At 35.6% G+C, this 261,200-nt stretch overlaps 4 protein-coding genes across 13 annotated transcripts; 3 read left to right on the top strand and 1 right to left on the bottom strand.

The window, feature by feature from the left end:
- The first annotated feature begins 226 nt into the window (after positions 1–226).
- On the top strand, positions 227–2,536 carry cited4b (Cbp/p300-interacting transactivator, with Glu/Asp-rich carboxy-terminal domain, 4b). Its single transcript, XM_056476079.1, has 2 exons — positions 227–400; positions 1,100–2,536. The coding sequence occupies exon 2, from the start codon at positions 1,109–1,111 to the stop codon at positions 1,880–1,882; it is 774 nt and encodes a 257-aa protein (XP_056332054.1). The 5' UTR covers positions 227–400; positions 1,100–1,108; the 3' UTR covers positions 1,883–2,536.
- An 18,096-nt stretch (positions 2,537–20,632) lies between these two features.
- On the bottom strand, positions 20,633–45,292 carry LOC130243436 (polycomb protein SCMH1). Of its 6 annotated transcripts, none has more exons than XM_056475607.1 (16): positions 45,215–45,292; positions 43,841–43,885; positions 43,376–43,456; positions 43,106–43,176; positions 40,657–40,891; positions 38,340–38,428; positions 37,931–38,177; positions 32,032–32,276; positions 27,894–28,064; positions 27,676–27,802; positions 27,383–27,583; positions 26,760–26,927; positions 26,545–26,676; positions 24,938–25,078; positions 23,534–23,676; positions 20,633–21,770 (listed from the first exon to the last, which is right to left on the bottom strand). In XM_056475607.1, exons 2-16 carry the CDS (start codon positions 43,863–43,865, stop codon positions 21,642–21,644), a joined length of 2,205 nt encoding a protein of 734 aa, XP_056331582.1. In that variant the 5' UTR covers positions 43,866–43,885; positions 45,215–45,292; the 3' UTR covers positions 20,633–21,641. The 6 variants fall into 6 exon arrangements, with proteins under 6 accessions (XP_056331582.1, XP_056331584.1, XP_056331583.1 ...); XM_056475609.1 differs by having other exon boundaries at positions 43,376–43,453; XM_056475608.1 differs by lacking the exon at positions 45,215–45,292 and adding an exon at positions 44,458–44,529.
- A 2,757-nt stretch (positions 45,293–48,049) lies between these two features.
- Positions 48,050–100,966, top strand: si:ch211-1i11.3 (mitogen-activated protein kinase kinase kinase 5). Its single transcript, XM_056475010.1, has 28 exons — positions 48,050–48,531; positions 48,797–48,936; positions 58,493–58,680; positions 58,774–58,942; positions 61,020–61,126; positions 61,533–61,703; positions 62,984–63,096; positions 63,763–63,922; positions 65,338–65,488; positions 65,862–65,966; positions 66,182–66,231; positions 67,516–67,611; positions 68,081–68,171; positions 72,347–72,480; positions 74,729–74,856; positions 79,705–79,841; positions 84,284–84,389; positions 84,486–84,643; positions 86,824–87,019; positions 88,802–88,964; positions 90,837–91,005; positions 91,125–91,307; positions 95,137–95,242; positions 95,338–95,578; positions 96,674–96,792; positions 98,374–98,462; positions 98,581–98,657; positions 100,223–100,966. The coding sequence occupies exons 1-28, from the start codon at positions 48,201–48,203 to the stop codon at positions 100,317–100,319; spliced, it is 3,975 nt and encodes a 1,324-aa protein (XP_056330985.1). The 5' UTR covers positions 48,050–48,200; the 3' UTR covers positions 100,320–100,966.
- Positions 100,967–117,238: 16,272 nt separating this feature from the next.
- On the top strand, positions 117,239–198,851 carry map7d1a (MAP7 domain containing 1a). 5 transcript variants are annotated; one of them, XM_056474863.1, is made up of 19 exons: positions 117,239–117,634; positions 143,628–143,825; positions 159,534–159,602; positions 161,564–161,584; positions 165,041–165,204; positions 166,059–166,170; positions 168,461–168,565; positions 173,240–173,362; positions 175,184–175,320; positions 175,763–175,884; positions 178,184–178,416; positions 179,037–179,319; positions 182,725–182,905; positions 186,057–186,161; positions 188,179–188,229; positions 188,336–188,390; positions 190,589–190,640; positions 190,831–191,054; positions 198,350–198,851. In XM_056474863.1, exons 1-19 carry the CDS (start codon positions 117,574–117,576, stop codon positions 198,358–198,360), a joined length of 2,307 nt encoding a protein of 768 aa, XP_056330838.1. In that variant the 5' UTR covers positions 117,239–117,573; the 3' UTR covers positions 198,361–198,851. The 5 variants fall into 5 exon arrangements, with proteins under 5 accessions (XP_056330838.1, XP_056330837.1, XP_056330839.1 ...); XM_056474862.1 differs by having other exon boundaries at positions 190,586–190,640; XM_056474864.1 differs by lacking the exon at positions 161,564–161,584 and having other exon boundaries at positions 190,586–190,640.
- Positions 198,852–261,200: the final 62,349 nt, after the last annotated feature.

The raw sequence follows: 261,200 nt of genomic DNA, 5'->3' as shown, positions 1-261,200 counted from the left end.
ACACGGATCAACTTCTTCGAAAGGGATTTCCTGTTCACTTTAAATCAGAAACAGAAAAACAACCCAAAAAAACTGTGGACAGAAATTGGCCAGTGTTTGACAGAAACCGCTAGGGGTTTCTATGCACACTGATATTAAGCAGCAGGGCCAATGGCAACAAAGGATAGCGAGTGAACGATAGCTCCACCTCTCCGCTTTTCTCATGTATATAAGCCCGTGGAGTTGACCCAGAAAACACACACACATACAATCTCGTTTGAAGATAGTGGGCAGCGATCTTTTGTGCGTCGGAGTATGAAGCTTCACCTTGTGGAATATAAACTGTAATTCTTCGGAGGCTTTTGAAGAGATAAAGCTCGTTTGTCCTGCCGCAGCGGAGTCACAGAGCAGAGGACACGGGGTAAGAGATTCAAAAAACGCTTGAGAAACTCACGGGCTGTGTTTCAAAACACCGTGTGCTTACTATGTGGACGGCATCAAAAGCGCGTGCAGCATTTCGAGCGCTTGCTATGCCCGAATGCTGTCTAGATAGGCAGCTCACTAGGCTTTTGAAACGCCGCCAGTGTTTTAGGGCTCAGGGTGGCTGATCCATTGTTTGCTTCACTGCACGGTGACTTTCTATGAATTGATCTTCTGCATTCTGAGATTTTTATGTATACCAAGTGCATTGTTTATCATATAAAACGTGCGTTTGATTTCCCAATTGATCCAAAACATAAGGTTTAATTCAAATGCATTTCCAATTGTACTCATTGTTTAGATCCCGTGTTTAAATGGAATCGTTTGCATGCATTTAGATGGAAATCAGAAAGCTGTGCATGAAATGTTTATGGTAGAGAATGATGGTCTCCATTTAAGTGTTTGGTTGTGCATCATTAGAGGTTGTAGTAGGTTTATAAGATAATCAGGTGGGCTGGAGGGGGCAATAATTCACACTTTCCTAACAGATGTGGAAATTAATACAATCTTTGCTTTTGTTAGTGTTTATTTACATTTTGAGTTTGGTTGATGACTGCTTTGCACATTTATCAATTTGACTACAGGAACTTCTATTGTCACTAGTCTAATTCTAAACCCAATTTTGTGTGTTTTAATGAAGGGAGAGTCTATGGCAGATCACATGATGATGCCCATGAACCACGGCCAGGGAAATGGGGGTCTGCATGGCTACCGGATGGGCATGAATGGAGGCCTGCAGGCAGGCCCTCAGCAGCACATTCCCCAGCCTGGCTTGAGAGCTATGCCCAATGGACAGATGATGCACTATGGAGCGGGGCCTCAGGGAAACATGGAGGCCGCCATGCGCCAGAGGGCCAGCATGGTGGGGCCTATGAATGGACAGATGGGTCACCATCAAATGCAGTCAACTAACATGATGTTCAACAACCAGGGCCAGCCACAGCAGCATCACGTTCAGCAGCACCAACAGCAGCAGCATCAACAGCACCACCACATGCAGCAACAACAGCCTCAACCACCACCACCACCACAACAACAACAACAACAACAGCAGCAGCAACAGCAGTACATGACCGGGGGTCTCACTTCCCAACAGCTCATGGCCAGCATGCACCTTCAGAAACTCAACACGCAGTACCACGGGCACCCATTGGGACACATGAATGGCAACCATATGGGGAATGGGGCGCAGTTCCGCATGGGTCAGTCTCAGCTAAGCAACATGCAGCACATGCCTGGCCCAGCTCTCAGTCTTAATGGTATGGATGCCGATTTGATCGACGAAGAAGTATTAACGTCGTTGGTCATGGAGCTAGGACTGGATAGGGTGCAAGAACTTCCTGAACTGTTCCTGGGACAAAACGAGTTTGACTTCATATCAGACTTTGTGAGCAAACAGCAGCCGAGCACCGTTAGCTGCTGAGACATGACTGCTTGGACGCTTCGAGGCGGGATTTGATTATCAATTTTTTTTTTTTTTTGGGGACCACCATCACCAAAACCAGAGGTGGCCAATTGCCTCTGTTCTCAGAAACGAGTGGTCAAGCTCCTGTCAGGACTACAGTTCTGCTTCTGGCTGGAACGCCAAAAAAACAACGTTCCATGGATGAATGTAACAACACTTCAGAACTGTGAACTTGGTGCAATGTAAAGACACTCAAACATTTATTTGTCCTTGATGCAGTTTTACATTTAAAAATGTATTTATTTATTGCTTCAGATGTATTAACATAGAACAAAAAAGCAGCAATGACCTTAAGAACCTGTGGTTTATGGGGTAACTCCTAGAATGGGATTGCTGAATTTTGTTCTTTTTGATTTAGACCCAAAAAATGTGTTCATTGACCCAAACTGTAAGTCTGTTGGACGGTAAATATTCAGTATACCCAAAACCACTGCTTGCTTACAATAGTCTTGATACAACTGGTCTGTCTGAGCTTTAGAATTGCCTTAAATCGAGTTGCTTTTATTTATTTGTTCCCCCTTCCCAAATCCCAACAGTCCAAGAGGGCTCAAACCTATGTGTGACTTGTAATAAAGATGGCCAAATTTTAACTTTGGCCTAATTTTTCATTAATCTCTATTTTTTACTTGCCCTCTTATAGGGCATAATTTTCAGAGTAACGTGTATATCAAAAGCAAACCTAAAAAGCTTGACTTGGATGTCTGGTTCAACAATTCAATGATTTGCTTCTTTAATTATTTAAGATCTTTGCTAACTCTACTAATCTTTATTGGTCAAATGAGTTGGTCCGCTACCTATCCGCTATTTTATTAAGGGTATGTTCACAATTAGGCACTTGAAATCTATTTTGTTCCTTTTGCATTTTCCTCATTTTTGTGCCATATCATATAAGATCATGTTCGGCTAAATAATTTTCCAAAAATTAAGTGGCGCTTGTCAAATCTCAAAATGCTGTTATGTAAATCAAAGATCTCAAACTCTATTCCTGGAGGGCTGCAGCTCAGCAGTTACGCTCCAACCCTATAAAGCTGATACTAATAATCAAAGTGTTTAAAAGAGCCATGAACACCTTCATTAGTTGGATCAGCAGTGTTTGATAGGGTTGGAGCATAACTGCAGAGCTGCAGTCCCCCAGGAATTGAGTTTGAGACCTATGATGTAAATAATAAATGAGCACAATGTGTTAAACGGATAGTTCGCATTAATTTACACATTATTTACTCTCCCTCCAGTAGTGCTAACCTTTGAGTTTCTTGTGTCAAACACAAAAGAAGAAATTTTGAAGAAAGTTTAAAGCCCGTCACCATTAAATTCCATATTAGGAAAAACAAATATGAAAATCAATGTTTACAGGGTTCTGATTGATATTTGTTCAACAGAAGAAAGAATTTCATAAAGGTTTGAAACGGAGGGGTTCGTAACATTTTACATGTAACATGGGTTTGTTTACGTTTTAGGTTTAACTATGCCTTTAAGTTTCGTCAAGAAAAAAATATGAGGGTGAATTTAAATAGTTTAAACCTGTTATGAGTAACTTACAGCTAAGGAGTAGAACAATATCGTGTGTTGCATTTTCCCCCTTTCACAGAATACAACACTAGTATTTTACTTCAGTGTTCTTTTAATCCCACTGACTTTCAGTTTACAGACCAAAACATTCTTCAAAATGCCTATTGTGTTCTGCAGAATACAATAAACTGCTGATGAGAATGTGTTATTAGAAACAATAATGGCTGTACAGTTCAGATCTGTTAGTATTGTTGGCACACCACCGGTTCCACTGACTAGCCTTTTTTAGATAAAATCAGACTAGTTTCATGCTTAGTATAAAGTGGTTGAATGAATTTTACTTATGTGCTCCTTTTAGACACAAGTCTGTTTGTGCAGCAAGAACCTTTTACCTACTTTGCATGTAATAAAGGTGTGCTTGGGGGAGGTAGCGGAAACTGTCCAGGTTAATCTGTGCTTACCTTGACATTACAAGGCTTTATTTGAACCCTGGGCCTGTGCTTTTTGTCCAGGGAATAGAGGGCAAAGTGTTGTCCATTTACGGACGTGCAGTGGTGAAGGGGGTTCAGGCAGGGGGGAAGGGTGAAGATTGCAGTGACAAGCCGTTAACGCTCCACTGTCACTTCCTGTTTCTTCTCAGCGGAGGAAGGGCTTCAAGAAAGTCAATTGAGGTTACTTGGTAGAAGCACTTGTATTGGATTCACCTTTGAGTGCTGTAGTATCAGTATTAGCCTTAATAATACAATCTATGAGTGCCAGTGGATGCTGAAGGGACAGGAATGAGCTAACAGGCACTGTTGGAGTGCTTCAGTTTTGGCTCCACCCTGTTTATTTTTAAAAACTACACTATTTGTTAGTCTCTGAGTAAGCAACTCTTGCTGCTGCATCTTATGTTTAGATGGTATGTGTTTATGTCAATCTATTGAACCTAGTATTGTGCTAGCAGCAAAATTATAAACTCAATGTTGTGCTAAAGGATTAACCTGAAGTGTGTTATAGATATTGTATCTTAGTAAGTATAGATTCCTGTTCAGGGCATTTCCATGTCTGTTATTTTATATTGATCCTTTAGACACAATATCCAGGTAGTAGAGTTTGAATGTAGATTTATATACTCACCGGCCACTTTATTAGGTACACCTTACTAGCACCGGGTTGGAGCCTACTTTTGTCTTCAGAACTGCCTAATTCTTCGTGGCATAGATTCAACAAGGTACTGGAAATATTCCTCAGTGATTTTAGTCCATATTGACATGATAGCATCACACAGTTGCTGCAGATTTGTCTGCTGCACATCCATGATGCAAATCTCCCATTCCATCACACCTCAAAGGTGCTCTATTGGATTGAGAGGTGACTGAGGGTCAAAGCCCCTTAAATCATTTTTCTTTCGTATTCTGATGCTCAGTTTGAACTGATTGTCTACATGCCTAAATGCATTGAGTTGCTGCCATGGGATTGGCTGATTATAAATTTGCATTAACGAGTAGTTGGACAGGTGTACCCAATAAAGTGGCCGGTGAGTGCATATTTGTTTATAGTTGTTGGAAATATAGTTGTTTCCAGTCTAAATACCTCAAAATTCTTAATGCATTTTCTAGACAAGCAAAATATTGTCCTATTTTCAGAAATAATGAGCCAAAATGAAGGGAGTTTTTCCTTAAAACAAGTAAAATAATGTGCTTGTGGGCTAAGCAAAAATTTCTTGTTTTCAATTTCAAATAAGTTTAATTTTCTCACCCTTTTGCCAGATAGTTTTACTTGTTTTAAGGCAAATCTCACATAAATTTGACAATATTTCTAAAAACAAAACAATATGTGTTGCTTGTCTAGAAAATGCTTCTTGATGTGAGAATTTTGAGATGTTTGGACTAGAAATAAGACAAAACTAAGTAAGAAAATCATTTGTATAGTTTATATATTCAGATGTTTGGATTTTTAAAGAAATTACATTTTATTCAGTGTTAATCTGATCAAAATAGAGAGTAAAGAGATTTATAACATTACAAAATATATTTATATTTCAAACATAGTGTTATTTTGACATTTGAAATATATTTCTAATTAATACATTCTGAAAAAAGTTTCAGAAAAAAGGTAAATTCTGAAAAGAAAATCAGTTTCTATGAAAAATATTAAGGAAATTACTGTTTTTTTAAGCACAGAATAATTACTGAAGACTGAAATAATTGCTACTAAAAATTACCTTTCTCCATCTAAAATAAATGCCATTTTAAAATAAATTTAAATAGAAAGTTAATAAAAAAATAAGACAGCAAGTTTATTGGTATAACACATTTATACATAATGGTCATTTTCTTTTCAGCTTAGTCTCTTTATTAATCTGGGGTCACCACAGCGGAATGAACCACCAACTTATCTAGCATATGTTTTACGCAGCAGATGCAACCCATCTCTGGGAAACATCCATTCACACTCATACACTACGGACAATTTAGCCAACCCAATTCACTTATACCACATGTCTTTGGACTGTGGAGGAAACCGGAGCACCCGGAGGAAACCAACACCAACACGGGGAGAACATGCAAAGTCCACACAGAAACGTCAACTGACCCAGCCAAGGCTTGAGCCAGCGACCTTCTTGCTGTGAGGTGACAGCACAATCTACTGCGCCACTTAAAATAATGATTAAAGACAGGTTAAAACAGAATAAAATGTGTTACAACAGGTTATAAAAGAATGAAAAAACAAAAGAAAGACGATCTGTCGGACGTAGCACAGTGCTCATTCAGAAAAGGCACAGCTAAACAGATGTGTTTTAAATCTTGATTTGAATGTACCTAATGTTTAAGTATAAATAAATGCAGCCTTAATGAGCCAATGAACCTTAATGAACACTTACCAAGGCCAAAAACTTTTAACTGTCGTGTAAATACAATTAGTATTTCATTTCATTAACACTCAGTTTAAACTCCTTTGTAATGTTTAAAATCATTTGGAAACTTTAAAGGACCTATCTGTTATGTGAAATGACATGGCTGTTTTGATGCTTCAATTGTAGATTGTAAACAAGCAGCCAGGATAACATGTGCCAACTGACATTTAATTCAGCATTTATAGATAGGAACAGCTCAAAAGAAAGTCTACAGCGCACCTTTGAAATGAACGATGGGGGTTTTCAGTTCAAGATGTATCAGTAATCTCACATCTTCTCTGGGGAATTCAGCTGTCTTTGTGAACTTTGCAATGTCAAACAGATAAACATGTACACAACAGGGAAAGAGAAGGTGTGTGTGGTTACTTTCTAAGGTGATGAAACATGCAACTATTGTGAAAAAGACAACTATGTAACATCTCTGGGCGTCCTTGGCCGGGCCTAAAATGACACCGCCAATCTGTCTGTTAGATAGGAAATGGGTGTGAGCAATCATTACTTTCAGTTCTTAGCTAATTGTTTTCTGCGCAGAGAAAAATGTCATTATCATAATTATCTTTAGGTTCAGAACCATTGCCTTTTAGTATTACGCCATCATATTGTTTTAGTCTCCGTCCAACTATTGGTGTAATTCCACCTTTGGGGAACCAGACTAGACATAAGCTAAGCAGGGTGTGACAGGAGACATTCACTGTTGACTGTTTTTTGCAGTCTCTCTCTGAGGCCACCCACAATAATCTCTAAACACACACATGAACACACACCTACTGTTCTCTCCGAGGGAGCTTTTCGATTCACTAGAATGAACAAACGACATGGTCATTAAACAAGAAATGTCTTGTTTTTTTTTTTTTTAAATAAAGCCACTTACTGAAATTGAGAAGGGTAGTTTGGGAAATTCTGGGTAGGGTTTTACCCAGGTGCCTTGAAGGATCCTGGAGACCACCTCTTGTGAAGCATTTCACACAGTCAGCAATTTTTTAACTGCTTTCCTGACAATTGAGTTTACTGATTCAAGTCTTTGTCTAGATGTTTGATTCTTTAAATGTTTTATTAACAATTTTAATCAAATTTTTCTTATAATTGTAATTGTGAATTTAAGTCTAATAAAATAAATAAAAAATTGAATTAAACATATAAAAAGTGTAGTATACACAAAAGTCCGACAAGCACAAGTTTGTTTAATATACACTCACCGGCCACTTTATTAGGTACACCTGCCCAACTGCTCGTCATCGCACATTTTTAATCAGCCAATCACGTGGCAGCAACTCAATACATTTAGGCATGTAGACAAGGTACTGGTAGGATCAGCGTAAACATGTCAGGGTAAATAATTCAAATGAATCATTAACTTCTGCTCTCTTCTTTTGTTTCAAAAGCACAGATTTTTTTACCTTTTAAACTGCATCTTTTGATATCTCTTCTGCTGGATATACTGCTGTCCTAAAAAAAATAATAATAATTTTTATAAAAAATCCTACACATACCTTGGGAACAGTATTACAGAAAAATTTGGCGGTTTTAAAACCTTGACTTTTCCAAATCGTGGTATACCTTGAAAACAGTTATCGTCCCATGTCTAGCAGTAGGTAGCACATTCGCCTCACAGCAAAAAGGTTGCTGGTTCGAGCCTCGGCTTGGTCAGTCGGTGTTTCTCTGTGGAGTTTGCATGTTCTCCCCATGTTCGCGTGGGTTTCCTCTGGGTGTTCCAGTTTCTCCCACAAGTCCAAAAGCATGCGCTATAAGTGAATTGTCTATAGTGTATATGTGAATGAGTGTGTATGGATATTTCCCAGTGATGGGTTGCAGCTGAAAGGGCATCCGCTGTGTAAAACATATGCTGGATAAGTTGGCGGTTCATTCCGCGGTGTTGCGACCCCAGATTAATAAAGAGACTAAGCTGAAAAGAAAATCAATGAATGAATGAGACTTTCAATTTGTAACAATACAGTATGCTACAACTTGTAACACTGTGTCAAGTCTTCAACTTCGACCAATCAGAAGAGCTCAGGGGCGGGGCAAGTGTTGTAAACTCCTTTTTTAAATAGAAAGTTGGAAATGACCACTGTTTAATTTACCATTATATGATGGCGGAGGAAGCCAGATATCCTGAGTTATAAAGAATGTAACTTCAAGTGCTTATCATAACATATTGGTTTCCAATTTCTAACGGGTCTGTTGTTGTATTTATTACATAGTGTGCATAATATTGCGTCAGTCATGTGGACCTCGCGGTATATGCTGTGCTTTTTTTTAAATTCATTTCTGAGCGCTGCCAAAGACTATAGAATATATGAGGAGACATGTCACTTGTTTTGAATGGGGAAATGTGTAACAATCAATATGGCAAATGAAGGCCCAATCATTGATCGCTATAAATATCTCGGACAAGACATGTGCTTTTACAACAGTTTTTGTGGTCAACAAACACACTGGAATCTCAGCTAATGCTTGCTTTGCAGACACAAGAAATATATTCACATAAGGCTTGAAATCTTTACTTTTAAATGAACCAAATATACTTAAAAACAACAGTTTTTTGGTTTTATAATCTGTATGAAACGAACATGAGGTACAGTCTGTCCTGTCAAATGCACATCACATGACAGCAATAACTCAAACGCCCACAGACTTGTAAACAAAGAGTCGCTGTCATTTCTGAAGGAGATTCACCATCAAGACCAAGTTGTGGATTACTTTAGAAGATCGGCGCGATCTGACAAAGCATTATCCAGAGGATGATAATGTGCAGAATGGCCATAAATGAGGTTGGTGTCGTGATCTTGTTCCTTTTGAGTGCGCATTAGCTTGGACAACCTGAAAATATGCCGATTTTGTTTGATTTGAATGTTTAGAAATGAAACTTAGGAGACAGATGTTGTTTAATTTTAATGTTGTTAATGTTGATTAACAGTTTTGGAGAATTTGATGTTTCCCCATTCAGAAAGAATGCCCGAGCATACTGCCCGAGAGGCGTTTCAAAGATGGCCACCAAATGAAATGACTTTAAAGCCGCGTTTCGCATCTTTAGATGCAAAAATGTGTTCAGTTTGAACAAGCTCTGAGATAGGAATTGAACGTACTTATGCTTTTAGGGTCTAACTATTACAGGACTAAACAAGCCTAGGTACCATTGCAAATCCTTGTTTCTATTGAAAAAAACAAGGCATATCTGTCACAATTGCTAACAAATTCACATTCAAAAGCCAACAGCACTTTTAAAGCTTCCAGAAATAAGAAAAAATGGCCGGTTAAAATGTCTGGAAATTGTATCTGTCAGCACAGGATGTAAGAGCAGCCTAATGGTTATATTAAAATATCTTCTGAAGTAATAATGAATCACATATTACATTTAATTTAATGAGTAGACTAGGCATTCAGCAGCAGATCTGTCAGATTCATTCAGTTGATTTGTCACATGCAAACCCTGATTTGTGAATAATTGTGGAAAATAATAATTAAAAGAGTAATTCATGTGGAGTAATATCTTTGTGAATCCACCTACACAAGTTTCCATGTGTTTGTGTTTGCATGAGAAGCCTCAAAGGAGCACTGCTATGCAAATCAGAAATATGTCAATAAAGTTTGTGCCCAGCAACAAACTCATTCATTTCATTTTGAAACTTTTGTTTTGAATATTTTTGATTGAGAATCCTATGCACATTTGATCCTCCACAGTTCTGCCTGTTAAATGCAAATGCTGTTTACGCCAAGAATAATAACTATACTGTCAACAACAATCTTTGAATTTAACTACTGGCATTATGATCTCATTTCTGTTAATACTTTTCACTAATCATTCCAGCAGTTCTAACCTGTTTTTTTTAGGGTCTGTATGCACAGAACATTTTATATTCCCATTAAGAGTTCTCCTAAACAGCAGTTTTCAGTTCAGTTTTCTCTTAAAGCTGCAGAAACAAACTTTTACTAAGGAGTAAGTCTAAAGCTAAGAGTAAAACCAAGGTTGAGCTATATGAGCTGCTATGGATGATGTCAGCATGAATATTAACAATGCACACAGTGATTGGCTGATGGAGACGAGCCTCTGTCAGAGATTTATTCATGGAAACTTTGTGGAGCACCATATTGTTGCCACGTTCAAATAAATTCAGGCTAAGGGAATAATTGTACTTTAAATAGTACACTACCTGACAAAAGTCTTGTCGTCCATCGCAGTTGTAAGAGCAACAAATAATAACTTGATTTCTAGTTGATCATTTGAAAAAGTGGCAGAAGGTAGATTTTTCTGATGAATCATTTGTTGAACTGCATCCCAATCATCACAAATACTGCAGAAGACCTATTGAAACCCGCATGGACCCAAGATTCTCACAGAAATCAATCAAGTTTTGTCAAAAAAAAAAATCATGGTTTGGGGTTACATACAGTATGGGGGCGTGCGAAAGATCTGCAGAGTGGATGGCAACATCAACAGCCTGAGGTATCAAGACATTTGTGCTGCCCATTACATTACAAACCAGAATGTCAACAGACATTTAACTGACTATATGAAACTTAGCAAGTACATGTCAAGTTACCCTAACCCCAACCCTAACCCAAACCTAACAGTCTACTTATAATCTAATGAGAATTAGTTGGCATGTAGATGCAACATAATTTCAACATCTGAACTCATTTGATTAATTGTCGAAAAAAAAAAAAAAAAATATATATATATATATATATATATATATATATATATATATATATATATATATATATATATACAGTATGTACACACAGCCCCCCAAAATTATTAGCTAAATTAAACTTATTTCTAAACATATTTTATCTTTGCCATGATGACAGTACGTAACATTTGACTAGATATTTTTCAAGACACTAGTATTCAGCTTAAAGTGACATTTAAAGGCTTAACTAGGTTAATTAGGTTAACTAGGCAGGTTAGGGTAATTAGGCAAGTTTTTGTATAACGATGGTTTGTTCTGTAGACTGTCGAAAAAATTTGCATAAAAATGAGCTAATAATTTTGACCTTAAAATGGTTTTAAAAAAATTAAAAGCTGCTTTTATTCTAGCCAAAATAAAACAAATAAGACTTTCTTCTGAAAAAAAATATATTATCATAAAAAATTTCCTTGCTCTGTTAAACATAATTTGGGAAATATTAAAAAAAGATTAAAAAAATTCAAATGGGGCAAATAATTCTGAATTTCAACTGTATGTGTTTATATATATATAGCCCGGCCTTTACTGACTTAAAAATTCTCCTCACTACTGCTACCATTTCACTCATTTAGGAATTAGTTTTAGTGCTAAATGTGTTGTAAAATTTTTCTAGAGCAAAAATTATCAGTTCTAAATTTAGGACTAACAGACCAATTATTTTTTAGATTTTATCCTAAATCGCAACTTTCAGCCTTGAGATGTTTTGTGAGCCCCTGACCTTGAAACAAGTCTAACTATCATCCTTTGTGTGAATGAGCCTTTAGTCTAATTGATTATAGCAAATAAATAATAAGGCATTAAAAAACTTCATCGTTTTGTATAAGTATTATTTTCTTATGTGGAATGTTGTTAAAACACACTTGTAACTTTTAACTGTAATTTGTAACCTTGTAAGGACGTGCACTGCTTGCCCTAATTTAACCCAGAACTAGAGTTCCTTTCTTGAATAGAAGGATGTTTTGTATCAAAGTTACGTTGATGCATATTGCTGCAATAAAAAGTCCCCTTGGGTTCTTTGAAGCAGGTTTCTGAACAACCACTTCAGGTTCTCCAAGATCATTTAGATCCTTTATAGTTAAGCCAAAGATTTATTAGATCCCAAAGCACACCAACTAATGATCCTACCATAGAAGCTTCTGAATACCATATCAGAGACAAAAATGCAGGAAGAGCGAGATGGGTGGAGCACGCATTGACATGTTTTCCCTTCCGTCCACTGGCTTTTTTTCAAATAAAAACATGTTTTTTCAGAGTTCAATTGGTTTTGCCCTTACCTCGACCATTCATGCGTGAACATACGCAAGAAATTGATTGTGATGGACCACACTTCCTGCTCTTGTTTCGCCTGACTGCCAGCCAGCAACCCTAATTTGGAGCCCCGAATGAGCTTCAGTTGGACCTGATAGCTCTTGCTACTTATAAAAAATGTCTCAATTATGAATATTCATCAGCAATCTTCACACATATCGACTTCTTCATTATATAGGTGCGAATGACGATGCCTCGACATGACATGTTTAGACAGGCCCTGGCACCGAAAATGTTTGACAGCTAAAAATGGCAGGAGATTTGCCTTCCATCATTCCCCTCCCCTTCCACTGTTTATTGCCTTGGGCTTTTGAAGTTAAGGGCACTGTGTAAATTATTCATTTTCCTGTGTGAAGCTTACCTCTCAGCCAGGCCAGCTTCAACAAGCCAAGGTAGGAGTGGCACTGTTTGTTGTTTGTTTAGTGTTGTGCGTGTATGTGTGTGTGTGTGTGTGTGCGTATGTGTGGAGGCGGCTTTAAGCTCTTGTGTGTTAATCTTATCGGCGAGCACTCAACTACCGATATGCCTCAGGACTGAGAACGCCAGGCTTTAACATAAACGGCCTATATGGGCAGATGGACATGGCTGAACGTGAGCTTTCCAGGTGAGGTCATCCAAGTGTGCGCCCTGAATGTCTCCAGACAATCTCGAGCACACAGTTTTGGCAGGTCGAGACAGAGCAGATTGAGAAAGCGTTATGGGTTTTGATATTACCCACTAGAGATTACTATCATGCTGACAAAGTGACGCACAAGCGGCAACATTTCCCAAACATCACCAGGGCAGAATGGTTTCTGAGATGAGATGCACAACAGCATCAGGCGGGCGAGCTACAAAGCTGTAAAAACATTGCGTGTGGGCTGAAAGTGGTCAAAACCTATATCGCAGATGGTAGGAACGAACCCAGCACCCTCTGGCACACAGCAGTGTATCTGCACTCGAAGCATTCAGAGTATTCGAGGAGCCCGACAGACACATTTTTATATTTGTAGCATGTCTGGCTGAGAAAGCACCTGTCTGCTCTGCCGATTGGATACCACTGAGCTCGCTGGATGCTCCTGAATTCTAAATATACATGCCGTGATTGCAAAGGCTGGAAATCACAGTTTATATTCTGTTTCTTGACACATCTCGGTGGTCCGTTGTGGAGCATATTTGAAGGAACTTTCTTTTAGTACTAATTAGGTAATTACAGAAAATAATTTTGATTTGTCAATCCATCTGTCCTTTCATACAAGCATTTGATTTGCCCTCTTTCTGTAATCGAATGCAAAGCTTGCATTCAGATCTGACGCTGATCAATCAACCATAGGATACAATAATAATAATAATAATAATCATAGTAATAATAATAATAATAATGATAATAATAGTAATTCCTTACATTTATATAGCACTAAACACATTTTGGGGGGAATCTCCTCATCCACCACCACTGTGCGGCATCTACCTGGATGATGCAATGGCAGCCATATTGTGCCAGACCGCACACCACACACCAGCTGATTGGTGGAGAGGAGACAGAGTGATGAAGTCAGTTATTATATGGGGATGGTTTGGAGGCCATGATAGAAGCCTGGAGAGGCCAGTGGGCAAATTTGACCAGGATGCCGGGGTTAAACCTCAATCTTTTGGGACTTTTATCAACCACAGAGAGACACGACCTCGATTTAATCTCATGCGAAAGACGGTGCTCACTGAGCAGTATAGAGTCCCCATCAATATACTGGGGCGTTAGGACCCACACAGACTGCAGGTTAACCGCCCCCTGCTGTCCTCACTAAAGCCTGGTTTATACATCCGATAGTTTGCGCACGGCTAATGTGATGTCATCACGGTGTTTGCGGAGGTTTGCTTTGGCTGCGTGCGACATGATTGCGGCTGGTGGAGTGCATGAAATTTTTTGAGACTCGAGCAAACAGTTCGCGCGTCACCGCGTTTCATTTGAGTTAAATATTGAATCATTTTGAAGAGATTTTGTCTGAAACAGGCACGGCTGTACAGACATCTTTATGATCCGTCCATGTGTGATCATGGGGATAACCAGATGGACAATAAATTTTGGCTAGAAATTGCAACAGCCGTGGGAAAGGAGGAACTTTTTGTAAAAGTTTGGAAAAACCTGAAGGATAAGTTTGTGAAAGCCAAAACAGATTATTTAATTACAGAAATATGTTCTGTTGTCATTAATGTTTTAATAAACTTTAATAGGTAAAACTGTCCGAGATATTAACAAAAGCAAGTGATGTATCAAAGTTTGATTTTAAAAAATCGTGAATGGTTTTAAAAATCTTTCCAATCATTAAAATAATTTATAAAAATAATAAAAATTATTCGTTTAAAAATCTTCAATGATATTAATGATATGACGTACTTCCAGAAACTTTCTATTTCTATAATTATCCGTCTGATTTTACGGTCAGTTTCTTTCGACCGCCCCCTGTTGTTTTAAAAAATATCACAATGGCGAACACGTCAAGTATAATGTCTCGTTCATTTCGTGAGGTGTTCGTGCAGTCAGCAGAGGTGCGGCTGTACACTTCCAGCAGCAACCTAGCTTTCCCATGTGGTCTCCCACCCTGGTACTGACCGGGCGTAGCCCTGCATAGCTTCAGAGGGCAATCATGTGAAAGTTGCAGAGAGCTAGGTGCCAGCATATATAATAGAGTTCCTGCCATATACAATGTTATTATTACTATATTGTGACTTTACAATATTTTTTTCTATCCCATCTTAATAGGTATACTTCAAGTGAAATCAAAGAAGATATGAGTAAGGTGATTTCAACAGATTTGGGCCAATACAGGAGTCTGAATCAACTTGCCGAAGCAAACTTTCTAGAAAAGTTTGTTAAACACCTTCAAATTTGTCAGTGGTGACAACATAATATGTAGGTTGTGGCTCTAAAGGCCTTGCCTTTTTTGACGTAAAAACCTTCTGTAGTTTAGAATTTCTTTGTTGTGTCTAAATCAGATGTCTTTGAATAAAAATATTAATGAAGATTATAAAAAGCCTTTCTTTTTTAATATATATGGGTTTTAAGCCATCTGTGTGTGGATTTCAAAAACAGCATTGTCTGAGTGTTTTGAACAACCCGACAGACTGAGAAACTGTTCAGGAACTGTTCACTGTTCAGTTCATGTTTGAAATCAGGTCATAATTGTATTCTGTTTCATTATAACTATTATATAAAGAGTCAGCCAACTGCTTTGCATAACTGCTGTAAAAACTGCCATATTATCTGAGTATTTAGACCAGCTCAACATGGCCAATGGTGTTAAGTTTGAGGTGGGTCTTTGGTCCAGTAATGACAGATTTGAAATGTTTAGGAAACCTGTTTGAAAACAGTCATTCTTTTCAAATCCAGTATTGCAAAGATGGTCGATGAAGTAAGGATTATATACAGTATAGTAAAAAAGTAAGTCACAGTAGGCTACTAAAGAGTACTCAAAATCTGGATGACCTACTACTTTCTGCATACAATGGATACTATCCCATGAGGCCATTGGACAGGATTTACACATGGGGATATAGTGAGTCCAGAACACATTCATTTAACACATTCATTCATTCATTTTCTTTTCGGTTTAGTCCCTTTATTAATCAAGGGTCGCCACAGCAGAATGAACCGAAAAATTATCCAGCATATGTTTTATGCTGCGGATGATCTTCCAGTCGCAACCCAACATAGAGAACCACCCATACACACTCCTTCACACACACATACACTAAGGCCAATTTAGCTTATTCAATTCACCTATACCGCATGTGTTTGGACTGTGTCCAGGAAACCGGAGCCACACATATTCAAGCTATTTCAAACATTTTTTTTTATAATAGGCAAGCCTAGCCTAGCAACATGGAAGTATTAAAGTTGTGTTGAACAGTAAGTTGCAAACAAAGAAAACTATTTTAAATAAATGGTGTTTGCTTTCTTTAAACTCCATTTTCTCCTTAATAACCTAACTGAGTTATGACCTTGATGACACCTTGACACCACAGCCAGACTAAAACCACTGGGTTTTTTGAGAGGATAAAAAACACTCCAGCAAATTCAATCAAAGCTCAGAGTTTTGTTAATCTGAAGCAAACAAACCCAGTCTGACTAAAATCCAGAGATGCTGTAATCACGCAGGCAGCCCAGTGAAACTCCAAAGCGGTCTATACCACGTTGGTTCTTCCAGTATGATCGAGTTGGGGTTTTCCACACTACAAACTATAGAGGGATTTGTAAGTCACGTGAGTGATATTCACACTGCATTTGTGTACCATATAGTGTGCACAAAAAACTGACGTTGAGTTAGTCAACGTGTAGCACAGTGAGAGCCTCCTTCCTGTTTCTTGATAATGTGGTGAGATTTACAGTATGCGACATGCCTCTTTACTCGGCTTTACACGCGCACCCATGTCAGTCAGTGAAAACCGCCACAAACACTTTCACTATATGCTGTGGTTCTCAGAAATGGTCCCATTATTGACAACTGATTTGCTTTACTACCACATAAATTATGTCACTGACAAAAATGACTTTGCTGCAGTTCAAACGAAACAATGTGTATTTCATATTAACTCTCGTGACGACATCGATAGTAACTGTATGACGTTTTACCAGTGTTGTCTACATTCAGGCCTATATTATTTTTAGTCAGAAAAACAAAAGAAATAAAAAAGGTTGTGCTGCCCCCATGTGGTTGACGAATAATTCAGCTTGTTTGTGACCACAAAGTGTTAGCCATTTAAAAAAACATAAAACAGCAGATTTTTTTAATCTAAATGTATTTTAAGGCAATAAAAAAATAAAATAAAAAATCAATTAAAAAACAAACAAACAAATCTTTCAATAAAGCCACTTCTCCTTTTTTACTTTTCACTGGCTTAAAGGGCACCCATGATGAAAATCAACTTTTGTAAGCTGGTTTGGACAGATCTGTGAGTGTAGGTATACTGAGTCTAGGCATACTGTAGGTATAAACACATTCATTCATTAATTTTCCTTCGTCCCTCATTCCCACAGCAAAATGAACCAACTTATCTAGCATATGTTTACACAGCTACAAGTACTGAGAAATGTACACTGCTGGAGTGATATTAACACAAGTGTCTTTTTAAAAATTGCTGACGTTAAAATAGGACCCAAATCCCAGTGATTTTGAGGCCCACCGCAAAGTGAAGTAACAGGTGTGTACCACCGAATTGGTTGACAGGCGTCATGTTTCTATAATAACATGTATACATATGTCCACAGAACTTTTTTTTTTTTTTTTGCAAATAAACTGGGATTAAAATGTTTGTTCCAACTCTGATTTATATACGTTTTATAAATTTACCACTATAATCACAACGACCACATGGTGTCAGTAAATGCTTATGTGTGTGTCATTATTTCAGAAAGGTTTGAATAAACTCCACCTCAAATACATGAAATAAACTTACTTGGTATTTTTGACTATTGGGCTGTATTTCAGCTTCATCCAAGCCTATCGCTGTCACTGTGCTGTTTATCTGACGTAAGACATGATGAGAAGTAGACACACACACGCAGGCACGCACGCACGCACACACACACGCACACACACGTGGAAACAAAGGGCGGGAGAAGCAGCTCATTTGCATTTAAAGCCACAGGCTACAAAAACATTACTCAAGACACTAAAATGAGCAGATTCTGGAGGCTATAATAAATAATCTGATGGGTATTTTTAAGCTGAAACTTTACAGACACATTTTGTAGACATTAAAGGATTATATTACATCGTGTAATGGTGCCCTTTAACAGAAATGTAATGTGTGAACTAGCTACATTTTACAGATGTCATTTTTGCATCATATATGAAAGTGTTGTATAATAAAAGTTAATCTGTCATCTGACAAATGACACATTTTTATAAGTTTAAAATGTTTTTAAAACAGCATGTTTATCATATGTGTGTGTACTGCAAATGGCATTTGTGTGTGTCTCATCGTTTCAGAAAGGCTTGAATAAACTTCACCACAAATACATGAAATAAACTTGGTATTTTTGACTAATGAGCTGTATTTCAGCTTCATCTGAGTCTGTCTCTGTCACTGTGCCGTTTATCTGACATAACGCATAATGAGAAGAAAACATGGACATGGGAATGGTGGGCGAGAAGCAGCTCATTTGTATTTAAAGCCACAGGCTACAAAAACAGCTACACTGCATTCAGACATAAAATGGGCAGATTCTAGAGGCTATAGGGGAATTACCAACCTACGTCACACATGACGACACACGGGTTCAACCACGCATACTGGTTGCAATAGCAAAGATGTCGTGTTGTGCGGTAGGATACCAAAATCGAAAGTCCAAAAATAGACAACTTAAATTTTACCATACACCACACTGCTTTTAATGCCAACCACAGGCGTCTTTGGCTAACAGCCATCATAAGAGCTGAATGGAGTGGGGCCGGAGTGGGACTTGCTTTCAGCCCTGGACTTTTAAGCCTTAGACCGGCCCACCTCAGTTCACAACTGACTATATTAAAATAAGGTCATTTCCAATTCACTTTCTAATGACACTATTTTCAAGGAAACAGCAGCTTTAGAACTTCAAATGTTTTTCATAGATATGAGAACATTAAAGGGTAGCTAAATCTCCAACACTATTCTTTAAAACATCACAATGTCCTTTCTTGCAATATCTGATTATATATTCTGTGCAAAATTCTTTATATATATCCAGTACTTTGTAACGGTGGTCACACAAAAAATAAATATGTACACCTACATAAGTAACCCAAACAGTAATATATGTCTTAACACTAAAAGTGAAGAAAAAAAAAATAAAATACTTGAGAGGTTCAGTCTCCGGTCGACAGCATCCTAACGCAACATGCTGACCACTGGACCACAATGGCACTGTTATGCCAGTGCGTGTGGAAGAAAAAAGTATTGCACTGTCATCTGCAAGACTCTTTTAAACACGGTATTACTTTCTATTGATGGCTTAATCTCATTAAACAAGTGTAATATTCATTAATATTAATTATTCGAATTCTTATATTCACAAAGGTGCCGTTGTTTGGGGTCGAATGATAGTTACATCATCATTAACCTGCAGGCTGCATTTTGCTCACGGAGCTGCGAGAAAATAAATAAAAAGAGCGGAGCTGCAGCAAAATAATGAATAAAAAGAATGAGGCTATGGACAAATAAATAAATAAATGAAAAAAGTGTGACTGCTGAGAATGCAAGCAGCTAAGGACACCGGCCCTCACGGCCAAAAAACAGACCGACCCACTGGGAATTCTCCCGGTCCTCCCGATTAGCCATTCCGGGCCTGTGAGGACCTAATTAAAAATGCTTGACTCTGCAGTTCTCATTTTATATCAGTTAAGTTCACGCTATGCTGAATCACACACATTACTCGTTTTTGACTGCAGCTTTGTGTGATTTCAGCAAAAACAATTAAATATTGTTAATTAAACTGCGGACATTGAATACTAAGAATGAAATGTAAAAATGTAAGTTCACATACCCTGCCGTACAGATGCAGTTCGCTGTTAGAATGCAGTTGTTTTGCTTGTTGATGATTACCCAGGCCTTGTACAGTTCCGTCTTCTTTCCTTGTCTTTGGCTAGACAGAACCCCGGTTTTTAGCACTACGTTACATAGTGTTGAATCTGGTAATTATTTCTTGCACATGACCACACAAAACAACTTGTAGGCATCCAAAGACTTGTAGGCCTTTAACTTCTCTCTTACATCACTTGGAGTTTCAATGAGATAGTTGTATATTTCAGGGTGGACGTGGTCGGGAGGGTGCTATCGCAAATGGACTTGTCAGACGAACGCCGCTCACTTTAACGTTAATTTTGCAGAATAACTGTGCTTATCACTGGGTGACTAGCTGTTATAATACGCTGAAAGCATTATGTAAATAATATATATAATATGTAATTAATATAACTTATTTCTAAGACAAAAACAAACTCTGTACCGCATTGGATGTCATTCCCTCGCTGTATATGCTAGTGCTCCCGTTATTTTTCTCGTCTCGATACGCGCGCATCCTGAATGTTTACAAACCGGTAATTCACCTATAATAAATAATCTGATGGCTATTTTGAGCTGAAACTTCACACTCACATTCTGAAGACACCAAAGGCTTATCTTACATCTTGTTAAAAGCCTAAAATAGGTGCCTTTTAAAGAAATATACTCCGTGAACTAGCTACTAGTTACAGAACGTCATTTTTGCCTCATATATGAAAGTGTTATATAATAAAAGTGAATCTGTGATCTGACAAAAGACAAAACACAAAATAAAAACAGAAGAAAAGCTCCAATTTTTTTTATTTTGAAGCTTATGGAGTATAACGCTGTCATTGTATGCACTCTAACCATGTTGTATAAAAAGTACAAACAACAAAGACAATGTAAACATCAACACGATATGAAATACAGGCAGTAAAGCTGCAGTCACACTAGACTTCCTTTCACATGCATCTGAACACAAGTGCATACTAAAAAGTCTGCTGCTTTGTTTTGACCTGCTAATTGGTATGAGAAAAACACATCTGGCTAACAGAAGATCTAAATGCCACTGACTGACCTCTTCATACAACGAAAATAAACTTAAATACTGAACCGTCTGCAGTGCTGCTTCAAAGTGGAGTAGATTTCGAACATAGAAGAAACATTTCGAACAATGTTATTTGCCATTTACAATTGATTCAAACAGATGGCATGGATCCTGTTGCACACATTTGATAACTGACCAGTGATTTCGGATGCTTAAAGTCTAGTGTGACTGCATCATAACTTCTAAATGAGTAAAGTGTATAAAGTGGATGAGTTGTGGTCTTTGAGGTGTCCGTCCAGAGCGATCTCCAGCATGATGGAGGAGTTCTAGTGTTTATTTGGAATTGATTAGTCTCGTATAAAAGCCATAGAAAACACCATTATTGATGTACGATGAAAAAATATACAATTAAATGTACGTCTCAAAAATCGAGGCCCAAAAAAACGGCCTGTATACTGTCCACTTCACTGCTTCAGTCAAGTTTGAACAGGTAAAATGTTCTAGAACGATACAACCGTAAGTGTAACGTGAGAATAACCGTAAGAACATCAGTTATAAAAAACGATTATAACAGAGCTATAATTAATAACCAAATTCACTAAAAACAGAAAAAAGGGAGTAATGAATGAAATGGAGGGACAAGAGGAGGGAGAAAAGCTTCCCAATCCTCTGCTACAGTACTGGGGGATTAAAGAATCCCAGCATGCCGTGCGTTTTGAAATGTGCTTAGAAGGGGTAACGTTTGAGGTTGAGACAGTGCCATCATGGTAAACGCCCCTCTTTCAGTCTGTCAATGTGGAAGGAGAGTTTAAGGGCAGGACCCAACTTTAGCCCCATGTATTTCATCATGACATCACTGCGGAGCAGCAGGAGAGCTTTGCCATCGATTTCCTGTAACACAAGAGTATCACTTAGACCTGAGATTGTTAAGCATTTTATTTACTCATTCATTTTCTTTTCGGCTTAATCCCTTTATTTATCAGAGGTCGCCAATGCAGAATGAACCGCCAACTTATCCGGCATATGTTTTAAATAGCAGATGCCCTTCCAGCTGCAACCCATCACTGGGAAACACCCAGATACTCTCATTCACACACATACACTATGGACAATTTAGCTTACCCAGTTTACCTATAGCGCATGTCTTTGGACATGTGGGGAAAACTGCGCCGCCTTAAGCATTTCATTGCTCAAAAAAAAACCATTTTCTCAAAAAAGGAAAATATTTTTGTCTCAAAGTGGAAATTTGTCAGAGGATTGATCATAAATAAAAAATTTAAATGAAGATGAGCATGCTAGTTCAAACAACTCAAGACTTTGGCTGGTGAAATAGCAAGAAAAGCAGAAAAAACTGGCTTAAAGGGGTAGTTCACCCAAAAAATTTTAATTCTGTAATTATTTACTCACCCTTTACTTGTTAAGAGTTTCTTCTGAAAAATAAGTTATTTTGAAGAAAACTATAAACCTGTAACCACAATCATGGTATCTTCCATCCATTCCATATATATATAAAAAAAAAAGAAAACGCATTTTTCAGTTTTTCTTTTGCTCACAAAAAAAAAAAAAAGAGATTTTGGCTCGATTTTTGTTTTTTGGTTGAGGGTAGGAAAACAGAGAAATGACTTTAAAATTCATTATACACATGTAGGCGATGCTGAAACGCCCCTATTCCTCTGATTGGCCAACCAAATCTGAACTCGTAACACCACCCTCAACATACCCTCAACTATATATATATATATATATATATATATATATATATATATATATATATATATATATATATATATATATATATATATATATATATATATATATATATATATATATATAATTATTATTAATATTATTGTCAATAGCCTATTATTATTATTATTTAGGCATACAGTCTGAAACAATCCAGGTGCTGCTCAGAAATGGTTATCTTTGCTCAGCATCAGGTGTACAGCAGCAAGAAGTTTGGCGGCAAACTATTACCTTATTTTAATGACAAATGTGTAATAATACTGCTAATTTACGTTTTTAATTCATTTATGCATACGCAATAAAAAACCTGCTAACTGATCAAATGATAGAATATGTAAAAATTGTTTCAATATATAATTAAATAATAATAATAAAAAACCTGGGTACGATTCGCAGAAGACTATTATTTTGAGGGCGACGTCCCGAACTCAGATTTGGTTGACTAATCAGAAGAAAAAGGGCGTTTCAGCACCGAATTTTATGATGAATTTTAAAGTTGTTTATCCATTTTCCTACTATAAACCAAAAAATGAAACGCCCGTTTTCTCAGTTTTTTGTTTGAAAACAGATATGGAATGATAGCCTGGAAGATACCCTGATTAACCACTGACCTCTATAGTATTTGTCCAACAATGAAAGTAAATAGTTACAGGTTTTTAGCTTTCTTCAAAATATCTTCTCTTGTGTTTGGAACGACTTGAGGGTATGTTCATTTTTATTTTTGGGTGAACTACTCCTTTAAGACTGTCAGTGGTGGCCAGTGGCTATTAGTACAGTAACAAAGAATTTATATGAAACATTTCTTTAAAGTAAAATAGTAACATCAGGCTATATAACGCTTCCAGTTTTCTGTTTGAAATGTAAGATTGTTAAAATGATAATAAAACTTTTTAGTATTCCTCACTTACGTGTTTGCGGAAGAGGTCTGCATGTGGTCCGAGCTGAGGGTCGATGTCTCTGATGAACTGCATGACGTCCTCCACTGTCCATAGGTTTGGGTCTTGTCCACTGGGTCGCGGGCTTTCCCTAGAGCTCAGAAAGCGTTCTGAACCTAGACAGTAGTAAAAAGGCATCAGTTAAAATGTTGTCAGCTTTTTAAATCCATAACGTGTTCACATAATTGCATTTAAATAATAAGGTCCAAAAGTCCCTAACCCTGCTTTCAACTCCACCAGATATTGAATAAACAATTTAAAATCCATTCAGCCAATCTCTGGGTCTGGTGGAAGCACTTTTAGCTTAGCTTAGCATAAATCATTAAATCGGATTAGACCATTAGCATCTCAATAGCATAGCATTTAAATAACTTTCCTATTTAAAACTTGACTTTTTGTAGTTACATTGGGAATGAGAGTATAGTTCCCAGCTATATTGACTTAAAAAACAACAACTTTATACTGTCTGTAGATCTTAGTACAGTGAAACTACGAAGAGCCACGCTTTAACCAGGATAATTTATTTAATTTTTTTTTACATTTTTGAGCGAGATGCTTACAGTCGATTCAATTCGAACAACTTGATTTAATCCGTTTACAAGTTCTTCTAAAAAAAGATTGAAAGTGTCCAAGCTCAAAACTATTTTAAACTTATTAATTACCCTTATGGAGCTAATAATATGCCAAAACAATCTGAATTTGAATTGTACTGTTTTGAATTATTAACAATTGTAATTTAATAAAACGGAATATTTACATGCTATTAAAAATGTTTTGAATTTCAATTTCTTAATCTGAATTTGAATTTCTTAACTTTAATATTGAACATCTGAAATTTAAGACAGAATTTTTTCTAACTCAGATTTTTATATTCAAACCTCAAATTCAAATTGAAAAAAAAAATTAAATAGCATGTAATTATTCAGCTTTAATAAATTACAATTGTTAATCATTTAAATGAACACAATTCAAATTCAGATTGTTTTGGCATTTTATTAGCTCCATATACCCTCGATCAGAATGATGAAAATGAATGGCAGTTATAAATATGGACGAAAACAGAAAACGACATGAATGTCAGAAGTCTCGCATGTGATTAGTAACATGGGAATAATGACCGACTGTTCCTAAAACGACAGTTTTAAACTGAAATATCAGATCACAATCAGAATTAGAAAGTAAGAGTGTGATTGAGCACACAAGGAATTTGCTTTGGTGACTTGTCTGATTTAACAGCAGACACATAACAAAAATAAAAAGCATGAGAGAGCTCTACTCAACAACATCAGGTTAAAATTACATCTTAAATCCATGATTGCCACTGTAAGAATTAGTTTTATAGTGCAAATACATTTTAAAGGCGAGTCGTTTGTGTACCTGTTGAGCCCAGACGATGCAGTTTTCCAGGTGAGTTGCTATTCTGAGACAGGGAGCGCTTTGTTAAGCTGTGTCCAGGAGATAAGTGCGTTTTCTCCAAAACGTCAGAGCTGCCAACCCCATTTTCCATGAGGAACGGTTCTGGATCAAGTGCAAATATACAAAAACACTCCATATAAATCTTACGAAAGATTTAAATGGTTAAATCAGGGTTGTTGCAGGTATCACCAAGTCAAATTTAAGACTTTTTAAGACATTATGAATTAAATTTCAGATGTCTAGAGGACTAAACGCTAAGGATTTTTTTCTAATGTCCAGGTTGTTCTGGAAAATATTTTTACTTGTCTCATCAAAAAAAGTTATCAGCCACATATTTTAAAATATGCATCAGAACAAGCAAACCCTGGTTCACATACTCTTTTTTTAAACATTACTTTACTTAAAAACTATAATAAACTAATTGCATGCACAAGAATCTGTCTAGGTTTGGTAAACGTTTTAAGATGTATGATGTGAGATGTATTGTTGGTGATTGGATGTGTGTCAGCCTGATTGTGAAGCTTTACAAGGACATAGAAAATGTAAACCCATTAAAATGATTTAAGACCTACAACACAATATTTCAGTCAATTTAAGACGTAACATGTCAGAATTCTGCCACTTCGGTCTTGTTAATTCTTGTTTTGGTGGCAGAGTCCAGACAATAGTCCTGTCATGTCTTGTATGTTGTGCTCTGCTCGAGTTTTCTCAGGTCGAGCACGCATTTTTCCCATCATTGTCGGTCTTTGTCATTGTATAAGCGCCATCTTAGCTGCGCTTTGGCTGTGCGTGCTCCCACTTTAAGATGTCTGGGCATACTCGGGATGTGAGCTTTCGTCCTGGTGTTTGTGTTTGTTCTGTCTGCAGCGTGCTGTTTCATTCTCAGCGTTTCAGTCTAGTTAGTTTCGGTTGATGCTGGGATGGAACATGATTGCAAGTGTGAGTGCACGGTAAGTGTTTTTATTTATCATGTACTCATGTCTTCTGTTAGTGTTGTGTTTAGCATATGGTTCATGTTTACATGCGCCGCGTGTTTTAGTGTTTCATGTAAACACGTGGATAAAGAATTCTCTCATTAGCTGCGTGTTCTAGTCCCATTTTACATGAGCACATGGCTTGTGTTGTTTCTTAGTGTCATGTGCTCTCCCATATATTGTCTAGTCCCACCCAGTTAACTAGTTAACCTGTTATTAGTTTATTCAATTCACCTTTTTGTTAATTCTTTCTCTTTATAGTCTCCTCTCAGTTCTGTGCCAGTTTTTTCATCGATTATTGCCTTGTCCTGTCGTGTCCAGCCCTGATTCCTGCCAGCCTGCCCAGTCAAGTTTTTTTGTTTGTTATGCTAATGTTTTCTCCCTCTGGGTTGTTTATGTTGCCTTTTTATTTTCTTTTTATTATTAATAAACTCATTTGAGTTCCTGCACTTGAGTCCTCGTCCTTTCCTTTCCCGAACCATGACATTATAAGGCCTAAAATTTATTTTTTTAAATTTAAGACATTGTAAGCGTTTTTAAGACCCCACAGACAACCTGTAAATACTGTAACAGCAGTGAAACAGTGTGAAATACCTTCAGAGGAGAGACGGTGGTTTTTAGATATTTTGTGTGGTACAGGTTTGCTGTTATAGGCGTCATGCTGGAGGAATCTCTTAGTGCCCCGACCAGGTCCAGAACTCAGACTTTCTGCAAAGTTTCTTCTTTCTACAACACACATGAAGCACTCTTTTTTTAAAGCTCAAAAGACAACACTGGGTGAGAGCAGACATGTTTGCATGAACGCTGACCTGTGTACGTCCGACTGTCATAGTGAACTCCACCCAGAGGGACGGGCTGATTGCCGAACAATGCGTCGCAGTGCAGGTTGTGACAGAGCTTCTCCAGGAAGCGCAGCACATACGTCACACTGTTCACTGCCGGCAGTGTTAGAGTGTGCTGCTGCTGCTCAAAGCAGGCTGTTAAAAGTCAAAAGAGCAAAGTTTAGTGGTTACTAGGGGTGATGTACTGGACCAAACCAGAATGAAGGTTAGGTGCAGCTTTTCGGTGCCTCTAAAAGCCCAAGCTATTATTTAGTATTGCTTTTGCAGGGTTAGATGCCATAGGTTTATTTGTGAATTTATGTAAATTAATTGTTTTGTATTTACTTTTAGTTTTACGTTTAGGTGTACTTTAAAGGGCACCTATTTTACCCCTTTTTCAAGATTTAAGATCAGTCTTTTGTGTCTCCAGAATGTGTCTGTAAAGTTTTAGCTCCAAAAAATACTGCATATTTGTAATACAAATTGCATTAATAAAATACATATTTTTAATTATCAAACTGCACTAAAATTTGTCTGGTAGCATTTATTTTAATAACAAAATTGATTTTAGTTGTATTTAATTATTGTAACCCTAGTTTGTGCAAGCTGACCTGATATGAGTTCTCCTCCATGGCCTGGTTTGAGGCAGGAGAAAACTGTGTTCTGGTTATGTGCACAGTCTACACAGGCCTGAACACACTGCTGCAGCACTGAGGAAGCTCGGCCAGGCCCAAAGTGATCTGGGAGAGACTGGACACGTCGTGTATCCAGATGGGGACCCACGTTCCCATGCTTATTCAGGTACACACACACTGAAACAGGAAAATTGTTAGTAATGCAAGTATGCATCAGTGGAATACTTCTTTGCAATGGTAAGCCTGAAAATATACACATGCAGTAGTACCTGTAGGGGCCTGTAGGGCGGCTTTAGGAATTGTGGCATTGTCCATCGGGACTGAGCTGGTGTCTGGTTCTGGAGTGCTACTGCTTGGGGAGGAGGGCATTGGGTTGGGTATCAATCGAGGCTTTCTCTGTGTGAGACAGTAAAGAGGAGTTTGCATAAATAACACTGCCTTATAGTGGTCCGTTTGGTTTCTAGGATTGATATGTTGAAAATCGAACCTTTACACCAGGTTTGGGGCCTCGCTTTTTTGGGAGTTTAATGGGATCTGTTGGGTTTTGCTGCACTTTTTGGGTCCAGCTGGCTGGTAGTTTTCCTCTGGGTTTGCTGATAGGTCTACCGGGACCTCCAATTGTTTCCTCAAGCCATGCTGTCTTTTTAGCCCAGCTCAACTAGAAGACAACATAAAAACACATTCAAACTCAAGTTGATACTCTGAAAACTAATGATACCAGCTTAAGTACTTAACAGAACCTTTTTTTACAAGCAACCCAGAAAATCAGATGGAAATTAAATAGACTGTTTACTGTATATCAGCAGTATTTAACCAGCACAGTAAAGCTGGTGGATGGGACCACAGCTAATAAATATGATGTTGACGTGTGTTTGATTTTCAAAAGCACCAGACTGCTTTTATTTTGCATTTATAAACGTCAGCCGGTTTTGGGCTTGTTCAAAATGAAAGGATTTCTGGCAGCTAATATTTAAATTTCTCTCTTACGCATTAAATACCTATATAGAACCATATATTAATACCTATATAGGCCATAATTTACATTTTTGGGATCACACCACCGTCCCTATGTTTTACCAAAAGCAAGATTAATGTGATTGCCTTTGCTACGCTTTTAGCTAGAAGATTAATATTGCTGAAATGGAAGGAAAAACTTCCTCCAACCTTTAAGTAATGGCTTATAAAACTCCTACACCACCTGACCTTAGGAAAAATACGATATGCTATAGGAGGCCGTACTGATATGTTTTTTCATATCTGGCAACCTGTTTTAGATCACATAAAAAAGATGGACCCCCTCAGTCATTTTAGAAGAGTAGAACCTCTCCTAAATCCTTGTTTTCCTTTTTTCTCTTTTTTTTCTTTTCTTCCCTTATATATGAGAGTAAAATATGTTTTACTTAATTTTATTATTTATTTGTATTTTATCTTAATATTATTTATATATTTTTATAGAACCTAAATGTATGTGTGCGACAGGTTTTTTTTGTTTGTTGCGTAAAAAAAAAGAAAAAGTGAAAAGTTTTGTATTGTATGTTTCATAACTAATGTGTTCAATAAAAAAAACTTTTGAACAAAAAAACTAAATGTCAGGCGCAAAATATAGGCATAAAAAGTGTGGAGACATGTTTATTCATTCATTTATTCATTTTCTTTTCGGTTTAGTCACTTTTTTAATCTAGGGTCGCCACAGCGGAATGAACCCCCAACTTACCCAGCATATGTCTCACGCAGTGGATGTTCTTCCAGCCACATCCCACCACTGGGAAATCCATACACACTCATTCACACACGCACACTCATACACTACGGTCAATTTTAGCATACCCAATTCACCTGTACCACATGTCTTTGGACTTGTGGGGGAAACCGGAGCACCAGGAGGAAACCCACATGAAGTTGGGGAGAATATGCGAATGGAGACATGTTTATTTAAATTTAAACTTCTTTTAAGTAAGTATGTTATGTGTGAGATGGCAGTGCTAGCAGTAATATACCTGTGTTGAGCATGTTTAAATAGAAACAAAATGGAAAAGCAACACAGTGCAATGTAAAAACATTCTTTGTGAGAATGGCTCCGTACTTGCATGACGGAAAGCTAAGTATCAAATCCCCAAACACAACAGAAAACCTATAATGCAACCTTGCTATTAATAGACTTTGGGCAAACATGAAGATAGGGTCAGTCATGACCGATTGGTTAGGGAGTTGGACTTACGGTCACTCAGAGAGTGAATGAACCACGCTCTTACCCAGCTGAAGTGCCCCTGAGCAAGGCACCTAAGCCCTAATTACTCCCTGGGTGCTGGAAGCAATAGCTGCCCACTGCTCTGGTTGTGTGCTCACTTTGTGTGTGTGCTCTAACTCCTCACTTGGTGATGTTTGATAAACAAATTTCGGGAGGAGCACGCGCAGAAGTTTCAGTATCAAATACGTCATTGACAATTATTCTATTATCCAATCAGTTCTTGACCAAACCCCTATATATACCAAAGCTGTCTTACCTGCAGCATCTTACGACTTTAGCATCCCTCCACCACCCCGTCACCTCACCTCTTAAGCATTACTATCCCGGGGGGAGCGTTCTGGGGCCGGGCTAGATACTTCGCTCGAATCCCTATTCCTCTTTGTTTCCTGATAAGAGGAATGGCTCGAGTTTAGGTGTCTTCCCCGAGCTCAGAGCCCTCTCCCCGGACAGCACGCCAAATACGCTTTATTCTGAAACTGTTGCAAGTGTGAACTCGTGAAAAATGGGATTGAGCATGGATGGGTTAAAAGCAGAGGACTAATTTCGATTATGGGTGAAACCACACCTGACAAGGCTCATTTTACTCAAATTGATAGCTTTTACATTTTAAAGGATTTAAATGAGAAATGTATGAAAATATTTGTTATCTCCCATGTGATAAAAGATGTTATCAACAATGATAATACCAGCTTTGTTGTTATAACAATGGGCAAGCAGACAATTTTGAGTAAGTGGCTGCACTGCATGATGAACGTTATTAAAATGCAGTTAGACTTCGGATGATTCAAGATAAGGAAACATGAAATGTATCTCTTCAAAGCCTTTTTTTTCATATTCATAATATGAAGCATCACCAAGCAAGAGTGTTGCTTTCCTGAATAACAGCACAAGTGCAATCATGTAAGTGAAACAATTCAACAGTTTGTATTGTGAGTAACATTTCAGACAATATTGTGTGTAATTAGTTTCATTGACAAAAAATAGTGCTGCTTTTAATTCATGAATAAACCCTTTTTCTTAATAAATCTTTCAATTTTTTGAATGAGCTAATGATTCAATAATCAAATCATACAGATAGTATATTGCTTAGTGTTTTTGATCACGCATTCATTAGCCATTATCTACAGGTGATTTTAGTGTCATATATACTTATTCTGGCAGGGTTTTCACTCTTAGCCAAATGTCAAAATCCTGACTTCATCTTAAGTGAGGACTTCGCCTAAAAAGCTGAAATTTATAGGACTACAAAGAACAGAAAAAACAAGGTGCCCTTGTGATTAGCATAATATTAAAATTGTTAGAGCATGACTATAACTTTTTAATTCATTTAATAGTCATTAGGGTAGCAACAGTGGGTAATTTACTTCAGATTTTAAAAGAAATTAAAAGAACAACGAGCATCGAGTCTTTGAAGTTGTCAGTTTGTAGTCAAAGCACTTGAAATTGACATGTTCGCCTTCATTAACTGGTACAACCTAGTTACTACATGTGACTTAAGAATAAAATGATACTGAAAATAACCTAACCAACCTGTGAAAAACAACCTATGAAAAAATAATGGTATAAAAATATATGGTATAGAAAAATTACATTTTGATTAGGGATGTAAGAACTATTGATTTTGGCTGTACGATTATATTCTGAGGAATAATTATGGTTTAATGGTTATCACAATTATTATGCATTCATTAATTTCAAAACATTACTTGTTTAGAAAATCACATGAAAACCCCATATATTTTAAAGTCTTGTTTATAACTATATTATTATAACTTGTTTGGTATTTTCCTTTTGAATTATTTTTTTGGGGAGTAGAAATGTGTATATTCCATACAAAACATGAAGCTGAACGGTCAGTTCTTGTCACGTGACTCGCCGTGTGCTTGTGCCATTCTTTCATCTAGGTGCGCCTGGAAAGCGTGAGTGCGTCACACTGCGTGCACGTCATTTCCAATATGCACGCACAAAAAACACGAAAAGTGAATGACCCTTATGTAAAAGCCTCGGCCATAGTTAATCCAGTATGTGTGCATATTAGCCTCTGTATACAAGCTTAGAACTTTAAACTAACGCACAATTGGCATGACTTTGTTTAGTTGCAGCAGTTTTGTTACGTGCAGAAACTTGGTGTTGAGAAGCCTTTACAAATAATTAACTGTGACGAATTAAATCGTGGTTTATATTAAAATCGGTTAATCTTTGCATGCCTAATTTTGATAAATGTAAACAAAAATTTAAATAGCCAAACAAAAGTGCCTGATATTCCACGATAATTCTCTGACTTTCGACGTCTGGAATAGACCTTGAAAAATACCATAATTTGACTTGTGGGTACCTAAATACTTAAATCTGTAATGACTATAAATATCGTTTTTACCTTGCTTCCTGGTTTGGGGCCTCGTTTCTTGGGAATTTTAATAGATTCCACTTCTTTGTCAGGTAGGCTTGTCTGAGAACCAAGTGTTTCCTTCTGACCCCAGGGCCCAGACAGTTTGTTTTTCTTGCGGCCAGGCTTACGTTTCTTCTGTGGTGGGGGTCGGCCTGGCGTAGGAGGCATGCCTGTCCCCTCAGTGCCGCTGTCTGGCAGGGCACCAAGTGCACCTAGTGTCTTCGGTAAGCCAACTGCAAAATATCAAAAACGGAAAGAAAATACAAATCAAGCAGGGTTTTACAACACAATGTGCAGCTACAAACACAGAAGCAGAAGATGAAAAGAAGCGCTGTGCAGAGCTGACCCATTTTCTCTGAGGCATCTTAACAAAGAAACGTGTTGTGTTACACATTTTGAAGCTTCTGAAGTGCAACAGAGACGAAAAGAAAAATGCAAGAGGGAAAACAAAACAAGAAAAGAGGAAGAGATCAACACGTAAGAATTGAATTGAAATTGAGTACAAAAAGCAAGAGAGTGAAAAGTTCACCAACTTTAACTACATGAAACATTCATCAGAAGTGAAACCAGAGTAAACAAAACGGACCAGAAAGAATCTAATTGAGCAAACACACTTTAAACACTACCTGTTAGTGATTCCATTGCACTTTGTACTCATCCAACGTAGAAAAATAAAGACTACAAAACCCTTGCTGAACTAGGGTCTGCTCTTGATCTTGCAATTTGCGGCAACTAAAACTCTCAGTCAGTTCACTTCCTTCCTGCACTTTAGTTTCGATCTACTCTCTAAAGCGTTAAAGTCTGCCTATAGTGACACTCTCTTTCTAGTACTGTTAACCCCGAAAGTCTTTCCTACACAAACATGGTGGACTTTCTTTTGGTTCGATCCCAGCTTCCATTACGCATGAAGACTTTTACAAATAAAACACCATAACAGCTTGCTTACCCCGACTAGATGTGAAGTTTAGTGTGTATTTAGAGGCCTGACAAGGTTTTTCTTCCACTGCCAACTTGCTGGCCTTGCGTTGTCTCTCTAACCCTCTTCTCTCAACCCACTCAAACAGTCCCACCAGCTTTTCAATGCGAGGCCTGCTATTGGGCACAGGGTTTGCAAACGTGCCAGCTGGGTGGATGCCAACCCCTTGTAAACCAAAACTCTCTCTGATTTTCTCTCCATCAAATGCCTTTATTGCTTAAAGGAACAGCTCACTCAAAACTGAAAATTCAGTCATCAATTATTATTAACCTCCATGTCATCCAGTGTCGACCCCATTGAAAATGCTTTTTCCAGTTTTTCTATTTAGACCACCCAGTGTAATCATTTAAATCTGCTGTAGGTAATGTAACAGCTACACATTCTCACTAAATTAAGCTTTCTCTGTTTTGCTAAATAAGTGATATATCCTCGTGAATTCCTCTGGTATTAAAAGATCTGCTAAGAACTGAAATGTGCATTATGCAAATTGAATTAAGTGAATCATCATTGTATGCCTTACTAAAACTCACTAAAACCACAGTTGTGATCCCCAATGTTGTTGCCCTTGCAGGCTGCTGGAGAACACTCCTTGTCATTCATTTGAACTACAAATCCCATCATATCCTGCAGTCACACACCAGTTTCAGTTCAGCTTCGGATTACACACAGCTGAAGGACATCATCTCTAATTACATGGGCCATATATATATATATATATATATATATATACACCATTCACACACACACATTCAGTGCTGAGACTTGTTTCCACTGTGAGCTTTACAATGTGTTTTTTTTTTTTTTTTGCCTAGCCATGTTTTGACCCTTTTGATTGTTTATACAGTTTATTGATTGTTTGGCACTCGTACGCCTTCATCTGTTTCATTGTTTACTCTTTGGTAGTGGTGGGCAAAGCGAAGCTTCAAGAAACATTGAAACAGTCGAAGCAAATGTGTCAAAGCTTTGAAAACTTTCGAAGCCCGTCTCTACTGTGGCACCTAGTGTTCATTTTTATGCATTGCTCTGGAACAGCTTCAGCAAAGAAACAGTTAAGCAAATTGAGGTATTAAAACCCACGTTGTAAAATTGAGGCTTCAAGTATGCCTTACTAAATTGCTGTGACTAAGTATGACTAAGTGGAGCGGTGAGAGTTTTTAGACTAGCATGCCAAGATAATGGGTTCGAATCCACGGTGATGCCGCTATAGATGTTATTTTTCAAACGCAGATTCGACAGGTCTCGAAATGCTTCTGAAAGGACAGATGCTTTAAATCGCTTTAGTAACATGACCTGGTGTTTGGAAATACTTCAGTCACGTGACCTGAGTGTTTCAAATGACCTTGGTCACATGACCTGGGTGTTTCAGATCATGCAGTGTTTCGAAACACTTGCGCTTCGAGATCTTGACACTGTGTCGAAACGTCAGTTTCACATCAGACATCTCTACTCTTTCGATTATCTGTCTTACTGTCTGCTTTGGCCTCTAACCTTGTCAGCCCGACACTCTATTAAAGCTGCATGTGGATTCTACCTCTGTTGCCAAACTCCAGTACATTACAACCTCATTCATTCACCACCAACAGCATTAGTCTCAAACTCAAACATGCAAGACTGTCAACACTGTGAAAGAGTCCATTACTGTGTTTTTTTTTATCAGAAAATGCAGCATGAATAGTGCTACTGGAAACTAGTATTACAATTAAAAATGACAATATAATTCTTTAAATTCTATAATTAGTGCTGGGCAAAAATGAATCGTGATTAATCCAATATAGGGCAGCACGGTGGCTCAGTGGTTAGCACTGTTGCCTCACAGCAAGAAGGTTGCTGGTTTAAGTCTCCGATGGACTAGTTGACATTTCTGTGTGGAAATTGCATGTTCTCCCCGTGTTGGCGTGGGTTTCCACTGTATGCTCCGGTTTGTCCCACAGTCCAAAGACATGTGCGATAGGTCAGTTGTTCTCAAACATTTTTCACCAAGTACCACCTTAGAAAAAAATTGTCCAAGTACCACCATAGCGTAGTAGGCCTAATTAGGCAGCTACTGCACAGTTCAAAAACGAGACTGATTAATTACTATTATTAAGATTATGTATTATTGTCAGCCACTTTAAACAATATAAATAGTTTGAACATTAACTGTACCTGCAGACAAAAACAAAACAAAACAAAAACTTCACAGTTTAAATTAAAATGTGCTTTTAAAAGTTAATTAAAATGGTACTGTTCTTCAAAAGTAAAAAGAAAACTACAGTGCTTGTAAAGTATTAAGTATTTCTTATACATTTTCAAATATAAGTTGCATGTACACATGACATATTTGTATATCTTTAAAAAAGAAAATGCTAACTTGTATTTTAAATATATGATTTGGAATTACATATTTAAATTAGAAATTAGATCTGTTGCTCAACATTTACAGTAGGGCTATGTGTGTCAGAAAAGCGAGAGATTAAATGCATATATACAGTGCTTTACCAATTCACACGTGCGGTATTTCTGTGATTTAGTGCGAATGAGATCACATTTTAAGTGAACCGTGAAGTTCGCGTTAACTGCGCAGTGACCACTATTTTTAAGCAGACTCAGGTACAGTTCGCAGTTCCTCCGTCTGTGCCCACGGAGACTAACTTTAATTTTATTCTACCTCTAAGCTTCAAGCATGGCAATGTTGCTCGAATCTATGTTCTGTTTCATGCCATTTGAATCACATGCAAACTAATTATCTTAAATCTGAGAACAAACTAAACCGAAAACCACGCTGCTTTACAAAGCAAATTACTTTATATATCGAAATCATGCATTATTTTACACAACTACAAACACATTTTAACACATTTGTAATAATTATAATTATTAATTAAAGTTATAAATTATAAATTTATAAAGTTATAATTATGAATTATTAGTGAAAAATAATTAAAAGTTTGTTTTGACAATTTAAGTGTGTGTGCTGTGTATATTTATTATGCATATATAAATATACACATGCCTGCATTTTCATGAAAATGCTTATTTTTGGTGGGCATAGATACATTTTTTTAATCTAGAATAATCTCACTGTAATCTTGGAATTAATCTAGACTAAAACATCTCACTTGAATTCTGCCGAAGGCATTCAGAATATGTGTGCTACCCAAATAATGAATACAAGTAAGTCTTTGAGATGGGGTTTCTCAAGCCAGGTGGTGCATTAGACCAGGGGCTCATCTCCGGTTTTCAAAATGCATCACAAACTGCTTGAGAAACTGTTCTACTATGATAATTGGTGAAGAAAATAAATTATGTTCAATAAGATGTACTTGTGTTTACTAACTGTTTATTCAGTTAAACATGAATGTTGAACTGTAGGCCTTCATAAGCTCCAAACAGCAATTTTTGATTACCCTAATCCGAATAAAGTCATAACTGAACTAAACTGAAATGGAATTAAGACACGTGAAGTATGCATATATTAGTGGCATTATTGAAGTAAACACCGCAATCAAACTATTACCGTCATGTGGGACTTTTCACCATATTTTCCGACAAGATACACACACGCGGCCATCAGTAAAGTACCGCGCACACACACACACATCGTGAAATGCGGAAGTTTTTTTTCTTTCCATTTGGCGTGCGTTATTAAATTCCATAACACTCTCCCTAGACCCTACTCCTTATTTGCATCTAAAGCCTCAGTTTGTCACGGGGGCATGAATGAAATGTTCATGAGTGAATGTGAAACTGCCGAACTGCAGGTAAAGTCACCCAAAATTACAGGAAACTCTTACATGAAAGCACTTCACGTAAACACCTTAATTATATTATTGTCTATTAAGGAAAATAACTAGATTACACATGTCCATGTAAGCATAGTCAGTAATGTCTTCCAAGTAAGTGAAAGATCCAGAAGGGCACTTTTTTTGTCTGATGGCTCACCAGTTTGACTTTCATTCACTTGTCATTCATTTTAAAAAGCACCCGGTCCATTTTATTTGTATGTTTTATTCGAACGCATAAACTCTACAGGTGCCTGATAGTTAGATGTGGAGCTAACATTAATCAGATTCACTCTAGTGAACTGCATCCATGTTAGCACGTCACGTTTGATGTGGTAATTTCACAGTAGGAATACACACAGGTTCGTTCTTGCCCCCTGCAGTGCAATTCGGCCAGGTATCCATCCGCGCTAAAATATCAAGGTGAAAGTCATCATAGCTTGCACAGATTAGACCCAGCTCCCAACCCAACTTTGAGAATAGATTAACGGCGATATTTTTTTTATCGCCCGATAAGAGTCTCGCGTTAACGCAGCACCTTAATGCCGATAACGGCCCAGCACTAATATATATATATTTACAAATTGAAATATCTATGTAACAAAATTGTTTTGTATAGTTTTGTTTCTATGTATGTGTGTATCACATATACATAAATATATATTATAAATATATATATAAATATATATATTATGTCAAAACAAACTTTTATTTTGGATGCGATTAATCACAATTAATCTTTGCCCAACTCTAATAATCATACAAAAAAACTAAACATCATACAAATATTTTCTCTATGTATTTTTTTGTCAAGGCTGGATTTTCAGCGCTATTTACTCCAGCTTTCAGTCTCACTTGATCCTCCAGCAATCATTAAAATATGCTGACTTAATATTATAGTAAAAAAAAAACTTTATTTGATGAACAAAATGTTAAATACAGAATTGCTAAAGAATTCTTTTGATTATAAATGTCACTTTCAATTTAATCCTTGTTAAATAAAACACTTTGCTGACACCAAACATTTGAACATTAGTGTATCTAGCACTGACCTTGTTACTTCTGCTTTTCGATTTTTGTACCTCTTACCTCCAGTCGACTCTGTGAATGCTAATGTAAATAGAATTAATCCATGCTGAGTGATCCTCACCTTTAGTGCCCGGTGGCTGCAGGTTGTCTCCAGTGAGCGTGCACCAGCCGACGGGAAAGATGTCTCTGGAATCGTAACGGCAATAGTAATCAAAAGCACCCCGCCAGCCGTCGAAGGTGACCAGCACCTCCACGCCCCTCAGGGCACCCACTGTGGCAGGACAGATGAAGTGGGGATTCTTTCTGTCCACCGCCTCCAGCTTCATCCCTACCTCAAAAAAGTTCTGCTCTGGGGCAGGTGGCTCTTGCTGGAGGGTAAAGAAGATGAAGGGAAATACATCAGACAACGAGTAAAGAGATGAAAGGCCAATGTATACACTTCAATTTATTTATTTTTTCACATCAAATGAACCAAAACTTTGAACTTGACTTTGAAACTGTTGCTTGTGTTTGTTGTTTGAAACAGATACCTTGTGAAAGATTCGAGCAGGGGCCATTTCTGCTCCGTTGAGTGTTTTTAATAAGAACATGGGCCATGATGATGCGTTCAGACGAAACCCTAAAGAACACAGAACAGTCAATCAATTATCCCTTCAAGTTTACCAAAGCACATTTTTATAAAGGCAAGCTGCTGATTATCTAAGTGACAGAGTTTAACTAAATGTTTTTTTTTATTTTGTAAAATCTCTTATAAATCATGAAGAAATATGCTATATAAGGCTGCACAATATATCATTATTATATTATCACAATAAATCACCAATGTGAGCATCCTCAATAGTCACATCACAGAATATGCAATGTTGAGTTTGACCAGGAGCTGATGGGATTTGTAGAGTCGCTGTTAAGTTTAACCATAATAGAGTGAGTTTATTATCAGTGTTGGCAGATATAACTGACTTTTTCCAGCCCCAAAGCTGTCCAAAACCCACCAAAACTTACAAAAAACAAACGCCCAAAATATTAGATTAATATTTTATTGAATTTTTATTATTTTTAAATCGAAATAAACCTAGTTACTTTAACTGCCATAATGCTTATCTATACAGCAACACCAGCAGTCACAAATCCACAACATAATCGGATCACATAATGTTGTGTAGACTACACTACACAACATGTTTTACTTTCGAAATGGGGTATAAATTCATCTCATTTGGCGTTTTAAATTCTTTTGAACATAGTTAGGTGCTGCAGAAAAATAAAATATCAGATTTTTCCAATATAATGCAGCCCTAATGGTAAAACTAAAATGTCAAGACAATATATAGTACGCATACAAACAAAGGAGGTAAAATCAAATATACGCAAATGATGTCATAATTCATTGTTTATAGGTCTATCAGACCCCCAAATCATTAAAAAAATACTGCTAATGCGCACTAAAAAAATTTACTGCAATCTTGCTGAAATATTATAATCCTGACCTTTATCTCCGCAATGAAATATCTGTTGGCCAGACACAGTGGTTCATACTTTCTGATTAGTTGAAATATTAGCATCTAGAGGGATGCTATTAGCCCAGACTGTATGCTTCATACATTTTAAATTAAAAAATTAAGTTCAGAATTGATTTTCTGATGATTCTAAGTATAAAACAACATGACAAGTTTAGCAGAGGTTCTGATTTTTTTGTAAACATTTAATTAATTGTAATATTAAAGAATGGGGTTTTTAAATGAATAACATTTAGATTATAAATGAATCATTGTAAATATACTGATTATTATTATTTATTATTACTGTTTTATCATAAAATGCTGATTGTTAAATGTACAATTTATTCATTTTTTTTGTATTTATATTTTTCATTTATTTTTTATTACTATAATTTTTTACTACCAGTACTATTTACTGTTTACTATGTTTTTTAATATACATGTATGTTCTTTTTTAATTTAAACTTTGTAAATGCTTTGGCAATACATTTGTAATGAATTTAATTTAACTGAGAGAGTGGGAGGGAGGGAGAGAGAAAGCGATTACGGGAAAGGTTTCAGAGCCAGGGACTTGAATTTGGGTCGTCTGAAGCTCTGCCCAGAAAGCTTCAATGTTAAGTTACTTTCAAAAGGTCATTCCCTCTATTTTGATTGCCACTGTAAATACCAGTGGCTACATACTGGACTTTGCAAGAAATTTAACACAATTTACTGCACTTTTAATCCAGAGCCTTAGCAAATGGTCCTGAACAGACTGGACTGCAAGCTTCCAACTGCATATAATGACAAATGCACAGGTTTAAAATCACATGTGAGCTCAAGCTGTTTGTTTACAAGGGAGAGGAAGGACCCATATGTTGCATTGTTCATCCAAATGGTACTTGTGTTTATTTTGGATGCTGCAACATATATAAAAACTAAGATTACGTTTGCATATACAATCTCATTCAGGAAGACTTTCAAATTTTCCCAGTGTTTGATATAAATTATTATAAATCACAACAGGACGCTCAGGATCTAGAATGTTGTCCAACCATTTACCTCAGCTATAGATTGTTTTGCCTGTATGTTTTTTAACTTGTGTTTATGAACCACCAAAGACCACAGTTTTAGCTAAAACTCTTCTTTAATGTTCTACTAAACAAAAAAAAGGTCACCTACATCTTGGATGGCCTGAGGGTAAATAAATTAACAGCTAATTTTCATTTTGGAGTGTACTATCCCTTTAATGCACTGTGAACAGAATTAAACCATGAGATTCTACAGCCTGGCGTGCTAAGCATTTGAACAAAACACACGTTGACCCGATGTTCTAATTAGCTGCTGATTAATGTGCTGTCTTCCTCACCTAGTGGCGGCTGCAGCATGCCTCCATTCTTCTCACAATTCCCAATAGGCTGGATTTCTGCTGAGTCTACCAGGCGCCAGAAATCATTCTTGTTGTCGCTTCCATCTAGTCGCAGGCGGAGGCGAGAGCCCGTCAGGCCCACCACTGTAGCGATGCAGGTGGACGTAGTGTTTCTGGGATCCTGAGCCTCCAGCTTCATGCCAGCCTTAAACTCATTCTCCGGAGGTTCAGTGCTCTGAGAATAAGCCAGCAAGCATTTTTTGTTTTTAAAAGATGTCTAAAAGATGTCTAATAGATGTCTAATAGACGTCTAAACATAGTCATTTTGGCTAAAATAATTAGATGTCTATTAGATTTTCACTGACAGCCCTAGTTTAGCCTTGTTTTAGCCTAGCTGTTTATGTTTAGACGTCTATTAAACAGAAAATTGTTTTTGCTGGGTAAGGGTTACATTTTTACTTAAAGGGATAGTACACCCAAAAATTTCCTGTTAATTTACTCACCCACAGGTCATCCGAGGTGAAGGTGGCTATTTTTAGCTGAATCTGTGGGTTTTGGTTATTCATATAATGGCAGTGAAATGGGATATATTTTCTTAATTTAAAAATAAACATATAGTCGGCGTCAGTGGTGTAGTGGTTAGTGCATTGACACATGCACTCTGGTGCTCACGGCGACCAGGCGAGTTCGATTCCCGCCTTGCGGTCCTATGCCGATCCTTCCCCTATCTCTGCTCCCCATGCTTTCCTGTCAATTCTCTCTACTGTCCTATCCAATAAAGGTGAAAACCCAGAAAAAATTATTATAAAATAATAAATAAATAAAAATAAACACATAGAGTATAGTCAAACAGATCTTGGCGCATGAGCAAACGTAGTTCTGTTGGTTTGATGCCGAAAGCATTTTGCATCACCAGCCCTTATTGATCTGTTTGACCAGGTTGTGGATTAAAGCTAATAATAGGGCTGTGCGATTAATTGAAATCGTATCGAAATCTGAACTTTGTCCATGTGCGGTTTCTAAATCGCCTTACAGCACGATCTTCCCACAGTATGCTATTTGAACCAATTATAACTCAGTGTGCCTAAACAGAGCCAGAGAACAGGAGACTGTGCTTAATGACAAATAGCCTGCATAAACAGGCTTGATGAGTTCAGCACAAGTGGATATGGTGCCCAAATAAGTCAACATCTGTGGCTCACATTCCTTTGTTGTTGCACGGCGCCTATCAACTGTTTTCTCAGAGGATGACAAACTAACAAAGCATTGCTGCAGTTCCGATACAAGTTTTATTTATGGAGAAAATTAAAAAGCACTGGGTGTTTGGGTGTTCTGTGTTTGTCTGAGGTAATTAGTCTACCGAAATGTGTATATTCTATGTAAAGTGTATACATAGAATGTGTATTCATAGAAGTGTACACATAGAAGTGTGTATAGAAGAATGTGTATTCATAGAAGTGTATACATAGAAGTGTTACATAGAATGTGTATATTCTATGTAAAGTATGAAGTTGATTGCTCAGTTCTTGTGACTCGCAGTGCGCTTGCAGCATTCTGAAAGTAGAGATGTTTTCAACTGGGTGTGCATGGAGTACGCGCACACAGCACTCCCAATATGCGCGCAAGCCAGACGCCTTCATTGGAAATAACGAACTTGTGCACTATTTCACAGCAGCATCACAAAGAGGTCTATGATCTATGCATAACAACACCAAAAAAATCTGTGGACATGTACAAAAGTACATGCAACTACTTCTGACATGTGGTCAAAAAGAACATCAGAGCCTACTAGTGTTTGACAGCATGCACACACATACACACTCGGTAGTCTATTTATTTGCTTTGCCATAGGTCTGTTCAAGAGATAATTTGTTACACTAGGTGATTTTTATTTTATTTTTATCTTATGTGTGTTTTAGAGACATGTTACAGGTCTTTGATGAAGATCTAATCATTATTTCCTTTGGAAATAGGCTTCAGATTCATATTTTAAAACGTCTGTCTGCGTCAAAACCGTGATTAAAAATCGAAATCGCAATATTAAGTAAATCGTGATCGGTTTCTTTTGCCCATATCGCAAAGCCCTAGCTAATAATATTGTAAATAGTGTTCAATTTCTTACAAGGACCAATCATTTTGCTTCACTTGATCTCAGTGTGTCATCAAGAGCCATGGGAATTGATTTGGACTCGTTTGTATGTGTTTATTTTAAATCTAAAAAACATATCCCATTTACTGCCACTCTATGAATTACCAGACCCTGGATTTAGCTTAAAGTTTTCTTTAATGTTCCACTGAAGAAATAAAGTTAATAAATAAATAAAATAAATTAACAGGAACTTTTCATTTTTGGGTGAACTATCTCTTTAATGTGGTTGTAGAGGAATCAGGTATAACTTCTATATTTAGCCCATAATGATATGTTCCACTGTTGCATAATTCAACTCACCTGTTTAAAGCACTGAGTGGGAGCAGCGACTGCACCTGTCTCTTTCAGATACTTCTCCCAACTGAAATGACCTTAAAATGAAGCAAACATGTCATTATTAAATGACAGTGTGATACAATCTAAGCCTGAATTATGAATATCAAAAATGACAAATGAGAGCATTAAGAGATAACTAGCCTATCTCTAACCAGAGTGAGCTTTAAATGCTGAATATATTTCTAATTAGGTCTTTGACTCAAAGCTACTAATTAAGTGCAGCGAATTTGCTACCTTGAAACTGTGAAGGCACACGAGAGGGGCGACCACTGCGAGGGTGCTTGATACGTTTGCCATCTTTCCACTCATTAGCTACTGGCAGAAGAAAACACTTGGTAATCATTTACCACTTTTATAATTAAATCTAAACCACAAATCACAATATATTATCTAATAATATTAATAATAAATGTAAAAAAGGTTAATTGTTTGTATTTATTTATATTTAATTCTTACTGTGCAGGCTATGCAGAGTTATTTTATATTATTGTTATATATTTGATTAGTTTATATTTGATTATTATTTTTTATTTGATTAGACCTGAACCTGGAATTCATGCAAGACTGTATAGCAATTAATCAGAACTAATCATTGTAACACAGTGACACTATATTAATATTAAAGTATTAAAATTCTGATATTTTCTACAAAACTACGCATTTGTAAATAATGTACTAAGAATGTAATAAAAATCTCACCTTTCTGTGGTACCGGTTTCTTCATGATCCAGCTTTTCTTAGCCTCTGCAATTAGAAAAACACAAAACTGTAAAATCTGAAGGAGATGTTTTTTCCATCAGTCTGATTGATTAACGTTGGATTGTTCAGTCTTTCCTATGTGTACTGCTCAGCTGTCACTAGTCTTTCATTGTCATCATGCTGAACGGTTAACCATGAACCAATGCCAGCTATATTGCCCAAAGGACAATGAAATTGACATCGATAACACAACTAGCCAAAAGGTATTTTTTCTTACACAAACTAAATATTATTTTCCCATCTGTAATGACCTAATGGGTTCTTAGGTCAAACGCTGAACAAGCAGCAGTGACCCAAAAGGTCAATGTGAAGTGGTAAACAACAATCGACATGCTTGGGCAGTGCTACTAGAGAGACGGAACAATTCATATTCAGATGGATTATAAGATAATAACAACAATACAATAACACGGTAGCACCCGGTTTAACCACGCTCGTCGTTTTCCAACACAAGTTAATTTGCTCGCTCGCATCTGATCATTTCAGCTTTTAAACACCCCTCCCTTACGAATAAGCACAAAATAAATCAATAAAACTATCTGTATGCATAGAGATACCTCAAAAGATGGCTTCCTGTCTCCCGGTTTTCCAGTTCTCTGTTCAAAAGCAGGGCGCCTTTGAGCGCCAAACACACAGTCCCTCCCTCTCCATAAATGACAGCGACAGGATTTGACTCATCCAAAAGCTTCGAATCTTTTGAACCACTTTTCTGAAATGATTCACTCCAACCACGCTCTTGAAAAGGCGAAATAAATGACTCGATTCATGGATGTGAATGATTCGTTTGCTTAAAAGACTCGTTCACAAACCTAACACCACTACAACCTATTACACTAGGACGCTACACACTTCCAACTAGACAACTCAAACAAAACATTATTATTATTCATTCTTTCTGACATTTAATCATACTAAAGTTTTCGAGGATGCTTTATGTGCATTTCCCTATAGAAAAAATGTACTTTTAAATATACGACATACAAAACAACATACTACCTCAGATCCATAACAAATATGCTTCTGCTACGTAGCGTCATGTCGTGTTTCGTAACGGATTTCATCACTGAATAGTACGCTTCTTTACGCTTGCCCACGATCATAATAAACAAAATGTAAAGTATACTTATTCGGGTATACTGTGTAAATGTACTGCAATACGTCACCTCCAATGCATCTACAACAATATTTAGCTTACATGCTAACACCTATAACATACTCTGAGTCACTTTTTTGTGTTTTTTCCTCAACATTTTAAACAACTTTTTAAAAAGTGATGTACTATTTATCGCGGACGGTGTGAAGGGGTGTGTTTACCTGGCACGGGAAGGTTTTTGTGTGATTTCTCAAGTGTGAGGGTTAGTGTTTATCCGCCATGTTTTAGTGCGCGTGTAGTCTAGTGTGTGTGTCAGGAGCAGCGCGTGCAGAGGGGAGGGGCAGCACGCGACTGTGCGGGACGATTACACTATCAGATGGGTCAAGAAGACACTAGATATCTATAATGTGTTTATTTGTTCACCACACTGTCTGGGATACAAACTGAACGAGAAGTTTGCTTTTTTTTATCCATTTAAACAGATTAATAACTTAAAGCAAAAACCCTGGCTAGTGACCCATACTACAATAACAAATATTTATATAAGTAATAATTATATTATGAATAACGTCATTTTCCAGTACACAAATAAAAGTACAATGCTAAGCTATATGCATAGACTATTGCAGTTTACTATTATTAGATTGTCTAGACACTGTGTAATTGTTTTATTGCTACACACAAGTTCAGATGCTTTTTATTTGCTATACTCATTTTATTTTAAAAATGTTTTTTATTAAAACATTTCATGCTATATTCAGTTAAATTTTACTTTAATATAATAATAATTATTATTAGTTGCTTTATATGATCATGATCATATTGATATGATCAATAACATTTTTAATTTTATTCATCTGTATTCCACAAAGTATTTTAATGTTGCATTTATTTATGTGTATTTTTAAGTCTTTTATTTTTTACTTATTTAGAATACAATCCAGTTTGTTCAATTTATTTATAAATTAATTCAGTCTGGAAATAAATCATTGACTGACTCTGTCAAATATATATAAAAAACTAATTTTTATTAGATGATGTTGTATCAGTGGTAAAAACAATAAGTGGCCTGCATGCAGACTAAATAAAATAAACATTTGAATGATTAAATATTTATGTTGGTCCCTCCCTTTCATTTTAAGATTTATTTTACATCCATTTTCATTTTACATTTATATGTAGCCTAAAATGTAATTCAGCTTTTAAAGGGATAGTTAACCCAAAATTGAAAATTGTCATACTCTTCACTTGTTCCAATCCAGTTTCATTTTTAATTTTAATGCAAAAGTAGATAGGCAGAAAATATATATAATACTGAAAAATGTTGGAAGCCTGTAAACTATGACTTCTATCATATTTGTTTTTCCTACTGTGGAAGTAAATGGTCACAGCTTTTCAATTTTTTTTTTCAATAGAACAAAAAAAACTCAAACTAGTTTGGAACAAGTAAAAAGTTAGAGTACATGATGACAATTTTCGTTTTAGCATGAAGGATGCTTTATTTAGGCTATGTTGTAAATAGGCAAACATTTTGACCTACATTGTTCTGAGATTACAAAAGTACAGATTATTTGTTATTTATTTGTTTATTTTAATAATTTTTTTAATTTTTAGTATTTTTATTTCAGTGTCCCTTTTCCCCAGAGGTTTAATTTGAAGCTTTGAAAGTCATACAGTAGGCTATATTAACAGAATTATGGTGACTCCAATAAAGTATGGCATATTAACCCTTTGACTGCCCGCTCTACAAAACAGTTGACCATGTATTTACTGTTATAAATAATGACTGTTAAAGTCATTTAAAATAATGGTTTTAAATAATGGTTTACACACACATCATTGTTGGTTTACAAAAAAATTAAACAAACATAATCCTGTTGCAGGCCCGTAGCCAGCCTATTGAAAGGGGTGGTTCTATTTTCTGAAAAAGTGGACCATTTTTTGCAGTTATTCGCCTCATGTGAGGTCTAAATAATGCGTCTTAGTGACATTTTAAGCATTAAACTTTGCTGGATCAGCTTGTTGGATGGTGATTATAATCACACTTTTTGATGTACTAAAATATTTTCTACAATTTTGTCAAAGTGCTTAGCATATCATTTTTTCACAAAGTATTTATTCACAAATTTGCATTTAAACTGTAAAGTATTACAGTTTAATAAATGTTATGAGAATAGCATTTGAAATAAAAAATAATAAATATAAAAATACTTATTTTTAAATACAAATTTATTATCAATCATCCTTTAAAAAAAAGAAATCTGGTAAAACTTGTTTTAAACGAAAAAGTGTAGCCTATAGGCAATTAAAAAATATGCAATCTCATTCAACTTTCCTCAGTCAGAATTAAAAATTAAATTAGTCCTAAAACCTTCTTGTATTGGTAATTTTTGTATTTAACAATTTATGATGGCATAGCAGTCAAAAAGGGGACTAACGAGCACATATAAAAACCAAAATCTGGACTTTGTCCCCCCTTACACTTTTACACTACTAGTTTTATTGTAAAAAAAAAAAAAAAAGAAAAAGAAAAAAAGAAAATATGTTAAATGAGAATCTGAAATATTTTTATGGCATACTTAAAAAAAAAAAGGTGATTTAGTCTTCAGCAATGTTTTATTTAGATTTTTTTCTTACACTTCGTATTTTCAGATTTTTCATAGCATATGTATTAATTCCAGTACCTTTACCATAAACCGACATATCAACCATTAGGTAGAGGCTGATATTTTAGAAATTATGGGATGTGTTGAAAAATACTTTGAGTGTGTTAACTAGCGACATTAGGAGTTAAATGCAATCCAGAATGTTTTCTTGGTGGGGTAGTTAAAGGGCTAAAACCGTCTGAATTCAGCTACAAGAAGAAAATAAGAGGAAAAAATAAATAGGCTACTACTTGACCATCAGAATATTTGATCATGGGCCATTTACAATCAAGCTGAAACAAAACAGTTTCCAAACAAAGGCTGACAAACAGATTGTGCAAGAAGTGCTGCAGGCAGAGGTCGCACAGCTGTGAAGCCGAGCGTCAGACACGGAGGGCGGGGAGCAGCAGCAGCAGGAGGAGGGCGCGTCTAAAAGGATCCTCCTCACAGTCTTACCTGGAAAAACTACAGGAATACTTTCACGCCATAGTGAAGGCATGTCGAGGACGCGCTCACGGGATGATTTTTTAACCAGCTAGGCGCTATTTAATGAAATAACACCATGTATACGACTGAACGCAGGCGCATGAGCCTGCACGAAACCAAGCGAAAAGATCCCGTTCGAGTTTCAGCTGGAAGTTTTTGGCAGGATCCTTTGGCTCTTGAAATAGGCGGCGCGGGTAAAAGCGTGATATCGCCGCGAAGCCGGACCAGGGCATTGTCGGTGGTGTACATCGCGGTCGAGGACGGGTCTTTGCCCCAAACTGAGGAGACCCTTTCACTGAAATGTCTGACTGAAGCCTGCGCGGACGCACACGCGGTGCTGAAGAGCATTTCTTACGAGCGCATTGCACTGGGCACCACTGAGATCCTGGACACTTTCTACAACGCAGGCAAGTTGAGACACGCAGCTCTATGTGATTTTCAGGACTATTAGAAGAGTTCCTCTAAAATTTCATTAAAATTTAGCCCTTTTTGCTCAGGTGTAGCTGTGTAGCTTTAAAAATGTCACTTTTATGGGGATTAATATATTCATTTCATTGAAAATAGAATAAACAGGAGGCTGGGAAAAATGCTCATTTAAGAATACGTTTTAGACTGCTTCTGCATATGAACTCGTCATTTCTAACGAGTTGCATGTTTAACCCTGTGTTTTAGATGTGGTTGTTGTGGAGATGAATAACTCCATCTGCCAGCCGTCTCTGTTTTATCACCTGGGTGTCAGAGAGAGTTTCAGTATGACCAACAATGTCATCCTGTACTGTAACAAACAAGAAGACGATATGCAAGTTGTGAAGGTGAGACAAGATTGCAAATAGTTGCAAAGTTGTTGATAAAATGAAGCTTGTCATGAAGTATGTCAGAGACGCAGTAATTCAGTATGTCAGAGTACAACAGTTTTTGTGTTCACAGTTTATTTTAATGTACAAGCTATTGAGCTAACAAATATTTTACTACGACTATTGCCACTATAAACTCCTAATTTGCTGCTTATTAATACCGATTAAGGTATAGTTGAGTAGAGTTTAGGGATTGGCGGGTTTAGAGTCATAGAATAAGATCATGTATTATTTATTTATATGAAATACTTTATATGTAAATATAAACAGCCAATGTCTTAATAACAGGCAGTAGGGAGACAATATATTGTTTCAGCATAGGAGCAATTCCAGCATTATGGATGTGACATTTGCAGTAAAAACTCAAAACATAATTTCACATAGAAAGTATACATTAACATTATATTGACACATCTGTTTATATTTTCCAAAAAACTAACCCCAAAGTTATGGGATCAGAAAAATATCAGTCTGTAAACATATTTTATCCTTTAAATGAGGGAATTAAACATGCGTTATGGATGTGACAAAAAAAGTTTGCGAGTTTACAGTTTACAACATACTTTGTAGAAATTCTGTCAATTAAACTGCACAACCCAAAAGAAACAATACTAATCAAACAGAAATGAGTCGGCTCACTATAGAACAAAAATGATTGATTTTATTTTATTTGACATTTTTGCATTTGTGAGGAAAAAGTGTCATTATGGATGTGACACTTCTTCATTATGGATGTGACAACTGTGAAATTGGCACTTGTGTGATTTTGGTAAATTAAATATAATAGTTTAGGCCTAGGCCGGTGTTCTGTCAATTTGTCCTACCTTGTCAGATTGTCCTGCCTCCCATTCAAAAAGTAGGTAGCACATTTTGATGAAGCAATATGCCACCCGGCAGATTTTGCTACCAGTGTAAATTTTAATGTGGAGTAGTGTGATATGAAGCTGTAATGTTGCCCTAACCTACCTAATCCCTTACGTCACCCTCAGAACCATTCAAATACAGTGTTGGTAGCATAATCTGATGGGTAGGATAAAATGTCAGGACACCGTATAAGATTCTGGCGGTATGATAACCTTGGATAAAATTATCACGGATTCACGGTATCACGATTACTACTCTATAATAAGTTCTTTTTAAATGTCTTTTTAAAAAACAAAAACTTTTTTCCCTGTTGAACACAATATATTTTATTTTGAGACACGTTTAAAATATTTTGGAGCATTAAACATGTCAGGCTAAATAATTTAAACGAATCACTGACTTCTGCTCTCTTCATTAGTTAAAAAAATTCAAAGACAGTGATTTCTTTACAATTTAAGACGCCATCTTTGGAGATCTTTTCTGCTCGAGACACTGTTGTCCTAAAAAAAAGTAACATTACACATACCTCAGGACCGGTATTGCAGAAAATTTTGGTGGTTTTAAAACCTTGACTTTTCCAAACCACGGAAACGATTATCGTCCCATGCCTAGTTGAGTCTGGATTATATTTTATCATTTTACAAGTGTTTTTGAGCCCTGTGAGTGTGTGATGGTTTTAAAAGCATTCAGGCATGAGAAAATGTACCCTTTGTAACTTCAAAAATCAATAACAATTCATTTTATTCAACTGTTTATGAAACGAAAACTATGCAGTATTATTTTACATTTGATTAGTCAATTACTGTATACCTGAACAGGCATGGGCAGTGTTTCTGATACATGTATTTCAAATACGTATTTTAAATACAAAATAGTAATTTTTATTTGATGGGGTTAATGAAAATGGCTTAATGTTTTGTATCAAAATACTTTAGTGTTTTGTATTTTTAAAATACTGTAAAATACTTTGTAAGAAATCTACATCAATCCACATCATATAAGTGCACCCTCTGATTGGTGTTTTGGATGTTATTGACTCTCCCATTTAAAGAAGAATTGAAAAAATCCTAGGAATGATAATAGTAGTTTTAGATGGATTGCTGATGCCAAATGTTTATCGTTAAAACAAACATAAACATGTTGATGCCTACAATACTTCATTGGCTGTTTCAAATGCCAGTAGTTGATCAGTAGGTCCGTATAGTTAGTGAAGAGGAAAGATGTAAGCCTTAAGATGTCACAACATATGAAACACAAATATTTAACAATCAAAAACTCCTAATACAGTTTTTACGTTGAGTATTGAAGAGATACATTTTTTTCTTGAACAAAATTTAAATTCTATGTACAAAAAATGTAAATTAACTCATTATTTAACACTAGGCTCCCAGTTACATTCAGAATAGATTTTAAAGTATTATTACTGGTCTATAAATCACTAAATGGCCTAGGACCTCAATACATTATAGATATGCTCACTGAATACAAACCTAACAGATCACTCAGACCTTTAGGATCAAAAGGATTAGAAATCTCAAGAGTTCAGTCAAAGCAGAGTGAATCGGCCTTCGGCTACTATGCCCCTCGCTGCTGGAATCAGCTTCCAGAAATGGATCATATGTGCTCCAACATTAGGCACATTCAAATCAAGACTTAAAACACATCTGTTTAGCTGTGCCTTTACTGAATGAGCACTGTGCTACGTCCGACAGATCGAACTATTATGTTTTTCTCTTCTTTTTAATTCTTTTATAACACATTTTATCTGCTTTTATGCTTATTTATTTTATTTAATTTTTATTTTTTTAGCATTTTTAGTATTTGTTTTTATTTCTCTTATACTTGTTTCTTTTATTACTGTTTATGTAAAGCACTTTGAATTGCCACTGTGTATGAAATGTGCTATATAAATAAACTTGCCTTGCCTTGCCTAGGGATGGGACGATAACCATTTTCAAGTTACAGTTACGGTCTGGAAAAGTCAAGGTTTTGAAATGCCACAATTTTCTGTAATACCATTCCTAATGTTCCTTATTCCTTATTTTTTAATTTTTAAAAAAGTTTTTTAGGACAACAGTGTCTCCAGCAGAAAAGATATCCAAAGATGCCATTTTAAATTGTAAAAAAATCTGTGTTTCTGAAACAAATGAAGAGAGCAGAAGTCAGTGATTCATTTTCATTATTTAACCTGACATGTTTACTGCTTCAAAATATTTTAAATCTTTCAAAAAATAAAATATATTGTTTTCAAAGGGGGGAAAATTGTTGTAGAAATTTAAAAAGAATATATTTTTTTGTGCAGTAATCACAATACCATGATACCGTGAATCCGTGATTATTTTATGCATGGTTATTATACAGTCTGCGCAACGCAGTGGTGCAGTAGGTAGTGCTGTCGCCTCACAGCAAGAAGGTTGCTGGTACGAGCCTCGGCTGGGTCAGTTGGCGTTTCTGTGTTTGCATTTTCTCTGTTGCACTGATTCTCCGGTTTCCCCCACTGTCCAAAGACATGCGGCCTTATAGGTGAACTGGGAAGGCTAAATTATCCGTAGTGAATGAGTGTGTGTGGATGTTTCCCAGAGATGTGTTGCGGCTGGAAGGGCATCCGCTGCGTAAAAATGTGCTGGATAAGTTGGCGGTTCATTCCGCTGTGGCAACCCCAGATTATTAAAGGGTCTAAGCCGAAAAGAAAATGAATGAATATTATACTGTCAGAATCTTATACCGGCCCATGCCTATTTAACACCCTTTTAAAATATAAAGAGGATGAATAATCATTGTACAGAGATGATGGCAATTTTACTGGCATTTTACTGGCACATTCGCTATCAAACATTGTTTACTTCACTAAGTCAGTTTATATATGATAGTAATTGTGGAACCAACATCACTACTTGCTATACACTTTTATACACATATACACTTATTTAACAACACACTTTACATGCCAATTTGCACATAACAGCTGCACATATAGCATTGTATATAGTAATATACCTGTACATACACTTGTCAATTTGTATATTTGCATTCACTACTTACTTCTATTTTTAAAATATAGTTATTATCTGTTTTTTGTCCTGTCTCTGAATTCAGTTGCACTGTAGAACCTGTCAGGAAAACAAATTCCTCGTATGTGTGAACATACCTGGCAATAAAGCTCTTTCTGATTCTAAGTCAGTTTAATGGGGACGGAATTGTATTCATATTCCAATATATATCGCAGAATAAAGAATATCACAATGTGTAATTTTTCCAGTATCGTGCAGCCCTAATAGTCAGGTAATAAGGCGCTAGTTAATTGTGAGAATTGGTACTTAAATTAAAGTGTTACCTTTCATACGAAATAGCATTTATACAAACAGTAACATGTATACAAAATGACAGCCCAAATAGCAGAATCTAAGTCGTAAAAGATTTGTAAAATATAACCTCTATCAGTCTTTCTCAGTCACTTGAGTACATTTCTTAAACACTGTTAATATTTGCAAGTTAGTAAGTGAATTTTCAACACTACAATGCTTGACTCGCAAAAGCCTGCAGCTTGTTCATGATCCCCGTAGTTCATCAAAGTAAACATTTGCGTCATATCAGAGCCATCAGAATGAAAAGTCCTTGTGCCACTGATCACCAGTGAGATAGTCCAAATGTTTAGTGGTGTTGTCAGTATAACAGTGCACTCTACCAGTTTTTCCTGATGTAAACTATGGCTATTGTTTTGAATGGAATCATTGATGAAACGATGAAAATGCACATTTCATTTCCTCTTTTTTATAATTTTTTTTTATTGTATGCCCATATTCACAAAATATTAACATCAAAACGTATAAATGTGTTACAGAGAGTGTACAGTCTTGAAAATGGAAAGCAACAAAGGAATTAATATATAAAAAAAACATAAATAGGTAAAAAGTAAAGTACAATCACACCATTTTAGAGCAGTCTTTAAGTGTGGTTTATTTATAAACTAATTTCGAGAGGATCACGTGCTTATGATCAACACGGCTGGCTCCTCATTAGCTCCGTAATCTGACCCATTAGATGATTACGGAAGCATTATAAATAACCAGAGTTTTTCACTCCAGTTATCTTCGTCTTGAAGCTTCCCCCTTTCCACCCCTACTTCCTCCCCCTTTTTCCGATAGGGCGACACGGTGGCCCAGTGGCTAGCACTGTTGCCTCACAGCAAGAACACCGCTGGTCCAACCTCCTATCGGGCTGGTTGGTGTTTCTGTGCGGAGTTTACATGTTCTCCCCGTGTTCGCGTGGGTTTCCCCCGGGTCCCCTGGTTTCCTCCCACCGTCCAAAAACATAAACCATAGCCAATCGACTAAACCAAATTATCACCGAAAACAACACTAGTTTACACATCTCACGCGGCGACAAGCAGGGGAGTCCTCAAGACCTACCTGAGCTCGAACTGCATGCCAAATACGCTTTATTGATTATCAGCTAAGTGTGAACTCTTGAAGTGTAGGTTATAACAAAAATTGTATATGAATGATAGGGATCCTGTGTTAATTTAAGAGAGCTCTTTTATGTATTCCCAAAGGGGAGACCAAATTGACCAAAATCTGTCAGATTTTTTATGTTTGTCAAAGGTAAGTTTTTCTAATGGTAACCATGTAGCAATTTGTGATATCCACATTTTAAAAGATGGAGCCTGTGATGCAGACCAAAGTAGCAAAATAAATGTTTTAGCTTAATGTACCAAGACAATAAATAACTGCAATGCATCTTTTTCAACCAGATTGTTCACATTAAGATTCAATAAATACAAAGCTGGGGTCATATCAAAATTATACTTAAGAATATTTTCCACTACCTTATGTATTTTCTTCCAAAATGCCAAAATTTTGTCACAGTCCCAAAAACAATGAATGAATGTACCTTTATCTTTTTTTACATTTGTAACACAAGTCTGTGGCATTGGCAAACATTTTCTTGATACATATTGGTGTAAGATATATCCTATTAAAAAATTTAAAATTAAGCTCATGGATCCCAAGAGAGGTACATTTTGAGTATATAATATCGCATACAATTTCCCAGTCATTTTCTTCAATAGTTTGACCAATATCCTTCTCCCACACATCCTTAAGTCCCAGCCAGGCAGAAATGCAATTGTTAGACAATATGTCATATATCCTTGTTATCAGTCCTTGCACATTTCATTTCAGTATTAAATTCAACCACGCAAATGTATTTTTTTATCCCAACAAAAGGCTTTAGAGTTTATAGAAAATGTGCTAAACAAATTATACAGGGTGTCCGCAGGGTCTTAAAATAAAAAAAATACAAATTTACCCCTTAAAAAGTCTTAAATACTCTTAAATATAGTGTTGTATGTTTTAAATCATTTAAAAAATGTCTTAATTTTCCTATGTCCAAGTGAGCTACCCAATTGGCTGACACCCAATCACAAATAATCCATCAGAAAACTTAAAAAAACAATATTTAATATGTTATTATTGCAAAGAGATACAATTCACAACAGCTGTTAGATATTTTTACAGCAAATTATCCAAATTAAATTTCCTAATCAGATAAAGAAAACTAAAGCAACTAGGGATGTAAAGATTCACCTGACTCTCGATATGATTCACGATACTAATCTCATGATTAACGATTCAGTCACGATTTTTAACAAAATTATTTGAGACAAATAAGAGCCCTTTCATTTCTTCTCAAATGCTGCACTTTTTTTTACAAAATAAAATCTTTTCTGCAATAACTAAATTTGAATTTTAAAGCAAAATCCAAATAAAAAAGTGAATAATATAAACTAAAGAAGACTCTTTAATATAAACAAACTAAAACTGTGACTGTGCAGCTACATTACAAATTTAAAACCGATTTCAAATAAAAAATGAACAATACAAATTAAAGAAACTCTTTAATACAAACATACTAAAACTGTGACTGTGCTGGGATTTGACATGTTTTAAAAGAAATCTTTGTTTTATATACAAAAAATATATGAAGTATCTCTGTTTTTCTGGCAAAAGCTCAGATCTTTGCACATTTTTGTCCCCTGCTGATGAAAAAGCTCTTTCACTAGGGACTGAGATGGATAGTGTGAAGAGGAAAGCCTTTCCTAAACCAGAGAGTAGTGTGTACAGATGTGGTCAATAGGCCCTTTGCTCCATGGGTCTGGCCACTGGCATAAAAAACCTGATTAGAATATGTGATATAATAAACAAATGATTAAAATATGCATAAACTAAATGGAAAAAGAGAGGGTAAAAAAGGAACAATCTAATATCTGGTTCTATTACAGCACAGCTTTCCCTTTCAGTCTGAAAAACTTCTTCACACTTTCACTATGAAAACACTGATGCACCGTGTGATCTTCATAACACTCGTCAGAGCAAGCGGAGCTGCCAATCCTCCAGTCTGCGTGCTTTGGCTTAATAATAATGTTTTTGCGTAAAGTCTATAACAGTAGTTTTTCACTGTGCTGCATCATATTTGTGGTTCTGTTTGTGTAAGTAAACGTCTTTTTTCATTATTTGCACACAGTTTGTGGTTGTGCAGGTAAAGCGAGTTTGCGTCTGTAAACACAGCGCCCCCACTGTTCAAAACATGTATTGCGTTTTAGTCAACATTTGTACCGGTTTGAATCGTCACATATTTGAATCGATTTTCAATCGACTCACGGAATCGTTACATCCCTAAAAGCAACACATCCCTTTACATGATCTTCCATTAAAACAAAAACTATTTACAGAAGACCATTAAAATAATAATTAGTGTTTAGCCCTGTATAAGTCTAAAATTTAATTCATAATGGTCTTAAAAGGGTCTTAAAAAGCCTTAAATTTGATTTCAAGAAACCTGCAGAAATCCTGTTATATTAACATCTACCTTTTACAAGTTCAGTGTTTGGACTTTCAGCAGTGAAAATTAAACCACATTGAACTGAACTAAACTGAACTTCAACTCTGAAAACTGGACTGACAGTTCCAATTCTATGTTAAGCTGCTTTGACTTAATTTACATTGTAAAAGCGCTATAGAAATAAAGATGAATCGAATTGAATTGAATTACAATTCAATGACTTGAGACTTTTAACTATTTCCTAGATATTTTGGGAGTAACATTGTTCAACAGAGAGCCAGTATAACATACAGTGTTGAGCAGTAGATTTTCAGTAGCGTGGCGGTAACGTCGCTACTTTATAAATCCAATAGCTTTTTAGTAGCGAAGCTATTTTTTGTCAAGTAGCGCAGTAGCGTCTACACAAGCTACATTTACCGATCGCAGATCAATAAGTGATAGCACCGGCATTCACAAAGCTGTGAGGCTGGTTTCCAGCTGATGAAGGTAAATCCATATGATGGCAAGAATGACGATTTCTTCTTTTACCTGTTTTACGATGGTTGACAACAAACTTTTTGGTGCATTACTGCCACCTCTCGCTCTGGTCGGTGACGTCGCAAATCAATCATTGGGCTGACACTTGCTTGATGGAAAGATGACTGAGGGAGAGGAGTTTTATATATATATCGTTTACTGTGGTAAAGGCTAAAGTGTACTATGGTAATTTCTATTATTTCATGATAGTTATCAATGATACTACAATATGCAAGTTAATGTAATTTAATGCTTATTCGTGAATATTTCCCTTTACTATACATTACTATTGATTTTAAATGCGTAACACCTGGTTTTATTGGATTTTTAGTTTTTGCTATTATATACTACAATTTGTTTCTGTTTGCTACAATATTATTTACCGTAACTAACTGAACTGAACAATTCTGCTTCATATGATTCATTGACAGTTTTAGTGATCACTAAGATACGAATGATGATTTAAGTTGCTTCGATTTAAAAATGAAAAATGCAAAAATAGTTTGAATGTAGCTAAGCTAATTTTGCAAAGTAGCTTTTAGCTTAGCTTTCTACATTTTCCAGGGTGTAGCTTTTAGTGTATTTAAGCTACATTTTAAGTAGTGTAGCTAATAGCTTAGCTCACTACATTTTTCAAGTAGCTTGCCCAACACTGATAATATATTTTGATCAACAACATGATGCATGAAAGAATTGATAATGTAGGAAACTACAGGCAGATGCACATAAACGATCAGTAGCATGAGAACACCAAAGCATTCAAAATTTGTCTAAAAAGAAAGAAAAATAAATTTATGGTGTGCACAAGAGATTAAATAATGTTAAGGTTGAGCAAGCATTTTATTTTTAAGGATTTCAATTTAGATCTAAGAAATAGTCCAAAGCAACTGTGAAACACTTAGGCTGTGTTACACTTTTATTCTATTGATGCTTTAAAATGCTTTTTTCAAAATTTAACCCTGTTTTAGTTACACTTTACACTTTAAAATGTTAATCTTGTCAACCTCAAGTAGTTTAAAAGCAAAAAAGATATTTTGAAGAATGTTGTGCTGGATATGAATGGCTACTGTTTTCCAACATTTTTAATATCTTCGTATTCAACCAATGAAAGGGTAATTAAACAATGAAGGAATTTTAATCTTTTTGGGTAGAATTTCCATTTAAAGTGTTTAAAAACTACCACCGCAATAAAAATAATAAAATAAATTAATAAAAGGTAAAAGGAACAACTATTTGTGAAAAATACCACTGGTGCTGTATCACAAATGTGTTTGTTTGGCGTTTTGTGTTCTAGGAGCAATGTGGTAGCTACACGTTTATCCCCTACATGGTGTCACCACAGGGTAAAGTGTTTGCCTGTGATGCAGCACTGATGAGGGCAGTCAAAGATTTCCTTCATTCCAGCTTTAAATTTGAATCCCTGATGACATCTCTGGTGGATCGACTGGTCAAATTACTGGAAAGCGTTCACATTAATTCTAGGTAGGAAAGTCTTTTATTTTTTCCTGGAAGTCAGTTGGTAAATATTGCGTTATCGTGTTCTGAATTAACGTTTAACACACTCTTTCCTTAAAGCGAATACCTCCATGAGGCAATCCGTAGGGAGATCCGTGTGGCTCGAGAACACTTCACCGGCCCGGCTTTGAGTCAGGAGCTGGGACGGATCCAGAAGCGTCTGGACTCTGTGGAGCTTCTGAGTCCAGATATTGTTATGAGCCTCCTGCTGTCCTACAGAGACATTCCAGTGAGTTACTAGCATCAATGCTTTTGGAAGATGATTACTACATATAGGGGGGATGAACTGGGGAATTTCTACATATGTAGGGGATAAACTTTAGCTCTGAAATATTTAAAATAGAAATATTCCAAAGCAAATGTGACTTTAAACTTTAACTTTAAAGCGGTGTTACACTTTTATTCTATTGATGCTTTAAAAATATTTCTGTTTTTGACCCTTTTTTAGTTGTTTAAGTTACACTTCACTTAAATTTTGTCACACTCTAATGGTTCCAAATCTTTATGAGTAAAAAAAAAAGATATTTTGAAGAATGTTGTGCTGGATATCAATAGCTATTGTTTTCCAGATTTTGGATGAATCAAAAGTAGGGTTGTACATGTAATCATATTGCAATTTGGACTAGTGATTGTGAATATTAAATTGCAAAAAGACTTTAATTATGCATGTGAATTTTGTGAATGGATCTTTCTACAAACACATGCATATTTAAGGATACATGAAGATTGTGGTGTTTTCAGCATATGTTATCTCGCTATTTGAGGATATGAGCACATACTTTCTCCAGAGCTCCAGTCACTTCATATTTGAGTTTTATTTGATTTTATTAAATATTTATTTAGTCATATCAGCTTTATTCACAAAATTAGCATCTTTTTGACAAACGGTCTAAATATAATTCTGATTTAACTTTCAATATAGGCCTGTTAGTAATAATTATAATAAATTTTATTTATAGTGTGCTTTTCTCAGAACCAAAGCGCTAACATGCGTACAAGGCAAACAGTAACAAAGCAGAACAATAAAAACAGTAAAAAAGACCACGATAAAACAATAAAACTGTAAAAAAGACCACGATAAAACAATAAAACATGAACGATTCAATACAATTGGATGATTAAATAAGAAAACTAATCAATCTAAATTAAAAAGCAAGGGTAAAAAGGTGATTCTTGAGAAGTTTCTTAAAACAGTTCAGAGAAGCAGCATTCTTGATGCTGATGGGTAGGCCATTCCATAGCTTAGGCGCATGTACGAAAAAGCACGACCACCCATAGTCTTTAGTTTACAGCGTGGATGATATAGCAAAACTCCAGATGAAGAATGAAGTCTGTGGGTGGGAGTGGCGAAAGTTACCAGGTCACAGATGTAGTCAGGTGCTAGCCCATGCACTGCTTTATATGTTAAAATCAGAGTCTGAAAATCAATATGTGACTTAACAGAAAGCCAGTGAAGTTGCTGAAGTACAGGGGGGATATGGTGGCGCGAGGAAATCTGTGTCAAAACCCGTGCAGGAGAATTTTGAATATACTGTAAACATCTCAGAGACCTTGTTGGTAGAGCTCCCAAAAGAGTGAGTTACAGAAATCAAGACGTGATGTGATAAAGGCATGGATAAGTCTTTCCGCATCAGGCCATGATATTATTGTCGGACAGTATAATGTACATCAAAAGTAAATAAATAATAATAATAATTGTCATAATAAATACGTAAATTTTAGGGAATAAAAAGCAAGTTTTCTTCTGTTTTATATGAATAAAACTAAACAAAATTCCAAAAAAAAATCTGGAAAATGTAAACTTAAATGAGGATTTAAAAAATAATAATAATTTGAAAAAATAATTAAAGCACTTCGAGGCCCTACATGTGCACAGTTCTAAACTTTTAATTAAAAACAGACCCAATATGACTGATACTACAATGTAACAGTCAACATACTTTATTATAAAATAAACTTCTTTTTTTTTGTTATGTTTGATGTGTATTTCTTCAGTGTGTATGCATGAATGCATATTTGTGTCAGCATTTCTCTGTGTGAATGTTTTGATTGTTGCTGTGATACACAGCAGAGTCTGTTTAATTATTAATTTCATATAGAAAAAAGATTTCACTGGGCTTGATATAATAAATCATGCAGTTAACCGTAAATTATTGGTTCCTGTTGTATAAGTATTTCATGCTATTCCTTTTCAATTCATTATTTGGAATATATTGTGCACCCAGAGGTTGTGAAATATTAGAGGTGCCAGCCAAATGTTTAAATAATTGATTGAAACTGAACTCTCTTTCTCCGTGTGATTCAAGGACTACGACTCCATAATAAATCTGGTGGAGACCTTGAATAATTTGCCCATGTGCATGTTGCCAGCACATCAGAACATCAAATTTCAGTTTATATTTGCTTTGAACAGGTGAGCTTTGTGTTTTTGGAAATAATGAAATACACTAAATATTCTTCTCTTAATAGAAATGAGTTCATTTTACAAGTGCCCAAGAGTTGAGCAGTTGAGTTTTACCATTTTTGATTCCATTAAGCCAATCTCTAGTTCTGATGTGAGCAATTTAGCTTAGCTTAGCATAGATAATTGAATCAGATTAGACCATTAGCATCTCGCTCAAAAACAATTAAAGTTAGTTTAAGCTACAAGTGCTCCCGCCAGACCTGGAGATTGGCTGAATGGATTCAAAGAATGGAAAAACTCAACTGTTTAACTCTAGTGGACTTGTAAAATGAGCCTATTTCCAAAAAATAAAGTGTTCCTTTAAAATAAACATTTATTTTATTTCCTGCAAATCATTTTGATATGTGTTTTAAAGGAGGAATCACCCTGGTGATCGTGTCAGGGCTTTAAAGCTCATTTTACCCATTGTGGAGTCGGGGGAGACGGTAGCCTCAGATGTGTACTGTCTGTGCGGACGCATTTACAAGGACATGTTCCTCAGTTCAGGCTTCAAAGACACAAACAGCAGAGATGAAGCATCTAAATGGTGATTTCTTTTTTCCACATAAATCAACAGAGCTGCCACTAGCCACTGCTCAACATTATATTGAAACAACTGTTTATATTTTCCAAAACAACTAACCACGTTATGGGAGCAGAAAAATAACAATCTGTAAACATTTTTACATTTTAAATGAGGAAAATAAATACGAGTTATGGATGTGAGCAAAAAAGTTTGTGAGTTTCTAACTGTTTAAAAATAGAACTGTTTGAAAACACTGACAGAGACATTTGTAAGTATTTTGAAAGGACTGTAAAATACTTGCTTACACAAAAAATGTACAAACGGTTTCTCTATTTTCATGAAAACAAGGTTGACATTTGCATGGATTTCCTCAAACAGATTTACTTTAAATATAATGTTCTGCGTGCACCTTTAAAAAGTGCCATTTTTTTTTATTTTGCTTTGGTCTTTCTGTATTTTTTTATTTTTCTTAATTTCAAACACTTATATTTGTCTACGATTGGCAAAACATTTACACAAAAGTTGTAACAACTGGCAAAAGATTTAAAAAAAAAGTCTTGTTTTTACCATGGATCGTATCTAAAATTAATAGATTTATTTTAGAAAATGGCGGTTCATTCCGCTGTGGTGACCCCTGAATAATAAAAGGACTAAGCTGAAAAGAAAATGAATGAATCAATGAATGTTAGAAAATGTAAAAAAAAAATAGCAATAAGGGAAAAAGGCATAATATTTATCATAAAATACATAATACGTACTATTTAATTAATTAATTAATTAATTATTAATTATTTTATTAATTAATTAATTATTAATTCATTATTATCACGAACATTACATCTGTAGATTACAAACTAATACAAGATATTTAGATACAAGATATTATGGCTTGTCATCATTGCATGTATTTGTCCAGTTTTTAAACAAACAATTTGTGTGTGTGCGTGTGTGTGCATGTGTGTGCGTGTGTGTGCGTGTGTGTGTGCGTGTGTGTGTGTGTGTCAGAGAGAAAAAGATGGAATATAACAAATACATATATATTTATTTATGTTTTTCTTTTGTACATTTATGGTTCAGACAAGAAGAAAACAACAACAACAGACAAAAAAATAATGTAATTAAAGAAAATAAACAAAACGATAAATATATAATTTAGTTTTAATGTGTAGTTAAAAGAATTGTTGATAATTTCAATCAATATCAAGCCATGATCATGCTATTTCCAGGTATTAATGCTATTTTTGCAATGTTTCTTAACAGTAATGACGTGTTGTTTTCCTCCCATTGAATTTGTCCTACAGGTATGGCAAGGCCTTTGAGATTGAGCCCAGTTTGCATTCTGGAATCAATAACGTTGTGCTCCTGATGGCCGCCGGGCATGAATTCGACACTTCTATTGAACTGCGGAAAATCGGTGTGTTTATATCTCCTTCATTTAGCTTCACCATTCTGGTTTTGTGTGTACTTTGAAGGATCACGGTTCGGTCTACATATCATGTAATGCTTTTGTTGCACAGTCTTTTCTTTATTGAAGTGTAGTGTATGGAAAGTGATATTTAGTGGCCTACTTGTATGATCCGATTCATTGAATATGAAGACACGGATACATGAAGGCAAAACATATGAATAGAGAATGTGGGAAAATATATTTTGTTGTTGCTTTATCTATACCAGGGGTGCCCAATCTCGGTCCTGGAGGGTCGGTGTCTTGCAAATTTTAGTTCCAACTCCAATTAGACACACCTGAACCAGCTAATCAAGCTCTTTCTAGGTATACAGCTTCCAGGCAGGTGCATTGACGGAAGTTGGAGCTAAACAATGCAAGACAGGACCGAATTTGGGCGCCCCTGATCTATACTGAGGCAGATGCAGACTTTGTTTATTAAAGATATTTAAAAAAAAGGACAACCCAGTAACTCTTTAGGGACAATTTTGATATGCTTAATGATCTGAAAAGTATTTATGTTTAAGATTATACTTCAGATATTCTGGGGACTCCAAAGGTATATTTGACATATTATGAAATTCTTTAAAGGTTGTTTATTGCTTTAGTTGTGTTTTTTGGTGTTGTTTGTGTCAGGTGTCACCCTCAGTAGTCTGCTGGGCAGGAAGGGCTCCCTCGAGAAGATGCAGGACTACTGGGATGTGGGATTTTATCTGGGAGCTGGAATCCTGGCCAATGAACACAAGAAAGTCATAGATGCTTCCGAGAGACTCTACAGACTCAAAGCTCCAATGTGGTGAGCAAAAGGAAATTCTTAATTATCCATGAATGTTTGGTTTGATAAGGTAGTGCGGAATTTTAACAGTAAAATCAAGTGTTGAAATATTATAAATTATTGTCCTTATAAAGCTGGAATTTGTTATTAACTTTTTTTGTACATTTAAAAAACCTTTATAAATATTTTTTTAAATCATAAAAATTAAAAAGTGATTTTCTATAATATATAGAAACATATAATGCTAAAATATTTTTTTCTTTTTATATAATTTGAAAAAAATATGTTTTATGTTTACCTCAAGTTTTTTTTAATAAATATATATAAAAAAATAGAAGCATCAAAAACATTTTCTTGTTAATTAAGAAATGTTTAATGGTTCTATTTAGAACTTTTTATATGCACTGCTACGAGTATGATATTGTGTTTATACAACAGTTCGACGGCATAATCGTGTGTATAAAACAGAAAATCAAACACAGAGAGTCTAAAAATCATTTTTTTTATGTGGAGCTACTTTCTTTCACTGTTCATTCACATCTGCAGATGACGTCAGAACAGCAGAAAACATTGCTACTTCACCAATGTCATTTTAGAGCTAGTGTTTGAATGATTCTCTAGCATAATGTCTAAAGTGATGACAAAACAGGTGATGTTGCTGACATTTTAAGATTATAAGACTGAACAGCATGAAATGCCATCAGTCTACAGATTAGATTTCTCAATACTTCTGTTGCAATCGGGATACCACAATAATTTTACCCCCGAAAAAGCCAAAGCAGCACAATCACTACCAGTACCACTACCACTTTTTTTCACTGAACTAGTCTGCAGTTATGAAAACAGGAGACTCATTAGAAACAAACAGATGGCCAACCAAAAAGTAACTCAGGGTTATACAAAGAGTGGCCAACACAAAATACATATACTTCTGATATGCGAGTCCCATCTCACACTTAATACACTAAAATTACTATGGTAGAAATACAGCACTACAACATACAAATGAGAGAGTTCGACTTAGAAAGTCATCTACCAGTTTAATAATGATTTGATCAGCTATAGTTAGAAATTACGAAGTTTTTAATCTTATTATGCGGTCTCTGTCATCATCTTGTGGATGGACAATGTCAACTGGCACTATCCTTATAAATAAACTGCATAGTTGCAATCTACACAACTACATTCTCAACTAAAAAAGCCTCAAAAGTACATTATGTTGTCAAACAGCAGCTATATTTGTCAAACTGTAGAGTGTCCTCTGCTTGTTGCTGTATGTGGGCAGAGTATTACTGAAGGGTGAAGAAGCTGAACGAGTGCTGTTATTTGCAGATTATCTCACAACTATCAGCCAATCAGATTCAAGAACCAGACAGAACTGTTGTACAAATATATATACATATATACTCTACACTGTGATTTCTTACTCCAATTAGGTATATTGCATCTATTATGGAGACGTATATACTATACAAGCAGTTTGCCAAACCGAGAGAAGTGAATCATCCTAAACAAGAAACTGCAGACTTTTGGATGGAGTTGATGGTACAAGCGTGCAAACCTACCGTTTCCACAGCACGATGCCCAGTAAGAATCCTTCTATTCTCCTTATTCAAGAGTACAACCTTATCCAACCTTAAAAACAGCGTTAAAGGGACAGTTCACCCAAAAATGAACACTTCATTTACTCAACTTCCAACTGTTTTAAACCTGCTCGAGTTTATTTCTTCTGTTGAACACAAAAACAAGATAATTTTAAGAATGCTGGAAACCGATATGATGTACAGAGGATTTTTTTGCTGCTATGCATGTAAATGGCAACATCTAAAACTATTTGCTTTTGTATTTAACAGAAAAAATAAACTCATATTTGTGTAAATTGTTATTTAGCATCACTTTAAGGAACAGCCAAAAATGATAGACAGCATAAACAGACTCAAAAGGAATGAATTTTCTTTAGGTTCTGATTTTGGAGCCCACTAAAGTCTTCCAGCCTAGTATAATAAGCGTAAGTGAAGAAGATGACAGCCGTACGGTGCAGCTTAGACACGTCACTCCACTCGAGGTAAACACGCTTGACTTATGATCCTTTTTGCAAGGGGCATTCAGAAGTAATAGCGAAGTTAATGCTGTTACGCAGTAGACTTTCCATAAATAATTAATTTGAAAGATAGGCACCATTGAACATGATGAAGGGCTGCATGAGCAGCTTTATGCTGTTAAATCTAACATTGTGTACATGTGTGTGGGAGCTTAATGTGCTTTATTTGGCTTTCCCAGAAAGGTCTTCATGAGTGGACTTTCCCAGCATCTGCGATTCGCGGAGTGAGGTACTGTGTGCTTATGGGAATACTGCCATTTCCATATATTTTTTTCCTGTTTTCCATTGCCAAGCTTGCAGCGGTTTATAGTCCCACCAGTGCTGCTCTATTTAGGCCACAATCCAGTGATTTTTCTCTATCTTTTTATGAGACTTTCTCGTTTTTTTGGCCTAGTTGACGCCTGTTATCCTCTTCTCAGATTTTAAGCTATAGGTCAGTGTCACTTTCTGTTTGTGTTCTTGTTTCAAGGATTTTGAACTGCAGAACTCTTGTTTAGAGCTCATGTTGCACAACAAACAACACAGGATGTAAATATTTAAGGTCAGATCAACCCCCCAAAATTTATGAATAAAAAGTCACTTAGTGAAATTTGTCAATTAATTTGGACATTTAGCAAAAGGGATTTTGAGAAGCTGCTAATGTTTTAATTGTACTTTAGCTGGAAAAAGTGCGATTTCATCTAGTGTTATCATTTTAGTTATTGCACAGAATGCTATTTTTGCATATTTGAAACTATCCATATTTTTGTTGTAGTTCTTGTTTTTGAAACATGCTTTTAGAATTGGTTTTTGTATATTTGAGTATAATCTGGCTGATTACAGGGTTTCTGCGGAGTCTTAAAAAGTATTAAAACGTCTAAAATCTCAAAATCCAAATTTTAGGCCTATAAAAAAAATTACTAAAAAAGTTTACTGAAATATTGTTTTGTATGTCTCTTGTATTAACTCTTTTTAACAGGCCTTAAAATGTATTATCTTTGGCAAAAGGAAAAACAAAATTATTTTGCTTACCCCTTTGGCAGATTATTTTGCTTGTTTTAAGGAAAAACTCACTTAGTTTTGGCATATTATTTCTCAAAACAAGACAATATGTTTTGCTTGCCTAGAAAATGCTTCTTGATATAAGAATTTTTTGATATTTGGACTAGAAACAAGACAAAAAATCTAAGTAAGAACAGCATTTTTTGCAGTGTACTCTTCTCTCAGATGGGATGGTGGGTCAAATCAAAGGTTACAATGGGCCTACTTTAGGGACATTTCTTTTTGTAACACAAGAACACTTCCTTTTGTTTATCTAAAACTTGTGGTTCTGTGTCAAAAGCTTTATTGTACTTTTATATAGCAAAAGCAACCCATTAAGTGAGCATGTGGCCTTCAAACTGAACCACTCTGTTTGGAAAAATATCAAATACTGCTTATCTTTGAAGATAATAGATACCTATTATCTTTAGATTTTTTTATTCATTTAATGTTGGAGTGTGAATGAGAATCCCCTGTTATTCCACTATTGCAGCATTTCCAAATTTGACGAGCGGAGCTGCTTCCTGTATGTCCTGTACAATTCAGATGACTTCCAGTTGTACTTTCCCAGTGATCTGCATTGTAAAGGGTGAGCACCACCCACAGACACAGCACTCACACACACACTCTGCCAAGAACAACATGAGCTCCAATGCCTTGAGTGTTCCTGACAGAGAAGCAACTCTTAAAATAATAGCTTGTGTGAAAAACAATCTGATATTTTAATACAGCCGAATTCAGAGATGCTTCAGGCACTCTTCATTGAGCTTGTCAATGTATTTCAATATTACATTACCATTACCTGTCAATGTATTTTCAATATCACATTACCTACCCTTCTGTTGTTTCAGCTTCAGGAAGTCACGTTTGACTTTTCGATATATATTGTAAACTTGTAATTCTTCCGATGAAATTCTCATTGAGAGATTATGTAATAGCAAAGTGTGAGTGCATGCATCAATATAACAAGGAAAATGATGAGGAAATGGCTTCCCTGAAATGGCATGAGTCACAATGAAAGGGAACATATTTTCAAACTCTATAATTTGTGTTGTCAGGTTCTGCGATTTAGTGAACTCGCTGTTGCATCAAGCCGAAAGTCCTGTGGAAGATTCCAGTTCAATGAGAGGAGATGAAGGAGATTTGGAGGTGAGAGAATTTTTTTTTGTAACCTCTCATTGTTTGTTTGGGTCAGGTCACAATGTTCAGCATGAGTGAAAATGCTGCACTTGGTTGTAGGCATGGGCCGGTGTATGTTTCTGACGGTATGATAACCTTGGATAAAAATATTTCGGTTTCGCTAATCATGGTATTGTGGTTACTACTCTTCAATAAGTTCTTTTTAAATGTCTGGGTAAAAAACAAAACACAAAATAAATCCTAATTGAACACAATATGTTTTATTTTAGGAAACATTTAAAATATTTTGGAACAGTAAACAAGTCAGGCTTAATAATTAAAATTAATCATTGACTTCTGCTGTCTTCACAAGTTTAAAAAACAGATTTTTTTTTCACAACACAATTTTATATTAAATTTATAATGTAAATAATTATACATATTTTAAAAACCTTACATATACCTTAGGCAGGGTATAAACCTTGACTTTTCCAAATTGCAGTAAACCTTAAAACTGGTTATTGTCTTATGCATACTTGGTTGACTAAGCAACTATTTCTGTTTTATTTATAAAGCACAATCCTTAAAATGACTTCTATTAATGCAGACTAATCTTGTCAGGTGTAATAGTTATTTTGTTGAGTTGAATAGATATAAAATATGTTTCAAACCGTCTCAATGAAAACCTATAATTATCTATCAGGTTAATCAAACTGTAGGTGACTTTTTTTTCTTAAGATGTTTTAATAAGAAGATTTTTATCGGAAAGTGTTGTTTTTGGCATTTCATATAATGCAAGGTCATGGCCACCAGCTTATCCAGACTCAAAAATACACGCGGCACATTCTGAATACATGTCGATTGCATTAAAAGTGCAATCCAAGAAAATGCTAAATTGTTACATTCAATTCCTGTTTATTTCTATAGCACTTTTACAATGTTGATCGTGTCAACGCAGCTTAACATAGAAGTTCTAGTAAATTGAAATGGTGTCAGTCCAGTTTTCAGAGTTTAGTTCAGTTCAGTGTGGTTTAATTTTCACTGCTGGAAGTCCAAACACTGAAGAGTAAATCCATCGATGTGCAGCTCCACAAGTCCCAAACCAAGCAAGCCAGTGGCAACAGTGGCGAGGAACAAACTTTACCAATTGATGAAAGTGAAAGAAAAAAAACCTTGAGAGAAACCATGCTCAGTGTGGCATGACCATTTCTCCTTTGGCCAAACTACTTGTACAAAGGCTAAAGGATTCTGGACATCCATTGTGGAGAAGCGATAAGTCCGAGTAGGTCACCGGCTGGTGTATAAGCTGGCAGGAATCAGTCTCATGCTCTCCACTTCTCCACGACCACCACAGCATCTGCTCAGGATACGGCCTGGTCCAGGGTTATGGATACCTCTAGAAATCCTCTATGGTTGGCATCATCTCTTCACAGGACTTGTACCACATCAATGGCGCTACATGCAACGATTGAGAGACTGTTAAACTGCATGTCACTGATGAGAATGATAAAGGACACCTACTGTATGATGACTCAAATTGCCAAATGCCCTTAAACAAGAAGTAAATGCACTACAAAATGTTACGTTTTCAAATATAGCCAAAAATTGCATGTATTCCTTCAGTAGTTTGTGCACATCCTGCTTTGATTCGGAGCCCGATCACATTAGTTCCCAAGCTAAACAAAGTTTATTGGACTATTCTCTAGAACCCTCTCAAATTGTGGGCTAGTACATTCTGATAGGTTGTCGCCGAGCAGCGTCATAGCTCATTACCATAAAAGTTGACCAGATTTTAACTCTCCTTGATGCTCACTGTACAAAATGACAGTGTTATAAAGGAATAAAGGACTTTCGGCTACTTTTATGCTCATCCAACTGGGTCATGCGATGATTGCGAGGTGGAAAAAAAGAGTTAAACACATCTTTATATCATGTGAGAAATATACAGGTGATACAGTAGGCATAGGAGAATATATTTAAAAAAATATAATGGAAAGTATAAGTGGAGGACAAGGAAGATCATTTGTATTTAGTTATTTAAGATGGACTGGACTGGTAGGATGAATATAATAAATGAGAGCAAAGCTAAAGTGAAAACAGCAGATGACGGTAATGCAACTTATAGATGCCAGCTGCCGTAAAACTCCAAAGAAGAAGAAGAAATACTTTGAATCTCTCATCGGCGGTGGTGTAAACGCACGGTTAGGTTACACAGATTTCAGTCTGCATATAAACGCATTAGCCTGCTTTTCTTTCAGCTTATTTTAAGTGTATATATTAATATAATGAGTTCTTCCTGAATGCCAGTTAATTTAACTTGCACTTTGAAACACTCTTAAAAGAAAATGACAACCATGTAAACTGCATTTTTAATTTGCATAGAATAAGGTGGAATTATTTACACCGCAATACTCACTGCTCACTTGCTCACTACTCTTGAGTACTTTTAGAAGGGCTACTATTTACTTATCGTTTGACTAATATTAACAACAAATACCTTAAATCTATTTGCACTGCGTTTTTTGGGAAGGTAATGGTGCTTTTACTTGAGTATAGTTTTTAGAACTGGTTGCCATTGAGATAATTTTCTGAATCATCAAGTAATCCTCGTGACCAAATAGTTCTTTTTATTGAGTATCACTTTAGATGCAATGTAGAAGATCAGGAGCAGCTGCATGTCTGTCTAGTTGCTTCCTCTTTTAGTGTCTAGTATTGACCTGACTCCACATTTAAACCTACTTCCTGCTGCTCGTGTCTTTTTTGTTTTGTGCTTGTTGAATGTAGCAGTTAGATGTGAAATGTAATACTTCTTTGTGCCATACTCAAATGTGCAGTTTTGAGCAAGCACTGGGTAAGCACAGAAGTGATCTTTAAATAACAGTTACTACTACATAAAATGGTTAAAATTTCCAATACATGACTTTTTTTTGCATTTATTTAGTATAAAAATGTGCTGTTGGGAAATATTGTTAAAATGTAAAATATAAATTTACTATTTTTCATGCAATTTATGCAATTTATGTAAGTGAAAGTGGTTAAAAACCTTAAAGGCACCTATGATGAAAATCATCTTTTGTAAGCTGTTTGGACAGAACTGTGTGCAGGTATAGTGCGTCCACAGCCATACTGGGGTGATATAAAGACAGTATGTGTCTTTTTTTTTAATTTCCTGATGTTAAAATAGGATCTAAATCCCTCCCGTTTTGAGGCCCACTGTAGCGTGACATAGAAGTGCGGTTCCCCGCCTACCGAATTGATTGACAGCCATTCTATTACCATGTCTTCGTAGTAACGCGTATAATCATATCAACAAGACAGGATGTTCGCAAAGCAACTGGGATTAAAAAAATCTGTTCAGCTCTCTGTGATCATCAATCATCATCAAATGTGAACAAGAGTGAGTTTTTCAAGTTTAAAACATTTTTAAAATGTGTTTGGAATGAATTACAGCAATTTTCTTCACCACAGCTGCATGCCAGTACAATTATAAAAGAAGACGCTTTAATCCCGGTTTGTGGACGTTAAATCAGGTTTATTTTCTACATTAACACAACGTATATGCATACAGCAGTGAATATTAACGTGGATCCTGTCACATATGCATGCAAAAACAGTGCAAAGTTAAATGCTCATGCGACTCATCGTTGCAGAACGGCTTGATTTAACTCCACAACAAATACATCAAATAATCATTGGTAAAGTTCTTACTGTAGTATTTCTCACAAACGTTACGTGAGATCTGCTTCCTTCATCTTTCTGTCACTGTGCTGTTTATCTGAGGCAGCCGAGGTGGAGATTGAGTCACTGGTAACGTGAGAACAGTGGGTGGGGAGAACCAGCGTTAAAAGCACAGGCTACAGAAACAGCGACATTGTGTTTAAAGCAGAAAATTCCAATATTCTGAAAGGTACAATAAATAATCTGATGGATGTTTTAAGCTGAAACTTTCAGTCAGTCAGGTGACTGTGGCCTCTGGTGGATTTATGCAAGAACAGCAGGAGCAAATGGCACTCACCAGAGAAATTTGAGGTCTCAAAAAGCGTACACAGCGGCCTCTGGTGGATTTACGAAAACAAAAAGTGCAAAAAAAATTTACGCTCTTCAGGAAGGTATATAGGGGTATGTTTTCAGAATGAGTCTGGGTTGGAAGATACGTATAACAATGTGAATGCAGTTTATTTATAATGCTGCTGTTTGTTTTTCAGTACATTTATGAGAGGAATGAGAATGGAGACAAAGTGGTGCTGGGTAAAGGAACCTATGGAGTGGTGTATGCTGGACGAGACCTCAGCAATCAAGTGCGCATCGCAATCAAAGAGATCCCAGAAAAGGACAGCACGTATGAGCATTTTTTTTCTTTGTTCTTTTATATTTTGAGATGAAGTTAAATGGGCCCCTATATGCCTTTTTACACTTTCAACTTCTGTTAGTGCTCAATTTTACTGTTTTAACAAAAAATACTTTTGTCTTTTATCGCAGTTGTAAGAGCAACAAATAATAACTTGAATTCTAGTTGATCATTTGGAAAAAGTGGCAAAGGGTAGATTTTTCAAATGAATTATCTGTTGAACTGCATCCCAATCATCCTCATAAATACTGCAGAAGACCTATTGAAACCTGCATGGACCCAAGATTCTCACAGAAATCAGTTTGGTCTGGTGAAGGAAAAATCATGGTTTGGGGTTACATTCAGTATGGGGATGTGTGAGAGATCTGCAGAGTGGATGGCAACATCAACAGCCTGAGGTATCAATACATTTGTGCTGCCCATTATATTACAAACCACAGGAGAGTGCAAATTCTTCAGCAGGATAGCGCTTCTTCTCATACTTCATCCTCCACATCAAAGTTCCTGAAAGCAAAGAAGGTCAAGGTGCTCCAGGATTGGCCAGCCGAGTCACCCGACATAAACATTATTGAGCATGTCTGGGGTAAGATGAACGAGGAGGCATTGCAGATGAATCCAGAGAGTTTTGATGAACTCTGGGAGTCCTGCAAGAAGTCTTTCTTTGCCATTCCAGATGACTTTATTAATAAGTTATTTGAGTCATTGCAGAGATGAATGGATGCAGTCGTCCAAGCTCATTGGAGTCATACACCATATTAATTATTTTTCCACTGCACCTTGACTTTATATTCCATACTGGACATTATTTCTGTTAAATGACAAGACTTTTGTCTAAGCAAAGTCAGACCTTACTGTCCTAATTAAATAATTAATAATAAAGGATTGATCATATTTTATTTTGATATAATAAGCGTCATCTCAAGGCATTTCTGATACCAAATGATCAACTAGAAGTCACGTTATTATTTGTTGTTCTTGGATAGGCAACAAGACTTTTGTCAGGTAGTGTATTTCACTAATATACTGAAACACATTCTTTACCAACTGTATACGTTCGCAGACATAACCTTGTGTGTATTTGCCATTTAAAGTAAAAGAAATGCGGTCAAGCTCAGTGATGTGTTGTTCATCAGCTGACATTTGTACTTTGTGTCTGTGTGTGCAAAAAAAAACATACATCAGGAATTTTAAAATAACTAGACTTTAAGATGCATGCAGATGTAAAGAAACCTCTTCTAGAAAGAACATGGAAGCAGCAGCCTCGTTTGCATTTAAAGAGACACAGATGAAAACAGTGTTTTTGTTTCCACCTAATGAGGGGCATTTACAACATGATATAATGGATAAACTGTAAGGTATTTTGAGCTTAAACGTCCGACACATTCTTTGGACACCTATAGACCATTTCAATGTGGTGATGTCACTGGCCCATGAACATTTCCTGCTTGTTCTCAAACAATATCATAACTATAACTAGAGGCGATTCAATCATAACATAGGGCTAAATCGGCTATCATAACATTATTTATCAGTATGTGGATTATTTCGGGTTTCTTGGAAGCTAAGGAAATTAAAAAGGTAAAACAGGAAATATGTCAGGAATGACCTCAAAATGGTCTATATAAACAAGTTGAATAACATAAAAACATAACATTATTCCTTTCATGTATGCAAAACTATGTTTGCATAAGTCTGAAAACATACTATAACTTAACAACTACTGAGAAATTCCCCAATTTAGCAAATAAAAATAACTATTATAAGTTAATTAATGTTAACGTTAGAAATGTATATAAATTTAAAAAACTAATGATTAACACACAATAGTAATAATTAAGACATATAAACCTTTAAGCATTTATTAAATTAAAAAAGAATTGTTACCCCTTTGGTAACAGGTTGTTTATGCCAAATCTTGATTGTGTATTTGACACTGTTGATCTGCTTCAGTACAAATCCAGTGCTTGTTTGTTGACCTCTGACCGTGTTTCAGAGGTCCCTGTGGCCCAGTAATTTTTGTCCTCTGAACTAATGCTTGTTTAAACTGTCCTCACATGGACACTTAGCAGTTGTAGACCTCTCCATGTGATTCAATATTGCCGCTCTGCTGTTTTGACCAAATATGCCCATAAAACCCTTATTATTGTGCATAGATGTGCATAGATGACCATAATATTTACTTTTGTCCTCATTTTGGCCTCATTCTTGTCTCTTTTTTTTTTCTCTTTCTGGCTCTCAGCTACTCTCAGCCTCTACATGAGGAGATTGCTCTGCACAAGAGGTTAAAGCACAGGAACATTGTTCAGTATTTGGGCTCAGTCAGTGAGGATGGCTTCATCAAGATCTTCATGGAGGAGGTTCCTGGAGGTGTGGTGTGCTTTGCTCTTATTTTTTCTGATATTTTAACTTAAGTTTGTTGGGTGTTAGTATTCATGGATAAAGGCCCATTCATCCCAAGCATAATAACTATAAAATAATGATAAAGATAAAGTTCTAAAAACCCGTCTACATTTAAAATAACAAACCATAACTGTAACGATAAAGATGTAGAGAAATTATATTATTGGGACCACTTTCAGAACCTTATTTAATGATACAACGCTGACAGCCAGTCATAATTTATTGAAATATAAAGGACTTTTTTACAATTTACAGATGACATTATGGAGAAACACTGTTTGTTGTTAAGCCTTCTTTTCGAAGATTATTTAAAGGTAATCACCATCTACTAGGGTTGTCAAAAGTATCGGGTCTGGTACCAATCAGTACAGAAATTTAATTCACACTAACATTTCACACTAACATTTGAGCGCATACTTAAACACTGCTGATTGGCCATTGTGTTCACGTGTTCAACAGCACTCCATTGTTAGCGAGAAATGGATGTTTTAAAAATTTTAGTACCGATTGGTACCGAACTCGATACTTTTAACAACCCCACCATTTGGTATGAAAACCAAACTGTATATAAAAGCATAAAATAAAAGTAACTCTGGTGTCCAGTGTACGGTTCAGCATCTTTCTATTGCCAATTTTTAAAACGTTGGGAAACAGTTTGTGTTGTTTTGATTTCATTACATTAACTACTAGGGATGTGATGAGATCTCGAGCTATGAGATCTCGCGAGAATTCGCGATAAGATTTCTCGTCAAGGTGAAAAGTTGTCTCATGAGTTGTGATCTAATGTTATGATGGAGCGCAAGGGTGAATTTAGCACTGAAGATTGGAGGCAGTATTAGATTTAAGCCGCACCTCAAGTGCTTTGCACACACCTGGCAACCCTGGCTGCCTCAGTATTGCACATCACTCGTTTGCTTGAGTGGGTGTGACATAATGACATACACACAGCTGTTTGACACTATTCTCTGCCACTATCGAGTCAGTAAAGGACCACAGACACACACACACCCATTGTTATCATTATCATCACCAAACACATGTTAAAAACTTAAATTTGTGGAAAGGAGTTCGATTTCTCATTCGAAACTGTACAGGGGAGAAGCCAGTCAGTAGAGTTTATAGCTAAATATTAAGCAGTGTTTGCATGTCGTTCACTGCTTAGAATTCATTAAAATACTGTAGAAGTAAAATAACATTCATTACAAGTTGATTTAAAAAAGTACCAACTGCATTTTGTGAATTTTTATTTTTTTCAGTTGAATAAAAGACTGAAGGATAATTGAAGGTTTCTTAAAAATAGTGTAAAAATCTCATCCTGTCTTGTTCTCGTGAACCCAATTTCATGTCTCGTGGAGTAAGTCTCGTCATACCCCTACTGACTACAATCACTAAATTCCTTTGATTTGATTAATATATTTTTAATTAAAGATTACGCAAGCTGGATTCACTGGTCAGATGCGCTAGCAGCACGCTGAGGACATCTGCTGGTTACAGGGGGTAATGCAGAATAAAATGCCTAAACTAAAATTAAATCGATTTTTATCTTTCATCAGTATAAATGCAGATATAGTTATCGTTATATTGATATTTATGCTTAGTGAGAACTGGCCTATAAGGTTATCCAGGAGCAAGTGTGACTAAAAAAAAGTGACGAAATTTGACTTTTAGAACATATAAGCATTTAAACCTTACAGTTCGGCAATAAGAATCCACAATTCACGACATTATGCACTTCATCCCAACAGATCTACTGAGAGCTGTGATGGGAATGAAATGCAATTGGCTATTATTTTAAAAAGGGGAGGGGCTACTCAATTTTCCACCTGTAAGTTGAATTTACTTCACGGGACCTTTAGCTTTTTCTTGTTTGAGGATATTGAGGATTGTAGATTGCTGTTGAGAAATCCTTGGTTTTGAGGAAGGGTGTGTTGTGTGTAATGTTGTGCTGGGAAGGACTCTTGCTAGGAGTGTATTGGAAATATGGTACACTGAACAAAACAGACCAGTTCAGAGAAAGTTATGCTTGAGTGAGGGCATAACTGTCCTCTAGACCAGAGAGTGTGTTAGTCCTATACTGTTAGTTAAAACTATACTGTTTTACATTTTGATTAAATGTATGTTTATAATAATACATGCATTGATATTTAAGTCAGAAATGTCAACATACTGAGCTTATCGGGAAGAAAAAAAAACAAAATCCTTCACAAACAATTATTATTTCAATATTTGACAAGCTTTTGTTTGCCAAGGTCAGTGTGGTGTCAAACCAGCGTGCAGGAAGCCGTTTTGTTAATGTGACAGAATTGAAAGAAACAGGAAATTATGTAACTGTAGACCCTTATAGCAAGATCAGTATAACATAAAAATAACAGCTTCACAATAACCACTTCTACATTTATCTTTTTAGTTATTCTGATAGAATAAAAGCGTATCATGTTGTAATAAAAATTAGGAAAAATAATAATTCACAAAAACTCCTTTATAAAAATTGTAAGATGTGCACACTTGCATAAATTTAAGGATTTTTTATTGCTTTTTTACTACTACACTTGTGAACATAATTGTTTGTTCCTTAAAAAAAAATCTAAATGACCCGCACATAATGTAGATGGGTCAGGAATAGTGTTACTCCATTTGATTAATCATTATGGTAGCTTGAGAAAGCCAACACACTGTTATACTACATAAACGTATTATTCTTCTGTCTTCTTCATCTTATGAGACTAATTTCTATATGCATCTCCTCCTAGATTGTTCATACTACAACCACCAAACTAACACCAAATCTCCAAACTGGTCAGACTCGTGTTGCTATATCTTTTCCAACTGATCCGATTTACGGTTTTCCGAAAAATGACCTGGAAAATTTGGAAAAGTCCCATTGACCATACATTGCACCAAACTTTGACCTCATAATTTTCCTCCAGGCTGTCATACAGACTTAAGGTTAGGCCTGTTTAACTCAGACTACCAATCACTGATGACCTTTCAACTTACTAGCAACTGTCCCATAGACTTCCATTGAAAAAAAAAACTGCCATTGACTTTACATTGGACATACTGATAACATACCAATCCATACCAAAGACACACCAATCTATACTAGAAACATGCTAATCCATACTAAATTCATGCTAACAACATGCTAGTTTATACTAGAAACATGCTAGCAGCATGCTAATTCATACGCTAACTCTAGCAACTACTTAAAACACCTTGCAACCAGTCACAACACCCTAGCAACCACCTAACAATGACTTAGAACACCTTCGCAATCACCTACCAACCACTTAGCAACCGCCTAGTAGCACCTTAGCAACCACCTAGCAATGGCTACAAACACTCTAGCAACTACCTAGCAACACCTTAGCAACCACTCAGAACACCCTAGCAATGTCTTAGCAAACACATAGAGCACCCTAGCAACCGTCTAGCAACATCTTAGCAACCACCTAGAAAACCCTAGCAACTAGCAATGCCTTAACAATCAGTCAAAACACTCAAGCAATGCCTTAGCAACATCTAAGCAACCACTCAGAACAACCTAGCAACCATTCAGAACATCCTAGCAACCACTCGGATCCCCCTATTAACAGCCTAGCAACAAACATGCCAGTTCATACTAGAAACATGCTAACACATATGTATTTATAACTTTTTCAAACTTCTTAACTAGAGGTGTGAACGTACACTGGTCTCACGGTTTGGTTATCATGCCATCGTTTCGGTTCAATTCGATATCTCGGTGCAGTTTTATATTTTACATCACAGGCGCTGTTCACTGATGAGTGACACTGATAAACTGCAGCGGCGCAGTGTTGCCAGATTGGGCAGTTTTGGATAGGCATTTTGGCGGGTTTTGGATAGTTTTTGGGCTGGAATCAGTCAGCTACATCTGGCAACACTGTAGCGGCGATCACTGCTGATCCATGATAGACGCGGTGGAAAAACTCATGCGCCCGTGTCTGTATCCAGAAGTATCGCTGTAAGAGCCGAGAGAAGAGGAAAAGCCACGCAGCAGGTCAAATGGGCCACAGTGAGAGAGAGGGAGAGAAAAATATAGTTTACTTTCATTCTCTCAAACGCAGTGAAATAGGGGCTTCTGCTGTTTAGTGTCAGTGTCAAAGACTGTCCAGCAAACACACACGCAGTGAAATTGTGCACAGTTTCTCTGTTTTTAAGTAGTTGGGGCATTGTAAACACTCCTGCTCACCTCCCTCACCATAGTAAGCTACAGAGACATAGCGTATATGAGATAAACGACGTCAGTACACAATAACCGGTTATGATTATTACTGAACCGATACCGAATTGTCCGTGTCTGCATCGCAGTGCTCTGAAGAAACTATTAATTTTGATACCCCTATTCTTAACCACTTCAATTATTTAAACTTTAAAACTACTTTTGAAGACCACCATAAAGTTTGCCTTCGAACTTTACTTTTCTAGTTAAACCTGAAATCATTGAAAATACAATAGTTTAAACTAACTTTGTTGCCAAGGTTGCATTACAAGAGAATGTGGATTTGAATATGTATAGCATCTGTATTGACCTGTTTATTGAAATGCATTTGTGTACTTGTATCTCTTTTTAAAGGGGGTAAGCAGGTAGACAGATTTAGCATTGCTTTTATAGAGTGTGGCTGTAAAGAGTCAGCTGTAATATAAATAAAATGCTATTGGTATAAAAAGGGGTGGGGCTATGCAATACGTCCCGTCCTGTCTTCATCTTTCAGTTTATTCAGTTATGTCATTCATTGAACCCACTTGATTCATGTGAAGACACTTGATTCATGTGTCGTTCTTCATTTGCAGGAAGCTTGTCGTCTCTATTGCGATCAAAATGGGGGCCTCTTAAAGATAATGAAGCAACCATTGTCTTCTACACCAAGCAGATACTGGATGGATTGAAATATCTCCACGATAATCAGATTGTCCATCGAGATATTAAGGTATTAAGCTACTATTGTTTTCATCTACAGTGCCCTCCACAAATATTGGAACCTTTGGTACATACAGTTGAAGTCAGAATTATTACCCCTCTTTGAATTTTTTTTTTCTTTTTTAAATATTACCTAAATGATGTTTAACAGAGCAAGAAAATTTTCACAATATGTCTGATAATATTCTTTCTTCTGGAGTAAGTCTTATTTGTTTTATTTCGGCTAGAATAAAAGCAGTTTTTATTTTTTTAAAACCTATTTTAAGGTCAAAATTATTAGCCCTTTAAGCAAATTTTTTTTCTTAATAATTCAGGGGGGCGAATAATTCTGACTTCAACTGTATGTGCAAAGAACACTGGGGGGAAACAAGTATTCAATTTTAAACTTTCTTGTAATTTTCTCCAAATATTAACAAAAATGCTGAAGATGCTTTCGTTTGTTTTTGAATAAGAGTAAAGCGTTTCATGTTGTTGTTGTTGTTTTTAAAACCTTTCATACAATTTATGGTGATGTTTGATTGTAGTTTATTCTCCAGCTGTGAATCTGAGATATTTAACCTCTGTACTTGCCACCCTGACAGTGCGATTTGACAAGAGAAAGACATGTTCCATCTTCCAGGCAGATTCATGACACTTCTAGTTAACTTACATTTATAATTATTAATGATGAGTGAAAGTGATGAAGTGTTTTTGCTTATATTTTCTAATAGCCGGTTCACATTTTGTGAAGCTCAACAACATTTAGCTTCAAATCACAGCTCCATTCTTTGGCTTTACCCATTCTGATGAATGACTGATTGAATTTGGCCTGTGTTTTGCCCTAGATCTGTAGCCCTGTGAGACAGCAGGTCATGATTAAGCAATTTCCGGTTTCTCGTCACCCAGATGTACTAACATGTAAAATATCAATGGAAATACACTTTCAAAATATAGAAGTTACTTGCATGTTTCACAGAAAATGAAATATTTTTAATGTACCCTGATTTTCAATTTGAAAATTTTTAACCCCTTACTCTTAAATCGTTTTTTTTTTTTTTTGAACCACCTGTAAAAGCATTTGAACTAATTCCTTTCAAGAAGTGAAACATAAAACAAATGTTTATTTCTTTTAATTTTGATGATTTTTGATAACAACTGATGAAAACCCTATATTCAGGATCACAGAAAATTAGAATATTGTGAAAAGGTTCTGTATTAAAGACACCTGGTGCCTCACTCTAATCAGCTTATTAACTCAAAACACATCGGCTGTTTCTCAATTCCAAAAACGCAGAGAACGGACTCGTTCTTGTGGGGACCAGTCTTGCCAAGTTAACTCGGGAGACACAACGTGTCCTCTGAGAAATGAGATGCTGTGTTCGTCCTGGTTCATATGACCTTAACACGTTTTTAATGGAAAATACTTTGAATGTTTTATATTTTGTTACAGACATACAGTGTCATCCTGCAACTGTTTTGCAGTATATGAAATGTCCCAAACTCTATTTTTAACTGTCCAAAATGGGGAAAAAATTTTACTCTCTGATAGTCAAAGCAAGTAAAAAAAAATCCCATGTTAAATATGCATGAAAAAAATTCAGGAAAAAGTGTTTTATGTAAATTCAGACTGAGAGTCCACATATATGTAGACAAAATTTTTCTCTAAAAGTACATTGTATCAAAAGATTATACGTAGGTTTTTATTTCATGTAAAAAAAAAAAACACTTTGGGCCTTAAGAGGTTAATCTGTTTATGCATTTATTACGATTTCATGGTGATGTTTACTTTCACCGTCTCATTTAGGGAAAATCCTGAGACAAATAAGTTATGTCTCTGAACTTTAATAATAACTCTATATGAAATGCTGTGCTTCCCACCTTCTTTATTCAGTCGCAATGACTTCTGGGACTTCTAGAGCGATTTCGGTGGTCAAGTCTGCATCGACACATCCTCGACACCAAGAAAAAATCTGGGAACTTTCATGTGTCCTCTGTTCTTGCGGTCTTGAGTTTTGAAACTGAACTTTGTCAGTTGATGATGACGTAACATGAGGATTCAAGATGGCTGAAGAATGCTTATTGAGAAACAGCCATGGTGCCACACTCTAATCAGCTAATTAACTCAAAACACCTGCAAAGGCCTTTAACCCTTATATACGGTTGGGGATGTTTTCATCCACTCTGGGCTGATTTTGAATATTAATTAGGCCATAACTTTTTCTGTATTTCAGCTAGCGGAATGATTTTTGGTGACAAATCTTATTTTGACACATATTTTGAGAAAATTCTTTGAATAAAAAAAAAAACACCAACAATACACTCTGGGCAAATGTACTACCCCATTAACATGCTCTCCTCAGGCCATGACTCAACAATAGTAAATATATTATATATTGAAATACAATAAATCAATGTCTCTGTTGATTTTATCACTACAACGCTTAAGTCATAAACTGTCAAATGACACCAAACATGATAAAGTTATATGAAGGAAGATCACAAACAGATTTGTGTATGGTGAAAAGCACATGGTTACTGTAAGCAAATGGCAGAGATGTGTATTGGAGCTGTGATGAACTCTGCCACGCCAGGAGGACCCATCCCATGCTTGGAATGTCTTAGTAGTCCTTCATTAGCATAGAAGGAATAGTATATAATATTCTCTCAGTTTACATATATTTATTTATATATATTTATATATTAGCATAAATCTGTTAATCAACCTCAGTCTTTAATTGCCAATGTCACTTATTTGGTGGAAAAAACATACACAAAATGACATATTTTCAATATAAAAAGTAATTGTGGACTGGATTTTTTTTAACCTTTTATCAAAGTCTTGGACATGTGAAACAACATTGCCTTTTATGCATTGTTTTTGATTGATTTTCATTTTTTTCTCCCTAATTTACTGTTGGTGGTTGTTTTTGCCCCATTGACTTTCATTATAAGCACTTTTTTATTAAATTTTTTTTACAAAACCATGGCACCATATAATCATGCAGTTTTAATTGTTGGTGGTTTTCCCTGTTGGGAAGAGGTAAAATCTGTCATTTTTACTGTTGATCATCAGTTGGCACCATTAACCCTTCAGATAGGCCTGTGCAAAAAAGAAGCTTAGTTTTTGGATTTTACTGTATATGGAGCATAACAGCAAATTAAAGTGTGTGTCTGTGAGAGTGACCTTTACACACTTACCGTGATGTGTCATCACTTCTCAGCTTTTAGAACTACATGGAGTAAACAAAAACAAAGACTGTACTTATGCACAATCAATAGGGCCAAACAGAATCTGCGAAAATTTTTTGCTATTTCTGCGCAGAATTGTGTTAAGGTTCTGCAGATTTATGCAGAATGATTTTGGGAGTATCATAACTAAAAACTTAATAAATGAAATAAAAAGTAACACATTTTAAACTTTTATTTAATGTTCACAATGCAAATCCAAATAGATCCACTTATTTGTTAAACAAAGCAAGTCTCTCGTATAATATCTCTTTTAAAAGACAGAAAAAATTACTTTACAAACTGTATTATTAATAAATAATATGAATATTTTCATATTAGTCAATAATATTACTGTAATTAATTTAAAAATGGAATAAATATAAATTTACACACATTTACACAAGTAAATAAATAGACACAATGATAGGCTAGAAATCTGCAGAATTCTGCGCGCACAGATTCCGTGTGGGCCTAACCATCAAATGTGGTTATAATGGAAGTCAATGGGGCAAAAATAGTAAATTAGCCGAAAAATTTTAATTTAGGGAGAAAATCTAACAATGCATCAAAGCCAATGTTAATACTTATCATCCACATGTCCAAGACTGTGATAAAAAGTGAAAAAAATCCAGTCCACAATTACTTTTTATATTAAAAATATGGCATTTTGTGTGTATTTTTTTCCACCAAATAAGTGACATAATTTGTGAATATGACAATTAAAGAGTTAAAATCCTGTAATTTTTAAAAACATTTAGTAGTTTTGATCAGGACTGAGGTTGATTAACAGATTTATGCAAAACAGCAGTTTACTTCAATTGATGTTTTTTTCCCCCTAAAATAACCAAAGGGTAGTAAATTTGAACAGTGCACAAGGGTTAAATGGTCTCTTAGTCTAGTTCCGTCCCATGTACATACAAATTACAATTGATTTTGCCAAATTACACATAACTTCACCTCAACCTAAACCACATTCTAACCCTAACCCATATAGTAAGTAGATGTAATTAATTATAATTAGTAAGTATGTAAATAAATAGTGGACCAAGGAACTATACTATACAAACACTGGAACAAGGACACTCTAAAATATTATATACCTAATATATTATACCTAATATATTGTAACCAAGTTTATTTCACAACCTCTTTGCTCATATTTACCAATGGTGCCAATATTAGCGAAGGACACTCGATCTGTTCATCAACATATCGTTTAAACCACATTACTCTTCCTCTCACCAGGGTGATAACGTTTTGGTAAACACGTACAGCGGTGTGCTTAAGATATCCGATTTCGGCACCTCTAAGAGACTAGCAGGAATCAATCCCTGTACAGAGACGTTCACAGGTGAGTCTCCCAGCGCATACTTCACTGCTTCTCACATTACATTATGTACTTTGCTGTGTTTGCTTTTCAAACTTCTAATGGTTCATTTGTGCGCAGGGACTTTGCAGTACATGGCTCCAGAGATCATCGACCAGGGACCTCGTGGGTATGGAAAACCGGCTGATATCTGGTCTCTGGGCTGTACTATCATTGAAATGGCCACTGGAAAGCCACCCTTTCATGAGCTGGGAAGTCCTCAGGCGGCCATGTTTAAGGTGCTGCAGGTTTTCAAGCAGGAATCTGGAGTGTTGTTTTAAGTGGATTGTTATATAACCAGGTTAAATGAGCTGTGAGGTTTATTTATGTTACGTTCTCACATTCCAACTCCATTTCATGCTCATTGGATGCTTATTAGATTCAGTGTAAGGCCTGGCATCTGTGTCTGAAGAAAACAGACAGTTTATGCTAGGGCTGTGCGATTTGGGGAAAATATCTAATGGAATTATTATTATTATTATTATTATAAATTTATTTTTTGACATATATTGCGATTTCGATTTGATTATTTTTATTTAAGTCCCTCTTTGGACACTGCATTAAAAGGCACAGTGTCTTTAGGGAGGTAGTACGTTATGGCATTGGTTATCTCTTGGGAAGGGCTGCACCAGCTGTTCGTAAGTTCTTTCTTAAACTGGAAGGTAAAGCCCACACTAGGGGCTTTGTAACTACTAGCTAGTTTGTAACTAAATTTGTTAACATTTTCCTAAAGCAAACTGTAGTTAGTAGGTCGTAAGCTCTCCGTAAAGTCATGCATATAGTTGCATTGAATAACGTATTATCCAATTAGAAGTAATTAAATCGTTAAACTGCTTTAAAATTCTGCAACTATTGCGTCTATAGATAACTGTCCTCTGAAAATGAAATGACAAATGATATTTTTATAGTACATTACATTTCAGTCAGTCACTACAGACGATGCACATACCAAACCAAATTCATTTTCAACATTTCAAATCATGATTGCGATATGATTTTGATGAATCGCACAACCTTAGTTTATGCTGATGTACTGCTATATTTTTTAAACATAAATACAGTTGAATGTATAAGCCAGAATTATTAAACCCCTTTTGATTTTTTTTTTCATTTTCTTTTTAAATATTTCCCAAATGGTGTTTAACAGAGCAAGGAAATTTTCACAGTGTGTCTGATAATATTCTTTCTTCTGGAGAAAGTCTTATTTCTTTCATTTCTGCTAGAATAAAAGCAGCTTAAACACCATTTTAAGGTCAAAATTATTAGCCCCTTTAAGCTATATTTTTGTTGATAGTCTACAGAACAAACCATTGTTATACAATAACTTGCCTAATTACCCTAACCTGCCTAGTTAACCTAATTAACCTAGTTAAGCCTTTAAATGTCACTTTAAGCTGTATAAATGTGTCTTGAAAAATATCTAGTCAATTTATATATACTGTCATCATGGCAAAGATAAAATAAATCAGATATTAGAGACGAGTTGTTAAAACTATTATGTTTAGAAATGTGTTGAAGAAATCTCTCCATTGAGAGAGGGGCTAATAATTTAGGGGGCTAATAATTCTGACTTCAACTATATATTTAATATTATTTTATTAATATTTATAAAATAGAATATTTTGCAAAAATAGTATTTATTTATTTTTTATACGTGTTATTGTTTTTTAAGCACATCATATAATTTCATTCCAATTAAAAATTTTGTTATTTTTTTCTTTTTATTTGTTTGTTAAAAGTTAATTAAATGGACATTTTTGTGTTGTTTATTTATTCACATTTTTATTGTAATTTTGTTTTCTGTTTTTGACATTTCCTTTATAATTTTTTTTAAATATCTATACATTTTTATAGTGTTATTATTATTCTTAAATGTATAAACATTTATTTCTTGATTTAATTTTACAGTTTAAAGTTTTAGTCCTAGTCATTGTTTTGTGTTTTTACCTTCTTTTAAGTCTATGGTTTTATAGACTTTTTTCATTTAAGTTTCAGTTGCCATTTGGGTTTGCATTTTTGACTCTTTATTAGTTTTTATGTTTATCTAGCCTATATGGACATTTATGTTCCATTTTCTTTACTTTTTCCATATATTCTTTATAGATATAATATATATATATATATATATTTCATTTTAAAGAAGTTTAGGTAATTGTGTTTTATTTTTGCCTTTTAATTCTGCCTTTTATTTAAAAAATTTTTAAATATATTTTTGATGTGTTGTAGTCTTTTTATTAGTTTTTTATTTAATTTAAATTAGTGTTTAAAATGTCTGTTACATGCCATTGTATTCATGCTAATTTAATTGGTTATTTTGGCCTTATTTCTCTGGCAAGTAGCTGAAGTCTAATTTCTAATAAATGTGAAAATCAGCTATAAAACATGACATGAGGTTTAGTGAGTAATTGTTTTTCTGCAGGTGGGCATGTTTAAGATTCACCCTGCAGTGCCGGAGTGCATGTCGGAGCAAGCCAAAGACTTCATCATGTGCTGCTTTGAGCCAAACCCAGACAAGAGAACCACGGCATCAGAGCTCCTGAAGAACAGCTTTCTGAAGGCCAGTGCTAAAAAGAGACTAAAACCTCTGGCTGACAACAGCCTGAAAGAACCTGCCGGTGAGCAAGTACAACCATGTTCAAAAACAACAGCTGTAAAAGGGTGTTACTTTGGCACTTTTAACTTAAACAAAATGTAGTCATTGCACACTCACTGCTTTTTATTGCCCTCTAATGTCCATGAATGTTTATACAGTTACGCAGTAAAAAAAAAATTCTTAAAATTATTTTCTTTGCAATTAAATCTAAAATAAATATTTTTTAAAAATAAAAAGTTATAATAAAAAGTATAATATTAAATATTTGTATTATTATTATTTTTATTTAGGTTATATAAAATATTAAGCTGCATCCGAAATAGCCTACTATTAGTAGGTACTGCATTTGAATTTGAATTTAGACCTCAGCTGTTAGAAAAGTACATTCAATACAGTATGAATGTGTGTAATATGAATGGAACTTGAGCATACAGCATTTTTTATGATGCTGTGTAACAATAAATAATATTTTTACAGTACTGTGACGCTTTACGTTTAGGGTTGGGGTGGGGGTAGGTGTTAAATACAATTTATTGGGTAATTTAATAGATAGCATAAATAATACTCTGTACAATACTGTATTTACATTAGTAGATGGTTGGGGTGGGGGTCGACGTTAATAAAATACAATAAGTGGGAAATTTAATAAATAATATAAATAATTATCATTAACTTCCGGCCGCAACGATATTTGTTCTAGCAACAAACATCAGATGCGCACTTCAGAATCTCGCCGGAAGTAGCAGGTCTTCTGGGTACTTCTCGCATATTGTTTTTCGAATTCTATGAATTCGGATACACTACTTTGCTCGCATACTGTTTTTAGCCTACTTCATAGTATGGAAGTATGCGTTTTAGGACACAGCCTTAGTTTCGACCGAAGTTTAATTTTTTCCAAAATAAAAGGCTTTTAACATTCAGGTGAAGCCATTATATATTTCTCTGGAGTTTTAATAAGCTCTTCACTGGTCAGAAAGATTTTGCTTCCTGTGCAATTATTGCCCTCTAATGTCCATGAATGTTTATACAGCTATGCAGTCAATTTATTTAGTTTTTAATTAAATTGTTTTTTTTGCAATTAAATCTAAAATAAATAAAAAGTTATAATTAAAAAATATATAAAATATTTGTGTTATAGATCTTTAAAATTTAGGTTATATAAACTATTCGTTTCTACCAAATGGTTATTTCCACAACTGACCACCAAAACAAAAGGCATCTAACATTGAGGTGAAGCCATGATATATTTTCCTGGGAGTTTTAATACGCTCTTCATTGCTCAAAAGGATTTAGTTGTGTGCATCAAATTGAATTTAGTGAAGTGGTTTTGTATATAAAACATATTAAATGGATGTAAAGAGTTTACTTATGTGAAAATAAATCTCAAATGTAAGAGAAAGAATATCCCATCTTCATTCAGCAAAAGCTGATTTACTCATTTCAATTTTTGGTGAAAAAAGCCATGTTTATTCTGACTAGTATGGTACTTTTTAAAATGTATAACATGATCATACTACATTTCATTATAGGTTATTTTAATATTTTATTAAATTATTTATATGATAAACATGCCTGACATGGTTAATTTTTTATGAACATTTTTCTTAATAATCTATTATTCAGTTAGAAATTCAGAAAACATTAAATGAAGTAAATATATTCCTTCCAAAGTGTCCAATAAGTTTTCCGGACAGTTGTATTTTGATCTTTATATATAATAAAGCAAATTTCTTGTGCATTCGATTCATTCAAATTCGATTAATTCGATTACTAGAACTTTGAGATTATTTGTCTTGTGTTATAGGAGAATTTCACAGGAGCATGTCGGTTCCCATTGCATTGCGTGTGGAGAACACAGATGTGGAGCACAATGAACTGTCCTGCTCTTTTGATTTGAGAAGAGCCACTTCTGCCTTCAAAGGAAACAATATGGCAGAAAGTCCTCCCAGCAACAGTGGCTTCCTGACGTGAGTCCATGCATCACATTCCAGATTCCCGCAATTGTGTCCATATAATTTAACACTATGTCTTCCAGTCATACTGGCACTGGTGATAAATATGAGCCAAGAAGGCTGTAAAAATGTCTTTATTATTTGATCTTTTGTTTTGTTTTCTCAGATTGTTTTATGAAAAAATGTCAGAATTATTGGCATCTACATGAATTTATATGAGAATTTTCTTTGTTTATTACTTTATTTTAAGATTTTATATATATACACAGAACAAGAAAGAACAAACATTGACTCATTCTGTAGACATATAAAGGACAGAAAACAAATTTTGAAGTGTATGCCTATTAATATTTTACATTGTAATTTTAAAAAATGCTCATTTCCACCATCAAGACAATAATTAACCTTTTGAAGTCATAATTATTTTTATTTAGATGGATGGATGGGTGGATAGATATTTCAGCTTAAATTATTATTGTTCACTGTTCTCTGTCATCCTATGGCCACCGGTAGTGCCGGGGTGCAAGGTCCCTTTTATTGCTGCTTGTTAAATGACGAAATACATTCAATTCAATTCAAGTTTATTTGTATAGCTCTTTTCACAATAATTATTGTTTCAAAGCAGCTTTACAGAAAGTGTACATTATTGCATTACAATCAAAATCAAAAAAGTTATGGTCATTACTAGTTACCATAACTTTAGTAGTTACGAATAAATTTAACTAATTAACTAGTAACTAATAGCCTTTAACAGTTAAAGTTATTACATATAAACATAGTTAATCTGCAGTAGTTGTATGGTGTATATAGGTGATGTTTATGTGTACATGTTCAATGAAGTGTATTATGAAGTACATGTAAATACATTATAAGCACACACACAAAAATACATGTTCCTATAAATATTTGAGATTTGAAATATCAGATGTTTCACAATATAATTAGAATGTTTGAGAATATTTTTAGAAAAGAGCAAAAAGAAACAAAATATTTATTCATTCATTCATTTTCTTTTCAGCTTAGTGCCTTTATTAATCTGGGGTCGCCACAGCGGAATGAACCGCCAACTTATCCAGCATTTGTTTTACGCAGCGGATGCCCTTCCAGCAGAAACCCATCTCTGGGAAACATCCACACATACTCATACACTACGGACAATTTAGCCTACTAAATTCACCTGTACCACATGTCTTTGGACTGTGGGGGAAACCGGAGCACCCGGAGGATACCCACGCGAACGCAGGGAGAACATGCAAACTCCACACAGAAACGCCAACTGACCCAGCCGAGGCTCGAATCAGCGACCTTCTTGCTGTGAGGTGACAGCACTAACTACTGCGCCACTGCGTTGCCGAAACAAAATATATTTAAGCAAAAAATAATCAGGATTCTTGTGATTAACTTGTTGCGTCATCATGGAAACTTTGAAGTGATCTAAATAATGGTCATATTAAAAAAACAGCGGGAGTGATTAAAACTGTGAAAGGGTTAAGAAATTTCTGTGAACTGGAAATGTTATGAATCAGCCTGAAATTATGTTTGTTTATCTTGTCCAAACACAATGTTAGGAAAATGGAGGTTTGAGAGGTAAAAATAGCCAAGGGTCTCTGGATTCAGAAAGCTTCCAAAACTACACCCACATCACTGACTTCACCAAAAATTGAAAGTGTCTCTTCTCTCAAAAAAGCCTCCTCTCTTATCCAAAAGCAAACTCAAGCATCTTCATTTTTGGGGGGAAAATATAAAAAGGTTGAACAATAAAGATTTGTTTCTCACAGGCATCTCTGCTCATATTTACAATAGGTGCTAATATCAGGAGGGCACTTTACTTCCAGGACCTGAAATCGCTTGTTCGCCTTCATTTTTTTCTGTGTTTTCTGTTTATAGAGTGCCAGATGAGCCTCAAATAGACATGACCACAAGTCCATCAGGTTCTGGAGAGAATCTAGGTCTGTTCATGCTGAGAAAGGACAGTGAGCGGAGGGATACGCTACACAGGATCCTTACAGAGGACATCACCCATGTAGTTCAAAACATTCAGGAAACACTGCCGCAGGTACATTCACATTCTCCCCTGTCATGAGAGATTTTATCATCAGAGATGTCTGATGGTGAAGGTTGTCACACCACTAGTCTGAATTGAGGTGTACGAAGTAATTTTTTCTTCCCTCGCAGGCGGAGGAGCCGTGCATCACCTCAGATCACATCAGCGAACTGATTGGCTGCCTCCGAGAAAACATCCGCTCTCCAGACAAAAGACTCCTGACCAGCAGCCTGCTGACTTTACGCTCCAGCCTTTTAAACTCCTCTGTGCCTCTCAGCAGCCTGCAGGCGGTGCTCTTCAGCTTTCAGGATGCCGTATGTTTTTTTTGTCTTTACCTTAGTCTGTTATAAACTCAAGGCAGAAGGTCTAGACTCCTATTGTGGCTTTTATTTACCAAGGACCTCCTAAGAGGACATCTGTGGCATGTAAAGCAAACAGAGAGTGTCTGAAATAACCCCTGATATCCATTTGATGTGGATTGATGATGATATTATGAAGAAACATAATGATATGTGACACTAAAGGCTACTTATGCTAACAGATGTCATAACAAATACACAATACGCTTATGAAAAAGATTATAGAGTAGACCTGAAAGTCTGTAGACCAAACGTTTCAGTCTATCATAGAGTATTTTTTTCCATTTTGATAAATGATGTTGCTTTACAGAGGCATGTTAAAAGGATAGTTCACCCAGAAATGAAAATGTATTCGCTATTAACTCAGCCTCAAGTGGTTATAAAGCTTTATGAGCTTTTTTCTTCTGTTGAACACAAAAGAAGATAATTTGGATAAAGCTGAAAACCACTGTTAAAGCTGTAACCACTGACAAGCATAGTCGGAAAAGCAAATACTATGGAAGTCAGTGGGTTTCAGCATTTTTCAAATTATCTTCCTTTTTATTCAAAGAAGAAAGAAATTCCAAGGGGCTTATCTAAAGTAAAGGGTGAGTAAATGATGGCACAATTTTTATTTTTGGGTAAACTGTCCCGTTAAGGGTGGTTTTAGAGCAGCTCTTTGGGGCTACTGGCTCCACATTGGAAAACACAGCAAGATTTTATTCTCATTGCTTGAGCTCTGATTCTGTTGACCCAACCTGGCCCCTTCATAAGCCCTTTGAAATGCAGCTACTTGTAAGCAAATAAGTGTCTCAAGCTAAGATTTTGGATGTCTTTTAAGGAGCTGTGAAAATCCAGGTTTGAAAATCCAGTAGCTGATCCTGATAAGTGCTCATTGTCACAGTTGAGCTTGAGTTGAGTTGTGCATTTGGCATTATAATGACCCTGACAAGGAAGAGAATTCCTGTAGAATTTATTCAATGAGATGACTTTAAAACTCATGACCCACAACAAAAACTACTTTATCTGGTTTGTATGGCCTCCAGGATTTTTAATGACAGCATTTAAAATCATGAATAAAAAAATGATGAATTTATGTGTCAGAATTCAATCATTTTGGACAAAGTGGCTTTTTACATAAACACTTTATTAGTCTTTATTTAATAGACAACACTGGAAAAAATACTATAAACTATTATAATATACTGCAACACAAATTACTGTCAATCTGTTATCAATAGATTTTTAAAGTCATGTTAATTTAATTTAAACATGCCAGTATTCATTTGTATTATGCCAGTGTGTAAACTATTACATTAAAGTCCTTTAAAGCAATTTCACCTAAAAGTGACATTTTCACTAAAAACAAATATGGTTAAAATATATTAAACAAGTCTGTAAAATTAACTATTAAAAGTGCTGATGATCACCAGTCTTTGATTGTAAGTGTTGTATTGATGTTTTTCAGGTTGTATCTCAGCTTTAATGTGCTTTTTAAAGTAATAAATAAAAAACAAAGCAGCTGCTTGCCATCGCAACAGCAATAAGATCCAATGGACGGCAGATCACTTTCACTCCAAAATGGCGGAATCACAGGGCTGTTGCGGGGCACTGCTGTTGCAATGGAATGTTCTATTGAGTGTCGCCTCTTGGTCATTCTAAGATTTTTGGCATAATTGAGTACACCCCATTTCGAAAAAGAATATTTGTATCCATTTCTCAGTGAATATAGGCAATGTATTTTGGTGCATTTAAACAAAACAGATTTACTAAACAGATAATATAATACAAAAATAATATTTTAGTCACCAAACACATTTAGAAATTAAAAGATTACACAATTAAATTCAAGCAAAATATTGCAAAAATAAATTACAACCTGCAAAATGTCAAATAAATATATCATTTTTTGTGCTTCTTGGTTTAAAAATTTTTTTTTACATTTTTTCATTTCTCTTTTTATTTGTATTTAATATTTTTTTCTATAACATAAATTTGGGTGTACTAGTTTTTAGACAGTTATCGTAAGGTATTTGGTTAGATAAGCTCCAGATTTGGCTTTAGTACTGACTAATCTAATGTATATGCACAAATATAATATTGTAGTGTTCCTATTAAAAATATGAATTTAAAAGATATAGATTTGTTAGGAGTGTACTTGTATATGCAGAGCACTGTACCTATTAATGGCAAATCGAGGGAATAGATAATAATCTATAAGTCCACATGAAGTCAAGGATTACAATGCTATTTTTAAAATGAATAATTAATTTCTAAATTAATCACTAAAAAAACTATTGTTTTGATAATCTACAACCAATGTCTGGACTTCTTTCGGCGTTTTGAAGTGGCGGTCCTTCTATTGACGTCAACCCGAGGGCTTTACATAGCAACTGTATACCAATAACCTTAACCACACCCCTCTTACCATTACTTTGCAATGAGAGACTGATGCGCAAATAAAATCCAGCCCCCTACTCAACATTATGTTTCATCAACATACTAAGTCTAAGCAACTTCTGGTTTATGCAGATGGTGCAGTGGTGCCTAAACTGAAATTTATATAATATAATATAATATAATATAATATAATATAATATAATATAATATAATATAATATAATATAATATAATATAATATATAATTTTTTTTCTTGTGGAGAAAGTCTTACTTGTTTTATTTCAACTACAATAAAAAGCAGTTAATTTTTTTAAAACCCATTTTTACGTCAAAATTATTAAACATCCTAAGCCTTATTTTATTCAATAGTCTACAGACAAAAACCACTGCTATACAATGATTTGCCTAATTACCATAATCTGCCTAGTTAACCTAATTAACCTAGTTAAGCCTTTAAATGTCACTTTAAGCTGTATAGAAGTGTCAAAATAACTAGTCAAATAATATTTACTGTCATCATAGCAAAGATAAAATAAATCTGTTAATAGAAATGAGTTATGGGGGAGGGGGGTACAGAGGGCTAATAATTCAGGAGGGTTAAGAATTCTGACTTCAACTGTATATAAACTAGTACAGTTTAAAAAAAGCTTACTTTATTTTTCTATCCTCACTTATAAAAATGAACTGTATAGTGACCAGCACACATTAGATACAATATAATTATACTCATTTTTGGTTTGACTAGACACGCTCAATATTGAATGTAGTAAAAGTAAAATCTAGTTAAAATGTATTCATATACACACATTCATACAATGGAAAACATCTTCAAAAACTGCAAAGTAAGAATCAGAAGAAATGTAGTACTGACTCTACATGAAATAAAATATTCATTGTCAGACTCCTCCAAAGGTGATATTATCACACCATTTAAAACACACTATAGACCGCCTTTTATGTAGAGGTGTTTAACAAAATATTCAACAAAAAAAAAAAAGAAGTCATACACATATGTGTAAATGTTGCATTAATAATATGGAATGTACAGTTGAAGTCAGATTTATTAGCCTCTCTTTGATTTTTTTTTCTTCTTTTTTTAAAATATTTTCCAAATGATGTTTAACAGATTAAGGAAATTATAACAGTATGTCTGATAATATTTTTTCTTCAGGAGAAAGTCTTATTTGTTTTATTTCAGCTAGAATAAAAGCAGTCATTATTTTTTTTTAATTATTAGCCCCTTTAAGCAAATTTTTTTCTCGATAGTCTACAGAACAAACCATCGCTATACAATAACTTCCCTAATTACCCTAACCTGCCTGGTTAACCTAATTAACCTATTTAAAAAAATAATCGGGGGCGAATAATTCAGACTTCTTCTGTATATATGTGTTTATGTTTATAGGTCAAGAAGGTTCTGAGGAAACAGCAGATTAAACCTCATTGGATGTTTGCTTTGGACAACTTGCTGAGGCAGGCTGTACAAGATGCAATCACAGTTCTGCTCCCTGGTATTGTGTGAAAAAAATACTACTTAAAGTACAACAGTAAATTACATCAAATCACTAAATCTTCTGTTTTTTGGCGTACTGTCTTTGCAATCCAGAGCTCAAGCTTCAGCTGCAGTCTTCATTTGAAAATGAGGAAGGTTCACCAGAATCCGAACATCCCACAGAGGCTGATTCTGAATCAACCGTCACGCCCCTCGCCAAGGACAAAGAAACATTGGTTATCCCTAAAGATCCTGAAGAAGGTCATTCCACATGTAACAGTTTACCCACTGACCTCATCTCCAGTTACAGTTCACTTGCAAAGGAGCTGTCAGAACTTCGCTTGGAGTCCAGGAGGTATCAGTACTTTTGTTGAAAAATATCATATACAGTAAATACAGAAAGTATTCAGAGCCCCTTTAATTTTGGCATTTCTGTGTGGAGTTTGCATGTTCTCCCTGTGTTGACGTGGGTTTCCTCTGGGTGCTCCGGTTTCCCCCACAGTCCAAAGAGATGTGGTATAGGTGAATTGAAAAAGCTAAATTGGCAGTAGTGTATGTGTGTGAATGTAAGAGAGTATAGGTGTTTCCCAGGTTGCGGCTGGAAGGGCGTCCGCTGCTTAAGTTGGTGGTTCATTCCGCTGTGGCAACCCCTGATTAATAAAGGCACTAAGCCGAAAAGAAAATGAATGAATATAAAGAATACAGTAAACAAATACAATCCTTTTACACAATATTCACATTGGATAAGCATGAAATAAGAGAGAAGGAAAATATAAATAAATAAATTAAATTAATATTACAATAAAAAAGAATCAGGTTGCATGAAAGATCTCATCATATTTTTTATCATATTTAAGAAGCACATTTCTTTATTATTAATTAATATAAGTGAGTTCATAAAATGTTCTGTTTCACATAAGAAGTCTATTAGAGTTGGTATCTTTATAAGAATAAGAATAAAATTTCACCAGCAAGTCTAAGAAACTTCACAGAAGCATCTGTAGGCCACATCTATTTTAATTAATGCAAGAACAATACATACAAAACAATGCCAGAGGTAAACAAAAAATGAAAGTGTGTATGTATATAAACTTATATAGAGATACAAAAACTCAATAGGTGAAACAAAATAAAATAAAAGAAAAAGCAAAACAAATAAACTTATTACATATAAATAATGGTGGGCCTTGCTAACTCACAATAACTTAAAAGTGTCAAACAAACATACAGTTTTAACCGTACGGCTTTTTTGTTTGTACTCTCCTTAATGGTATTTATACTGTATGTAAGCCACATCTATAAATGAGACCTAAGAGCTTTGACGATGTCATCAAAAGAAAATGACTTTCATATTTCCAACTAACCACAAGAGGGCAGTGAATGAAAGCTGTTAAGTAATAAATAAACTACACAAACTTAATGCTGTTGTGAACTGCTCACATTATTTCAGATTGCTGACGCAGCTTAATGAAAAGGAGAAAGAATTCCAGCAACTCCTGAAGACCTCACTTCAGTCCAAAGAAAGACACATCAATGCCCTGGAACACAAGGCTGCGTCTGCTGTTACAGGTGGCTCACATTTATTTATTTGTATCACTTTCATTTCAGAAGTGGACACTGTATTCACCAATGAACAGTTGTTGTTATTTTTAATGAACTGTTTCCTCCATTTGAGCAAAAGTTCTTGCCTGAGGCAGTCAAAAGGTGTGGCCGTAGAGCGATCTGTGTCACATTCATTCACAATTACTCTACATGCTGCTGCTTGCCTTCAGTTCTGGGTGGAGTCTTTGATACTGGAACACTCCCTGTAATAGCTTATAACATTTACATTATGTAGACAAACCCAAGTTTATGGCTTATCCCGAGGGCTTGCGTTTTTAACTGCATGTGCTTAAATGCATATAATCATTGTTGACACCCATTGACTTCCATGGTAATTTTTTTTTCCTACTATGAAAGGTGATTGTTGCCAGCAAGCAGCATTCTTCAAAATATCTTCTTTTGTGTTCTACAGAAGACAGAAACTTATAAGGGTTTAAACTCACATCATGGAGAATAAATGGCAATTAATCATCTTTAGGTCATAAAAGTAATATATACTATAGTAGTAGATGTAAAAGTACTTACTGATGAATGTATATTTTTTAGGAAACTTGAATTACCAAAACTTATGAAACTGATAATTCAAGTGAAAATGTGTGAAACCACACTGAACCCCATTCAGATCACTTTGTAAAATCAGTGAATCGTTTACTGGAGTCTCACTCAGAACGGATCATTTGAATCATGAGTCTTTTATTGGAGACTCACTCTGAACAGATCATTTGAATCAGCAAATCATTTACGTTCCAAATGAGATGTATCACTCTCCAAGGGGCACTTAGCAGTAAAACAAATAATGGCTGCCATACTGAAGTACCGTTCCAAAGCGAAGTGCTTAAAACTGGCCACTTCGAAGGGCCCTTTCGGAATTAAGGATTTTGAAGGATACAACTGATGGACAGTTCAAGCCATTATCCTTTGAGCAGGGAAGATGTTTGGTGTCGCACACTGCGTTCAATTTGGAAGGACTTATCCCCTATGCTCTAATTCCCTTCAGAGGGACCCTCTGAAAGGAACAAGAGCATAGGGGTGAGCCCTTCCGAATGCAACCCAGCACCACTCTGAATTAATCATTTGAATCGGTGAATCATTTTATCTAGACTCCCTCTGAACAAATCATTTGAACCAGTGAGTTGTTGACTCATGAAAAGTTGTCAGTAATTCACAAATTAATTGTTCAGTGCAATTTTTGAACCAATTTTTGTTAACCGAATAAATTTAACTTATTCACAAAACAAATACCACTATTTCTTCATTTATTTAGGAAATGTACTGGAGTGAAAAGTGCAATATTTTGTTTTGGAATGTAGTAAAGTAAATGTTAAAGATTGCTAAAATATAAATACTCTGATAAAATGCAGATGCTTAAAATATGTACTTGTGTAGTAAAGTGAAAATACTGTCCAGAACTGTTTATAGCTCATTACACAGATTTGCTACACTTACATACGGCCACTTTATTGGGCACAGCTGTTTAATGAGCTATAAACAGTTCTGGACAGTATTTTCACTTTACTACACAAGTTTTTTTCTTCTTCTTTTCTACAGATAATAAACATACATCCCATAATGCTCAAAACTCTGCTATGGTGCGCTGGTTAAGAAATGTTCCAGTGGATGAGAAAACAATAGAACTAGTAAGTGGAAATATGAAAAATATATGACTTTTAATCACAAGCTTTGGTTGCTAATGTGTATTTATTGTTGTATCATTTAATGGTGACATTTTTATTTTCTCATTTTTTTTACTTTAAGCTTGTCTTTCATGAGTTCACTCTGGATAGTCTCCTCCATTTCGCCTGCAAAGATGATTTGCAGTACTGTGGCATCAAGTAAGTCTTTTTTTACATCAGTAAAAATAAGCCAATGTATTGGGAAAATATTAGAATACAGTTTAGGGCTGGGCTGATAAAACGGTATCTTATATACAGTTGAAATCAGAATTATTAGCCCCCATTTGATTATTATTTTTTCTTTTCTTTTTCCAATATTTCACAAATGATGTTTAACAGAGTAAGGAAATTTTCACAGGATGTTTGATAATATTTTTTCTTTTGAAGAAAGTCTTATTTGCTTTATTTCGGCTATAATAAAAGCAGTTTTAAATTTTTAAAAACCATTTTAAGGTCAATGTTATTAGCCCCTTTAAGCTATATTTTTTTCGGTAGTTTACTGAACAAACCATCATTAAACAATTGCCTAATTACTTTATCCTGCCTAGTTAACCTAATTAACATAGTTAAGCCTTTAAATGTCACTTTAAGCTGTATAGAAGTGTCTTGGAAAAAATCTAGTCAAATATTATTTACTGTCATCATTTCAAAGATGAAAGAAATCAGTTATTAGAAATGAGTTATTAAAACTATTATGTTTAGAAATGTGTTGAAAACATCTTCTCTCCGTTAAACAGAAATTGGGGAAAAAAATTACAGGGGGGCTATTAATTCTGTATTTAGCTGCATCATATATTTATTGACCGAACACCATTGTCTATAATGATAAAAAAAAGTTACGATAAATAATGATAAAGTTCAGAAGTTTCGGTATGAAGCGCTATAGTTTTATTAAAATGTTACTGCTGGGTGCACGTCTTGGAAGGAATGCCAATAAGCTTATGGGTTACTTCCAATCGAGGCGCGCAAGTGACTCGCGCACATTTTCCAGGCGCCCCTGGTTGAAAACATTTCAGAATGCTGTGTGCGCAGTGCGATTCATGTACGTAGAGCTAACCAATCTGCTTCACACTTTGTATGCAATATACACTTTTGGTACTAATGCCACCAGAGTGGCTTTTTGGTTTCTTTTCTTGTGCATCCCAGCCACTAGCACCCCATCTGAAAGAGTTTTTAGCCTGGGGGAAATGTAGTCACTTAACTTCACAATTTGTAATGTTGCAGTATGTATTTGAATAATGATGGCTGCTTCCTTTACTTGAATGCTCAGATTTGATTATCATAATTTGTTTTGTGTACAGAGTTTGTGGTTTACTGTATCAGTATTATTCACACCTTACAGATGTTGACTTACCTTAAAGTTTGCTTTGATTGTTTAGTGGGTAGGATTAGGGATGTAGATCATACTTTATAACTACTAACGAGCAGTTAACATCTTAATAAAAGGCAGGTAATAAGCCAGTAATTAATAGCATGACTTGTGGCCTAAAGTATTACTAATATAATTCATTTCTTTATGAAATTTACAAAATGCTGGGTCAAATATGAACAAACCCAACCATTAAGTTAAAAACGATAATGTAAATTAAATTGGAAAAACAAACCAATGTTGGGTTTGTCTATATTTGACCCAATGTTAAGTTATAACAACAGGGTATTTACAGTGTACTCATCGAGACTACAATAATGTGAAGTAAATGTGTGGTGCTGTATTTGTTCCTCAGAGGCGGGATGATGTGTCGTCTGTGGGCCGCCATTTCCAAACAGAGGAAGTCTCATCTCAGTCCAGTCAAAGAGGACAGTGAAGATACCTTTTTCTAACACACAATGTCCAGTGTTTAGATTCTATGAGCTCAGTGAGTTTGCAGTGTTTAAACTATGTGCCTTTTTGGGCACTTTTATTACCTGACACTAAGATCAAAACATGTCCACTACTGTTCAAATGCCTGAGGTTAGAGATTTTTATCCGTACTTTATATTATTTTCAACAGCCATTTTATGATCCTCCAGAAATCATTAGGTGTTTAGAAAACATTTCTTTTTACTAATGCGGAAAACATTTCTGATGCTTATTTTATTTATCATGCTGATCAATGTTCTTCAGGATTCTGGAATTCATCGAAATTTGATAAATTATTTGTTTTTAGAAATCTTTTAAATCAATATATAAATTATTAATCTTCATTACTTTTGTAGAATACAACCTCAGAATAGTTTAGGAATATTCAGTGTCTCGGATACAACCTGTTAGAAAGAGAATCAATACTTTTGTGTGAATTTTACAGACATTTATATGTAACCTGTGCAATACTTTTGCTTACACAATCTAAAAATATTGTAAAATATGTGCAGGATATTGAGTTGTATAAACTGTGTAGCTTAAAGGTACAAAAAATATGTTTTTGTATTTATGAATTGTGCACTAATTATTAAGCGACCTTAAAAAGAACTACTAAAAGATTAAAACTGACTACATTTTGGTAATTTATTTTTAAACTTATGTTTTTAATTATTAAAAGCAAAACTAAACTGTAACTGCTCCACATTTGTTTCTTCTTTATTTTAAATGTGTCCTAACAGATGAAATTGTTGCAAATTTATTAAAAATAAAAAACCTGAAAAATCGCATGTACGTAAGTATTCACATCCTTTGCTGTGAAGCTCTAAATTGAGCTCAGGTACGTTCTGTTTCCACTGATGATTCTAGGGATGTTTCAGCAGCTTAATTGCAGTTCACCTGTGGTAAGCTCAGTTGATTGGGCATGATTTGAAAAGGCATACACCTCCATATGGTCCCAGGGTTGACAGTGCATGTCAAAGCACAAACCAAGCATGAGGACAAAGGAATTGTCTGTAGACCTCTGAGACAGGATTGTCTAGAAGCACAAGGCTGTGGAAGCTTACAGAAACATTTCTGCTGCTATGAAAGTTCCAATTAGCACAGCGGCCTCCATCATCCGTAAGTGGAAGATGTTTCTCTCTTCCTAGAGATGGACTCTTCCTAGAGTACTGAGTGATCGGGGGAGAAGGGCCTTGAGGCTGTAATTGCTGCCAAAGGTGCATCAACAAAGTAGTGAGCTGTGAATACTTATGAACGTGATTTTTCAGGTTTTTTTATTTTTTATAAATTTGCAACAATTTCTTGCACTGTATATACCCTTTCATCAGATGCTCTATTTGCAAAGTCAATACTTTGGATTGATTGGGATGATTTTGTAGGGGGTGAAATAACACTGCATAGTCTTCATTACATAGGTAATTCAATAAAAATAATGTTTATTAAACCTCTTTATGCACTTTTAAATTGCTTTAAGCTCTCTTAAAATACTCACATAGACACAGGCTTTAAAAACACATGCACATAATAAAATTTCACACTATTATGGTTGAATTCTGCAGTGACTCCACAAATCTCATGTGTTTTGACCGGTGGTTTCTGGTCATTTATAATCCCAACTTAACATTGCATATCTTGCGATGTGACTATGGCGGACGCACACATTGAGATATCGATGCTTGATATTGTGCAGCCCTACCTCAGTTCATTTGAGACAGTAAAAGTCACATGAAAAAGATTTATTCATATAGTTTTAGATGCATGTCACACTGCAGGACATATTTGATGTTCGTTATTGTATTTTTAAAGCTATGAAGCCTGTCATACAAGAAAACATCATGCATACTCAAGTGTGCGGTGGAGGACTGACAGCACCTGCTGAACATCTGAGTCAGCTCATTAGCAATTCACTTTGTTCTTGATGAATTTTTAATCAAGGCAGATTTTTGAAAGTCTCTCTATGTGTTTTCAAAACACGGCAAACTTGCTTACATGCACCTGGATGAATCAGCAAAATTTATTTTAATTTAATTTCTCAAAATATATTGATCTAAAGGACTGTTCACCCAAAATAATTAACGTTTCCAGTGTATTTATTCACCCTCAGCCTATCCAAAATGACTTCTTCTGTAGAATGTTAAAGATGGTTTTTAGCTTAAAGGGGACCTATTATGCAAATATCACTTTTATAAGCCGTTAAAACACAGTTGTATGACAACAGTTGTGTGAATATAACCAGCTTCTAATGGTTAAAATGTATTAATAATTTTTTTTATGATCACACTTCCTAAATACAGTCTGCAGAAACACATTCTCCATTTGCACATGTCATCAGAGGGGGAAAGTCCTGCCTATTAATGATGATCTCTCCCTCGTTAGCATAGGACGTTAGGGTTGTTTTGAACCTGCCACTATGCTGATACACAGGCATTTGTAGTTCCGGCCCTTTTTTGAAAAGACAATCTCATTTGAATTTAAAGCGTTGTCACCAAAATGGCATAATTAGGACCAAAGCCTAAAAGGGGGAGTTTCAAAAAGTTATAAAAAAAATTATTTGTGAGCTGAAACTTCACATACACACACTAGGGACATCAGAGACTTTTTTAAAATCTTGTATAATAGGTCCCCTTTAAACCGTGGTCCTTGGTGACTCAAAATGCCAGTAGCCATTGACTTGCAGTGTAAAGAAAAAATAAAAACAAAACATACAACCAACACAAAATTAATTTGTGTTGCTCTTGATGATATATTGAGTTCTTAAAGTAAATCAGTCACGTCCTCCATCTACCATACAATCACACAGTGTGTGTACCATTATTTACTGAGGCTGTGTATTAAAAGGGAAGCATGTTTTGCTTGTATGTTTTCTGACTCTAAAAATTAAGATCACAAATGACCTATATTCCACGAATAAGGAAAACGGGTTGAGCTAAAATACTTTTAAATGTTTTACATATTGGAAAATACATATTGGATGACCTGAGAGTGAAAAAAAATTAGCAACAAAATAAAATTTCAGAGTGAATGATCTTTTTACCTCTACATGTAAATTTCTTGATACTATAAGGAATAGGTCATTATTCACATGTGGCTCAACCCTTACTGGCAATGCAAGATGTGTGTACTAGTTTGGTGGTTTATGAAGACACAAATTTGTATAGGGACAAAGATATGACCTATATATTACAATGTTTCAGTGGTTTATGAGGACATGCCCTGTGTCCTTGTAATTCAAAATTGTTAAAAATCATACTTTACGGTGCATTTTCACCTTCAATATTTTCCACTGTTTTTTTTTTTATGTGAGGGTTGAGTTTAGGGATAGGGAAAGCCATATAATAATACGTTTTTAAAGTATAAAATACATAACACCTAAGGAGAGTCCTCATAAACCAACAAAACCACCATGTGTGTGAGAGAGCGAGAGTAGGGCGGTTCTCAGTACTGTCTGGAAGAAGTGATGCCATGCACTGAAGCTGACCTAACAATTCCAGCAGTGCTTACTTATGTTTCTGTTGATGTTGCCATAGTAACAATGATCATTACATCATCCCCTAACCTCTGGCTTCAAGTTGAGGATCAGTTTACCTCAGGGAAATTCTCTCCTTTCTCTGACGTTTATGTGTGTATGTGATCCACTTTTATTTATTGCTGTCAAGCAAGAACATGAAGGACTTAATCACCAAATTTATCATAAAGGATATGAGCTAATCTGAGCTGAGGTTTGGCTTCACTAGTCATTCGACATGTTATAAATTTAAAATCTCAGTGATCATTTATGGATTATTGCAGTATTTACACCCAGTCGTCATTTTGTTAGTTGGCAACTTGCTATTACAGGGTCATTTGTCTTCACAACTACCTTAATTCTTTGTGGCATAGATTTAATGAGATGCTTTAAACATTCTTTAAAGATTTTAGTCTAGGGGGCGTTATGACGCCGTTCCTTTTCGTGCTTACCAGCTGAACGTTTACCTCCGTATGGACTGCTTTCCCACTGTTACTAGTTTGTCCAGTTAGCTTGTATGGCGGACTTGAGATGGAGAGAGGAGTTGACCATGATGACGTGGTTCGAGTCCAGCGAAGAACAGTTCCAGAAAGCTGGTAAGACAAAAACAAAAACAGGGTAAGAATGTGGTAAAATCAGAAAACGTGGTAACAATCAGGCCAGGGCTTTTCTTTTTCTGGATTGCCTTTGAAAACTGTTGGTTGGGTTTAGGGAAGTGGGTGGGCAGGTCGATCAGTGCTTTTGAAAACACTATTGGTTGGGTTTAGGGAAGGAGGAGGGTGGGTCAGTCGTTCGGTCAGTCGTTCAGTCAGTTGATAGCGGCCTCTAGTGGATTTACATGAGAACAGTAGGTGCGAATGACACTCGCGAGAGAAATTTGAAATTCGAAAAAGCGTACACAGTAGCTTCTGGTGGATTCGTAAAAAAAAACTTCAAGAAAATGTAGCTCCTGGAACGTATTTGGCATTCTCCAGAAATGTATATAGCGGTACGTTTTCAGAATGAGCCTGGGTTGCCATTTTTAGTATAGTGAACTCACTGTTTTCTTCAAGAAAGTAGTTTGAGAGGACTGGAGCTGTGTGGCATGTTGCATCTTGCAAGAAGTAGCCATCACAAGATGAGGAAAAACTGGTTATAAATAGGCATGGTCAACAGCAATTCTTGGCTAGAAGGTGGCTTTTAAACAATGCTTAGTTGGTAGCAAGGGGCTCAAACGGTGGCAAAAATAAATCAATTAAATTCATCTTTATGTCTATAGCATGTTTTACAATGTAGGTTGCCAAAGCAGCTTGATATCAATGAAGAAAAGAGTAAAAAAAGCTATAACAATATTTTGGATAATGGAACCTTTAAACAAGTCAGGAAAACAGGAGAGTGGTGGTAGAATATTGGTGTAGTTCCAGATAAATTTAAACTGATTCAGTTCAGTTTAGTGCAGTGTTTCTCAACCATTTTCCTGGAGGACCATCAGCATTGCATGTTTTGGATGTCTCCTTTGTATGTCACACCCAATACAGGTCTTTCAGTCTCTGCTAATGGGCTGATGATCTGAATCTGGTGTGTTTGGTTAAAGAGACATGGAATATGTGCAGAGATGGTGGTCCCCCTGTAATGTGGTTGAGAAACACTGGTTTAGTGTACTTAGTCACTGATTAAGTTCAGTTTAATTTAGTTCAGTTGAATGCCAATGACACTGTTGAAGGTTAATCCACATTGCATCTTTCCACCATGCTAAAATCACTGGCTCCCTGGTTTGAGACCAAAACAGTATCGGTTCCAAACAGGTTTTGGGCCCAAATCACTTGCTTGATGGCTCGATCAGACTGAAAATACTCCAGGTAAACATCTTTGTCAGTTCCATATGGAACTTAATCTGGCTGAAATTTCAATCTGCTTGTAAGAGGTGGTTTAATCATTTTCTAATTTGATCGAGGAGACATGTAAGCACTTAGATTGAAAACGGATACTAGAAGGTTGTGTGGATGTGGAAAGACGTATTCATTCATGATTTCATGCAGACCTAAACTAACAGAACCAGTAAAGTGTTTGTGAAATGGCATTATAGCGTCAGCTACATGCATTAAGTATACTTCACTGGCAAGACAAATGAATGGGAAGTTATTGGTTCGAGAGAATAGAGAGTCTAGTCCAGACTTTGTAATGATTGTGAAAGCCAGTTAAAAGTTTTTTCAATTTAAAGCATTAATTATCATATTACTTTTCATCATATTGCAGTAAACAAAGCCGGTCCAATGTCACACTTTGCCTTGATTGATTAAACGTCAATTGCTTTTTAATGACTTGGCTAAAAGAGCATTGCTTGCCCTTGAAATCTGGTTGTGGTCCAGGGCTCTACACGGCTAGCGGAGCTTTGCAGCAGGTGGAGCAGATGTCACTGTGCTTTGGCCAGTGATTGTGAGGTTAAATTCACACATAATTCTACTCACAACCATACGTTTCCTCTTCCTTCCTGCCCTTGTCTATGTATGTTATTGAGTTCATTCATCTTCCATTTGCTTTCAAGACCTCTTTACCTCTCTTCTTGTAAAGGCCGATGCTCCCAAAAATCCATTAAATAAGAAATAACAGGGAATTTGGTACAGGAATTGTGGTGTTTTGACCAACTTCCTTTTTGTCAATGAGATTTTCCACTGGCTTAAGTAATGCTGTCTTATCGCTCTCTACAGTTTTCTAAAGCTCTCCTGCAGTCCTCAGTGTGGACAATGACATTTTGTGAATAGATAGAAACTGCCAGACACACTTACAACACACAAATAAATAACAAGTGACCATGGTTTAATAGTGCTCTAGCTATGTGGAGTAGGTAGTAGACCCTTCTGAGTAGCACATTATCCAAATAGCAGTTACATACTGTCATACATACATAAAGAGCCTTTTACACTAGAGGAATGTTTTCATATAGTTCCTAGAACTACTAAAAGGAACTGCTTTTGGTGTGGGAACTGTAAACTTGCTGCATTCCAGTCCAATTTTGTTCTTCTCTCACTAACTTCCTTTCATTTTGTTCACTCAGATGTACGTCATTGATTACGTTAGACAAGTGTCCACTACTTGCAGAACATCTTAATGGGTTTAAATGGAATGATCTAAACCCTTGAGCACTTGAGAAAGTCACAATCGTATTGGATTCTGGAATATTTAGGTGCTGAAGTGGACATATAAAGCTGACTCACTCCCTCGGTCAAAATCATCTTTATTTCTATAGCGCTTTTACAATGTTGATTGTGTCAAAGCAGCTTAAAACAGAAGTTCTAGTAAATTGAAACTGCGTCAGTCCAGTTTTTAAAGTTGATGTTCAGTTTAGTTCAGTGTGGTTTAATTTTCACTGCTGGAAGTCCAAACACTGAAGAGCAAATCCATCAATGTGCAGCTCCACAAGTCCCAAACCAAGCATGCCAGTGGCGACCGTGGGGAGGGACAAACTTTACCAATTGCCGAAAGTGAAGAAAAAAAAACCTTGAGAGAAACCAAGCTCAGTTGGGCATGACCATTTGTTCTCTGGCCAAAAAAAAAAAAAATCAACCATGTAATCTTCCCTCATTCATTTGATAAAGTGGAACACACTTTAAAATGGTGGCAGGGAATTCCCCCGAGTAAACAAGTGAAGGGTACTTCGAAAGAGCGTGTCTAAAAGTGGACTGGAACACAAGTTTTAGGAAATAAATTTGCAATTATTTGAGAGTATGGTCTAAACCAGCACAATACGAGCTATGTTATAACCAAACACTGAAAACACAGCTATAGTCAAGCATTCTCAATCCTCAAGTTGCAGTTGCTAATTTTGTTGAAAGCTACACTAGATGTTACTTATGGATAGGATGCATCACTTTAGACTTCCTATTAACATCCGAATGCAAACTGGAAAAAAACAGTTCTTTGGGGACCAGTCTGGTGGCTAATTCCTAACTGGGTTTCTACAACTACACCGCAAAACTCCCTATCGTTCCAAAGATCTCTTTTTGAAACATTTTTTTAGCTCCAGAGATGTTTTTGCAGTTTTGAGTTGATTATTGTTTTATTATATTGCATGGCAGCTAACAAATTTAGGTTTTAAAAACATTCTCTTAACGTTCCCATGAAGCTATTTCTGAAAACAGAGCCCTATATACTTTTCTGGAGATCACGAGTTATGAAGCCAGAAATACGTTTGGCTGCATTTCGTCTTCAAAATGAATGCTACGGGATGGTATTATGCCGTTCTTTTTCGCGCTTACCAGCTGACTGTTTACCTCCATATGGAGGTAGCTCGCCATGTACGTCGGTGGACTTGCAGAGAGGAGTTCACCAAGACGACGGGGTTCAAGTCCAGTGAAGAACGGTTCCAGAAAGCAGGTAAGACAATTACAGAAGCCAAAAAATAAAACAAACAAGTAAATAGAGAATGTGGTAAAATCTGAAAACGTAATAAAAATGAGATGAGGGCTTTTCTTTTTCTGGATTGCTTTTTAAAACTGTCGGTTGGGTTTAGGGAAGGGGGTGGGCGGGTCAATCTGTGCTTTCGAAAACACTATTGGTTGGGTTTAGGGTAGGAGAAGAGTGGGTCAGTTGACCGGTCAGTCATTCAGTCAGTAAAACAGTTGACAGCAGCATCTAGTGGATTTATGTGAGAAAAAACAGTCATGAATGGCACTCGCAAGAGAAAATTGAGATCTCAAAAAGTGTACACAGTGGTCTGGTGGATTCGCGAAAACAAAAACTGCAAAAAAATGTACCAGCTGGGACATATTTGGCACACTCCAGAAATGTATATGGGGTACGTTTTCAGAAGGAGCCTGTGTTGGTTATATTAATGTTCTCAGAATGTTATTTAAAATATTATTAGAGTCGTTCTTCCATATTATATTAATGTTCTATGTTTGTTTTTCTATCAATGCTACAAGAATGTCTCCAGTTTTTTTTTTTTTTTATAATGTTACATGATAACATTTACACAGCATTTAATGCAATGTTCTGAAAACGTTCCCTATACATCTGCATTGCATGGGCAATGGTCAGCACATAAAGGCTCCACTTAAGATGGCTACTATTAAATTCTTTTTTAAAAACATTGTCATTCAAAACACACCAACAGGCTATATTTCACCAGAGGACATTTTAAAGAGGAATTGAAGCTTTTTAACTGATCCAGTAGGGTCACTGTGGGTCATTCACCCACTCTGTCCCTTTTTCATTCTCTCTTTAAGTCCTCAGTAAGTACAATATTTGTCATGGTAATGAAAGGGTCTATGGGCGGATCTTTGGATGGTGGAGGAGGGGGTGGGGACTATGTGAAGGTGTAGAAAAGAGGGGCTATAGTTTCTGCAGTGCAAAGTTCATGGCGTTGGAAAGTGGCACGGAGAGGTGGACATCTTTTGCGTGGTTTGTGTCTTTATGGCTGTCATAGGGCATTATATAGGGATAGACAATATCTAATCTGTACAAACATATAATGTCCTGGAAAAAAAATTACCAGTATGTAAGTTGATACACATACCTTTAACAGTCCAACACAACACTATGAAAATAAAGTTTAATCTTATCTAAAAATAATTTAACTTTCTGCCCATATTTGACTAATTCTAGTAAGTATAGGCTGAGCAAACAGAGCTTGTTAATCCACAATAAGAAATCTTTACAAAGATGAGACTTAGATGAGAATCAGTTATATTTGTTTCCAATATTTTAACAACAACAACAACAACAACAACAAACTCTGAATCTGCTAAAACTATAACAAAAGAGACTGTGGTCCTATAAATAAGGGGTTTTCAAACTTTTCAGCCCATGACCCCCAAAATTACAATGCCAATGACTCACGACACCCAATATCCTCTGAGGTGGTTAAAATATAGAAACCTTCCACACAACGGTGCACACATACCAACAGGCCCAAGTCTATTAATCATGTAATTTTGAAGAACGCCACTCAGAGACCATCCTCCATGTTCAGTTGTGGCCTGTATTTATTTTTAATGTACATGAGTGCTGTAAAGATGTTTGAAAGTTTAACCTGGTTCCATCAAATCAATGAACTGTCTCTTTAATTTATTATAAAAAATAATAATTGAAAAAAATCGAAAGGCTGATGGCTTTTTATTTGTAGCTTTTATGGTTGTATTATTATTATGTAAGTTATGGATAAAATATGATAATTCTAATAGTTCAATAAAATTAAATTGATTTTTGGAAATCACCAAAACAACCCCCCTCCCCCTCATTGTCCCACGACCTTCACTTTGTACAGCAAAATCCTCTGAGTAAAGTTTACTCAGTTTAGGTTGTATGTGGCCCCTCTATAAATCTTGAATCTCTCAAAATCTCAGCAGAGGATCATTAAGCAACTCCACAAACAGCAATTTTACTTGTTACCAATCTGTTTGCCCTTATTTAAAGAGGGACCACATACTCTCTGAACTAAGTAAATTTTGCTCAGACGATTTTGCTGTGTGAGAACAACTGCTATAAATAATGTCGAAAACCCATTTTAGTTTTGTAGATTTTGGCATTGAATTTATCATAACTATTTAAAAAATGCTGGGTTGTTTTGTACCGCCACTTTGTGGATAACAATAATTAATGGTTTTCCCATTTTCTCATCTAAAATTTTTAATTTATCCACCCTTAAGAATTGTGGAAGCCATAGTAGGCACTTCATTCATTGATAGTAGAAAAAACGGTTTCCAACATTTTTCTAAATATCTCCTTTAGTGTTCAACCGAACACACTTAAAACGGATTTAAAACAAGTAAAAAGTGAATAAATGATGACAGAATTTTCATTCTCTTTAATGTTCAAACTTTTCTTTCTTGCTTCTTCTAGAAAACACTTCCACACTCTGACATTGTTTAATGAATCCACCTCACTCGGTAATATCTAATATCATGCAACATTACACTAGAGCTGTGGCTGACTGAAAGAAAATGACTTGAGACGAATGACATTATATGCTGACTGACTGGCATCTCATTCCGCAACGCATGTGATCTCTAATATACAAAGTATAGCATGATTAATTGGATGCCGCATCGTTTTATATATGGTCTGTCAAGCCCATCCTGTTGCTTCTCTCCAAGGCAGAACAGACCTGGCAGAGATGTTTCAAACAGTGAACGGATGAGACTGGCCAGGCTTTAATACATCATTCTTTCACTAACACTGTTTTAAAGTTTTCGGACCCCATGTTCTTCACAAAGAAACACTTCTATGAAAGACTGAAGGTTGCATTCTGGACATTCCTGTTATTGTGGTTTCATTAAGGGGCCGCTGATGACCCTGAGCATGCAGAGATGCTGACCCTTGGCTTCTCCAGGACAATAGACAGGCTTCTGGAGACTGACTCTATTGAACCTGAGCCTCACAAAGCATATAAAACTACCAAGTTAGCATTGGAAGAAACTGCTTGATGTATAACATAAGCAATTGAGTAACATGTTTTGATTTTTTTCTCCATTATTTTGCATTGCAGACATTTGAAAAGGAGAATTTCTCATTTCGAGCACAATCAGGGGTGCGTTTCCCAAACAACGACGTAACTCGCATCTGAACTATCATAGTATGATGCATCGTTTGGGTAAAGAACGATGTAGTGAGGAGTGTTTTCCAAAATCGTAGTTACTCTGTCGCAGATTCATCATTTGAACCACGTTAAATATAACGTAAAACACCCATAATGACTCTCTGAACGGGGTGGTAACAACTTCTTTAGAGAAAATCCCCCCCAAAATTTGTGCAAATTATATTGTTTTACACCCATACACACACATAAAAAAATAATATTAGTTTTGGTAAACTATTTTAATATTCCATATTAATTGAAATATGTAAACGACACATTATATATGTTTCCTTTTGAAATATTATTGCGAATATTCCATAAAAAATCACTTAGCTAACACGTATTCTAATCTCATATATATAAATCAAATAAATCGTTAATGGTTGTACGCTTAATTTACAATATTATTTATTAAGAAATGAAAAAAAATCCTACTTCTTAACAACAATTATTTTTATTATTATTATTATTAATAGTAGTAGAAGTATAAGTAGGATATTGTTTATTTATTTTTATTACATTTTTTTGAACGGTCTACTTTTACAGATACATTTCTTCATAAATAACCTACTATAAATTAAAACCATTAACGCATGCTGTATATTTTTGTTTTCACAAGCTTTGGAGACGTAATGTAAATTCCGCTTTTAAATAATAGGTCACCTATAGCTTTTGTCATGTTTAAAACTGGCATAAATGTTTTCAAAGTGCGCTACGAAGGGAACACAATTGTCAAAATGAATATCCTTAGAAGACTGTAAAAATACTTTAAAAGCAAATTACACCTAAGAGTTATGACTTTAATGTTTTTTTAATCATTCCAATCAGTTCAAATGTTAGAATGCTCTAAAAGAATAAGGCATGGGGGGTATAACTTGGAATAGAACACTTTCAGGAACTATGCTTTTAACTACAGCTCTAGAGGTGCAGTTGCAAGCATACAAGCTTGTGATGCAGTTTGCGAATGTTTGTTGGAACAATGGATTTGGGAAACGCCAAATCAATACACTTTGTTTGTAACGACCTTGTAACCTTCGTTGGCTAACGATGGTTTTGGGAAACGCACCCCAGATTGAGAATTTTTTTAGTATTCACATGCCACTTGAGTGACTTTTTGTGTGTGCGTTGTAAAAATATCTGTAAATTAAATTTTTAAATGTTAATTTTTTTTGTATTTTGTGAGTCATGTTTTTATTTTTTCCTTGTTTATTTATGCTTTTGAATTGCATTATGGGACCTTGACTTTCTTTCACCAACTTTTAACCTTGAAATGTTTAAAAAAGTGACTTAAACATTTTAACAGTTTAAAGTGCTATATTGCCCCGGTTGGTGTTGTATATTATACTAAAAAACCTTGTAATAAGTTACCAGTGCATTTTCTGTTATTTTACACTTATGTCTCTATATATTATCTCTAGGGATGTCCCGATCAGGTTTATTTCCCATCGAGTCCGAGTCATTTGATTTTAAGTATCTACCAATGCAGAAACCTGATCCGATACTTCTTTAATTCATTATAAAAATTTAAATAGAGGTTATACGTGCTCCATAAGTATAAGAAATCCAGGTTTCGCTACAAAGGCGAATGGCAGGTCACTCATTAAGATCATTTGTGCTATCTTAGCTGTGATGTCCTGTGCCTTCGTGCTGTCACAGGGCATTTTTTCTCTCCTTTTCAAACTCTCCTGCAGCGTGAGCTGACTTATCTTCAGTTGGGTTGTCTGGGTAAACTCATTGTATTGTGTCATGTGTTTGTTTTTGAGGTGCCTTATCAGGTTTGTTGTGTTAAATGTAGCCTTTTTTCTTTCCACCTCTTGCAATCTGAAGTTTATATTTCACAGTTTGCTTTGGCAATGTTGTCAACATCAACTTTATAATACCTCCAGACCTCAGACATACTCGCGCTTTCCACTTCAAGCTGCTTCCATGTTCTACTTTGCAGGCATTTAACCAATAGAATCTCTGCAACATAGTGATGTCATGATGCAGACTTGGATTTGTAAACTCAGAGATGAAATGTCAGACACAATGCGCTCAATGGAGCTAGTGACGTCACTGTGAGGGGTACGGTTAAGGGTGGGGTTAGGTGTAGGCATTAAAAGCATTGGATGTAGCTCACCTTGCAACTGCACCAGGTCTACATCCAGACTCCACTTGACGATAATAGTTAAACCAGACTTGTTTTTCCACCCAGAACCCAGTCTAGTTTCCATTGCTAATTTTGATTTGATTAAACTACAACTCTATTTATTCCTATTTGAGCCTGTGTTCAACTCTCAAATTCAACAAAGCCATCAGAAAATATTGCCCAGTATGTACTTAAGTTTGTACGCCCACAGAGACATAAATATTCTCTCTCTCTCCCTCTCTCTCTAAAACATAGTAAACACAGTAAATAGTAGTATAGTATATAACTATTAGAAGTATTGTATTATATAGTATTGTATTCTATTAGTAGTGTAGTATTTCTCTCTCTCTCTCTCTGTTTTTTTGTGGTTAAACTGAAAAGCACAAGCTAAACAGGCAATTTAAGTCAGCGTAAACAGGAAGTTGCTAGACTTTTATTTCAGCGTGAAGTATTTTTATTTATTATTACTATTTTTATAATTATTATTTAGGCATTTCACCTTTATTTGTATAGGACAGTAGAGATTTTACAGACAGGAAAGTGTGGGGAGCAGAGATAGAGGAAGGATCAGTAAAGGACCTTGAGCCAGGAATCGAACTCAGGTCGCCGTGAGCACCTCATGCTATGTGTCGACACACTAATTTGCTGCCAACAATGATGCCATATTTCTAATTGAAATTGAATATTGAGTAGGGGGTGGCGTTTTATCTTTCAATTGCCACAAACTAATGCTTGGAGGGGCGTGGCTAGGCAAATTACAGCTTAGTCATCAAACTGACATCATCAGAGAACTGCCATTTCCCAGTGGAAGCAAAAAGGTCAGGTTTTGATTAAAGATTACCAAAACAAACATCTATTATATGATTAATTGTTCACATTTAGACTAACAATATATGCAAAATAAAGAATATAAATTTATATTTTTTTGTGGACTTAAAATGTGCAGTCATAAAATTTACAAATACATATAAGCTTTCAAACGATTTCATGAGATACATTTCAACAAATACAATTGAAGTCAGAATTATTAGCCCCCCTGTTTATTTTTCCCCCCAATTTCTGTTTAACGGAGAGATTTTTTCAACACATTTCTAAACATAATAGTTTTAATAACTCATTTCTCATCACTGATTTATCTTTGCCATGATGACAGTAAATAATATTTGACTGGATATTTTTCAAGACACTTTTATACAGCTTAAAGTGACATTTAAAAGATTAACTAGGCAGGTTGGGGTAATTGGTTAGGATAATAAGGCAATTTATTGCATAATGGTGGTTTGTTCTGTAGACCAGTGTTTTTCAACCCTGTTCCTGGAGGCACACCAACAGTACATATTTTGGATGTCTCCCTTTTCTGACCCATTAACTTCAGGTGTTGGAGTCTCTTCTGATGTTATGATAAGTTGATTCAGGTGTGTTTGATTAGGGAGAGGTTGAAAATGTGTACTGTTGGTGTGCCTTCAGGAACAGGGTTGGGAAACACTGCTGTAGACTATAGAAAAAAATAGCTTAAAGGGGCTAATAATTTTGACCTTAAAATGGTTTCCTTGCTCTGTAATATTTTGGGAAATATTAAAAAAAATAAATAAAAATACAAGGGGGGCTAATATTTTTGACTTCAACTGTACATGAAATAAAAAGGACAAGTAAAATATGGATAATTTAAAGAATTAAACAACCCCCCCAAACCTCTGAGTCCAGTAGCAGTGACAGGTGGCTCTTGGGGGTTTGTGTCACACAGGCCAACAGCTGCACAAAGGAGTCCCACTGGTGTTTTCGGGGGACGGGATGTCCCCTCTCAAGCGTGCCATTTACACCCCCCAATCTCAATACTTCAACCCCCCTCTCTCCACTATAGCGTCCACTCTTATCCTTTCTTGAGCAGATGCCAGCTGGGCTCTACAGGTGGCAAGCAGCTTCGTGATTCATAGGATTCAGCTTTTTTCCGTTAATTTTGTTTTGCTCTTCAGCATATATTATTAGGTCATTCAGAACAAAAGATGTGATGATTTTGACATTATTATTGATTTTTATTTTTGGAACACCATACATGCACCTGCGCCATCATTTACATAACGAAAACAGAAATGCTAAAATAATTATTAACAAACAACAGCAACTTAGCGATTACCAAAGCGATTACCATTCATCAAAAATGTTAATTACCTCATAATTTATTTCCCCTCATGTGGTTTTAAACATCTATGAGTTTCTTTCTTCTGTTGAACATGAAATAATACGTTATGGCATACATTGACTTTTATAGCTAGCATTTTTCAAAATATCTTTTCTTTTGTTCAGCAAAAGTTTTGAACTAGTGAAGGGTGCATAAATGATGGCAGGATTATTCATTTTTGAGTGAACAGTCCCTTTTTCATCATTGTCCACTTATTTACATTTAGTCATTTAGCAGACGCTTTTATCCAAAGCGACTTACAAATGAGGACAAGGAAGCAATTTACACAACTATAAGAGCAGCAGTGAACTGCTTTTTTTTTTTTTGGAGAGAGAGTACAGCCACAGAGTACACTTACCTGCTTTGACTCTTAATTGTGCATAAGCCTGCATGGCTGTAACCCCATAGATATCGAGGAGATCCTGTTTTCTTTACCTTTTTATTTCTTTTTTGCTTTACATTTTGATGCTGTATTACAAATGCCTACTGGCAATTATATGTCAGTGTGGGCAATTTTAGGGTGAGGAACTTATGATATAGAGACAATTTTTCTAAAATAAGTGAGTGCATGAGTCATTAAACTCAAATTGTAGTTGCGGATATCTGGCAAAAGGGGTATTTTTGCAATGGAACTTGCAATAGAACTTACAAAACAATACTGTGTGCTGAGCTAAACGTGTTCTTTGAAGCTCATGTGAATTTATGTGATAGACGCATTTGTATTTATTGAGGACTCAAAACTTAGCTTAGAAAATGTGTAAAGAATTTAAAAAAGTGTAATAATTACTTTGAGATGAAGACATTTTAGGCTATTGCAAAGAAATGCATTTCCAACACCTGCAACGAAATGTAATGAGCAACATGGCTGTCAAAAAACAAAATGCTTGAGCACATGTTGTCCTTTTTATGGATACATCTTGTGACATAATTTTGTCTCATTTAGATGTCTTTGATTCTCGATGCGTTCATATTTTTGACCTACCTCACCGAAGTGGTTCATCTATGTCCACTTGTTGTGTACCTGTGAGTTCAAATAACAGCAATCACACCAGATTTGGAACCCAAACCTGCCAATTGTGAACACACCCTTTTAGACTAAACACAGTGTGAGAATTCAACTTTTACTCAAGTTGAAGGCATGTAATACAATCTGTAGTTTCAATTTCAATTTCTCAACAGAGAAAAAAAATCCTACCTAAATAATCTTTCTATAATAAAACGAGTCTTAAGTCCACTGAGTCTCAAACATTTCGAAGACGCAGGCCGACGAAACCTTCTGAGGAAAAACAGGTTAGACAGGTAAAATATAATACAGCATTTAAACGATTCGAGCTTTTGAAGTTACAAAAACAAAGGTATGTTCTTTTAAATACTTTGTAACTCATCTGAAGTTTCTAAATCGTATTAACAAACAAGTGTCTGTAATTAGGCACTACTTTAATTCTACATCCACCCCTATGTTAAATGTGGTACATTCCACACCGGAGGCCGAGTTGGGACGATCTTTGGTTCACAATGAGCTGCATGCCATCACCTTCAGAGCGGCAGAGGGAGCACACAGAGTCTGCATCCGCTGTGTGTGTCAGAAACTTTATTCAGTCTCACTGCTCCATGAGGCCAGCACAAATGTACAGTTTTCTGACTGGACTTTAAACACGGGCTCTACATGCATCCATCGTATCCATAATATTTTCCCGCAAGACCCTTCGGCTGAGTGTTTTGGGGATTTTAGTGCGCTGAGGAGAAACAGGGATCGGTTTCGCGTGCCTGTGGAAATCCGGTGCTATCGAAGAAAGTTTCTCTCCGTCTCACGGAAGGAATGAATACATTTTAGAAAGAAAAATCCGCATGATTTAAGGGGATAAAACATGGAGTTCAACCATCTCGACACACAATCTGGATTAAATCAGATGACACCCTCAGAAACATGTAAGTTGAGGTTTTATGTTTGATTTAACGTTAATAAAAAGTGTATGATCAAGTGAAAAACATTTCTTTATACGTTAGCAATATGAAAATGAAGGTAAACTTTGACAAAGTGTGCAATTGCAGATGCGTCTTAACGTAATATGTAAGAAAAAATGCCACTCATATGTACTTGTATGAAGTAAACACGCATCATTTTTATTATATTGTAATGTGTATGATGTCAAACCATCCAGGTACTTTTTAATGCAAAATATGACGTGTTTATGGGGGCATGTGACGTGTTGTAGTGAGTGATTCAAGCTCAATCATGAGATATTCCCGCTGAATTTCACAACCGGCTGATTAAATAACGAGTATCTGAATCGTAATGTTTTTCTTGTATTACTGTTAGCTAGGTTACTAGTTCACCATCAATGGTGTGTACACTAGCATGGTGTTTAGCTGTCATCTACGGGTGTCATGGATTATTATGACGCTCCTCCTTTCAGTGTCGACACTCTTGCAGTCCATAATGTGAAAATACTAAAAGATTAAAAGGCAAACAAGATCGGTCGATCATCAAACACGTACAAACCGTCTGGTCACATTACATACAATGAACCCTTAACCTATAGTGAATACATCATCTTGGCAAGGACGCCATAATGACCCAATAAACACAACCATATGATATTGAAAGTGATTTGGATGATACATTCCCTGGTAACGGCTTGCCTATGCAAAAATATCAACCATTGGGTTTGAAAACACCCTGCAATTATGCAAGTCCTGATAAGCATGAATGTACTCTAACACAACAGTCAGCCCATTTCTTAACTCAAATTACAGTCATTCAGTAGAGATCCTGAGAATATGGAGCGCATCATTAGGTGTTAAGGATTGGCTGATGCTTTTGTTTAGTATGCTATTGGTTGGTAATGAGGTAAAGTTGGTTTTATATTCACACATTCAGATTTCTCTTTAAGAATAGAATTTCATAAAAGTATTCTTTGCAAATTCTGAGTAGGGCAATCATAATAGTAGCGGATGACTATCAAAGTACATCATTGTTCAGTCAATTAAACACTGCTAATGTTGTTTTGAAGTCATTCTTGCATGCGATTTCAGACCCAATATTCAAAGTAGAGTGGAAAACAATATAGGGACTGTTAAAATGAACAAATGTGTGAATATAAAACCAACTTTACCTCAATTTGGTTAGTTTTGTAAAATTTTGCTATTTTAAGGGGATTTCCTCAGACTGGAGGGGATCAATTCCAGTCCGGAACTATAATTGAGGTATCTCAGAATCAGATTAAGTTTTGCTTTTGTGCTCATGGTTGACTGTTGTGGTATGCATCTCCATGCAGTTATTAGAGATTAATGCATTAATGCACCAATGCTTTGCAGTTTAGTGATCAATTTGTTTACTAAAATCTTTCAGAAGTTATCGGTTTGCTCATGTTCATCCATTTTGTTGCAAATGATTAGTAATGAGCCTTTCTATGAGAACCATGCGAATTGAAAATATTGTAAAACTAGATTCAAACCAGGCCATGTTCTACAGAGACTATATTTTCTTGAACATTCCAGTCTCAGCCGCAGACCTTGCACTTGTGGACCATTGGCTGATCATCTGTTGCACTTTGGGAGCTTCAGAGTCATTGCTTGAGTTCTACTGGAACGTGTGTGTGTTGTGTTTTTTAATTGTCCACATGGAAACAAAGCTGTCATTACACCAAACTCCCTCTTTGAACGGTGACGATGAGTACTAATTTGAATAAATAAATTCTGGATTTTCACAAAAATGTAATTAAATTAAATTCAAGTTTACATTTTATAATGTTTTTCACAATAGTTATTGTTCCAAAGACGCTTCATAAATGGGTCACATAATTACAGTCAAAATCAGAAAAGTTAAGTAGTTGTGTATAGGGCGGACAGTATATACACATAGTTAACCTGCAGGTATACAGTATATATTGTTCTTCCAATAAGTGTATGTACACGTATAGTTTACATGTAATGATAATACATGTTCCATGAAGTCTGTATGTGTATAACATGTTTTTTTTGTCCTTAAAGTTCATGCACGGGATGGCATACTCTCCAGAATTGTGTTGCTTCAGCTCATTTTATATATATATATAAACTATAAACTGGGAATCGAACTCAGGTCGCCGCGAGCACCTGGGTGCTATGTGTCGACGCACTAACCACTAGGCTATTGGCGCCGACTTCAGCTCATTTTAAATAAGTAGTTTGACATTTTTTGAGTGAGGGCATCCTGAGGTGGAAATGGAGAACAAATAAAAGAATAAGCATAGCTGCTGTTCATAATTTATTTGCATGATAGAAGAGAAAAATATACAATAAACATTGATCACACACTTACCAAATCCATAGAGACAGGACAATCAACATGACCTGTAACCGCGTCTTTTTAAATGAAGACGAGTGGCAAATCTGGATTTCACCATTTCCAGATTCAAAAAGCTCTTGGGTAAAAAAATGTTTCTTACAAACATATTTTTGCGAGCTGTGGTTTCATCAGAACACCAACGACCCATGTCTCCAAGCATTTCTTGTTCTTCCACTTGTTTGAATTACAGTTGGTAACACAACGTGGTGTCTCTCTGAACACTGTAACAGGTAAAAAGAGTCTTCGAAGCTATAGCATGCATATTAATGAAGTTGCATATTATTCACAATAGAGCGAACTGATTGGTTCGAACCAAGTCTTTCTCATGAATTAATGAACAGATGTGCTGAAAACTCTATGACGTCACTTTATACCGGCTGGTACAGACAGCCAATCTCCATGCTGAAATTCACTCAATGATCTCATCGATGTGACGTAGCTTAAAAAAATGTCAAACCGGAAGAACGAATTTGCTCGAAACAACACAAAAACAACCAATTTTTACTTTTTAGTGAAATATATGTGTCCTAATAGTGTTTTTAATAATGTGGCATATAAATGAGTGTCCAGATCTCAAAAAAAAGTGCTTTGGTGTTTTCGTGACTCTTTAATGTAATTAGACATTATGAAGATGACATTTTTGTCATAGCCTTTCATTTTCAATCCACCAAACTTGACTCTAAACAAAACGATTTATGATTAGATTCTCTATATGTTAGTTAAGTGGCCCCTTGGACAGTCCTTTAACAGTGCAAAGCCATCAGTCTGAAGCTCTGGCTGTGCAAGATGATTATAAAGCAAGCACCCTTTTTGGGCTGTAAAAATGAATAATTTGAAGAAAGGTTTTGATTTTTATGCTACTTAGAGGGCCAACAGCCATGTATACACCACAAATTTTTGTTAAAATGGTGACTGGCTTATTTAAATGTGCAATTCACTGTTGATATGACTTATAATGATAATAGGAAATATAATGTGCCAAACTAAATCTTGCTCATTTAATTTCAGGGGCATCCCTGGGGATTTAATAATGCAAACAGGACTGGTTAAAACACTTGATGACCTTACAGTACCTTTAACTGAACATTTTGTCCCCAAAATAATCTTGAGTTTCTTTCTCTTTTTGACCTGAACAAGATGTGGCTCGTGTGTTAGAGTATTTTACACTGTAGACTTCTTTCACAGTCGACTGTTATTCATTAACTTTCTTTTTTAATCCTTCAGCAGAGAGCTCAGTTTGTGGCTTTAGACTGATTAATCACCGTTCATTTTGTCCCAAAGACAAAACAAGGCCCATTTCATGCTCGCACACACTTAGGAGCCCATTATCCAATTGTTTGAGAGAAAATACAAAGTAAATTGAAGTCCTCTGATGTTAATGGCGTGCGTTGAATGGGAGCTGAGGCGTTGTCAGTCTGACGAGGTCTGCTCTGTTGAGTTCTGCCCTGTCAGGACTTTTGGAGAGCATCTTCTAATCTCTCTTTTCTTTAGATCTGCATTCAGGCACGAGTGCTGCTCGGTTCCCCCGCCTTTTCGTTTTACACCCCCCAGCTGTCGGCACTGTTTGGTTTTCTATCATTATAATCTCCCTTTACTGACCTGAGAATCGGCCTCTAGTGTGTTTGATTCATCAAGATTCATGAAACTGCTCCTCTGAATACACAATGTACCCTGCATTCAAATATGCTTTTCGTGGTATCGTATAGGGTGATTAAACAGTATATGTGAGTGTATGTGCGAAGTCATGAAATAGTATGCACTGCAAAAGTGATTATTTACTTTAAAAAAGTGTGTAAACCCGTTGTAATTTAGAATGGTTAAATTGACTTAACTTAATTTTTATAATTCTGCACATAATTTACTTGAAAATTTTAAAGCAACGAGATTACTCACTTTAAGTAAAGTCAACTAATCACTTCGAAAATCAATGGGTTTACTGTTTTTTTTTTTTTTCGAAAGTAAAGCAAACTAATCGCTTTTTATAGTGTGCACAAATTGTGTATTTCCGCTGAGAGTCTGAAGTGATGAACACTTGGGAAAAGAAAGTGAAGCAACACGCATGACAACGAAAACATGATTTTTTTAACCAAATGTTGTTAATATTATCAAATAAATGTGAAAAATATATGTTAAATTTTAACTGACGATTTCCTTGCAAAGTTAGCCAAATGGCCATACTTGTCTAATATGATAAATTATATATTAAAAAAATACATTTTATTTAATTAAATAAATCATTAAGTATTATTAAAATAAATAAAATAAAACTTATTTTTAGCAATCAAAAATAAAAGCATTCTGTAATAGGGCTGCACAATTAAGCGAAAAAAGATCACGATCTTGATTCGACTCCCACACAATCTTAATCCAGCATCTCTAAAATATATAATATAAAAGGTATATATATATATATATATATATATATATATATATATATATATATAAAAGGTATAATTCATCCAAATAATAATAATAAAAGGTATAATTCACCCAAAGAATGTCATTTCTGGTAATAAAGTTGTAAATAACGTTCAGTTTGTCGCGCAGAGTGATCATTTGGGAGGCGCGCAAAGTCTCTCAAAGTGACTGCAGCCATGACTTGAACCGTACTCAGCAGTGAAAGTGAAACTGAACGCGTGTGCATCATTTAAATGATCGCATCTCATTGTAAAGTTATGATAACTGCAAGCATTTGATATGCTTTTTCTTTCATAGCGAACACAAGGTGTTGTGTGCATGAAAATAAATGTTTAACAGTGTCAGTATACAGTAAGTACTCAGTAAGTACTCTAGCCTATGTAATGTTGAATGTAATGCAAGAGGGAATCTGATACTGACAAATGTTTTATTTTACTAGTGAAAAAATGGTCTAATTATGTTGTCAAAGACGAATGGCAAGCATATATCTCAAACATAATAATTCAACTTTTTGATGTCATCCCTGTTCGCTAATTAAGTCCACCATTCAAAGTCTAAACAAAATGTAGTATTTTAACCAAAAGTAGACCTACACATAGGCCTAATATTATTGTTGTTTTACCATATATTTGATACTTAACAGTAATTCTTATTTTAGCCAGAGTCATGCAGCCCTATTCTGTAATAAACAAGTCAGTAATAATAAATAATTATTTTCTGTCTGGCTAAATGACATTTTAAGTATTTCCACTATTAAAAAAAAACAGTATGTTGTCAGTATATCCTACAATATGTTGGATTTTGAGTTAGATGCTTTGTTGTCGTCACAAGCAATCCTTTTTAATGTGTGTGCGTTTACATGTCAGCCCTGTGGAGGTTAAAGGAACTGACAGGGGCCAGTTTCTGTTGTGTAACATGTCTAGCGACCCCCAACACGCACACATTCATATGCACACTCCTATCTCTGTCACACCCATGAAACAATATCATTCAGATTCAAAACTCTCCACCATGCAATACACAGAAAATAACCCCTTATTAGCTTGACAAACAAACCATGGCTTTGCAAATTATACAGTTCACTATATTATGTAGATACCATGCTATCTCATTAGTCTACTGACACATTATTTACCAAATTACATCCTTTTTCGAATGGTTGGTAATGCTTTTTTCTTTGCCTCATGTGAATGTTCTTAAATCAGCATGACAGCCTACAGGGAAAATGTGTTTAATTGGCATGTAACGATCAAATGATACAATTTTATAAATCCCAACCACAATTATTTACTGACACACACACATGCACAAATGCACCAGTGTTAAATGAAGCACATTCAGCCTGAGGAATAGATGCAGACCGGTTCTCCGCTGCATCAAATCTGGCCTAGAAAGTGTGTCTCTGGAGTAATTAATCCTCTTGGAAGATTTAAATGTTGTCAGACCCAGAAAATGGCAAGAAAATGTGAAGGATTTTCAAGGCCATGTACTCTAGATTATTAATATTATTTAAATAATTTTTCCATAATGTTGTTTCTAATTTAGATGCAGATTTTCTCCCTTCCTTTGCATTCATAATAGAAAGGCTTTACTTTGATCCAATTTGCATGACCTCAAAATATTGCACGTCAAATAAGCTTTACTCTATGTATTCCTCTGTTTTGCTTCCCACAATGCATACAAAAGTTTGCATTGAATAAATGAACTGGTAAATCCTCTGGGTAGAGCTGTGTTAATCTTTTCCTCTACATAACAAATATGCTGGAGTCTCCAGTTTACAGTGCTTAGGTAAAGAGATAGCTGGCTAACTGAAAAAAAAATATTGTTATCATTTACACGGTTTCATGAAATTCAGAACATTTAGAGACCATGAAGGGGATACAGAGAGATTTCATCATTAGGTTATAGTGTTTTTCTTAGGGGTTTGAACCTACACTGGTCTCACAGTTCGGTTCGGTTGTGATTATCATGTCATTGATTCGGTTCACTTCGATGTCTCTGTGCATCATGGTGCATTGATGCTTTCCATCCACAATTATATTTTTTTCTTCACAACACAAGAAAAAAATGTATTAAAATGTAAATATACTTATATATTACTTGTAATCCAATTTTGTCCTTTAATACAAGCAGTCAGATATACAGTTGAAGTCAGAATTATTAGCCCCCCTGAATTATTATCCCCCTGTTTATTTTCCCCTTAATTTATGTTTATCAGAGAGATTTTTTTTCAGCACATTTCTAAACATAATAGTTTTAATAACTGATTTCTAATAACTGATTTATTTTATCTTTGCCATGATGACAGTAAATAATATTTTACTAGATATTTTTCAAGACACTTCTATACAGCTTAAAGTGACATTTAAAGGCTTAACTAGGTTAATTAGGTTAACTAGGCAGGTTAGGGTAATTAGGCAAGTTATTGTATAATGATGGTTTGTTCTGTAGACTATTGAAAAGAAAAAAAAACTTAAAGGGGCTAATAATTTTGACCTTAAAATGGATTTAATTTTTTTAACTGCTTTCGTTCTAGCCGAAATAAATAAAATAAGACTTTCTCCAGAAGAAAAAATATTATCAGACATACTGTGAAAATCCTTGGTCTATTAAACATCATTTGTGAAATATTTAAAAAAGAAAAAAAAAAATTAAAAGGGGGGCTAACAATTCTGACTTCAACTGTATGTACTATACCTTTAATTTTACCTGCTTAAAGAAAACACTCTTTTTGAATGTTTTAAAACTCAAATACATGCGCAGAAGAAAACTTGTATATTTTTTCTAACTTTTATACGAGCATTTATAGCAAATAAACGAATGTAAAAATTACTTTCTGAGCGTTGTTGAGCGAGTTCTTAAATGCATATGACTGGTCATTGTGTTGTGATTAGGTCATTGGGCTGTGATTAGACATGGGGCGATAACCGTTTTCAAGGTATTCCACGGTTTGAAAAAGTCAAGGTTTTAAAAACCTCCTAAATTTTCTTTAATACCGTTCCTAAGGTATGTGTAGGATTTTTTATTTATATTTCTTTTTTTAGGACAACAGTATCTTCAGCAGAAAAAAATATCCAAAGATGCCGTTTTAAATTGTGAAGAAATCTGAAGACAGCAGATGTCATTTGAATAATTTAGTCTGACATGTTTACTGCTCCAAAATATTATACATTTTTCAAAAAATAAAATATATTGTTTTCAAAGGGGAAAAAGTTTTTGTTTTTACCCAGACATTTAAAAGAAAATATTTTATAGCAGTAATCACAATACCGTGATACCTTGAAATCATGATATTTTTATCCAAGGTTATCATACCATCAGAATCTTATACTGGCCCATGCCTAGCTGTGATTGACTCTATAACTGTCGGTGCTGTTCACCGATAACACAGAAGAAGATGCGGTGGATAAAACTCACTCTACAGACACCCTCAAAGGTCCAAAGCGAGACACAGAGAGAGAGAGAGAGAGATGGAGTTTTACAGCTTTCATTTTCTCCCTAACAGTGAAATAGGGGTTTTGGGTTCTGCTGTACCTTTAGTATCAGTAAGTACATTTACATTGACGCCAATAATATGATTTTAATATAATTAAACAATACTCTGATTAGGAGTCTACCATGTAAACCGTTTATTTTTTAATTATTTATTCATTTATTATTAATTATTTATTTTTAATATTGTTTTTTAATTAATTTATTTGATTAATTTAATCGGATTAAGGTCATAATTGAACTAAACAGAATTTGAATTAAGACATGTGAAGTATGATGATTTCAGTCACATTATTGAAGTGCAGTACAGACATGTAAACACTACAATCAAACTGTTACCGTTGTGTAGAATCCATCGCTGCATTTTGCGACAGGATAGTCTATACACACGTAACTGTTTGACACTATTTCCTGCACTTACCGAGTCAGTAAATGACCACAGACACACACACATCTCAATATCTCGTTTGTCAGGGGGACATGCGTGAAATGTTCCTGAATGAAAGTGAAAGTGTTAAACTGCAGTTAAAGTCGACAAATAAAAAATGAAACACCCCCCCCCCCCATTACATGAAACTCCGGGGGAAATGTGGATAGCGTGGTCATGCAATGACGTTAATTGAATTATGTGCTAAAACATGTAAAACGGGATCATGAAGGAAACATTCAAAAGCAACTCATGTAAACGCCTTAATCAATATTATTGTCTTGTTCAGATTAAGGCAAATAATTTGATTACTGATGTCCATGTAAACGAATTATGAAAGACTTTCCAGCAAACTCACAAGCAGTGAATTGTGCGCAGCTGTCTGTGTTTAAGTAGTTGGAGCATTTTAATTACTCTCCCTTGCTTCCTTTGCCATAATATTTCACCGCAACATAGCGCATTTGAGATAAATGACTTCAGTATGTAATAACCGATTATGATCTATTACTAAACCGATTATTAAAGTGAATTATCTGCAACGCTGTGCATCGAAGAAACAATTCATTTTGATACCCCTTGTATTCAATTTCACAAAAAACGTTTGCCTATTCTATGCAAAACATGTTTATGAAGGAAAAAGCAATACTTAGTGAGATTTTTGCAATTGTATTGGAGTAAGGACTGTGGGTATATCGTTTAGTGTGGTATATGTGCTAGTATTGTTGAGATCAAGTACTCTTATTTGGAGACAACACTCATATTTGTCATTGACAGCAGGCCCTGTGTTTTCTGTTGGGGCCACTAAGTGCTAGGAATGTTAAACATTCCTCACTGAATGTGTGTTTTCTGTTGGCTGAGGAGCGAGAGATAGAGAGAAATGACGGAAGAGAGAGCGGACGGGTAAGCAACGGTGTGACAAGATTCCAAAGCTCATGCCTGCATACAGATGGAATCACGTCAGGTCTGCTTTCCTGCGTAGCACCCAGATGGTGTAAATCACGGTCCTCAGACATGAAGTGTTTGTAGGACAGCGCGTTCCCCTTCCCCTTATATAAAAGCATCCATCCGTAACAGAATACACCAGAGCACTCCTTCTTTAAACTCGCCATTGCCCTAAAGGCTCGCATGCTTTTTAAAGGAACACGATGGGCTGATTTGTTAAAGCTGCTTTTATTGAAATGCCACAGTTACAGTGTGGATATGACGAATTGCATGGTTTACACTGACAGATTTTCTTCATAAATCAAAGTCTTTATGACAGCCCTAAGCAATAAAAGAATCACCTTTTTCAGTTAGAAAGGTTGAGATGACTATAAATAACTCGAGTTTGGGGCAGGACAATTTGTTTAAAATATATTTGGGTGTATGCAGATATATGAATATACTATTTATGAAATGCAGATTTATTTACAAATATCTAGGAAATTAATTTTTGTTAATTCATTTTGACCATATATATATTAGTGGTGGGCCGTTAACGCGAGACTCATAATGCGCGATAAAAAAAATATGGCCCTTAATCTATTCTTAAAGTTGGGTTGGGAGCTGGGTCTGTTATACACGAGCTATGAAGACTTTCACTTTGATATTTTATCGCAGATGTATACCTGACCGGTGAGCCGTTTGGCAGATCAAATCCGTTTGCTGAATCAAATCAGCAGGATGCCCTTCTGGATCTTTCACTTTCTTCGAAGACACTGATTACGTTTACTTGGACGTCTGTTATCTAGTTATTTGCCTTAATAGACAATAGTAAAATTAAGGTGTTTATGTGAAGGTGCTTTTATGTAAGAGTTTCCTGTTGTTTTGGGTGACTTTAACTGCAGTTCAGCAGTTTCACTTTAACTCATAAATATTTCATTCATGCCCCCGTGACAAACTGGGGTATTAGACGCAAATAAGGAGTAAGGACTGGTGAGAGCATTATGGAATTTAATAACGCACTCCAAATGTAAAGAAAAAACTTTTGCATTTCGCGGTGTGTGTGTGTGTGTGCGGTCCTTTACTGACGGCCGCATGTGTGGATCTTGTCGGAAAATATGGTGAAAAGTCCCACATGACAGTAATAGTTTGATTGCGGTGTTTACTTCAATAATGCCACTAATATATGCATACTTCACATGTCTTAATTCCATTTCAGTTTAGTTCAGTTATGACTTTAATCGGATTAAGGTGATCAAAAATTGCTGTTTGGAGCTTATGAAGGCCTACAGTTCAACATTCATGTTTAACTGAATAAACAGTTAGTAAACACAAGTACATTTACATTTATCATAGTAGAACAGTTTCTCAAGCAGTTTGTGATGCATTTTGGAAACAGGGGATGAACCCCTGGTCTAATGCGCCACCTGGCTTGAGAAACCGGTTCTCAAAGACTTATATTTAGTTATTATTTGGGTAGCACACATATTCTGAATGCTTTCGCCAGAATTCAAATAAGGCATTTTAATCTAGATTAATTCCAAGATTACAGTGAGATTAATCTAGATACAAAATTAATCTATGCCCACCTATTATATATATATATATATATATATATATATATATATATATATATATATATAATCCAAATGGTGTTAAATTTGTCACATACTTTTATTTATATATATATATATATATATATATATATATATATATATATATATATATATATATATATATATATATATATATATATATACATACACACACACACACACATATACATATTATATATGTTTTATATATGTATATACATACATTTTTTTTATACATTTTTTTTTTTTTTAGTGGTTCACTTTTACACTGTAGTATTTGCAAGCGAATCAGAAATTGTAAACTAAACCACACATATGCTGAAGTCACCCATTTATTGGACAGAAATGATGATGCCCCGTGCCATAATGTCTGTCAGAAGAACCGCCACTTTTGCTGTTGCTCTGAGGGACTGGTCACGTTAACATTCAGCAAGGCCTTTATCCATTTGTTTGGTGCACGCCAGAGTATGATTGCTGTATTCACACCTGCCCAAATAATCCATACCAAAGGGGTAAACGAGTTTGAACTTGAGTTTGATTCAGTTAGACCAAACATGATGTGTGTGAACTGTGCTTAGTGAACTGTTTTGCTGATTACAGATGCGTTAAATTGCCTTCTAGGGACCCTTTTACATCTGATGTTAAGATATATCTTTGCAATTCCGATCAAAGTAGACAAGGCTAAAATTTATTTAGGCATGTCCACTTTTAACCAGTTCCAGATACGGTTGTATTGCAGTACGATTTGGTCGTATTGCTATTTGCATTCATGCATTTGGCAGCTGCTTTTATCCAAAATTACATGCATTGCATATGCACTTAAACAGTTTTTGCTTTCCCTGGGAATCTAAGCCCCAACCTTGGCATTGCTAGTGTCATTGCTAATGCGTAGAGCATTTTTGAGCTTTGGAATTCGCATTGCTTTTGTACTGTTTGGTCAAATGCCTGCAGAAAATCAAAACCTTGCTTCAGTGTGTTAAAACAGAGAAGATTGAACATTGTTTGTTTCCAATTATATCTGTTTCATTCACTTACTTTGCCACTCACTTGTAATCCATGTAACTGTTCTTGCTAAAGGGATTTAGATATCCTAAAACAAGTAATCCTGAGAGATGCATGATAATACCAGATGGAAACAGGGTAGAAACATATAGACCCTCATAATTAAGTCATTTGCGGCCATACATTAGCAAAATAGTGATTGAAGCTTGACCCTTATTAAAATCGATTTTGAACAAAGTTTAAGGCAAGCAAGTTCACTTGGTTGCCAGCCATCTTGGTAGCCAGTCAGCTTTTTTCTAGGTAATACGTGCACAAGTAAAGGTCATATCTACTTTGGTAAATGCTGAAATCCCCTGTAATGTATTTGGTTTGATGTTGTCATGCAGCAAAGCATTACATACCTATAATGCTTTAAATTATTTCAGCTTTAAGTAGTTTAAGCATTATTTATAATGCTTTAAGTAGTCAGCTTGCTAGTTTTTGGAACAGAGTTGTTATCTATCTGTAAGTTGAGTCATATCTTTTCTTTTGTATTGTAATATACATCTGAAATGGTTTATCCTAAGAACAAAACAGAAAAACTAGAATGGGAAATTAGTTCTGAGGCAGATCTGAATGCAAACGTATGTGTTAGAAAATGGTGGACTTCAAAGGTCACTAAATATTTGGTCCATTATTGATGTTAAAAAAAGAAATAAATGCACTGAATTATTGCTGTTTAAATACCTTAGCCACGTTCTTTGTCATATCATGTAACATTTGATAGGTGGTGTGAAGTTTAAGTCAAAACACAGAAAGCCTTGGAATGCAATCAGGAACTTTCCTGTTTGTCACTCTTTCGCCTGTTTTATTCTTTCTCTTTGGGAATCCCTTTATTGACCAACTGATGTGTCCTAATTTTAGCCCACAAGATGAGTCAATCACTTTGGCCTTTGTGTGTGTGCGCTGTCTGGCTGTGAAGATTATATCATGAAGTGTGAATACAGTGACAGTCAGCTGATCTGTGCTGTAATGTCAGAGCCCGTCTGATGCAACTGACTGCCAGTGATTAAGAGGTTCAGTTGCATTTTGTTGTTGTTTTCTTTCTCTATCTTGTTTGTTTTCTCACCTATATATGTTGCATATACAACTTTTTTAGGGATAAGTAGGTCGTACAATTTGTAATAGTTCTATGTTATAACCAACATTTAAAAAATCTTTGTCATCTTATAATGTGCAAATAGATTTTTTTTGTCTTTTCTCATTGATAGCATGTACTGTATCTGGTTTTCAACAAGGGCTGGGCGATTGACGAAAGAAAATTTGAATGTGCATTTTGTCAGTAAAGCCAGTTCTAGTAAATCTCCAGCACACGGTTTTGGATGTAGCAGCATTTACTACACAGAGTTGTAGTTCACTAACAAACTACCCAAAATTGCGTTGAAAATTGCAGATAATTTAATCAGGTGATAATGAGATTGATATCTGTTTGTGTACCTTCTCAGTCTCTGGCTGCGTCCAAAACCACATACTTACATACTATACAGTATGCTAAAGTCAGTATGCAAGCCGAGTAGTGTGTCCGAATTCATAGAATTCGAAAATTAGTATGCGAGAAGCACCCGGATGACTTGCTACTTCTGGCGAGATTATGAAGTGCGCTTCCCATGCACGCTGCGCTATGCCATGATGCCCCACGACAGAATTCATGAATGGGAGTGAAGTGACGCAACTGACACAGGTAGGTCATGTGACCATGACAAAATGGCGGATGTAGTACGTCCGAATTCCATTCACACTTCTCCCATTCATACTGTATGGAACATACTTTTCTAACTGCCGAGTAGTACGTTTAAATTCAAATGCAGTACCTACTGAGTAGTAGGCGGTTTCAGACGCAGCCTTTGTGTAGTAAATAATGCTATGGCTGAAAGCACATATAAAAACTTTTAATAACGCTAATTTACTTGAACTTAAAAATGAGTTCTACTGTGAGAACTCCATAGTCATGTGATTATTAGTCATGCTAAGCTGCAGTCACACTGCGCTTTTTGCCCCATAGACTTCAATTCATAGACATGTGAATGCAACAGACCGTAAAACGCAAGCTCGTGCAGCAAGTTTCGCATGTCGCCGCATTCGAAAGTCCAAGCTTGGAGAACTCAGACCTGTGAAATTGCTTCACGTGATTGCCAATAGAAGAGCAAAAAATGACCTCTCTGTACAGTAGTTTAAAATATGTTTTTTTTTATATTATGATTAAAATATTGTTTGTTTATTCAGTAACACCAATGGGATTTTCTGGGTTTTTTTTTGTTTGTATTTGGAGTTTTCATCTGGGAGGGACATCTGTCCTTCAGAAGAGATTTACTTAGTAGTCACACCACTATACTCCCCTGACAAGATATACATGACAAGCATAGCATTTGCAATTTCATTTAGATGAAATAACACAACAAGCTATGGGATCACTGGTTTGGTAGTAGATGAGGCTCTTAGTAAGATTCTGAATTAAACTATTTACTGTTGGATAACATTAACCATTAGGGGTGCAGATTGCTCACGGTTCATTTTTAGGGTCATTGTTTCAGTCCGGTTTGGTACATGATATGTTCAGTAAAACAACAGGACACTGTCAAATAAAAAAATAAAAATAAAAACTCTACCAGCAAAAGCACAAATGAATTTAATAATGCAAAGATACTACTAAAATAAAGTGCTTTTCAGTTTTTTCAGGTACCTGAACAGTAGTTTTCAGGTACAGACACTGAATAATAGGTTCAATTATTATTAATTATTATTAACAAAAGCTTATAAATTTAGTTTATACAAGAAAAGTCACATGCAGTGTGAATTTCTGTTATTTGCGGTAAGCCTTGTTTAAAAAAAACAACACAATTTCCATGTGCATATTAAACGTTTAAATAATATATTAAGTATTGTGACATCCCTAGTAACCATTGACTTCCATAGTAGAAAAAACAAATACTATGGTAGTTGGAAGTCAATGGTTGCAGGTTTGCAGCTTTCTTCAAAATATTAAATTCAATTCAACACTGAACGCTGAAAGTTCAAACACCGAAGAGCAAATCCATCGATGTGCAACTCTACAGGTGCCAAAATATATTTTGTGTTAAGGGTTTCAAAATGAATTGTTTCTTCGGTGCACCGCGATGCAGTTCGTTATCGGTTCAGTAATAATCATAACCGGTTAATATGTACTGATGTAATTTATCTCATATGCGCTATGTCACTGTAGCTTACTAAGGAGAGGGAGGCAAGCACGAGCAAGAGCCAATCGCAGACGTTTTTGTTGAGGGTGTGACCAATCAAAGGGGTGTAAGAGAACTTGGTAGACTAGGATCAGGAAGTGAGCAGGATATTTATATTTGTATATATTAATTGCTATAAATGCTCGTGTTGTTTAAATATATCTGACTGTTTGTATTAAATGACAAAATTGTATTACAAATAGTATAAAAATATTAATATATTCATACATTTTAATACAAGAATTCTGCTGTGAAGGAAATATGAAACTGTGTATGGAAAGCATCGTCAATGCAGCGTGATGCACCGAGATATCGAATTGAACCGAATAGATGAACATGTAAAGGCCTTGTGTTTTTCATTTGGAATTCCCCATGTGGTGGTTTGGCTTTCAGTTTGCAGATCTCCTTCTTGGCTCTGGTTTCCTCCTGCACTTTGCTGTGGTGTGAGTGAGTTCACAGCGCATGAAAGTGTTTTAGCGCTGAGCTCGGTGTGCATGTGGATCCCATAATTAGGCTTCTGCTGCAGGAATGACTGTCAGATCGTTGGGTGGTGCTGGAAACCAAAATGCTGAATTCAGATGAATCTCCAGACTGTTTTAAACCGGTTAAAGTTTCCTTTTAGATGTTTTTTTTCTTCCCAGCAAACTCATGCTGGTTTCTCATGTCGAGTTATATGTTTGGTTTGACAGAAGTTTTTGAATTGTTAACACACTGCTCTAGTCTTCAAGGATGACTGTGTGCATGATGACTGCACAGGAAGTTATGAATGGCATCTCTCTCTGCATGTCAGTTTTGGCCTTCAGCCGAGTGAAGGATTGCTACATATGGCCTTGTCACTTCCTGTGAGGAGCGTCCTTTGGAGAAAAACATGCCGGGGCATTGTGGTTGCATACCCAGGGGAACTTCTGCTGGGTTTAAACCACATGCTGTCATCTTCATCCCGTTGTGTCTTTTGAAGAGCAATACTGGTATTTAAGAATGAATGTGGTCTCTTCTGTATGTCGCTGTCATCGTAGCACAACAGGAGTGAATTGTTTACGGTCTGCAAGAAATTCCACAAACTTCCTACTTATTGTAGTTGTTTCTTATAATTATTTAAAATCTAATGTGTTTCGTGTGTCTTTTTTTTATACATTTTATTTATTTTCGATTGCATCCTATGAAATTTCAGTTAATATTCTACTATCATAGGAAATTAGCTTTTTATCTCTACACTGTAAACAATTTTACTGTAGAATCTGCAGTAACTTACTGGAAGAAGTTCGCCAGTAACTTAATGTAAATTAAATACAGCAAACTGTATTTACACTTTCAGCATCATTTATCTTGCTGTGTGTGTATTTTCAGTATTGTAAATCTTTACTGTAAGATAATATACAGTAATTTTCACAATGCAACATTAAAATACAGTAACATACTGCAAACTCTCAAATACATTTCATATTAAAAAGTTAAATACTGTTTAATTTACAAAAACATTTTAACAGTGTAATGTATGTTATTCATAAGATTTTCCAAATAGATTACATTATTTTTGTTGTTGTTAATGCTTAATGAATTCATTATAAAAACCACGTACATTGTATACTTTTGGAGTCGTACGTTTAATATATCTTTCCACATTTCTGTAAGGTTACAGGGTAATTCTAAATAATAAACAATTACAAGTTATCCTGATGATATTTAAGCCATTGGTGAATTTTTTATTATTTTAAAAATATTTCCTAAGTGCTGTTTTAAGGAGAGAGGACTTTATTCATTTTCTTTATATAAAACATAATATTTTTCTAATAATGTATTTTGTCTTTGCCTTGACAGTACATGCTATTTTAGTTATTTTGAAAGATGCTTGTATTCAGCTTAACCTTAAAAATGATTTTTAAAAATATAAAAACAACTACTTTAATTCCAGCCAAACTAAAAAAAGAGACTTTTTTTTCCAGAAGAAAAAATATTATTGGAAATGCTATGAAAATTTCCTTCCCTCTCTCTCTCTCTCTCTCTCTCTCTCTCTCTCTCTCTCTCTCTGTAATGTAATGTAACACAAATGTAATTATATTCCACACAAACATAATATATATATATGTATGTTTGTGTGGAATATAATTACATTTGTGTTTGTATTGAATTAGTCTAATTTATTTAAAAAAATAATTTAACAGATAGATCTTTCAATCCATATTGAAATAAAAAGGTTAATTTCAGTAACTATCAAAAAATATATATATTTTAAAATTCATGTATATTAGGGCTGAGCAATATATTGTTTGAGCATCGATATTACAATGTATGAATCAGCAATAGTCACAGATCATATTATTTACTAAAGATTAAAAGGTAAAGATATTGGTATTGATTTAAATTTTTATACAATGACAACCATGTTATTTTACATTTGATTTATGTATTTCTGTAGTTGAAAACTGTCAGACTCCCCAGAAAACCATAAAGCACTGTTTATTTATTTATTTATTTATTTTTGCTTGAAATGTATTATAGTTTTTGCAGATGCACTTCATAGAAGAAAATTGATCATCACAGTTGATCTAAATTAATGAAATATTTCCGATTAGAGCTGTTTAAATCATCTGGTGCATCTATATTCATATGACAATATGTATAGCAGCAAAACAAAATATCGCAGTGTCTGATTTTTCCAATATCGATCAGCCCTAATATAAATTGTATATCTTGTTAGTTCCTTGTAACATAGCAGAAACCCATTCATCTAAAAAAACAAATAACACACAATGCAATCCTTAACTACTGCTGAAGCTCCCTCAGACACTCCCTCACACACATACACACATAGAAAAACAAGTTTGAGCTCCAATGGGAGCTATTCAAAAGCCATGTCAAATAATAAAAATAAATTCAAGTGTATTGTGTATTCATTTGTCATGCAGTGACCCATTCGATCACTCAGTCTCAAATCTGAGTGTAAAGTAAACCTGTTTAGTCTTGTATCACATTTTCGCAAATGCAGAGGGCCAGAACTTTGGAGCAGCATTACAGTTGACTGCCAGTCTGTCTGTTTGGCTCTGTCCCAGCAGCTGGTGTTTACTCTAGGCTTCCAGCGAGTCTGTTCCTCTCCCTCTCACTCCCCCAGAAGAGGTGCCCTGCCTGCCTGCTTACATCATCCATCCGGGGTGAAGGGCGAGGGGCCGGGGGGACTGAGGATGAGGTCATTCATTAGGCCTCAAATGAGATGCAGATCCTTTCTCATTCAGCCTCCCGGTTCTTCTGTTCTCCCCCAGCCCCCCCGCTCACCTCTACCCTTCTTTGATTCAATGGTCGCTTGCCTGCTTCCACTTCCGGCTCCCTGTTTGTCTCATTTCCATATTAAAAAAAAAGAGCATTGCTCAAGCTCTCAGCCTGCAGGATCAATGCGTCCTCTTTTTGGCAAGACTTCATTTCATTGGATCTCTGTGCTTTTAGGGCAGGCAGAATGGAATGTTGTCCTTGAAAAAGAGTGAGAGAAATGGGCTTTTATTTGAGAGATGTACATTTTTATTTATTATTTCTATTATATGTTTCAACTTTATATGAAAATATAAACTTTCAATGAACTGTTTTATAATGTATTTTATTTTATTATCTTATTATATTATTTTATTTTAATTTAAATAGATTAATTCATAGCATATTACTAATCAAAAATAAAAACATTATGAAAATAGCTAATTACATCTTTAATATTAATCTCTTTAAAGGTGCAGTAGGTGATTGTGTTCAGAAACATGTTTTGTTGTGCTGGTTGAAAGTCTCTTCACATTCCGATAGTATTAATTAAAGTAAATGATCTAAATGTATTTATATGTATTTTTATATTCTGGGTAAGACATAAGACAAAAAAAATGCCATAAATCACATAATTCTTATAAGTAGCCCAAACTGTCTGTCAACAAATGTAATGACAAGTTTTGCTTGCTAACTAAACAACTGAAAATGTGCTAGATATAAAACAGTTTTTCATTCACATTTGTAGTATAAAGTACTATAAAATTTTCTAACTGGTGAATGACATGATCTAGTGGGTCTCTGTCGTCTTTAATATGCGCATTCACAAATTCACGAGGCGTGACTTTGGACGACAAGGGAGGGATTGTATTTGAAAGATATTATGCTAACTGGTTAGCATTTAGGCAGATCACGTACTGCACCTTTAATCATAAATTTCATGTTTTTTTTTTTTTATATTTTGATTTTGTATTTAAAAGTGTTTTATGTATAAGCTGTATTTATTTCATTATTTTTTGAAGGAAAAATAATTAATAATTTTGTTACATTTTCAAGAAATTTTTAAAAAAAATGTATTTATTATTTTTTTAATAGAAAATCACGATTTTTGTTTGTTATGTTGCTTTTATTTTTTATTTTAATATTTCCATAGCATGTATAGTGCCAAGAAGGTCGCTGGTTCGAGTCCAGGCTGGACCAGTTGTGTTTCTGTGTGGAGTTTGCATGTTCTCCTCGTGTTGGCGTGGGTTTCCTCTGGGTGCTCCATTTTCCCCCACAGTCCAAAGACATGCGCTCTAGGGGAATTGAATAAATAAATTGGCCGCAGTGTATGTGTGTGAATGCAAGAGTCTATGGGTGTTCCCAGTACTGTGTAAAACATCTGCTGGATAAGTTGGCGGTTCATTCCACTGTGGCGACCCTCTGATAAAAAAAGGGACTAAGATGAAGGTAAATGAATGAATGTATAGGGCTTTATAATGAGGAATATGTGCAGTTTTTCAGCCAACGATAAACTACTGACGAAAGCTTAATGTGACTATTCAAAATTTTAAACGGTTCCTTTTACAGCATCGATGTTGTAACGTAATTAAAATACATTCAGTTAAATAGACTTAAGCATTCATGTAGTTGTTTACATGTAAATTGAGATGAAAGACCGCATAAATGCTAGCGCAGAAACTCCATTGTAAATGCTGTAAAAAAAATCCATTTTCATATTTTAAAGCCATGACAGGGAACATTTTTATTTAATGCAGTGCTTCTTGTCCGATCTGAGACCCACTTTATTTCATATATTCATTAGGCAGTTAATATCACAGATTTTTCAAGAAATCAGATCTTAAACGTGGTGATTTTGTAATGGAAAGACAGTTCACTGGAAGCACTTGGGCTGACTGACAAAAAATGTAAATCTGTGGGCACATACCCCATTGTTTGTTCATTTTTTCTTTAAATTTGTATTTATTTATTAAACTGTTTATTTTTAACTTGATGATATTTCATTGTCTTTCTCCATTTGCATATATCAGTTATTTGTTTGATTGACAGCCTGGTGCATTGCCATACAACCAGTTTATATTTAGACATTATATTAAGTAGCAAACAAATGCATAATGCAACAGAAATCAGCAGTCACATTACAGATTTTTCGCATTCTTGTTTTGGGATCTCCTTGTTGAAATTTCAACCTTTCGTGCTCGCGACCCAGATCTCTTCTCAATGCGTTTTTACTATTTCATGTCTGGTGGTAATGGTATTTTTAGCTCGACGTGAATAATGCAATGCATGGCAGCCTTTATTCCTGTTTCTCCCTGGATAGCATGCAAGGCCAGGACTGAGAAGAAAAGCGATGCCAGGCTGGGTCAGAAAAAGTCAAATATGGCCTCAAACACACCTGAGATTTTGAGCAGACGTTTCGAACTTAAATCTCTTAAATATAATCTCTGTAAAACTTTGAAACTCTGAAATTGGTTGCTATACTTTTTTGCCTTGTGACAATATTCAATATATCGACTTATCGCACAACACATGGACATGGCCTCAATCATTTTTGGTGAAGCAATATACACTCACTGGCCACTTTATTAGGTACACCTTACTTGTACAGGAGTGGACCCCTTTTTGCCTTCAGAACTGCTTTAATCCTTCATGGCATAGATTCAACAAGGTACTGGAAATATTCCTCAGAGATTTTGGTCCATATTGACATGATAGCATCACACAGTTGCTGTATAGTTGTCGGCTTCACATCCATGATGCGAATCTCCCGTTCCACCTCATCCCAAAGGTTCTCTATTGGATTGAGATATGGTGACTGTGTAGGCCGTTTGAGTACAGTGAACTCATTTTCATGTTCATGAAACCAGTCTGAGATGATTTGCCCTTTATGACATGGCGTGTAATCCTGCTGGAAGTAGCCATCAGAAGACAGGTACACTGTGGTTATAAAGGGGTCTGAACTGTTAATACAAGGCAGGATGGATCCATGATTTCTTGGTATTAATGCCAAATTCTGACCCTGCCATCATAATGTCACAGCAGAAATCGAGACTCATCAGACCAGGCAACATTTTTCCACTGTTCTATTGTCCAATTTTAGTGAGCCTGTGCACATTGTACCCTCAGTTTCTTAGCTGACAGGAGTGGCACACGGTGTGGTCTTTTGCTGCTGTTGCCCATCTGCCTCAAGGTTGGACGTCTTGTGCATTCAGAGATGCTCTCCTGCATACCTCGGTTATTTGAGTTACTGTTGCCTTTCTATCAGCTCGAACCAGTCTGGTCATTCTCCTCTGACCTCTGGCATCAACAAGGCATTTGTATTCCAAATCCCAGTAGATCAGCAGTTTTTGAAACAATCAGATCAGCCCGTCTGGCATCAATAACCATGCCACGTTCAAAGTCACTTAAATCACCTTTCTTTCCCATTCTGATGCTTGGTTTGAACTGCAGAAGATCGTATTGACCTTGTCTACATGCCTAAATGTACTAAGTCGCTGATTAGAAATTTACATTAACAAGCAGTTAGACAGGTCTACCTAATGAAGTGGCCGGTGAGTGTATATCGGCCATACATACGAACCAATACTAGCAACGTTTTAGCTCATTGTGCAACAATTCGATCTCTACTGGAAGTGTCAGTGTCAGTATGGTTAAAAAAACACTATAGTATTTACTATAAATTACTTTAGTATATTTTCATGTCGGTGTCTGACAACTGGAAATAGATCTAGTAGCAGATATCGCAGCCTCTGTTAGTTTTTAACCTTGCACTTATTTGTTAAGAGTTATTATTATTTATTTAGGATATGCGTTTTTACATTCTGATTCCAATGACTAACTATTACATTTTTAAAATGACTATAATTAAAGTAAATAATCTTAAGATAAAAAATATTGTGTTCTTTAGAAGAGTGTACTTGCATTGTGATGATATTATATTGTCATTCTGGCATTAAGGAGTGGCTTAAAATGGTCTTAAAATGACAATAATATAATTTATCGCTATTTATTTTGGTGCAATATATCGTACAACAAAAATAGATATCGTGACAGGCCTATATACTGTTCTATTCTCTCTGGAATTAAACAGGCCACCTCTGCACTACTTTTTTTTTTTGGTCAGAATAACTCTTCCGCCTCATGGCAACTGAATAGACATGTTGCGGTGGAGAAAACACAGCCGTCCCTCTGAGTAAAAGCAGGATGTTTTCATATTTGCTCAACCAAGCTGATGTACTTAGTATAGGGTTAGCTGATGTGATGAATGTTGATGATAAATTTGTGTTGTGTTTTGCTGATGGTGTGAGTTTATACAACAGCATAATCCCATTTAGTTTTTCTAATTTGACCTTCCTTTGTTTTATGATGATATTAGATGACCCCAGTAAGAGGTAATAAAATTCAGTTGTTTTTAATTAAACCTCAGTAGCAAGACACATATTTATAGATGGCAACATTGAATTATATAAGTAAACCAAACTGCTTGAATATATAGATCAAGTCAGAGCTTTGATCCAGTTGGTAGTTTTGGTTTTGTTTACGTCTGAAAGCTCTATTCAGCTTATATTAGTACTTTATATATTTGCTATTTTTTGTTATATTGAAGTATATACATAATTCTCAATTCATCCTTGTGTTCAAGGCACAATATGTAATATTTTTCATTACAATATCAAAAACCACTAGAATAGTGTTAAGTATTTTGCTGACTTGTGTATTTGCATTATGCCACATGTTTGGAAGAATGTTCAAATTCAGAGAAATAAGCAAGTTTAACATGTGACATTGACTGTCATTGTGTCGTCATGTTAAGGATGTCACACCCTTGATTTCCAGTTTGATTGTATAGAACAGTACTATTTCAAAGCTGCTTTAATATATTGTGTATTTAATTAGTCAAACTGGACAAAGCAGCATTATAACACAACCCTAAAATATAATTCTCCGCTTAATCAGGACTATGGCATAATAAAAGCTCTGCTGCTTTCATGCCGCTTTCATTCATTGCCGCTGTTTGTGGTCCTCTAATAACAACTCTGGGGACCCCCAAAAACGTGGGCCCTTAGAATCGTCTTAAGAATCGTCACTTATGCCAACTGTGCGCTACTTTAAAGTTCAAAACTTGTACAGCGCGGCTTATAACCGTGCACACTGGATTAACTATGGCTGAGTCTAATAACTAAAGGCCATTCACATGTTGCATCTTTTGCGCAAGTTCGTAATTTCTTTTCTCGTGCACATATTAGGAGTGACGTGCACGCAGTGCGCATGCAGCATAACGCGCTTACGCTTTCTAGGTGCACCCAGTTGAAAGAATAATGCAAGTGCACCATAAGTCACGTGAAAAGACTGTTCAGCTTCATACATTGTATGGAATATACACATTTCTACTCCAAAGAGAAAAAAATACAAAATGAAAATACCAAACAAGTTCATAATATAGTTGATCAAAAGTGCCTTTCAGACAGAGGTTCAGCAGCCTTTGACTACATTCGTTCTCTTTAAAAGGGAAATACTTAGCTAATGTGTAGCTTAGATTTACATGAGACAAATACTATTTTTTTATTCCTATTTTTATTTATTTATTTATTTATTTATTTATTTATTGTTCTGTCATTTGTTTTCAGTGTAAAATGATTACTTATGTTTAAATGCCAAAAACTTTTTTCACTTATTTTTAAGTCCAAAGAGAAATGGACTATTGTTTGTTTTCATTATTATTTTATGCTGTTTTATTTGGTTACTGACCAGCAATAAATAACACTTTAAAAGTTTTTGTGTGATTTATTTATTTAGTTTTTCTAAACTAGTAGTATTTTGAAACTAATGAATGCATATTAATCATGAAAACTGAGATTATTTCTCAGACTATAATCGTACAACCAAAATCTATAATCGTTGCATCCCTACTTCCATGATAATAAGTTTTAAACATGATTTTGAACATCATCTGTAGAAGTCCCATAGGATGTAACTAAGCATCAACTCCTACGATTCCACCATCAGTCATGGCATCATCAAAAAATACCTTTGTTTGTTGTGAATATTTGCCCTCTAGTGGATAATTTTTATACTCCGCCTTTAAGTAAAAAGCAGTGTGGAAAATCTGCCTTAGCATTTGAATACTTTTGCCCCAAAATTTCAAGGTTATGTATGGCCAAAAAGGATGTTTACATTTTTATTTGTAAATGATGTCATGTAATCTCCCTCTTAGTTCTTGCTTAAAACAATCAAAATGTGATTGGAACTAGAAAATGTATTTAATGTCAACAATTAAGGCTGGAAAATATTGAGTTTTCTATTTTAAGCTACATTGCCCAACCATACTCTGATATCTCTCTGAATCTGGATCATTTTACCCAGTCTGTAATGTTGGCCAACATCAAATTGGACTCTAACCCAAGTCACACTCTTATCAGTGAAAAAACAGGTGATCTGTCGAACCTCCTCCCTGTGTGTCTACTGTCTCGACATGACATCATGCTTTTTATAAGCTGTCAGATGTAACAATTGTTTACTTGCCAATTTTATTGTATGAAAATTTAGATTTTGATCTTTAGTTTGATCAAGTATCCAGCTAAGCAAAACGCTCATCAGTAGGTCTGGGTATCTTTAAATCCTCACAAATCTCTTCAGTTGGATTTTGACTCAGGAAGTAATGATCTGCTGTGGGTCAAATGGTGCATTGTGAAGTTCTACGATGAGATTGCTTATAAATAAGATAAGTTCTCAACAAACTACTGTTGGTTTGTGGCATTTGCACTGTCATGTTTATGAGTTGGCAGTTGCTGGAAGGTTTTCCACTTGCAGGAAGTAAATCTTATGATTTAGCCTAAAGAGTCTTGAATAGTCTGTTAATTAAGACTGCTTTTCACTGCTAAATTGATGTGGAAGTGGACGGTGGCAACATCACCACCGTTTGCTTGTGTCTGCAGAGCAATCCTTCAAACTACCAATAATCAATTAATTGTAGAGCAGTTGTGGTTTATATTGAGCGGTTCAGAGGCATGACTCTTGCTCATTTAGTCCTCGCTGTAGCGAAAAATTCTGTAATGGATCGTCTGTGCAAATCAAACAAATCGATCTGGATTTAATCTCAGCGGAATGTAACTGTGAATGACTCCTCTGCGTAATCACACGTCTAGTAGACATACACTTGAGTGTTTGTTGTTGTCCTGGAATGAAGTTCGACTGGTCCACATTTCTCGGTTGAAGTTTCTCAATCCTTTTTTGTCTTCTGTCTCAGATCCCCCAGCTGTTCCAGAGACCAATCAGAGCAATCCCAGTTCAGAGGAAGTTATCCCTCCTTCAAGAACAGAATTGGGCCTTGATGCTTGCACACCTACAAAGATGGACACTGTGCAGAAGCCATCTACTCCAACGCAACCAGACGTCATTCCAAAGTCCCCCGCAAGGTCAAGCGGTAGTCCTCACCCCAAGAAAGGTTAGTACCTTCAACACTGCCTGTTCTACTTCAATGATGGGTGTGATTTTTCCAAGTATGATGCGATCCTGGATTAACATCGATGTTGATCCTAGATCATCATATTTTAGTCATTTTTAATCGAAACCTAATCCCTAACCCTAGACCCAACCCTAACTGTAAATTATTCTGAAAATCAGAGGGGAATCATAGTTTGATACATAGTTTGAACTGTAACCCTAAACTTAACATAAACTGTAAACTTGTCTCTGAATTCTGATTGAAATGTTGTTTCAGGATCAACATAGATGTAGATCGAGGAACGTGTCCTACTTGGTAAAATCACACTAACAATGTTAGCTTTTTGTGTAAACATAAAAGGTGTTTGTGTTTCCAGGTTTCTGGTTGATTGAAGCTGATCGTTTAGTTCATTTATAAAGTTGATCAGTTGATCATTTCTAGGTAATGGTGTCCAAATCAGCTTGGTAGTCTTGGTCATGATAGTTTGGGTTGGTAGATAGATATAATCTTGAGCTTTGTAAAGACGATAATAAATGTATAATTAAGTAGAGCTGCATGATACTAGGATAATGTGACATGCGATATTATTGTTGAGTGTTACAACAACAATATTTCTTATGATATACTTTGAAATAAACTTGCAAAACACTTTTATTCGAAATTTGAAAAAATAATAACATTTATATCAGGATCATATTAAGCTAAACACGTAAAAGATATTTTTCTCAGCTAATTAAATCAAATAGAAAAAGTCAAGGTGCAAACATTGACTGAAGACATTCACTTAAAACCTTAGAGGAAATTCTGATTCTTATTGGCTGTAACTGGAGAGGTAGGGAAGAAAATATGAAAATCCCCATCTGATTGGTCAGATCTGAATACAACCAATGCATGCAGCACACAAATGCTTGGCACATAAAACTAATTTAATTTATTGCTCCTGCCCTGTGATATGGATAATGCATATACTATTATCTTGATAATAATAACTTTTCGACATATTGTGCAGCCCGATACACTGTAAAAAATGCTCAGTTAATTCATGTTGTCTCAACACAAATTGATTAATTTGACTAATTTGTTTTTACATATTTAATTTGAATTAACATAAAAAATAAGCTCAAGAATTTTGTTGATTCAACCCATTTTTAATAATTAATTTGAACAAGCAGCAATAATAATTTTTTAAGGTCCAAGTAAGCACAGCTTTTTTATTAGTTGCATATCTCTTCTCCTAGTTTTTAGTTTCTGAGTTACTTCCTCTCATATGAATCACAGTAGGAATGAACTAGTTGGTTGTTGACTGTAACGCCCCATTCACACGGGGCATCAACGTCAACGCTTCCCATTCCCTTTGAATGGGTGATGTCAAGCGTTGCCGAACTGAATTGTGGATTCTTCGGTGCATGCAGCAGAAGTTGGGAATTTCTCAACTATTCAAGCGCCGACAGAAGCGTCAGCCAATCAGATCGCTTGATGCAAAGACCCAAGCTCAGACAGTAGACGATTGCGGACTAATTTCATTGGCTGCTGCTGCTACGACGATCATGTCAACCCCAACTTTAGACAAACCCTCTGTCAAGTGTTGACTCTGAAGCCACGTGTGAATCGGGTGGAATCTTTGCAGTGTGACCCAGGCACAAGGACACAAGCTAACAACACGGTTTCCTTTTCTGGACTGTTTATGGATTATATATTTACATGCTATAGGTAGTGTCTTTGTAAAGCTGGTTTGGGTTGGTAGACTACCATGAGATGCTTAGAGGCTGCAACAAGATCAACTAAAAATGTCCCATTGTTGGGGATCTTTCAGCTCAATTTAGTGATCTGTTCCTCTCCTCTAACACCAAGTTGTGGTTGCTGTGTGCCCTCAAATGCATTTTTCTACTTAGGCACGCACCAGAGCAAACTTTTACCTGACATTCAAAGTAGCAATACTCTACAAAACTCGGGACTCAGGAGGAAGACTGGAAGAAATTAGTGCATCATTCGGGATTGGGTTGTAATCTCTATTTTTAAATGGCAACACAGATACTGCCACTTAGTGAAGCATAGACCATCTAGACAATTCCTTTTTTGAAGGTGGATTCACATTAGAAGTATTCATTCAAGATTTGAATAATTAAAAGGGCACAAATAAGTCACTTACTTATCAAAGAGCATGTTAAATCACCAAGTAGCTTTCAGTTTGTTCCAGCTTTGAATTTCTGTCTCCAACTTAAACACAACTGAAAACATTATTCTTCAATAATGTTTTTGTCCTCACATAAAACTCCAGATTGGGTGTATTTCTGTTGAATTGATCAGATTTTGCCTGCAAAACTCCAAAAGGCAATGGTAAATGTGACCACACCTCTAATGATATAGTTGACTCAAAAATTCAAGTTTATTCACTATTTACTCGCCATCCACTTCACCACTCAGGACTCAGTAGCTCGACGTCCTGGGCTACTATGTTTTCCACCAACGCCCCTACCAAAAATTAATCCATGCTGCTTGTTGAACTATCTTAATGGGAGGAAAATAAAGCCTATTTCAATGCTTTGAAAAATAAATAAATAATAATAAAACAAAATGTTTATTGTCAAAAATATATATGTAGCCCATAATGAATGCCATTATAGTTTTTTATTTAGTAAATGTATGTATTTGTATTTATTTAGTAAATAATGTTTTTTTTTTATTTAGGCCATTTGAATTAATTTCAGGCTGCCAAAAACTGAAGAGTGCCTGCCCGAAAGGCTACCAGGGTTTTTGAAATTTTGCAAGCCCTGCCACTCCAATTCTATAACGATTTATTTTTCTGTTGACCACACGCACAAAAAGGTATTTTGAAGAAGATTGATTGCAAAAAGTTATTCTAAATATCATTTTTTTATCCAGTAGAATAAAGAATCTTGTCTAGTCGAAGATGAAGAAGGTTTTTTAGGTCAACCGACCCTTTAAGGTGTTCTTACATGAAACCTGAAGGCTTTTTTCACCTCCATTATAGGGCTGGGCGATTAAAATTGGTATTGATATTTATTAACTGAAAACCATTGTCAATATCGATTTTTAAAAAAAATGATTCGGTATAAAGGCTAAAGTTATAGTTTTATTAAAATGTGACTGCTGAGCGTGCGCCTTGGAAGCAATGTCAATAAGCTTAGGGTGTAAGTTTGTCATTTTCAATGGAAGCGCGCGACTTGCACGATGCCCACAGGTTAGAAGAACATATGCTGAAATGAGTGCAGTGGGTAGCAGTAGTGAGGAGATTGTAATTAAAACAGAAAGTAAGGATTTCGCCAGAGTGGCTTTTTGGTTTCTTTTCTTGTGCATGCCACCCACTAGCACCCCATCTGAAAGAGTTTTTAGCATAGGGGGTAATGTAGTCATTCAACTTCACAATTTGTGATGTTGCAGTATGTATTTGAATAATGCTGGTTGGTTCATTTACTTGAAAGCTCAGATTTGATTATCATAATTTGTTTTGTTTACAGAGTTTGAGGTTTACTGTATCAGTATTATTCACACCTTACAGATGTTGACCTTAGTTGCACACACTTTGTAACATTTTATTTATCAAGTTTAAGAGTCTCTTTAAGACTTATGTTTATTTTATTATAAAGAGATCAGATATTTTGTTTGTTATTTTTTGACTATTAAAACTATTTGCCATAGTAATGTCGGTAAATTAAAATAAAGTGGTTAAGAAATCCTAATATTCCTAAATGTATTGTTTAAGAATATTCAATAATTATCGATATCGAATGATATGAAACATGATATCGTGATAATTTTTTTGCCATATCGCCCAGCCCTACTTCATTACCTGGTATTTTTTTCCCAACACAACATTGATTGTGATAAACAGTTCGCTCCACTCCATTCAAAACCATTTTGCTCTAATGTGAAGCATTTGGGGAATTTTTCAGAGAAAGAAGACCATCATTGTGGTCCAAGGTTTACCTCTGACCACAGTCTTGAAAGATAACAGATGACATTTGTTCATTGACCCAAAAAGAATTTCCTCAGTCATGCCTTTTGTAAATGCTCCCAGAATTGAGTTATTTTTTACTGTATTACATTAATGTTCGAATCGGATCCGGCTAGTGAAGTAAATGTTGATGCTAATGCTGATTTGTGAAGGCTGGCGACGGGCACTTCCTAATCGCCTCTGGTCATCAGCTGAGGTGGAGCAATGAAACCTGACTGGGCATCACATTTCACGGAGCTGTGCCAGCCGAAGGGATTTAACCCTCCTGCCTGCTTCTGTCACGTTCATAGTATAATGCCTTCACTTGTACGAGCGCATGTAGATTCTTGTTAATGGGAGAGTTGTTTGGGTTGGAGAAAGTAAGCAGCTTTTCTTTGCCTGCTTCATTGTTGTTGCTTTATATAACCAAGGATGTGGTTGTACATTGTTTGGCGTTTGTTAATTTAGTGGGAAAAGAAGGTTTAGTTATGCCTGACTAAATATTTATACTCTTGTGTGGTGGGTAGCAGCAGTGAGGAGGTAGTAAATGAAACAGAAAGTAAGGATTTCGCCAGAGTGGCTTTTTGGTTTCTTTTCTTGTGCATGCCAGCCACTAGTCACTAGATTCCTTGATAATGGGAGAGTTGTTTAGGATGGAGAAAGTAAGCAGCTTTTCTTTGCCTGCTTCATTGTTGTCGCTTTGTATAACCAAGGATGTGGTTGTACATTGTTTGGCAGTTGTTAATTTAGTGGGAAAAGCAGGTTCAGCCGGGCCTGACTAGATGTTTATACTCTTTTATTGAGTTTAATGTTAGTTAGGGCTGTGCGATTTGGGGAAAATATCAAAAAAAATTTTCCTTTTTGACCGATATTGCAATTTTGATTTGCGATTTTTTTTTTTTTTTTTTTTTTTTTTTTTTTTTTTTTTTTTTTTTTTTTTTTTTTTTTTTTTAATTTTGTAGTCAAGCTTCAGCTCAATATTCTGTATCGTAGCATCTTATTGCTAAATGCAGTGAGTATTAGTTAAAAAAGGAACTGAAAAGAAATTAACTTCAACGTTTATTCAAATTTGTTTATAAATATTCAGAAATTAAACACTCATTTTTCTCAGTTATGGCGTTCTTTATCTCCTGGAATCTTTGTGATGTTTTTCATATAATGTAACAGCTGCAAACAACTCTGAAATTGTACTTTGCTGTTGCTAGCTACTTGAGTATCACTAGCAATACGTTTAATTGACTTATTAGCAAGACACTCCTCATATGCGGTGCTTTTTTAGGTGCTGGTTGTTGGATTTCCTCGTACTGTGGCAACAGTTCTGCGACAGCTCTTACAAATGACCTGTTTTTATTGGGTGTCTGTGACTTTGAAACCAAAATATTCCCATATTACAGACATGCTGCTTTTCTTTTATATGAATTCGTCTGAAGCGGCAGACGCCATCATTCCACTTATCCACGCTTTTCAGTTTTTTTTGTTTTATGTGGACTTTCCACTTAGTTCGGTCACACAATTCTGATTGGGCAGACCAAAAAGTGTGCTTACTCAATTGGATAGTAAGACTATCACACACAGACGGCAGTCACTCATGCTCTGGGTGAGGGAAATTATATAATACATATTGATTTCATTTCGCTGCCGCTTGCGATTAGCTAATTGCAACATTTCAAATTGCGATTAAATTTCGATTAATCCCACTGTCCTAATTTCAGTTGTAATTTAGTGTTATGTTGTCTTAACATTGTTGTATTCTTTTGAAATACCCTATTTTTAATGTTGTTAGACAATGATTTTTATCTGCAGAGACTTTAAATTAAAATAAATTTGAATAGAAATCCTTCCAAAATGCTTTTGTTTTTTATTCAGAAATAAACCCTAAACTGTTTGTTTATTTAATTTTTATTTTATATATTATTGTTATTATTATTGTTATTTATGTGTTTTATCTTATGTGTTGTTTATTGCTGTCGATGTATATTTATTGTTATAATTTTTTATTATTATAAAAAATAGAGGTGTAACGGATCACAATTGACGCATGATTCGTAAGGATCACAACCCACAGTTTGGAACAGACGTGACCTGCGGATTTATACTTTTAAAAAAAAAATTTATATTTAGATCCTAAATTTGTAACGATCACAGAGAGATTGCCTCTCACGTCATATAGATCACATGTATGAAAGCATTTAGATTAGATTCAGATTCTAGTTTAGATAAAACCACTGATGTTTTTGGTCTACTCCGCTTTTTGGCTAATCCAAAAAATGGTCCAATCCATGACTAAAAATGCATAATGTAATCAGAACCGTGAGATTTGTGACCTATAACACCACTATAAAAGAGTGATATTTATAAAATGTCTGGTTTTGCTATGAAATAGCCTGAGAAAATAAAAATGGCAATAAATTCAAAACTCTCTCTCGATGTTGTCCATAAAAAAAAGAATAATTGTTTTGATCTGGTTTTATTTTAATGACCTGCTTATAATGATTTGCACCACATTTAGGAGTCACTTAACTAAAAGCAAAGTTTAAGAGGAAAACTGTGCTGTTGTGGCGTTTTGGAAACATTTGAATTAACCATGAAATAATCAAAATCAAGCATAAACTGATAAACGCCAGAGAAAAGTTTTAAGAGAAAAAACAATATGCTATGTAGTATGGAGGGACTTTAGTATTTTGTAATTAGTATTATTATGTAAACACATTTCTATAAATTCACACTAATTTATTCAGCTATAAGCATTACAATAAATAAAGAGGAATTATTATTGGTTTATAGATATCTGTATTCAGTAAGTTAGTTAGTTAAATAAAAAAGGAGACTGAATACTGAACCTATATCTAGATATAACACACACACAACTGGTGTTCCTTATAATAATACAGTAATACATTTGTATTTATTTGTTTGTTTGTTTGTTTGTTTGTTTGTTTAAAGTCATATTAACAATTATTAATTAAACAGATTGTTTAGAGTATTTAACAGAGAATCATTAAGTCAAGTGAGTAAGTTTTAGCTTTAATTTTTTACTCTGATTTATACCTTTGGTTGACTTTTTTTGGTTCATCCTTCAGTCTAGGGAGATTTAATGTTTTAGACTCCTTCATACTAGCGGTTGTGCACAGTTCAGCTCATCTCATCATAAAATATACTGCTGCTGTCAGGCTGAACATCTTGTAAAAAGTGAACACTGTGTTCCACTGAATATTTCCCTCCATCGATCCTGCTGCCTCACTCAGAATATATTAGTTGTGTGAAAGAACACCAGGAGACCTGAAGGAAGGGTAGAGCTGAAGTTCAGTCTTTGACTCATACTCTATGCTGCTTCAAAGCTGAATCATAGCTTTGTCCCCCCCTCACCTAACCGGTTGCAGCTCACCTTTATTCTGGTTGTCAGGAAAATCCATTTAGATTTACATTTAGTCATTTGGCAGAGGCTTTTGTCCAAAGCGACTTACAATTGAGGAGGCATTCAGCAATTCAACAAGAATAGGCAGTACACACAAGAAGTGCTAATTACATAATAATAATAATAATTAATAATAATTCCTTACATTTATATAGCACTTTTCTGAGTTCTCAAAGCGTAGGGGGCAATCTCCTCATCCACCACCAGTGTGCAGCATCCACCTGGATGATGCGACGGCAGCCATATTGCGCCAGACCTCACACCACACACCAGCTTGGTGGAGAGGAGACAGAGTGATGAAGCCAATTATGATATGGGGATGGTTAGGAGGCCATGATGGACAGAGACCAGTCGGCAAATTTGACCAGGATGCCGTGGTTAAACCCAGACTCTTTTTCGAAGGACATCCTGGGAGTTTATTTATATTATTATACAAATTTATATTAATTATACAAGTGAATTGTTAGTGCTCAAAGAATTAGGTGCTAGAGTAAGTAAGGGAGATGGGTTTTTTTAAAGAGAGAGAGAAAAGAGTGAAGAGGTGGTTACAGGTGGCTACAGGTGGTTTGTCAAGCCCACTCACTTGTGTAAACCACACTTTATAAATGTATTGTGAATTTTATTTGTGTGTTATTTTTTTCTGTAAGAATGTGTCTGGTGCAGATGTGCAAAACTGGTGCAGGTGTCGGTTAAAGTGTCAGAGAGATGTAAGAGTGTGTTTTCTACAGGTGGCTTGTCAAGCCCACTCACCTGTGTGAGGCACACTCAGTTTGAGGTTGTTGTGTGGTTTATACAGCTTTAATTTGTATTTTGATTGTAAATGTTGGTTAAAACTTGGAAATGCAGCTGTCAGCATGCAAAATTAACCTGTTTACAGTGACAATTTACATCAGGGAAGGGAACACATAATCATTAATAAGAGTTTTCTGTCAATAAACTCCTAATTGCTGTTTAGTGATGCGAAGTAAGGTTGGTTTTGTTGCATTTTTAAGATATAAGGCAAGATATCTAAAATATGCAGATGCAGAATAGGGCCTTATTAGTACTGTATGTTGTTAGTAACAAATATGTAGTAATTTGAAGGCTAATAAACAGTCAACTAGTTAATATGTAATGCTTTCATATTCTTCGGTCTCTCCCATTCATGATCTGTTTGGAAGGCTTCTACTATATTTACTGTTATAATATTGGAAATATTTACTTGCACCTAGGATCAAAATGTTTTTGTTATGTGTATTTATATAGCGCATTTATCATGTATGGCCATACAGCCAAAGCGCTTCACAATTATCAGGGTGGTTTCTCCACACCACCACTAGTGTGCTGCATCCATTTGGATGATGCGATGGCCGCCACAGGACAACGGCACTAGTGCACTCATCACACACCAGCTATTGGTGGAGTGGAGAGACAGTGATAGAGCAAATTCGGTGGATAGGGATGATTGGGAGACCATGATGGTAAGGGCCACAGAGAGCCAGAACCTCGGTTTAACGTCTCATCCGAAAGACGGTGCTCACTGACAGTATAGTGTCCCCTTCACTATACTGGGGCATTAGGACTGACACAGACTGCAACTTGAGGACCCTCTGCTGCCCTCACTAACACCACTTTCAGCAACAACCTAGTTTTTCCCATGTGGTCTCCCATCCAGGTACTGACCAGCCTCCGCTCTGCTTAGCTTATGTCATTAAGGTGATGAATCGCCTAATTACAATTAATCAAATAATTGTTTATAAATGTGTTGTTTCAAAAGCTCTTTTATCTGTATTATTTTATTATTTAGTTTTTCTTTACTATTTATTTTTGTTTATTTATCTATTTCAGATAACAAAAATATTTCGATTTTTATAGAATTTTCTACATAATATTATTTATCTTTATTTACTTTTTTATTTTTTTCCTTTTATTTAGCCATTTCTGATAAATATTTTTAGTAATTTTCTATATAACTTTCATTATTATTATTTTTTTGTATCATGTTATTTAATCACTTTTAATATTAACCGCCTTTCAATATTTTGATGAGTGCTTTTCTTTCATTGTTTGCATGATATTTATATCCATATCTATTTCTTGCTCTAGGGTACGGTGCTCTTAGTGCCAGAATCCATAACCATTAGGTTTCACCATTTGTTGATCTTGTCATTTTTCCTTTTAGTGGTTTTATTGGAACAGCAAAACCTTTATAAACTTGTTTGTACTTCGATTTTTGCACTTGATTTTGGATGGTTCTGGTCACAAACACTGACTCGTCGATACAGCTTTCCAGTAATGCAGATTGTTTTTGAGCACTTCAGAAGTTGGTCAGATCAGGGATTATAAGGGCTGGGTATCAGTTTGATTCAATTCTGATACACAATCTCAATTTGATTCCAAATACAATTCATTCAAAGTAGATTTAATACAAATGTGATTGACCTTATTCTACAGTGCGGAAGTGTGCTAATTTTTGTGCTAATTTTAGAATTTCCAATTCAGTTGCCTATGGGAGAAATTATTAGGAATAACAAACGGCAGTAAACGATCAAACTACTTGCTCTACAAACAAGTGTGTTCATGTCCATACATGAAAAGAAGAATATAATAAGAAAATATCAGTTTGCAACATGTAGAAATATAACACGCTGTTTTTAACATATAAAAATCATTATAAGTGAATGAGACCAGACGTTTCCAGCCAAAAAGATTCTGATGGCTGCAGCCACTCATACGTGGGAATAAGGTCAATAGATATTTCTAAAAATAATCAGTGAACACTTTTTTCAGGTGCATGTAATGAATGTGTATTTATATATAGACCCACACATGGACAAATGTATAATACATGTTTTTTAAAAATGATAAATTCTACATATATTGATAAAGCTATAAAACCTGTTTAGCCAAGAGATTATCATGATTAATATGAACAGCAGCTGTGTCTTACTACGATGATGTGTCTTTAAGACTTTATACATAAATGTCTTCATGTTACTTTCTCTTTAGACTTGACTCCCTATTTACCTATTTACCTGAATATGAAGTGCTTTAAAATGTGCAGTTTTTTTATTTGAAATTTGATATACTTTTAACGAAACTAAAACAGTATAAAAACAGCAATAGTGTTTCGTTTTTTTTACCACAGCTCTTCCAGTGGGAGTGGTTGAAATCAAGCGCATCAAATGAAGAGCACATGAAATAAGCTGTGAAGGGGGCGGGGCATTTCATATACTAGAGAGTATTTGATTGGTCAGAAGTTTGATGAGAAACTGAAGTATGAGGTGACCTCAAGGGATGTTTAAATCAACCTTTTAAATATGAATTTTGTCACTGTTTTGGAGCACACTAGCTTATAGATCTTCTTAAACGTATCTTATTGATATTAACATCTAAAAAACCTTAAAAATGCAATTAGCCACAAAAAAGGGATGTGAACTGTGTCACCGAATGGCATCTATTAGTCTGTTTTTTTTATTACTTTTCAAACACAACCTGATCTTTTTTTGCGCATTCATTCATGTTTCTTTGCGGTTCTATTGTATATATGCACTACAGCGGTGTGCAGGCAGACTATATTTACATGTTTACAAATTTAAGTAATTTGAACATAAAACAATTAAGTTGTCCCAAAGACACTTTAAGAATTGTGTTGTTTCAACTTATTTTAGATAACTAATCTGAACAAGCAGCAAAAGACATTTTCTGAGTCTACAAAGTCTGTTGATTGACATTTCTATTTATTGCCGTTGGCAAGATCTCACTCTGGGAGCCACAATCAACAATTAGGAAATCCCTGGAATACAGAATATGGAAAAAAAGCCAACAATTCACAGCTTTTCAGTATTGTATCAACTATACGTTAATAATAATGTAAAATGTAACAGAGAGAAATGTTATTATTGTTTATAGCCTTATCTAATGAGACATGTAATCTAATATGATATAGATATATCATATGTAATCAGATCTCTAACATGGAATCCATATATTTAATAAATAAACATGGATTCAAATTTGGTGAATAATTCCTTTAGCGATTATATTCTTGAATCAAGCACTAATATGAGTTAAGATGTTGGCCTTGTTTTGATAACTCACTGATAACTCGCCAAAACTAGTTATATGACAACAAGTAGGCTAATAGATTCAAAACACAGACTCCTTAGATATCGGTCTACACAAGATGAATTCTAGATCGCATTTAACAAATACAGAGAGATGAGATCCAGCGGTAGATTCAGGATGGACTGGCCGACGTTCGGCTGCTCTCAGCCGGGCAGGTGTGCTCAGACATCCTGCTGACTGCCTGGAGCTCAGACGCGAGAATATGCTGAAGCAGCTTACAGCACATGCCTGATGTGCGTTTTCAGCTGTGTAGAGTGGACTGAGAGCTTTTCAGAAACGCTAGATGAAATGCCAGTGTGGACGAGGATTGTATTCATTCTAAAACAGTTTTAAACCTATTTTAGATAAAAAGTCTGAACAAGCAGCAAAAGTCATTTTTTGAGACTACAAAGTCTGTTGATTGACGTTTCTATTTATTGCCGTTGGGGAGCTCTCACTCTGGGAGCCACAATCAACACTTCTGGAACAAGTCCCTGGAATACAGAATATTGAAGAAAAGACATCAATTCACAGCTTTAGTGAATCAGTATTGAATCAACTATAGGTTCTTTGAAAAAAGAGATGAAATGAAGCATTTATTTCTGTATTTTTTGCGCACCCCTAGTGGTTTCACACCTCAGACCCTCTGGTGTCTGTTTCTGGGTCAGTCTGCTGCTTTTTCTGGCTCTGCCCGGTGACTCATCAGTGGGAACATCTTCAGCTTCCTGCGATCTATAAATACTGAGACCAAGTGGAGCAAAGATCATGACGAGGAACGCTGCTGGAGTCTTATGATCATTATTAATGAGCTTGAGTCATCAGATCAAAGTTGTACTAGACTTTGTGGGTCATGAGATGCAGATTCAAAGACTTGATGGGGCCTGCAGAGAGCTTTTAGATTGGGGTGCTGGTTAAAGTGATGAACTCTGAGTGAACTGCTCTGAATGTGTGATTGGTTTAAAGCTGTTTTCTAAACTCCGCTCTACACGTGCTTGGAAAGGTGTGTGTTAACTGGAAACGGTGACTGTCTTAACTTAATGTGTTGTGTAATCTGGTGTACAGCAATTTAGAACGTGTGTGGACAAACATGTTGATGATGATGAAGGCTGAATGCTAAATTTTGTTAGGTTGTGCTAAATTATGACATGGCACTTTTGTAATGAAATATAATTCTGAAGTTGAAAATAAATAAAGATTATTATTATTATTATTATTATTATTATTATTATTATTATTATTATTATTACCAATTCTCACTATTGCAAGGTGAATGTGGAGTCTTAATGCTATTTTACAGTGTATAAAGTTTTGTATCAATTTTGATTATGTAGTGCAGTGGTCAGGAACGTTTTTTCAGCAAAGAGCCATTTCAGCTTTTATCAAATGCATTTTTTAAAGAGCCATATGAAATAATAAATGAATAAACCTTTATTTATTTAAAAAAACCTTTATTTATGTCCATGCACAACTCAAAATTAAACAAATATGATGCATTAAAATGTATAAAGAAAGGACAATTTACAGATTTTTTTTTCTTTTTGCCTTCGCAACTCCTGAATGTTTGAATTTTCGTGTGCGAGGTTACCATAGAAATGTAAGTTACCATAAAAATGTACCATAGAAATGTAAGAAATATAACTTGCCCTTTATTGTTGTCGTGATTCAAGTTAAACTAGAGGTGGTTGGTTGAAACATCCTTTTATTGTAAACCGAGTTCTTATTCATTTTGCTGTGGAAAATACAATATAAAGGGTATTGTAATTGTATTTTCAATAGGAAACTGATTTCTAGTAACAGTTATATTTTTAAAAAATTGTGAAATATTATTGAAAAGAGACAGCTACATAGAGCCACCTATAGAGAGCCACATATTTTTGGTCAAAGAGCCACATGTGGCTCTCGAGCCATAGGTTCCTTACCCCTGATGTAGTGTGTTGTTGTATGCTAACGTTTAATCTGTGTTTATTGGGCTGTTGTGTAGTTTATGAAATTGATGAAATTCATGACAGATTTTACATCACGCTGCTTTGCATTCAGCAGTAACCAAGGCAACACCATTATCCATGCTGTTTTGTAGGCACCACCTGCTGGAAGAGAATGATTTGGCATTCATGTTCAGTATATGAATAATGTTTTAGTTTGTTTTATGGAGCATAATTTCACCAAAACAGTGGAGAATATTTAGTCTTTTTAAAGCACTATCTAAGCTAAGACTCTTTAGTTGTGCTTTCTTGCACAATCAGTAATATACTGTAAGTAAAAATGTCACCTATGTTACCGGTTAAACCCTTAAGTGGCGATAAGGTCTTAAAATCTATAGAAAGAGTCACACCTGCCTTAGGGTGCTTTCACACCTGCATTGTTCAGTTGGTGGAATCGCACTAGAGTTCGTTTTCCCTCTTGGTGTGGTGCGCTTGGGCAGGTGTGAATGTAGCAATCACACTCGAGTACACGCCAAAAGCGGACCAAAAAAGTGTACCAAGACCTACTTGAAGAGGTGGTCTCACGCTGTAGCGGTTCGTTTGTAGTGAGAATATAATCCGAACTAGAGCAGACTCAACAGCAAAAAGTGCGCCTTTTGGACTAATCCAGCTGCCGTAGTCCATTGCGCTGTCCCATTTTATGGGGTTTTACCTGATGGATCGTTGGTAATATTTCCGGAGGATGACCATGTCGCAGTTTAGAAAAATTAGTTCACGCCTCCTTCCGAAGCAACTTGCTATGCATCTTCATGGTGTTTTATCGCAAGTCATGCATGAAAACATTGTTTTCTAGCCACAGCTGCACTTCGTTCTCGAAATGTATAGTTTGTCTAAAGTGATTTATACAAACTATATAGTATACTATGACCAGGGATACAATCAGCCAGTGCAGTCGTACCTCCATAGTAAAAAGCTACATTTTGTGTCTACCAGTTGTTTACTTGCGGGAGTTCCTTTGGCATTTTCCCACAAGTTAATTCTGACCAATCAAAAAGCAGTTTAGGAAATACGGTCAATAACATCTGGCCAATGAGTGATGTGGATTTGGTCTCATGACTGCATTTTGGTTCTTTTCAACTGGTTCAGACTAAAGCAATCAGTGTAGTGTGAAAAGCACCCCAAAACGGCGGAAAAATGCTACAATGTATCATTTGTTGCCCTTGGTCCAGACCAAATGAACCGAACCACAGGTGTGAAAGCACCCTTAAAAAGGTCATAAAAGGTATTGAATTTCACTCTGTATTAGCTAGTGGTTTATTACCTGCCTATATTAGTAAAATACTGGCTTTTTGTTTGTACTTATGAAGTACATATTCTGCATGATCTTATTCTACATTGTTAAGCTGTCTCTAGCCCTACTACCTTAACAAGTGTTAATAAGCAGCATACTAAGAGTTTATTGAGGCAAAAGTTAAGTTTGTTAATAGTTGGAATTGTATCTTAGAATAAATTGTCATGATGGTAATAATAATAATATAAGGTATTAGTTATGGTATTAGTTTCTTCTATAATATGTAAATTATTAAACGTTAAATTAATCATAATTTTATTTTTGAATGTTACTTTTTTTTTTCTTTAAAGCCGGGCCAGTAAAAAATTTTGGTAGAGCAAGTAAATCTGAGGAGACCAATAATAATAATTCTTAAAACAGAAGCCTAAGCAATGCCTAAGGTTTTAACATCATTAATAAAGAAATTAAGACATCCGTAAATATTTACATACTTTAATAATTTAAATGAATGCTACAGCATTATTTTTCTATTGTATCATTAGTGTATTTTTTTAAGGAATCATATCAGATGTTATTGTGACAGCACTAGTTGCTGGATTGTAGCAACCTCCAATAATAATAATATCACAAACAACAAATAACCAGTGAAAACCAATAAAACCTGCCAGTGTGTATTTCGGCCCAGGTGAATGATTGTTAATTGTGTGCTGTTGTGTCTGTGTGTGAGTCCTCTGGGTTTTCCGCTGTCAGCCAGAGCGTGTGAATGCTGCCAGTCTGTGCCTCTGCCAGCTTCCAGTGCTTTATAGAGCTGCAGATGTGAGCCTTTACCTCACAATAACCTCTCTTATTCCCGGCACCCTGCTGTCTGACTGGCTCTCTCTCTCTCTCTCTCTCTCTCTCTCTCTCTCTCTCTCTCTCTCTCTCTCTCTCACACTATCTGTCTCTGTCTCTGTCTCTGTAGTGGGGAGAATGTCAACCTCAGAGCAACTCAGAACACTTCATCAAAACTAAACGTTTGATTGTCTTTTTTTTTCCTCAGATGGAATGAAGTATGATGAGCGGCAGAAACAGGCGAAGGAGAGGAGAGAGGAAAAAGCCAAATATCTCGGTAAGAGAACTCGATAAGAGATGGTGAGATAGCGCCACCTGCTGTCTGGGGTCTAGATTTGTTCAAATACACACAAGCACAAACACACAAAACAAAAACTGTGAGTAGCATTCAAGCAACAGACAAACTGTTGATAGTAATGTGGGTAAAAGTAATGTGTGGGTGTTTTTATAGATTATTAGCTATTACATGTATTAGACCGTCTTCCAGATCAGCCTAAAACGGGAGGAGACAAATGTAATTTGCTGTCCATTTATTACAAAAACAGTACTGCAAGGCACTTTTGGTTTTAACAAACAGAACTTAGAACCTGTAATTTTATTAGTAATAAAATGAAGGAATAATCAGCTGAATAAAAATAAATAGTAAAATATACAGTACTGTGAAATATTCAGTTATACTACAAGTGTTGCTGATAACGCTAAATGTAGAAATCTAACAATATAATATGTGCATTTATTCATTCATTCATTCATTCATTTTCTTTTCAACTTAGTCCCTTTATTAATCTGGGGTCGCCGCAGCGGAATGAACCACCCTTCCAGCCGCAACCCATCTCTGGGAAACATCCACACACACTCACACTCATACACTACGGACAATTTAGCCTACCAAATTCACCTGTACCACATGTCTTTGGACTGTGGAGGAAATCAGAGCACCCGGAGGAAACTCACGCAAATGCAGGGAGAACATTCAAACTCCACACAGAAACGCCAACTGCCCCAGCTGAGGCTCGAACCAGCGACCTTCTTGCTGTGAGGCGACAGCACTACCTACTGTGCCACTACGTCACCCATAATATGTACAACCCATATTTATTTTTATTTTTGATTCAGTTATTCACTCATAAAACTTCAAGTTTCATTGCTAGATGGATCATTTTTGAAGAATTACTCGGTGGCATATTTTTGATGGCTGGTTGTCGCCACCTACTGGTTACATAATGTAATTGCTGCCTACAACTTTAATTTATGAGCGTCGTTAAATGCATTTGATAGTGATTTTAATCTTTACCATAAACATCAATGATTTTATCAAAACTACAATCTGTTATCCCAGTTCTTCTGTGTTGTTTGACTGTTTTCAACTTCATAACTAACTCAAAAGACTGAAGACTGAATCGCTTTCTTGATTTTTGCGTTTTTAGATTTGAATGCAGCAATTTGAAGGATTAATAAACTTATGCAAATCACTATCAATTATAATTTATGTTGAGTGGGGGTTGAGATCCTGATCTTTTAATGATTAATTGTGCAGCTTACACTGAATGCATTGATGCAGACTACACAAGTAGTGACAGAAAACACCTTTAATGAAACCCACCACATCCCAAATAACCCACCACAACTTCTTCCATCATCATTATGTTATACAGGAAAGCTTAAATGCGTTCATACATGTGATCTGAATGACACAATCTCTCTGTGATTGTTACAAATTTAGGATTAATCTACCAGTACAAAAAAATGTTTTAATCCGCGGGTCACGTGCGTTCTTAACTGTGGGTTGTGATCCGTACAAATCAGGATCAATTGTTAATCGTTACATATATATACAGTATATAATATATCTTGTTTATATGTTTATTTTATGAAATATAAAGCAGTATAAATACATATAAAATACATGTAATACTTACATATTTCTATATATGCATGCATGCACACAACCACACACACATGCATGTTAGGAAATGCCTTTGGGTCTTATTTGCACTAAAGTAGTATTGTTATTAATAGTTTCCTGAACAGTTATCACTATGAAATAAATTCTAAATGTTTTGCTGCTTCTGTGTTTTCCCTAAAAACTGTGACTAGAGGAGCATGAATACCTACCTCACATGCTGTGCTTTTTGGTTAGCTCTTCGTAATATCACTATGCTTGTCATCATGGCTGCTGCACTGCTTTTGCATGATTGACAGAAAGTTTTTGTCTTCTTTTTCACCTTCCCTCCCCAGAACAACGTAGCCAGACTCAAGGTAAGCCACTCCGTCTCTGGTGGTGTTGATGACTGATGCGCTTTTCAATCTTCATCTTCTTCTCTCTCTCTCTCTCTCTCTCTCTCTCTCTCTTTCTCAGCTACAACTTCTCTCTCAGAGCTGCTTTTCCTTTTCCTCCATGCTTCATCATCATAGTTAGTGACAGATTGTTGGGTTTCTGAATTGTGAAATGATGATATATGATTATATTTGAATCTTATGGGATAGTTCACTAAAAAATTTTAATTCAGTCATCATTCGATCATCATTATTTTGATCAATCATCATCATTATTATTACTTTCTTCTTGGTACAAAAGAAGATATTTTGAAGAATGTTGTAAGCTGGTTATGCGCCCTTGAATCTGGTAGCCATTGACATTTTCAGTAGGGAAAACATATCATTCAATGGCAACCAGTTTCAATGGCTATTAATTTTTACATTTTGTTTCAGTTGTAATTATTAGCACGCCGGTTGATTCATCTTCTGAGCGATCTGTGAAAAGAAAGAGCGCCGATTAGAGTCATTGGTCTGTAAATTGAATCAGGCTGTGTAAACACCATGTGGCCTGCATTTGTTTTCCAGCAGGGTCAGCAGTGTTCCTGATTCAATCTTAATGCTTTGTTTGTACAACTCGCCCACTGTGAATTCATTCGACACACAAGATAGGGCATTTCTGCTTCTTAATCAAAGGAAAGACACTCGAAAATTGCCCAATTCACACTTTGATTATCTTGAATGTTTATTTGGAGTCATATCATTTACAATACTCAGCATATACTAGTAAACCTCCTTTAATAAAGTGAATATTTTGTCTATTTCTAAGCGAATATAGCCAATACTTTTGGCAAATATAAACAAAATGGTTTATATTCATTAAAAAACATTGAATGACAGTTCAGCTGTTATATTAATTAAAATTAGAGTTTGTTCAACTAACATCTTTAGAAATAGAAAGATCATTTATATTCAAACTAATAATTGAAAAACAGAAAATACTAACTACAAAATTTCAGCGATTTCAACAATTAAAAGCTTTATATTTTTATGTTTCTCATGATGATTCCTGTTATGATGATTCCTATGCCTGTTAGCGTTTTGGGTCTGAGAAAAGCGCACTATAAATAAAATGTATTATTATTATTATTATTGTTATTATTTTGATGCTCGGTTTGATCTGTCGCCACTGGCTTGCATGGTTCGGGATCTATAGAGCTGCGCATCGTTGGATTTGCCCTTCAATATTTGGACTCTCAGTAGTGATTATTAAACCACACTGAACTGAGCTCAACTGAACTGAACTTAAACACTACAAACTGAACTACACTCTTCCTATTTACTGTGACCTTTTATGTGAAGCTGCTTTGACACAATCTACATTGTATAAGCGCTATACAAATAAAGGTGAATTGAATTGAAATGCAGCAGATCGTCTTGACCTTGTCTAAATGCCTAAAAGCATTGAGTTGTTGCCATGTGATTGGCTGATTAAGAAATTTGCATTAACAAGTAGTTGGACAGGTGTACTTAATAAAGTGGCCGTTGAGTGTATATGCACGAATATATTATAGTAAAGCATCCTGTAGAAAATATTAATGTAAAAGAGAGATCTGTGAGGGGTGTATTTATGCTAAACACTGTATATGTATTCTAAATAATCTGAATAATGTAATTTTTAAGTGTGTCAGTTAAAACAGGTCAAATGTCTTTGTTTGTTCAGAATAACACTGTACTATATTGGTAAATGTGCACAGCATTCTTATGGTTTAGCACTGGAGTGACTTATTATAGATCAGATTTGAACTTTTGACCAGTAAACCTCACCTCACAGTTTATTTGTTTGTTTTTCCAAAGCTTGTTTTATAAGTTTCCCATAATTACTAACTGCACAATCCGTTTACACTCAAAAATAACATATACTGCTGTCTTCATTGGACTGAAATGTGAATAAATCACGGCTGATGGGAATATAATCAAGATAAACACACATTCTGCTGCGTTCCAGTCGTGCTAGCGCAAAGTGTGTAATTTAGCCCTAACTATTCAGGCCAAAATCAATCGAACGTATTGATCTTCTTCAAGCATCCAGTTTAATATGTAGTATTCCTGTGGTCTACAGTGACCCAATCAGATGTTCATCTTAGGATATTTATTTGTCTCTCAGACTGTGGGTCGTCTTCCTTCTCCTCTTTCTGGCCGCAGGATTATAAAAGTTTGATGAAGAGCGTCACCCGGGCGCTCTCATGCCATCACTATTTTATAACTGTGGCGCTCAGAAAAGAAGGCTCCAAACCGCCTGCCTCACAGAATAATGAAGGCTCCCAAAGGAGAATCTTTTCATGTTGAGCCTTGCTTTCAGTCTTAATTGCAGTGACAGAAGATCTTCCACATAAATGATTTGATTAGTGCGTTTTATCGTCTAAAAGCCTCATGCCTTAGCATTTACTCGGATTTGACACCCTTAGTATGTTGGACAGCTTGAATTTGTTAGCCTTAATAGGATGAAATGCTTTTTTTTCTTTCTTATTTTCTTTTATTTTTTTTTTTCCGTAAGGACAGTGGCTCAAAAAAGGAGCTTATAACACATTAATGATTCTTTCATCATCACACATGTTTGTTTAAAGTCATGTAACTGTCATTGTTATTTTTTGACATCATAACACCATAATTAAAAACAAAATGCTGTATATTGTGAATTAAAAGGATATTAAGATTGTATAAATTACTATTTCAATCAAATCCATCCTATTTAAATAATAATAATGCTATTTTTTATCAATGTCATCCAAGTAAAAATAATGTATGGCTTGAATATGAAAAAGAGCTTTTGAGACAAAACTCTGGCTTCTCAGGAGAGAGTTAAACCAGATCAATGGAAATAGCTTTACAATATATGACAAGTATTAATATTAAGATTATTAGCATATAATCAAATGTACAAAAACCATTCAGAATGATGGGTATAGTAAGATTTGGCCGCCAGAGAGCTCTCTGCAACTCTCACATGGTCGCCCAATGAAGCTAAGCAGGACCTGGTCAGTACCTGGTTGGTAGACCACATGGGAAAGTAGTGTTAGTGAGGCCAGCAGGGTGTGCTCAACCTGCAGTCTGTGTGGGACCTATTACCCCACTATAGTGAAGGTGGTGTATATTAAAGGGGCAGTTCACCCAAACATTTATGTTTTCTAAAACTTTTGGACATCTGTAAAGATTCCCAGTAAATCAGTTTAATAGGGTAAAATGTACCAGAGAGAAAAGGTTTTATTGTTTATGGCTTAATGCATGTAATTAGATATCTAATAAATAAACATGAATTGAAAATTGGGAGAAATAGAAATTTGTATATGATGCATTTAGCTATTGTATTCTTCAAACAAGAGCTGATCTAAGTCAAGACGCTGGCCTTGTTTTGACAACTCACTGGCTTGGTCTCTCTCTCACTTTCCCTCCTTATAGCTGCTAAAAAGTCTCAGTGGCTGGAGAAGGAGGAACGGGCACGGCAGGTCCGGGAACAGCAGCTGGAGGAGCGGAGGAGGAAGCTGGAGGAGCAGCGGCTGAAGGCAGAGAGACGCCGTGCAGAGCTGGAGGACAGACAGAAACAGAAACTGGAGAAGAACAAGGTGAGGAACAGTAACTGTCAGTGAAGACCCTTATGACACTCAATTTTCTGCCCTCCTGAATTATTATCTCCCCTTGTATATATTTTTCCCCAATTTCTGTTTAAAAGATTTTTTTCAACACATTTCTACATATAATAATTTTAATATCTCATTTCTAATAACTGATTTCTTTTTTCTTTGCCATGATGACTGCACATAACATTTGACTATAAAAATTTCAAGATACTAGTATTCAGCTTAAAGTGCAATTTAAAGGCTTAACTTGGTTAATCAGTCAAGTTAGGGTATTTTGGCAAATCATTGTATTACAGTGGTTTGTTCTGTAGACAATCGAAAACAAATAATGCTCAAGGAGGCTAATAATATAGACATTAAAATGGTTTTAAAAAATAAAAACTGCTTCTGTTCTGTTCTGCTTCTAGAAATAAAGCAAATAAGACTTCTCCAGAAGAAAAAATATTATAAGAAATAATGTGAAAAAATTCTTTGCTCTGTTAAATATAATTTGAGAAATATTTGAAAAAGAAAAAGAAATTCACAGGAGGGCTAATCATTTTGACTTCAACTGTATCTTCTCATTTTGCACATTCTGAGAGTCTGAAGTTTTCCGTCAAACTGAGCAGGCAATGTTTTCCCTTTTAGCTCTCTGAGTAATACTAGATGAGTTATTTATCAGTGAAAGTGGAGCACATTATACCAGGGCTTGAAGATTTCCACTTGCAAAGATCAATATGGTCTGTTTTGTTCCTCCCAGTGGTCATTATCTATAAATGTGCCATATAAAGTGTTTGCTACACTTTTGTTTTGTTTTAATGGGACACTCACTTTAAATATTTTTTTCTTTTTTTTTCCAGGAGCGGTATGAGGCAGCCATCCAGAGGTCTGGTAAGAAGACGTGGGCAGAGATTCGGCAGCAGAGATGGTCCTGGGCCGGAGGCTTGAGTGGCAACTCCAGCCAGAGTCAGAGTAAGTTACACGAAACACACAAATCTATCTGCATGTTTGTCATGTTAAAATTTTAATTGTACTATAATTCATAGAATCTCAAGTCATCTTAGGTGTTTATGACTTACTTCTTTCAGATGAACACACACAAAGCTATATCCTTGCTCCTGCGACCTTTGTAATACTAATGAATTGTGTTTCATAAAAATAATCCGTAAAATTCCAGTGGGCTATTGAATGCCATCTGAAGTGAAGCATTTTTGTTAAGAAAGGAATAAGCTGTGAAGATATGGCATTCATAAGATGGTGGAACATGCATTTATGGAGTATTCTATTAACAATGTACTGTCTTTTTTTGGTACACATTTTACCTTGTAACATGCTTTAGAACCGGGGTCTCAAACTCAAATTGGTGGAGGGCCATGTCAGTAACTGATATTTCATAGAAGGGTCGTTTTAACATTCAAGCACAAGAAAAAAGTGGAAACCTGACGTAATTGATGCATCTTAGGAGAACAGACAAGATGTTTACATTTTAGCCATTACCTGTCACCAGTGATAATGCAAATCAGCACGTTTATTATGTCACACATCAGCTGCTGAAATATATCTGTGGTTGTTGTGTGTATGGCTGAGCGTTGGACACACTCATTTTTCAAGTTATTTTTCCACAGACTAGATGCAGTCACAACTCTAGCTTTTGTTTCTTGTTGTACAAATTGACGGGCTAGTTTAAATTGTAAATCATATTTGTTACACCACCAGCATAATGTGTAAGCCATATGGAAGTGTTTGTACAACAAAATACAAGTGGTATAAAACTAATAACAATCAAACAACCCATGAATAGTTACAAAAATAGAGCTTTAGTAAAAATAGAGCACTTATGGACATATATTTTAACATTTAAATCAGCCACAGAATGAAAATGCCTCTGTTACTCTTGACTGTACACTGTGAGAAAACTATAGTAAAACTAATTTGAATGCTGTACTTTAAATGTCGACAAGGTGGGTGGTCAAAACCACAAGTGGCTAGATGCAACTGCACAACAGTGATAGTGGTTCAAAAATATATGTTTTGGCGGGCCGAATCGCATCCTATTTTTGATGTCAGTTGCAGGCCGGAGAGTGAGCCGTAAATGGCAGTTTGAGACCCCTCCTTTAGAATAAGTTAAACAAACAACATATTAGCATAATATTACAATTGCATATTTGTCCATTTTTAAAGAGAATAACCTTTAGCATTCTGTTAACGCATGTCTCAATGCTCTTTACTAATATGTTGACAAAAAAATCAACCACTTGTCTTCTAGTTGTTTTCAGGGACTCTGAATGCCATCTAGGAAATGCAAATGCTGAGTTCTTTAAACAACTTTCCATTTTTCCTATAGTGTTCTTTCATATCTCAAATTTTTGTTAGGTGTCCCATGGGATTTCATTCACACATGCGGGCTCGTCTCCAACTGAATTTATCACACCCTGGTTACCATCATATGTTACCACTGACCATTTATTTTACATTATATACAGTAAAACTCAAAATGATTCATAACCCTGGAATTTTTTTTTTTTTTTTTGCCAGGGGTATGAATAATTTCTGACTTGATTGTATCAATAAACTGTTTGACAGTTTGGAGTTTTTATGCAGTTTTTTTTTCCAGTTCATTCCAGTCAGTGTTGTATTTTTTTCTTTTCTGTTTGAGACCAGAAATGTACAGAAACTCAAAAGGTGATTGGAAAACATTTATACAAAATCTTCACTCACTAGCTTTTATCAATTTTAATGGTCTATATAAATAAGAGAGGTGAGACTGACCTGCTGAAATTGCTAGGAAAAAATGTAATTAACTTCAGTGCCACTGTGTATCACTTCTCCCAAGACACAAGACCTCAATTTATAGTCCAGCTAATACTGTTTCTCCAAGGATCATGTTTTCAAACTTTCTTAATTTACTTTTTCTTCTCCCAAAACTTTGTGCACAGTAATTGTAATCTCTGATGGCATCTCTAGAGAAGTGAAGGCAGTGACCTCATTATAAAGTCTGCAGACTTGAAGATAATAAACTCATAAAAGCAGCAGTCAAGTTAATATTCAGACACTGCAAATAAACAAAGATAGCCACCTTGTTTATTCTGTTTTGTTTCTCTTATTTGAAGATAAATTTGGCTGCTCAATCAATTGGTTTAGTTCATTATCTTATATACCAGTGCCTGTTATATTTATTGTAATGAATTGGTTGTTTCCCATCGTGTCATCTTGGTCCTCTCAGCATTGTATATATGTATGCGGTGTTCTCTGGATTTTGCAGGCAGATGCTCAATATCAGCGGTCAACCTGCCCAAACATGTGGACTCAGTCATAAACAAGAGACTCTCCAAATCCTCTGCCACTCTCTGGAACACCCCTAGCAGAAGTAAGGCCACGCCTTTGGATCTAGCCCCTCCCCTTCATCTCCACAGGCTCCTCCCTTCGCATATTTATGAGTTTTCATTTGATCTCCCCCTTCCACTTTTTGATTTCTCCCTTGAGACCAATCGCCTGCTCGTCCTGCGTGATCAATCATTCCCTCCTTCCAAACCGTCTTCCCATCAACGTCTTAAGTTTCATGGAATATGAATGTTGAAATCGTCTTTCAATCGTCGACCTTCCTCAATGGTGCTTGTTTTTTGGTTTGTTTATTTTTGGTGGTGGATTTCTATTTTGTTTTGTTTTTTGTTTTTGTTTTTATTGATGTAACCATCTTTCATGTCTTCATATGCATTTGATGCATGATGATACCCAATGGCCTCAGAAAGTACTTGGACACCTGAAGTGATATTTCATGCAAAAATTGAGTTTCTGTTTTTATTCACTTTCATATTATTCCAAACCAATTCAATTTGTAGAACACAGAGGAAGATTTTCCAAGAATCTTTTAAACCATTTATTAACCATTGACAATTAAACCATTTTAGTTCATATTGACTTTCATTGTATGGACGTAAAACACAGTGGAAGTCAAAGAGAACAACACCCGATTGTTACAATTCCAATTGTCCAATTGTATTTTAAAATTTGTAAAAAGACAGAAATGTTGTTTACATATATTTTTATAACATGAAGGTGAATAAATGATGGCTATTTTTTTTTTGGGTTAATATCCCTTTAAACCACGAATTAAATAAGTATTTTTGTATATAAATTCAGAGAAATTATATAATATGTTTGGTGTTTCAAACAATTCCAGCCAAAAAAGCCTTTTTTAAGCCAACAAAGTGTCCAAATACCTTTTATAAATGTAAAAAAAAAAGATTGTTTTATCGGTAACACCTTATAATAGTATATAGCAGTTATCATTTTAATGTATTAAGGAACATTAACAATAGAATGAATTATAGTTTGACTTCCTTTATTAGTTTAGGTAAAATTACATTTCATGTTTTTGCATTTAAGTTGTATAAATCAACATCGACCCACAGAAATAAGTGCAGTAAAATTGTTGATTGGATACAATTCATCAATCAATGTTAACTTATTAACTTATTGATGTTTATTATTATAAAGTGTTACCATTTCACGATTAACAAACGTTTTTTTGTGTGTCTGTGTGTAATGTGTGCTTGTGAAAAATTTCTTTAATGTTTAATGTTGACATCCATTCAGTGTAAGCAGAGATGTATAAAGTACTAGAGACCCAGACTTAAGTAAAAGTACAAGTACTCTATCAAAAAGTGACTTGAGTAGAAGTAAAAGTGCTCTTTAAGCACCATACTTAAGTGGAAGTACTAAAGTATTCAACATTTTTTGTACTTAAGTATTGCAAGTAGTTTATTTCAAAATTTACTACTCAAGTACTGAAAGTAAAAGTACAAGTATTGTGTAATGTAGTTATTAAAGAAAGCAGTCAAAAGACATATTGTTTTGTTTATTTTAAATCTCTTTTTTGGGGGCACGTCATTAAGCAGAAAGAAAAGAAACATGACTTACAATACTGTTTTTCTCTCACGCTTGAACCACAGATCTGACAGATTATAACAGCTTTAAAATCTGAAATATTTTATGGCTTATGGCTATGATTTAGTATTCAAAAATGTTTCATTTTGATTATGTTTTAATTAAATTGGTCTTAAACTTCATATTTTTATAGTATATTTATTCATTCTGGTACTTTTACCATAAACCAACATCTCAACCATTTGGTAGAGGCTGATATTTTAGAAATTATAGGATGTGTTGGGGGAAAATGTATTGATTGTGTTAACTAGCAACATTAGGAGTTAAGAAATGCAATAAATAAAAAAATTCTATTGGTTTTTTCTTGGTGTGACAGTTAAATGGTTACTTGTAATAAAATTGTGTCCTTTAATACAGCAGTAATATATATGAACTGTACCCTTAATTTGACCCGCTCAAAGAAAACACTCTTTCTGAATGTATCAAACAAAACTCATGCACAGAAGACAGCATGAGCATTTATAGCAAATAAACTTATGTAAATATTATCCCGCCTGCTTTTTAAACGCTGACAGGCGAGGTCTTACACCCCTTTGATTGATTATTGTCTTCACCTTCTCAACAGAAAAGGCTGCTATCGGCTTTAGAAATGAAAGCGTTGTTCACTGATGGCGGGAAGAACAGCCGCGGTTACAGTCTATGTATGTATAATACGCGGTTATCACAGGTAATCTATAATAGACACAGTGGAGAAAACTTGCACCTCATACACGCCCAGGTCTGGATCCACAAGTATCGCTTTAACAACCAAGAGGAGATGAACAGTTGAGTCTCACAACATGTCTCTGTAGTAGTGAAATAGCGGCTCGTGTGCTGTGCCGCCTTCACTCGCCCTCGCGCCTCCGTCCTTCGCCATAGTATTGTGACACCACACATAGGAGATAAATGACGTCAGTACGTAATAACCCGTTATGATCTATTACTGAACCGATATCGACCATTTTGACACCTCTAGTAGCGAGTAACGATGCAGCTCATAAAAAATCTATCGGAGTAAAAGTATTAAACTCATCGAAAATATGTACTTAAGTAAAAGTGGAAGTAGGAGAAAAAAACAATACTCCAGTAAAGTACAGATACTGCCTTTTAGTACTTAAGTACAGTAGTGAAGTAGTTCTACTTCGTTACTATACATCTCTGAGTGTAAGCATCTGAAGACTTTTTATGACCCCTGAATCTGTTGGTATGTTCAAAATGAGAAATGTGTTGATGAATATGTGTTCCACACAGGGTTCCTAGAATTATTTTTCCAGAAATGGCTGGTGCTTCTTTTATTGGGTGTACTGAGGCCATAAAAAGTCTGTAAGGAGGGCACACTCTATTTGTGAGTGCTCCCTACAACAAAAGATGGAATTGGGTTCACGCTCTGTGCTGAGAGCTAATCGAATCTGGGAAGTTTTCCATGAGCAGAGACTGTACTGCAGACTGCTGATGAATGTTCAGCTATGGGCAATATCTCGCTCTCCATCTCTCTTTCTAAAATGGCTTTCTATCTCCTCATTTTTGTCATGCACTTGGTTGCCTCTCATTATCCATTTACCTGCTCCTTTTTTTGCAAGTTTTTAGAATGCAATGTAACCTTTTCTCATAATTATGAATGATTTTATTTAGTGAGTCTGATGAACATATTTGTCATTTTTTGTCCTTTTTTGCTAAATATTGGATGGTTTTTTTGTCCATTTATTTTCTTAAATTTTTTTTTTCAGACCAAAATAATTCATTCGTTTACTCATCCTAATATCCTTACAAACACCAAAAGTCTTTCCTTAATCCTCTGAACACAAGTGAATGAAATGAAAAAAATGAATAAAAAAAGCATTGCAAATATGGTTGATCTCGGAACAATGTGAGTGTGGATACCCAGCGGACACCTTGATGTAAAAATGACATTAAATAAACGTCAACAGATTTTATGTCAAAACCTTGACGTCTATTTGACATTCACACAATGATGTCTGCTTGACCGCCAAAATAACAACAATTAAATTATTATAATAAAACAAATGTTTTATTTATCTGATAGCTTCTATTCCAAATTACAAAACTACACTTGATTTTGCATCTCAGCAATGTCAAAACTGATGTCAAATTTACATGTAACATTGGCTTTAAAACAAACACATCAAAATCAATTACATGAGTGGTTACATTTCTACAGGAGTTTCTGGAAGTATTTTTAAATTAGTTTCAAGTGAGTTATTTGTGCTAAGAATCTTACTACGGGTCACCATTACTGCCATTTCTTCTGTGCTGTGAACTCTTCGTGTTGACTTGCCATCATCATATTGACTGTAGGGGAGACAAACATGTTTTTCACCTATTGTGATTTTAATTTAACATTATAGAAATAAATATCACAACGCTGTTGCCCATTATTATATTGCATTTATGTTATGCATTTATTATATTGCGTTATGCATTTATGTCAAAGGTGACATTTTCATTGTTCATCTTGAATACTAGCCAACATAATTTCACATGAAGTTTGGAATGAGAGGTGGTAAGTGATTGTTGCTTTGCATACACAGTTGAAGTCAGAATTATTAGGCCCCCTGAATTATTCGCCCTCCTGTTTATTTTTTCCCCCATTTTCTGTTTAACGGAGAGAAGATTTTTTTCAACACATTTCTAAACATAATAGTTTTCATAACTCATTTCTAAGAACTGATTTATTTCATCTTTGCCATGGTGACAGTAAATAATACTTTACTAGATATTTTTCAAGACACTTCTATACAGCTTAAACTGACATGGAAAGGCTTAACTAGGTTAATTAGGTTAACTAGGCAAGTTAGGGTAATTAGGCAAGTTATTGCATAACGCTGGTTTGTTATGTAGACTATCGATAAAATAAGGAGCTTAAAGGGGCAAATAATTTTGTCCCTAATATGGTTTTTAAAAAATTAAAAACTGCTTTTATTCTAGCCAAAATAAAACAAATCAAATTTTCTCCAGAAGAAAAAATATTGTCAGACATACTGTGAAAATTTCATTGCTCTGTTGAACATTATTTGGGAAATACTTAAAATAATAATAATTCTGATTTTAACTGTATATAATATAAAAACTGATTTTTTTCTCTTTTTTCTTGCAGCTCGTAGCATGCAGTTGAGTCCATGGGAGAGCAGCATTGTGGACAGACTGATGACGCCCACTCTCTCCTTCTTGGCCCGCAGTCGCAGTGCCGCCAGTGTGCTGAACAACTCCAGAGATGCCCGTGAGTGACCAAAACCATCATAACATCCTTTATCTGTGTGATCAATTAATGAAGATTAGGAAGTCCAGCATTTTGATAATGTGATACTTTTATAGTACATTTAGAGCCTGGGCAGGTCCAAAATAACAACATATATCAATGGTTTTTGATGGTTCAGTTTGGACATTCTGTTGACGGAGCAAGTTCAGCATTTTAATAATGTGATACTTTTATAGTACTTTTAGAGCCTGCGCAGGTCCGAAATACAAAATATGTCAATGTTTTTTGATGGTTCAGTTTGGACATTCTGTTGACAGAGCAACTATAGTATATCAACTAACTCATTGGTGCATTTAGTAGTCTGTTGATTTACATAGTTATAGTTGAGAAATAAGGTCCTGTTTGCACCTTATTTTAAGATGTGTTTTCACTGATATGATCACAAGTGGACGACACTAAATGCAGGTGTAAACAATACAGTCTTAAAACATTTTGAGTAATTTTGTCCAATTTGGATCTTTTTTTTTTAAATGTAGAATAGGTTCAAACAGCCACTAAAGACCATCTACTTTCTGCTGAGACCTCATTCTTGAAGTCTGTGCAAAATCTAAATTTACAATATTAATTTTTCTAGCACACATTGTTATTCTTTAGGAGAACAATTCAAACACCTGATTAGTTTAAATTAAGTTGATCCACTGGGCAAAAAAGTTTGTTTTGGTAATCTTCAATCAAAGTGACCATTTGCTTCCATGTTTGGAGTGTTGGTCATTAATGACTTCGACCCCATTATTCTTAACCACACCCCTCTTGCCATTAGTTTGCTATGAGGGAATGATGTGCAAAAAAATGCCCTGCCCCCTACTCAATATTTCATTTCAGTTGAAAATGCATCAACATAAGTCTCAGCAACCTCCGAGTTCAATTTAAACTTTGCAGTTCATAATTATAAGTCAAAAAAGCTATTTTGTAGCCATCAGAACAGAAATGGATGCTTCTGACCGGCATATTAGAGGGAAAGATCCATATACAGGTATACACCATATTCATAGAGTCTCCCTTCAAAGAAATCTTGAAAGTGGCCAAAAGTGAACAAAAGAGACAGATTAAAGTCAAATCTGAAAACAGGAGTTTTTCTCCTTAATCTTGTTTCCAGGGTTCCCACGGGTCATGGGATTTCTGGAATACTATGGAATTTTAAAAGTTATATTCCAGAAATTGAAAGTCAGGGAATTTCTTATATTTGTTTTGTCCAAGGCATAAACATTTTTTCCTTCCCATGTTTCAAAAAGTCTTTTTTTTATAACATTGTTCCACGTTTTGGCTCCTAATGTTTTATATTTTGCCTATTTTTCATGTAATTTTTAAATTTTACTCCGCATTTTTAACAAAAAAATCATTTTTGTTTTGTTTTTAAAGTTTTGGTTCCTATTTTTATGGTTGGTCTGTTTTCATGCCATTTTGTTCCTTTTCCAATTGACCCTTCGCTAGGCCACACAACCGTAAATAAGCGATAGTGATGGGTCAATTGTCACGTGTCAGTCAAATATACTAAAACATTATGATTTTGAACATCAAGCAGCATAAGTTGTTTTGTTCTGCTAAAAAAATTAATAGAAATGATTGAGACAGAAAGTCTTGTTGCATTTTAATTTAAAATTACCCCTGAAAATAAGGTGGACCGGTCATAGAAATTCAGCTTTGTAGTCAGAGAAAAATCAGGCAATTTGACCTTTTGCGTAGAGTGGGAACTGTCCCTCATAAAGATCAACCCAAATGTTTCTTAATGCAAGGTGCAAACATGTTATGTAACTTGACTTGAATGTGTGTGTGTTGATGTAGAGTCTCCGTTGTGCCCGCGCTCAGCGTCTGCCAGTCCTCTGTCAGTATGTGCTCATCGGCCTCACCGCTGCTCTGAGCGCTGGAGGGTCACCACCAGCACACCTGACATCACCCAGCGCCGTCGAGACTCTACACCAGTGAGTTCTTAGAGCTTTATTTCACGCTCCATATTTTCCTGCTGTGTTATATAAAAGGCAAGGTGAAAATAAATCATCCTTTACTCCATCCACACGTCCTTGAATCATGTATCCATGTCAGAGATTTTTTTTTCCAAGTCACATTGTTTTATGTAACCGAATGCAAAGCTCTAATCTATAGATGACTCTTTTTCATAAAACATTTTAGTGTTATCATATAAAAGAAAGTTTAGACTACAAGAGCAGATAATGTGGTTGTATAAATGTCATATCATTCTTGTTTTTATTTTATTGTTGTTGTAAAATGTACTAGCAAATACATTTTCGTTTGAATAAAATGGTAATGGGAAATTGCCATTAAGAGGTAACAAAGTTTTGCATTTAGAGTGACATCATTTGAAGGATATGGGTTTCTTTTTTGCCCCCTATCATTTCTCTAAAGATGAGGAAGGATAAGAAGGACAAGGAGAGAGAAAATGAAAAGGAGAAGAATAGCATCACCAAAGAGAAGGTGCTAAAGAAGAGACAGTCCATGCCTTCAATCAAAACCAGAATAGAGTCCAGGTAAGCAGCTTTCAGAACCCAATCCAGGTGACTGGCTTCATTCTTTATTGAGAACATGTTGGTTGTTCTGCAGTCAAACAGGCATCTTCAAAGAAGTCTACAAGAGTCTGACTTGAGCAGTGTTGTCATATATATATGACAACACTGCTCATATATATGAGCTGCTCATTGCTCGTGTGTATGTATATATATATATATATATATATATATATATATATATATATATATATATATATATATATATATATATATATATATATATATATATATACACACACACACACACACTTGAAAGTCAGAATTATTAGCCCCCTGAATTATTAGCCCCTCTGTTTACTTAGAGAAAATGTTTTCAACACATTTCTAAACATAATAGTTTTAATAACTCATTTCTAATTTCTAATCACTGATTTATTTGATCTTTGCCATGATGACAGTAAAAAATATTTGACTAGATATATTTCAAGACACTTCTATACAGGCGACGCAGTGGCGCAGTAGGTAGTGCTGTCGCCTCACAGCAAGAAGGTCGCTGGTTCGAGCCTCGGCTGGGTCAGTTGCCGTTTCTGTGTGGAGTTTGCATGTTCTCCCTGTTTTTGCGTGGATTTCCTCCGGGTGCTCCGGTTTTCCCCACAGTCCAAAGACATGTGGTTCAGGTGAATTGGGTAGGCGAAATTGTCCGTAGTGTATGAGTGTGTAGGGATGTTTCCCAGATATGGGTTGTGGCTGGTAGGGCATCCGTAAAAATGTTGGATAAATTGGTGGATAATTCCGCTGTGGCGACCCCGGATTAACAAAGGGACTAAGCTGTAAAGAAAATGAATGAATGAATGAATGAATGAATGAATGACGCTTCTATACAGCTTAAAGTGACATTTAAAGGTTCAACTAGGTTAATTGGGTTAACTAGGTAGGTTAGGGTAGTTAGGCAAGGTATTTTATAACGATGGTTTGTTCTGTAGACTATAGAAAAAAATATAGCTTAAATGTGCTAATAATTTTGACCTTAAAATGGTGTTGAAAAAATTAAAAACTGCTTTTATTCTAGTCGACATTAAACAAATAAGACTCTCTCCAGAAAAAAAAATATTATCAGACATACTGTGAAATGTCCTTGCTCGGTAAACATAGTTTGGGAAATATTTTAAAAAAATTCAAAGGGGGGCCAGTAATTCTGACTTCAACTGTGTGTGTATAAATATATATATAAATATATGAAATCACATTTAGTGACTCGATCGGTACCCGCCACTCTCATGAACTGATTACAGGTGTTTGTTTAGGAGTTTACAAGCAGAGGAAGACACATGTGCACTTCCTTATATTATACATAGCCTACAGTAGCCACGACACGTGAGGAGGTAAATGATGTGTGGAGGCGTGAACGATCAACGTGCTCGTGTCACAGCAGCTAAAATATATACAGATACAGTGTGATCTCTGTTTATTCAATCTATTGGTGCAGGTTGTGTGAGTGATGGTCTCTTTGTTGCAAGTGCAACCATTGTATTTACTGTGTTTTGAGCTACTGTGACGTGAGCAGAGCGTTTATTTGTAATTTTTCTTACCAATTTATATATCTGTGTTATGTTATTTTCTGTAAAGTTACTTCTGGCCATGACATGTTCATACCTAAATGGTGAAAAGCAATGTGTTTAAGGGATTATATGCAACATCCTTAATTTATTCACTTAAGTAAGGCAAGATCTCCACTAAAGTATCATTCCTAGAGGATATTTATGCATTATAAAGCTTGAAGCATTAGAATCGGTACTTGGTATTGGCTGATCACCATGACAGGGAATCGATACTGTATCGGCTGCAAAAATCCTGATCGAAGCATCCCTTATATATATATATATATATATATATATATATATAGTTCATTTGGAATTAGATTATATACAATTTTATTTCCACAATATATGTAAATAAGAGTAAAGCTATTTGGTTGCTTAACACTTTGGGTAATTTGTTTCATTTTTACATTTTTGAATTGTTTAAAATAATTGTTTTTATATTACAATTTTATTGTATTGGAGTCTTATAAACATGTAAACAGGTTTAGATGCTCATATTCAAGAAGCACCTTGTTACACACACACACACACACACACACACACACACACACACACACACACACACACACACACACACACACACACAAGCATTTTAATGGACTTTTTTGCTCCAGGCATTGTTTAATTCTATAAGGCCGATATTGTGTAGTGCTGTCTCTGACTCAAACATTTCTCCTTTTGTTTGTTGTAAGAGTGATCGTTTCTCTTGATGTTTTCAGTCCGAGTCCAGTGTCTAAACTGAGATCTGCATCTCCTGTGACGCCCAAGGCTCGTGTGTCGTCCCCGAGTCCTGCAGTGTCTCCTAAACCTCCACCAGCACAAGCCAGCCCCAGCACCCCTAAAGCCCGCCCCAAGAGAGCCAGGACCCCTGCCCGTGTGGAGACCCGCACCGCTTCTCCCATCGATAGGGTTCGAGAGCCCCGCAGGCCCGCTACACCCGAACAACCAAAGAGTGAGTGCGGGGATCATGAGTGTAGCCATGTAATTTACCCCAAAGTTTCTATAGTATTACACAATGGGTATATGCACAGCTAGTGTTATTTAGCCAATGATAAACCTCAAGTGAATGGTTAACGTGACTATTTTCAATTACATAAGGTTCTTTTTACAGTATCAATGTTGTAATGTGATTAAAATATGATCTGTTAAATAGACTCAAGCATTCATTTTGTTGTTTTAGTGTAAAGCGAGGTGAAAGACAGGTAAATGCAAGCGGCGTCAGTAGCAGCAGGCTAGCACAGAAACTCCATTGAAAATACTGGGGTAAAATACATTTACATATTTTAAAGACATGGTGGGCAAAAATGCAGTGAATAATTGCAGGAAAAATAATTTAATGCAGAGCTTCTTGTCTGGTCTGAGACCCACTTCATATTGTATATCAATCAGGCAGTGAAGATCACTGATTTTTAAAGAAGTCAAATATTAGACTTGACTATTTTGTAATGGTAAGACAGTTCACTGGAAGCGCTTGGGCTGGCTGACTGAAAATTAAAAGTCTGTGTGCATACCCCATTCCCTATCTACCAGTCCTTATTTTCCCCCTACTCCGCTTCTCTGTGTTTGCTCCAGCCTCGTCTCCTGTCCCCTCCATTGTCGTGTCATCAATTCTGGACACGTCCCCGGTCACCAGCACACCAATGGTGTCGGTTTCTGCGTCCTCTGTCCCCGAGGAGTCTCCTCTCGTCTCTCCCCTCCCGCAGGTGTCCTCTCCAGCGCCCTCTCTTGGCAAACCCATGGCTGGCACAAACAACCCAGAGGAGGCCACCCGCATCCTGGCTGAGAAGAGACGACAGGCCCGTGAACAGAGAGAGAAGGAGGAGGAAGAACGGAGAGAACAGCAGGAGAGAGAGAGGTTGGTTACTTTGTTTATGTGTTTTTATGTTTCCCTTGTGGTTTCCATTTAATATAATTATGCATGATTTTACATTTATGTTTACTTTTATTTATTATAGTGTTTGTGATATTCGAATGTTTCTATTTAAATTTGAAATCCTCTTGCGTTTTATTTTTTATTTTCTATTTTATTAATTCATATAATTATTCTACTTTTATATTGTTGTTTATGTATTGTATGTGTATATTTTAGTTTTAATATATATTTTATATTGATTTTCAAGCATACACATTTACAAACCCCACAACCCTTAGCCAGAGTAGAACATACAATATTTTTCCAGCTGTCAATTACTTCAGTCTGAATTTACAGGTGTTTGGAAATACATAATAATAATAATAATAATAATAATAATAATAATAATAATAAGTCTATTTTTCATTAATTGTATTATTTGTTATTTTAATATTTTGATAATTTTGTATAGATTTATAGTAAATCAAACTCCATCTCAGCAATTTTAGATGCATTTGGTTGAAAACTGAAAATGATAATGCTTAGTAATAATTATTTATTATTTTAGTAAATAATATAAAGTAGAGACTTTTTTAATTTAACTCAGTGTTCCCAAGCATCTTGAAAGTACTCGAATTTCAGACAAATGAATTCAAGCTCAGGAAAATACTTAAAAACAAACACAGTGCTTAAATAATATTTTAAATAAAATTTGTTTCTGGTGTTATTTCAAAAGCTGTTAAAAAGCGGAATAAAAAACAGAGAAATTCTTGATTTAAAAATCTTACATTTTAATGTAATAAACAATGCACATTTTATCAACGTTTCAGAAACCACATTTAAATATCACCAGTATTGAATTCAACACATTTTATTAAAGTGTTTTTTCAACATGACTGTTTAAAAAAGTCAATTTTTGAAAATTGCTATGGCATATTTAATGTTAATGTTAACTGTAAGTGAAATAATAAGTACAGTGAGGCTTTCATATCGCTAGATATGCTGGGGTATGAATTTAAAATTAATGGTGCTTTAAAAAGTCCTTGAATTTGGTGTCCGTGAAAGAGTGGGAACCCTGAACTCAGTAACCTGAGTTATACAGATTTTATTAACCAATAAAATTATGACATTTTATTGACAGTGGGTGAGGCATTGCTATCATTGCACAGTAGCGCTAATCTACATAGAAATTTCCTGTCAGCATGTTATTTTCGCAGATTTGGCTTTTTCCGTGGAGTAAGTGTGCATAATCGGAACATACACAGAGCGAAATATTGTTCATATTTTGAACTTTTATTGTGGCATGTGCGCAAGCTAGGCGGCTAAACTTAGTAATGCAAACTGTTAGCACACACAGCGCTTCTGTGATGGACATGGGTTCGAGTCCAGCTTGCAACATGCACTGATCCTATTCAGCTTTACTCTCCCCAATAACTGTCAGTTTAAGAGGGAGAATATTGTATTAATTTTTGTGTGATATACAGTTGAAGTCAAAATCATTAGCCATCCTGTGATCTTCTTTTTTAAATATTTCCCAAATGATGTTTAACAGTGCAAGGAAATTTTCACAGTATTTCCTATAATATTTTTTCTTCTGGAGAAAGTTTTATTTGTTTTATTTCTTCTAGAATAAAAGCAGTTTTGAATTTAAAAAAAAAAACATTTTAAGGTCAATATTATTAGCCCCCTTAAGCAATTTTTTTCCGATTATCTACAGATTGTTATATAATGACTTGCTTAATTACTTGCCTAACTAACCTAGTTAAGCCTGAATCAGGGTGGGGCCAAGCTGGAGTCTCTTTCTGATCCCCAGGGCTCTGCAATGGTTGGGGATATTCCAAATTCAACCAAAACAAACAAATATATTTGGAAAAGAAAATTCAGGAAATGCATCAACCAGCCTAACCTGGGAATTTAAAAAAAACCTAGTTAAGTTTTTAAATGTCACTTAAAGCTGAATACTAGTATCTTGAAAAATATCTAGCAAAATATTATGTACTGTCATCATGACAAAGATAAAAGAAATCAGTTATTAGAAATGAGTTATTAAAACTATTATATTTAGAAGTGTATTGAAAAAATCTTCTCTCCGTTAAACAGAAATTGTTATACAGGGGGGCTAATAATTCAGCAGGGTTGATAATTGTGACTTCAACTGTGTCATGGTTTAGCTCATTCACTAAAGAATCACACGAACATCAGTAGAAATGATAATATGATTCCGGACAAAGACTGAATGAACTCAGGAGTATAAATAACAAGACGTGATTGAACTGATAACAAACAGGGGTACGACACAGGTGGAACTAATAAACATGAAAAAAACAGCAGGAAACAGAACAAAGGAATCACATGACATAAACAGAAGCACATGGAACACAACACATGACACAACAAATACATGAATTGTCACAAACTGTATGTAAACCATAAATGTAAACACCAGAGGTGGCATGATATGTACCTTGCAATTTTAACTGTATACTATTACACAAGAGTCTATCAGAGCAGGCAAAGTTTAGTCTACTACTTTTATACAGTGTTATATCTTTGAATTTTAAACAGGCCTTAACTTGGCTCTGTAACAACACTTTGTGAAACCCTTCAGATCCTAGACGTCAAAATCAAACTTCACCTCAGCGAACACACTTGGGTATGCTTTCAAACATGTCCAGGAATAGATCTGCGGTGTAGAGCCGTTGACGATGATGCTTTATGAGTTTAACACTTTTATGAGCCAAAAGAGTTTTTGGCAACAGCGTAATGACAGTTCCACACTGTTTATGCCTCAGTGCCGCTGGTAACTATGGGTGAGGATATTTCGGTCACAACTAAAAAGATTCACTGATTCATGCTCTCCATCCACTTCGCATGTGTCACTTTGTAATGCTTGGAATCCTATGTGCGGTTTAAAGTTTCATGGGACTGTGAAATGATCAATTTTGCAAAAGACATCAAAGTTCACTTCAGTTTTTAAAAAAAACTGTCCATACTGGGAGCTGGTGACTTTAAAAAAAAATCTTAGGTACAGTTGAAGTCAAAATTATTAGTCCCCCTGTATATTTTTTCCCCATTTCTATTTATTTATTTCTGTTTATTTTATTAATTAGGCAAGTCATTGTATAACAGTGGTTTGTTCTGTAGACAATAAAAAATATTACTTAAGGGGGCTAATTATATTGACCTTAAAATATAAAAAAAAAATTAAAACTGCTTTTATTTTAGCCAAAATAAAACCAATAAGACTTTCTCCGGAAGAAAAAATATTATAGGAATTACTGTGAAAATTTCCTTGGTCTGTTAAACATAATTTGGGAAATATTTGAAAAAGAAAGAAAAATTCACAGGAGTGCTAATAATTTTGACTTTAACTGTATATGTGATGAGGGATGATTTTCAACCACACAGGATTCAGCGTGAGGAAAGGCTGGTGCAGGAGGCAGAGGAGAGGAAGCGCAGGGAGGAAGAGGCTCGGCTGATGGCAGAGCAGGAGAAGTTAAGAGAGGAGGCCCGGCGCCTACAGGAGGAGAAGGAGGCGCAGGAAAAAGCCAAAATCGAACAAGAAGAGAACGAACGCCTTCAGAAACAGGTCACTAGTGTAACTGTAGTTTCCAGAATGCAACACACACACACTCATATATTATATGTACCAATGTGGTTTTAGTAAATGAAAAACAAAAGCAAAGACTAAAATTTTGGAGCAAAACTTAATAAAAAAATTCACAATAAACAAAATACTAAAACTAAGTGAAACTAACAATAGTTACTGAAAATAAATCTTAATGTTTTCAAAACTAATAAACTCTGCTCTCAAAAATGTTTTCTGGTGTGTGTTCAAACTACTCAATTAAAACTTAACAGCACAATTCTTGAGATTTTTTTTGGGGGACAAATGAACTGTTTTATGTTCAGTCCACTTAAATTTAAGCTAAGTTAATCAATTTGTGTTGGGAAAAATGCTGGATTCCGCACAATTGATTTGTGTTGGGACAACGTGAAGGAATTTAGTTAACTGATTTACAAATTTTAGTGGATTGAATATAAAACTGATTAAGCTGTCCAAAAAAACTAAACAAAATTTCGTTGTTTCAGCTCATTTTAAATAAGTAATTTGAACAAAAGCATTTTTGAGTGTATGCTTGCTATTTGTTCAAACTACTAAACAGCTGAAACAACACAATTCTTGAGTTTTTTGGGGGGGACAACTTAATTGTTCAAACCACTCAAGTTAAATGAATTCCTTCATGTTGTCCCACCACAAATCTATTGTGTGGAACCCAGCATTTTTTAATAGTGCGGTTCTGTGGTGGAATTTAGGGAATGCCCGTAGATCCGCTTTTACAGCCAAACACACCAATTAAATATGTTTATATATATATATATATATATATATATATATATATATATATATATATATATATATATATATAATATTATTATTATTATTATTATTATTATTATTATTATTTTTTTTTTTTTTTTTTTTATTCTGTATAAATAAAAAATCTTTTCTTCATCTGCCAAAAAATGTGTGAACTAGGCACGTTTAATGGTATATTATCTGTATTATGAAAAAGTTTTAATTCTCATTAATTTTTACTTGTATTCGTTTAGGCTGCATTTGTATGGTTTTGGATTCAGTAAATCAGTGTTTACTCAAATTATTTGTTTATTTTTTTTATTACCAAGAGGTTTTCACTATAACGTAAGCTGTGCAAACTCTAAATTTTGCTTTCGTTGATACTGGTAGTGTTCTGTTTTCTCTGATAAACTAGAATTACTTAAACTAAAACTAAATATATAAAGCCTAAATAGAAATGTCATATGTGTTCACAAAAATAAAACTACAATAAAACTACAAAACCATGAATGAAAACAAACTAAACAAAACTGAAATTTATAGCAAATTCAAAAATAGTATTGAAATAAAAAGTCATTTCAAAATGCAAAACTATAATACCCTTAATACACACGCACACACACACGCACACACACACACACACACACACACACACACACACACACACATAGATACTAGATAATATTCAGTAAGTGCTCTGTTATCTCTAGATGTGTTGACTTATGCTCAGACTGGAAACATGAGTTCAGTTTAGCCTAGATTGTATCTTTTTTACTATAATAGATTTTCTTTTGTATTTACAATTCTTCATTTTCATTATTCGTACTGTACATTTTTTATGAGTTAGTTTGTAGTGATTTTACTACAGTATTTTTTTTTCAATCCATTTCAGCTTGACTGGATGCTTTCATTGTGTGGTAACAGTGGCAAGCAAGTATATAAATAGTTTTTTATATTATTTGATGTAACCTTTCTGTTAAATGCTGCAATATAACAAATATGAGCAATCTCCAATTTTACAGCACATGCAATGCTATGATGAAAGAAGCAACACTGGAACTTATCAACATTGGCATTTAGTGCAGTAGCATTTTTGAGGTTTTACCACCACCTGGTGTTCAAAATATTATTAAGAAGATACTAAAGGGATAGTTCATCCAAAAACTAAAATGTCCTTACCTTTACTAACACTCAAGTGGTCTTAAACTTTGATGAATTTCTTTCTTCTGTTGAACACAAAGCATTTTTTGGTTGGAGTATCCTATTAAGCAGATGTCAAGGCTTCCACAGTCCTGCAAATTAGAAATATAAGGGAATTTTGAAGTGATAATTTCAATAAATCGACAAATCTAAAAATAATTTATATATGTAAATGTATGTAAAGATATAAATTTGCAATGTAAACTTTTTAAACTGAAGTTAAATTGGACAAAGTGCTCATTAAGAATAAAAGTCATCCACTAATCTAGGGCTGGGGTGATAGGCAATGCCATCATCCATCGACGATGGTTGATAGACATCAATATGCTGAGCCGGCATCGCAATCCTCCGCCCCGTCACAGCAGCAACCTCCTTGCGAGAAATACACACTTAGGCCCCGTTTACAGTAAAACGTCTTAGTTTTAAAATGGCATTTTAGGACGAAAATTATCCACATCCACACTGGCGTTTTACCTAGCATTTCTGAAAAGATCTCAGTCTGCGGTTGCTTTGAGCACAAAACCCCAGAGAGCAGTGCACGTCAGACAGTTTATCAAGGATGCACTGCTGGATTGCGTCTCACTATATTTGTTAAACGTGATATTTAATTAATATTGTCTCTATCTAACTACTCTGAATCAGGTAATGTGTCACAGCGTCAGTATACTACTTCAATCTTTTGCTTTCACGCTTGTACTTAGTAATTTAGGTGAAAACCTCAGATACTGTAGGTTGGTTTCTGTTGGTTATGCAGCTTTATTACCAACCAAGTTTGTCAGCGCCATTATAACGACACATCATTCTGCCTATTCATTGACAGGTGGTAATTTGTGTGTAACTTATCTTTATTACTTTATGTTTTGGTTATGGGTAAAACAAAGACCATGCGGGTCAGGTAGTTGAAACGGTAGGTTACAAATAATTAATTAGTTCACCGCCGCCTACGTCGATCGTACAATGCCAAACTGATCGACATCGTCCAACCTTACACTAATCAGAAATGACTCTAAAAGTCATTTAAGAAAAAAAAGTGAGGGAACATGGCATCTTTTTTAGCAAATGGGATGTGATCTGTCAGTCAGCCCATCAGCTTGAGGTGAATGAATGGCTGCAAAGGAAGCAGATTTTCTTATTGTTTTGATGTTCAGTGTGAATCTGATCATTTTATCGTTGTGTGCAGAAAGAGGAGGCTGACGCAAAGGCCAAAGAGGAGGCCGAGAAGCAGCGCCTGGAGCGAGAGAAACACTTCCAAAAGGAGGAGCAGGAGAGGCTGGAGAGAAAGAAGGTAATCCAACTACATTTATCTTTTTTTCTTTAAAATGTTACTTTAAAGGCACAACACTCCTTCAAACCTCGTATAACAGCCATCTCTATATAAGAGAGCTCAGCGTTTAGCAGTTAAATCCTTTCATTTCCTCTCCTAACAAGTCACACATGCCCACAGTAGCTTTAAGGCACAGAACGTGGCCGAATGAAATGACTTTTCAAAGTCACCAAATTGGAGTGTAGTAAAGAGGGAGCTGTCGAGATTCATGTTACTGCTGTAAATCATAAAACACCCTAAAGTTCAAGCCCTGATCTCTTCCTGTCAACTGGTTGAATGGAGGATGGCCCGGTCTACTGTGTTGAAGTGATATTACACCAACAGGACACTACGTCCCTCTACATGACAGTTAATCAGAGCCTCAACTCATCTCAACTGTCCTCGGCTCCTGCTGTGAGTTTTGGGAGACACTGTGTCCTCAGAGCGACACACATGGGGGTGTTTATTTAAATTCTGAACATTGTGGTGATCATAAGCAATGTCTTTTAGATTGCTCAAAGGTGCAATATGCAGTTTATGTTTCTATAACTGTGAAAGATATAAAAAGGACAAGATATCTATTGATGCAGTGATTTGGAGGGATAAATGCAGATATGAAGGGATAAATTTATAGCTGGATAGAAGAACAGATGGATGGATGAATGGTCAGATGGATGGGCAGACAGATTAGTGGACAAACAGAAATATGGATGGATGGACAAAGATGGATGGATGAATAGACGGATAGAGTGACGGTTGAATAGAAAGATGGATAGGTGGGTAAATGCAGATATGGAGGGATAAATCTATAGCTGGACAGAAGGACAGATGGATGAATGAATGGACAAACAGGTGGATGGGCAGACAGGTTAGTGGACTGACAGAAAGAAGGATGGATTAATGGACAGATGGATGGACAAAAATGGATGGATGCATGGGTGAATAGATAGGTGAATGGATGAATAGACCGATGGATTGACGGTTGAATGGAGAGATGGATGGGTGGGTAAATGCAAATATGGAGGGATAAATCTATAGCTGGGTAGAAGGGCAGATGGATGGATAAATGGACAGACAAGTGGATGGACAGACAGATGGAAGGGCAGACCAAAAGAAGGATGGATGGATGGACAGTCGGATGGATAAATAGACAGATGGATTGACGGTTGAATGGAGAGATGGATGGGTGGGTAAATGCAGATATGGAGGGATAAATCTATAGCTGGATAGGAGCACAGATGGATGGATGAATGGGCAGACAGAAAGATGGATGGATGGATGGATGGATGGACAGACAGATGGATAAAGACGGATAGATGAATGAATAGACAGATGGATGGATGAATAGACAGATGGATTGACGGTTGAGTGGAGAGATGGATGAGTGGTTAAATGCAGACGTGGAGGGATAGATATATAGCTGGATAGAAGGACAGATGGATGGATGAATGGACAGACAGATGGAAGGGCAGACAGAAAGAAGGATGGATGGATAAACAGACGGATGGACAAAGAAGGATGGATGGATGGATGGATAGACGGATGGATGAATAGACCAATGCATTGACGGTTGAATGGAGAGATGGATGGGTGGGTAAATGCATATATGGTTGGACAAATGTAAAGATAGAAGGACAGATGGATGGATCGATAGATAGACAGACAGATAGATAGATAGATAGATAGATAGATAGATAGATAGATAGATAGATAGATAGATAGATAGATAGATAGATAGATAGATAGATAGATAGATAGATAGATAGATAGATAGATTGATAGACAGACAGACAGACAGACAGACAGACAGAGATAAAAATGAGCACAGAATGTTAAATATTCCTTCATTGTACGTCATCATGTTTCCTTTGTTGTGCATTTTTCAGAGTCCTAAGACTTTGGTACTCACGGAATTTATTTCCATGTTCGAATTTGTTTTGTGAAACTAATGAAAGATTTTCCATGCTTTCCTTTTGCCTCTTCTGTTCATTGTTTTTAGCGTCTGGAGGAGATTATGAAAAGAACACGAAAAACAGATGCCGCAGAGAAGGTAGATCAGCATTCTCATTTAAAACAGCCTCGCTGCGGCAGTAGCACAGCTCCAATTTCCCCTTGCGGATCTAATTGTGCCCTTTTCTTTCCTTTCTTTCATACAGAGAGACTCGACAAGTCCAGCTCAAGTCAATGGGAAAGATTCAGAGATGAATAAAGGTACAAAATTATGTTTGTTTAAAAAAAAAATCTTTCAGTGCACTTTTCAGCTCCATTTAAAACTTTTATGGACGTCTGTTTGATTCATCATCCAATTTATGCCAGTCTTACACAATATTTATATTTCCCTTGGCTCTGAGATTGTACATGTACGTAAGCTTTTATTTATTGAGTCAATTCTACCTTTACAAATCTTTTTTTACCTTGTTAAGACCTACATAAATAAAAGCTCACACATCATCATCCGCTTTTACACATCCTGTTTTTTTATTTCCTCCAGGCTGCAAGATAGATTTGTTGCTTCATGTAGTCAGTTAGAGAGGGAATGGCGTATACACTACTGCTTCTCACTTGCGTTACTGTTGAGTGCATGAGTTCAGAAACAGTGCTTTCTATCTGAAAGATGCTGCAGTAGCATGGTGAATCAAAAATTGTTCTCATTAATCCCTTAAAATATATACACTACGCATTGGAGTATGTAAATCCAAAAATTCTCTATGCTCAAAATGGCATTTCCTTGATTATAAATACAGATGAAGTAAAATTTTAAAACCATTTTTTATATGCATTTTTCAGGGTCCCCACCGTTCTTGAAAGTATTTAAAACTACTTCGATTTCAGACATATGAATTCAAGGCCTTGAAAGTACTTTGAAAGTGCTTTGATTAAAATTGTTTATGGTTTTATTTTAACAATTGTACTGAATTGTCGAAAACAAGCTATACTGCTGACAAATAATGCACATTTTTATCAATATTTTACAAATCTATCATGTAACATGTCACAGCATCATTACACTGCTTCAATCTTTTGCTTTCACGCTTGTACTTAGTAATTTAAGTGAAAACCTCAGATACTGTAGGTTGGTTCCTGTTGGTTTTGCACCTTTTTTACCAACCAAGTCAGAGTCCCGTGGAAAAAAGTGATTGACAGGTGGTAATTTGTGTGTAACTTATTTTTATTACTTTATGATTTGGTTATGGGTAAAACAAAGACCATGTGGGTCAGGTAGTTGAAACAGTAGGCTACAAATAATTATTTTTTTATGAATTAATTAATTATTCATGAATAATGAATTCATTGCTGCCTATGACGACGATGCCATCGTCCATCGCAATGTTTCACATTAGACATCGTATGATGCCAAATTGGTTGACATCGCCCAACCCCTATATATATATGTACAGTTGAAGTCAGAATTATTAGCCCCCTATTTTTTCCCCCCATTTTCTATTTAAAGAGAGATTTTTTTCAACACTTTTCTAAAAATAATAGTTTTAATAATTAATTTCTAATAACTGATTTATTTTATCTTTGCCATGATGACAGTAAATAATATTTGACTTGATATTTCTCAAGACACTTCTATACAGCTTAAAATGACATTTAAAGGCTTAATTAGGTTAATTAGATTAACTAGGCAGGTTAGCGTAATTAGGCAAGTTAATGTATAACGATGGTTTGTTCTGTAGACTATCGAAAAAAAAATATAGCTTAAAGGGGCTAATCATTTTGACCATAAATGTTTTTTTAAAAATTAAAAACTGCTTTTATTCTAGCTGAAATAAAACAAATAAGGCTATATTATCAGACATACTGTGAAAATTTTCTTGCTCTGTTGAACATAATTTGGGAATTATAAAATATATATATATATATATATATATATATATATATATATATATATATATATATATATATATATATATATATATATATATATATATATATAATATATATATATATATTATATATATATATATATATATATATATATATATATATATACTGTGTATTATTATATATATATATATATATATATATATATATATTTTTTTTTTTTTTTCAACATTATTAGTATCTTGTTTGTAGTCACTGTAATGCATTTGATTCTGAGCTAAAGTATTAATTTCCTTAAAAAAAATCTTACTGACCTCAAACTTTCAAATGGTAGTGTAAATACGCATACAAAGCAACACTATAACTAATTATGTATTAAGATACAGTAACAAGCTGCTGTAAACACTGTAAGCACTGGGAATTGGGAAATGAATCCAGATGAACTGCTGAAATGTTTATTCTGTCAGTTGTACAACCATCTGGGAAAGGACCATTGATTTGGCAAATGAACGCTAAAACAAACACGAATGCCTCTTTAAGAAATCTATTAGTTTGACATGCTGCCTCTTTCCTAGCAGCTGCCGACTACCAGCCAAACACAGCACTGAAACAAGATGGTGTGAACCAAAGGTAAATTCTGTATTTCCCTTAATATCCTCTTTCAGTTTTGTGACAGATTTGGACTTTTAAACACACAGGATGCTTTACTTTGCAAGTAGTTGCTTTATGCATGAATAGTTTTCGTTATTATTCAGATGTTTTTGGGCATGATTTATTTAACAGTTTAACACACATTTAAAGCATCTGTTTTCTCTTGCAGTCTGTCTGTTCCTGTGTTGAATGGCATTCAGACTTCCAAACACGAGAACGGCCTGTCATCAAAAGGAGAAGCGTCTCAGTTCGAAGAGATCCTTCAGCTGTCCAATCACAACAACGGGCGAGAGAAATCAGAGACTGACAGACCCGACGAGCCAATCATGGCCTTCGAAAGCAGTGAATCATTCCTTAAGAAAACAGGCCCCCTTAAGCCTCAGCATGTGGCAGGTGAGATTCTAAAGAAGTTTCAGTAACACGTTATTTTGATGGTTTACATTAAACATTTGTTACTTCATGTCAACTACCAGAGACTGAGCCAGCACGTACTACACTTAGTAGTGCACTTCCTAGAGCTGTGGAACTTAAGTTTGGGGTGCATTTAAACCACATAAAATGTGGATGTGCACAATAAGACTTTATTTAAGATAATTTCAGCAGTTTTACTGACTTTAAAATACTGTCTATTTAAAAATAATACTGATAATATAATGATATAACGTGGTAATAATAAAATTAGCGGGATTAACACATTAAAAATGCATTGATAATCAGAATATTAATCTTTGAGCTAGGATTGGTTTATATTGCATTAAAAAAAAATACTTCGAAAAAAAAATCTGATTTACGATTTAAATAATTTTCCCCCACTACTAAAATAATTAGCATGGTGTTGAAGGTTATTAGCTTATAAATATAGGTTATAAAAATGTTACAAAGACAAACTTTTGAGAACAGAGTTTCATTCAAACAAATTGATGTAAACTACACGTTCAAGTAGGGTTGGGTACCGGTAACCGGTATGTACCGGACCGAATCAGCATATGAATTTCAGTGCCTAATTTCGTTGCCACTGCTGTTGCGACAAGGGTGTAGGAAGCATCAAGCGGTGTATCAAAGGCACATATACAGTAGTTACATGTTGTAACACCATCTTTAAACATTTAATTCTAAACAACTTTGAGAAATACGGACACCGTCGTCGATGTTAGGTATTTGTTCTTACTGCTTAGATATAGAAGGCAAAGCGCGCAGTACGGGGCATCCAGTGAGCGACTCCCTTTATCAGCACGCATGATTGCATTTATCTAATTTTGCTAATTTAAAAAGCGATCCAAAGTGTGGCTATATTTTACAAGCAAGGATTCTGACACACCAATGTGAAGCAGATGCTTTCTAAAAGTTGCATGTAAGGGGGAAACACGTCAAACTTATTAAATTTGAGGGCACATGGAATCATTAAAGGCAGAAGAATGTACTGTCTTTGACAGCTTGCGACTTCATCTGGCACTTTCAGTGACACCAATACAACTATTTTAATATGATTATGACAATACTTTGATTAAGAGTCTACCATGTAAACAGCAACTTTTGATTACCTTAAAGGACCACAGACACCCGCGTCACGAAATGCAAAGTTTTTTTCTTTCCATTCGGCGTGCGCTATCAAATTCCATTAAAACAACACTCTTCCACCAGTCCTTGCTTCATATTCTTACTCAATAGCTCAGATCGTCAGGGGGCATGACTGAAATGTTCCTGAATGAAAGTGAAACTTCCCAACTGCATGTAAAGTCGAACATTTTTTTATTAAAATTACATGAAATTCTAGAGCAAATTTGAATAGCGTGCTGACGCAATGACGTTAACGGATTTGTCTGCTATAACATATAACACGGAATCATTAAAGGAACATTTAAAAAAGTAACTCATATAAACACTTGAATCATATTATTGTCTTATTGAGATTAAAGCAAATTATTAGATTACTGATGTCTAAGTAAACGTAGTCACATGATGAAAGCCTTTCCATTAGTCAGCTAATGTAATGTTAATTGCATAATGTAAGTCTTGCATTCATGGTAACAAACAAATCATCAAAATCAGTATATTAATGCAATTCAAATGTCTAAAATATGAGTTGATGTATACTTTAAACTTAAAAAACTTAAAATTATAAATATATATTGTTTATTTATAATAATTAAATCTTCTTTTAATGATTAATATTTTTTCAAATAATTTTGTGGCTCAAAAGTATTGGTTCAGACACCGTTTTGGCACCGGTACCATTTTAAAAGTATTGATTTAGCACCGGTATCGAAATAACCCCAAACGATACCCAAGCCTACATTTTAGTTTATCACCCAGCCCCACTCTGAGTAGATATGTTGAGCAGAAATGTTAGAAGCCACAATGCATGTTGAAAATGGTGGAGAAAGCAGTGTATTGCTGCTTTTGTCTTTCAGCAATTTGTATTTCACCAATTGCATTTAAATAGTGCAAACATAAAGCTTAAATTTTGCACTAAATTTGAGCGCAAAATATAATCAAAATACATTCATCTTCATCATGGTGCAGGGCCACAAAATGAATCTGGCCTGCGGGCTGCCTGTTGAGTACCCCTCACCAATTCAGTGAGAGAATATATGCTTTCCATTGAGGTGAATGAATTCACTTTACCGTGTCAGAATTAGTATTACTGTCGCTGTAATAAGCTGTTTATCACAGCTATACCAAAGAAAACCCTATTGGGTATTTAAAAATGGGTGTCTGTTCTCTTTTTTCAGTGGAATGTACATCAACAAAACTAATAATTTTGCTTTTAAGGCATTCCAGAATATCTTTTAAAGAAGTTATATCTATTTATTTAGGGGTCCATTACTTTTTCACAGCGCTTCTGGAATAACAGGGTGCCACATATTAACTGTTAAAGGGGATAATTCACCCAAAAATTAAAACTATGTCATCATTTACTCATCCTCTACTTGTTTCTAAAGTTTCTTTCTTTCACAAAGACTGATATACTGAAAAATGTTTTGGGAAAAAAACATTCATTGACTTTCATAGTATATTTGTTCCTACTATGGATGCCAGTGGCTTTTTTCCCCCCAACGTTCTTCAGAATATATTGCTTTGTGTTCAACAGAAGAAATAAATAGCTAAAAGCATAGAAATATTATTTTTGGTTAACTGTTTTGTTAAGCAGGAAACATTGTCCTTGTGTTTCTGACTTGTTTTTGAGTGTGGAGGGTTAATATTGTCTTAGATGTGGGTGTCATAATGGCCGTATGTGACACACAGGCAGGGGGTAAAGGGGGGTGAAGAGTCTGACAGGTTTTGGCACTGAGCTGGATTCCTCAAATGGTGTCGAGAAGACCTGATCCGGCCCTGCTGGCACCCGAGACTGGAAACAGGACCCCTTGGCTTTGCTCTTCACCCCTCTTTTACCTTCGCCTGCTCAGCATTAGCTGGTCCCGCTCCGCTCAGCACGTACCTCCACCTGTCCTCCTGCAGACAGACCTCCACCATTAATCATCCGGCAAAGAAAACACAAGGGGCTTTGCCTCATTCCATGCCAGCTCCTGAAACTTGAGATGGGTGTTATTAATCCAAATTGATATCCGGGATCTGTGCTTTGCCATATCTGGAGAGGGACTCGTGTTAAGTATAGAATTAACAGGGATGTATTTGGTGACAATACATACAATATGCAGCTGAAGACAAAATTGTGAGTGAAATTATATATACAGTTGAAGTCAGAATTATTAGCCCCCTTTGAATTTTTTTTTCTTTTTAAAATATTTCCCAAATGATGTTTAACAGAGCAAGGAAATTTTCACAGTATGTCTGATAATATTTGTTTCTTCTTGAGAAATTCTTATTTGTTTTATTTCGGCTAGAATAAAAGCAGTTTTTAATTTTTAAAAACCCATTTTAAGGTCAAAATTATTAGCCCCTTTAAGCTATATATTTTTTTCGATAGTCTACAGAACAAACCATCATTATTTAATAACTTGCCTAATTACCCTAACCTGCCTAGTTAACCTAATCAACCTAATTAAGCCTATAAATGTCACTGTAAGCTGTATAGAAGTGTCTTGAGAAATATCTAGTCAAACATTATTTACTGTCATCATGGCAAAGATAAAATAAATCAGATATTAGAAATGAGTTATTAAAACTATTATGTTTAGAAATGTGTTGAAAAAAATCTCCGTAAACAGAAACATACTTAATGCTCCCATTAATAATGCTCCTATAATGTCACTTAAATGCTGCATGGAGAATACACTGTTGATCAACTTCACAGTTCTAATTAATCTGCATTCTCACAACTCAATCAAAACAAACTTAAACAAAAAGTTTACTAATTTATTAAGTTATTAACTAATTTATTTATTATTTTAATTTATTAAAATAAAAATAACACAAGGTTATAAACCGGCTGAATAATATATTCAGAAGCAAAAAAGCAAAAATTAAAGTTACGTCAGCATCATAACAGTTTGTATTTAACCCTTAAACATGTTCCTTCTCATCTTGAGTATGAAAACTAGCAATAATATACAACAAACCCAATACCTTTATAAAATAAGTAATTTAAAGTTATCTGAATAATCATTCAGAATCAATTTCGTGAAACTCAGACTCGGCCTCTGTCTTTCGCTTGACTGGCACCTCATACACAACTCGTCTTCTTTACAGTGGTTGGTTGGCATCCACTAATCCCACAATGCGTCGCTGCTGTAAACAGGAAGATGTAGGCTAGACTGCAGCGATAATTAATTAATGTACCAAATAATGGACAAACGCATCATATTGTAACGGTAACAGAATTCATTTATTTGAAAAGTAATGTGTTACGGTATTATACTGTCAAAATTAATGCTGTTACAGTTATTGCCCAACACTGCTAATGACTGGGTTACTAACTTGCCTGTTTAATTACCCAATTAACCTTAAGTCTTTTAATAGCACTTTAAGCTGAATGCTAGTACCTAGTATACCCATAAATAACTAGGAAAAATAGTATGTACTGTCATCATGACAAAGACCAAATAAATAAGTTTTTTATAAATGATTTATTAAAACAATTGTAATTGAAATTGTGGTAAAAACAAATTTTTTTAAAAAAGTTTTTAAAAAATTCAAAAAAAAAAAAATTAATTCCTTTTGATTTTAACTGTATATCAGTGCACTTTGTTATAAAAATGTTTAGAAAAATTTTGAACAATTGTTTTTTTGCACCATGCTAAAATCTTCAGATCTCTAATTTGCCACAATTTAAGGCCTTAAAAAGTATATCGTGGATTTGATCAAACCCAAATGTAGGTCAGTACTATGCAGCATTTTCAACCAGTATCTGAATGTTAAATTTCAAAAATCATATCTAAATATAAATCCTGCATGGTGTGTGTGTCTCTGTGTGAATGACTGTCACAGACGCATTTTCGCCTACTGCACACATACTCGGATGCATGTGGTGCTCGTGGTGATTTCAGCATCTGCTGTTACACTTTATGAGAGCAAGAATAAACATCTTCATCTCCAGAGCTGCTATGACATTTTGATTATAAAAACTATTGCCATATCACACACAACATAGGAAGGATTGAGTTGGTTTATGAATTCAGTTAATTAGACATGCTTTAGATTTAAAAATGTTGCTTAATCATTAAAACACAATTAAAAAACTTTGAATGTTGAACTTTGATTTGGTGAAAAATGATTAAATAGAATTTAAGGTCATTTAAAACATTTCAGGGCATCTATTTTATTCATTTATTTATTTTACTTTTTTAGAAATTGCAACAATTAAACTTTAGTTTAGTTTCGTTACACCTGATTAATAACATTTAGATTAACCATTAAAATTGAGTCCAGATAAATCTAAAGAAGTAAAAAGAGAATCCAGGAAGATAAGAAGAAAAAAGAAGTTGGTGGGGAAAGATTAATTCATTTAAACAAATAAAACAGTTTAAAGGCTCTGTTCTGTGAATATTGCAATTTGATCAGTTTTGTGTAAAAAAAAAAAAAAGTCTAAGGGTGCTTTCACACCTGTGGATCGATTCTTTTGTTCCGAAACTTGTTCTGAGTAAAATTGTTACAATGTTGCGTTTTGTTCTTGGTTTTGTTCGCTTTCACACGGCAAAGTTTCTAAACAGACCAAATTAGCTAAAACAAGTCACAGTTCAGATCATATTGCTTTCTCACTACAATCGATCCGCTCCACAGTTCGTTTCAATCGAGCCGAGACCACCTCATTCAGGGGATGTCGGACAGATTGTTTTGTTTCGATCTGCGCGTGATTGCGGATTTCACATATGCAAAATGAACCGCGCTAACTGGGGAAACGCGCCAGGTTCCGAAACAAAAGTCTAGGTGTGAAAGCACCCTAAAATGAATGAGGTGGTCTCGGCTCGATTGAAACGTACTCTGGAGCGGATCGATTGTAGTGAGAAAGCAATACGATCTAAATCGTGACTTGTTTTTATGATGTCGGCGCAATAGCCTAGTGGTTAGCGCGTCGACATATGGTGCAGTAGCACGTCAGGGCATCCCAAGTTCGAATCCCGGCTTGAGGACATTTCCCTACCCTACCCCCCCTCTCTCCAACTTCGCTTCCTGTCTAAATACTGTCCTATCTAATAAAGGCAAAAAGGCCAAAAATAAATGTTTAAAAAAAAAAGAAAAAGAAAGCAATATGATCCAACGAACTAACAAACCAGGCTATATCACAGTGTATTATGGATATGTAATAGGCATATATAAGGCTATATAAAGAGAGAATTATGAGTAGGATTCATGTCAAATATGAAAGTGAAAGCATGCTGAACTATTAACAAGAGCTGTTTATCTGTTAGGAAAACTGACTGAACTGCACACTTGGTTTATCTGTTATTTCTCTCTGTAAAGCCTATAATACATAATTCCAGCCAAGGGGTAAGTATGACAAAGTCTTACCTCTGATTTATATTTGGTGACGATGTCTATGCGTGTCACTATTCAAAATTAAAGCGCAGCTTTTCGCTTATAATGTCTTATTGCTCATCGTCATTAGTTAAAATAAGAACGTATGAGTGGGACTCTGAAAAATAAACTGTAGAACTCTGACTGATGTGAGGAGAGTTTACGCATGTGACTTGTTTTAGCTATTTTTGTCCATTTAGAAACTTTGCCGTGTGAAAGTTAACCGCACCAAGAACAAAAATAAACATTGTAACAATTTTAATTCCTGTTTTAGAACATAACAATCAATCTACAGGTGTGAAAGCACCTTTATAATATTTAGCTTCTTCAAATTCTAGACATTGGCAATGTTTTTAAATTTTTGAATGACTTAAAAATTCATCATGCGCATTGTAGACATTCACAATTTGACAATATTGGTTTTCAATTTTTACTAATTTTAAAATTGTTTAAAAATGTGCCTACAGAAGCCCTGAAATATTTATTATGAGTTAGTTTATACTCAAGTTTAGTATAATACTGTAAAGTTTGTAGTAATAAAGTATATTTTGTACTAGTGTGCGTTTACAAGAGTTTAAAAGAGATATTTTTAATATACAACAAAAAATAATATATTATTTATATAAATAAATACATAAATCTCTGAGAAAACTCCCCAAAATATCAAGGATTGAGGATCAAGCACCTGCATTTGTTTTAAAAAAAACAAAACATGAATTTGATCAGGCATCATAAACATACAACTCTAATCTCCACATTCTTCTGTCCTCCAGAGGTCCTCTGAGGTCTTAAACTTTAGGATAAAGGCTCAAATCTGCGAGTCCCTCATCACCGTCTGCCTGAGGGACCCGATGGAAAGAAGCACAGCATGAAGGAGACCTGTGCCAAACCCAAAAACTGTCTTCTGTTTAGACTGTACAGAGCAACCCTCACTCACGGTGCATGATGGAAAATACACAACAATCAAGCTGAGCTGAACTACACCAGAATCACCATCCATCAGACCCGATCACACACACACTTCACCACGATACAACATCATGTTTTGTTTTTCTAAAAAAAAAAAAAGAAAAAGAGAAAGCTTCTGATAAACTCTAATCCTTGTCGTTATTCATGCTTTTGTGGGCAGAACAGAGAAGTGCTTTGGGTGCTTTATTTTTCAGTGTTTAGTTATTTAACTGGAAGAGAATTGTAACTACTGGGTACAGTTGTATGTGAATAATGTAAATTGGACAATGGGAGGAGAGGATCTGTGAATAAAACAGAATGAAAGGGGCTGGCGTTTTGTAATGCATTTTGTCAGAGTGGAATCATTTTGCGCCAGGTTTTTGATTTCTGCCTAGCATAACAAACGTCCAAAAGATGCCAGATTGACTCTGCATGCACATTCAACTTCAATGTCAAGTTTATAGGAAATTGTTGGAACGTTTTTTCCAATTGTTGCCAAGTCAAAAACCATTTTATATCCACTCTAGACCTCCTTTAGACTGTGAGAGTGCAAAAAATTAGCTTTGGTTATTGGTGTAAACATTTTTTGTTGTTTTCTTTGCAATCCTGGGCGATTCTGAGGAGCTGAAATGAAGCATTTGTTATAAATAACCCCATTAAAACAAAGTAATTCTGGATTGGAATAATACATAATATGCTGGATAAATGGGTGGCTTTATTTTATTTTCTATAGATGTTTGGTGGAAGCCATTTTAGTAGGTCAAAAATGCTAAAGTCAAGCTTATGTTCTGAAATGTTTATTAGTAGAAATAATTCTCTTATGGGTATTTTCATTTGGTTTTCAGTTGAAACATTGCTAAATTGAGATGAAAGTAAAAATTGTGCTCTAGTTTCCATATAATTTGATTGTCTGATTATCGTCTCGCATTCTAAAACAGAGATGGCCAAACTAGGGCCTGCGGGCCAAAGTTGGCCCATTGTAACTTTGATTTCATCTGAGCGGAGAAGGGTTGGGGTGAACGCCTTTAACAGAGATTTCTGACTTGACGTAATTTGTTTGTTTTATTGCTGAGCTACACAAAAAAAGCAAACTGAAATTAAATGTTGTAAATGAATTAGATTTTTAAAAATTTAAATATTATCCCGTGACAGATAGAGGACAAATCAAGACAAAAACTTGTGTAATTCTGTCATAAATGAGATATAAATTTATTTTTACTGTAGTAAGTTTATTATAAAATGTAAAAAAATACTGTATTAGTTTTATATATATATATATATATATATATATATATATATATATATATATATATATATATATATATATATATATATATATACCAAGGTGCTGTACAATAGCAGTCGCAGGTAAAAAAAAACAGCAATACATTACAATAAAAACAACAATATAAAACAATAGTAACAACAGTAAAGGTTTTGAAGAAATTAGCAATATAGTATAGCCTGGAACCGCCATTAGGGCATATTAAATGCACTCAAAAAAAGATGAGTCTTTGACATCGATTTAAAAACAGATAGAGTGGGGGATATTCTGATTTTTAATGATAACTTATTCCATGGTTTTGGACCCACAACTGCAAAGGCTCTATCGCCCCTGCATTTGAGATGAGATTGAGGCATTTGCAATAGCATTCAGAATTTGATCTGTAGTGGCAGTTTTCTTTTAGGAGGCTCTCTCAGTGGTAAAGAAGACAAATTCTTTCCCAAAGTGTCTTTTAAAGTTTTATTCTTTGCAAAGAAGCTCACACGATCATACATCAACAACAGTTTCTGCAGAGAGTGAGATGCAGAAACAGTGCGTTCTCTTTTTATTTAGTTTGTAATACCCACAAGGTCATCAGTGACATACAGGATGAATCACAGTTACATCAGCGCTCAACTTCATTTTTGACCATCTCCTGTACATTTCAGTCTTGCCTCCCACCTGATCATGTAGCTTGTTAAATCACCATGTACTTATCCAGATCTTGTCTGGTGAAAACAGATGTTAAAGTGGTCACGTTTGGTCTAACTTAAACAGTACATTCATGGAAGAATAAAAAAACAGACCTTTATAACTAGAACAAATGAGTATATAAAATGAATATAAGATGAATAAAATGAATCTCCACCACAGATCTAAGCGATCGGGTTTGGGCCTTAACAGTGGTCAGATCAGAAAGATAGGGTGGCGTTAGGTTATGCAAGGTTTTATAAACAAAGTAAAATTTTCTAGTCTATTCTGAAATGAACCTGCAGCCATTGTAGTGATCACAATATTGGTGTTATGTGGTCATATTTGTGGCTACTCGTGAGCAAAAGGGCGAACGCATTTTGGACCCTTTGAAGTCCAGAAATAGAAGATGAAGGTAGACCAATATATAAAGAATTAAAATAATGTAATCGCGTGGAAATAAAAGCCTGAATAGACGTTTCAAAGCCATTCCTGCTTAGAATAACTCGGGTTTTATCTTAATTTAAAAGCATAAAATTGTCGGTGAGCCAGAGTTTGATTTTGTGAAGACAATCTTCTAATCTCCAATCTCACCCATCTAATCTTCTTGACATTATTAAATAAATTGAGAAATTACCCATGGAAACTATATTTATCTTCAGCCTACTAGCCTCAATCAAGTTGGGTGTTCGGCCCTTCATAAGAAAATGTTTGGGCACGCCTGCTCTAAAAACAATTAATTGTTGTTTTTTTTCCAGTAAAAAAAAAATCTAAACATCTTACAGATTTAACTCCTTAAAGAGGACGTTTGTGTTTGTTTTATTGCTTTTTCATTCAGTAAATTCACTTAGCTTCATAATGAAGATCTCTGAATGTTCGTGAAAGTTCAACTTTCATTTGTTTCAAAACAATTGTTCTTTATAACAATTGAAGTAAATGAAGTAAAATATGTTCATGTCATTAAAATTAGGGGAAAAAGATTACAGGATACAAGATACATTCTATGAAAACAACACAAAAATGATTTCATGCCTACACCAGACTCCTGTCCAAACTCACATGCCCATGATCTATGTGCGGTTTTCAACACTCCTACCATCAGTATAGAATGACATCTAAAACCACCATGATACATACCTTTATCCCACTCTTTAAGGCACTCATCTAACCGCAATTACCACGCTTCATTTTCAGAAGCAGTTCATTTTGTAAGCAATTGTACAGTCTTAGACTCATGATACTTTGCTATTTTTAACACGTTTAGTCGTTTCAATTTTACCATAGTTTTGGTCAAGTAAAATTTTCAGCATTTTAGCAGGCATACAGTTTTACTTGAAAGTAAAATGAATAGATAAATAAATAAATAAATAAAATATCTTCTCCTCCTCCACTAACTCCATGATTGAACTGCGTATTGCAGTGGATTTTAGCACTAACAGTGATGTTACATTTTGACTAGCCTACATTTTGCCGCCTTTTGTCACCGACAGGCTTGCTATCACGTATACTGTTTGGCGATATTGTCTCTTCAGTCATAAAATTAAAGGTATTAAATTAATATTTTTCATCATATGTCTATTTTGAAATTAACACTATTCTGAAGACACTGAAAAAAGCACGCTTTTCCAAACTCATCCAGTTTCCTATTTTACTTTTGAAGCGACTGAGGTAAGATCTGTGACCCAGACCAGTTTGTCAGAGGTCAAGGTTCATTATCATCCATTATATGAGACATTTGTCACAATCATTCACAGCAGAGGGCAGCAAATCAACATGTATGTGTGAGCCCACCGATCAAGTTTCTCTCACCCGAAGACATTCAGACAGGTTTGCCAACATTTATTTTTCTTCACTGCCTCCGTTTCGAAGAAGAATGTGAAGTATGGGACTGGCTATATTTTCCGGCCGAGCGTTGCTCGTAACTTTAGATGGACCCGCAAATGACGGGTTTGTCTCAACATTGTGTTGTTGCTGTGGGGATCGCTCCAATTGTGGGTCCCGGGGAAAATAAGAGGGGCTATATTTAGGCCGACGTCAGTAGCGAGTGAGTTATAGCATGAAGGCGAAGCCAAATGTGAGGAATTAATTCTCAAAGGATGTGGAGCTTTGGAAGGTGTGCGATTGGCAAAGATGTGATGGAAACAAGAAGACAGGCTCTTTCATAGTAAGGTTGTGTCACTCAGACGGTCCTGGAATAGCTGGGGTGTGCGAGATGGGGAAACACACCATAAAGACATGTTGATTTACAGCTTGTTAGTCGTTCTGGAGCTCCTCTGTTAATGTCCTGTTGTCAGTCTGACCCACAAGATTTACCCCACAGGTAGAAGATTATATAGCCAAATTATAGTTTCTCTTAATTGATTGTTAAGGAGCTTGAAGTCTGTAGCTGGTGTATGTTCAGCTGCATTGTTAGTTTATGGTTATAACAAAAGAGAAAACTTTTTACAGTTCTTACTGTGGCGACACGGTGGCTCAGTGGATAGCACTGTTGCCTCACAGCAAGAAGGTTGCTGGTTTGAGTCCCGGCTGGGTCAGTTCACGTTTCTGTGTGGAGTTTGCATGTTCTCCCTGTGTTTGTATAGGTTTCCTCTGGGTACTCCAGTTTCCCCCACAGTCCAAATACATGCGCTATAGGTGAATATAATAAACTAAATTGGCCGTAGTGTATGTGTGTGAATGAGTGTGTATGGATGTTTCCCCGTACTGGGTTGCAGCTGGAAGGGCATCGACTGTGTAAAACATAAGCTGGATAAGTTGGCGGTTCATTCCGCTGTGGCGACCTCTAATGGATAAAGGGACTAAGTTCTTATTGTTCTTTCACACAATTACTCTTTTCAAGCTGTTTGGACAGACATATGTGTAGGTATAGTGTATAGACTGTCATATTAAGGGGATATAAACACACCCAGTGCTTTTTTTTTTTTCAATTTAACAACACAAAAACGGTGGACCAATTGGAGCGGTTTTCAGACCGACCGCAACTTGATGTAGGAGTGCAGTCCCCCCGCCCACCGAATTGATTGACAGCTGCGTATTAACATGTCTCAATAGTAACGGGGAATAAAAGGTGTGTTCAGTTCCCTAGGATCATCAATCATCATCAAATGTGAGCAAAAGTGAGTCTTACAAGTTTAAAATGTTTTAAAACAGAGCATGTGTGTAATGAATTACAGTGATTTACTTCAGATTTACTTCATCAGCACAGCCGCGTGTCAGAACAATTATAAACGAAGACGCTTCAATCCCGGTTTGAAGACATTAAATGGGGTTTATTTTGTATATTAACAACATATATCCATCTAGCAGTGGAGGTTAACCTGTAGCCTGTCACATTTGTGTGCTAAAAGAGTGCAAAGCTAAACGTGCGCGTCTGTCTGTGTGTGTGAGCGTCTCCGCGCTGTGTGTGTGTGTGTGTGTATCTGGATGTGCATGAATTTTGTAACGATATTGTGTGTGATTCATTGTTGCAAATCCACAACAAATGCATAATACTCATTGGTAAAGTTCTTACTGTAGTATTTCTCACAAATGTTACAAGAGATCTGTCTTTGTCTGAGGCAGCAGAGGAAGGAGATTGAGGTACACTGAAAGGCACGCAGAAACGGTGGGCGGGGAGGACTAGCCTTAAAGGTGCAGTACAAAAAAAACGCCACCTGCTGCTCAGAGTTTTAAAATAGAAATTTATAAAAGGTATAATAAATAATCTGATGGGTGTTTTGAGCTGAAACTTTACAGACACATTCTGGAGACACAAAAGACTCATATTAAATCTGGAAAAAGGGGTAACCTAGGTGCCCTTTAAAATGTGATTTAGAGTGCCAATTTTTGAAAACAGTATCATTATTTTCTGACTACCCTATAAAAACAGCACAATACATGTTAATTATTGGCACGTGTGAGTATTTGACCATAAAAACACTGATGGACTACAAGAAAAGCAGGTGTGTAGTTTTTAATTGTTGTTTTGAGATTGTAAGCAGAGCAGCCTATGAACTCTATATGAGTGTTGAAGCTGGCTTCTGCTGATGAAACTGCAAACTATCTTCAGTAAACTTTATTTTTTTTTAACTAACTCTCTGACTCCAGGGCTGCGTCCGAAACTGCCTACTACTCAGTAGGTACTGCATTTGAATTTAAACATACTACTTGGCTGTTAGAAAAGTACATTCTATACAGTATGTATGTCAGCAGTGTGAATGGAACTCAGACATACAGTACTACATCTGCCATTTTGTCATGATAACGTGACCTACCCGCATAAGTTGTGTCATGGGATAGCGTAGCTTCAGAATCTCACCAGAAGTAGTAGGTCACCTGGGTACTTTTCGCATACTGCTTTTTGAACTCTATGAATTCGGACATACTTCTCGTCTGGCATACTGATTTTAGCATACTATATAGTATGGAAGTATGCGATTTTGGAAGCCTGGCTCTTTTTCATCTGACAAACTGGGGTGTGTTTTCCAAACAACGATGTAACTCGAGGCTGAACAATCATAGTACGATGCATCGTTTGGGAAAAGAACGATCTAGTGACGAGTGTTTCACAAAACCTGTAGTTTCTCTGTTGCAGATCTATTGTTTGAACCACGCTAGTTATAACGTAAAACGCCCATAATGATGCTCTAAACAGGGCGAAGTAACAACTTCTTTAGAGAAAACCCCCATAATTTCTTTGTGCAAATGATATTGTTTTACACGCACACACATTTAAAAAAAAATTCAATTTTAGTTTTGGTAAAAACATGCACTTGCTTTTCATATTAATTGAAATATGTAAATAGCAGATATAGGGCCTGTGTTTCCTTTACAAATATTATTGAGAATACTCCATATTCTATTCTAAAACAAAATCACTTACAAAAGCTAACATGTATTCTAATCTCATATATAAATCATATAAATAATGAGGCTATTTATTAAGAAATTAAATTTAATATTTATTATTTATTAGGAAATGAAAAAAATCTTTAATAATAATGTTAATGATGATGATGACGACGATTGTTATTATTATTATTATTATTATTATTATTAAGTAGGATATTGTTTATTTATTTATTTATTTATTTATTTATTTATTTTTTAAAGTCTACTTTTACAATTTAACACATGCAAACCACTGCAGAAATGTTCTAACCAACAGGCCCATGTCATATCCAGTGCAGATGCTTAATAAATAACCTACTATAAATAAAAAGCAATAACGTTTGCTGTTTTTTTGTTTTCACAAGCTTTGGTGACGTAACGTAAATTCCGCTTTTAAATGATAGGTCACCTATAGCGTTCGTCATGAGCCACGGCTGTGTTCAAAATGACATCAATGTTTTCAAAGTGCACTACGAAGGGAACGCAATTAAAAACACCTAAGAGAGATGACTTTAAGAGAGATGGCTTTTTTTTTAAGTCATTCCAAGTTTAAATGTTAGAATGTTCTAAACGAATAGGGCATAGGGAGAATAACTGGCAATGGAACACAGCCAGGAACTATGTTTCTAACTACAGCTCTAGAGGTGTAGTTTCAAGCATACAAGTTTGCGACACAGTTTGTGAATGTACGTTGGAACGATGGATTTGGGAAATGGCAAATCAATGAACTATGTTTGTAACGATGGAATTTGCGGAACTTAGTTGGCTAGCAATGGTTATGGAAATGCACTACTGGTCATTTTTGAGTAAAACTGTCTCTTCCCCTACAAAGGTGATGTGAATAAACCGTTGATCTATTTAGGCGGAAGTAACAAACTACAAACTTTACATGTTTATATCTCTTAAACGCAAAAATTGTCTCTGTTTTGGTGCTCACTATCTTATAGATATCCTAAATACGGACAATACAGATTCTAACATCTAAAAACTTTAATTTCACGGGACCTTCAAAGTTCTTAATACTGTTCCATTCAGTGTCTTCAAGAGTTCACACTTAGCTGATGATTGATTATCGATTGATTAGCTGCGCATCGTTGGATTTGCTCTTCAGTGTTTGGACTCTCAGTAGTGATTATTAAACCACACCGAACTGAGCTAAACTGAACTGAATTTAAACACTAAAAACTGAACTACACTGTTCCTATTTACTATGACCTTTTATGTGAAGCTGCTTTGACACGATCTACATTGTAAAAACGCTATACAAATAAAGGTGAATTGAATTGAATTGATTATAAAGCTTGTTTGGCATGCTGTCCCGGGAGAGAGCCCTGAGCTCTTAATATCCTTGAGCCCGGGGCTCCCTCCCATTTGCAGGGTGAGAGGGGAGTTTGAGCTCAGGTAGGTCTCGAGAACTCCCCCCGTCATTAAGAGCTGATAGCAGATTATAATTGCTATGTAGAGAAATACTGCTGGTTAAGAGCTCGACTATAGTGCTAATCTAGACTGTGGGACGTCTGCTAATTTAGACGTTTTTGAACTGTGGGAGGAAACCGGAGAACCCGTGAAAAACCCACATGAGCACAGGAAGAACATGTAAACTAAACGAAAACGACAGCTGGCTAATAATTTGAACCAGTGGCATTCTTGCTGTGAGGCAACAGTTTTAACCACTGGGCCACCGTGCCACCCTATAAAAGGAAAGGTGGAGGAATAGGGTTGGAAGGGGGGATTCTTCAAGGCGAAAATAACTGTAATAAGAAACTCTGGGTATTTATAGGAAGTTAGGAAGTTTAATTTGGTGTTTGTTTGTTTGTTTGTTTGGCAAAATTTAGCATAAAACTACTCTTAAATGTCTAAAAGTGTTGCTGAAAGGCCAATGCGCACTGGAACTTTTCAAGAACTATAAGGGTTATCGAGCGGTCAACCCAGTGGTGAGTGAACATCCATGAGTTTCTGTACACCACCAATGGACTTCAAAGAAACTGCTGTCCCCAGTGCTACTATTTCTCACTCACACTCACTCTCAGCTGTCTTATCTCTCAGGCAATAAGTCCCCATCCCACAGCTGTTATCACACAATGGCATACTGACTTGAGGGCGCATAATAGCTGCTGCTCAAAATAAGCCCATTGGAAATTGTTATTGGTGTTTGAGTGCCTGGTACTTTCCAAACAAGCAGTTCTCCCAGCGAGGGATGTGTGTTTCTTCTTCAGTGTTGGACTTTCTGCTCCTCTCACGCCAATTTGCATGAGAGCTTTTTGGTGAAAGGGCCATGATAGTAGGAGGTCAGAGTCATGGGGGTGGTGAAAATTTGTGGTCCCAGAGCAGCTGGAGGTAAATGGGCAGCAGCTGGATAATCTGTACTCTTGTTTTCATCTTGCGTTGAGGCGTTGGTTGGCTTTGTGATCAAGCGCCTTTAATTGACACTACTGTGGCTTTCCCATAGGATCTACATCTATTCTGCCTTTGAGAGTCTGCATTTCATGTTTCATGAGTCAAAAACATATTGTGTGAATTTTGTAATCACTTTTTTTTGTATTTTGAATTTTGTAATCACCGAACAGTTTTTCTGGAGGAAAAAAACATGGATTCATTTAGTCGATGAGCAAAACAGTAACTTTGTAAAGTATTATTACACTTTATTATATATGTAATTTAAATATAAAGTGTACAATCTCAAATCAAATGAGAGTGTATGAGTGTTTCCCAGTGATGGTTGCAGCTGGAAGGGTATCAGCTGTGTAAAACATGTGCTGGATAAGTTGTGGCGATCCATTGTGGCGACCCCAGATTAATAAGCTGGAAAAAAAATGAATGAATGAACAACCCCAAATCAGAAAAAGCTGGGACAGTATGGAAAACGCATAACGCTGTGTGGATATCTGTTATATTAATGTACAAAATAAACCTGATTTAACGTCCACAAACCGGGATTGAAGCATCTTCCTTTATAATTGTTCTGACACACGGCTGTACTGATGAAGTAAAGCTGAAGTAAATCGCTGTAATTCATTATGCACATGTTCTGTTTTAAAACATTTTAAACATGTGAAACATGTTGCGGTCGGTCTGAATACCGCTCCAATTAGATTTGGGACGTACCTTGCGTAATCAACAACAAATTATTTCGTTCCGTATTCAATACTCAGAATTCAAGTATCAAACATTTATATTAAGAAGATATTTAGAATATTTTATATATTTGTACAAAACATTGTGATTTGAAAATCAATTGGTGGGTTATTTCTTTGTTAATAAACTGCTACACGTGTTTTCATTTAACATTTCGATAATGAATTGATGTTTTAACTTTCTTTCTTCAAGATTTCAATGTAATTTTCTAAATTATCTAAACTAGAGAATTAAAATATGCTGTTAAAAGTGTAGGCTGATAGCAATTTTTTTTGACTGCAGATGATTTACTGCTGGTTTTGTCTGACCAGAGGAGAACTGTACAATGTAAAGCTGCAATTGATGCAGTAGCATTGTGTAAAGCACGATATGATACAGGATGTTTAATCCTTGCACTATTTTAGTGAATGTAAATGGAGTCGATTCCGGAGTCGATTCCACTGACTCCAAAATTAGGAGACTTCAAAAAACCCAGCACTGACCACTCCTAAAACAAAGTATTTTTTTGAAGTGCCTTGATTTATTTTGTAAATCGGTGCACAATGTACTGTAGTTTGTTTGTTTGTTTGTTTGTTTTTTAGAATTTTTTTCATGACTTGTTAATCAAAATAAAGAAGTAAACACTGTAGGATCACTTCACATCCTCACATCCTGAATGGTTTGCATGCATCGCTGTGATTTGAATGCAAAGGATCTGTGTCTTGAACACACACCATACCTCAAATACACCAGTGTCTTCAACTGGGCATTCAGTGTTAAGTAGCATTAAGGAGCCGTCGAGATGCGGGATCCAGTTTTTGAGCAGGCTGAAGAGTGTTTTATCTCAGCAGGAGAACAACAGCTGTCTCTCATACTTTATTTTCTTCTGTTGAGAACATTTGCCACCTCCAGTGTATTAAAGACATGCGAGATGAGGATTCACGGTCAGCTGAAAACCCTCTCTTCTGGCACAGGCTTGTTGTTTCTGGCTGGTCTGAAGGAGCTTTTACTCATGACTCAGTACAGATCAACCCCACCGATCAGCTTTATTTGACGCTTTTCTATGAACACTCGATCTACTCTGTACAATATAACTGTCTCACAGTGTGCCAAGCATCTACTTAACAGGAACATGAAATCGGACTACGTAGATGTGATTTTGACCCTAAGATATACTGTAGGTATAAGCAAAAGTTCACTGACCAGCAAAATATGTGACTGGCTAATCTGTGGCAGATGATATAGACATTCCAGCCTGATCTCACGAGAAAACATAAGTATTTTACGTTTTGTCAGTTTAGTGGCGAGTTCAGTCGTACGAAATTGTACGATTTTAAAAAGGAGGCGTGGCACCTAACCCCACCCCTAAACCCAACTGTCATTGGGGGATGAGCAAATCGTACTAAATTGTACGAATTAGATTGTACGAATTCGTACGAATTAGCCACTTAATCAAAAAGTTACAAATTGCCGTGAGATTGTGTTGGACATTCTCATCAATTAAAATAATAATAATAATAATAATAATAATAATATATATATATATATATATATATATATATATATATATATATATATATATATATATATATATATATATATATATATATATATATACATACGGTTGAATTCAGAACTATTAACCCCCCTGAATTATTAGCCCCCCTGTTTATTTTTTCCCTTAATTTCTGTTTAACGGAGAGAAGATTTTTTTCAACACTTTTCTAAACATAATAGTTTTAGTAACTCATTTCTAAGAACTGATTTATTTTATCTATGCCATGATGACAGTAAATAATATTTTACTAGATGTTTTTCGAGACACTTCTGTACAGCTTAAAGTGACATTTAAAGGCTTAACTAGGGTAATTAGGCAAGTTATTAAATAATGATGGTTTGTTCTGTAGACTATCGGAAAAAATATATAGCTTAAGGGGCTTATGATTTTGACCTTAAAATGGTCTTTAAAAAATTAAAAACTGCTTTTATTCTAGCCGAAATAAAACAAATAAGACTTTCACCAGAAGAAAAAAATATTATCAGACACACTGTGAAAATGTCCTTGCTCTGTTAAACATCATTTGGGAAATATTTAAAAAAGAATAAAAATTCAATGGGGGCTAATAAATTTGACTTCAACTGTATATGCAAATCTGAAAATGGCAAAATCACAACAAAACATACGCCTAATTGCTATTATATTTTCTTATTTTATTTTATTTCTAGTATATAAATAGGAAAAAATATATATTAAAAATAAATAAACTATGCTATGGCTAATCTGTTTATTTATAGATTATATATACATTTTTATAATTATATTAAAATATGTTAAAACGCTCTCTCTATATATATGCAAAACTGATAATGACAAAATTACAACAAAACTTAGCCTTATTGCTTTAGCCTTAGCCTTAAGCCTTATTGCTATTTCTAGTATATAAATGGAAAATAAAAATATTTAAAATAAATTAATTAAAAGTCTTAAGGTGGGCAACAGTACGCGGTCTTGGTGGTTGCAGTTTGAGCTTCAAAATGCACCATACATTCTCTGATAGAGAGAGGTCAGGACTGCAGGCAGGTCAGTCAAGTACCTGTTTCCTCTTCATCCACAGCCAGAACTTTAAAAAAAAAATTTATTTTAGAAATTTAATTACCTTAATATATCCAAAATAAAATGAGTGGCACGTTATTGTTTATCTTGTAGTAAATGTCTCTGCAGAAAAGCTGTCATCATAAAAATGAGTCAGAGTTTTCACGAGGCCAGTTGGTCAGGGGTTAAATAAAAAAGTGAATGTGCTCATGTGCATACGAGAGACACTTGAGAACAGGCTCTTAGAAGTTGTGGACAGTGTGTTAAAAGGTCGCGGTGTGCATGAGGATCACCTACCAAACACATGGCAGGACTTTTCAGGCCTGCTGAAGTTCAGCATTCTGTGCATTTACAGTAAATGCATATTCTTAACCTGATTAAGCTGACAATGCACATCATGTAAATGTGTTTATTGGTTTTCCTTTATCAGAGTGAAGGTATAAACAGATTAAGCATAAACAAAGACAGATTTATATACCCATATTAGCTTTGGCCTAGCTTTCTTTTGGTTTATTGGAGTGTGCATGAGGGATATGTGCAGGAACATGTCCTAACTGGATTTAAACACATTGAGACAGAGCTAATGGTCTGTGGTAATAGAATAAAAAAATATATCACAGACTCAGGTACTTTCTTGAGATATTACAGAGTTATTGAAATGTGTTCTCATCTCATGCAGTAGACATAAAAGTGCTACATTCAAAAGGCTGATGAAGACGATAACTGTTTGAACCATAATTTTCCCTTAGAGCAGTACTCATTTAGGGTTAGTAATGATTCATTGAACTTGACGAGTGCAAATTGTCTTGTTGCGATTAATTCCTGAAGCTTCTAATACAGCATACAATATTTTCACGATATTGACCACAGCTGTAAAAAGGGTTACTTCAACTGGTATAATAAAACAATTGTAACTTGGTTTAGTATGTAAATGTTTAGTGTAAACACATAAAAAATGCAAAAGAATTATAAAGTAAAATAGCTAACACTTTATTATAAGATCTCATTTGTAAATGTTAATGCATTAAAATTTAACCAACATTAAGAAATAATATCACAATTTGTTGGTTAGTTTATAATTATTGGTTAATTTATTATATTTGTTATTAACTTATTAAAAGAATTAGGACTTTTGGCTGTAATGAGTTATTAGGCATTAGCCTCACCTAATAACCGCTTTTGAAGATTTCACTAATGTTAAATTTGCAAATGTTAACAAATGGAGGCTTTTTGTACAGTGTTAACAAGCATCAGGCCTATAAACAGTCATAGCAAAAGCATTTTTAATCAATATCTCATGCAAGTCTTAGGCAAGATTAATATGTGAAAAAGATTATGTTTGAAAATAAATCGCCTATTACGTCTTCAAACAGTTGGAGCTGTGTATAACAACCACCGCCAATTGATTGTTTAAAGTGACATCGCACCATTAGGGGAGCGCCCCCTGGCAGCTAAAACAATATTATCTCCTGCTGACCCACTCTTTTTTTTTTTACCAAAATGCCAGATAATTGTTGTGCAGTAAAATACAGTGTTACTAACCAACAGGGAGACAGGCCTGGGCTGTGTTTCTTTGAAAGAACAGCCAGAATGGAGAAATTGATGGATTTGTGCCGAATGGTAGCAATAGCATCATCGACCCCATAACAATCTATGCTACCTATAACTGTCAGTACTTTATAGGCTTTTTATAAAGTTTCTAATCTAATTTGCAGGTTAATACATTTACGATTTGAAATGCAGTCAAAGTATTAGTAATAAATACATAGTATTATTTCTTTTACCACTGCACCATGACTTTATATTCTATACTGTACATTATTTCTGTTACGTGGCAAGATTTTTGTTTAAGCAAAGTCAGATCTTACTCTCCTAATAAAATAATTAAAAATCAAGGCATGATGATGTTTTATTTTGGTAAAATAAGTGTAATCTAGAGGCCTTTGTCTCTCATATTAACCACTTCTGATTTTAAATGATCAAATAGAAGTCAAGTTATTTGTTATTCCTAAAATGTAGGACAAGACTTTTGTCAGGTATGTGTAGGTGATTTATGCGATTGATCAGTTTATCCAGCCTGATCTCACGAGAAAACGTAAGTATTTTACGTGCTGTCAGTTTAGTGGCTAATTTGTACGAGTTCAGTCGTACGAAATTGTACGATTTTAAAAAGGAGACGTGGCACCTAACCCCACCCCCAAACCCAACCGTCATTGGGGGATGAGCAAATCGTACGAAAATTTACAAATTAGATTGTCCTAATTCATGCAAATTAGCCACTAAATCAAAAAGTTACGAATTGCTGTGAGATTGTGTTAGTTTATCGAAGTACATGTAAATTTACTCATTAATTAAACTCATTGTGACAAGACTCTGTGTGGACCTAAACTATTACCCGTCCCTCACACCTTTATTCTATTTTTTTTTTCATGTAAACCAATCATTCAACTAAATAAAGCCATTAAACTAATAAATATGAGCAGCTGTCCTACCGGTGTTATTCCCTCGGTCTCGCATGCTGTGGCAAATTTCAGATTTCCTTACCATGGCTGTTCTAAATCTGTCCCAGATTCACTCGTGTCATATAAAAGATGATTTAGACCTGGTGTGGACGATGGATAGATCAACGGATGCTGATGTTAATCACATCTTGGTCATAGTCAGACGGCAATATCCTTTTGCACAGCTGTGGACATTACAGTTTATATAAAGGTCTCTACTGGCCTTTATATACCTAAGTCTTACTTATGATGCTAAAAGCCAAGACCAGAGGAAACACTAGAGAAGGTTTGCATTACAGAAAGGAACAAAACCATATGTCCAAACAAATACTTTTCCCCCCACAAGCAGTCATGTAAACACTGCCTTCCATTCAGAACTGCTCTCAATTTATGAGTGTGATGAGTGACAGTGACTGCTTACAAATGAATTGATCCACTGTAATACAAATGTTAAATAATCAGTGGCATACCGTAACCGCAACACAGGCTCATTGGGAATATGTGCTTCTGTCTACATATTGTGTGAAACTGCAAAAACATGGCAGTTTCTAGGTAAAATGAATGTTACGAGGTTATAGGATGTCAACAGCTTTTGTTTCTTTTCACACTAATGATATCTACAAGGACATGTTATAGACAAATATAACATTATTTCAGAACACCAAAAAATACTTGTAAATACATAAAAAAATCCATTACCTTACCTTTCTATCTCTATTTTGACTATTCAGGGATGGTCAGTTTTGGTTGGTAGCTCACTTTGTATGGTGTACAGTGATGCAGAGCGCTCGGTTCAATTCTGGTGAAACACATTTCCACAAAAGAGATATAAGCAATGTAAAGTTAAAGTAAAACTACATAGTCGCAGTGCACTTTTCTCTTACATTTGCTTTTAAAAACACTATTGGGTCACTGTAAAACCCAACTGTCAACTCTATCAAATGAAATGAGTATAGTTAACTCAAAATTTACTGAAAGTTAATTCTACTTATGTGTAAAGAGTTTTGAACTCAGTGTTGAAGGTAATGAGTTAATTAAATACCTCATTACTTCAACTTAAATAGAGTAAGTTCACAGGACTCATATAGATTAGTTTTTTAACTCAAATGGTTTGTAGCAATAGGTTTCCTCAAACAGTTTGCGTTGACTTAACTTACTGAGTTTTTCAGTACTCATTTGGTTTGAGTTTTTTTTATTTATTGGGTTTTACTGTGCTCAAATTGCTTCTTTTACTCAAATGGATTAAGTTTACAGTACTCATTAGCATTAGTTTTTAAACTTATTAGTTTGTTGCAATCGGTTTCTTCAAACGGTTTGAGTTACCTTAACTTTTTGGGTTTTACAGTGTTGGCTTTAGGGAAGGGTTTAAGTCAGTGAATCACTAGGTGATCTGTACCACAAGCCCTGTCTTCTTGCTATCCTTCTTGTGTACAAGAAGGATCTGAAACATACAACAAAATGTGCCTAACGTATTTAAGATTTGCAAAAAAAGTAAACAGTTCCCTCTAGTGAATTTGCCATCTAAAATGTGCAGCGAAACTACCCGGAGCAACTTATTTTACATTTTGCAAAAATGTAGCCTGATGCATGTATTTTTAATGAGCCTGGATGGCATATATACATCTAGTTATCAAAGAATTACAGATGTTATCTAGTATATAACAAAAAAAATCACTTCTTGTGTTGATGAAAATGAACCATGGATTTATTGTAGTAAAACTGCAAGTCTTTGAAGATGATGTATTTTTTTGCAATGAACAGGAGCGTTTAATTGTTCTTTTATAAAAGATTTTAAAATACTCACAAAAATCTTATCTGTGAACTGTTTTGACTAACAGTTGACTAAAGTGAATTGGACAATGCCACAAACACTAGATCCGACTCATTTGCTGGAAATTAACTGGATAGCACTGAATGACTCAATGCACACGAAAATTCGGATTCCATGGCTCTTTCATGTACACACCACACAACATGGCCACTCTAAACATTCACATGTAGGCTCATATTCATATTTATTAGTAATATAATGTGTATATTAAATGTTTCTGAAGTTTGTTTATGAAGAATGTTTATGAATGCCTCATTAGTCTAATCTTTTTATACCCCAAATTCTGTTATGTAGAATAACGTTATGTTATCAGGTTATTCATTGTTTAACATGGTAGATGTTGCAATCCGTAATAGTGTGTTGTACATTTTACACAAACAAATGTGCATGCATATTTTTTCCAGGTTCATTGTTAGATCATACAGTATTTCAATCGATGATAATTGCAGAAGCACCAGAATCGAGTCAATCATCAATGAGTTATAGGATAAATGCTTCTACCCAAAATTGAATGGAAATTAGGTCATCATTATCATGCCAGTGGGGTTTGTTCCCACATGTCAAGAATGTGAGTGAACTTTGTTTGCTGGTCTATGAAGAAAACCCCAATTTAAATGAGTTCACTCGTTTGTAAATTAGTTTGTTTAGACTTTTGAGGTACCAATATAGACCCCAAATAATTGCTTTTTGACAGCACTTATAACATTATTAGTGTAATTGTTTATCTTTTTTTTTATTTAAACATCAATTAAAATGGATAAATCTGGATAAATAAGCTTTGCATTGGTGCATGGTTTGTTAAGATTGAGCAGTGTTTAGCCAAGGCACTGTTTAAGTAAAGTTTATTATCTGGAATCTGAGGGAAAATCACCTTTAAACTTTATAAATGTGCTTGGCAATGCTATGTGCTTACTAGTTCTTATGCATTTATAGTTTATAAAAAAAAACATGCAAAATAATTTTTTGTAATATTATCTCTAAATTATCTTTAAAATATTCTAAGGATTTTTGGCTTAAAATAAAAATAAAACATTTTTGACTCACACAATATTTTTTTGCCTACTGCCAACAATATACTCATGCAACATAAGACTGGTTTTGTCATCCATGGTCACACACAGTATAAAATGATCATATCTCTTCAGGAGAGTTTAAATGCTCATTTCATAAGAATTTATACATCTCAGTGGGAATAAACCAAGTGAACTGATTCACCGAAAAGGTCCAACTCAACAGAGTGACTCATCCTCAAATTAGACAGCAATGTTAATTATTTCATTCAGTTCGCACAAGCCGTGTGTGATCAAAGTGATCTTAAATCGTTTGCTTTCCTGCTACTTTTTGGTTGAAGCAGCTCTTTGTTATAGATTTTCCAATTACGACTATACTGCCAAACCACAACTGATATCATGCTACTGATAAATGGTTAGTAGTATTGGCACTGCAGCTTTATTAATGAACCAATTTATGCTGCCGCACTTAATTTAAGCACTTTTTCCGATTTATTTTTTTTTTCGTCATCTTCTGAGAGTTGAATGACATACTCAGGTCCAAGACGTTACACAGTTGCTGGAAAAATTGGTAGTATAAATGCATCCATTAAAGGCTTCTTTTGGTTTAAAAGCCTCACAGAGAGCTGTTTATCATGGTCAGAGCTTTCAGCGTTCACAGAAACCTCTCATAACCTCTTTGTCATGGAAATTTTGAGTCAACAACGTCAAATTTGATTAAACATTATAAGATGAAAAGAGTGGTTTAATTCACAGGCATCCAGAAGGACATTTTCATTTATCTGTTGAAGAACATCGTTATTAGATGGGTGATATGGAGCACGTAGCAGATGTCTCTGTGTATGTATTTCTGTATAAAATATCTGTGTTCTCCAGAGTCCGGAGCCTCTTTTTGTTCTTCTGTACTCATTGCACTGGTATGCCACATCTTATTAAAATAAACTCTCTTCTGGACACCGACCATGGCAACAAGGTCTTTAGCAGCGAGTCGGGTTTCTTTCAAGGCCTGCTAAGCTGACCTAACCGCTTTAGCCTTCAGCTCAATGAGAGAAACCTTTCGTTTGTAAATGAGATGCCAGCTATTCCAGATCTACTACTTGACATCTGCTGTGTTCTTATGCATCTCATATCCTTTCCAGCATCTTGTTGCTTGTTTTCATGACTGCCTCTTGCCCCAGGAGGGTTTGGAGAATTATTATGACTTCATTCCAGCTCCTTTAATAGAAACATATAGTTCGAATGCTTGTAATGACTATCATATATGTGTTTTTACCATGATTTACTGACGACATCCACTAAAATGTCGGATTAACAATAGTTATCTACTCAAAAATCTTGACAGGCATTTTTAGAAGTAGAATCATTTGAGGAAACGTGACTTTATTAAAAGGTCACAGAAAAGCACCAATATAATTAATAGTCATTTTAAATGATTACACTTTGCCATTATACTACTTGAAAGAAAATCCTAAACTGTAGGGCTAAAGAAGTTGTAGTAAAGAAGTGCAGTATAAGTGATCTGCCTTAATGCTAGCCGGTTAGCATAATATGTTCACAACAAAATCCCTCCCCTGCCGTCCAAAGCCACGCCCTCCTTATATCATGAACGCGCATCTTAAAAATGAATGAGACCCACTAGTTCATGTCATTCGCCAGTAAAAAAAAACTTTACAGTATTATAATACTACAATTCTGAATGACAAACTGTATTATATTTAGCACATTTTCAGTTGTGTAGCAAGCAAAACTTGTCATAATCTGCAATATTTCATGCATGCAAGAATCGTCTCACTCTCTCATGCGCTTTTGACTTAAAGTGACTACGGTATGCTTAGTGGTTAGCGTGCAGGAGTTAGGAGTTACACTTAGTACTGAGCCATACTTACATGCTATTTCAGACCGAATATTTAAAGTAGCATGGTTAACAATATAGGGAACGTGTCATAGGTTGTCATTGTTCAGAAATGAACCACTTCACCTCAGTAAAGCAGGCTAGGCGGAATAGCGATGTTTGCTTTTGTTTTGTTGTTAAACTAAATAAAAATCGACATTATCGATGCTGTAAAAGGTCCCTTGTGAAATTGAAAACAGTCACTTCAATCTTTCGCAAGAAGATTTCAGTTGCTGAACAACACTTCTGTGCATATAACCCATTCGTAACAACACAATCTACATAAACTTTGCATGACTAAGACAGTTTTTTAAAACATAACATTACTTAAGCCATGGTGTCGTCCTTCCTCCAGCATGCAAAAGTAACTCCAATATTGAGTCAGGTTTTTAAAAAGTTTTGATTCAGCATTTGTTTTCATTGCTGTGACTCATGTCCACGTGACCGTGGCGTGTGTGCGGCGAATCTGCGTGAACGGGTGCACAGTTGTACACATCTACATTTGCTGAGAGACAGTTTAGGCTATTTATCAGAATTATGGGAACTATTGGCCCGACAATATTTAATTAGGTGAACATTTTTTAATCTTATGCCTTACCCAGAATATAAAAATACATATAAACACATTTAGATCATTTACTTTAATCATTACTATTGGAATGTGAAGAGACTTTCAACCAGAACAACAAAACATGTTTCTGAAGACAATCACCTACTGCACCTGTAAGAAATTTTTAAAGTTAATTTATTAAGTTAAGTTGTATTGAGTGGAAATGGATGTGAAATTAAAACCTATTGTAATAGAGGATTTATTCATATATATATATATATATATATATATATATATATATATATATATATATATATATATATATATATATATATATATATATATATATATATATATATAAAATATAGATTGTAGATTTACAGATTTGTTAGTAAGTAGTTTTTTATCATGTCAAAATCATAAAATTCTCATGATCCCTGATTGTGTTATATTTTTTAATATTTACAGGTCAGAAAAAGTATGTTTTTTTTACATAATCAAATGTTTTAAACTGAATGATGACAGAACACTAAGTTTTATTTTTTACAAAAGCTACTTGAAACAATATATTTAAAAGGTCATGTGAACCACTTACATCATGCTGTGTTGTTTGTGATATACTGTTAAAAGTCAGGATTATTAGCCCTCCTGTGAATTTTATTTTATTTTTTCAAATATTTCCCAAATGCTGTTTAACAGAGCAAGGAATTTTTCACAGTGTTTCCTATAATATTTTTTTCTTTTGGAATAAGTTTTTTTTAGCTCCCTTTTCTCTTTCCAATGTCTACAGAACAAGCCATCATTATACAATGACTTGCCTAATTACTCTAACTTGCCTAATTAACCTAATTAAGCCTCTAAATTGAACTTTAGTCTGAATACAAGTGTCTTGAAAAATATCTAGTAAAATATTATTTACTGTCATCATGGCAAATATAAAAGAATCAGTTATTAGAAATGAGATATTAAAACTGTTACTGTATGTGTTGAAATGTGTTCTCCCCGTTAAATAGAACTTGGGGAAAAAATATGGGGGGTGGGGGTGTTGGATGGGTTAACAATTCGGACTTCACCTGTACGTATTTTCATAACATTGAGTTTGTAGAGATTTTTTCTTCTTTTTGGCAATTTTCAAACCAATTTTTTGACCTAACAAGGAACTAATTAAATTGTTCTACTGTATTATTTTAAGTAAAATGGTTCTAAATATACATATTCATTCACTGAGTTCATAATATATTTTGCTAAATAATGTCATGCGCTCATACCTGTCAACAGTGTAAATAAGCGATACCCCCCCCCCCCCCCCCCCCCTTAAATATTTCCAAACTCACTAAGTATGTTAATCTGGAGCTGTTTAAATAAACTGTTGAAGTTTGTACTATGTTTTATTATTACTATTATTTTTAATTACAAAGGATAGAATAAATAGAATACACTAGAAAAAGTTGCAAATAAATTAGCAAAGTTAAGCTATTCAAATTGTTAGCTATTATAAAGAAATTGAATCAATATATCAAATCTCATTAACCTTTGCCTTACTGTATAACTTACACATTCTGATTAAAGAGTAGCGAATGAATTTCTCATTTAGATTTTTTGTCTGATTACATTAAATAACAGAGGTGTCACAGATAATAAAGTTATTCGATTGCTTTCCTAACTTTTACGCTCATTTAAGACAAAATTTGTTGTGTTAAAAAGAAAACTTACTAAGATCAACATGTTTAGATGTTGTTATTAATATTATGTGTATATGTCTGTTCAAACACGCACCCAAAAACCAGAGTGTCCACTTTCGCTACGCTTCAAAACGTGTGTACGGAATCCGTTTGGGAAACGGCGTCTTTTATGACTATGGAGCAAGTCTGACAGCAACACAACGCTACATGAACTGACTGTTTTAAGGATTGCATAAGAGGGGCAACGGCACTTGTAATGGAAAGAAAGGGAATCCGGCCATTTTTACATTTATTTCAAAGTGTTTTCATGCCTAAATAAAATAAAAAGCACAGAACAAATTCACATTTAAGAGCAAGGGGGCGTCCCCTGGTGGTTCGGCGATATGGGGTGCGTGTAGAGAGGATCAGCCTTTTAATGTTTATTGTCACCCTTCATAGAAAGATTGAAAATATGGGAGAAATACGGGAAAATACCTTTACAGAATTGTAAAATACGGGAGAATCCCAGGAAAACCGGGAGGGTTGACAGGTGTGCATATGCTTTACAATTTTTACTTTTAAATATCTTAATGTGGTTGGTTCTTTCCCCAATGGTTACCCCTGATAAGTAAGGGACTAAGCCGAAGGAAAATGAATGAATGAATGAATTAATGTCTAAATGTGTTTGTAAGCCACTTTTGTCCAATAATCCACCAAAATATTAAACACTTAACTGGTAACTTCTATCTGGTACAGTACAAAGCGAAAGTAGTAAAGTTAACGTGTCTGATGCTGTACAAAGAGTTTCTCGTATTCAATCCAGGAGTAAACCTTTAACAAATACAGTAAGAGTCTGCCATCTTTGTGGAGGTCTGAAACTAGACCAGTTTGTTCAAATAAAGTGATGCAACATCAATCCTGCAAGAAGTTTACACTCATTTCCATTCATAAGACTCACCATCCACAAACAAAGTTGAATTACTTATAATATCAAACCATTTCAAATATATGAACCCACAGTTTGAGATCAGATCCATATGAATATGTTGCAAGATTGTGACTCAGCAGGCTTACACAAACCATTGTGTGCCTGAGCATGACTATTACCATGTAAAGAACAAAGAACAAACAGTTTTTAGTATAATTTATGACTAATAGTTCAGTGGGGACGCTTCTGATGCCTAGGAGTTTTTTTTAAGGAGCAAGAAATATGGTTTATTGATTCTCATCCCACATGACTTTGGCAACCCATCCCATGTTTGCCTTTTCCTTTAATTCTGCTGCGTGCCAACTTCTGTAGCAGATTCTTTTGTGTGTTGATGATTCGCTTCAATCGCTTGACTGAAAGACAGTTATTTTGATAGCTTACATGCTGGATAGGCTTGTCACATGATGCTGCTTAAAGTAAGAATGTTAGGATACAATTTAAGATTGATTTACGCCATGTTTCCATTTAAATGTATGCACAAAACTGGAATATCCAATAAAAAATCTAATTTTTAAACCAATGAATTCATTGCCTTTGTGTTTAATTTACACTCCCTGACAAAAGTCTTGTCGTTGATTCCAGTCGTAAGAGCAACTAATAATAACTTGACTTCTAGTTGATCATTTGGAAAGTGTCAGAAGGTCAGTTTTTCTGATGAATCATCTGTTGAACTGCATCCCAATCATCACAAATACTGCAGAAGACCTATTGGAACCCGCATGGACCCAAGATTCTCACAGGAATCAGTCAAGTTTGGTGAAGAAAAAATCATGGTTTGGGGTTACATTCAGTATGGGGGGTGTGTGAAAGATCTGCAGAGTGGATAGCAACATCATTAGCTACTTTGAGTCATGCTATTAACACTTATTTGAGTCACTGCAGAGATGTATAGATGCAGTCCTTCAAGCTCATGGGTGTCATACACAATATTAATTCTTTTTCCACTGCACCATGACTTTATATTCTATACTGTACATTATTTCTGTTAAGTGACAAGACTTATGTCTTAGTAAAGTCAGACCTTACTGTCCTAATTAAATAATTAAAAATCAAGGCATAATCATGTTTTATTTCGGTAAAATAAGCGTCATCTAGAGGCTTTTGCTATTCATATAAGCCACTTCTGATACCAAATGATCAACTAGAAGTCAAGTTAGTCTTTGTTGTTCCTAAAACTTGGATAGGCGACAAGACTTTTGTCAGGTGGTGTACTTAACAACACCCATTTTTACACACAATTGGCACAAATTTAGGCCCTGACTACAGGACTAATACATCATCAATGCATTTTTGTCTTTCTACATTATTGTCTTTTTAGAAAAGCTGAGGAAAAATAATTTAATTTTCGTACATTGTTGTTGAATAACGCAGCAAGGTGGCTCAGTGGATTTCCTCCGGGTGCTCCGGTTTTGCCCACAGTCTAAAGACATGCACTGTAGGTGAATTGAATAAACAAAATTGGCCTTAGTGTATGAGTGTGTATATGAATGAGAAAGTGGATGGGTGTTTCTCAGTACTGAGTTGCAGCTTGAAGGGCATCCAATGCGTAAAATGTCGGCCGGAACAGTTGGCGGTTCATTCCACTGTGGCGACCCCTGATAAGTAAGGGACTAAGCCGAAGGAAAATGAATGAATGAATATTGTTGTTGAATAAAATAAAGGAATACAGACACTTTTGACTCAAACCAGTATAGGGTTTAGCAATGCTTTATGGGAAGGAGGCTTAAGATTTGACAATAGTGTCACTTGTCTGCCCAGCTGCTTTAAAAAGCTGGAAGCATTTTTAGGACTGCCATTATCCTCTCTCTATTTGCCCACTGTAAGCGGGTGCCACCAGTCAAATGTAAATGAGGTAAATGCATTTGAAATCAGAGCCGTCCAATATGTTGCATGTTTGTGCATGTGCTTGCGCGAGTGTGTCAAGTGTGAACGGCTGTGATGTTGTGTAAGTAAGACGAGATGTGCAGAAGACAGAACGATAGCACTCCATTAGTTAACAAATCGCCAGAAGAGCAAACAGCAATCTGGATCTGGTGAAACGGAGACTAAAGCAGAACAGTGGACCCATTCAAACCAATAATTTGCTCTGGCGCCATTTTTAAAGGGGAGAAAATGAGATCATCGAGTTTCAGTGTTTGAGCGAAGATCAACATAATATTTAAAAAACAAAACAGGAAAAGATTTAAAACGGTCAGTTTCAATTAAACATTTGTTTATTCATATCACAGATTAATCTTATGTAATCCAAGTGAAGCCTTCTTTGCTTCTTAAAGTAATGTTGGTGAATGGAAATGAAAAAGCTGAGCCATGTTTTTCTACTTGAGGAATTCGGATTTAAAGAAACACCTTCTGTTCTGAACCCTGGCCTTGTTTTATGCACCTCTGTGCTGTTGAAGCCAAAATTTGTGGTGTGGAAAATGCTGTGCTCTTGCCTTCAGCTTTGGGTCCAGACCAACAAAATGTTACCAGAATGCACAACAGTGTTTTGCAGACTGGAGAAAGTTGCCCTGACCGGACTTTGAGACTCATAGCAGGAGGTCTAGGAGAGCTGTGATTTAGCCTTTTAAAATATTCACCTCAATCAACATTCCTATTTACTAGGGCTGCACGATATTGAAAATATCTGATATTGTGGTATATTTTCTGCAATAAATATTCTGATATTCAATTCAAATTTATTTAGCACTTCAAGCTTCAATCAAAAAACTCTAAGAGCAAGTTAAAAAATTGTTTTGTTTTCAACTTCAGAAAAAATAAGGTCAAGAAATAAGTCAAAATTAAGTAATAAATCAAAATTAAGAGTTAAAAGAAGCTAAAGGTGAGTCAAATTTCTCTTTTTGAAATGTAGATATTTGGACTAACACAAGACGAATGTTTAAGTAAGAAAAACTTATTTATTTATTTTTTTTGCATAAATAATTTGTATAAATTCCATATAAATACAATAATTAAATCCAATTCTGCAGATCCTATACAAATCTCCTATGAAATCTGATTTCTGCTAAATTGTTGCAAACAATTTATATGTGTTGAATTTAAACAAATTACATTTAGTAACGTTCAACTTAATTTGTTTGTTTAAATTCAGCACAAATAGATTGTTTACAACCACTTAATTTAAAAAAAATAGTAAATCAAAGGAATCATCTTTGAATAATTATTTCCAGTGTAGTCAACTATAATTCAGACTCAACATTGCATATCTTGTGATGTGATTATTGCAGATGCACACATTGCAATATTGATGATGAAACAATATATATTGTGCAGCCCTACTATTGTGTGTGTGTGTGTGTTGGGGGGGGGGGTATAACAATTTTATAATATTAATACGAATCCTGAATATACTGAATATGAAATACTTTTAATAATAGACATTAGCCACATACGGTGACGTATATTTTGTAATATTGACAATAATGTACGACAACACTGAGAAAAATTTGTATGAATTTATATGAATTCATTGTTAAGACAATATAACATTTTTAAAACCCACAAAGCCCAGGCCAAGTTAATATAAACAAGCCACTAAATCAAAAAGTTTTGAATTGTCATAAGATTGTGTGGCATTAAGAACAGCACTATTTTAAGGTCTCTATTTTGTAATCCCCCCCCCACCCCCCCCCCCCCCCCCCCCCCCCCGTCCCCCCCATCACTATGTCCCTTCAAATTTTTAGAGCTTTACAGTTCGCCTGTTGATGGAACAATTGCTTTGTACATTGTAATGGATTTTCCCCCTTAAAACTGCTATTTGTGTGTCATCCAGAAACAAATTTGGCTAGTCATTTAATAACTTCTTGCAGCAGACAGTGATAGATGATAGTGAAAAACAGTTTTGCACATAGGAGTACTTTGCCAGGGGTACAGCGTCTACAAATATAATGAAGCTTTGTTGCTACAACAGTTTTATCTAAGAGCTTGATTATTTAATGTAAACCTAATTCAGAATGGAGACTACATGGCTGAAATCACAGACAAACAAGGTGTTAAATAGCATGATTTTTTCCCCCTGTATCATCAGGAGTGTGACGATAATGACACATAATCAGATAAATACCATATGAGGTCTTTGAGTATTTGCCTGTTCTACTAAGAGGGAAACCATTATTTTCAGTTAAGTAACTGAATGTGAACAGGAATAAAATCCAGATGGGCTTCTTGGACTTTGTTTCCATAGTTGGGTTTTGGCTATCGGTTGACAGCAGCAGGAGTGCACGAGAAAGGAGCGAGTTTGTAGTTAAATCTCTGCCGTTACATAACTAATCTGTCTGAAGATGTGCCTGTGAAAGTTAACCCTAATAGAAATGCGAGCATAGTTCAAAAACATATCATTCTGATTATTATGAGATTGATTTACCTCTTAAGTCAAGTCATTGCCATTAATCTGTGGTCGAATGTCGTGTCTGACAAAGCCACGCAACACATGTAATACAATCTAGATGCACTCTTCACATAAAACATTCAGTTCTATTGTAAAAGTACTTTTGTGTTTGACTTTCTAAACGTAATGTTGGTAAACCATGAGGTGTTGTGTTACCCTCAGAGTGATGTGCTCCATGATTCAATAGGAAACATGCTCTACAGTGAGCTTCATTGTATTTTTTCAGACTGTGGTTAGTAATCATAAATGATTGCTTGCAGAGATTATAGATTATTGCAGTCTTAGTATAAGCTCTTCTGGAATACTTGATTCTGATTGGTCATTAGGTGTAGTATGTGAACAACTTTTTTGCATAATGATGACTAAAGTGTATAATTTAGGTGGTGCACTTTGTTAGTTTCATGTCTCATATCACTCAGTCTAAAATCAACATTTCAGGTCTGTTTACCTTACTATTCACTTATATTGTTTTTTTTTTAAGTTAGCAAAAATAAAAGTAATAGTAATAGTAATAGTAATAGAAGTAATGTTTAAAAGAATAATATAAGATTAAAAATTATTAAAACGTTATGTTATAATTGTAGCTATTTTTTGTTTTCATTATGGCTGCTATCTGATAGATGGCAAAAAAAAATTCTGCTTTATTTATTTTTTATTAATTACAATTTAACAATAAAATCAATAATTTTACCATTAAAATCAAACAATAAAAGGGTCACACTTTATTTTGATGGTCCATTTGTTACATTGCATCTACATGGCAACTAATTCTCATTCGATTATAAGTAGACTGTTAGGTTGGGTTTAGGGTTAGGGTTAGCGTTAGCGTTAGCGTTAGCGTTAGCGTAATTTGACATGTACTTGCAAAGTACAGTTAAATGTCTGTTGAAGGAGCATATCAACAGATATGAAGCAGACAGTCTACTAATACTCAAACTGACCATCAAAATAAAGTGTTAACAATAAATGTTTTGTACTTGTATATTTGAATTTTTCAAGATTGTGTTTAACAGTGTTATTTATGAAAGCCCTTTTGTCCATAAATGAAACAAAACTGCATAAAAAGTCAAAATTATGACATAACTCCCAATTAGAATTTATTAATTTGAAATTACTGCATCAAAATGATTATACACTATGTTGAAATAATGACTTTCAAATGTTTAATGAAAACTTTAAATGTTTTTAAAACCAGAAATTGTTAAATTGAATATGCACAAATAAACTTCTAATATCTATATAGTTATATACACTACCTGACAAAAGTCTTGTTGTCGATAGCTTGACTTGTAATGTCTCTTTCCTATGACATTAAACATGCTGAATCTTTTAAATTGTTTAAATCATCCTTGAAAACTCACTACTTTACCCTTGCCTATTCATGAGGTGTGCATTCTTGGTTTGTTTTATGTTTCTAGATATTTGAATGTTTTATAAATTTTGAATGTTTTATTTTGAATTATCCAATTTTACTGTTATTCTAAACTGTTTTTATATCTGTATCTTTGTTGTGTAAAGCACTTTGAGATTTAAGTTTTAAAGGCGCTATATGAAAATAAATAATAATAATTATTATAATAAGAATTATTATTATTATTATTATTATTATTATTAGTTGATTTTTTTGAAAAGTGTCAGAAGGTCGATTTTTTCGATGAATCATCTGTTAAACTGTATCCCAATCATCAAAAATACTGCAGAAGACCTGTTGGAACCGGCATGGACCCAAAATCCCACAGAAATCAGTCAAGTTTGGTGAAGGAAAAATCATGGTTTGGGATTACAATCAGTGTGGGGTGCGCGAAAGATCTGCAGAGTGGATGGCAACATCAACAGCCTGAGGTATCAAGACGTTTGTGCTGCCCATTACATTTAAAACCACAGGAGAGGGCAAATTCTTCAGCAGGATAGCGCTCCTTCTAATACTTTAGCCTCCACATCAAAGTTCCTAAAAGCAAAGAAGGTCAAGGTGCTCCAGGATTGGCCAGCCCAGTCATCAGACATGAACATTATTGAGCATGTCTGGGGTAAGATGAAGGAAGAGGCATCGAAGATGAATCCAAATAGTTTTGAACTCTGGGAGTCCTGCATGAACGCTTTCTCCACCATTCCAGAGATGTACGGATGCAGTCCTCCAAGCTCAGGGGAGTCATACACAATATTAATTATTTTTCCATTACACCATGACTTTATATTCTATACTGTACATTATTTCTGTTAAGTGACAAGACTTTTGTCATAGCAAAGTCAGATCTTACTGTCCTAATTAAATAAATACAAATCAATGCATGATCATATTTTATTTTGGTAAAATAAGCGTCATCTAGAAGACTTTGCCTTTCATATAAGCAACTTCTGATACTAAATGATCAACTAGAAGTCAAGTAATTCTTTGTTTTTCCTAAAACTTGGATAGGCGACAAGACTTAGGTAGTCAGGTAGTGTAGATCCAATATCGATCAATATATCACAAGCAAAATCTCTAAACTTTGTGGTAAATCAATGTAGTACCAAAATATCATGTATTCCTTGATTTAACTGATTTAAACTGCAACAAATTTGGGTTTGAGATTATTTTGCAAACATTCTATTAAATTTTTAATGCCAACTGTAAACCGCAGGAATCCAAATAATATGTGTGCAGCCACACAGCAGGAGTATTCAAATATTCCTGAACTGTTATCAAGTGGCAACTTTAAATGCATCTCCAAGCAGTCAGTCAGACAATAAGCTCAAGTCCATAAAGAACAGCTGCAGATCTACAGAGCAAATATTGTGCACATGCGAGCTCACAGCTGATGAGTTTCTGGAAACACATTACTCTAGAGACCACATGGTTCATTTAAACAGGTACTGTATCTATATATAATCGTCTGTTGACACACAGATTGTGCAGTGTAGCTTGCATGCTATTAATACAATATTATTCAAGCGAATGCTGTACAAAACAAACTGCACACACTAATTACTTATCACCAACGACAGCTTATTAATAATCAGCAATGCTATAATTCTATAATAATTAATTAGGGTTTCATTACTTATTTTCTGAAATGGCATCTTGCCTTTTTCTAATTGTTTTCAAAGACCGGGAGTCATTGTGGTGACTTGAGCAGCCCCTTGTTATTAATGGAAAGCATCTGGGTTGACTTATCCCAATGGTATAGCCTGCCAATTAAAACGTAGCCAAGGAACATCAATATTTGACTGGAAAAGGTGACCCTCTGAATGTTTACATCCACAAGGAGAGCTTGTTCAGAGTTCAAAACAGTGGTATAACACCAATTGTGTTTCAGCCAACCTTGAACACTAAGTTGTTCCGAATTCTGCTTGAAATGCCTTCTTGTGGTGTGGCTTTTGCAGTTCTATTTATGTTGGAGAAGTACAGTTATTTTTGCATGCTGGTGGTGGAAATGGATGTTTTGTTAAACTTAGCTCTGCCGAGTACTGGATTTGTGTATAATGAGTTGTTTTGAAATGCTTTTAATCTTTGAATGCCTGTAGTTTGCTTGTTATTTCAGCATTATATGTTACAGAGCGGTGACACGGTGGCTCAGTGGTAAGCACTGTTACCTCACAGCAAGAAGGTCTCTGGTTTAAGTCCTGGCTGGGTCAGTTGGTATTTCTGTGTGGAGTTTGCATGTTCTCCTCGTGTTCATGTGGGTTTCCTAGGGGTGCTTTGGTTTGCCCCGCAGTCCAAAGACATGCGCTATAGGTGAATTGAATAAACTAAATGGGCTATAGTGTATATATGTGCATGTGAGAGTGCATGATGTTTCCCAGTACTGGGTTGCTGCTAGAACGGCATCCACTGTATAAAACATATGCTGTATTAGTTGGCGGATCATTCCGCTGAGGCGACCTTTGATGAATAAAGGGACTGCGCTGAAGGAAAATGAATGAATGAATGTTACAGAGCTGTTTGAGAGTTATATGTTACATTAGACATACAGAAACACATTTATTGCTGTAATTCATTTCAGATATCACTTAATTAATTTTAACAATTATTTAATCTAATTTAGTTAACTTAATTTTTTATCTATCTATCTATCTATCTATCTATCTATCTATCTATCTATCTATCTATCTATCTATCTATCTATCTATCTATCTATCTATCTATCTATCTATCTATCTATCTATCTATCTATCTATCTATCTATCTATCTATCTATCTATCTATCTATCTACCTACCTACCTACCTACCTACCTACCTACCTACCTACCTACCTACCTACCTACCTACCTACCTATCTATCTATCTATCTATCTATCTATCTATCTATCTATCTATCTATCTATCTATCTATCTATCTATCTATCTATCTATCTATCTACAATTTGTTCCTATCAGGCTTTCAGTCTGCCCCCTTGTCTGTCCATACACATCTATGTTAGTCCCCCCATGCAACCACCCAGCGGTCTGTCCACCAATCCATCCATTACCCATTTGTTTCTCTATCATTATTCTGTTCTTTCACCCATCCATTTATCACCCTCTCTTTTCTTCTGTCATTCCTTTGTCCATCAATCCATCCATTCATCATCTCCCTTCTGTTCTTCTGCCATTCTTCTGTCCATCCATCCATTCGTTCCTGTCATTCTTCTGTTCATCCATCCATTTGTTCTTCTGTCATTTTTCTGTCCATCCATCCCTCCATCTATTCATCCATTCTTGCATCCATCCATCCATTTCCCATCTGTTCTTCTGTCATTCTTCTGTCCATCCATTAATCCATCCATCCCCTGTCTGTTCCTCTCATTTTTCTGACCATCCGTCCATCCACAAAACCCTCCACCCATCCATTCATCCCCCCACCTATCCACCTGTGTCCAGCCATCCTTCCATCCGCCTATGTTTTTATCCATTCACCCATGCATCCCTCCACTAACCTATGTTTCCATCCATCCACCTATTTCCATCCATCCAACTTTTCATCCATTCATCCATCCCTCTATCTATTCATCCATTCATCCATCCATCCATGCCCCTTCTGTTCTGTCTTTCTTCTGTCCATCCATTAATCCATTCATCCTCTGTCAGTTCCTGTCGTTTTTCTGTCTGTCCTTCCATCCATGCATCTGTCCATCCTCAAAACCCTTCACCCATTATTTCATCCATCCCCCCATCCACCTGTGTCCATCTATCCTTTAATCCTTCCATCCACCTGTTTCCATCTATCTATCCATCCACCCACCTATGTTTCCAACCATCCATTCATACATCCATCCACCAACCTATGCTTCCAACCAACCATCCATTCATACATCCATCCACCCACCTATGTTTCCAACCAACCATCCATTCATACATACATCCACCCACGTATGTTTCCATCTATCCTCCTGTTTCCATCCATCCATCCATCCATCCAACTCTCCATTCATTCATCCATTCATCCATCCCTCCACCCATCCATCCATCCATCCATCCATCCATCCACCCAATCACCCATCCACCATCAATCCATACATCCATCCATCCATCCATCCATCCATTCATCCAACTATCTATCCATTCATCCATCCGTCCATCCATCCATCCATCCATCCATCCATCCATCCATCCATCCATCTATTCGTGCATCCATCCATTCATGCCCCTTTTGTTTTTCTGTACTTCTTCTGTCCATTTATCCATCCCTCCACACATCCATCTATCCAACCAGATTAACAGAAAAAAAAATTGATTGGAAGGAAGAATTCATTCCTCACGGCTGCTAAACCTTTGCCAGTGATTTGGCCAGGACTGGTAAACAGTGCCGGCATGTGTCGGTAGGGATTAAATGCCTCTGCCCAGTCTTGTAACTTTGAGTAAAACCTTCTCGGCTTTGCCAGATTTAGTGCTGGTTCACAGTTTCCAGACTTGCTGTATGGAGGCAGACTGATTGGGTCTCTCTGGCTCTAAAGGCCCATCACAGCAGAGAGTGTCTACACAGGAAGTAGACTGTGCCCGGTTCCAGTCCCCACCCTCCATCCTATTGAAAAGTGTCGAGAACAGCCTGTTCCTTAAACCTACAGATGTTTCACCACAGCTATGTGAGTCGCCTGAAGCATCACCTTATTTCAGAGTTGGACATCAATGTCATCTTCCAAAAGTGACGACGGCCTCCCACCGCAACCTCATTCCATTGCAGAGTAATTAAAACAATCACTTTCTTCCAGCCTCTTAACAGATTTAATGCGTTATTGCTGCACTTCACAACAGAACTGATTTTTTTTTCATTATTTTCTTGTTGTTCCCACAATTTTCTCCGTCGCTCCAGATGTTTTTCTTTTTGCACCAAAACCATGCTAGTAGAGGTTGGGTTAGAGAACCAGGCGATGTGAGTCATTGTGGGTTGCAAACTACATTCCGTCTTTCTCCTGAACATCTCTTAAACACAAGCTCTTGAAGATCTCTTACTCATAAAGAAGAAGACAATGGTTCCAAGCGAGGGCATTATTTTATTTCTCGACTTTACAGCTCTGTATCTGCCAGATGTTGTTAGATGCATCTGCACTCTTGCTGTTTTTGATGTTGTTGTTAAACATTTGAAGCATTTGTTGATTTAATTAATGGCGTCTCCTGCGGGGCGAGCTTGACATTTGGACTTCATCCCATTGTTTTCATCTGAATCTTGTTAATGATCACTAAACAAAAGATATTTATCTCAATTCCGAATTAAGCGCCTGTATTAAGTTTGTCATTCCTAAACATGAGTCAGTGACTTTGCATGACTTTGTCCTACTTTGAATGACATATTAAAACTATTTTTTTATTGTTTTTTATTGAATTTTAAAAAGTCATAATTAGAAAAATAGCAATTTGTCACAATTTAATAAAAATGTATAAACATTTAATTGTTGTGTTAGCAAACCTATACTTTATTTACACTTTACTCCGTTTACATTTCATTTTCTGTGGGGTAATAATGATAATGGGGATTCATGGGAGTATGCCTGACCAGTCCATGTGTGTATTGTAGAAGGCAGTCCATGTCTCTTGTGACATTCTATGCTCTTGGAGTATTGGGCACGGTTGGGATTACTGGGTTTGATCTTTGTATGACTAGAGCAGGGATTTTGTCAGTAAATCAGTAAGTTTAGTCAGTAAGTTTATTCAATATGTCAGACCGTTTGTCACTGGTCCTGTTCATTATTTTTATAGACAGAATTTTTAGTTGCAGCCTATGGCCAGAGGGGCACTATTTCGGGGACCACAGGATTTTATCTCTGCTGTTTGCAGATATTGTTTTCTTGTAGGCTCAATTGGACCTTGACCTTTAGCATGCACTGACACATGATGCGGCAGTGATTAGAATCAGCACCTTCACGTCCAAGAGCCCTGGTGCTCAACCGGAAAAAGGTGACCTGCATTCTCCAGGTTGGAGGAGAGTCTTTTCCCATGGTGGATGAGTTTAAGTTTCTTGGGGTTTTGTTCACGAGTGAGGACAGGATGGTATGTGAGATTGAATGGTGTTAACTTGTTACATCTACTCCCTAAAAACTTATTCAAGGCAGACCAGCAATCTAGCACTATTCTACTCGTTCTCATGAACCCACCTTCCCTCTCTTTCCTCACTTCCCATTAACAATCCTCTAACCCTCTCTTCCCTCCTAGGTTGAATCGGGAGGTCCAATCACTCTGCCAAAATTTTACAGACACGGTACCCCCACTCTGAATCTCTGGGCATCATCGTAGGACGCCCGATCAACCTACCTACCTGTTCACTGTTTATTTTTTTACTTCCCTTCCCCTTCATCCCATTGTTCCCTTACCATCCCTTTATCCATATCCCTACAATAAATTCTAGCGTGGAAGTGTGGAGTGGTCCATGCTGGTGAACAGGCAGATCGGAGCAGTGGCAGCAGTAATGCGGTCAATGTACTGGTGTATTGTGGTGAGTCGAAAGGCAAAGCTCTTAATTTACCGGTCAGTCATTTGGGTCATGATACAAGTGGCAGAAAAGAGTTTGCTTCGCAGGGTGGCAGGGCATACCTCAGGGATAGGGTGAGGAGCTCTGTCACCTTGGAGTAATTCGGAATAGAGCCGCTGCACCTTCAGATTGAGAGAAGCCAGCTGAGGTGGCTCGGGCATCTGTTTCAAGTGCCTCTTGGACACCTACCTAAGGATGTGTTCTGGGCTTGGCCCACTGGGAGGAAGCCTCGGGGAAGACCCAGGGCATGCTGGAGAGACCTTGGCTTGCCTGGGAATGCCTCAGTATCTCCCTGGAGGAACTGGAGGAAGTGTCTGGGGATAGGGAAGTCTGGAGTTCCCTGTTGAGACTGCTTCCCCATGATATGTGCCAGAATGGCTGGTGCCCAGTGGCAGATGAATAAATGAATGAATGAATGATTGAATGAATGATGATAATGTTAATAATTTGAGTTTTTTTAAAAAACAAAAATAAATAAAAACCCAATTCTGCTTTGTAGTTGCAGTATCAAAAAGACAACATATCTTTTACATCATGTCATGACAAACCTGTACTTTTCTTTTTCCATTTGTGTAAGGAGATATATAACGGATGAGAGGATAATGACTGTGAAAAGCACATAAAATCTTTTACGCCACTACTTCATGGTGAAACACCACCCATTTAAATCTGGCACACATACGAGCTTGTCTCTGACCTAAAACAACTCTACACAAGCATGTCAATGCATTGACCAGACACTCAAGTCTACATACTTCTTTCTGGCCTAAGAACCAGTGAGTTTATGAGTTCAACATCTGAGGGAGCCTTTCTATCCAATAAATATTAAATACTCCATAAATGTAACCCACTCATAGAGACAAGTGTTTTAAGAATATGCTACATTGTGATGGTTTTGTGTAGAATTGTTTCTTATGATAGCACCTAAGTGTTAGAGTCACAGCTTATCTATGCAGAACAGCTTTTGACACCCACTTTAACATCTGTAGCATGAGCTGTAAATGGTCTCTAAAGTGAGACTGAAAGTCAGTTTACAAAGCCAAGGTTTAAAGTTCATGACACACATATAAATAGCATTCTTTAATGCCAAGTTATGTCAAAGGAGATAACCTTTGGAACAGCAGGGTCATAAATCTGAAGAAAATCACAATAAACACATTTTAACCTGTGCATGTCCATTTAAAAAGTTACATAAAGGCACAATGGACAAACATATCTGTCAAAATAACAGCATAAAAGTCTCATATTTAATTTATTTTATTTTTTTTTACATGTTTTAGTGCTTCCCACAGGTTTAAAATATACTTACAGTGGTAGCCGGATTTTTACCCATGGCTCATGCCCCAGGTAGCAAAGAATTTTGGCCCAGATTTGGCATAAATCTGGCAAAGCAGGCATTCTTCCGGCACTGGCATACAGCATGTGGGCCAAACATGACCCTGGTTTGGCAGAGTTGGCACCGTCTTTAAGGCGGCACACATTACTTGGGCCAGATATAAAATGTAGTATTTGGCAAAGATGTTAATAAATGATATATGCTATGTAAGTTTGGCCTATCTTGACCTACATTTAATATACATTTTTTATTATTTTCATATAAAGAAAAAAAAATTCTACATGAATGAACGTTATGAAAACGATAGTTTGTTGTACAGTTGGCGGAACCAGAGTTTGCGCGAACCGTACCCCAGACCACCTCTTTTAGGCAGATTTGGGTAAGGTTCATGGGTGCGAACCCGAGTTCAGAAGACAGGTTTACACTAGCTAATCGTACTAAACTCTGACGTCAAATGAACCTGGATGTGGACCAAAAGTGCGAGTGTGAAAGCACCCTTAGAAACCCCGTACGGTCGCATTTTTAAGTCCCAAAATGGCGCGTCTCTGTGGGTCTCTGCAGAGCTTGTGAGATTGACAATTCTTGCGCACACACAAGAAGTAGAAAATGTGTAGGGCGAGAGGAGATTTTCCACTAGTTAATTGATCGTGGATGTTTGGCTATTGGGCGGATACAAAAAAATGTAAAAGGATGATATTGATAAAAAAAGAAATGTCACTAAATATACTTGAGCAGCCGTTAATTAACCTGGGCGGCCCACCCAAGTAAAGTCTATGTGTGGGAAACACTGTGTTCAATTTGTGTGTGTTTTTGTTTTAATGAAATGTATTTATTTATGGTTTTGAATTATTACCATCTTGGATGATTAGAAACAACATTCTCAGTCCTGAGAGGAATTATTTTTTGTGCATAGCGTAAAGTCGATTTATGAAATGAAACATTATAAGATATTTCAATAAATATATGAATTTTGGACCAAAAAAATACTGTACAGCCAAAATAATCACAAAACTAAATTGAAAAGAACAAAAATGTCTGTAAGGATGCATTCAAAATGGTTAAAAATGTCCAATATCAAAATCATATATTCTCAGGAGGCGGTGTGGTGGCGCAGTGGGTAGCATGATCGCCTCACAGCAAGAAGGTCGCTGGTTCGGGCCTCGGCTGGGTCAGTTTGCATGTTCTCGTCGTGTTCACGTGGGTTTCCTCCAGGTGCTCCGGTTTCCCCCACAAGTCCAAAGACATGTGCTATAGGTGAATTGGGTAAGGTAAATTGGCTGTAGTGTGTGTGTGTGAATGAGTGTGTTTGGATGTTTACCAGTGATGGGTTGCAGCTGGAAGGGCAACTGCTGCGTAAAACATGCTGGATAAGTTGGCGGTTTATTCTCTTTATTTATGTAGGGACTAAGCTGAAAAGAAAATGAATGAATGAGATTTACAGGAGGCACCATATTTGAGTGTTTCTTTCTACAACCTATCATAGTTCCCTAATAAATGAACCCTGAGGGGCATTATTTTTCAATTACGACCGGCTAACTTGTACATTATCTCACTAATTACACAGTTACTCAATAAATAAGCAAGTCAATGGCCATGAAATACTGAGATGAAACATAATATGACATAGGCCTAGCTGCACAGCTGTGAAAGGAGTCATTGCACAAAATATTTGACTATAGAATGCCGTGACTGACCGACCATGTGACCTCAATCAGTGTCAACCATCCTCTGAAGTCATTACCGCCATATTGGAAAGTTAACTGTAAGTGAGACTGTTAACAAGCTGTAAATATTGACTGACAGTGCTAGGAAAATGGCAAAGGGGAGGGACGGATAAGTACAGGCGCTAAATTTACCCTTGGTGTAGAGGGGGTTGGGACTGAGATCTGGTTTGTGAAGACCTGAAATTTGCCTGCTTGCTTTGAAAGAGCACTTTTGAAGAGCGCTGTTTACTGCAGTGGGTGGAGAGGTCCTGCTTGTAACTTTCTTTATTGTAATAACAGATCGCTAACTCCCAGCATGCTTTAAGGCCACAGGCTACAACGGCAGCCAGGTGGATTAACCTGCGTCTGGGGAGTTGGAGGCAGTTTTCTGGCTCAGCTGCCATCGCGTCTCAAAAGCACTCAACATCTCCCTTTGGGAAGACTCTTCAGAGAGGGTGGCAGCTGGCTTGGCCATGTTTTTCAACATATACTGTGCCTGTGGGTACACATTTATGACTCAAATAATCTTCCAACTCAAAAGTCAAAAGGAATAACAACAGCGGTGGAGATATTGTGGTGAAGATAAATAAGCATTCCTGGTGCTCTTCCCAGATAATCGCTGCATCATTTCGACCTGCTCATTTTTGGAAGCAGCAGATCATTCTTAGATGTGGTATTTTAGTGGATAGGAGCACACGTGGAGATCTTCATATTATGCAGTGCTAAGATTTTTGTCAATTGAAGGCATACGCTACATCTTCAGTCTATTAGCAGAACTTGACTTTAACCGGGATCAGCTGTTTTTATTGGATTATTTGCTTGGGATAGTCATAATTTTTAAGAAAACAATGCGCAGAATACGATGCATCAGCTGCTGTATGTGCAAAATGCACACGTGTGCACTATTATCTGAATGTATTTTGGCCGTGATCTCTTAAATTCTTTGGTGTGCAATGAATTTGCAATTTTCAAGACCGTTCCAGTTGACTTTTTTCCATTTGACTGTTGACTTTTTTATTTGTAATGCAGTAACATTTATGCATTGTTTGCATGGTTTGCCATGCATGATTTATATTCATTTTCAGCAACAGCTTCAGCTGCCTTTTGTTTTGCATTTCGGAATTTCTAAAATGATTTTCCTATTAGTATTTTTGTCATTATTTACAGTAAAAACCGGTAAAGGAAATCCTATCTCAAGACATATTTACATGAGAAGCAAACTGGATAAAAAAAAAGTTAAAACAAGACATAAAATAAGAACAAATGTCAAGCAGTGGGGTTAGAAAAATAAACCAGTTCAGCAGAAAAACTTGTTACGCAACATTAAAAAAAATACTAGACCTAATATTTATATATATTTTTTCTGAAAGGCCTTGGTTAAATTTGCTTATCAAATTTATCTTATATTAAAGTTTGTAGATTATTATACAGAAAATACAAGGCAAACTACTGAACAAAACTGAAACAAAAGAAAATATTTTCACAGTAAATGAATTGAAGTAGGGCAGTGCTGTGCAGTAGGTAGTGCTGTTGCCTCACAGCAAGAACATTGCTGGGCTGCTGGTTCGAGCTTCGGCTCAGTTGGCGTTTCTGTGTGGAGTTTGCATGTTCTCCCTACGTCTGGTTTCCCTCACAGTCCAAAGACATCTGGTACAGGCTAAATTGTCCGTAGTGTATGTGTGAATGAGTGTGTTTGGATGTTTCCCAGAGATGGGTTGCGGCTGGAAGGGCATCTGCTGCATAAAAACATGCTGGATAAGTTGGCGGTTCATTCCGCTGTGGCGACCCCGGATTAATAAAGGGACTAAGCCGAAAAGAAAATAAATGATTGAATGAATCAAAGTAAAATGATCATTTATTAAGCATTAGCAAATAGTATTAACTCTACATTAATAGACGATAGTAAGCAGTTTATAAATACAGCTACAAATGCTTTATTCTTGACTTAAAAGCACATTTGTAATGTGCTTTAATGATTGTGTTTTCATTAATTAAGTATTGCATTTTTTACAAACTAGTTATTGAAGAATAGTTGGTGCTATTTTAAGGTCATTCAGAATGCGTAAGTAAATGATTAATAAACTAATCATATTAACATTTATATATCTTATTATTCAGGCATATATTAGTTAATTTGTATGTTAATAAATGCTTTATTAACTCAACTCAACATCTACTTTTGTGACCTGATCTAAAATGAGAACTATTTCCACTTTATAAATCCCTTATAAATGATAATTATATAAAAATAAATGATAATAAGGCTCAGTTCTATTCTAAACAGGAAAAAATGGTTCTATTAATTTCTATTCATTTGAAGATACACAAATGAAAGTGTATCAAGTGAAAAATACATTTTTGCAACCTTATCTAAAATAAAATGACAGTACAGTTTAAACATTGCAAAATAACATTGAAATAGTTTATTATAATATATTGTTAATGTATTATATTGTTGTTGTTTTATCCAATTTTATTTAATTGTATTTAATTCTAATTGTTTTTTGACATTCCTGTTATTCTGGAATTTTTAACGTTTACAGTAATTGTATTTTTTTTTTTATAAGATTGCAAACATTTATTGTTCATTTGACACCTTTAACTGTCATTTATTAGGGATTTACAAAGCATAAATAGTCCTCACTTTAGATTAGGCCACAAAACGGCATGAAGTTGAGTTAATAAAGCATTTATTAACATGCATAGTAACCATTACTATATGCCTGAATAATAAAATATATAAATGTTGATTTGAATAGTTTATTAATTGTTTACTTACTCATTCTAAATAATTCTAAAAGCCACTAACTATTCTTAAATACAAATGGCATGTAAATGATGCGATATTAATTTAGTCATGAAAAAATAATCATTAACAAAGTATAAAACACAATCATTAAGCACATTGTACATGTGCTTATAAGTCAAGAATAGAGCATTTGTATCTGTATTTATAAACTGCTTACTAGCGTCTATTAATGTAGAGTTAATGATTAACAAATAATTAATTAAGTATTTGCTAATGCTTAATAGATGATTCATTGTGTGTAGTTATTATAAAGCGTTAATGATCCAATCAAAGGAATTTCGTCCTTCTGGACAAACTTGATGGTCAGTCATTGGGGTCAAATATTCCCAGAGCCCATTTTAGCTCAAGGCTTCCCCTGAAATCCCTCAGATACTGATTCATCAAAAATCCACTTGTAAAGCCCCCTCCCACGTATAGGCTATTCTGGACGCAAATCTTGCTCTTTACCAGTAACTCCAACTGACCCACCTGTTATGTGTGTCTCCGTGAGGGCTCTTCTTTTATGACTGGGCCGCACTGCATTATATTAGGAGTCTATTTAGGTCTGCATGTTTGGCAGGGAGCTGAAACTAGAGGCTTAAGACCCATACTTAGGCAACTAGAGAAGCCTGTCTATAGGGAGAACTCAATATCTTTCATCTGCCTTCATTCTGCTCTACAAAACAAGCCTGTCTGCCTCTTTGAAAAGGTGCTGGAGGATACAAAGTTTTCTAAATGCATCTGTTAAAGCAGTAAAAATCCATGTTTTGTATGTTGCTAAACACTACTATAAATATACTTGCCAAAATATGTGTTTTTGGTTTTAGGACATTTACACAACAGTGCTAAAATGATTCATTTCCAGCAGTAATGTCTGCGGCTTCTTGTGACATCTTGGAAAACAACTTTTTGGTTTGGTCTATAAGTGCCTGGAAGGGGTAAAAAAGTACCTAAACTATTCTTAAGTTAAAGTGTGTACAGACGATGTGCTTAAATGTCATCGTAGACAAAATTTAGTGAAATGTAAAAAATGTTCACATTTACTTAATGAAATGACTCAGCACAGTAAACACCAAAGTATTGTTCACCAAAAAATGTAAATTTGTATCAGCGTATTATTTTCTTTTGCTTGTATGTTTTTTTTTTTTTTCAGTTTATTTGTGAATCATCAATGACCACGGTATCAGCTAAAAATACAAAAAAGGTTTAATTTTATAGTAAAAGAATTATCACAATATCATATTTTATATCATTTGGTATCGATAATTATTAAATATTCTTAACTATACATTTAGGAATATTAGGATTTATTTTTTTTGTTAACCACTTCATTTTAATTTACCAACAAATATTTTATTAGTCAAACACAAATCAAAATATCTGATCTCTTTATAATAAAATAAACATTCATACATACTCTTCCATAAAATAAAAAGCCTCTTAAACTTGATAAATGAAATGTTATAAAGTGTATGGAATGGTAAAGTGTAACTGAACAATCAAAGCAAACCTTTAGATAGATCAACATATGTAAGGTGTTAGTAATAATGATACAGTATACCTCAAACTCCATGTACCACTTATGTACTATAATCAAATCTGAGCTCTTAAGTAAAGGAACTAACCATCATTATTCAAATACATACTGCAACATTACAAATTGTGAAGTTGAATGACTATATTACCCACTATGCTAAAAAATCTTAGATGGGATGCTAGTGGCTGGGATGCACAAGAAAAGAAACCAAAAAGCCTTTGTTGTTATTCTGAGCTGAAGTGATAAGTGCGAGCATGTGGTTTCCTTCACGATTTACGCTTCATACTGAATCTTCATACAGAATCTTGTTTTTTTTTTTTATCGATATTGACAAGGGTGTTCGGTCAATAAATGGCGGAATGAACCGCCAACTGTTCCAGCATATTTTTTACACAGCGGATGCCCTTCCAGCTGCAACCCAGTTTTGAGAAACATTGATACACACTCATTCACACACATACACTACGGCCAATTTAGTTTATTCACCTGTAGCGCATGTCTTTAGACTGTGGTGAAAACCGGTGCATCTGGAGGAAACCCACCTGAAACCGGGAAGAACATGCAAACTCCAGACAGAAATGCAAACTAGCCTAGCCAGGACCCGAACCAGCTTCTTTCTGTGAGGCGACAGTGCAAACCACTGAGCCACCATTTCACCCCAAAAGCATTTAAAACGTTAAAAATTAACTGAAATTTACATTTTTTAAAATAAATTTTCATTTGAAGGTGTCCTTGTTACAAGTTCCATGTACTTACTAAAATAATTACAATTAATTATGCATAATTACATGCAGCTCAGCCTACAAATTCTAATCCTAAGCATATAGTAAGAATATTAAATTTAATATATAATTATTTTTGTATTATTTCTACATTTTTAACAAATAAGCTATGAAGCTAATGTTGTAATTATTAGAACACAAACCTGGTAACTGCCAAAGCTGCCCTGATACATGTTTCAGAAATTTTGAGAAATTAAATTCAGGAGAACATAATATCACAGTTCATGACATTTGACTATTCCAAAAATAGTACTATTGATAAAAAGAATATGAGGTACAGTTATTTAGGTTATGGTACCTGCAGTTCGTTGATCATGCCAACGTTTGCTCTCAAACTTCAAGTCATAAAAATCATGCACAGATGCATTACACTGTTCGGATGGTTGCCCCACTAACAATGTGAAAATGTCTGTAATGACAACAGTGGTTAAAACTTCCTACCAATTTATGACCGTTTAGTGTCTGGCATCTGAAACAGTTGAATTTGAACACTTCAATATTTGAACACACACACACACACACACACACACACACACACTCTGACATACACTAACAGATGATAGGAAAGACTCCAAATGGATGAGGAATGTCAACTGTCTTGTAGATTCATGAATACTTTTCCAGATCCTGGACATGCATTGTTGAAACAGGTGGTTTGGCGATCGTTCTGTCTAATAGAGCTAACAGGTGAAGCTTCCAGTCAGGTAAGGCAAGGTAAAGTAAATAGTTTTCCAAATATTTGATCTGGTGTCTCTCAAGGCTCCCATATAAAATAAAATACTGTGCTGCAGGAACAGGTAATCAAACAGAGCTGAACAAGCAAATGGAGAACTGTACAGTACTTCAAATATGAACTACACCCAGACTCCAATAGCCTTCAACATTTTACAAACACTGCTTTTGCTTTGGAGATAAATAAATGGAGGAGTTCCAGGAGTTCTGCAGATCAAACATTGAGGAAAAATGTGTGTGTGTGTGTATATATATATATATATATATATATATATATATATATATATATATATATATATATATATATATATATATATATATATATTCAAACCATCCACTCTTTGATCTGAACAGTTATTCATTTTATAACATTTAGATATGTTAGGGTTGATTTTTATTAATTATTATTTTATTTTATTTTAATTGATAGTGTTGCAGAATAAAAAACACTACGGGCCCTACCCGGCGCAATAAGGCACATTATTATTAATTATTATTTTATTTTATTTTAATTGATGGTGTTGCAGAATAAAAAACACTATGGGCTCTACCCGGCGCAATAAGGCACAAGGCACGTATGGCATGACTTGTTGCACTTTTCAGACCAGCGCAACTTTCATTTTCACGTTTTGTTTGTTTAAATAGCAAATCCATTTGCGCCATTTTGTGCACTCATTGGTATGCTGGCCTAAAAAGGCGTTGTGTTAAGGCGCGTTTTAGACACATTGCTATTTTGAGGAATTGAATTAGACTGTGCCACTGACCAACTAAAAGCTGGTTTAAAGTCCTGGCTATGCGGGTTCAAACAGTTACACAGGATGTACAGCAGTACACAAATATCGATCACACTTTATTTTGATGGTCCGTTTGTTGAATTTAAGTTACATTGCATCTACATGCCAACTAATTCTCATTAGATTATAAGTAGACTGTTAGGTTGGGGTTAGAGTTAGGTTTAGGGTTAGTGTAAGTTAACATGTATTTGCAAAGTTTCTTATAAGTTAGTCTGTTAAATGTCTGTTGAAGGAGCAGTATCAACAGATATTAAACAGACAGTCTACTAATACTCAAATGGAGTAAAAGGATTAAAATGTTACAAAAAATTTTATTTTCTTTATAAATATAAAAAACACTACTTCCTTGCCTTCTTCATCTCGGGGGGCTTTTTTCAGTTTAATCATGACAATTTGCTTTTGTATAATTTTATTATTATTAGTAGTATTAGGCTATTTATTATATGCATATTTATATTTGTTTTAATAAAAACAAGTTTAGATTTGTCCACCTGTCGGGTTTTGGAGACGTAGTCTATGCATCACCATATAGGGCATAAGAATAAGACGTGTGTTTGAATATAACTCAGTTTTCACCACACTTCATTTACTCATTTGCTGGAAATTAGAACTGAATTTAGAAATAGTTTTGATACAAATCTTTGCGCTTAACAAACAAAATAAATATTTGGGCTAATGGATGTCTTCAGTAGAGTATGTACAACACAGTTTCCTTATCCACGAAAGTAAACTAGTAAAGTAAAGAGTCAAAGTAAAGAGAAAGTAAAGAGGCAGAATGGAGGATCCTCATTCTTTATCCTCACACAGATGGTCTGTTTAACTGTTTTCTTGCTAGTGAAGTGTTCAGTTTTGCGCATACAAAGTCTGCCATAAAAATAGAAAATCCTCTTAAAGGGAGTGTGAGATGAGACTCTGATTGGTTTGATGTACGTTATGCTCAAGACACACCCATAACTCATTAAGAGAATAAGCACAACCCTGTTAGACCATGCTCCAGGGTGCAGACCATATTTTCCCATCTTTAAAATAGCAAAAGTCTATTCAGACATGCCCTTAATGCTTTCAAGAGTTCACACTTGCTGACAATTGATCATAATGTGTGTTTGGCATGCTGTTCCGGGAGAGAGCCCTGAGCTCATAAGATCCTTGAGCCCGGGGCTCCCTCCCGTTTGCAAGACGAGAGGGGAGTTTGAGCTCAGGTAGATCTCGAGAACTCCCCTGCTGTAGTAGTTAATGAACAGATACTGTTTGCTCTTAAGAGATAACTATTTACTAGAAGCATGTCTATGGTGCTGATTTGGATTAGTCAATTAACTTAAGTTGCATGTTTTTGGTCGGTGGGAGAAAACCAGGGAACCTGGGGGACACCCACGTGAGCACAGGTAGAACATGTAAACTCTGCACAGAAACGTTGGCTGGCTTGGTAAGGACTAGAACAGTGCTAACCACTGGGCCACCGTGCCACCCATCTAGGAAAGGAGGAGGAATAGGGGTGGAAGGGGGATTCTTCAAAATGAAGATGGCCGTCAATTGGAACTTAGGGTATTTATAGTGGCTTAGGAATCTTCTGATTGGTGAATCATAAATTGAATAATGCAGGGCCGGCTACTAGCAATCATAAGCACGTGAACCTCTCGAAATTAGTTTAGAAATAAACTTCACTTTGCGCCATGCATCCTAAGTGTCTATGTGCACATTAATCTTGATACTGTACATTAATACAGAAATGCTGTTTTTGATTCAAAACACAGTCCACGCTAAATTTAGCATTTTCATCCACTCTGAGAATGCTTGAAACATAATAAAAGCTCAGGATAATACACACATATGAACTTATCTTGCTATTCCTATTCATTTTGTAGCAAAATATCAAACATCTCACTTATGCATCGGGAGAAAAATTATTTTAATGTACAGTGTAGTCTACAACTCAGTTATCCACACTTTTTGACGCAGGACAAAATTTGCAAACAAATATTCTGTCATCCATAAATAGTGTAATATGAAGATTGTACATTTACTGCATCTGTATTTATCTGTGTGCCATTGCTTTTAAATACATCCACTGTCCTACTTGAGAAAGCAGGACAAAATGCATCTCAATAGACAAAACCAGATAAAACATGCCTTTTAGAATGAATTTTGGCCTAGGATACAGATTTAGCAAATGTATTCAATGATACAGACATGTTTGATGAGGGTTTGCTGGCCGCAGTATATTTTTTTTTCTTCAGGTAAACCAAAATCTGCTTGTCTTGGCACACTCTGACTCTTACACGACATGCTGAATTTCAGCAATGCAACTATTCCTAACAGAGCTGTGAACTCTCATAAATCTTGATTTCAAAAACATATGGTTTCTAGCAGACCGTTAATGAGACTTGCTGAAATTTCTAATAGATTTTGCACCTATATCTCATAAAAACAAACAAACAACTGAAAACATTTTCTAATCTCTAATTACTATAGCTAACGTGTATTAATTTGATCTGTCCCATCACCACTTCTGCCTGATGGCTGTAATGACACTATGATAAAAACCCTGAGATAGTGCCACGCTCTCAGGTTTCTTCCATTAATACTGACACCAGATTTGTGTGGACTGACATAGTTGATCCCTGTGGAAGTGACCAGAATGTGGTAATCAACTGAAAATACCTGCGTCAGTCACCTCTTCTCATGTCTTACATAAATGGTTTTTATTGGTCTTTCTGTCCATGAGAATCAAACATGAGCACATTACCATGGATATCAAACAAAACATTGCTGGATAAATATTGAGCAATGTTCTAGCTTACTTCCATTGAAACTAAAGTATATATAGGCATATAAGTATAGGGGATTGTATATGCATGGAAAATGTGGTTTACATAAAAAGAGATTTGATTGTAATAGAGGAAAACTGTTTAACGTATCACCTTCAGCTGTTCAATTCAACAGAAATCAGTTTACACAAATGCAGTAGTGCAATTTGACAAGTTTAAACTCTCATTAAATATTGACTTTATGTTGGAGAGCAGTTGAAATATTTCAGCTGCATCAGCTTATGAGTTAGATATATCTAGCTGGTTAACTAACCATTAGAGTGGTCATTTAATATTTCAGTTTAGTACTATTATTGTAACATACAAGAGCATACAATGGAGATGGAGTTCCGTGAGCAGCTTTATTTGAAGAAGGATCAGCAGGCAGGGGTCAAGACAATAGTTAAACCAACCCAGGCTCATTCTAAAAACGTACCACTATATACATTTCTGAAAAAATAGTTGTTTTCCACTATATACAAATCAGTTTTTGTTTTTGCAAATCCACCAGAGGTCGATGTGTACGCTTCTTAAGATCTCAAATTTCTTTCGCGAGTGCCACTTGTGCCTGTTGTTTACGTGTAAATCAACCAAAGGCTGCTGTCGACTGACTGACCGTATGACTGACTGACCGATCGACTGACCCACCCTCGCCTGATTTTTACCACGTAATGGTAAGGGTAAATCCAACAAACAGTCAAAGGTCAAGGCAGGTGGCAAAGAACCTCAAAACAAAGAACAGTCCAGAATCAAACAGGCAGGGCAAAACATGAAAACAAGAAACACTGGCAAAGAATACAACTAAATACACAATACTATATTCCACAATGAAGATGTGTAACGTGTGGTGCTTAAATAGCATGTGTAATGTGCTGCAGCTGTGTCAGTGTAATCAGTGACTAAGTTTACATGGACATCAGTAATTGTAAGAGAATAATATGATTAAGGTGTTTACACGAGACGCTTTTTGAATGTTCCTTTCATGATCCTGTTTTACATGTTTTAGCACATAATTCGATTAAAGTCATGACCCCACTATCCACATTTCCTCTGGAGTTTCATGTAATTTCGGGTGTTTCATTTTTAATTTGTGGACTTTAACTGCTGTTTGGCACTTTCACTTTCATTCAGGAACATTTCATGCATGCCCCCCGTGACAAACGAGATACTGGATGTGAGTATGAACAGCTGGAAGAGTGTTGTTTTAATGGAATTTGATACAGCACTCTGTATGGGATATAAAACCTCCACATTTTGTGAGACAGGTGTCTGTGGTCCTTCACTGACTCGGTAGATGCAGAATAGTGTCAAACAGCTGTGTGTATATAGACTATCCTGTCACAAAATGTGGTCGAAAATTCTACATGACATAATAGTTTGATTGCAGTGTTTACATGTCTGTACTGCATTTCAATAACGCGACTAAAATTGGCACACTCCACATGCCTTAAAAAAATTTCTGTTTAGTTCGATTATGACCTTAATTCGATTAAATTAATCAAAAATCCCTTTTTACATAGTTGACTCTTAATCAGAGTATTGTCTTAATCATATTAAAATCAGATTATTGGTGTCCATGTAAATGTACTCACTGTAATCAGTGTCCATATTGGTAATCTGTATCAGCTGTGAAATGCAAAGCATGGTGGTAGGTGTAGTCCGGGTGAATGGCTGGTGGAGTGTTTATCTAGCTCTAGTGAGTACGGAGGGTACTCCAGCTAATGACTCGTAACAATTATGCTTCAAAGATTTTTTTTCAGTTGTGAATGCTTAATAAACAGTTTAAGATATTTTTCCTATTCGTTCATTAATTTTCAGAGGGATTTAAAAAAAATCAAAAAGTGTTAAAAGCCACGAACAACACAACATTTAGATAAATCACACGTTACAAATTTATTTGAAGCAAAATTGATTTGAAAATTTAAACAAAATAAAGAAAATGTGTTGTTCATTAAATTTCTTTTTGGCTTAGTCCCTTTATTCATCAGGGGTAGCCACAGCGCAATGAACTGCCAACTTATCCAGTATGTGTTTTACGCAGTGGATGCCCTTCAACTGCAACCCATCACTGGGAAACATCCACTTTATGGACATTTCAGCTTACCCAATTCACCTATCGCGCATGTCTTTGGACTTGTGGGGGAAACCAGAGCACCCGGAGAATATGCAAACTCCACACAGAAATGCCAACTGATCCAGCCGAGGCTCGAACCAGCGACCTTCTTGCTGTGAGGTTACAGCGCTATCCACTGCACCACCGCACTGCACAAAGGTGTCCTTAATGGCTTCAAATATGTTTAGAGCAGCATTGATAGTGGGCAGAGCATTGCTGGCCTCAACTGTATGATTGGTGAATTTTCTGCTTCACGTTATGTGTAATCTAGTGTTTCATCATCGCAAATATTGCCGCTAAGCATTATCAATTTAAAAACAAGTAAAACATAAACGGATTGCATCAGCAAAAACATACCATCAATAAACAACCTCAGAGCGCACAGCAGGCCCGTCTTTAAAGGTTTATAACTTCCCAGCTGTTGCACTCAAATAAGTTTCGTTTTCCATGATGCTTTGCTTTACAGACCTTGATGATATTAAGGACATTCATAACAAATGCTTGTGCTTTATCCTGCTAATCCATTCAGACCATTTCAAATGCCAAAGCCAACACTTTGAAGTTGACCTGGATCTTGGAGGTTTTCGAGTCTCGCACTGGCCTGTAACCAAGAGTGTTTCTTTTGCTGTGGGCAAAACAGGTGTCACAGAGGCTGAACACAATAGGCAGTTGTTACTAGGCAAGAGAAAAGAGTTAATTGTCGTCATGATTGTCATGTGTCACAGAGGACACTGTAAATTCAGCATGTCCTCAGGCAATATCTGCTAAAGCTGGGTGGGATTACAATGAAAAGTGAGATAGGAGAATATATCAAGACAAGTATTATCTGACATGTTTCCTTTAACAGTTTAACCAAACACCTACTCTTTGTTAATGGCTTCAAAATACATTTGGATCAACCTTTATACTTTTTAAAGCATTTTTAATGGACCAGCAATGGATCAGCATACCTGCCAACACTCCCATTTTTCCGGGGAGTCTCCCGTATTTCAAACCCATCTTCCACCACCCTCCCGTTTTGTTATTTCTCCCGGAAAACTCCCATAATTTCCGGGAGAAATAACCCCCCCCTACCACCCTCCCTGTTCCTCAGCTTTTTGGTACAGTCTATAAGACCCCCGGATTGCCAACAGTGCATAGTACAGGTAGCTGTATTATTCAGACACCTCACCCCTGACACCTAGACATCCAACCCATGTATGGGTGTTTCCCAGTGCTGGGTTGTGGCTGGAAGGGCATCCGCTGTGTAAAACATATGCTGGATAAGTAGGATGTTCATTTTGCTGTGGCATCCCCTGATAAGTAAAGGGACTAAGGCAAAAATATAATGAATGAATGAATGAATGTGGCTGAATGTGGCGTTTTTACTTTACTTTTAAGCACCACACAGCCTTTTTTGTTGACAATTGATAAAAAATAGGTGTGGTACTTTTTATGTCGCTAAGTAACGACTGAATCAGCTGCGTAATGTGCGCGAGTGTTGCTGTTGATATTAATATAATTTTAATATTTAATAATATTGTGATATTCAAGATTTGTGATTCTTACAGCACCGGATAACTCTAAACAGCAACCACAAGTCTCTCCTCCAACTTCAAAAGTCTCTGTAGTTGTCTGCAGGCACCTCAACGGAAACCCTGCCTCTGCTTTCATTTGATTGGAGAACCGACTTTACACACTTTTTCCGCTCAGAGTTGACTTGTTTCATCTGTGAGCGCACGGTGCGCAAGGGCAAAAACACGATGCGCAGCAGGTGGTTACAAATCATTAGAAAAAGCTGGTCAATCGGTGCTTTTGAAAACATTATCAGTTGGGATTAGGGAAGGAGAAGGGTGGCTCAGTCAATCGATCAGTCAGTCAGTCGACAGCAAGCAGGGATGAATGGCACTTGTGAGAGAAATCTGAGACCTCAAAAAGCGTACACAGCGACCTGGATTCGCAAAAACAAAAACTGCAAAAACAACGTACATCCTAGGACGCATTTGACATTCTCCAGAAATGTATATAGTGGTACGTATTCAGAATGAGCCTGGGTTGAAAAAATGCAAGGTTCTACACAATTCAATCAGGTTGTCGCAACATAAATCGATTACGCATTGAACATAAAACATGTGGATTGAACATAAAACAATTAAGTTGCCCCCCCAAAAATTATTATATACATATATACATATTAGATAAGTAGTTTGAACAAGCAGCAAAATCTATTTTTGTGTGTATAACGACTACTGCTGTTGAGAAAATGTCACAATTTCAGTCTCAGTTCATTGCTATTGCCCAGAAAATACCATACAAAATATAACCTAATGCAGTTTAGTTAATGAGGTCTTCAACTCCATAACTTTGTTCATATGATATGATTTTCATTAGGCAAGGCCCATATTTTCTAAGGGTAATGCAAAATGTGCCTCCAAAAAATCTCCCTTTTAGAGTTTCATCTCGTTGGACTGAAACCAAAGCAGCAGAAGAGGCCTATAATCCCGCTCCAGAACTCCCTGTTGGCATTATATCGATTGCCATAATACTCTGTGTTACATAACTGCTTGGCATCCACTGTTTTAGAGTGGTAATATTATTTTCTATATATCTATATTATGTCAAATTCCTGTTCTTCCCATATGTTAAGCTCAGTTTACTTCTTGTGGTGTTGCATAACTTTATCTGAATTTACAAGTTTGGATCATACCAGTTTCCTGTTTCCAAAAGTCTCTTTTAAAGAGGTCTGATTCAAAGTCAAAAAAACACCTCAGAGACAGAGAATAACAATAAATCTTGTAAAATGCTTGACGGAAAAACTGTTCCAGATTGTCCCCCTTATGCATCTACTGGATATTCTGCATTGATTTCATGACTTTTCTCTCATGCAAGTTTTGGATGTAAATGTAGGCAAGCAAACATTTAATTATCCAAATCAAAACAAACCAAAACAACAGATTATTTCTATTGAAACTGGTACTCTACTCCATTTTTGTGCTTTTGTGAGTGAAGATTCAAAACAAGAACTAAAAAACAAAACAAAAAAACAATAGGACTCTGTGTTTTTCTGTGCTGGCTATCACAGCAACCTGATGTAACAGTTAACAGATGGTCAGAAAAGCTGTAAAAGCCACAATCTTGAAAACACTGGCGACAGACGACTGTAGAAAATCAAAATAGGCTGGGAAAACAAAGCTGGCATAAAAAGCTGTCTTCTTCCTAAAACGCTTTGTCCATTGAGGTGTTGTAAAATATCTCTCCAGGTCATTATCAAGGACAGTATTGAATCACACAGATTAATGGTTATCATGTGTGTTAGACAGCTGAAATGCATTTTGAGTGCTGAAAAGGAAGTCAGATCTTTTGGATTTGACCTCTGCTGAGTCACAGACCGTTTAAATATTCCATTTAGGTTTTGTAAATCCAATACCAAGTCTTTAGGCAACAAAAATGTAGTAATATCTCTGAAACTGTAGGCTCAAATGAAGTCTCCACTTCAAATTTGTGTGCATCCAGTAATAGCTTTAGGATTAGATCAGTCTCAATATATTTTGGGGCTGTCATCATAACTGTCAAAACCACATGGATGTCCATGAACTGAGGGATTGTTTACACAGACAGTGATGTACCACAAACCTTTATGTTTTTGAAAAGACTTTAACACAGATGACAGCATTGTCAAAGTTAAAAACACTGTTTTTTGAATCCCAGGCCAACAGTTGACAGTATCATTGTAGAGTAACACTACGTGACACGCAGAAGAATAAAACAGAAAAATCTCTCCTCACAGTCCATGTATTTATCTAATTAACAGTGGAGAGCAGAAGTGAAATTAGGCATTACAGGTAAAAATGTAAACTAAGTTCAGTTTAACTCAAATGCATTACTGAAATGTTGTATAGGCTTGTAACTATTTGCAAAGCAAAAACAAAGATGAATGTATAAATAAAGGTTTTTTTCAAGAGTTCACACTTAGCTGATGATTCATCAAAAGCTTGTTTGGCATGCTGTCCCGGGAGAGAGCCCCGAGCTCAAGGGATCCTCGAGCCCGGGGCTTCCTCCCGTTTGCAGAGCGAGAGGGAAGCCTGAGCTCGGTGGATCTCAGAACTCCCCGTCTGCAGTAGCTAAGGGAACACATGAGGAAAAAAGGGGGCAAGACAAATGCTTGATTGTTATGCATGATGTATATATTTGGATGGTGGGAGGAAACCGGAGAACCCGGGGAAAACCCACGCGGACACGGGGAGAATATACGAACTCCTCACAGAAACACCTACCGACCTGGCAGGACCAGTTCTGGCAGTGTTCTTGCTGTGGGGCTAACAGTGCTAACCACTGGGCCTCCGTGCCGCCCGATCTATAGTGAAGGAGGAGAATGGGGAGGAAGGGGGGTTTCTTCCAAACGAAGATAAAGTGGACTGAAAACTGTGGTTATTTATAGTAGCTTATGGCTCATATGATTGGATGATACTGATTAGCTTAATACGTGACCGGCTGTGATAAATCATGAGCACGTGATCCTCTCGAAATTAGTTTATGAATAAACTCCACAAAGAACAAACTTGCATTTTTTGTTTCATGTTTTTTTTTTTTTTTTGCTTTATTAGGTTCATCTTAGATCAGACAGAAAATAAAATATACATAACATTGATACATATAGATATATAAAACATGCCATTAATATCACCAAACAAAAAATTACCAGAAATACACTAAATAAGTATATATATAATAAGATAAGAGACCGCATATATGCACAAAAATATACATACATAAGATAACATGAAACTAATAATAATAATAAAACAATGGGATAGAAAAAATTATAAATAAATAAAAAAAAATGTATACAAAGAAAAAAAAAATTAGAAAAAGGCTCCAGACTTTCTGATTTAGTTTTATTGCAAACCGAATCCTTTTTATTCTAATGGCCCGCTTCCACTGAGTGATACGGTTTGGTTCGATACACTTTTATAGCTGTTTCCACTGTCAAAAGGTACCAAAAACGTGAACTGTATCGTACCACTTTTTGGGTACCCTTTGCAAAGGGTACCAAGCATGGCAAAAGAGCATCAAAAGGAGGAGCTAGACGCGCATCTGAACGCTATTGGTTTACAGAGATACGTCCCTCGCTCCTGCAACAAGCCAGAATGAAAACAAAGGAACCGCCATGTTTTAAATAGACAAGCGAGACATTACACCGTAATAGTATATACATATAATACGAGCCATGCATGGTCGACCCAAGCTCTAACAAACCTTATTGTCATCTTAATGAACAGCCACAAAGCCAAGTAGAAGAGCAGAATCTACCCTGTGCTCCGTTGTTTTACGAGCCTGTTTAAGGCGTGAGCGGTTTCACTTTCTCGATTGCGCTCGTGTGCGTGTCTATATTTGAAATAACGAACATCTTGAGCTGATGATAATAATGTGAGTGTGATTATTGAAGTGCTTCTGCTATCTGATCCTGTCAGATATAAACAAATGTGAGACTGACGTGTGAAATAACAAGGGAAAAGCCGGAAAAAAAACAAAGGATGAAATTATTTTTTTAGCAAACATGAACAAACTGCCATGTTTAATTATTATCATCACCTTTTGGACTATTATGAATTCGGAATGACAACATTACTCTTTAACAGATGTTACATGTGCTGGTGAAGATTAAAGATACAGATTAGAGGTTTGCACTGACTGTGGGCTTTATGTTGTGTGTCGTTTTTCGAACCCAAATAAGGACTAAAGCAGGGGTGTCCAAACTCGGTCCTGGAGGGCCGGTGTCCTGCAGATTTTAGCTCCAACTTGCCTCAACACACCTGCACGGATGTTTCTGGAAAGACTAGTAAGTGCTTGATTAGCTAGCCCAGGTGTGTCTAATTGGGGTTGGAACTAAACTTTGCAGGACACCGGCCCTCCAGGACCGAGCTTGGACATGCCTGGACTAAAGGTATGTTGTGTGTAGTTTACATTTTGGAGACAGTAAGGGTCTGTATGTGTTCATATATGTTGCATTTATTTATTTATTTTATATAATCGCAGATGTTACAGTATAGGCTGTTTCACACTATCATTGATCTGCAGTTATTATCAAATCCTGTTCATAGAAAGGTTAGTAATGAACATTTATACAGAAGTATTTATGTGTGTAAAGCATCTGTTTTGTGAGAGGTGCTTCTCATGTGATATGTGAATGACCCGTACAGCTTTACTTTGACATTTCCTCGAGTAAAAATGATGTCGTCTGAAACTTTCTGTCATACAGCCACCAAAAGGGTATCATTGGTACCCTTTTAGCAGTGGAAATGCAAGCCTGATAAAGGTAACCTGCACCGACCCGTACCATAACACTCAGTGGAAATGGGCAATAAGACCATAGAAAAAATCGAAATCCCATTGCCGATAAGAAGGGGGAACTGCTGACTACCAATTCATAAGAATAGCAAAGGCTACACTATCAGCCTATACTGAATTTAATTAAGAAAAACACCTGAAGACTTTCTCCCCAAAATCGACCAGAAACAAGAACAGAAAGTATGTATCAGTGTGGCTGGTTTGGTTGTTGGTTGTACAGCGAAGGCAAGTTGGGTTTGATTCATGTTTTGATTGTGACATGAATAAATCAGAAATTGAGATTTATTTCCTGTATAAAGGTTGAAATTATATTGAAAATGTAATTTTAATAGCAAAAAACATTAAGCTGAATTAAACTAAATTTAATTAATTAAAAAATGTAATAATAAAACAGATTTAAATGAATTTTACAAGCTTTCGGTTACTAAAATAGATTTTAACCAGAAAATATATATTGTTACATTTTAATTTGGCTGCGCTAAATAATTTATTAATTTATTATTATCACAACATGCAACATCTGTTACAGAAGGGTTTTGAGCAACATTCTTTAAATAGTTTTTTTATACTTTGGTTATATTTTAAGCCTCTTATTTGTATTTAGTGTCAATGCTAATATTCATCACATTTTTAAACAAATCAAGTTCTTGTAGTTTACAAGATAATAGTGACATTTAAATTAATAGTGACTGTAAATTAATGCAATACTGTTGTCATGTAACTGTCATTTATTCATCTTTATTTCTATAGTGCTTTCACAATGTAGATTGTGTCAAGGCAGCTTAACATAGATGAAGAAAAAAGAATAAAAAGCCATAACAATATTTCAGACAGTTGAACAGAAGTCCAGCAATTGAAAAAAGGTGTGTAAAGTAAATGTTGCCGAAATCAAACACTATCTGTTTGTCAAATGAGAAGAATTTGCCTAATGTGATGATGTCTGGATGGTCATCAGTTTATATATACAAAGTATGTGTCAGTTAGTGTTTGCTTTTATCCCATTTTAAATAAACTGAGCTGAAGCACATGTCCAGTTCACACCCAGCTCACACCCTTCAGATGTGGGAGGGCAAAGATGTTAAAGAGAAAGAGAAAAACTGGAATAAACTTAATATAAACGCCAGTCCAATACATATTAAGTTTATAAATATTAGGAAAATGTAAGTAAGGGATAATCAAATGATTGCTATGCGGTAAAGGATTTTAAATGCACAATATATTGAAAAATAATAGTATATAGTAAATATGCAATATTCATATCGCAGAGCAGTGCTATAAATTACTTTTTTGTAACCAAGCCCTCTTTTGTTTGCTCAAGTTACAAACTCATAATAAGTAGCCAAGTTTTGAACCACTCAAGTTGTCATTCATTCAGAGTGTCTAAGTGTTTGCACCTTAATAGTTTTTTTTCAGATCAGAAAAGTTTATTAGATCAGAAAAATATCCATCGTTACCTGTTAAGAATAGCTTTTCTTTAGTGAAATGTTATATTGCAAGAAAAATCGCAATACTCAACAGCAATATTGCATATCCCACACGGCAATTGGTAACTTTTTGATTTAGTGGTTAATTCATATGAAATCGTATGATCTCATTTGTACAATTTAGTACGATTTGCTAATCCCCAATGATGGGGGTGGGGTTGGTTTGCATGCCCCCTTTTTAAAATCGTACATTTTCTATGCCTGAATTACTTACGTTTTTCTCGTGAGATCAGGCTGGTATATCGCATATTTTCCCAGTATTGTGCAGCCCTAGTGTAAATGGCATGGGCATATCTAATAGCTTACAGTAACATGCCTTAGCTACCTGTTCTGTTAATATTTTTTGAGTATATTTGTGAATTTGCTGATTAACATTGGGTCACTGATGAAGCACATATTGCTGGGAATAAAGGTTTCAGCACTGAGTTGCTATGGATACTACTGATGTTTAGAGAAGCACATACACATTACTTAAATGGATCTGTAAAAAAAATGCAGGGTTCAACACAATTCATTCATGTTGTCCCAACAGAAATCGATTAAAGTTAACTCACTTTTAACAAATTTATGTGGATTGAACATAAAAAATCAAGTTGTCGCAAAGAAATCTCAAGAGTTGTATTGTTTTATCTTATTTTAAATAAACAGTTTGAACAAGCAAAAAAATCTCTGTATTTTTTTGAGTGTGTAATCAAAACTGACTGGAACTATATACCTGTGCGTTAAACTATTTTACTGGACACCTTCCAGCCAATCAGGATCAAGAATTTCAACAGACAATAAAGTACATGATTTTATTGCACACCTTCCAGCCAATCAGAAAAACGAATTTTAACAGACCATGGAATCAAGTGTTTTAATTCATCCACCAAACACTCTGAGCAAAAACTAGTGAACTCAGCATTTTTTAGTTTGTTTAATGCAGCACCATATTTATTTTTTACAAATAATGGTCCTTTTTTAAATCTCCAGACCCACAGGCGACAGCAGTTTTAATAGCTTATCTTTTATTTGCACATTTTTGTGATGTGTATGTAAATAACAATGTAACATCAACTGTCAATCACTAAAAACGTGCTGCGCTTTGAAATGCATAGTATTTTTTTATTTATTTAAGTTTTATTTATTTATTTAGATCTTTGTGACAATTAACAAACGAAAGTAAAAGAGAAAAAACAGTACTAATAGATAAATATATGAAGAGTTCAGATGCAAAAGCCGCTAAACCTCACTTCCGCCAAAAATGAGATAATGACATTGAGTGAATGCTTTAGGCATGTAGTACACCATCACAAATAGATTTGCTTCAAATCGTCTAAATCCCAGGGTCAGCTCATTCAGAAATAACAGTTTGTTGGTAAAAGCCTCTAAACGCCACTTACCTTTGACAGCAAAAGCCGTTATATCTTGAGAACCAATCAATCAAGAACCAATAACCCTTTTTTGGACAGCGACGCTACTTTGAATGAGTCCGATTTACTATACATTAAACGGCCACTGCATTTCACGAAAGACAGAGTTAAGATGCCCTTCTTTTATCCCACATAGATGCTATAAGGATAAACAAGGGACCAAGACCTTAAGTATGGTGAGAATGAATGAATGACAGCTTCTAAAATTGTCTGAGAGACATCCCCTTTTTGCCCAGTAGGCCAACCTTGTGTTTTATTCGCTAATGTTAGCTATTTTTTAAAAGATAAATATAATGTGTAAAATTATACATTATTTGTATTACTTAATAATACCTATACGCCTGATCAGCTTTTTATAATAATGGACAAGGCACAGATATTGATGTTTCATAATGTTTTACACCACATTATTTGAATCTACCAAGCTTCGTTTACAATGTTTTCAATGTTTACATTGTTCCACTTACATTAAATCTAAATCCCAAATATCAGAAATGACAATAGATTGTTAAGATTTAATTAATGTCAGTTTTAATGTTATTGATTAATGCACTTGACAGATTTCTTTCATTCATTTTCCTTCTGCTTTTTCCCAGGTTTATCACAGTGGAATGAACTGCCACCTACTTGACAGATTTATGTATTTTAGGTGGTTTGTATAATGTGTTTTATGTTTGGTAAAATAATTTCTAATTGAATCTTTATTGATTTTTCAACTAATTACACTCTCTTGTCCCAATAGGTGGATTTAGAGGTTTTTGCAAAAAAAGCAAAAGTGGATTTAGCTGATTTTGACGCAAAAGAAAATTTACCTTGTTAAAAACCAAAGAATTGTCTAAAGTGACATTTTTTGGAAAAAAAAGTTATTTTATTTACTATCTAATAACCTTATCATTACATAGAGCATGAAACTTCAGAACCTAATCAAAGGAGCCTGATAAAAAAATGCTAATTTACAAGAAAAGAGGTCAGATGGATTTAGAGGGTTTTGCATCTGAACTCTTCATATATATATGTATCACCTCGAAGACTATATTAATTCTTTTCTAATTTAACCAAAAATAAGGCGTATTTAATCCATTAAGCATGGGATGGGTGTTGAAGAGACTTCCACTACAACAAAATACATTGCCTCGCTAATAATGACAGAAAAGCTTTCAGTTCAAAAAAAATTATATGGTAACTCACAGTCAGGGGGTAGAACTCCAAACAGGCCAATTAACGGAGAAAGATCAATTTTATTAGATGCAATTGCTGAAAATTAATCAAAAACAGACTCCCAAAAAGGAAATAAAGCAGGACAGGTCCAAAACATGTGAACTAGATTTGCAGGTTCAGCATGGCATTTGTCACAGTTTGGATCAATAGCAAGGAACATGCGAGCCAGTTTACACTTTCCAACAATGGATTTTATCTTTATTTTGTTCACACTTACAGTCTTAAGGAAGAAAATATTAACATACCATAACAGTGTATTTTACAGTATTCCACTTTTTGGTTTAACTTTGACTGGTCTGTTGATGCATGTCAGCTGTATGAATGGGTTTGGCAGACTTTCCATTTGACAAAGAGAATTTCCAGGGAGCAAATTTGCTGCTTATGTTGGTGGTGATGCTTCTGGAGCGTATGTCTTTAATCAATTCCTACTGTGTATATATATTTTTGTCATATGTTCTGGATAAGACAGACAGAACTGATTAATATGTTTATGCCTTATAATTTGGCTTCATTAAGCAACATAAAATAGATTTGGATCTCTTCTAAACCACAGAATAACCATTGTGCATATTAATGATGCCATCAACAAATATCTCACAATTTGTGCATCAAAGCAGAGAGTAGTCAAATTAGTATATCCAAATACAATCATGTAACCAGTTCACTTTTCATCATAAATAAATAACAGATATAAATAACAGAATAATTTTTGCAGTTTTCTTCTGAGCCTGAATGTCAGCAGCTGTCGGACCACACATCATGATTTAATTTGATTTACTCCTCCAAACACACATGGCTAAATATTTGCCTTGCTAAAGTAAACCTGGGAGTAGGAGGACCTGACACAACCCTCAGGCTTCATATTATGTTTATTTCATGCACTTACAGGTCTAGTGTCAAAAAAAGTGACAAAAACTGTAATAAGATAAGTGAACAATAAGGATAAACGACTAGTACCGTAATACATTTTTTTTATTAATTTGAAGGGCTTCAAAACCCCTGTTCCAGCACTAGTTAGTTCGCACCACACTTTTAAAAATTGCTGCAAAAGTGAGCATCAGCCTGCCCTGTGGAGTGGAGGGAGGAGAGGGGAGTTCATCAACACACAACAACAACTTTATATTCAGTCAGTTAGATTTCGTTCTTGCAGAGTCTGAAGTGTCTGTCTTAAGAAAATCATTTAATACCATTGTGAATAAGCAAAGCATATTCTCTTAGGACGGGGGTGACCAAACTCAGTCCCGGAGGGCCGCTGTCCTGGAGAGTTTAGCTCCAACCCTAATCAAACACACCTGAACCAGCTAATCAAGCTCTTACTATACTAGAAACTTCTTGGCAGGTGTGTCGAAGCAAGTTAAACTCAGCAGGACACCAACCTTCCAGGATCAAGTTTGGACACCCCTGTCTCATGGACACTCAGTAGTCTCATGAATAATTATATAGACACAGATGTGCCACTGATTACAGTCATCTATCACTTCAAACCTGTGATATTGATATTGTAAAATTTAAACCTGGAAGACGTTAACCGCACAAAATCACCTGGGCGCAATTGACCCCCCTCCCCTCTCCCCTGACAGCTCGCGCACACACCGTGGCTGCGTCCAAAATCGCCTACTACTCAGTAGGTACTACATTTGAATTTGAATGTACTACTTTGCTGTTGGAAAAGTATGTTCTGTACAGTATGAATGCGAGTATGAATGGAACTCGGACGTACTGCATCCACCATTTTGTCATGATCACGTCATGACCTACCTGATTGTCATGACCTACCCCTGTCCGTTGCGACACTTTAATCCTATTCATGAATTCTTTCACGGTGCATCATGGGATAGTGTCTGTCAGATGCGCACTTCAGAATTTCACTGGAAGTAGTAGGTTATCTGGGTTCTTCTCACATACTGTTTTTCGAATTCTATGAATTCAAACACACTACTCGGCACACATACTGTTTATAGTGTACTATATAATATGGAAGTATGCGATTTCAACGCAGCATGTATTTTTACCTTTCCAGCCCGAGCACGCTTACGCCATCAATGATCACTAGGAAGAGAAGCGCTCTTGCTCAGCACAATGGAGATTTCTTTAGTTATATTGTTTTGTATTATTTTGAGTCATTTAGTATGCAGTCAAATCTTCTGAAGAACAGATCCAAAACTTTAGAATTTTCATAAAATCATCATGCTGCATGGAGGTTTGATGAGGGCGGCAGCTGACGTGCAGTTAGGTGTTGCATCTTTAATAAACTACCGCAGTATGTGTTCATTTTAAAGTAAAAATGATTAATAAATCCCATTGAAACAGTCCCTTAAAAGTGAAGTCGCGTCTTCAGTTTCGTGCTCGAGCCCAACCGAACTGCGCTCTGGATGCC

This window comes from Danio aesculapii, chromosome 16, assembly GCF_903798145.1.
Source record: "Danio aesculapii chromosome 16, fDanAes4.1, whole genome shotgun sequence".
In the NCBI taxonomy this organism is placed as follows: domain Eukaryota; kingdom Metazoa; phylum Chordata; class Actinopteri; order Cypriniformes; family Danionidae; genus Danio; species Danio aesculapii.
Note: the sequence above shows the minus strand (reverse complement) of the source record. Positions and strands in the feature narration are given on the sequence as shown.

Excerpts from the sequence above, each read along its gene's own strand:
- LOC130243436 (XM_056475607.1), bottom strand. The coding sequence starts at position 43,865 with ATGAAGAAACCGGTACCACAGAAAG. Across the intron at positions 38,178-38,339 it reads CTGCTCGAATCTTTCACAAG|CAAGAGCCACCTGCCCCAGA; the intron begins GTATCTGTTTCA and ends TTTACCCTCCAG. Across the intron at positions 27,584-27,675 it reads CGCCCTACAGGCCCCTACAG|TGTGTGTGTACCTGAATAAG; the intron begins GTACTACTGCAT and ends TTCCTGTTTCAG.
- si:ch211-1i11.3 (XM_056475010.1), top strand. The coding sequence starts at position 48,201 with ATGTATACGACTGAACGCAGGCGCATGAGCCTGCACGAAACCAAGCGA. Across the intron at positions 65,967-66,181 it reads GACACGTCACTCCACTCGAG|AAAGGTCTTCATGAGTGGAC; the intron begins GTAAACACGCTT and ends TGGCTTTCCCAG. Across the intron at positions 95,243-95,337 it reads AATCACAGTTCTGCTCCCTG|AGCTCAAGCTTCAGCTGCAG; the intron begins GTATTGTGTGAA and ends TTTGCAATCCAG.
- map7d1a (XM_056474862.1), top strand. The coding sequence starts at position 117,574 with ATGGAGTTCAACCATCTCGACACACAATCTGGATTAAATCAGATGACA. Across the intron at positions 143,826-159,533 it reads TAGTCCTCACCCCAAGAAAG|ATGGAATGAAGTATGATGAG; the intron begins GTTAGTACCTTC and ends TTTTTTCCTCAG. Across the intron at positions 188,230-188,335 it reads AAACAGATGCCGCAGAGAAG|AGAGACTCGACAAGTCCAGC; the intron begins GTAGATCAGCAT and ends TCTTTCATACAG.
- cited4b (XM_056476079.1), top strand. The coding sequence starts at position 1,109 with ATGGCAGATCACATGATGATGCCCATGAACCACGGCCAGGGAAATGGG.